At 44.7% G+C, this 285427-nt stretch overlaps 7 protein-coding genes and 1 long non-coding RNA gene across 15 annotated transcripts; 4 read left to right on the top strand and 4 right to left on the bottom strand.

The window, feature by feature from the left end:
- Positions 1-5494: 5494 nt before the first annotated feature.
- Positions 5495-20168, top strand: ISL2 (ISL LIM homeobox 2). The gene is made up of 6 exons (XM_081965179.1): positions 5495-5576; positions 7070-7259; positions 8482-8756; positions 13197-13483; positions 16823-16990; positions 19261-20168. Exons 1-6 carry the CDS (start codon positions 5519-5521, stop codon positions 19375-19377), a joined length of 1095 nt encoding a protein of 364 aa, XP_081821305.1. The 5' UTR covers positions 5495-5518; the 3' UTR covers positions 19378-20168.
- Positions 20169-28213: 8045 nt separating this feature from the next.
- On the bottom strand, positions 28214-114673 carry SCAPER (S-phase cyclin A associated protein in the ER). Of its 3 annotated transcripts, XM_081964977.1 has the most exons (33): positions 114537-114599; positions 113125-113187; positions 109134-109209; positions 107488-107605; positions 107013-107083; positions 105204-105398; positions 100159-100259; positions 99533-99649; positions 98605-98769; positions 96668-96926; positions 96108-96320; positions 94835-95005; positions 93253-93328; positions 92965-93082; positions 91186-91297; positions 90872-91012; positions 89295-89450; positions 88226-88368; positions 87519-87600; positions 87059-87211; positions 86642-86749; positions 83691-83827; positions 77720-77785; positions 73521-73632; positions 62936-63051; positions 56299-56422; positions 46625-46854; positions 45299-45454; positions 44574-44811; positions 39609-39758; positions 30748-30939; positions 28783-28834; positions 28214-28474 (listed from the first exon to the last, which is right to left on the bottom strand). In XM_081964977.1, exons 3-33 carry the CDS (start codon positions 109194-109196, stop codon positions 28368-28370), a joined length of 4242 nt encoding a protein of 1413 aa, XP_081821103.1. In that variant the 5' UTR covers positions 109197-109209; positions 113125-113187; positions 114537-114599; the 3' UTR covers positions 28214-28367. The 3 variants fall into 3 exon arrangements, with proteins under 3 accessions (XP_081821103.1, XP_081821102.1, XP_081821101.1); XM_081964976.1 differs by lacking the exon at positions 113125-113187 and having other exon boundaries at positions 96668-96930; positions 98609-98769; positions 114537-114673; XM_081964975.1 differs by lacking the exon at positions 113125-113187 and having other exon boundaries at positions 114537-114673.
- A 1412-nt stretch (positions 114674-116085) lies between these two features.
- Positions 116086-124048, top strand: RCN2 (reticulocalbin 2). The gene is made up of 7 exons (XM_081965006.1): positions 116086-116348; positions 117282-117387; positions 118513-118709; positions 120476-120589; positions 121124-121220; positions 122187-122329; positions 123754-124048. The coding sequence occupies exons 1-7, from the start codon at positions 116244-116246 to the stop codon at positions 123904-123906; spliced, it is 915 nt and encodes a 304-aa protein (XP_081821132.1). The 5' UTR covers positions 116086-116243; the 3' UTR covers positions 123907-124048.
- On the bottom strand, positions 121205-150115 carry LOC309398269. Its single transcript, XR_014176374.1, has 3 exons — positions 149695-150115; positions 128345-128932; positions 121205-121320 (listed from the first exon to the last, which is right to left on the bottom strand). It is a non-coding gene; the product is annotated as an uncharacterized lncRNA (long non-coding RNA).
- Positions 125095-147390, top strand: PSTPIP1 (proline-serine-threonine phosphatase interacting protein 1). Of its 2 annotated transcripts, none has more exons than XM_081964998.1 (15): positions 125095-126634; positions 132514-132614; positions 134408-134482; positions 140201-140235; positions 140973-141079; positions 141377-141439; positions 141529-141627; positions 141957-142002; positions 142345-142424; positions 143249-143347; positions 143469-143565; positions 144329-144419; positions 145600-145670; positions 145831-145931; positions 146858-147390. In XM_081964998.1, exons 1-15 carry the CDS (start codon positions 126602-126604, stop codon positions 146987-146989), a joined length of 1230 nt encoding a protein of 409 aa, XP_081821124.1. In that variant the 5' UTR covers positions 125095-126601; the 3' UTR covers positions 146990-147390. The 2 variants fall into 2 exon arrangements, with proteins under 2 accessions (XP_081821124.1, XP_081821125.1); XM_081964999.1 differs by lacking the exon at positions 125095-126634 and adding an exon at positions 127206-128146.
- A 447-nt stretch (positions 150116-150562) lies between the features above and the next one.
- TSPAN3 (tetraspanin 3) lies at positions 150563-166160 on the bottom strand. Its single transcript, XM_081965007.1, has 7 exons — positions 165968-166160; positions 158037-158228; positions 157100-157174; positions 155714-155815; positions 153889-154041; positions 152815-152898; positions 150563-151632 (listed from the first exon to the last, which is right to left on the bottom strand). Exons 1-7 carry the CDS (start codon positions 166154-166156, stop codon positions 151540-151542), a joined length of 888 nt encoding a protein of 295 aa, XP_081821133.1. The 5' UTR covers positions 166157-166160; the 3' UTR covers positions 150563-151539.
- A 10164-nt stretch (positions 166161-176324) lies between these two features.
- PEAK1 (pseudopodium enriched atypical kinase 1) lies at positions 176325-201323 on the bottom strand. Of its 3 annotated transcripts, XM_081964974.1 has the most exons (7): positions 201188-201323; positions 195593-195724; positions 185936-189152; positions 181512-181628; positions 180409-180599; positions 178537-179261; positions 176325-177987 (listed from the first exon to the last, which is right to left on the bottom strand). In XM_081964974.1, exons 3-7 carry the CDS (start codon positions 189061-189063, stop codon positions 176857-176859), a joined length of 5292 nt encoding a protein of 1763 aa, XP_081821100.1. In that variant the 5' UTR covers positions 189064-189152; positions 195593-195724; positions 201188-201323; the 3' UTR covers positions 176325-176856. The 3 variants fall into 3 exon arrangements, with proteins under 3 accessions (XP_081821100.1, XP_081821098.1, XP_081821099.1); XM_081964972.1 differs by lacking the exon at positions 181512-181628; XM_081964973.1 differs by lacking the exons at positions 181512-181628; positions 195593-195724.
- A 225-nt stretch (positions 201324-201548) lies between these two features.
- Positions 201549-243448, top strand: HMG20A (high mobility group 20A). Of its 3 annotated transcripts, none has more exons than XM_081965003.1 (10): positions 201549-201597; positions 223333-223420; positions 226492-226639; positions 227383-227592; positions 231253-231385; positions 231702-231733; positions 235974-236049; positions 238428-238643; positions 240785-240928; positions 242764-243448. In XM_081965003.1, exons 2-9 carry the CDS (start codon positions 223335-223337, stop codon positions 240919-240921), a joined length of 1038 nt encoding a protein of 345 aa, XP_081821129.1. In that variant the 5' UTR covers positions 201549-201597; positions 223333-223334; the 3' UTR covers positions 240922-240928; positions 242764-243448. The 3 variants fall into 3 exon arrangements, with proteins under 3 accessions (XP_081821129.1, XP_081821130.1, XP_081821128.1); XM_081965002.1 differs by lacking the exon at positions 201549-201597 and adding an exon at positions 201718-202035; XM_081965004.1 differs by lacking the exons at positions 201549-201597; positions 240785-240928 and adding an exon at positions 201712-202035.
- The last annotated feature ends 41979 nt before the right edge of the window (positions 243449-285427 follow it).

The raw sequence follows: 285427 nt of genomic DNA on the forward strand, positions 1-285427 counted from the left end.
TTTACTGAAAGGCAGTTCAGTAAATTGTGTGATGAGGGCAGGAAGCAGCTCATGAAAGCTTATGCCCTTTGAGTATCATTTTTTGAAAAACCCAAAATATTTCTAGAAAACAGCAAACACCAAGCATCCATCCTATCCAAAGACCATTATTCTAAAAAAACAACCCAAAAAAACAACCACCCCAACCTCAAACAGCAAGAACCCAAAGAATACTTTAAGTCAGAGTCAAACTTGTCTTTTTCCTGTTGGGGGAAGGCCAAACGCTTCCTTCCTTCCTATCTGCCTGCAAGAATCCAGAGGAGAAATAAAATTGTGTTTTGTTCCTTACGTAAGGCAAGGCCTCCCACAGGATGCCAGACATCCAGCGAAGAGGGAGGGAAACATCCATCGATCAGCCCAATCCCCCAAGTGCAGGTTGTAAAGCTTTCCTTCATGCGGAGGAGCCAGAAGGCACTTTTCCAACACAACTACATGGAAAACACAACCCAAGCTTGTCTGTCTTTCAGGGTGCTGCTGGTGTCAGATGTTGGACTTTTTCTGACTGTTTGCTCAAGTCATCCGTGGTCAGCAGAGGAAGTGGTTGAGCTGGATCAAGGCCCCCAAACCCCAAGGTAAAAGGAGAAGGCCCTTGGGAGAAGGAAGGCAGGAGAGAAAGGGGGCGGACGGAGGATGTTACAGATACTTAGCTTATGTCTGGGACGGACAGAGAGTCTTCACTGGCTCTTGTAGAAGCAAGGTTTCAAGCTGTGTTTTTTTCTTTCAAACGTGACCACTTTAAGATGTGTGGACTTCAACTCCCAGAATTCCCCAGCCACATATCTTTAAAGTTGCCACCAGGAGACAGAGAGTTCTAGTCCTGCCTTAGGCATGAAAGCTGGCTAGGTGACTTTGGGCCAATCACTGGGGGAGTGTGAGTTCTAGTCCTGCTTTAGGAACAAAAGCTGACCTAGGTGACTTCGGCCAATCATCAAGAGAGAGTGAGTTCTAGTTCCCACCTTAGCCATGAAAGCTGGCTGGGTGACTTTGGCCCCAATCACCAGGAGATGGAGAGTTGTAGTCCTGCCTTAGGAACAAAAGCTGACTGGGTGACTTTGGGCCAATCACCAGAAGATGGTGAGTTATAGTTCCACCTTAGCTATGAAAGCCAGTTAGGTGACTGAGCCCGTCCCTCTCCGCCAATCCATCCCACCTCACAGGGTTGTTGCAGTGGAGAAAATAGGTGGAGGAAGATGTGCTGGGTATCTCTGCCACCTTGAGCTATTTGTAAACAAATGAATAAAGGGGAGAAACAAGCAAATACACAATATACTCATTTGTTCATAAACACACTTCTTGGAAAACGTGGTTTTTTAAATGTCTATCTTGGGAAACTCCAGATTCTCAGAATAAAAGGATTGGCTGCTAATAGAATGGAATGGAATGGAATGGAATAGAATAATGAAGAATAGATCGAATAGGATAGGATAAAACTACAAATAGAATAGAATAAGAATAGAATAATGAAGAATAGGACAGGGTAGGGTAGGGTAGGATAGGATAAAACTACAAATAGAATAGAATAAGAATAAGAGTAGAGTAGAGAAGAATAGGGTAGAGTAGAATAGAGTAGAGTAGAGTAGAATAGAATAGAATAGAATAGAATAGAATAGAATAGAATAGAACAAGGTAGGGTGGAGTGGGAGTGGGGGTAGGATGGGATAGGATAGGATAGGATACTTTCTTTGGCTAAGTGTGATTAGACACACAGGAAATTTGTCTTCTGGTGCAGAAGCTCTCAGTCTACATAAAAGAATAAGAATAAAAGAGGCCATGAATAGAAAGTATTGGCCTTAAACCACCTCATTTCGAAATACCCGGAGGTGAAAGGAGCGCGGGGGAAATACCAGAGCGATCTTTTAGCCGGCAGCCTGTTCACTTCCTGCTTTCCGGCTTCTTCCCAGGTGGGAATTCGAAGCACCCCAGTTTCCCCACCTGGTGAGGGACTCGCGCAAAACCTCTTCCAGAATTTCAGTCTCCTGGCTGGATTTGGTACAAAGCCGCAAAACGATTGTGTTTCAGTGCAGTTCTGGGAATTGGGCGGGGGGAAGGTTTCGATGACTTTTCCCTCCATTAGACATTGCCCACTTTCACACGACCTGCTTCCCCGGGGCGTCGACTCTGTTTACCTTCCCACGTCTTGATTGGGATCCCGCATTAGCTGGGGAAAAGGGGCGACTCAGAGGAGCCTTCGCGCATCTGCCCCTCTCTCCTCCCCACCAACGCAGCTGCTCTTAGCGAGGCGGGTCGGGTCGTGTGAATGCAACACGCGAGCAAAGCAAACTCTATCAGACCCTCTATCTCCAAATCGTTCGTTGCAAGGAAAGGCCCAGAGAATCTCCCTGCGCAGACGCGCGATCGGGGCGCGGAGGTGAAGGAGCCGACACGGGTACAAGGGGACGTGTGAACGGAGCTCCAGGTACCCTTCCCTTCCAAGACTGGGATCTGCTGGTTGCTGCCGACTTCTTAGGTCGTCGGCTGCCAATCATCAGGGCCCTGTACTTGAGTTCGTCTGGCTTTGGAAGATAACGTCGGACCTGGTTAAGGCTTGGAAAGGTGACCACGAAGAAACGCCCGTGTTTCGGGTTCGAACCGACCAACTGGCCCCAAGATTGAAAAAGACGCCTGACGTACCCCTAAAGTCACTTGGAGGGGATCAAATTGCTCAGGAATCGCAGGGCACTACAAGGAGTCTATTTCTGTGTGTGTGAACGTGCCTTCGTATTAAACGCGGAATGTAATTCAAGAGCATTGAGCGAGAAACGTCTCAACCCGGTTCCCGAATTAACCTACTTTTTGCCATTGCAAACTGCCTTTGGTCATCCCCCAACCAACAAAACACGCTAAAGCACAGAAAAAAAAATTAACCCAGGTTCAAATTACTCTAGCATTGATCTGTATTAACTAGGGTTTTCTCTTCGCCTTAGTGAAGTCTGTGGTGAGAACGTAGGCCCTCTGCTAATGCCTATCATTATATAAAATGTGGATAAAACCTGTATTTTTTCACAATCCCCAAAAGTGTAGCCATACAGTAACCTGATTTCCATTCTTTAGCGATTCCTAGAAAAATTAAGCTCCCTATCAGGGTTTATGTGCGTGGATTATATTTGAGGACGAAATATAATCAAATAATCACCTATTTTATTATTATTTAAATGGAAAGGGCAAAAATAAAATTTCGGTTTTGTTCAATAAAGTTAAGGCTAAAATTTCCAGCATGATGTAAGTTTTCCAGTGCTGTCTATGCCTGACATCAGATATCAGATGTTATCTGAAGAGGAAGGCATATAGGAAAAACAAAAATATTTTTGCTTTTGCTTTAAAGTAAGTTGCCTTGAGTTAAAAGTAGGTATGTCCAGACATTATAATATGAATTAACACACTAGTGCAGCAACAGTGTAACATTTCTAGTTATTAATCTATAATGTTGACCAACAAAACAATAAATAAAGCAAGTAAACTCTAAATGTATGGAACAAGCCAGCTAGAGCTGGGGGGAAAAAACTACGACTGTCACTAAATATTCATTTTTTTCCGTTCTGAAGAGGAATTCTGCCTAGTTCAAAAACGTGCATATGTGCGAATCAAAGAAATGTTCTTGCTCCAAATTAATTTTATACATGGGACTCTAAGGCCCGGCCAGCTCCTTCTATGGGGGCAAAGAACTTTTGAGGGGGAAAATGTGGGGCAATTAAAACAAAGCTTTGAAATCGTCCATCTCCGACTTCTGCCTCTGTTAGTGCAAGAAATCGGAAAGGTTCGCATTTAAAGAATTCGAATTGAATCTACCATTTAGAACTTTCAAAAAAAAATCTAACATTTTCACCCGCGTGCGTTAAAAGGAGTCTCGGGCTTGTACGTGTGTGAATTATTTTAAAATGCAGATTCAGCTTATTTCAGCTATATTGTGGTTATTTTTCAAGGGAATGGAGTTATTTCAAAAATACAGATTTGAAACAAAAGTTCCATATTTGGAAATACATTTCCAGTTTTTCCAAGAACTGGAAAACGGAGAACTTAGAGCGCCGGGCTGTCTTTCTGCTGTTTACCCCGCGCCGAAGAAAACCGAGGCGATCGCTGGTGGGATCGACTTTGAAAAAACAACGCGACCAACAGATGGTTAAGCTTTCGCGCCCGTGGCAACCATAAAACGCAGCTCCTGCGGTTTTCTTTTTCTTTTTAAAAGACCTTGCAAGAAATGAATAAAGTTGAGAGGACAAGTTTGGGCAGAAGGATGAGGACTAGGAACGGTCAAAAACCGAAAATGAAATTTACAGAAGGCTCGGATTTGGCGACAGAGGGATGCGCGACGTTTCCTTTCCAGCACGGTTTCCCCTCGGTTTACTCAAAAAGTAAGGAATCTCTCGGTTGGGTAGAAAGAGCGTGGATCTACTTACTAGCGAGCAAGCTAAACTTCCAGGAGGCCAAGGAAGCGCGCCGAAGACGGCGCTAAAATAGAAATTTGCAATCTCGTATTTCGGATGCGATCCTCTCCCACCCACTCTGGGTAAAGCGGGATCGGGCCGCGCTCGGAGTATTTGCTGGGGAAGGAAAGCAATTAATTTATTAAGCGGAACCCCCAGAAATGGGGGCGATCGTGACTGGTGCTGTAAGGTTATCTCTGCGGAGTCAGGAATGCTAAACCAGACGATTGGATGGCCTCTTCCTCCTCCTCTTCCTCCTCCTCTCTCTCTTCCTACCCATCCTCACCCTACTAGCACTGATGATGTTAGCTAGTTGGGTAATGAAATGTCTGCAAGGAAACAACCAAGCTCAGAAAGCACCAAGGACCCCATAGTTGTCCTCCTCCTCTTCATCCCCATCATCCTCAATAATTATTATTTATTGCAACATTGCAACAAGAGTCCCCCCCCCGCTGCGTTTTTCCCACGCCCCGAAGCCCTTCTGCAAAGGACGGAGACAGGGCGAGGGGAGGCTCTGCTTTCCAACCAAAGCTCCCCTCCAAGGAACCGGACAGCTGCGCCCACCCACCCCTCTCGCCCGCTGTGCAAAGCCCGCTGAAGTCGCCGCCGCTGCAAGCAGCAGCAGCAGCAGCAGCGGAGAAGACAGGCGCACCCCCCCCCCCACTCCCGCAGCCCAGCGCCTTCTGTCCGGGACCCAACGTTCTGCGTTCCATTGTTCGCCTTGGGCCAATGGGCTCCCGTCGCCGCCGCCTCGGCCAATCGCCTGCGTGGGCTGCCGTGCCGCTCTCTGTGACGTCACCCCCTCCTCCTGGTCCTCCCCCTCCCCTCCTTTCGGGGGCTGGGTGGGTGGTCCGCGCTGTGCTGACGTCATGCTGCGTATGGGACACTCTTTCTGCTCTCCGGCCGGGCTGCGGGAGTTTAGGCTGGAGCAGAGCAGCGGCCGGAGACGCCCCCCCCCCTCTTTTATTATTATCATTATTATTATTTTTATTCCTCCTTCCTCCCCCTTCTTTTTTCTTTCTTTCTGCATCACAACGTTTCCCCGCATCTCCTTCTGCATGGTGGATATTATTTTTCCTTCCCCTTTTGGAGGTGCGATGGGGGATCACACGAAAAGTAAGTCTCGTTTTTAAAAAAATCCCCCCCCTCCGCTCAGACCCCGCGCTGGGAAGATTTGGGGCGCACGGGGAGGAGAGGGCGCGCAAGGATGTCTTTGGAAAAGAAGGGGGTGCTTTGGATGGAGCGCTTGGTGAGAAGAGAGAGAGAGAGAAAGAGGGAGAGGGAGAAGGTGCGAAAAGAAGATTTATGAATATGATTATTTTGGTTCGTCGCACAGTCGGCCAGATGTTCAGCCTGGATTTGGGATTTTTGTGTAGCTAGTGAGTCCTTTCCAAGGGCCTGGGATAGGCAGCTGTGGATGTTGGATGGAGTTAGAGACGATGATGGTTATTATTATTATTTAAGATTTCATCGCAATTCGATTCACAGTCTGGGACTGGTAAAAACGGAACAATTCCAGTCCTAATCAAGGACCTGTTAAAGTAACGTCTGAGGATGCAGGCAGTTCCGAATAAGGTGGCTTTTTTTTTTTTTTGCAGTCAGAATATTCAGGGTCTGATAAATTCAAAATGTCCATGTTTCTAAGTAGCTCTTTAAGTATTGCTATTACCTACTATTTCTTCCTCCAATTATTATTATTATTATTATTATTATTATTATTATTATTATTATTATTATTATTATTATTATTATTATTATTTCTTTTATTCATTAAACATGAACCTCAGTCAACTGGACATTTTAAAATGTATCAGAAATCATTGACCGGCGCTGATGGTCCATTTAGGTGGCGATTATTATTATATACTCTATTCATTAAACATGAAACTCAGCCAACTGCACCTTCAATAATGCATTATTATTATTATCATTATCATCAATATTATCATCATCATTATCATCATTATTACCTTGTTGTTGTTGTTGTTGTTGTTATTATTATTATTATTATTATTATTATTATTATTATTATTAACTTTATTCATTAAACATGAAACTCAGCCAACTGAACCTTCAAAAATGCATCACAAATTATTATTATTACTATCCTCCTCCTCCTCCTGCTAATGGGGAAGTTAATTTAAAGTGGGTTGCAATCGCTTGTGCCTCGCAGAAAGGGATTTTCCTACATCTCTATATTTCTTCCTTTAATGTTATTAATTGGCCTTTATTGCCCGGAATAATTGAGCACCTCGCCAGAAAGTGTCCAAGGAAAAGATGATGAAGATAATGAGAGTCGATGCTCTTTTTTTTTCTCCTGCATCTTTTCATCTAAAAAAAATCAATCTGTAAATCATCTCTAAAATAATTCTCAACCTATCTGGGAAACGGGGCGATGTGGAAAAACGGCTGCCCAAACACTTCCCTCCCGCTGCTTTTTCCTTCCTCCGTCTTCCCTTGGTTTTTTGGGGGGGAGGATTCGGCGACCCCTTGGGGGCTCTCCTGCCAGCCGGGGCTTCAGAGGGGCGCGGTCCCTTTCCTTCGGCCCAACCCGTTGCGAAGTTGTCCTGAAGTGTCCTTTGCTGCTTTTCCCTCCCCTCCCCCGGCAGAGAAACCCGGGATCGCCACGTGCGTGGGCTGCGGGAGCGAAATCCACGACCAGTACATCCTCAAGGTCTCGCCGGACCTGGAGTGGCACGCGGCGTGTCTGAAGTGCGCGGATTGTAGCCAGTACCTGGACGAGACGTGTACTTGCTTCGTGCGCGATGGCAAAACTTACTGTAAAAGAGATTACATCAGGTAGAACAGACCCCCCCTCTTCCTTTCCACGCGGGAGGGGGGAGAGGGAGGGAGAGGGGGCTCCCCTTTATTTTGAAGCTTCTCCTGGGGGCTTTCCGCGGGCGACCCCCTCAGCTTGGGGCTCTTGGCCTCCTGGCTTCTTGGGGTTGGTGGAGTTTGGGGGTTTGGTCCTTGTCTCGCCTCCCTCTTCCCTTGCTCCCCCCCCTCCAGCGTTTAGTAGGAGTTTTCTTTTGGTGGGGGTGGAATTTAAGGCGGGTGGCCGAAGGTGGAGCGAGGCGCGTGGGCTTTTTTGAAGCCCTGATGGCGGGAAGTTCGAGTCGCCTTGGCAGGAGAAGGGAAACCTTTGTCACTCCCCCTCCTCTCCCCCCCCCCGGGACAAACACACACACACACACACACACACACGGACTATGGACAACGCTCACCTGGAGGCCTTACTGTGTAATTCAGGGAGAGGGAGGATCCCTTGCCCAGACACGCGTAGCCCTTTATAACATAGACACAAACTTTTGCACGCTCACTTTCCCTCTCGGTAGAGCCCTTGGGGAACTCTTGCACCAACACACACACGCATGGACCGATGCTTTTCATTCCACTCCACTACATGCCTCTCTGAAAAATAGTTGGGGAACCCTTGCACAAACACAGGCGTATCAACTTGCCTTCTATACAATGGGGGCACAAGTCCTGGCACACCCACAGGCCTGTCTGTAAAATTCTTGCACACGCACAGATCCACTCACTTAATGCACACCCGCTCAACGCACTTAATGCACACCTGCTTCCTTATAGACTTGGGGGGGGAATTCCTTGCACGCGGGCACACACCTGTGCACAAATCCTGAGGCGGGAGGGGGGCGTATACTTATTCGGACATTAATCCCACTGATTTCGAGGGAGTTTATTTAGAAAAGAAAGGAATCCGCAGTTTCTTGGGCAGATGAAAAGGAAAAAGGCCCTGGATGAGAATCATATTCATATTACTATTATTATTACTATTATTATGAATAATAATAACAATAATAGAAAGCTCTGTTGGTGATTGAGGGAGCGGGTTTCTTAATTCCCTCCTTTGTTTAGCTGCCGTTAGCCAAATGTCCGTCCGCGGAGCTCCTTGGGGGCTCGGGGGGCTTCGGGCTCGGCCTGCGAGGAGCTTCCAGGGCCGGGCCGGGCCGGGCCGGGCGCTTGCTTGACCGCCTCCCTCCCGCCGCTGGCTCCGCAGGCTCTTCGGCATCAAGTGCGCCAAGTGCGCGGGCGGCTTCAGCAGCAGCGACCTGGTCATGCGCGCCCGCGACCACGTCTACCACCTGGAGTGCTTCCGATGCTCCGTCTGCAGCCGGCAGCTCCTGCCCGGGGACGAGTTCTCGCTGCGCGACCACGAGCTGCTCTGCCGCGCCGACCACAGCCTCCTGCTCGACGGCGCCGGCTCGGCCGAGAGCCCCCCGCGCAGCCCCGGACACCTGCAGGGCGCCAGGCCGGGACACCTCCAACTCCCAGGTAAGCCTCCAGCCCGGCCGAATCTCATTCAGTTCGCACCACTTCTTCCTTCCTTCCTTCCTTCCTTCCTTCCTTCCTTCCTTCCTTCCTTCCTTCCTTCCTTCCTTCCTTCCTTCCTTCTTCCCTTCCCTTCCCTTGCTCTTCTCTCCCCTTTATTCCTTCCTTCTTTCTTTCCTCCCTCTTTTCCTCCCTCCTCCCCTCCCTCCCCTCTTCTCTTTCCTTTTTTCCTCCCTCCCTCCCTTTCCCTTCCCTTCCTCCCTCTTCTCTCCCCTTTATTCATTCCTTCTTTCTTTCCTCCCTCTCTCCCTCCTTCCCTCCCAATCTGTTTCTCTCCCCCCCCCCTCTCACACACACAATCATTCCTCTCCCTTCCCAAATCTCCCTCCCTTTCTCTGCATTTTCTGCTCCATCCTCCCTCCAGCCCTCCCTGTATCAACAACTCCATATCTCCTCCGAGGGCTTGGGTCTGTGTCCCCCTCCCCATCTCATTCTGTTGGGGTGGGGGAAGAGTCTTTTTCACAGGACTTTCACCGTTTCTGGGGGATCAATCATAGCTCGGCTGCTCTCACTGGTTAGGGCACTTTTTAAGGTGCTCTAAATTGAAAAAGGCCACGTAGCTATGTCAGAGGTTAGGAGGAAGAGAGGAAATAACTAGAGATTTTAATTTTAATCCACAGGTCCTGGGCATGTTTGGGGCAGCCTCTTTACTGAGCACCTTCCGGCTGTGCTGCCTAACTAACTCCCACCATTCCTAACCCAGATGCTGGCCCTGGGTTCAAGGAAAGGGGGAAAGATTGGCATCTGGGGCAGAGGACAGCAGAAGGCCTGGCCCTTTGCCTGTTCAGGGCTAGCCAGGAAGTCCTAATTTTTGAAACTCTCACCTCAGGGAAATCCCCTAGAATCAGTGGTTCTCAACCTTGGCGACTTTAAGTCCTGTGGACTTCAACTCCGGCTGGGGAATTCTGGGAGTTGAAGTCCACAGGACGTAAAGTCGCCAAGGTTGAGAAGCACTGCCCTAGACCCTCCACTCTCTCCCTCCTCCCCCACCCTGATTCTTTTCCACTCCCCTTCTCTTCCAAAATGTTCTTGCCAAAATATACGTGGGTTTTTGTAAAACAGATGGGACTCACAAGGAGGTGCAGCAGCGAACGCCCTTAAGTTAAGTCACTATTAACTTAATGAGTTAATAGAAAGCAGGTCCTACTCCCAATGTCAAAATAACGGTGTGTGTGTGTGGGAGGGGGGTGTTTGGTAGATCCCTGGCTTAGCCTCAAATGTCGTTTCTTGGACTGAAATCTCCCGATTGCCTCCAAACAAAAGAATACCGGGAACTTCCGGGTGTGGAGAGGGGTCCCCAGGAATCCCCCCTCCACTGACCCTCACTAAGAAGACGATCCTAAAATAAAACTAGTGTGGATCCTGATTAAATCTGCTCTGACACATTTTATCTCTTTCCCCAAGCCCAAATCTGCCCCTGCCAAGCCAGCCCAAATGTCACTGTGTGGCTTGTTCTGTGGTTTCAATTGCTGCATCTCACCTGTGCACACCTTTACCTGTTTTGCCCTCTGCTTCTCCGTCCCACGCGCGCCTTTATGGTGTTGGAGGCCAAACGGGAATCTTGAAAATCGATTGGCGGGGAGGAGGCAAGGAGGAAAAGAGAAAATAAAAAGAGAAAAAAGAAAGGGGGAGAAAGAGAAAAAATATTAAAAGGGATTAGAAGGAAGGGGAACGGGAGGGAAAGAGAAAGGGAACGAAAGGAAGGGAGGAAGGAAAAAGAAGGGAAGGAAAGAGAAGGAAAAAGAAGGGAAGGAAAGAGAAGGGAGGGGACGGAAAAAGAAGGAAAGAGAAGGGAGAGAAAGAAAAAGGGAAAGGAAGGGAAAGGAAGAAAGGAAAAAGAAGGGAAGGGAAGGGAAGGGAAGAGCAGGGAAGGAAAAAGGAAGGAAAGGAAAAAGGGAAGGAAATGCCATCTTTCCTCTTTCTCCTAACCTCAAAGATCCCTTTGCCCAGGATTAGATTCTCCGTTCTTCTATCTAAGGGCCTCTTTTCCCTGGATAAATTTACCCCCGCAGGCCTAAAACCTCGCAGGTTTTACTCGGAAGGAAACTCCCCGCGTCCCCAGCGTCCTTGCAGCCGGGGCTCCCCAGGCGCCTCCGCGTCCTTCCGTCCCCAATTGAGAGAAACTTCCCACCAGGTGAATCTGGCTGAAAACGAACCCAGCCGAGCTCGGATTCTTTTCCCTACCGAAATCCGGGTGGGCCACGAAGCCGTTGATTTAGAATTAATTAAATTTAATTAAAATAAATGACAATTTATGCATTTTTTAAAAAATAAAACGTGTTTGCGGAGTGGAGCCGCAGCGGGACGCCTTGCAAGATCCGTGTTTTAAACGCGCGCGGCCTTAATTCCGCCCCGCGAAGGCCCGGGGGTGGGTGGGTGATTCACGGAAAAAACCTGCGAGGGATAATCGAGAAACGAGCTTTGCAAAGAGCCAGGTGGGGGGTTAGGGGGAGGAGGGGGCTTGAGAGGAATTGGGGAACCAGCCGGGGGTCTCCTCCGTGCCGAAGTGGGTCGATGCGCTGCAGCGGCGCGTTGAGCGAAGTTAACCACAGCTCCTTCGCGGGCCTGGAATCACGCGCGATTCATTGGGTGGGGGGGAGAAATGTTTAAATCACGCACACAACTCGTTCCTAGCGGACAAGGATGCGCCTATGCGCGTGTGAGAATTACCACCCGTGCAGGCGCTCACGATTGCACGGCACGGCGATTTTTTACGGGTGATTTAAAAAAAAAGAAAGAAATTAAGCAGGCCAAAATTCTCTTTTTCGGTTTTCTTTCAAAAACGTTTCGACTTCGACTGGTTCTTTTCGCATTCGCTCCTCGCGGCCCAGTCGCTATTTCTCCTAAATGAATGTTTTAAATCAGTTGGCGTTTCTGATTTTAAAAACCGACCGAAAAAGAAAAGATTCTGGAATTCCGCAGGGCCTTTGCGAGGCTCCTGAGGTTGAACATTGGAAAAGTTAGCAATAAAATAAAATAATAAAAATGAAATGTCAGAAGGATTGGAAATGGGTGGGGGGAGGGACCTATTTTGAGAGGAATAACAACAACAACAACAACAATAATTATAATAATCATTTATAATTATAAACAACCCGCAAGTCTCTCTTCCAGATAGGGACGGAGAATTAATCCCAAGAAAAAATGGATTTTTTTTTTTTTGCGTGGGGGCTCCCACACGGCCTTTCAACCTCCCCCACCCTTGGATTTTTGGATCCGACCTGTGCCGTGGGACCATCCCGAGGCGGGTAATATGCCAGGATCCCCGCTTCACAGGTTGGACTCGGGTTTTTGCAGGAGATATCACCAAATCCGTTTGCATCTCAAAAGTTGAACAGCCCCAGTCAGTTTTCCTGCTGGGGAAAGATTTTTTATTTTATTTTTTGGGGGTTGGGAGGGAATTTAGAATTGGTGTGTGTGTGTGTGTCCAATTCTACAGGTCCCAAAAAAAGAAAGTAACTTCCTTTCTCTTGGAGAAAAGGGAAAGTTTACTTTCGCTTTTAGGGTAGACGCATTTTATTGCGCTGGGGAAACAACCAACATTTCTCGAATTGGTTTTTTTCTCTGAGTTTCAATCTTCTTTTTCCTTTCTTGTTTGGAAGCAATGAAATGGGAGGCAATTTAAGTTTCTCCCGTCCCATTCCCACGGGCGAATCGTCGGTTTTCCGACGGCTTCCCCAGTTCGTTCTGCCGGGCACTGCCGGATCGCTTGTGCTGCTCAGCCGCCCCTCCGTATTTCGAATAAAATGGGTCCTATTTTCTGCGCCCCGTTTTTAGGACGAGCTGCTCCCCCCACAAACACCCCCGCCCAGATGGAGACAGGACAATTGTGCGTTTTTCTGCCTCATTGCTGCCTGCCCAGCAAAACGAAGAAACCCCCCTGAACGTCAACATCAGAATGGTTTTATTTTATTGTTTATTCGATTTATTTGCGGCTCATCTCGCTGTCAAGCGGCACTGGGCGACCTAGGGCGTGTTTAATGACCACTAAATTATGATTAGGCCCCTGGTTAGGTTCGCAAAGCAGCGGGGATTAAGGCCGAGAGGACCAATGATGCAAAAAGTCTTCAGCAGGAGAGGTGCCTTCAGTGACTTTAGACCTGGTGGCCTACCTCGCAGGGTTGTCGTTGGGGAAATAAAGGGGTCCCCCCGACGCCTTGGCCTCTGGAGGAAAAGGGGGTCGCTATCCTGGCCACCGCAGATTAACATGGGGATAGAAAATATTCTCCAAAAACATATGGGATGGGAGGGGCTCCCCTTTGCTGGGGGGGGGTGTTGGGCTTCTGCGCCCCTCTTTCTAGGGGACGCCTCGCCCTCCCTCCCCGCCGCCTCGTTTTCACGCCGGCCTGGACCCTCCCTCTCCTCCCTTCCTTCTCTCCGCAGACGCGGTGCCCGGGCGGCAGCCCTCCCTGCGTCCTCACGTGCACAAGCAGGCGGAGAAGACGACACGGGTCCGGACGGTGCTGAACGAGAAGCAGCTTCACACGCTGCGCACCTGCTACGCGGCCAACCCGCGGCCGGACGCGCTGATGAAGGAGCAGCTGGTGGAGATGACCGGCCTGAGCCCGCGCGTGATCCGCGTCTGGTTTCAGAACAAGCGCTGCAAAGACAAGAAGAAGTCCATCCTCATGAAACAGCTGCAGCAACAGCAGCAGCACAGCGACAAAGCAGTAAGTGGGCCAGCCGAGCCGAGCCGAGCCGGGCCAAAGCGCCTCTCCCGCTCTCCTCTCTCCCCGCTGGCATGGGGAGCGAGAGTGCCCCAGCCCAGGAGCGAGCCAGCCATGCCCCTGAATCTGGTGGGTTCCTTCCTTCCCCCACCTCCGACTCTCAGGACTACAGTTCCCATAATGCCAGTGGAATCCCCCTTGCCAGGCTCTCAGGACTACATTTCCCATAATGCTGAAGGATTTCCCATTCCCAGGCTCGCAGAACTACAATTCCCATAATGCCAGCCGGATCCCCTCTCCCAGACTCTCGGAAGTAAAATTCCCATAATGCCAGTAGGTTTCTCTCTCCTCTCTGATCTCTCTTTCTCTCTCATTTCTCTCTCTCTGTAGGGAGTCCTGGTTTTTTTTTGGGGGGGGGGTGTAACTTTCAGGGGGGCAATGAAGGGAATTTCAAGTGGCAGGAAGGTTCCCCTGGCATCAACGTGTGTTTTGCCAGGGAGAGGAGATTAATCCATTAAGGGAAATTCTCAGGATCAGGGCTTCTTTGGATCTCAATTCCCTGGGGTGGGGGTGGGGGCATCAACCAGTCCCACCGATCTGGAGTAAGCCCCGTAGATTTGAGGCGACCACGTCAGGATTCCAAAATCTAAGACCTTCACAGTCCAGATATGGTAGCCCTACGTTGCACCATAGACTCCAAGGCAATGGCTTTATGTACAGTGACCTAGTACACCTTCTGCTTTGCTCAGGGTGCAAATCTACTCAGTACCTAAAAGTAGGTGCAGTTCCTCTTTGGAACCTAAGCACCTAGTTTCCCATACCTAGCATTGCACCGCAAAGAGTTCTCCACCATCAGGCTCTTAAGCGCAGCAATAATATCTATTTTTATTTGCGGCTGTCTGCCAGGTGATATTTAAGCAATATTGATATCCCCCCCCCCCCGGACTCAAGATCAATAGTGTCTTGTGTAGGAGATCTCTATGTGAGTCAGTCTGTCTGTCTGCAGGGAAAGGCAGGAAGATAATGGTGGCAACAACAACAACAACAACAACAACAACAACAACAACACAACAATAGCCAGAAGGATTTGTCGAACTTATTTCTAAAAACATCTGCCCAAAAGCAGCTGCGATATCTTCTTTATATTTATTTCATCTATGGAAAAGTAAAGGGATTGTTTCAAGTATGCCTGATTTTGGGGGGGACTGTTTTTAAAGCAAGCCAAATTTTTAATGTTTGGTTGTTGTTGTTTTAGAAGGACTTCCCAAAAATATGGATAGCTTAGCTGCGGTTTTGTTTGCTGTTTTTCCCTTCTGCTCAAAGTTATTTGATCTCTGCTGTAAATTCTGCAGAAGGCACATTTCAGCCTGCCTTCCAGATGTTCTGAGCTGCTTTGCTGAAAACCATCATGGTTGCACCAGATGGGGAGTGAAAAAGGGAATGGGGGGGGGGTGAAAGCAGAAGGGGGAAAATAGGTGGGACTGGCTCTTGGCCGGAGGGGGGGGCGTATTCTCTTCCTCATTTATCAGAATCAAATTACTTTGATTGATTCCGTAAATCAGAGGATTGAATGTACTCCCTGCCATCGATGGCTGATGGAGTGGAGCAGCTGTCTGATAGCAGGGCGGAGTGGGTGGGTGAGGGAGTCTTCCGGCATCTTAAAAATTAATTCCAATTCTTCCCAGAAGGAGTCAGAAAAGGCAAGATGGCGACTTGCACAGTCAGAGCTCTGTCCCCTTTGGGAGGGGGCAGGGGGGGGTCTTGGCTTTTAGTTTTGGCATATTTAGTTTTTTTTTTTACTTCTTCCTGTTTGGAAATGATATCGAGAGGGATGGATGGATGGATAGGTGATAGATAGATAGATAGATAGATAGATAGAGAGAGAGAGAGAGAGAGAGATGATAAATAGATAGATAGATAGATAGATAGATAGATAGATAGATAGATGATAGATAGATAGATAGATAGATAGATGATAGATAGATAGATAATGGATGGATCCAGGGGCGATTTTCCTATAGGCTAACTAGGCTCCAGCCTAGGGCCTCAAGATCAAGAGGGGCCTTTTATTTTTATTTATTATCCGTGCCACATTTTTTATAAAGGTTAGTACCAATTACAACATGTTTCATTTAATATATTGATATATATCACAGTAATAATGTATTTTATTATCTCTCATGTAATTTACAAACTTAAAAATGGGAGGTGAAAGGGCCCCATAAGTGGAATAGCCTAGGGCCTCTTTTCATCTAAATCCGGCCCTGGATGGATGGATAGATTATAGATAGACAGACAGATAGATGATAGACAGAAAGACAGGCAGACGGATAGATGATAGATAGATAGATATAGATAGATAGATAGATAGATAGATAGATAGATAGATAATAGATAGATGATAGATAGATAGATAGATAGATAGATAGATAGATAGATAGATGATAGAGATAGATAGATAGATGATAGATAGATAGATAGATAGATAGATAGATAGATAGATAGACAGACAGACAGATGGACAGACAGACAGACAGACAGACAGATACAGATAGAGGGACAGATAGATGATGGATGGATGGATGGATAGATAGATAGATAGATGACAGACAGACAGACAGACAGACATTGGCATTTAGCTTATTCAGTTTGTGAGGATTTCTAAAAAAAATTCCACCCCTCGAAATAATTTTCTAGTTCCTCAAGCTAATTAAAAGTAATCAGAGGATTCTTTCTCCATAGAGATGTGGCTGTTCAGCACTTTGATGTACTTCTGCATACATAAAGAACTGGAGAGTCCTTTAGAAGAAAATCTCTCTCTTTTGTGGCTTCTTTTTCTAATCAAGGGCATTATGAATTAATAAGAATAATGACAATAACCTCCCTCATTGGCCGATCATTTATCGGCTGCCAGAAAACTCTGCCCACCATTGAGAATACCCCTGACCATGTCAAGAGTTCTCAGTGCTAAGTGGCCAGTTATCCCTGCACCTCCCTCCATAGAGTTGTGGATTGCAAGATGTGGCCAGGGCTGATTTTTTAAGCCTCTCCCTTTTCTGGTCCCATTCTCTGCAGCTACGGTGGGACATTCACCATTAATTCCACAGCCGGGGTGTTGGGCTTAGGTGACAGCAAAGAGATAGCTGCTTTAATTTCTTATTAAAGAGACCCCCCCAAAAGCCCCCCAAGCTTCCCCCAATATGCCATCTAGAAACAGGGGCCAAATGAAAGCTGAAAACAAATGGCAGAGAAGGTGGGATCATCGTTGACCCGAAGCAGATTCGGCTGCATTCTAGCTGACCTTTTCTTCTCCAACTTTCTCCCTTCCGGTCTTCCCCCAAGAGTTTGCAGGGCTTAACTGGCACCCCGTTGGTTGCTGGCAGCCCCATCCGCCACGACAGCACCGTGCAAGGCAGTGCGGTAGAGGTGCAGACGTACCAGCCACCGTGGAAAGCTCTCAGCAATTTCGCTCTGCAGAGCGACTTGGATCAGCCCGCCTTCCAGCAACTGGTAAGAGCCTGAGAATCCACCCCATAACTGGAGGGCAGGGAGGGCAGGGGTGGGTGGGAAGGTGCCTTTTGTTGCATTGCCACCTTAATCATCCCCACTCATCCCTAGGGCTGGTGCCCTGGTATCTCTGCCTGCATCAGTCACCTCCCTGGATTCTTTGTTAAGAAAAGTGGAGAATACTATATGGAAGGATTCTGCCCTCCCCTCCATCAATGCTGTCTCTCTCCTCTTCCCTCAAAAATCCCCACCCCCCCAAAATCCCAAGGCTGTGCATTTGAACTATGGAGCCCAGCCCTGGGAAGGACATTTTCCCCCACCCCTTCAATTGCATCTGGGAAGACAAAAGCGTCGTAAAATACGGCTTGCGGAATGACCTCGAATGCAAAATATTTGACAAAAGATTGGCTGCGTAAGGAGAGGGAGAGAAAGAGAGCTGGCCTAGCTTTGGGTGTGGATGAGAAAAGGAGAAAGAGAGAGAGAGACAGAGAGACAGAGAGAAAGAGAAAGTGAGAGACAAATGGAGAAAGAGAGAGAGGGAGAGAGAGACTAGCCTTTAATTGGGGCTGATGGTACAAAAATAAATATTTTAATAACTTGGTTCTGGTATGTATGATGTTGGAGAAAAATGTCCAGGATTGAGGGCAATGGTGTAATGGCACACCTGACACAAAGCAAGCTGACAGCAAGAAAATATCCTTTTGCAAAACATGCATGGAAGGTCTCTGGTGCATGGCAGGTGTCTTACAAATCAGAATAAAGGTAAAAGTTCCCCTTAGACATGTGTGCTAGTCATTCCCGACTCTAGGGGGCGGTGCTCATCTCCGTTTCAAAGCCAAAGAGCCAGCACTGTCTGAACACATCTCCCTTCCCACCAAAGGTGGTTCCTATTTTTCTACTTGCATTTTTTTCGCGCTTTCGAACTGCTACGTTGGCAAAAGCTGGGACAAGTAACGGGAGCTCACTCTGTTACGGGGGCACTAGGGATTCGAACTGCTGAACTGCAGAATGTGGGACTTGTTAGGCAAAGGAGGTTCCCACCACTAGGCCACACAGCTGGCTTAGCTTAACCTGCACCTCTAGGTCTCCACCTCTTCCCAGATCATGTGAAGTTGGCTTGGCTTCTAGCGTGGACTTTGGCATATGTGTGGGTGAGAGAGACCCTCCCAGATAGATGTTGTGTGAAGTGTGATAAGTTAGGATTTGGTGTCTTGGGCAAACCCAAAAAATGGATGAATAATCCCTTAAGTGGGGCCAAGCCTGTGGGTTTGGATGCAGCTTCAGTCCAGCTGCCAAAATTGACATCTGAATTGGCTGCAAAAATCTACTCGGCTTCAATGTCAGGAAGACATGGGGGGGATTTCTATTCCTTTGCCAGGTGGTGGGGGGAACATTTATTTATTTAGTAAACATATTTGCTGCCCATCTCACGACGGGTCTATTAAAAATCTCTTGGCCTGGTTGTCAAAGCCTAAAAAGCTGCTGTATGCAGTCGCTGAGCTTGTCGATCAGAAAGGTTGGCAGTTCGGCGGTTCGAATCCCTAGCGCTGCGTAAATGAGTGAGCTCTTGTGACTTGTCCCAGCTTCTGTCTTCATAAATATGAACCAGTTGCTAAGCAGCTGAATTTTGATCACATGAACATGTGGATGTGGCAAAGGTTGTAAGTGTGAAAAATGGTCACAAGTCAATTTTTTTCACTGCCGTTGTAACTTTGAACGGTCACTAAATAAATTGTTTTAAGTCGAGGGCTACCTTAACCCTTGATTCTACAAAATGCCATGTTTCTCTGGATGGGAGAAATCAGTTGACAGCTTTGGCTCAGTGGCTAAGAGTCTGAGCTTGTTGATCAGAAAGGTCGACAGTTCAGCGGTTCGAATCCCTAGCACCGTGTAACGGAGTGAGCTCCCTTGACTTGTCCCAGCTTCTGCCAACCTAGCAGTTCGAAAGCATGTAACAAATGCAAGTAGAAAAATAGGAACCACCTTTGGTAGGAAGGTAACAGCGTTCTGTGCGCCTTCGGGGTTTAGTCATGCCGGCCACATGACCACGGAGACGTCTTCGGACAGCGCTGGCTCTTTGGCTTTGAAATGGAGATGAGCACCGCCCCCTAGAGTCAGGAACGGCTAGCATGTATGTGTGCAAGGGGAACCTGTACTAAAATAGAGTATATCCTGTCTGAAGACTCCTGATTTTTACCCATTGAGGCTGTTTGTCCCATTTTTCTAACTCATCTCTCCCCATCTTGTTCCTTTTTTTCAAAATCCATCCACAGCTCTCCATTTCTGAATCCGGCTCCTTAGGCAACTCCTCGGGTAGCGATGTCACCTCTCTATCGTCCCAGCTCCCTGATACCCCCAACAGCATGGTTCCTAGCCCGGTGGAAACGTGAGAGGGTCTTTGGAATGCCTGACCTCCGAGGACTCTTCCGCATGCCTATTTTGCTTCCTGCATGAGAACTTGAGCGCTAAGCCAACACAACGTGTTAAATTATTCTCTTTATTTAAAAACCCGGCTCCATCTCGACTTCTGTCGGTCGGTCGGTCCATCCGTGTCTGGAAGTCTTCCAGGATTCCTCTGACTTTGCCAAACACGGAGAGGGAAAAGGAGTTAAACTTCCCAGGAATTCTGGCCTCCCCATTCCCCTCTCAAATATTTCTGGATTTTATTCGAAGGAGCTTCAGATCCCGTTCTTGTCGTTTCTAGAAGATGGCTTTCCCTCCATTCTCTTGTTCTTTTTCCTCCATGGAAGGACTCAACTCAACGTGGAACGGTGTAGATCCACGCAGACATCCGTTGCCTTCATCTCAACCAGTTCTGGAGGCCCATCGCCAACTCTCTTGCGGCTTCTCTCTTCCCTGGAAAAAGCTGGAACATTTTCCCCCTTCTGTTCCTTTGGTGGTCCCAAAAGAGGAGAATTTCTCCCCTTTTCTCACTCTCTTTCTCTCCTTCTGAGCCCGTATGATTGCTGGAAAAATCCCAGCAGGACTTGTGTGTGTGTCCTGTCCAAATCAAACTCCACACCTCCCTCCCTCCCCCATTGCCAGTGTTAAATTATCTTATGGATCATGGAAGGTGTGTGGTTCTTTCTCAGCCTTTGCAAACCAAAGTAAGTTATTGTTATTTATTGTCGCGCAGCCGCAGTGGCTTGGAGAATTTGACCCGAATAATAAAAAGAACAAATACTGGATAAGAAATGGTTCCCATCCTTGTGTTCTACCGCTTGGTCTTCCTAAACACTAAGTAAGCTGTCAGTCCTCGAAGAACTCGAAACGCAGCTCTCCATTCGCTTTGAACAGTTGATGCCAAATTGTAAAGTTTAATTTGATAGTCATTCCGTTCGGTAGTAAAAGTTGAATCTGGTTTCCGGTGCCTTTGCACAAATGAGCATGGGATGTTTTTTTAGCAGCGTAACAGGGCACATAGTCACTTTTTTCGGCCACTGTCTATTATTATGATTTCTTTTATTCATTAAACATGAAAGTCAGTCATCTGAACCTTTAAAGATGTGTCACAAATACCAGTGACTGGTGCTAATGGTTGATACGGTTTGCTGCCAGCGTCCTGGGTATCAACCAAGGACCTTCTTAAAATATACCATGTTCCGAGTAGCACAGTTTTTTGCAGTTCCGCTGGTGTTCTTGCAGGAAGCTGCAATTTCTTGACGTGTTTTGCAAAATTCTTGGACATGGTGCCAAGTGCCCCGATGACCATGGATATCACGGTTACATGCTTCATCCGTAGCCATGTAGTTTCGATGGCCAGGTCGCGATACTTCGTGATTTTTTTCCAGTTTTTTTTCTTTGACTCTGGCGATGATGATGGATTGATTTAATCTTCAATTCGATTCACAGTCTGGGGACTGCTAAAAACTTAACAGTCGAAGTCTTAACCAAGGACCTGCTAATGTTTGAGGACATAGGCCCATGATGGCGAATCTATGGCATGCAAAGCCCTCTCTGTAGGCTCAGCTCCTCCGCGCATGCCCAGGTGCCTCCCACCAGCCAGCTGCTTTTTGAGTCTCTGACACCAATGCATGGGGGAGGGGTGCACGCAGGGCCAGCGCATGTGGGGGGGTCATGTGTGCATGCAAGGGGCCGGGGGGAGCACGAGGAGAGTGCATGTGCATGCACAAGGGCAGGGGGGGATGCACACATTGCATTATGGGTGTGCGCGCACACTCGTTTTCAGCATGCAACAACAAAAAGTTTCCCCATCACTGATGTAGGCAGTCCTGAAATAAAGCGGGCGTGTTTTGTTGTTGTTTTTTTGCAGAGAAGTCAGAGAATATTCAGAGCTAATAAATTCAAAATTTCCATGTATCTCGGCAACCCACTGGGTAATGCTCCAAGGGTACTATTGGTACGGCCACTGGTCTCTTCCTCCACAATCACTCACCTTCAATCTGCCGCGTTTCATTATTTTTTTCTAGCCGTTATTATTGTCAACACACAAGAATGCATTCATTGATTGGCGTTCATTCGTTATATTTCGCTTCGAGGGCACATGTGTTTTCATGAACTCAAAGCCGGCTTAGTCCTTTCTTGTGGCTTCTGGAGGGTGGCTCTGTCCCACTTGGTCGCTCCCGCAAAAAAGTAATAATAAATACAAATGTACAATTCGATATCAAGAATGGTTCCATAAAATTGTCGGCCAATTTGGGCAAAGGAGAATGTACAAGACTTCACTGACTTTTCTTCAGGGATGCAAGAATAGCCCTAATTCCGGCAAAACGTTTTCAAGGGTTGGGATTTGATCTAGCTGGGAGAAGCCTGGCATTCTCTATCTATGCCCTGGATGAACAGGGTGAGAGGAATAAATACCTCGTCATTCTTTGATGTTCAAGTATTAGCACTTTTTTTTCCAGATTTGATGTTTGTCTGAAAACCGGGCAAATTTCCTGCAGAAACAGCACAGTAGCGTGAAGTAGTGAGACTGCAATAATGTCTCTCTGCCTTCGCCAACCCCAATTTGTGAGCCTGAATGGTGTACCTGCTAATTTATGACCAATTGTTCATGCATTTGCCAATCAGATTAGGAGGCCAAACTGTTCATCGCAATTTCTTCATTTATTTGCAAATCAAATGTCGGACCCTTGGATCACGGTTTCATTGAGGTGTGGAAACGTTTTAGTCACTCATGCATTTTTAAACTTCTGCTTTGGGACTTTTGTCATCTTTTCCAAAGTTCGTCTGTCCTTCCTTCTCTCCCTCCCTCCCATTTCTCCTCTCTCTCCTCCCTCCCTCTTCTTTTCCTTCCTTCCTTCCTCCCTCCTTCCCAACCTTCCTTCCTTCTCCCCTCCTTCCCATCTCTCCTCTTTCTCTTCCCTCCCTCTTCTTTTCCTTCCTTCCTTCCTTCCTTCCTTCCTTCCTTCCTTCCTTCCTTCCTTCCTTCCTTCCTTCCTTCCTTCCTTCCTTCCTTCCTTCCGCTGGGCATCTGACTGACAGGTGTCCTTGTTTGACACTTGTAACCTCACAGAAAACTAAAAATAGGTTCCGCCAAGAAGTGGTCCCAGCAGATCAGTCCCAACTTTCTCTTCTCCCTTGCAGACCCGGGATTTCCTGGTGGTGCCCTGTCCTAAGAAGAACCAAGCCAGTAGAGTTTGCCTACTTTGAGTGGCCTCTTCAGGGCTTCGGACAGTTAAAGTTTCTTGGCAGCAACCTGGAAAGGGTCAGCCTTCAAGGCCGCTTGCCTTCCTCACCACAAGGTTTAAGGTTAAGGAGGGGGGGGCGCAGAACAGCCCCCTCCCCCGTTTAAAGACATTTAAGAAGGGCAGACTTTCTGGGAATTGGATGATGGGCACTGCAGCGTCTGTTTTCAGACAGAGGAGCCTTGGGGGTGTGTGGTGTGCAAAAGTCCCCAAAAATAAGCCTTCCTATCCGGGACCCTCCCTGGGCGAAATTCGCGTGCATTCCGACAACCTTGCAAGGCAGCTTTGTATTGGGGCGGGGGGGGGGGCGACGACGGTTGGATTTCATCAGCTCAACCCCCCCCCTTTAATCACCTCGCACGGAGTCGGCGGAGCAAATTGCTCTCAATTAGTAGCTGAAGTGAACCCAACTGCCCCTTCCCCCCACGTTCCACCCGGGACCCTCCCTCTCCTCTACCGCCCTCCCCCACCCCCGGGGATCTGGTTTCACGGGAGAGGTTTAAGCCGGAGGCAAAATTGATGGCGAGAACAATGTCCATATTGATGGCTCCCTGGGGATGCCTTTGCGGGACCCCCTCCCCCGCTCTCCCCCGCCCGGGCAGGTGTCGCGATCTGCGGCCCCCTCCCCAGCAACCCACAGCTGTGGCCCCACAAGCACACACAGTCACAAGAGAGACACGCGCGCGTTTCTAGGTTGCCACCCTAAAGCAGCGCCTTTTCCTCCTGCTCCCGGGCAAGGGTCTCGGGATAGACTGCGCCTGCCTGGGTGGGTGTTCCACAGAGCCAGAGGACGCCCACGCCCCCTCCTGCACCCACCCACCCCCCTTTCCCCTTGTAACTGGGAGTTCCGCAGGAGAAAAGAGCTTTGGCGCCGGCGGGGAGCGAGGGCAGCGCAGGCGGAGCGCAATCCCCGGGGAGCGCGATCCTTGATTAATTCGCCCGTCTAGACAGCGGCGGCGGCGGCGGCTTATCGGCTCTGGCATCGCCTCTCCCAGCCAGACCGCGGCGGGGGAAGACGGGCGCCCCCCCAGATCCGGGGATTGACCTGACTCCCACCGGAGGAGAGAAGGAACAGAGAGAGAAGGAAGAGAAAGAAGAAGAGAGAAGGAAGAGAAGGTGCTTTCCCTCAGCCTCAACCTGGCCAGTGGTCTTGGGGTGATCTGGGAGGCCATGGAGTAGGTGTGTGTGGGGGTCCAAGCCCCAGGGTCTCAGGGCCCCTCTCCTCTCCAGGGGCACAGTGCCCATGAGGCTGAGCCTGGGGGCTCCCATGCAAAAGGGAGACCAAATTCTCCAAGCCCCTTTTCTGAGCAATAAAAACCCCCATTTGCTGGCCAGGTAGAAGCAAGCAAACCCCAGCCTTTGCAGCTGGGCATAAGGCTGCTCCTTTGCCCACCGGGGTTTAGCAGGTTGTGTGAATGGTTTCCCCAGTTGCAATCGATGGCTTGTGAAAGTTGGACCATGGCAAAGGCTGAGCACCAAAGAGTGGAGGCCTTTGAACTCTGGTGCTGGAGAAGAAGACTCCTGCATTGAGTCCTTTGGGCTGCAAGGCGATCCAACCGGTCAGTCCTAGAGGAGATCCACCCTGACTGCTCTTTAGAAGGCCAGATCCTGAAGAGGAAACTCAAAGACTTAATGAGGAGGAGGAAGAAGAGGCTGGAGAAGAGCCTAATGCTGGGAATGAGGGAGGGCAAAAGAAGAAGAGGAGGACAGAGAAGGAAGTGGCTGGATGGAGTCTCCGAAGCAGTCGGCGTGAGCTTAAATGGGACTCCAGAGGATGGTAGAGGACGGGAAGGCTTGGAGGAACGTTGTCCATGGGGTCGTGATGGGTCGGACACGACTTCGCGACTAACAATGTGAAGGCGCTCTTTGGATTGAGGGACGGGGCAGGAAGTGTGCAAATCAGAGAAAAAAAGGGGTGGGGGTTTCATTCAGATATTGGGAGCAGCACAGCTGAAAAGATGCCAGGGAATTTTATCCGAAGGCCTTTGTGCCCATCTCTGCCCAAGGACATGGACGGGCTCTGGGGACTTTTTGGAAGGTCCTTTTCTGCCTTCTGATCTTGACTTAATTATAAATTTGGCCTGCCACCTTTTCAGGATTAGTTTCCTTTGCTGTCAATCAATATTGTTGACGCGCCCTTCGAGAAGCACCTCCCCCCCGTTTCGAAGAAAGTGCAAACACGATCAATCCCAAAAGCACATTGCCCCTGCCCCCCCCCCAAACAATAGGAATGTAGTAAAAGTTTTTCCACCTTTGGCAACATGAAGCCCTGTGGGGTTCAACACCCAGAATTCCCCAGCCAACCATGTCCACAAAGGTGCTTCAGAGGACCCAGTTTAGCATTTCCCCACATCTGTTTTTCTCCTAGGCAGCCCTACTTTCACTCCCCCTCCAATATTTCATTGGGGGGGGGAGGAGGCGTAGCAGCCTTTCTAGAGTCACAAAAGTGATTTTGAAGCAAAGGACAATTAAAGCTGTTTTTTTAAATCTTTGTGCTGAAAACGGGTGAAATTCAGAACCGGTAGCGGAAAATTTGAGTAGTTTGGAGAACTGGTAAATACCACTTCTGATTGGCTCCGCCCCCATCTATTCTCTGCCTCCTGAGTCCCAGCTGATCCTTGCTTTCTGAGGAGCAGGAGAGGAACCTGTAGTGGACTTTCATAAGTGTTGAGGCCAGCCAACGGCCAGCAGAGCTGGCAGCAGATTCGGACAGTGAGGAGGGTTGGGGAGGAAGCTGGGCCAGTCCTGGAGTCTGGGGAAGGCTCGGATGAGGGCTGTGTTGGAGGCAGAGAGGGGGCCGAGGCGATCTGACAGTTATCAGCTGCCTTCGGAGTCAGACATCAGTGAGGCAGAAGAACAGCTGGAGCCTGTTCCCAGTGTGCGCATGCGCAGAGCTGCCAGGAGAAGGGAGCCGCTAAAGAACAGGGGTCGACTTGGGAGGAAGGCCACAGGTGGATGATGTATGTCCCCTCCCAGAGGAAATAGAAGAGGAGCGAAAGAGGAGGGGAGTTTGCAGGAGACAATTAGTTCGCTTAATTGGCTCATGATTCTCTGAGATTCCTTGCTAGGTTTTGCATATATCAGCCTGGCAGCTCTCCAAGCCAGAGAAGGTCTGTGACTGTAAATCCTCCCTCGAAAGACTTTGCTGGGTGTGAATGAGCAGAATTCACAGGAAATTAATCAAGGGGTTTTTGTCGGGACCAGGAGTTTGCTTCATGCTCTTGGGAAGCCTCAGTCAAAACAATAAGGTAGACCTTGCAGAAGGACCTCCAGAAGAAACATCTTGGCTTTGATTCCTGACTGTGAAGGATGGGACACGTGCATTTCAACACTCCTTCTAGACAATTTCTTCCAGCCTGATGCTTCCAGATGTTTGGTCTTCCAACACCTTTCACCTCTAGCTATCATGATTATTACAGGAACTCATGTCCAACACTTGAGGAGGGAGCAGACTGGGAAGGAAGGCTTGTAAGATATCTATGAGGAGAGAGGAAAATCCGTATTTATTTGTCCAAGAGAGCCTTCTGGATAAACATTAGGCGTGTTAACCCAGCTCTCTCAATTTAATGACTCCAGTTTTGGCAGGTATTTCTATCCTTCGCAAATGTCAACCAGAAGAAATGTTCATGGGAAGAGACAGATCTACAGAAGTCGTACATGGAGGCCATCTGCATAATTCACAAGGGCAGGAAAGAATCTATTCCTGGATTTATCACAGCGAGGAATAAGATAAATCTGGAGTAAGAAGACCTGCTACACAATCTCTTAATCCTTGGAAATACTTCCTGAGGGGCGTATTTATTTATTCGACTGAGATCCTGTCTTTTTGTCTAAGAACTCAAGGTGGCATTCATTTTCTTTTTCTGTAGCAACAGGAAATGCTGAGGGTGGGATGGAAAAAAAAAAGGGGGGGTCTTACTGGTGGGAGTCCCCTGCTTTAACCCCTACCCTGAAAGCAATTTAGAATTATGTGCTTTGAATCTTGCATTTGGTCTGCTCATGAGAGCAGTCTTCCAATATCTCAGGGGTTGCCCTAAAGAAGAGGGAGTCAAGCTATTCTCCAAAGCACCTGAGGGCAGAACAAGAAGCAATGGGTGGAAACTAATCAAGGAGAGAAGCAACCTAGAACTAAGGAGAATTTTCCTGACAGCGAGGAGAATTAATCAGTGGAACTGCTTGCCTCCAGAAGTTGGGAATGCTCCAACACTGGAAGTTTTTAAGAAGATGTTGGATAACCATTTGTCTGAAGTGGTGTGGAGTTTCCTGCTTGAGTGAGGGGTTGGACTAGAAGACCTTCAAGGTCCCTTCCAACTCTGTTATTCTGTTTCTTTAAGCTTCTGTATGAACTTGAAACCTTAAAAAGATTTTCAAAGATGTTCTATTTCTGTTTGTAAAAGCAGCAATATCTCTTAGAGGGCTTGGAGGCTGAATCATCTGAAAAACAAAGCAGAATCAGGGTCATAACTTTCAACGCCGACTTCCTAGGTTCACGATAAATGATGATAATACAAATAACAATCCAACCTCAAGTGTTCCAATATTTATTTTAATGAACTTAAGTAAAAATCACCACTTTACAGAGATGGAAAATGGCCATTATCAAAATGTCCAACATTTGCAACATGCCCACAAAATTTAAAGTAAACCGGAACTTGTGCCCCAAATAAGATCCTTACCTGGGGGGTTGAAATTCCCATAGCTTATTATCTACATCAAGAACATTGTGCTTCCTAGCCAGCCCCCCCCCTGAAAAAAAAATTGGAAGCTCGGATACCAAAAGTTGTAGAAACCCCCCCCAAACCCTAGACAATCAAACAACATAAATTGCTTTAAGTCAAGGTCTTTAAGAACAGGAGGCTGGGGGAAAAAAATTCTGAAATGAAAAGAACAAAAGTAGAAACAATAATTGGTTGGCTTCTATTGAGAGCAGTGGGCTCCCCACCCCTCCCAAACCTGGCAACTTTAAGAGGTGTGGACTTCAACTCCCAGAATTCCCCAGTCGGCTGTGAATTGAAGTCAAACACCACTTAAAGTTGCCAAGTTTGAAAAAACAACAAAAAACCCTGATTTAGAACATCGTTTTAGCAGCATAACGAATGCCAAATATTCTACTGTACAGAAAAACAGGACACAAGAGTCAGTGCGACAGGGACCTTGCAGGATATGGTGGAAAAAAAAGGCAAGATAGGGGCCACAGATATAAAAGAGAGGGTGAGGTTTCAATTAGGCAGCCGTGGTTACCATTTTAGACTTTTTTGACCTCCTGCGGGAAAGGAGGTCTTTCTTCAGTCTTACCACTTGGCTGGTATATTCAACTACAACACCCACACTAGCTAGGGAACGCTGGGAGTTGTAATGCCAGCTGGAGAGGGCAGATTGCGGAAGAGAGATGCGCTCGCAAGAAAAACAAATCCTTTGTTTTCCAAAACCACGAAACAGGATTTCAAAATATGTACAAGTCTTCCAACCGAAGTAGTGCAAATTATACTTTTTAAAAATATATGTGTGTGTATATATATATATATATATATATATATATATATATATATATATATATATATATATATATATATTCTCTCTATGTATATTTATCTACAATGTATGCGTTGCCAAGATAGAAGAATCTTTAACGTCATCTTCAAGACAACCAACGTTGCTCAACAAGGGGAAGGAAAAAAACCCCAAACCGTCTTGGCAAAACCAAAAGAAATGAAACAAAACAATTCAATAAATTATCCTTTTTTCTCTTTCTTCAAGAAGAACTGCCGGGCGTCTTCCCAGTTCTGCTGAGGGAACCTGTTTGACAGCTCCAAATAATCTTGAGAAGCGAAGAATGTTTCTGTCAAAGGAAAAACACAGAATTTAGAGTTATGTTAGGCTAATCCTTTGCTGGATTTGGGGGTAGAGGTCTCACCCCACTTCCCCCCCCCCCAGATTTGCCTTACCTTGGGATCTACTTCCTGTTTTTTAAAAGGAAGTTCAAGTTTTTTAAAGAAAACGAAGCGTTTTTAGCATTAGGTCAACTTTAAGCAGGTTTCAAAGATCCAGCAGGAACTTCCAGTTTTCCTGACAGTCGTCTCCTAAAGCGCAACTGGCCGTGTTTGGAACCCAAGACCACGGCTAATTTGTGTGCCTGAGATGACTTACCCCTTTGTTGAGAAGGCTGGTTGTCTGTTTGGGCCGAGCCTGGTGTAAAATCCTACGGAAATAAAAGCCAGATATTGTCCAATTTCCCCCGAAACACAACACTACGCAGGAGGACTCGGAAAATGCTTCATCCTTTTAATACAACTCTTCCCTTCCTTAAAAGTTGTCAAAACAGCCACAGTTGTGATAGATTTTAGCAGGAGAGAAACTCTGAAGCACGAGCGAACTTGGCTTTTAACAAAAAAATAAATAAATAAAAGGTTCCCCCCCCCCCCTATTTCTAAAAAAAGGATGATACGACAATTCTTTTTATTTTTTTGAAGAGTCATTGTTATTTTCTATTTTTATGCATTTGGATCGCATCCCTGGGCATGCAACCTGACCGAGTCCTCTCTGCTTAGCCCAATTCCCCATATGGTAAACATTTATTTTCCAATCTAAGGGGTTAGATTCTCACATTGAATCTCCCCCCCCAAATGAAATAGGACCCTGGCCTCTCATTGTGTCTCCCCGCTTAGAGCCCGCAACTGGAAATCCAAGTATCCGTGTAAATCTGTTTTCCATTTTGCAAATATCTGGGAGAAGAAAACAAACTCAGCTTTTTATGCGGCCTAATTGTTTGTTTATTTGTTTAATACTGTTTTATTAGATTTTTTTAAAAAACAGAAAAAAGAAAATGAGATTACTAAACAACAATTCCTAGAGGCCAAAGGAAGCTTAGTTGTTTTGGGGTTGCAAAACCAGTTAGGTTTATGTGAACAAACATTTTTTTAAAAGACATTAACGTTAATTAAAATTAAGATGGATTTGACTGTGGCTAGATTATCCCGGGTTTTGAATTATGTAACTATATATTGATTGCTTTACCGGTTAAAACAATAGTTCATTTTTCATGTAAGCAATCAATGCTTTTGTTTTCTTATGACTTGTGGTAACCAAAATCATTCGTGGTTGCTAATTTATGCTTTCAAAAGAGTTACAAAAAACCTCCTTTCCTCCATAAAATTGCATTTTATCTTTCCGTTCTTCTTTTAATGGATCTGATCTCTCGGTTTTAGGATCTGAGGCCTCGTTTTTCGTTATTTGCTTTTATCGCGGTCTATTTTTATGTTATTTATTTACAATTTCACTCTCGAGTATAAATATTGCCAAGCAACTGTTGCAGAAACTGCTTTCACTGGAATGGGGAAAAAAAGTGTTTCAATCTTTCAACTATTTTACAGATTTGCAACAGGTTAAGCACTACAAATTTGGAATGTGTCTGAAGATTGATAGGAGCAATTAACTATGCCTATGCATGGACTTGTGCACATAAATAAACATTGTTTTGTGCAAGCTGGTTGTTAAAGTAGACTGCTGGCATGCCCCAAAAAATGTGCATCCTTACACGCATAAAATAGAACTATTGTTTATGCAAACCAGAGTTTCCGATCTAAACGTTTAGCATAGCTGATATTTACTGCCACTGGCAACAGGATCTAAAGTTCATATCTGTAATTAAAACAAAATAAACCCTGCAATCTATTTAAGTATGTGACAACATTTACATTTTGGTATCAGTTGCATCGTATTAAAACTAGATTTGTCTGCGGAATGGGATCATGGGATCTATTTCAGGAGCTTTTCCTGTATCTTAGGAAGTATCAGCTGCTCAAACCTTTATAAGAATGGACGTTTTAAGCAAAAACATCAGCCGATAGTTAGAGTATTCTCCAAAATACTTAGCAAATGTTTACGAGATAAAACTTTGGACTATAAAGAAGGCTTTCATTTGGGGGAAAATGGGAAAAGTGTCCTTCCTTCCTTCCTTCCTTCCTTCCTTCCTTCCTTCCTTCCTTCCTTCCTTCCTTCCTTCCCTTTTTTCATCCTTCCTCTTTCAAATGAAAAATTACTAAAAATGACTAAATTACTGTTTTTTAACGACAGAAATCTCTGTGCGATGACCTCACACCAACTGACATTTACCTGAATGAAAGTGGCCAACAACACACAACTCATTTCTTGCTCCAGAATAATCTTGTTTTGTGGGTTATTGTAACAAGCGGCGATTAGTGTCGGAAAGAGGATTTTAATCAGCCGAGGGTCGCTGAAATACTGGAAAGGCAACTGGCACAGCTTCTGCAGCACGGTGGGGTGGCGGCCGGACTGCACAATTACCTGAAAAACACAAGAGAAAAAAACACGTTAGAACCAGCTGTATTGATAGATTTCTCCGCTCACCTGGAAAAGGAGTTAAAAATAGGTTACGAAGTCAAGAAGCTCTTGTATTAATTAAGAAAAACGACGACAAGAAACTACGTTTTTTTAATGTTAAGCATCGGGTTCGGATGCTTACTTCTACTTCTTAGATCCAGTACTTGCAAAACTACACAATAAGGACCTTACAGAAAATACGAACTTCACAATTCTTCAGTAACAACACAAAAAGACAATAAATAAATAAATTGGCAGTTGTTACCTACACGTACATATACACGGAGAAAACACGTGTAAAAAGCAGGTGGGGTAAAAGATTAAGGAAAGCAAAGATCTTAGGACATCTCTGCTCCTAATAATGTGCTTTCCGGGTGAACCAGAAAAAAAAATGAAGCACCTAGAATGGAGGAAAAAATGTGTGTTGCGTGTAGTTGGATTCTGAGAAGCAGCTAATAAGATCCTCCCATTTCAGGGGGAAAAAAATCTGGATTTCTATTAATGCCTTTACTGAGATTGTTTAGATAAATGGAGCTGCTGTCACTTTACAACAAAAGTTATGTTAAGCTGTTGCTGGTTTCTTCCGGAGAAAATTTCTTCAGTTAGTTAATTCCAGAAAATCTTGATAATGAAGAAACTTGGATGATATCAGCTTAGGGTCAGGGGACACTCAAGAAGATAATAGCCATAAAATTAATAATAATAATAAGGAGGAGGAGGAGGAGGAGGATGACAAAAGAACTGTTTGACCCACGTATGACTTTCACGCCTCCAAGGAAACTCCTCCAATTTGAGGATGGTGGTAGCTTTTTCTAAGGTTGCGATTGAGAAAAAAACAATAAGCTGCGTGTTTTACAAGACTAAGCGGCACAACGAAGCTGCTCTCCAAATTAAAACCAGAAGGTTGAAAAGGAAAAGAGAGAGAGAGAGAGAGAGAGAAAGAGAAAGAAATGGCTAAGAGGCCAGAGGAACATAAATTACAGGGATTTACAAGTTTCAAAGAACTTTTAACAATTTGCTAAGAACACATTCTCGGTTCATAATGCAGTTCAGGTCAAGCACAGGACTGACAACGCAATAGTTCACATTTTTTAGTTCAATAGCGAAAATGAAATCGAAAACCGTCCAGTGAATACAAAGGGGGACCCCTTAAGTCTTCTAAATCCAAATGGAATTTTAAAGACACCGGCTGTGGGAGTGCCCGCCTTCTGTGCCAGGCGTTGTGGCTTTGAATGACACCCCTCCCCTCCACCCCCTCCAAAAAAGCAGGATTGCAATTAAAGTCCTAATCGCCTTGAAGAGACGTTTTAATCAATACGGCCAGGTTTATTCGACGTGGTTCGTTCTTTCGGAGGTGTGCGTTCCTTATTTTGGCGAAAAAGAGTACACAAAAGGTGTGGGTTTAGAAAAGGCGTTTTTTAAAAACAGATTTTTCAATGGTAAAAATGACAACCCAACCAAACGTTCGAAAGAAGCTAACTACGTGACCGTACACTTTGCAACGTCCCCAAATTTTAATTCTGAAAACCCAACTTTTTGCTTCTTTTTGAGGGTCTTCCAAGAATAAAGCTGCTTACAAGGAAAATTCATACTTCTATTTTACCCTTTACAGCGTCACATCTAACTTTGGGGCAGAGAAGACGATCGTTAACCAAGGGATACGCAGCTACGTTGATTTCTCTTAAGTGTGCAATAATTGTCCTTTGCGTGACTCCAAGAAGTGGAATTTAAAATAGGCACTTAGAAATGCTTTTTTAAATTAATGGGCTTGTGGGTTTTTTGTTTTTGTTTTGGCTCGAAAATCTGTCAATTTTATAACAAACCAACAAGCGAAGCAAAGGAGAGGAAGGATGCTTCCTTGTCACGCAGCTGAGAGCGGGTGAAAAATAAGATTTGTTCTAGAAACTGTTGCCTGTTGCTCCTTATTTTTGGGGAGAGGGGGGGGGGATTGTTGAAAAACAGTTCTGCTGGCGTCTCTTGTGGATGAGGAATACTGCCTACAATTGCAGGTGGAAATACGTCCAACATATCGAAATAAAAATAAGGCCACGTGTTGGGTTCCCACAGAATCCTTTCGGAATCTCAAGAGGATCATTGGAAGAACTTTTCCAAATGGGGTGGAAACTAATCAAGGAGAGAAGCAACGTAGAACTAAGGAGGAAATTCCCGACAGTGAGAACAATTAATCAGGGGAACAGAAATTGCCTCCAGAAGTTGTGAATGCCCCAACACTGGAAGTTCTTAAGAAGATGTTGGGCAACCATTTGTCTGAAATAGTCTAGATCGGGTTTCCTTCCTAAGCAGGGGGCTAGACTAGAAGACCTCCGAGGTCCCTTCCAACTCTGTTATTCTATACTATATTCTAAAACTTGCATGCTAAGGAGCAGCAGAGAACTATTTGGAAAATGGCTGTTTTTGATTTTTGCTAGTTAAACCAGCTGACTTCAGGGGGTTCAGATGTGAACTCAACAAGCTTGGTCTTTGGTTTATATTACATTTCGTAACAAACAAAGCTCATAAAGGCCACTTGAAAAGGCCAACTTCCAACTGAATGGAAAAGTCAACGAAAAGGCCAAATTCAATGCCTTCATGGTAGATGCTGATTGGGGGGGGGGAGGGGAGTTCTATTTTATGCTTTATATATTCTTGAATGAAAAGCAGGCTCTCCGGTTGACCTCTCTGCCTACTTTTGAAGAATACGGAAGGCTTATTTCGGTGTTTCTCACCTGCTTGGCTGAGCTACCTGCAGAGACTTGGTGGAGCTGATCTAGGCAATCTATTGTCGTTCCTTGAACACAATGCTGGTGTGACAGTTGTGCACGGATTGCGGGGCTTATGTTTGGTGGCTTTCACACCCCTTTTGTGCCAGACCCAGGGGCTAAGAGAGTGCAACGTTACGTTGGCACTTCGGGGAGATACGTTCAGGCTCCTGCTTGTTGGTATCTCCAAAAATCACGCTCGCTCCCTAACCCTAACCCTAAAATAAAATAAAATAAAAAGATATACCACTTCACAGTGCTTTAGAGCCCTCTCTAAGCGGTTACTAAAATAAATAATAATAATAAATACAATACAATACAATACAATAATAAAATAATAGCAATAGCACTTAGACTTATATACCACTTCACAGTGCTATAGAGCCCTCTCTAAGCGGTTCATAAAATAAAATAATAAATAAAATAAAATAAAATGATATAAAAATAAAGAAACACGCTGGTTTACATTGAATTTGTGTTCTTTCCCAGGTCTGCATTCCCTCCCCCCCTCCCACCGCAGGGTCAACCGTCTGAGGAATGCTGGGGTTAAAACGTTCTAGGAGACCCCGAAGGACCACACTCAAAATCTGATAAGGTGGGACGTGGGGGGGGGGAGCGATAACTTGCCTTGACTGACAGTTACAGGAGCCCATCCTTTGCGAGCGACAGGAGCTGAGCTCCTAAGGGGGTGGATGGTTTTTCTGAAAGGACCACGGGGCAGTTTTAACCATTTCAATGCTTTTAGGTGAGGTTATTTATAACTCCATAAAAGAGACCCCTTCCTCCTCCTCCTGTGCCTGCGTGGAGCTCTGGAATGCCCCTTCTCCGGCTCTCAAATTAGATCTGCATTATTTCTTTGCTACTCTATAAACAAATCCGGGGCTGTAACCGCTTAATCAGAAGGATATGTCACCTCCGGGGTCAAACTCTTTACCCCTCTGCTTCTCCAGGTTTTAGCATTAGAAAAGCTTTATGGAAGGGTAAGGAAGGGTAGAGGGTTTCCCCCCCCCCTAGGAATATTAATTCTTGCCCCCCCCTCACTCCTCCCTTATAATAGGTTGGACATGAAGTCGGCTAGATTTTTTAAAGGCTAAACCTTTCCCTTAAAGGACTTACAGTGTCGGTTTGATTTTAGAATGAAATTTTTAGAAAGCTAAACATGAAGACAGAATAACCGAGTTGAAAGCAGTGGTGGGTTTCAAATTGTTTAGAACCTATTCTGTAGGTGTGTCCTGTTTTGTGGGAGTGGCTTGGCGGTCATGTGACCGGGTGGGAGTGGCTTGGCGGTCGTGTGACCGGGTGGAGGTGGCCAACTTGGAAAATGTGGTGAAACTCACTTAACAACGCTCTTGCTTAGCAACCAAAATTTTGGGCTCAGTTGTGGTCGTAAGTTCCCCTCCTTCCTTTTTCTTTGAGAAGAGCTCTGTTTTCAAGCTGCTTGTCAAAGAGGGGGAAGGGGGCAGAGAGAGGCTTTTCAGGAGCCCAGAGCAGCGTTAAAGCCCAATCCAGCATGGGCTCCCCCCCCCTCCAGCTCCTTCCTTCTCCTTTTCGAGCTGCTTAGGAAAGGGGAGGAAGGGGCTGAGGGGGGCTTTTCAGGAGCCCAGAGCAGCGTTCCGGTACTGGGCCTCTGGAAGAACGGGTACTAGGAGGCACGCTAAATTTCACCAACCGGTATGCCTGAACCGGTGTGTACCGGTTGAAACCCAGCCCTGGTTGGAAGGGACCTTGGAGGTCTTCTAGTCCAGCTTTCTGGTCAAGCGGGAGACTCTTAGGTCCGTGATGGCGAACCCGTGGCATGGTTGTGGCACAGGTGGCACGTAGAGACATATCTGCCAGCACGCGAGCTGTCAGCACCGCCCAGCTGATTTTCGGCCTTCTAGAGGGCCGGGGGAGGCCGTTTCCTTCCTCCCCTGGCTGCAGGAAAGCAGTTCACATCATATCGAATGGTGGCCTGAAACGACGTTGACGGATCTCGCACGTTGACGAAAGATGCATTTGTGCAAAACAAGAGCTGGGACGAAGGTATCCTTGAGTAAACTTTCGTGGACCACGGCTGACACTCACCCCCCCCCCCCCCGACCTCCCCGACTCAACATCTCAAGGGGAGCTGGCCCCGGGTATGTCTAAACCGACAAAACGGTGACACCTTTTCGACCGTTTGCCTAGATTGTCATCTTAATCCAATTAAAAAGGATAAACAAGCCTACATTGGAAACAGATAAACAAGCTTTAAGCCAAAGGAAGTATAACTAACAGATGTAAGTACGGCGGGAGGGTGTGTGTGTCGAAGGGTGGGTGGGTGGAAGATTTGGAAAGAAGGGAAGAGACGCAAAAGGCGCATTTTCCTTGGCCGTCTCCATAGGCCTTCTTGCTTTGAAGGCAGAGAGATTCCTTTCCTGCATAGATTAACCTACAGGTTATTCATTCGGAGTTGAAGGTGCCAATTAACGTGAATTATTTTGGGGGGCATCCCTGTATGTGGTGTCACACGGTGGTGAACAAACCAGGAGCTATTCAGCTCTGCAGGGACTGCAAAGCATCAGACATGCTTCTCAGCACCCGAATGGATTCCCTAAGACAAATAGGAATCCGATGGAAGAGAGCATTTGGGGATCAGGGTTGAAATGAGGGGGTCCTTGGGGCCCTCTGAGCTGAGCTGTTTTCTTGCAGACATTCCGTGACCCAACTAGGTAACATCATCAGTGCTAGAGGGGTTTGCAGGAGGAGGAGGACTGTGATGTCCTTGGCGCTTTCTGAGCTTGGTGGTTTTCTTGGAGACATTTCGTGACCCAACTACGTAACGTCATCAGTGCTAGAGGGGTTTGCAGGGGGGAGGAGGAGGAGGACTGTGATGTCCTTGGCGCTCTCTGAGCTTGGTGGTTTTCGTGACCTAACTAAGTAACATTATCCGTGCTAGAGGGGTTTGCAGGAGGAGGAGGAGGAGGAGTGGGAGGGAATGGGGGGGGGAAGAGGAGGAGGAGGAGGAGGCTTGTTCAAACTGTGGCCCTAATCAGAGGGAGGAGATCTCCTCTAGTCTGCCTTCTCAGAGACAGGTAAATCCCGGACCAAAACTGCACAGACTGCCTAATTAGCAAGTCCCCCTTTTCAGGTAGTTTGCAACTTTGGGCATAAATCAAGGACTACCTGTAACCAAACTCAAAATCTTCTTCGGTCCCCAAGTTTGAGAAATATCAAAGTTGCTTGAAAAAACCCGAAAGGTGCCAAGGGAAGGAAAACGCCTGTGGGATACCCAATGCAAAAGAGGGGTTTCCTTCTCTTGCTCCTGGCCTGCTAGAGCCGAAGATTTAACGCCCAGAAAGCCCAGGCGGAGGTCAGAGCCGAGTGCAGCCGGGAAGAGCTTGGCATCCCGTCCTGCTGACTTTGTTTTAAATTACGGCTGACATCCGAGGAGGAAGCCAAGAGCAACAGGCTGTCGCTGGATGCTCAGCTCAGGCCTGTTTCGGTGATGGGTGGCACCGAGAGACACCTTTGGCAAAAGGCTTTGCAAAGGGAAGGAAGGCTTCGGTGCATCAGGCCTTCCTTCTGTTTGCCGTTTCCCCGCCGAAGCCTGCAGGGGTGAGAGATTGCCTCCCTCTAAGCTCCGGTCATCTTTGGAAAAAGCCTTTGCTGGCAAGATTTCACCAATGGCCCCACCTAAGCATCTCTAAAATCCTGATGCCCTACACCCCCCGTGACATATAATTCTTACTTTACTCAAAAAGTGAACTCTACTCACGCAGCCTAAAAGGCCATTAATTTGCTTTAAACAAGGTTCAAATTGCCCCCATTAAAAATCAAATTGCCCCCCCCCCCTGTGAGGCTTGCGCCCCACCTTGGGAACCAATCATCTAAGCAGTCAGAGTTATAATTTGGGGGTACTGGGAGATAAATGCCCGGTGCCAAACATCTATGCCCCCTGCCTCCCACCCCCAACAGAAGACTCTGGGTCCTTGCAACAACGAGGAGGGAGAAAGAGGAGGGAAAAGAAGAAAGGGGAAAGGAGCGGAAGTAAGGGAGGGGAAATGAGAGTAGGAGAGAGGGCGAGAAGGAGAAGAAGAGAGGAGGAGTGGGGGAGAGGGAGGGGAAGAAGAAAAGAGGAAGGAGAGGAGGAAAGAAGAAGGCAGAGAAAGGAGGTTGGGAAGAGAGGAGGAGTAGGGTTGTTGCAATATAAGTTGGATGTATGGGGTGGAAAAAAGTGACCCCGGTTATGCTTTTTATATGTTTAAACCAGGGGTGTCCAAACTTGGGAACTTTAAGACTGAAGTCCACAAGTCTTAAAGTTCCCAAGTTTGGACACCCCTGGTTTAAACAGATTGTGATGAATGCTAGTAGATAACAGATAAAACATTAAGGGTACTCATGAGAATGCATACTTCTGAATGTATATGGAAAGGGAAAAATAAAACTTTTTACAAAAAAGAAAAAAAAAATGAAGACTGTGGGTCCCAGTGGTTCCATTTGCATGGAGTGGCCAGATTAAAACTACTCCCTTGTAAACAAAAATAAAAATGAAAATGAATATGCAAAGGTCTTTCTTCCCCTTTTCTTTGCTCTTCTTAGAAATTCACAACGCAGTGAGATATGGAGGAAGCCAACCCATTTGTCATTCATGTTAATTTAATTATCTAGGCTGCCCAATATAAAATGCAAATGAGCTCAACAGAGGCCAGCCACCACGGTCTTTGCTAATTAGATCGGAGAGCAAGAGAAGCCCACCCCTCCCCCAAAGTCTCGCAAGACGCGAGGAGGCTGTTAATTAAGAGCAATATTTTTAATTAAGAAACGGCCGCTCTTTCGCAACGCCCCCGATTGGCTTTGGCGTTGATATGGGGGGGGGGGGGGGGCTGAAGGGTTTGTTCTCGTTACCCGGGATTATCCTTTGGGGCCCATCCGTGGCATCATGGGACCTGTTAAGCCGACAGGCGTAGCGGTGAGTGATGAAATGCTCTAACAAATAGGGAGGGATAAAGGTAGTCCCCCCCCCCCCAGTTGTGAGTTAGGGAATAACTAAACACCCCCCAAAAAAAACTATATAAAGGAGAGCTCAGATCATGATGTTCCCACCAACTTGCCAGGAGTTGTGGTGACGCACCTCGGAAGGATGGCAGCCTGAGTCAACCTTGAGCCAGTCAGGATTGAACTCCAGTCTGTGGGCAGAGTTTACCTGCAATACTGCATTCTAAGCACTGTGCCATTACGATCCATCCATCCATCCATCCTTCCTTCTCTCCCACGTAGCAATAGCTCTTAGACTTATATACTGCTTTACAGCCCTATCTAAGCAGTTTACAGAGTCAGCCTCTTGCCCCCAATAATCTGGGTCCTCATTTTACCCACCTCGGAAGGACGGAAGAGTGAGTCAACCTTGAGCCTGGTGAGATTTGAACTGCCAAATTGCAGGCAGCCAGCAGAAGCGCAGCCTGCAGTACTGCACTCTAACCACTGCGCCACCGCAGCTCTCTCTATTTCCCTCTATTTTTAGATTGATAGAAACATAACCAATCTCTTTTTGATCAGAATGTGACCACCTGCTTTGGAGGCAAAAGCGGTAGAGATGGTCTTCAACTTACGACCAGTTGTTTAGGGACTATTCAGAGTTTCAACGGACTTATCCTGGGGGCTTCTTGCAACCCAGGTTCGCAGTTCTGACAGCCGTCTCGGGACCAAACTTCAGATGCTCAGCAACCGAGTTGCATTTATGGTGTCCTGTGGTCACATGGTCACATTTTACAAGTGGTTTTGTTGAAAACTGGCACTGACTTACCAGTTGGCGGTAAAAACGGCATGCTGGCTGAGGAATTCTGGGAGCTGAAGTCCAGACATGCTCAAGGTGGGGATACACTGGGCTGGAAACTTCTAAACGGGCCTCCGTACCTGGTTGTCTGGATGGTTGACAGTGAAGTAGCCCACGCAGACAATGACTTCGTGGAGCAGCACTTCGCAGGTGTGGTGGGCGCAGTGCCACAGCAAGGAGCTGATGATGTGCCGGAATGCCAGGGAGAGGCCTTCGGCTCCAACCACCGACTGGAGGGAAAAAGAGAGAAACGTTAAGATGCCTCTTCTACAAACATCCAACGGAATCCAAGGGTTGATGTGAAGTTTTGGGTTTAAAAAAATAAATAGGTTGAGCCTATTCTGTATTCCATTCCATTCTATTTTCCATTCCATTCTATTCTTTTCTATTCTATATTCCATTCTATTCTGCTCTATTCTATTCTGTATTCCATTCTATTCTATTTTCCATTCCATTCTATTCTATTCTATTCTCTATTCTATTCTGTATTCCATTCTATTCTATTTTCCATTCCATTCTATATTCCATTCTATTCTATTCTCTATTCTGTATTCCATTCTATTTTCCATTCCATTCTATTCTTTTCTATTCTATATTCCATTCTATTCTGTTCTATTCTATTCTGTATTCTATTCTGTATTCTATTCTATTCTATATTCCATTCCATTCCATATTCTATTCTATTCTATTCTATTCTATTCTCTATTCTCTCTATATATTCCCCTTTCAGGCCAACATTCCTTAAACGGATTGACTGAAAATCTACCTTTGTATTTTACAAAGAACTTCCCACCCAGCAGCTTAATCAGACCCATTTATTGGCTTCCGTCCCAAAGCTATTTTCCAGTGGAGTTGGGGGGGGGGGGACGGGGACAAAAGCATGTTGAATTTCAGCAAGGGCCTGCTAAACAGGCAGGCAAATGTACACGGAACAGGAGCCAACGTTCTCATTCGGGCACCTCCGGCTTCTTTTCATGAAGCTCAAATATACGTGGCTCAAATACCTTGGGGTTTACTCCTGCCTTTGTCTCTCCCCCCCCCCTCCTTCTTGGGACGATCCTGCTAAGAGGAAGTTCAAATCCCTTGGGGGGGGGGGCAGGGAGTGACCTCCGTGAAGCTGTATATACACAGATGATGCATTCTTGTCGCTTGCAATTCCTATCAGCTCATTACACCGATAGGCTCATCGCAGACCGAAGCTGGCTTCCCACTACTTTATAGCTTTCGATGCTCTGTGCAATTGGTCCGTCTCTTGGTCTCTTAGATCAGCCGTATCTCTGGGTTATTGGTCTGGCTGCTTTTCAACGCCCAATCGAATCGAGTGTGCACGCTGACACAACCGCTCAGCCACCGTGGGTTGAACGCAGCTTGATGGATGGGCTGCAGCGGCCTCTGTAAACTTGCCTGGACTGTCTTTTCTTTCTCCAAACGTTTGCAAGGATGGGGGCTGGGGGGGAATACACACAAGTTATGCCCCCCCCCCCATTTGCATGACTCCAAATGTATTCCTCCCCCTCCTCGATCACCCACTTGCAAAGAGCAACTCTTTAAAATGTCATTGTTTGGCAAGATATAAGCAAAGGCAGAGAATCCTGGCTAGCTGAGGAGTTTAATGCGCGTTGGACGTGGGAGGGGGGGGGAAACCCACGGGCAGGCAGGTTATACGGCAGAAGGATTCGGGATAAGGCGGCTTTATCGTTGCAGCCCGGAGGCTCTATTTAATAAACATGTCAGCCAGAAAAAGTGATGCGGGGTCAGAGGGGAGAAGAGAGGCAGGAGGCAGGGACATCAAAGCCTGCCCACTAGGGAGGGGGCAGCCCCTTGGTGGGAAAAGCACCACTGGGGTGGGGGGGCCCACGTGGTTGCTTTGGGGTTGTTTTAGTTTGCTGGACGATGGGTTGCAAATGTATGGAGAAGAGCGGAATCTGGCTAGCCCCAAATTCATCATCTCACTGGATCTTCCAGGCTGGGGATGGCAAGTCATTTGATTCCTGCTGTACTTACTGGTAGGAACAGATGGAAGGAGAAGGAGGAGGAGGAAGAGGAGGAGGAGGAGGAGGAAGAGGAGGAGGAAGAGGAGGAGAAGAAAGAAGAGGAGGATGAAGAGGAGGAGAGGGAGAAAGAGGAAGATGGGAAGGAGGAGGAGGAAGAGGACGAGAAAGGAGGAGAAGAAAGAAGAAGGACGAAGATGAGAAGGAGGAGGAGGAGAAAGAGGGGGAGGAGAAGGAGAAGAAAGAAAGGAGAAGAATGTCTAGCTTAAGAAAAAGAAGGTCCAGGGGAGACATGATAGCAGTGTTCCAATATCTCAGGGGTTGCCACAAAGAAGAGGGAGTCAAGCTATTCTCCAAGGCACTTGAGGGTAGAACAAGAAGCAATGGGTGGAAACTAATCAAAGAGAGAAGCAACTTAGAACTGAGGAGAAATTTACTGACGGTTAGAACAATCCATCAGTGGAACAGAAGTTGCCTCCAGAAGTTGTGAATGCCCCAACACTGGAAGTCTTTAAGATGTTGGATAGCCATTTGTCTGAAACGGTATAGGGTTTCCTGCCTAGGCAGGGGGTTGGACTAGAAGACCTCCAAGGTCCCTTCCAACTCTGCTATTGTATTGTAAAGAAGAGGAGGAGGAAGAGGAGGAAGAGGAGAAAGAGAAGGAAGAGGAGGAGGAGGAAGAAGAGAGGGAAGAGGGGAAAGAGGACGGAGAAGATGGTGGAAATTCCCAAACTCTCCTCTCTCATCACTGAATTTTCTTCCTAGTGGGCGTGTCTAAGTTGGCATTCTTTTTCTCTTCCCTCCTCCTCTTTTTTTTTTACCTTTTAGGTCATCTGTTTACCTTACAAGCCAAGCAAGGAGAAAATCTCTCTTAATAGTTTAGACTCACTTTTGGCCAGACGCCTCCAAGATGCCACGAAGCTGCCCAAGCCCAATTGAAATCTACTGAAGGGCTGGGTACACCCGTGCCATGATGCCCTTAAAGGGGGGGGGAGGAAACTCTGTGCCCTCTGCCCCTTCCTGATCATTTACTACTGGAGACGGACGTGTCAACATTTCCTTGGACAGAGTCGTTTTTCCCAACCGACGCTCCAACCGAGGACGGGCTCTGTGTTTATAGCTTCCTCCGATAACAAGTGGCCCGAGGGCACCAAAGCTTGTATATAAACATTAACATTCTTTTTTTCCCCCCTCTCCTTCTTCTCCGAGGAACTGCACATTCCCATCGCAACCACTTTAAATGGCGTTTCGGTATCCTGCCCTGCTCCTTCCTGACGCCTTCCCACTGTTTAGACGCTCAAGATAAATGGGTGCTATCCTGAGAGACATTGCCACTGAAATTCTGTTTTCCCGTTGAACTAATATTTTTTTTTGAGCTAGAATAGAATAGACTAGCAGAGTTGGAAGGGACCTTGGAGGTCTTGTAGTCCAACCCCCTGCTCAGGTAGGAAACCCTACACCACTTCAGACAAATGGTTGTCCAACATCTTCTTTAAAACTTCCAGTGTTGGGGCATTCACAACTTCTGGAGGCAAGTTGTTCCACTGATTAATTGTTCTCACTGTCAGGAAATTCCTCCTCAGTTCTAAGTTGTTTCTCTCCTTGATCAGTTTCCACCCATTGCTTCTTGTCCTGCCCTCAGGTGCCTTGGAGAATAGTTTGACTCCCTCTTCTTTGTGGCAACCCCTGAGATATTGGAACACTGTTATCATGTCTCCCCTAGTCCTTCTTTCTCTTAAGCTAGACATACCCAGTTCCTGCAACCGTTCCTCATATGTTTTAGTCTCCAGTCCCCTAATCTTCTTTGTTGCTCCTCTCTGCACTCTTTCTAGAGTCTCCACATCTTTTCTACATCGTGGCGACCAAAATGTTTTAAATAAAATAATGTGTGTGTGTGTGTGTGTGTGTTTGAGCATTTTGGACTGTAAATGCACAACCAAGAACTTTTAAAATAAAAGAACGAAGAGGGGGAAAGCGACTGACGGCTGAATTGGAAGACATGCAGAGGCTTTAGTAAGTGAAAATAAAAACTGGCGTCTTTGGGGAAATGGGTGAGGAACGTCCAACTGGAACGGTGCCTCCGGAGAGAGAAAGAAGAGAGAAGATCCTTCCAATCGAAAATCAAATGGCTTTTAAGAAAGCAACTCTCCTCAACTCTATGCATCCTTAACTTACAACTCTAATGGAACTTGGTAATTAAGACTGTTAGTAAAGTGGGTCACCACGTGACTGGATCTGATTTTATAACCTTTTTTCCCCAGCACCTGATTTGATTCAGATAATGGCCGAGGTTTGTAGAAATGAGGGAATTGTGTGGCTCAGCTAAAACCCTGAGTTCTGACCGAGGCTTCCCGAGAGCATGAAGCAAACTCCTTGTCCTGACAAAAACCCCTTTTATGAATTTACTGTGAATTCTGCTCATTCACATCCTGCAAAGTCTTTCGAGGGAGGATTTACAGTCACAGACCTTATCTGGCATGGAGAGCTGCCAGGCCGACATCTGCAAAACTTGGCAACGAGCCTCAGAGAGTCATGAACGAATAAAGCGAACTAATTGTCTCTCCTGCAAACTCCACTCCCCTTTCGCTCCTCTTTTATTCCCTATGGGATGGGCCATTCATCGTCCACCTGTGGCTTTACTCCCAAGTCGACCCCTGTTCTTTAGCTGTTCCCTTTGTCTGGCAACTCTGCGCATGCACACACTGGGAACAGGCTCCAGCTGTTCTTCTGCCCCACTGATGTCTGACTCCGAAGGCAGCGGATAACTGTGGCATATGGCTCTGGCCCCCTCTCTGCCTCCTGACACAGAGCCCTCCTCAGAGCCTTCCCCAGTCTCCAGGACTGGCCCATCTTCCTCCCCAACCTCCTCACTGTCTGAATCTGCTGCCAGCTCTGCTGATGGGCCACAACACCCTGGCTAGCTATTGTGGAGCTCAAGAACCAGAGTGGGCCACGCTTTGCCAGCCAATTAGAAGGCAGCACAGAATTCTCGCAGGGCACAAAAACAGAGGCGAGCACCAAGCCCCCAGTTGGTGCGTTGGGGACAAACCTTACCTGGAAAGCGGTGAGATCCAGCAGAGCGAAACTATTGAAGAAGCGCAAACTCTGGAGAGCGACTTGCAGGGTGTTTGCCGTGAAGCTTTCCTTGGGGTTGCCCGCGCTCGGCTCCACCAGCGTGCCGTGGAAGAGAACGCAGTAGAGCATGTGCAAAACGCCCACCAGATCCGTGGCCTTGAAAGCCACCGTCAGCCCGGTGGGATCCTGGTGGGTCTCAGTGAAGATGCTTCCGGACCTGTTGGAGAAAAGAGCACACGGGATCATTTGTGTTTATTTATTAAATTCACACACCGCTCCCATCTCACCATCCAAGCACTGTTGCTGTTGGCGGTTTCAGGTTTAATGTCTTAAAAAATAAAAAATACAGCAGGGAAGCCAAATCAAACAGAGGAATCCCAACCCTGAACGAAGATGTTTCTGGATAGTTCTGCGCTGGAATTTCCAGCTGTCGCAACCAGCCTGGCTCCCGTTGTGGCCCACCAGAGTCCGGCAGAGCTGGCAGCAGATTCGGACAGTGAGGACGTTGGGAAGGAACATGGGCCGGTCCTGGAGTCTGGGGAAGGCTCGGACGAGGGCTCTCCAAAAACAGGCCCAGGGTTTGGCCACCGAAAACAGTCTCCTCGAGTTTCAGGGTTAGGATCCAGGACCCTGGCCCTTGCCAAAGGTGCATCACCATCACCACTCGATAAAGTGACCGCGGAAATGACAGCTGCAACACTTGCCTGCCATTGACCGCGAAGCACAGCTGGCACATCCCGTGAAGGGCCGCGGTGCAGTTCTGCAAGAAAGCCGCCGTTTTGGGGGTTTCGTCAATTGGGCCTTGGACAGAGAGGAAGCAGCAGCTCAGCTTCTCTATTAAGCCCACGTTCACCATGTAGCTAGCGGAGGGAGAGAGGAGAAAGAAATGCCGTTTGCATTCGTGTTCCACGGATCAGTCTTGCCCCGTTATATATTATATATATTATATACATATACATATATTATCATCACCATCGTAGTCACCCCCTTCTTCTTCATCTCCTCCTCCAACGCCATCATCTTCTTTCACCTCCTCCTCCTCCATCTCCTCCTCTTCTTCTTCTTCCTCCTCTATCACCTTCTTCTTCCTCTCCCCCTCCTCCATCACCACCTCCTCCTCTTCCTCAACCTTCTTCATCTCCTCCTCCTCCATCACCACTCCTCCTCCTCCTCCTTCCTCCTCCTCCATCACCTTCTTCTTCATCTCCTCCTCCATCACCTCCTCTTCTTCTTCTTCCTCCTCTATCACCTTCTTCCTCCTCTTCCCTTCCTCCATCACCACCTCCTCCTCTTCCTTCACCTTCTTCTCCATCTCCTCCTCTATCACCATCTCCTCCTCCTTCCAAATGGAGGCCTTTTTATTTGAGACAATAGACTATAACCTACTATACAGATCGAGAGGACATTGATAGATAAAAGCTTTTCAAATATCCAATGAAAGAAGGCAACTGACCCAAAAGTCACCCAGTTAGTTTCCCTGATTAAGGGAGGGCTAGAACTCCTTAGTCTAGCATTGCAGTCACTTCCACCGGCTGTCATTCATTCATTCATTCCATTCTTTCAGCCTTTCTTTCTTTCATTCAGCCTTTCATTCATTCCCACGGGTGCATACAAACACATTCACAGTAGTTTAGTTTAGAAAACTGCAGTGGAGAGGGCACCAGGCTAGAAACCAGGAGCCTGGGAGTTCTAGTTCTGCCTTAGGCACAAAAGCTGGCTGGATACAACTTTGGGCCAGTTCCTCTTGCTCAGCCCAACCTACCTCACAGGGTTGTCGTTGAGGGGAAAAGAGGAAGAGGAAGGCGTATTACGCATATTCGCCACCTTGAGTTACTTATACAAACCATAAAGGCAGGATTAAAAGATCTTTAAAATAGGAGGCCTTTCCGAAAGAGTTGGGACAAACACTCAAGAATACCAAAAACAGCTTGACCGATGGAATTATGGGCTCTGTAGTCCCAACCCCTCCGGAAGGCACAATCAAGATTGGAATGAAAACACAAAACAGGAACATCTGCTTGGTCTCTTACCTGATGAGGTCTTGTATCCTGTTGTTAAAAAGTTCAGCTTGGGAGGTCTTGTTTTTCATATCTTGAATCAATTTTGGCGCACAAATTTGGCTATTAGCGTTCAGTAAGTTGGACATCAGAGAGCCAAACACGACGGTCAGTATCCTGAGCACTCCAGTTATTAGGCCTTCGAAGGCCTGCTTGTTAATTGCTCTTCCCGAGGTAGCATTGGAGTCATCTGGGACGTATACCTACGACACAAACACAACGCAACACAGAATAAACCTACCTCAAAATAGGCGTCGTGCTCAGAATGTTCCCCTCCCGTTATTTGGCCCGCAAATCAGACCTCATCCTTACATTATGACTTTCAAAACAACAAAGCATTTTGTTCCCCCCCTCTTTATTTTCAGCTTCTGATACTTAAAATAAGGTGCAATTTCCTTCGCTCAATGCCAGCTAAGGGCATCAGGGTTTCATTTAAAAAAAACACGTGCCAGTGTGTTCACAGAAAAAAAAAGTGACAATCAAGGTTATCTTAACATATCTGTTCTTTGCAGTCTTTCTGTTTGTCCAGTTTTCTGTATTTAAGCTACATTAGGATCGGATCAGATAGGACAGGCAGGGCCTGGACCTTGGAGGTCTTCTAGTCCAACCCCCTGCTCAGGCAGGAAACCCTACACCACTTCAGACAAATCTCTTCTTAAAAACTTCCAGTGATGGAGCACCCACAATTTTTCTGGAGGCAAGCTGAACTTTCAGGAAATTTCTCCTAAGTTGCTTCTCTCCTTGATTAGTTTCCATCCGTTGCTTCTTGTCCTGCCTTCAGGTGCTTTGGAGAATAGCTTGACCCCTTCTTCTTTATGGGTAACGCCATCACTCTGCTTAACAATTAATTCTCACAACACAAATAATTTACTAAGACTGCATTACTATTATTCTTTTCCCACTTATTACTATAACCATGTTGCTTGTATCTTTCAATGTATATTGTTTTTATTTCCTTGTACAATTTGATAGCTTATTAGTAACCTTGGCTATCACTAAGTGTTGTATCTTTTGATTCTTGATGAATGTATTTTATTCTCCTTATGCACATTGAGAGCTTATGCACCAAAGACAAATTCCTTGTGCGTCCAATCACACTTGGCCAATAAAGAATTCTATTCTATTCTATTCTATTCTATTCTATTCTATTCTATTCTATTCTATTCTATTCTATTCTATATCCCTATTCTATTCTTATTCTATTCTACATTCTATTCTATTCCCATTCCATATTCTATCCTATCCTATCCCATCCTATTCTATTCTATTCCCATTCCATATTCTATTCTATTCTATTCTACTAATAGAATAAATTATACTAATTTATCCTGATTATACTAATCAGGATAAATGAATAATGTCAAAGCAGTCGGCTTTCCATTAATCTAACATAGCTGGCCCAACCAGGAAGGATGCAGTGGAAATTAAGCAGGAGAATCCAAAACACCCCACTTTGCATTCTCAACTCAAGACCTGACCCGAAAAAAAAAAAAGCCAATTTCACAATGATTTCACCAGGAAAACCTTCTCCTTTTTAACCGCAACAAGGGTGAGCTGGATCGTAAAATGCAGCTGTTGCATAGTTAGCATCGTATCCCTCTCGAGGGAACTGGGTAACACTTGGAGACAAAAAAACCCCCACCAACAACTACTTTTTTTCTTTTTACATTATTGATTAGCTCTGTGTCTGGAGTTAGTACTTAAAATTCATTGTCTTTTTGTCCGTTCTTGGGGACGAGCCAAGTTAGGAAGTGAGAAGACGACTTTGGCACCTCGCAGGGAGAATTAATACGCTCCTGGCGTACAAACAGCAGAGTAGGCCTACCTGAAAACTTAGAAGAAGATCAGGTTACTCCAGGTAAGTTTAGACAAAGCGGAGAATTCCGGCCGAGTGACTTGGATTGTTTAGCTCCATGATGGCGAATCTATGGCACAGGCGGCACGTGGAGCCAATTCTGAGGGCACGCGAGTCGTTGCCCTGTCAGCTCCAGGGCACATGCGATTGTTGGCCAGCTGTTTTTCGGCCAAAAAAACGCCCAACGTGCAAACTGGAAGTTCGGACTCCTCCTCCTTCTTCCCTACCTGTCATCAGACGTTGGCGATCATCTTGGCGATCCTATTTTTATCAACAGCCGCATGAAAAAGTCCAAACTGGTCCCTTACATTTTGAAGTGATGATGTTCTTCTTCTGCCTGGACCTTTGTTTGCCTTCGATCTTTCCTGGAACGAGGATTAAGTGAAGGGTGCGGTATTTTTCTGGGTGTCCAAAATATTCAAACTTTTGCTTTTTTGATGGCTTTGATGATTTCCCTTGGCTTCCCCAGGCGGCGTAGCGCCTCCTCATTTCTGAAGTCCAGTTGCCTTTTGGAAAAAGCACCTTTGGGACAGGTGGAGAGTGGAAGGTAGGAGGCGTTGGTCCTTGTTTTGGGGAAACAAACACTGTTTGAGACCAGTCTCGTACAGAACCTGCAAGTTCTTTTGCTCTTGACGGAAAACAGGATGAGTTTCTCTTACAGGAATTCGGAGGGGAAAGTTTCAGCGGCTTTCGTGTTAATTAGGCATTATGGCCCTCTTTTCTTTCCCCGTATCCTTTGGAGGCTGTTGGTTGGGTGCCCTCCTCCTTTCAGGAAGTGGGAAAATAGAAAACAAGGACTTATTTTGAATGGGGCTCCTGCGCAGGGGAGAAACGCATTCTTTCGGCATTAGCGTGAAGCAACCTGTTGAAAGAAGGAAGCCGCGAGCAGGAGAAAAATCCTCACCCAGCATTTTGGGCCCTGGCTTTAAAGACTGGATTTTCCTGGAGGCCACCTTTTATAATAATAATAATAATAATAATAATAATAATAATAATAATAATAATAATAATAATAATAATAATAATAATAATAATAATAATAATGGTGATGATGATGCACAAACTTTTGAATATGTATCATGCTTTTATATCCACGAAGTGACATCCGACAGGTTGTACCTGCCAAGAAAAATAGGGGGCAGGGGGCTATTGCAAATCCATCAAACTGTAGAAGAAGTAAAACGAAGTTTGAGTGATTATGTGAACCAAAGTACAGAAAAATTGCTGCAGGCTGTGAAAATGGATAACAGTATAAAAACAACAGAAACAAAGGCAGAATATAAGGAAAAACAACTGGATGACAGATTAAACAGCTGGAAAACCAAAGCTTTGCATGGACACCCTAACTTTTGAAGGATGACAACTTGACATGGACATGGCTTAAAATGGGAACCAACAAGAAAGAAACGGAAGGTTTAATACTGGCTGCTCAAGAAGAAGCACTACAAACTAATGCCATGAAAGCGAAGATACAAAAATCCACTGACAACCCAAACTGCAGACTTTGCAACAACAAAGTCGAAACTGCTTCATATTTAATATGTGAATGCAGCAAAATCACACAAACTGAATACACAGCTAGACACGACCCGAGTTGCTAAATTAATCCACTGGCCATTATGTAAAAAATACGACTTACTTGTATCCAAAAAGTCATGGGAACATAAAGTGGAAAAAGTTACCGAAAATGAGAAGGTGAAGATCTTGTGGGACTTTCAAATACAGATGGATTGTCATTTGGAACACAACACACCAGATATCACGGTTGTTGAGGGCCGAAATGTACAATTTATTGATATCGCTTTACCAGGAGATGCCAGAGTCGAAGAAAAAGAACTGGAAAAAATCATGAAAGATCGCAACCTGGCCATTGAAACTACGCGATTATGGATGGAACAGGTAACCGTGATACCCATGGTCATCGAGGCACTTGGTACCATGTCTAGGAATTTTGCAAAACACGTCAAGAAATTGCAGCTTCCTGCAATAACACCAGCGGAACTGCAAAAAACTGCCCTGCTGGGAACATGGTACATCTTAAGAAGGTACCTGGTTGATACCTAGGACGCTGGCAGCAAACCGTATCAACCATTAGCACCAGTCAGTGGTAGTTGTGATGCATCTTTGAATGTTCAGTTCACTAAGTTTCATGTTTAATGAATAAAAGAATAATAACAGCAACACAAACAACAAAAACATTTTTGAATGTTCTGTTGACTGAGTTTCATGTTTAATGAATAAAAGAAACAATAATAATAATAATCAGACTCCGAAGCAGCCTCCCTTCCTTAGGAACCGCCCCAAATCTAATGCACTGCAACGCCCATCGTCCCCAGCCAAAGGGAGCTCCGACACATCTGGGAGACGACAGATTTGAGGAAACTTCTGGCTTAGAAGCTGGTGGCTACGATGAGAGGCTAGCCTGGCCTTTTCCAGATGTGAAGTCGGCCTCAAATCCGCGAGGAAGAAGTTCCAGGATCCAAAAGCTGTGGGTTTTTTTTTCCCCTTTTAAAAAAGAAAGCAAGATCTGGAACAAAGGAGTATCCTGAGCTTGCAACATCTGGAATGAACATATGTACCCCCACGCTTTAAGCCTTGCGGGGGGAATTTATGACAGATGGAAGCGCCAAGGAAGGTTTCTTTTTTCAAAAAAAAAGAAAAAAAATTAAATGAATCTCCAGCTTTAGACTTAAGGCTGCCGCCACAGGTAATATATTTTGTGTCTCTTTTTCTTCTTGAAAAGCCCAATCTGGGGCATCTCAGTCAGGTGGCCCCGGGGGGGGGGGGGGATGTCTTGTACACCTTAGGCTATTATCTCCCATCCCTGTGTGTGTGTGTCTGACCCCCTCCTCTCCCCCCACCCCCCAATTGTCATAATCAGAGGGACTCCTACGGTATCTGCAGACACAAAGGCCCCAGGCTTGTCTCAACAGAAACCGATTTGTGGGAAATGGGCACTTTGGAAGAGGAGAATGCGCTCCCTTCTTTTGCACAAAGGGGAACAATTAAAAGAGGGAGGTGGGGGACGCTCCCAGCAGGTGGGTGGTCTTCTGGAGGTCAGGGTTGAGGCCAAGAGACCCTCGGTAGTGGAAGGGAAGATAAAGAGAGCGGTCTTACCTGGCTGGGCGGTGGCAGGGAGGACTTAAGAGAGGGAACATTTAGCAGAATTAAAATGCGTGCATGGACGTGTTATGTAGACTAGGAGGACAGAGTTGGAAGGGACCTTAGAGGTCTTCCAGTCCAACCCACTGCAGTCTTTAAGGGGCGTGCATAAGTGCACCAGCGTGCCTACCGTCCCTGCCCTAATATTCCCTTGTATTCGTCTTCATTTCATGTATTCACAATCATGTCTATACTTACACCTGTTATCTAATTCATGCTTGATGAAATAAATAAAAAATAAAATAAAAAATAAATAAATAAACTGGGGCAAGCAAGGTTGTAAAACGGGGAGGAAGTCGCTTAACAAAAGTTTCACACAGGAATAGAAATTTCGAGCTCATAAACCGAGGACTGCCTGTTAAGGGAAGCCACTGACTCCAAGCAGGCAGGAAAATTGGTTGGGGGTGGGGGGTGGAAAGAGGTGGTGGTGGGGTGACTGAGCAGTGGGGGGAAGAAACCACTAAGTGGGCGAAAACACCTCCGACTCAGCTTCAGAGGCAGCTCAGGTTCCTTTCCTTCTTCTTTTTCCAGCCCATTTAGAAATCCCCCTTTGATCTATTGGAGAGGGCCCGATTAAGAAATTAATCTCGCAGGCAGCAGCGGGGTTATTTTAGCGCACAAAAGAACGAGTCTTCCTACGCCGCCTCTTCTTTCTTCTGCCAACTTAAGGCAACCCACCCCTTTAAAAGAAATGCATTCCCCCCCCCCCCAAGGTGCTTTGCCCAACACATTTATAGGGATCTCTCTAGGACAGGGGTCGGCAACCATAAACACTCAAAGAGCCACAAAGGTCCCAACCGGAAGCCCCCCCTCCCCCTGGTTCAATTCTGGAGCCGACCGGAAGCCCGGTTCCCCCACCATAGAGTCTCCTCCTAGCACAGCGTCCTTTTTCCTCTACCTTCCCTAACCAAAAGCCCTATCAATTTTGGAGCTGAGCGGAAAACTCGCCCCTTACATGAGAGTCTTCTCCTGGCGCACCGTGCTTCCCCGCCCCAACCGGAAACTCCTCCCAAAATTGTGGCACTGACTGGCGACAGGGACCCGCAGCAAAAGGATGAAAGAGCCACATGCGGCTCCAGAGCCGCAGTTTGCTGACCCCTGCTCTGGGACAATGATGGCTGACCTTTTTGTTGCTGCTGCGTGCAACCCCTCGTGTGCACCCTGCCCCCCATCCCTGCACTCCCCACACACCCCACATGCGATCCCCGTGAATGCGGGCATGACCCCCCCATGTGTGTCCCCCACACACGTGACCACCCATGCTCACCTCCCCCACATGAATCTCCCGCATGTGCCCCCCTCGCGCATGTGCAGCAGAGACCCAAAAATCAGCTGGCCGGCAGGAGGCCCGCGCGCATGCATGGTGGAGCTGGGCTGACGGCTGGCGTGGCTGCAGAGAGGGTACCATAGTTTTGCCAAGACAGCTCTAGGAGATGTTTGGGTGGGTGGGGAGCAAGAAAGCTCTTTGCAAAAAAAGCAGAGAAATAGCCTAAAGTTTTAAGAACCCCCCCACCCCCCCATTGCAAAAAATGATGGCTGGCGGGTGCCCGGGAGGGGTGGTGGTGGCAGTTGCCGCTTGCAATTCCAAGTGGAAACCCCGTCCTTTCCTGCATCAATGGGTTTAGAAGGGAGGGAGGGGGAGAAACACACACCTGTTTGAATTTACTCTGTAATAATATCTGGTGGAAAAAAAAGAGAGCAACTAGGAGTCTCGGTTTTCACGGATAGGTTTTAAGCAGGAATGGCAGTTCTGGGGGAGTCCGGGGGGGAGGAATCTGGCAGGCCTGCCGGGATGCTTTCTAAGGAAAAAAAGCTGGAGGGAGAATCTATTTATTTTTTGCATTTGGGTAGCAAAAGCTTTAACTCCTGCACGTGTCTTCTGGGACCTGTCCATCAAGTGCTGGAGAATAAGCGCCAATACGCACACCCACCCACACCCACACGTAAACTCAGCAAGACATTTCGCACAGAATCAAAGACAGCGAAAGCACCAGGCGTTTGAAATTGCTGTGAGCCTGCTTTGAATGTTTGTTTCACTCCACTAAAGAGGATAGAGTATCCAGAAGGGAAAGGGCTTTGCAGACCAATGTAAAAATGATGGGCGGGTGAGCGGGCTTGGCGCTGCCCAACTGACTGCCAGCTGGCCGTCTCTGAACTGGGTTCACCTCGTTTTCAAGATAAGACTTTTGTGCCTGGCCCCGTTGCAGAAATATTTCACCGTGACTAGGAAGGGAAGTTGCTATAAACGGGTCATCCCTTCGTAGGATGCAAACAAAGGCAGGAGAATTTGGCCAGATGATCTTCGCTTGGAATAACTGTGCCTAATCCTGGCTGTGCCAAGTTTTTTTTAAAAAAAAATACATCAATTTTGTTTTGAAGCAGGAGCCAACAAAGAGGATGCACTGTTGATTAGGAGTGTGTTGAGCAACACTGCCAAGAGAGAACAGCAAAGCGTTGGCATCAAAAATTCAAGGATTCTTTTAACGGTCATAAGTCATTATTTTCAGCCCTGTTGTAGCTTCGCGAAACGAATGATGGTAAGTGGAGGTTACTTCTACGCCCTTTTTCAGGGTTGGTATCCGATTTTAGGGAATGATCAAAAGCCTCTTTCTTGAAGGTTAATTGTACAAGTTGAGATCCTGCAAAAAAGGAGGTTCCCAACTCCACAGGTAGTCCTCGGCCTACGGCCACAACGGAGCCCCCGATTTCTGTTGCTAAGTGAGTTCTGCTCATTCCCATCCAGCAAAGTCTTTCAAGGGAGGATTTACAGTCACAGACCTTATCTGGCTTGGAGAACTGCCAGGCCGAGATCTGCAGAACTTGACAAGGAGCCTCGGAGAGTCATGAGCCAATTAAGTGAACTAATTGTCTCCTGCAAACTCCACTCCCCTTTCGCTCCTCTTTTATTCCCTCTCGGAGGGGCCATTCACCATCCACCTGTGCTTTTGTTCCTTAATTGTTCTCCTCTGCACATGCACACACTGGGAACAGGCTCCAGCTGTTCTTCTGCCCCACTGATGTCTGACTCTGAAGGCAGCTGATAACTGTCAGAAGGCTCTGGCCCCCTCTCTGCCTCTGACACAGAGCCCTCATCAGAGCCTTCCCCAGACTCCAGGACTGGCCCATCTTCCTCCCCAACCTCCTCACTGTCCGAATCTGTTGCCGGCTCTGCTGGCCACTGGCGGGCCACAACATTCATTTTGCTCGTTTTTTTTTTTTTTTTCTGATAAAACTATGAAGAATATGAAAGAAATGCTTGTAAACGGGAAAAAAAACCACGATCCTAAGTCATTTTTTTCGGTGCCCTTGTAACTTTCACTGGTCAATAACTGAACTGCTGTTAAGTCGTGGACTACCTGCTTTGTGGTTTCCTACAAACCCGAGTCCTAGAGGGCATTTTGTAAACGCAAATTCCTTCGGGGGACAAATTGGAAAAGAAAACCACGGAGAAGCCGAATGTACAAGCCGTGTTCAGATTCCATTTGTCTAACTACACGGTTGCCCCCCACACTCCCCGCTAAGGACCCACACTTAAGTGTTTATCAATGGCCCTGTGGTTCTCAGGATCAAACAGGGCAGCGTGAATTATTTACGGCACATACACAACTTTTCAATTAAGCAACCCCTTGCCTCTGGAAAACACCCCTCCCTGCCACCATTTATAAGTAGCAATTCCAGACTAAATATCTCATGATGAGTGGGCCACTATGAATTAAAAATGAACTCCTGATGAAATATTTAATGACAGCTAAAATGAAGGGGGAAGTCAAAGCTTCTTCTTCTCCTCCTCCTCCTCTTCCTCCTCCTTTCTTTTCCTCTTCTTCTTCTTCACCTCCTCCTCCTTCCTTTTTCTCTTCTCCTCTTCCTCCTCCTTTCTTTTCCTCTTCTTCTTCTTCACCTCCTCCTCCTTCCTTTTTCTCTTCTCCTCTTCCAACTCCTCTTCCTCCTCCTTTCTTTTCCTCTTCTTCTTCTTCACCTCCTCCTCCTCCTCCTCCTCCTTCCTTTTTCTCTTCTCCTCTTCCTCCTTCTCCTCCTCCCATTAAAGCTTATCTGTTTGGTAAATTTTATTTGCAGAGCCCTGCTCTGAGGTGCATAAAGGTATGTAATTTTAGCTTTTTTGAGAACAGCGCCTCTGTCGAATGCCAGAGACTGCACTAACCTAGAATCCGTGTGAATTGTAGAAAAATCAGGAGGGTTGTTTTGGAGCCCCCATTTAACATTTGCCATTTTTGATACTTTCAATATATAATCTATTGGAGTCTTTTTGGAACCTGTCATCCAGAAGTGAAAAACTGAAGATGGTAAATGTTGGAGGTGGAGGAAGAAAAAGGGAACGGGTAGAAACATTAGAGGAAAATGTCCTTCTCTCTTAATTTTCTTTTCTGGGCTGGCGTATTTTTATTCGGACTACAAGCCTAGGGGATAATTGTCACGTTCCACCATCATTGCAGTAATGACAAATAGGATTTTTAACTACTGTCCCTCACTAGATGCTCAGGAACACTCCTGAAGTAGAACATCCAAAGTTGGAGACCTAAGTTTTAGGGAAATACATCCCCTCCCAAGACAGATTAAATCTCAGTTTAAACTCATATATATATTTCTCAAATATACTCAAATTTCCACCTACCATTAACTGATGCATCAAAAGATCCGTTAGAAAAGTAATCTTGTTGCTGAAGAGAACATAGGAGCAGTTTTCCAGACAGTTATTGCAGGCTAGATAATAAGCGCTGATTGCACTACAGAGTGATCTAGGAGAGAAAATGAAATTTTAATCACAATAAAGGGGCAAAAAAATAAGGCAAGACAATATATCTGTAATATAAAAATACTTTGTTGCTTTGACACTTACGCTGTGGAATAATAATAATAATAATAATAATAATAATAATAATAATAATAATAATAATAATAATAATAATAATTTACAAATAACCCGAGGCAGTGAACATATCCAACACACAAAATGTAAAGTTTAAAGGCTGAAGATGAATGACGGATCGTCATTTGGAGCACAACACGCCAGATATCACGGTTGTCGAGGGCCGAAGTGTACAGTTTATTGATATCGCTGTTCCTGGAGATGCCAGAGTCGAAGAAAAAGAACTAGAAAAAATCATGAAATATCGCGACCTGACCATCAAAACTACGCAATTATGGATGAAACAGGTAACTGTGATACCCATTGTCATCGGGGCACTTGGCACCATGTCCAAGAATTTTACAAGATACATCAAGAAATTGCAGCTTCCTGCAATAACACCAGCGGAACTGCAAAAAACTGTGCTACTCGGAACATTTTATACTTTAAGAAGGTACCTGGTTGATACCTAGGATGCTGGCAGCAAACCGTATCAACCATTAGGACCAGTCAGTGGTATTTGCGACGCATCTTTAAATGTTCAGTTGACTGAGTTTCATGTTTCATTAATAAAGTATATAACAACAACAACAACAACAACAATTTACAAATAGGCAGTGAATTTACGAGGCAGTGAACATATCCAACACACAAAATGTAAGGTTTAAAGGCTGAAGTTTCCCAAATAAACTTTTCTGTGTAGGAAATAGAACCAAGTATGAAGTAGATATGGCCACCCATCAAACAATATTTGCTAATTTATGTTAGCAAACTGTTTTGCAAACCTCATTGAAGTTAATTTTTTCCTTTTCATGTTTAAGAATGTTTAGAAGACATGCAATTTTAGAGACAGAACTGATCACTGGCCAACCTCCTTTCAAGATCAGCAGGGGGACCAAAGAGATTTTAAAAAAAAATCACTTTTCTCTACAATTGATGATGCCCAGTTGGGAATAGTTTAGGAGAAAAAAAACCTGCATTTGCAAACCAGGTTGGAGGAGGCCTAAATGTGAGGAAAGCCGGCAAGCAGAGCTCCTTAGAGCCAAACCAAGAGGGATTCCTTCCCCCTGGAATCTCTGGGGATCCATTTACGCTTCTTAAGAGCACGGAAAGAAAACAAAGAAAGCTATTTGTAGGATCTTCTTCCACAGGACTTCACCAGGAGTCAGATGGCAGTCAAGCACAAAGAAACTGGTCAACCATGCAGCCCTTCTGCAAATTTGATTTTAAGGTATATTTTAGGAAAGACATTCTAACGCTTAACAACTAATTCCCACAACACTGTCAATAATTTACCAAGACTGTATGACTATTTTTCTTCTCTTCCTTCCTAGTATCTATCTCTCCCCATTTATGACTATAACCACGTTGCTTGTATCTTACAGTTTATATTGTTTTTATTGCTTCCTAGTACGATTTGATAGCTTATTAGTAACCTTGACTATCACTAAGTGTTGTGTCTTTTTATTCTTGATGAATGTATTTTTATTCTCCTTATGTACACTGAGAGCATCTGCACCAAAGACAAATTCCTCGTGTGTCCAATCACACTTGGCCAATAAAGAATTCTATTCTATTCTATTCTATTCTATTCTATTCTATTCTATTCCTTATTCTATTCTATTCTATTCTATTCTACTCCTTATTCTATTCTACTTCCTATTCTATTCTATTCTGATGGTCTTGTAGCACCTTTTCTGGCAAGTGTGTTTTATTAAAGGCCGTATGCTTTCAGCTCATGAATCTTATGCCTTTTAATAACATTTATCAGTTGGGAAAGGGGCTACAAGAATCTTGGTATTTATTTATTTTTTGCCACTGGAGAATAACGTGGCTCTCTTCCTCCCCCAAAAGGGCCATCAGGGTTTTGGGTTTTTTTTTTAACTGAAAAGGTGAGTCTAACATATCGAATTGGTGGTCTGTAGATTTCTAGGTCCTCTCTCAATCTTTTGAAATTCCTGATCCTGGAGACTGAGAGGATTAGACATAGAAGAAGGGAAGGAAAAAGATGGAAGGGAAGGAGAAGGGGAGGGGAGGGAAGGAGAGGAAAGGAAAGGAAGAAGATGGAAGGGAAGGGAAAAGATGGTAGGGAAGGGAAGGGAAGGAATATGATGTAAGGGAAGGGGGAAAATGGTAGGGAAGGGTAGGGGAGGGAAGGAAAGGTAAGAAAAGGAAGAAGATGGAAAGGAAGGGAAAAATGGTAGGGAAGGGGAGGGGAGGGGAGGAAAGGAAGAAGATGGAAAGGAAGGGAAAGGAAGAAGGAAAGGGAAGGGGTTTACTCCAGCATCTTCATCCTTCATTTTGTTGTGCTACATAGCATTACAGTTTACAAACTCCAAGCTGATTCATTGTCAAGCGTAATTCTTGTCCACCAATCACATGCAACAGGTCCAGGGACAGGTAAGTTTAAGGACTGTCTTTGATTTAAAAATAAATATATGGAAGGACTTGGCATCACCCGATGACTTCTTGCAGCCAGCCAAAAGGCGTCCTGGAGGCGCTCCGTTTTAATCTCACTGGGATTAAGGAGACTTGTCTGTTTGCTTGTGGGATTAGAGGATATCGTGGTCTATTTGGAGCTTGTGAACCGGCAAGGGGAATGGTTAAATAACGTTCTGCCTCTACGACAACTTGCAGCAAGCCTAAACCGTGGTTGCCTTCAGAGAATTATCCATCAAGATTTTTGAAGGAAGACTAACCTTGGTTTCACCAAATCATGGTTTAACTCTTGGCTGTTGGCTTTGAACTGTTGGCCCCCATTCTCTCCTCGCCCTGTTTTAACTGGTCCATTGGAAAATGATTTCATCCTTTAGGCTTGGAGCCAGATCAGCTCAAAGATGCTTAACATGGGATGTTTTTTTTATAATGGCTCTGCATATATAATTGTACAACAGCTAGCATTGATGCTGTTACCTAGTTGGGCAAGGAAATGTCTTCAAGAAAACAACTAAGCTAAGAGAGCACCAAGGACTTCACAGTCAAACTCCAAGCTATAAATATTCTGTCCTATTGGCTTTATAATGGTTTCACCACCCCAATGTATCAATAAATTGACTTGGATTTATAAATACATAGAAATAAACACACACGTACATACTATAGTTTGATTTGAATATAACATTAGAGAGTTTAAACTTGGAAGCTAAGAAATATGTAAAATAGTTTAAAAAAATGTCCAGCGAGTATTAAATTGTGGTGGTGGTAATGATTTGATATAATAATTATATAAGCATTCTCTTTAATGCTCTGGGCCGAAATTGACATCAATATATCCTGCATACAATCAATAATTGTGTCTGGGATAGTTTATTTTCAGTCAATTAGTGAAAACTATCAATCAAGCTACAGAATTTGCTAATAAGGAAGCATTCTCTCGGCCAAACATGCATATCAATTTATATCAGATAAATGACATTTAAAACTAATTATGTCTATCTTTTTAAAATAAAACATTGCGTTCCCTGCTATATATCCTTGATTTTTTTTTTACCATGTTCTTTTAAAAATATCAGCGGATCTAAATGTTTATTCCAGAAAGCACAGCATGCTTAAGACTTTCAAAATTATTCTCCCAAATTTGACAAAACGACATCCCTGAAGCTGTCGTTTCCCCAGTGATTTTTTCCCATCCCTTCTGGGATTATAATGTGAGGAGTTGGGGAGGTTTCCAACATTTGAAGATTTCCCCAGACAGAAAAAGATTCGATATAAACAAACGAATAAACAGATGCCACTTATTTTTTCAACGGCAACGTGGTGGGACTTGAGAATCTGGCGTGGGGTGGGGGTGGCCTCGTGAGTTAGACAGGGTGACATAAGCTTGTTAATGGCTATAATTAGAAAGAATTTGGAAAGATTCCTGGCACAATTTCAGTTCTGCTGCTGCTTTTGAAAATTCAGATGTGCAAATGTCAGGAGGGAGGAAGCCCCAGGAGGTTGGATGTGTTAAATAGGAGATTTAAATCAGTAAAACTAATTTCTTTATTTTAATCTTATTAAAAAAAACAACAGCTGTCAACTGTCACCACTTTTTTTTTTCTCAAAGACTCCCAGACAAGCATCAAACGGTCGATGTTTCCAAGGGAGTTTATTGTTTTAACTTGTGATATACCCACTTAACAATAAGTCGTTTTGCAGTTTGGCTGGAACTATTATTACTTTTATTATTATTTTAAATTTTTCTCCCAACTCCACCCTATCCAAATGCCCCCAGAAGGGAAGAAAGGAAGAAAAAAAAAGATTGTGATGGTACCTAAACCTAACGTGAATTGCTTGAGGATTGCTACTGAATTAAACCAAGCTTGAGTATCACTAAATCAGTTTTAAGAGCTGATGGCACAGCATTTAACTGGGCAGTTCTGCAAGTTGGTTGTAAATCCCAATAAAACTGCTTAATTTTCTTTAAGAGGGGCTGCACTGAAATTAACTGGAAGAATGAATCACACCGAGATTATACGTATCGCATTATTTAGCAAATAAAAATGATCTCGTGAATAAAAACCCGGAGCCATTGAAGAAACATCTTTGGGGTTTTTTTTTTGACTATGGAAACCCCTGATTCGCAAATCTAATTTGTGCCTTCATTTGCAGAATCTCTGCTCAGTTTTTATTCTAAGATGCTTGCTGGGGAGAGATTTATAAATCTGCCAAGTTTGTTATATTGCACAGATAAATTCTTGTCTTCCGTTATGTAACTGTTAAAGGTGAGACGTTTAGCATTTGCCATCCATTTTTCAAAAAAAAAATCTGTTTGTTTTAAATGAAGATATTCAATGAAAGAAACAATCCCTCCACTGAATGGCAGCACAGAAGGAAGTTTTGATCCAACAGAGTTACAAAGGACACGGAATTTAGAGTTATTTGGTTGCATTTAGAGAAACTAAGTTCAAATGGAGGCTAAAACATATGAAGAACGGTTGCAGGAACTGGGTATGTCTAGTTTAATGAAAAGAAGGACTAGGGGAGACATGATAGCAGTCTTCCAATATCTCAGGGGTTGCCACAAAGAAGAGGGAGTTAAGCTACTCTCCAAAGCACCTGAGTTAGAACAAGAAGCAATGGGTGGAAACTAACCAAGGAGAGAAGCAACTTAGAACTGAGGAGAAATTTCCTGACAGTTAGAACAATGAATGAATAGAACAACTTTCCCTCCAGAAGTTATGAATGCTCCAACACTGGAAGTTTTTAAGAAGAGATTGGATGACCATTTGTCTGGAATGGTATAGGATCTCCTGCCTAAGCAGGGGGTTGGACTAGAAGACCTTAAAGGTCCCTTCCAACTCTGTTATTCTATTCTATTCTAAATAGTTGCTCAGCTCTAAAACTTAATTTTTTTCTTTTAGGGTTGGAATGGTGTTCTGGGGGGGCGGGGGGGGGAAAACGTTTAGCTCCCGAAGGAAACATGGAAAACGAATTAAAAACAAACATATTTGTTTGATCCCTATACTGAATCCCCTCTGGTTTTTCCCCTAAATGAATCGATTGCGAAATACTTATTTATCGGCAAACCCATGTAAGGGAACTAGGGGAGAGAAAAGTTTGAGATTGCTAGCAGCACACAGTTTGCTCCTCCCAATAATCTGTTTCTGATAGTCATTGATTTCTACAGAGGGCCAGATCATCTGAAAATCGATCAACCCTCTGCGTTTGCAATAACTTTAAAAATTTGCTGTGGCTGCAAAAAAAACCCAACAACCCTGTCCAGGGTTGTATTGAAAGGCTTCATTTTAGGGTTAAAGTGGCGATGAGCTTTTTAAAAGTCACAAAAACGGGTCCCTGCCAACGTTTAGCTATGATTAATTGCCCACTTGTCCTAAACTTGCAGTCAAGGATCCACGCCAAAAGGGCGGTGCGGAGATTCTGAGCTCACACAAAGAGCTCTCTATTTGCACAATCCGAAGCAGGGTTTGTTTGTGTGTGTGTGTGTGTGTGTGTGTGTGTGTGTGTGCCCGCCCGCATTAGCAGCTTCCTTTTTTTCACTTCCTTGTTTTTTGTCTTTCATCACTTGCTCCTGACTTACTCGAAACGCTCCAGATAATGTCTCAGGATACCTGTGTTTTTTTCTGGTGGAGAAAAAGAAAACAGAAAAAGAAAACAGAAAAAGAAAGAAAGAAGGAAGAAAGAAGAAAGGAAGGAAGACAGAAAGGAGAAAGAAGAAAGAAAGAAAAAAAGAAAAAAGACAAAGAAAGAAAATAGAAAGACAGACAGACAGAAAGAAAGAAAAAGAAAGAAAAAAGACAGAAAGAAGGAAGGAAGGAAGGAAGGAAGGAAGGAAGGAAGGAAGGAAGGAAGGAAGGAAGGAAGGAAGACAGGTAGAGAAAAGGGAGCTAGAAAAGTCACCTTGACCACAAATGACATTAAATCATTGAGTGATCTAAAACTGGCCAAGCGGCATCAGACTTACTTCAAAGGGATTCTTGAAACGGAGTTCAGGTTGATGGATGTTGTGGCAACTTGAAGGACTTGCTCCAGAGCGGAAAACCCACCAGCCACATGGAAGGCGACCTGATCTGCTCCATTCTGGAGAGGGGGACACAAAAGGAAGAGCGGGTACATTAACGGAGGTGTTGCTTTCAAGCAGGGCATCAATTCATGGTTGAAGGCCACCATTCTCACATTCCCTGGAAGAGAGCGAGAGGGAAATCGGTGCATCTTCACCATTGGATCATTACCATGTGCAGGGCTAAGTAGAAAAAGGGTTGCAACCGATGTAGGACTCAGGACAGGTTCACACCCTAAGCTTTGAGAAGGGATATCTATGTAGAGTAGCCGAAGAAAGGTATGTGGATGGTTTTGGAGGGCAGGAGAAGCAGAAACACGAACCCTCTTATGCTGGGATGTTTCACTGCCAACATGTCTCCGATGACCCTTCCAATTCAACTGGTCAAGGTCTCACGTTAAGAAAAAAACTGGTTTAATGCGGAGATCGGTCAGCAGAGGTCAGCATCCCGACAGCAGGAAAGTCCTAGCGGTGGACAAGGAGAAGCAAGGACTCCCTGGAGAAGAGCCTCATGCTGGAAACGATGGAGGGCAAAAGAAGAAGAAGGGGACGACAGAGAAGGAGGTGGCTGGATGGAGTCACCGAAGCAGCCGGCATGAGCTTCAATGGACTCCAGAGGATGGTAGAGGACAGGAAGGCCTGGAGGAATGTGGTCCATGGGGTCGCGATAGGTCGGACAGGACTTTGCAACTAACAACAACAACAACAAAGATAGATGGATGGATGGATAGATAGATGATGGACTGGCAGACAGACAGATAGATCTAAGAGCCTAATGCTGGGAATGAGGGAGGGCAAAAGAAGAAGAGGACGACAGAGAAGGAGGTAGCTGGATGGAGTCACCGAAGCAGTCGGCGTGAGCTTCAATGGACTCCAGAGGATGGTAGAGGACAGGAAGGCCTGGAGGAACGTGGTCCACGGGGTCGCGATGGGTCGGACACGACTTCAGAACTAATAACAATAAATGCTTGCTGGGGAATTCTGGGAGGTGAAGTCCACAAGTCTTAAAAAAAATTGCCAAAGTTGGACACCCCTCCATTAAAACCATCTTTCTGTTTTCAGAAACTTTTTTTTTAATGAAAACCACATCCTCTTCCTTAGGACACCCTCCTAGGACTAAAAGGTACTCAGATTATTCTTGGCAAGAATCCTAGACTAGCAATGTTGTAAATAAAACCAGAGACAACCCTGCCACCCCTCCACCCCCATCCTCACATACACACAAAACTAATTCTCCGGCTTCTGTGCCAAGAAAAAAAAAACACCTCCTCACTTGATGCTTAAAGTAAGCAAGGGGACAGATGGATATTAAGCCGTTTTTTCCCCTTCCCCAGAGGATAAATAAGCAAGTTTTTTTAAAAAAATGGAGCAAAATATTGATTCCTCTCCTTCAACCTGGACAATCCTAAGATACAAACTGGACCCTGGCAGGAGGCAGCTGAAAATATTTTGCAGGAAAACAAGTCTTTTAATTGATCAGCCTGACCGGTCAAGAAGTCCTTGGCTTACAACAGTTTGTTTAGTGACCGTCCAAAGCTGCAACAGCACTGAAAAAAAGCGACTGACGGCTGTTTTTCACACTTATGACCGTTGCAAAATACTGCAAAATCCCCATTTCCTCCCCACCCCAGCCAAAGGTGACATTTGCTGGTCCTTTGAACTACTCAAATTTTCTGCTACCGGTTCTCCAGAACCTGTCAGAACCTGCTGGATTTCACCCCTGATGGAAATCAATAACAACTGTTTACCTTTCAGCATTAAACAGCTATTGCACTTTGCGGACAAAGTGGGCATTTCAGCAGAAGGGGAAATATTTCCTAAGTGAAAAGAGAGGCTTTTTAAAACCAGCTTTGCTGGCTAGGGAATTCTGGGAGTTGAAGTCCGCCAGGCTTAAAAGTTGCCAAAGTTGGAGATACCCCTGCCTTAAATTTCAGAAATTTCCTGACGGTTACAACAATAAACCAGCGGACGTCGCAGGTGCTTCATCCCTGCAGGTTTTCAAGAAGACGCTGGATGACAATTTATCTGAAGAGATATAGGGTCCCCTGCTTGAGCAGGGGGTTGGACTAGAAGACCTCCCAAGGTCCCTTCCAACTCTTGCTAGTCTGAATTTTAAGCTTTAGATTGAAAACCGAGCTGCTCTGCAAAATGAAAACCCACCCCAGGAAAAATGACCGATGGCCGAAAGCCACTTGCTGAAGATCTGACAATGCGCAGATTCTAATGTAAATAACCCAGGCCGGACTCTGCAACCCGCCAAGCTGACATCCCCGACTGTCTCTGCGCTGCCTGCGATAAACACTGTCTGCCTGCCAGCAGTCGCTCCCCCCCCCCATTTCACAGTTACGACAAACACTGGGCTGAAATGTAAATACCTGACCTCAAGACCGGGAGTCTTCATTTTTTGGGGGGTGGGTGGGAAATAGAAATGAAATGGAATCGGTGTTAGCGGTCAAGGAGGGACGAGAGAGTCGTTTGCAATGCTTGCAAAAATTCACAGACCAGGCCACGAAGTTTGGTCCCTGAGTGGAGATTAAAATAGCAGCCGAAGAAGTGGGAATTTTAAAGGGGTTTCCTTCTCCCCCCCCCCATCCTTTTTGTTCTGAAGTCAAGCCAATTTTCCCTATCGTTTGGGAAAAAAAGTTGAGCTGGGAAGGGATATGTCAAGGGACTTTTTCTACTTTTGGACGCATTTATTGTGGCTTGTAAATCTTAGTAAGGTAAAGGTAAAGGTTCCCCTTGCACATACATGCTAGTCGTTCCTGACTCTAGGGGGCAGTTCTCATCTCCGTTTCAAAGCCGAAGAGCCAGCGCTGTCCGAAGACGTCTCCGTGGTCATGTGGCCGGCATGACCCAACGCCAAAGACGCACGGAATGCTGTTCCCTTCCCACCAAAGGTGGCTCCTATTTTTCTACTCGCATTTTTACGTGTTTTCGAACTGCTAGGTTGGCAGAAGCTGGGACAAGTCACAGGAGCTCACTCTGTTACGCGGTGTTAGGGATTCGAACCGCCAAACTGCCGACCTTTCTGATCGACAAGCTCAGCGTCTTAGCCACTGAGCCACCGCGTCCCTCTAAAAATATTCATCTATTAACTTCCCTGTATATATATTACACTTATTTTTAAATTTAAGTAGAATCACTCAAAGGGACTGTTATTTAAGCACTTTGTCGCATTTTGCAGCCTGGCTCTTGACCGAAGGTGTATGAAACAAGTGCTTTGGGTTAAAACGAATATAGAAATGTGGATCTTTCAGCATCGTGCCCGCACCCTGGGAAAAATATCAGCACCACTGGGTTGAGTTGGGAGGCTCTAAAAATGGAAAGGAATGACTGAATAAAACCTTGCAAAGCAATACAAAACGAGTGCGGCTTCACAGCTTTTAACAAAGGAAGGGGCCAGGGAATTGAACCAGCTCACAAACAACACATGCAAAATGATCAAGGACCAGAACTGGGCTGATTTATCGGAGGTGAGTTGGGCTGAGGAGTGGGTGGGGACTGGCCTAAAGCCACCCATTTGGTTTTTATGGCTAAGGAGGCGCTAGAATTCACCGTCACCCAGTTTCTGGCCTGATGCCTTCACCACCAAACTGGCTTCCCAACATTAACTCCAACTTCTTTTATTTCTCTTGTGGAAAAAAACCCACACGGATAGTGTTTTTTTAAAAAGTTTTTCATTTTTACTCTCTTACATACAGTTACAGGTATATATTCACAGAGTTATAATTCTTATTTATATTTATCACTTTTACACATTTGGGTTCCCTCTCCCTTTCCTTCTTCCCTTGCCTCTCCCCTACTCCTCTCTTCTTCTTCCCCTTCCTACCCTCTCTCCTTCACCCAGCATTCCTCTCCTCTTCCTTCCTTCCTTCCTTCCCTCTCTTCCTTTCCTTTCCTACCAACAGAGCTTTTAAGCAAGGGCTCCTGGGTTTGTACCAATTGTGTTCTTTCCTTTTTTTAAAAGAAAAAGCTAAGAGGGACGGGGTTTTGCATATCTGAGAGGGAGAGAGATGGAGAAAGAGATTCTCTTTTCCCCAGGGGCAATTCCTTGTCCAACCCCGACCATTAGCAAAGTTAAATCAATGTAAGCAGCTTTTCTGCAATGACAGCTCCCCGCTCTTGGCTTTGTTGTAACGTTGGGGGTCTGGGGTTTATTTCCCTCCCCCTCTCTCTTTTTTTAATGCTCCCGGGGGAAATTCAATTAACAGCCTCCCTCTCTTCCTCTCTGTCAGGAAAAGTGACACTATCAAGATCCTTTTCACATCCCCCCACCCCACCCCACCTCTGGACAAGCAAGCCGTGTGTCTACGGATTTCTCAACTCCGTGATTTAACAAGAGAATTACAGCCGGCTTCTGGAAATGACTATGGATGCTGTGTCAGAAACAGCATGGAAGCTGCGGAAACCCATCTCCCCTGACGCTATTGATTAGGACAGGCAGGAAGGAGGATACGTCAGGGCTGGCAGACAAATGCTTAAGGAGAAGGATGATGGAGGAGGAGGAGGAGGAAGAGAAGTAGAGAAGGAGGAGGAAGAGGAAGGGGAGGAGGAGGAGAAGGAAGAGGAAGGAGGTGGTGGAGGAGGAGGATGGAGATGGAAGAGGAGAAGTAGGGAAGGAGTAGGAGGAAGAGGAAGAGAAGGAGGAAGAGGTGGAAGAAGAGGAGGAGGAAGAGAAGAAAGAGGAGAAGAGCAGGAGACTGCTTTGTCCACATGGTAGTCTGAAATGGTCCTCTTTGGGGAGAAGACCTGAAGTCATGCTAAGACACCATGGAAGAGATTCCAAGCTTCCATGGAAGAAAAACCAGATTGTTCTGGGCTTCCTATTTGGAAGAAGAAAATCAGACATCTCGGTCACACATTATTCAAACCAGGAAAGCAGCTTCTCTGCTTTTCTTAGTTCAGTGTTTCCCAACCTCAGCAACTTTAAGATGGGTGGGCTTCCACTTCCATACCACCCTGATTAAGGACCCACTGAATCTTAATCCATCACCAGTTTTCCCCAACCTGTTAGGATGAAGCTGGTGAGATAACAACCATCCTTAAGAAGACTGTTGGGTCAACGTACCTCAGCTATCTTCCATGGTTTTAAAGGATTTTTCTCTATGGGCAAGTATACGTTGACTTAAAAAGATAAAGGTTCCCCTTGCACATATGTGCTAGCCGTTCCTGACTCTAGGGGGCGGTGCTCATCTCCGTTTCAAAGCCAAAGATCCAGCGCTGTCCGAAGACGTCTCTGTGGTCATGTGGCCGGCATGACTCAATGCTGAAGGTCCATGGAACGCTGTTACTGTCCCACCAAAGGTGGTCCTTATTTTTGTACTTGCATTTTAACGTGCTTTCGAACTGCTAGGTTGGCAGAAGCTGGGACAAGTAACGGGAGCTCAATCTGTCACACGGTGCTAAGGATTCGAAACGCCGAACTGTCGACCTTTCTGATCGACAAACTTAGTGTCTTAGCCATTGAGCCACCGTTTGACTTAGAAGAACATACACAAAAAAAACCCTATCATATAAAACCTAAGAAGTTATAGAGTTTGTGTGCAGACACCTTCATTTTAGTCTTCATCCAGACTTTTTGACGTTGAGTAAAAATAAGTCTTGGGGGAGAAAAAATCAGAGTCTAAAGAGCCATGTGTTGGACTACACATCCCATCTTCCTGGTCAGGTCATAAATTGGGGCATGATGGGAGCTGTGAATGCAACTGCAGGATATCAAATGGATGGAATTGCTTTCAGAAAGGTATTTTGTTCCCAGCATTATTTATTTAATACAATACAATAGCAGAGTTTGAAGGGACCTTGGAGGTCTTCTAGTCCAACCCCCTGCCTAGGCAGGAAACCCTATACCGTTTCAGACAAATGGATATCCAACATCTTCTTAAAGACTTCCAGTGTTGGGGCATTCACAACTTCTGGAGGCAACTTCTGTTCCACTGATTAATTGTTCTGACTGTCAGGAAATTTCTTCTAAGTTCTAAGTTGCTTCTCTCCTTGATTAGTTTCTACCCATTGCTTCTTGTTCTACCTTCAGGTGCCTTGGAGAATAGTTTGACTCCCTCTTCTTTGTGGCAACCCCTGAGATATCGTAAGACTGATAACATGTCTGCCCTAGTTCTTCTTTTCATTAAATTAGACATACCCAGTTCCTGCAACCGTTTTTCATGTTTTAGTTTCCAGTCCCCTAATCATCTCGTTGCTCTTCTCGGCACTCTTTCTAGAGTCTCCACATCTTTTCATTTATTGCAAGGATTATACATTTTGGTGAATTTATTTTTGTTACTGGATAGAAGAATTTTTCTCTCATCCTAGATGCTAATTTATTCAGCCTATTTAGACTGAAAAAAAGCCTGTAATTTTTTCCCCCCAAAAGAAAGTCAATAGCATTATTCACCTATGTTGTTTGCTCTATGCATTCACTACCCAATGTCTCCTTGTACAACTTGCGGCGAATTTGCCAAGAAAATTCAATAAAGGTTTGTTTAGGTTACTGTATTACGACACAATTAGCAATGGTGTAATTACAGAAAAGAATCAGAAATACAATCTATGCTACTTCCAACTGTACGACTGAAAGACAGATACTTACTGGCGATAAGGGGGGAAAATACAGGTTTGATTAAACCACAGTCTTGTTTGAAAAAACACGGAAGGTTCATGTTTATAGCAATCCCTGGGAAAATCCGTATCTATTTTTCTATTAGCTGATGGATATCAATGCTAGTAACAAGAATCTACGTTTTCCTGTTAAAATATATACACACCCTCGCCTTACAGGGGCCAATTAAGAACAGGTATTTGTAATATTGTACATATGGTTCGCTTATCCTAATCCACCCCGAGGCCTAAAGAACAGTTTGTCTTCTGTATAAGATTTGAATTATTTATACTAAAGCCACGGTCCTGTTACAGGGTCAGCTCTACCCCAATAAACCTTTGAGTTACAGAAGTGTTGCAAGCTGCATAAAATTTGGGTTTCGTTTGCTTTAAAACAAAAACAAAACCAAAAAACACAATCCTTCCCAAGTTCGAACCCAATGGTAGCTTTTTAACCGGCGATATAATTTAATTCACTTTAAACCGTTTTGTTCCACTGGCTACTCCGGGCAGATGGCGTAAAAATATTGCAAGGATTATGGAGAATGAAAAGAAATTTCATTAATGATTTTAAAAAATAAAAATAAAGAAAACCTTCAGAAGGGGGGGAAACAGTATTTTTAAAGGCAGGTTTTTTTGCATAAGATGCTGTGGGAAATTTGGTTTGTTCAAATCAAGACGGGGAATTCTTCCTCTTCTTGTTCTTTTTCTTGTATTTCCTCTTCTATTTCTTCTTCTTCTATTTCTTTTTCTTCTTCTCCTCCTCCTTTCCCCTTTTTTCCTCTTCCTCCTCCTCTCCCCCTTCCTCCTCCTTTTCCTCTTATTCCTCCTCTTGTTCTTTTTCTTCTATTTCCTCTTCTATTTCTTCTTTTCTCCTCTTTTCTTTTCCCCTCTTCCTCCTCCTTTCCTCTTCTTTCTCTTCTTCCTCCTCTTGTTCTTTCTCTATTTCCTCCTCCTCCTCCTCTGCTTCTTTCTCCTCTTTCTCCCCCTCCTTTTTTCCTCTTCCTCTTCCTTCTTCCTCCCCCCCCTCCTCTACTTCCTCTTCCTTCTCCTCCCTAGAAGAGGGATTTAACCTTGTGTAGAAAGCCACAGATGGGCTAACAATTAGGTTTTTGAGCTGGACACTTATAACGCTGCTTGATAAACTCCACAAACACATTTTTCTCCCACAGAGACCTTCCAATGAGATGGCATCACCGTCTCCTTTCCCAGAGAAGGACAGGGGCAGGACCTTGGGATGGATGTCACGTAACCCAAATCTCTCAGCCAGATTGTTCCTTATTTGTTTTTCTTCCACCGCTTCTGGTATTCGCATTTCAATGAACCCAAACGGAGGCTGGCTTTGCCAGAATCTGATATTGTACCACATTACACTCGGCGGCAACGGGTCAGGAAGCGTTTTTGCCTTCTAACTTCCACCGGCTTCTAAACTTTGGCAGATCTGCACTCACTTAGGAAGGGTTGGTTGTGTGTGACATCCTGCCAATTCGGAGAAGCAGACCTGGCTGGGTATTTTTTTTAAAAAAAAGAGGCTGCGTAATTAGAAGGAGGGCAGAGGAATTCCTGATCAAATCTATCTTGTTTAAAATTCTGTTTACTTGCAGTAATGGCGCACACATGTCAAGTTGCTGATAAGCTCCACAAAGTTGATCTTATTCTTCTGATAATGAAAACCCAATTTTGAATTCATTTTCAATCAATAGACAAGAGGAAACTGTTCAACTCAATCAACGTGAAGTTGGTTTTCATTGAGGAGGGCAGGGTTTTTAAGGTGTTAAGAATTCTCACAATGATGTTGTGAAAGATCGCAAAGACTTTTGTTAGGCTGTTATTAGTTACGCAGTCATGTCCAACTCATTGCAAACCCATGGACCACGTTCCTCCAGGCCTTCCTGTCCTCTACCATCCTCTGGAGTCCATTGAAGCTCACGCCGACTGCTTTGGTGACTCCATCCAGCCACCTCCTTCTCTGTCGTCCCCTTCTTCTTTCGCCCTCCATCGTTCCCAGCATGAGACTCTTCTCCAGGGAGTCCTTCTTCCTTCTCATTAGGTGGCGAAAGTCTTTGAGTTTCCTCTTCAAGATCTGGCCTTCTAAAGAGCAGTCAGGGTTGATCTCCTCCAGGACTGACCGGTTGGATGGCCTTGCAGTGTAAGGGACTCACAGGAGCCTTCTCTAGCTTTAGGGGCAACAAATTAAAATTGGACGGAAAAATGTTGAAGGGAACATGTTCTCCAGTACGATTATTCCTTCCCTTTCCAAAGTTAATATAAGGAAGCTTCCTCCTCAATCCATCATTCTGAAAGTTACAAAGAGCCGCTGCACCTCCTGGACTGTGATTTTAATTATGCAAAATTCTCATTCCAGTGATGATTTCAAACTAGCAATGACCCTGCTGGCAGGATCATTTCAGAAGGACATTTTCACATAAAAGATCTTAAAAACCAGATCTCCTTTTAAACCTAATTGTACATTTTATGTCAAGTAATAGAACTACCCTTTTACTGGTTCATCAGTTTTAGCATGCTAATAATTTGCTTTAATGCCATTTCATTTTAAAAAAAAACCTGACTATGAAAAATCTCTCAGATGTAAAACAAAAACGAGAAAATGCAGGCAATAAAATGGAAAAGCTGATAGAGAACATACCGAATGTGTAAAATTCTGGCATATTGGTGTCAGATTGGGCAAACGCTGTTCAGGGCCTGATGTGTTGATTTTGGAAAGGCAATTAATTTAATTAATTGGGGGAGGGGTGGAATAAAGCACCATTCATCTCCCTATCTAGGATTAAAATATTTGGGCTGTTGATCTGATGGGAAAAAATTTCCTAACGTAAGAAACAGCAATAGAATGTCAAATTTGTGAAAGAAATAAAAGGTTTCTGTTAATGTTTTAGAACAATTCGTTTAATGGGGAAATTAATTTTATCACATTAATCTACTTAACATTAATTTCCCCCTCCCTTTTTTTTTTTTGGAAACCACAAAACAGCAAGGAAGGGAGAACAGGGAAAAACCCCGGGGAAAGTTAGTAGAATAATAAAAGTAAATGCTCTGAAGATACAATAACCACAAAAATAGGAAAAAGAAAAAGGAAGAATAAGTTAGGAGAAAGGGGGAGAAGAAGAAAAAGAACTGAAAGTGGAACTTTTGAGAGCCCGAGAGAAAACGGTTAAGAGAAAGAAACGCTCTCTATGTTTACATTGAATTAGAAGATATATGTTGTTTATAGTAAAATATATAAATGGAGAAAATAAGAAATGAAAATTTGGTGTAACTTTGAAGGGGCAATTGAAGATATTGTTAATGTATTAAGAAAAATAAGTACAAAGATGAAAACAATTGAAGAGAATAATTTGGCTGAAAGTGAAAACAACACTATGATGTAAAATGGACTATGCAAATGAGAAGGTGTAAAAGAAAAGACTCGGACAACGCTTTGCTTCTATAATATGTATAATTTATATTTAAAAAATAAAAAAATCTTGAATAAAAAAAAAAAAGCATTTCTCCTATATTTATAGCCAAGTCTATTTTAAAGCAACACTGGGAAAGAAATACAGAATGGCACATCAGCTTACTTTAGCTTTCTAAAGTTTTCCATTCGTCAACCTCACAATTTCAAACACCTTCAGCATAATAACAAATATTCAGAATTTGACTGTGCTGCTTCTCCTGAAGTTTACGGCTTATGGCAAAAGTGGAAACCCAGCCATGGCGGCTTGCAAACGATGGCTCATGGCCTATGTGACTCAAGCCACTACGAGGATCGAAGAAACTCAACAGATTTACGAATCTCCAGCCAAGACCGTACGTACAGAGAGAATCAGATGCCCGCCTCAAAGGGGCATGAGCTAATTTGGCGTCGAGCAAGAAGGAAAAGTGGCCTTACCTCTTTTTCCAGGATCCGTGAAACTTCTCCCAAAATCCTATCCAGAGCGGAGATTTTGCTCCCATCTTGAATCTGAAGCTGCTTCAGCAAATCTTTCACCAGTCGTTGTAGCCTTCCATGTTACCGAAAGAAAGAAGGGGGGGAAAGTAGGGAGGGGAAGGAGAGGCAGAAGGAAATAGCGTTCAGAACTGGGGGAGTTACATTCCAGTAATATTTCAGCGAGAGACCCTCTTGGCTGCACGGTGATTAAGAGAGACAATCGATACCACGTCCTGGGCACACCTACGGTGAAGGGCTTCCACGTGACTTCTTCTAGGACAGTGATGGCAAACCTTTTCGGCACACACAGAGTGCCCAAACTGGAACATACATGCATGGGTGCGGGCAGCAGCCCAAGAAACGCAGAGACCAGCTTGCTGGCATGCTTGTTTTTTTGGAATGTTTTTTGGGTCTTTTTTTTCCAGCCATTTTTGGGCCATTTCTTCAGGCTGTTTTGGGAGGCCATATTTTCAGGAAGTTTTCAGGGCATTTTCTGGGCCGTTTTGGGCCATTTTCAGGAGCTCACAAAGACCAGCTGGCCAGTGCATTGGAAATCAGAAAAGCCGCTGGCAAAAGCATGTGTGCCTGCAGAGAGAGCTTTGTGTGCCATAGGTTCGCCATCACGGTTCTAGGTAAATGGGCAAGGGGGAGGATGGGCAGAACTGACCCTCTGCAGAGGCCTTTGGCTATTCCTAGTTCTGCCCATGGAAGACTCTATCTATCATATTCTTCAGCACTTTTAACATTAACCCTCAAAACAGACAAGCCAGGCAGGCATTAGACCGGCTACTACCAGGCAGAATCTGGAAGGAAAGAAGCACAGTTGGGGTTGGCGTAAGTTATTTTCAAGCATTGAAAAACTGGAAATCCCAAAACTTGTCATCTGGTGTAGGATCACAATGGATAAAAAATAGGATCGCCAACGTGACCGCCAAACATCCAGTGGCGGATAGGGCACAAGAAGAAGATAGGACCACAAAAACAGGGCCTTCACGGTGTGTGTGTGTGTGTGTGTGTGTGAACCCTTCTTTATAGAACATCGCTCCTTACAAGGTAAGGTTGGCCTCCACCCTGTGGTTTTTCTGAAATATGTGGTTTTATCAGCAGGCCTGGGGACCACGAATGGAGATGGAGTGGTGGCTGATTTGATTGTGTTGGTGTTAGCTACCATGGGAAGTGGGGTGGAAGTGTTTTTTATGCATTTTTATTATATGGTGGGTTTTTGTTTTTTTTAAAAATTGTAGGCTACTTGGATATGTGAATTGGAAGGCTACGTCAATTAAATAATCCATGAATAAGATTACAAATTGGAGTAGAGCCAGGGCCTAGCTATCCTTAGTAAGGTGGATAACTTGAAACGGCTGAGCAAATACAAACATGCTTTTCAGGGAGGCAGCTATTTGAAGTTAGAACTGCTAAAACATCTTAGGGAGATATTTACGCGAGCGAGATTCGAACATCTTGACCCAATGGTCAGATATGGGAGATTCTATTCTATACCCTACAATGAACGTCTTTGCATTTGTGGAGCAGCAGAGGTTGAAGGCTCACATCCTATTTGCTTGTTGCTTGTATAACGGGGTGAGAGACAGGGACCTTGGTCCATAGACCAAACGAAGGACTCATTGGGATCCCCATATCAAAACAACTCACTTTATGTGCGGCCAGAACCGGAAAATAACATTTAACACAGCACAGGACAAAATGGTTCGGTTGAGATCTGCAAACGTGGGACTGATTGGGGTAGATTGTAACCCGCGTGACACCGAAATATAATTTTATGTCATTTTATTCTATTTTACATATTTATGTATTAAATTCTATTGTATCTTATCCTATTACTCTTGTATTTTACCCTACTCTTTTATTTTAAATTGTTTGTGTAGGATTTTATTGGTGATATATGTTTGAACCTCGTGCTTTGATATGGCCTATAGGCTAATCAATAAAGCGATAATCAGGACCATTTTTAAAATGATGTATCAATGATTGTATTTCAAAGTGGCAATTTAGAAGAATATGGGAAGCAGAGAGGGCCCCGTGAAATAATAGAAACAATCTAAAATAAATAGTTAACTGCTCTTAAGGAAACTGTCCCAAAACAAAGACAAAACAAGAGAACACCAGGTAAATAAGCTGCAAACGAATTTGTTTGTTTGGTTCCTCCACCTTAACCAAAAATTCAAAGTATTGCAATCCCAAGAGATCTACAGAATGGGGTGGGAAATGATTCTAATGCATTTAGGACCACAACTTCTATCGTAACAACTATAAGCTGCCTTGGAAGCAATGTTTATTTTCTGAAATATTTTCATTCAAAAACTGAGGTTTTTGGTTTTTTTAAAGAAAACATACCTTCCTGTCACTAGCAAGCATTTCGTAAGGCGGATCGTTTAGTTTTCAAGAGACAGCTGTACATTCTGGCTCGAGAAACGTATTTCCAGCTCTAATCAAGTCAAATGGAATTCTATGTTTTTACATTTTCCTCCCATTCATTTCTTTTTTTAAGACTCGTCGTAAAACCGTCTTCTTCCTCCTTTTCCTGGCTCGGCGCAGAATATAAAATTACCTTTCCTTTTGATTACTTCATTTCTGACCATATTGCTTAAGTTCTTGGCCTAGATCAAGGTGAACTTTGGACTGAGCTCTTTGTTGGCTCAGGGAAGGGAATCTTATTTCCTGCTTCTAGTCTCTTCTTTGGTGACAACTGATGGGATCTTAGAACCTCTGTCAAGTTTCAGGATGTGTGAGAAGTTTATTTTGCGTGTACTTATTTGATGGATATCTTACCTTGCTATCTGATTGATGGCAATGGAGTGTTTTTTTTTAACTTTTAAATCTCTTCTTTTTAGAAGGTTGAAACCACAGGGAGACTTCCTGGATGTTTTACAAGGTTTCCCACCTCGTTCCATAATTTGGAAATGCCAAATTATAAAAGAAATTGAGAGTGGACCTGCACTCCTGAAGAAGTCACCTTCAGATCTGGCAGAGGCCACCAGTGACATTTCCACCTTCAGATCTGGAAGAGGCCACTAGTGACGTTTCCACCATGAGATCTGAAAGAAACTTCTAGTCTACCTGTAAGAAGTCAAGCCAAAGGAAGAAAGGAGAATTGAGTGGAAGACGACTCTATTCACCAGTCTTCCCGTATTATGGACCCTCCAGGAATTATACTTCAGTTGGATGTGGGCAACTGCCAGAGAGAAGATCATATTCCTGTTCTGGGGGTACGAGGGCACCAATAGAAGGGGCAGCTTTAAGACTTGGCTCCATTCTTCTCAAGCAAACCTTCTAGTCAGATGGGCAAAGCCACCCAGCAGAAATGTAATTTATGTAATGCTGGCATCTAAAAGAGGCAATTTTATACCAGCTCATGACTTCTGGGTATGCAGAGCCTCTCTCTCTCTTTTTTTGCTACGCCTACCATCTTTAGATTTGTCAATATTTATAGTGGCAACAACAAGCTGTGTAAGAGTATTTACATTTACAATTGGTTGCAACATTGCCTTTAATCAGAGCTACAATCACTGTGTACATTGGAAATGGTAAAGCTAGATGCAAAGTTTATTTTCTTTCTTGTTTTGTTTCATAAAGGCAATTTAGCTTCTTATCCTACTGGCAACGGTTCTCTTATTACGTCTCTCTCCCCAAAGGAACGGGCTGCAAGTTTTTTCTGTCTCTCTTTAAAAAAAAAAATCGTCCAATGGCCTGCAGCAAATCCTAAACCTTTTCTGCCACCAAAAAACTAAAATAGGAAACCCATCTTCCCTTTTAACAAAAAACTCAGATTAGGAGTGTACCCAGCAGGCCCGCTGAAGAATAAGAGGGAACTTTAAATATCGAAGAATATCGAAGGAGAAATTCTGCAGCAAAGTTTAAAGAAAGGCAATGAAGAGGCGGATGTCAAAAAGAAGCAAGAAAGCAAAACTTGTGTGTGTGTGTGTGGGGGGGGGGCAGATCTTGAACTTTCAACCGAGTGGGGAAAACCGGGAAGTTTTCAGATTCAGGTTTCCACAGATGTGCCAACATGTCTCTCTTAAAAAATTGGAACTTTGAGCAATACTTTGCCTTGGATTCTGATTTACTTTTGCATGCTATTTGGAACCCTGACACTGGGTGCAAATCTGACGGACAAACTTCCATTTGGAGGAAGGACTTACTTTGCTTTGTAGGGAGACTCGCAGGAGACATTTTTGGACTCCATTCCGTTCTCGTACTCCTTTGCCCTAAGATGAGAAGGAGCAGTGGGAAACATCAGTTAGGGTGTCTATAAAGCACATTCTGTCCTGAGTCTTTCGTTCCATTTACCATTTTACCTTCTTTTTCTTTTTTTCATATTAACGAGGGAGTAGAATTTGGTTAATTTGAAAAGTAATTCTATCCTGCCAAACCGTGCTTGGTATTCCCAATCCTGCTTGAGTTTCATTCATCATGTGGCAAAATGTTTGAAGCTTTCACCCTGTTTCCCTGAAAATAAGACCTCTCCAGCTAATAAGCCCAATCGGGCTTTTGAGTGCATGCGCTAATAAGCCCTCCCCAAAAATATTTAAACACATGTGCAGCCGGTCCCCGCCATTTCCTCTGGTTGCTTGCCATGCAAACAACACAAGGTGAAGCGAGCCTGGAAGGGGGAACATGCCCCATGCATCCCACACGCCCTTACCTAACGGCATCTCCTACAACCCTAGCCACCGTGCTATTTCTGTCACGCTAATGGCCGCTGCAAAAAGAGTGGCAGGCAAAGCGACACGCAACACACTCGCCGCCTCCTGCACCTCAAAAATAATAAGACCTGCCCGAAAATAAGGCCAAGCCTTTATTTTGGGAGGGAGGGAGAGAAAAATAAGACCTTATTTTCGGGGAAACACGGTATAAGCTGCAGCAAGCCCACCCGTCACACATACTTCCGGAGAGATTTAAAACACTTTTAAGTATGAAAACAACAAGCTTAGGGCACTTCAGAGAACGAATGAAGGTATCAATTCATAAGCAACTGCAAATTACAGGACTGGATTTACTCTTTAATACCGGGTGGCAATTGGCTCATGGTGAGATTTTTTTTCAAAAACCCCAATTTGCATCTCAATTAATAGCTTGTAACTGACAGCGATGCAACCACGCAAGTTTCCCCCCTGCAAACAGAAAAAGGGATCTATGAATGGCTGGTTTATTTTGGGAGAATGTTAAACCAGAATTAGGAGCACGACCCAAATGGGAAAAAGAATTTGGGTTTATCTTGGAGACTTGCCAAAGGGGTCTGAGAGAAGGGCAACTGTTCCTTGGACGGCGCTTACCGTATTTTTTGGAGTATAAGCCGCAGCAGGGTTTTGAAGAAGAATTTTTTTTTTTTAAAGTTCTTGCACTCTGCAAATCTCCCCAAAATGGCCCGTTTTTGCAAAATGGCCCGTTTTTGCAAAATGGCCCGTTTTTGCAAAATGGCCCGTTTTTTTTTTTTTGAAAAAAAAAAGAGCATGAATAGCCCTTAGGAGGCTCGTAGAGTGCTCGAGGGGAGGCAAAAACAAGCAAAAAATTGCCTCCGGAGTCAGGGGAGGGCAAAAAACACCCCGCTGTGGTGCAGGAGGGCAACTAGGCCACGCCCACCCAGCCACCAGGCAGATAAGTCCTTGCTAAAAATTTTGAAGGCCACCCCTCTACCAGGTTTCATGGTCCTCTTCCTTTGATGTTGTAGAAGAAGGAGGTGGATGGAAAATAAAAGCAAACGGGCCTTCTTATGTGTTCATCTTTGACATTTGCAACGTCAGTTAAGTGTCCCTAAACCGATGGGTTTGCGCTAGACAGACTGACGTGGGCGGCTCAGCAGGGAGACGCTCCGGATACGAAAAGCTTTTAAGGCCGGGATAAAAAGATTGGGGCTTTTGCTAAGAGGAGAAAGGAAGAATTCCGAAGCAGACATGACAACAAGCAGGAAAGTTGATTTTCAAGTTTGTCTCAAGGCAGCAAGGAGTTCACTCCCCTGCTTTGTTTGGCAAATATTTTATCTCCTTAAATACATGCCCTGGGGCTATTTTCTCGGGCGGATTATGTTTTCCATACCTTTCTTGATAACAGCGTTTTGATTAACCCATCATACTGAGTGACAGTCATTGGAGGAGGAAGGCGGTGTTAACGTCAGCGCGTAAAATCAGAAGTAATTGGTAGCACAGTTTCCAGCTAACACATTTTGTTAAAAAGCACAAGTGTTTGTAAGTTGTATTTTGACTTAAAAAAAAAAAAACCATCAGGATGTTCCTGCTTTACTCTCCTGGGGCAGCAAGAGTATGAAATCCAATATTTTTTGAGAACTTGAGGTTGGGAAAAAATGGGTTATGCTATGAATCACTTCCCTTTATATTACAAAGTCTTAGTGAATTGTGGTAAACAAAGCTCTATCAGAGTCAATGTGCTGGAGAGGAAAAATAAAATAAAAACTCAAGAGATGAAACTATCTGGGAAATAAATCTTAACGCAAAATAGTCCATGCCGTAAAGACGCCATTCAAAAAGGGGGAACATCTGCTATCTCGATCCACAGCAGTACAACGAAATGGCTAAACGCCACCTTAATAAAAAAAAAACACCGAAGAAAGATCTTGGAGAAAAAAAATTGGAACTCGGTTATTATATATGTTGACTGCGGCGAGAATTCTCTACGTGCAAGAATGGAAAGATACGCTAATTCCCACAATGGAAGAACGGACGGAAAAACAAATGGAGCTGGAAGATATGGCAAAATTAACTGTTTTAATTAAAGAAAAGAACGCATCCGTTTTGCTTCTACTTAGAAACAGCTACAGCTGGACTTTAGGCTTGAAACAAAACAAAACAAAATTTTGATTTTGGATTTTGATGATTAGATTACATTTATTATAGCAATGGCCATTATTTACTAAATATGTAAAATAAAAAGTTGGCTATAACTGTATTTTGTGTTTGACTGCACTGAAACATTTGGCCAAATTCTGTTAAGCTGTATGCAAAATTAAGCAAACTTTAACTGCCCAATGATAATCCAGCACCAAATGAGACATAATATTCGGTTTGTCTTCTATTTTAATTTTTTAAAACTATTATTATTGTTTTAAGTTCTTTTATTGGTAATGTTGGTGTGTGATAGTAACAAAATTGAATTGGGTGTTGATGATTAGATCAGGTTTGTTATCAAAACAGCTAGCACTTATTAAACGTGCAAAGTAAAAAGTTGAGGTTGTAAACTGTATTTTATATTTGACTACACTGGTAAGAGTTGCAAGTCCCTTTTTTTTCCTTTCCTTTTTACTTCGCATTCACTGCTTCTCCTTCTTTTTATCTTTTGTTTCTATTTGTATTTTATATTACAGTTAATCCTCGATTTATGACCACAATTGAGCCCCAAATTTACGTTGCTAAGAAAGACTTTTTGTTAAGTGACTTTGGCCCCGTTTTACGAGCTTTCTTGCCACAGTTGTTAATTGAATCAATGCAGTTGTTACGTTAGTAACACAATTGTTAAGTGAATCTGCTTTCCTCATTGACTTGGCTCGGCAGAAGGTCGGGAAACAGGGATCACGTGACCTCGGGAAACTGCGACTGTCATAAATACGAGCCTCCAAATTTTTTGCGTGGTGACCATGGGGATGCAATAACGGTGTGAAAAATGGTCCACTGTTTTCAGTGCTGTCGTAACTCTGAACGGTCACTAAATGAATTGTTGAGAGCTGTATAATAAACTTCAACTAAAAATTACCCCCCCCCCAAAAAAAGCAAAAGATGATTCAACAGGACTCAGTTTCACCATGCCAGAATTTTATTGCTAAGTTGGGATTTCGAGTACCGTATTTTACCGAGTATATGATGCACCTTTTTCCCCTCAAAAAAGAGGTTGAAAATCTGGGTGCGTCTTATATACTGAATACAGCATTTTTTGCCACCTGAAACCCCGCCCCTTCACCAAAATGGCCATGCATAGTCTTTAGGAGCCTTGCAGAGTGCTCCTGGGGGCTGGGGAGGGCAGAATTGAGCAGAAAACAGGCCTTTTTTTGCTCATTTTGCCCTCCCCCCCAGCCCCCAGGAGCACTCTGCAAGGCTCCTAAAGGCTATTCATGCCCTTTTTTTCGGAAAAAAAAAAGCGCTGTTTTTTGCTCGTTTTTGCCCCCCTCCCCCGGAGTACTCTACAAGCCTCCTAAAGGCTATTCATGCCCTTTTGGGGGGGGGGGGAAACGGGGGGGCATTTTTGCGAGGTCTGCAGAGTACAAAAACTTTTTTTAAAAAATTGCCTCTTCAAAACCGTGCTGCATCTTATACTCCGAAAAATACGGTAAGTGGAAAGAATCTAGAAATCCAGTGATGGCGAACCTTTTTGGCCCTGGGTGCTGAAAAGAGAATGTGTGCTCCTCTGGGCCACAACTTGGAAATGGAGCCAGAAGGAGCCTAAGGGGCACGCACGCACCAGAAAATGAACTTCGGGTTTCTGGCGCATCAATGCGCACCAGCCAACTAGTCTTCCGATTACTGGTATGCATGCGTGCGCGGCAATCAGCTGGCAGGCACACATGCTCACTCCGGAAAACGGAAGACCGGCTCTCCCAGTTTCCGGCACTGCCAGAGGCACAAAGGCCAGCTGATCGTCACGCACGTACGCGTGCCAGAACCCCAAAAGAGGAACGGGCTACACCGGGCATGCCACTTCGGTCATGCGTGTTGTAGGTTTGCCATCATGGGTCTAGGCAGAAGCACGGACCATCTGCCTCGAAACCTCCAAACCGTGAAAGTACGGCAATCCCCCGACTGTCACTTTTTTTTTTTTAGCCTGTTGACAAATGGCAGGTCTGACAACTCACTTTTCCTTTTAAGATATTTCTAACTTTCTTCGCCGTGGCAGGCAACAAAATTGATTAAACCCAGCCCGGGGATTTGACACTCCGGCCGCCGAGATTCTATTTGTTGATTACTATTGATTTTCTTTGATGCTTCATTTTAAAAATCAATAGCCGGGAAGAAAAATAGGCCTGGTTTAGACGTACTTAAACCTGCTATTGTGCGCTGGGAGAGGGCAGAGTTTTTGGCAGGGCTCTGGCGTCCAATTAGGAAGAAAGCTCTTAACAGGTGAAAGGCAGGGGCTGAATCAATACGCCGTTTTCTTCCTCAATCAGAGAAAGTGGCCATAAATTAGACTCATCAGTGCTGTTTTCAAGATGTTCCTAGAGCAAATAACTTCAAAAGGGTTTTGCATTTTTCCCAGTCTTTCACAGCAGCTTTTCTGAAGGGCACGAATAAATAAATTTAAGACGTTTCATGCAAAGGAATGAAATAAATGTAAGCCTTTTCATGAAAAAAAACAAATGGGAAACAAAATCTATCTATCCATCCATCCATCCATCCATCCAACCTACCTACCTATCAATGATATCTTCTTTTGCATGAAAAGGTTTAAATTATAAATAACATTACGTATATATGTATACAGGTAGTCTTACGACCACAGTTGAGCCCCAAAATTTCTGTTGCTAAATGAAACATTTGTAAAGTGAGTTTTGCCCCATTTTACGACCTTTCTTGCCGAGGTTGTTAAGTGAATCCCTGCATTCACACAGTTGCTCAGTGAGCCCAGCCTCCCCACTGACTTTGCCGCTCAGGAGGTCGCAAAAGGGGACCACATCACCCCGAAGGAACACTGCGACTGTCATAAATTTGAGACAGTGGCCAAGCGTCTGACTCTTCTTGATCGTGTGGCTACGGGGGATGCTGCAATGGTCATCGGTAAGTGCGAAAAACTGTCCTACGTTTTTTTCAGTGCTTTGAACTAAATGAACTGTTGCAATTGGAAGACACTCTGTGTGTGTGTGTGCGTGCGTGTGTGTGTGTGTGTGTGTGTGTGTGTGTATACACCAGTGGTGGGATTCACTTACCTTCCCTACCGGTTCGCAAATGTGAGCATGCGCTCACAAGCCCCCTATCTGCACATGAGGAGCACCACCTTCTCCGCATGCGCAGCGCTCGCACATTACGTCAGGGGGGTGGTAGCGGTGGCTGCGGAGCTTCCCGCAGCCACCGCTACCAGCTCGTTGGAACCGGAGAGAACCGGCTGAATACCACCTCGGGTATATATGTAGGTAAGGGGGTGGGGTGGGGTTGGGGTTGTTTCCAAAACCGATACCTTGAGTTCATCCGTGCCTTCAATTTCTTGGCTTTCTTTTTTGTCCTCTGCCTCTCTTCCCCGTCTTTCCCAGGCTCGGAGGGAACCGTGTTTTCTACCACAATGTCCACGATGTATTTCTTTAAGGACAGGTGTTCCTAGAAGAAAGGGGAGAGCAAGAGGAACCCTGAAAAGATTGCACCCCACTCTTGCTTCTGTTCCTGCACCCTCAAAATGAGAAACCTACCATTCAAAAGCCACAGAGTATTAAGACAAGTAGATGTCGGAATACATTTCTGTTTACAAAAGCACGGTGAAGCGGTATATAAGTTTAAGTGCTGTTGCTATCTTTCCTTCCCTTCCTTCCTTCCTTCCTTCCTTCCTTCCTTCCTTCCTTCCTTCCTTCTTTCTTTCTTGCCTGCCTAGTGGTTAGAATGCAACATTGCAGGCTAACTTTGCCAACAGCCAGGAGTTCGATCCTGTCTGGCTGAAGGTTGACTCAATCTTCCATCCTTACAAGGTCCGTAAAATGAGGACCCAGATTGTTGGGGGCAAATAAGCCGACTCTGTAAACTGCTTAGAGAGGGCTATGTGAAGTGCTATGTAAAGTCCTTACGAAGGAGCTGGGATAACAGATCTGGATATAACATCATGAAATATTCGTATCTGCCTATCCCAGGTGCTTGGTAAGGACTTGAGAGGTAGACAAAAATGCCAAACCCAGTCTGGACATCTGGCTGACTATGCAATGAAGAATGATGATGATGATTGTACAGTTTATTGATATCGCTGTATCAGGAGATGCCAGAGTCAAAGCAAAAAAAAAAAAAACTGGAAAAAAAATCACAAAATATTTTGAACTGGCCATCGAAACTACGCGATTATGGATGAAACAGGTAACAGTGATACCCATTGTCATCGGGGCACTTTGTACCATGTCTAGGAATTTTGCAAAACACATCAAGAAATTGCAGCTTCCTGCAATAAACACCAGTGGAACTGCAAAAAACATCGCATATTTTAAGAAGATCCATGGTTGACACCTAGAATGCTGGCAGCAACCCGTATCAACCATCAGGACCAGTCAATGGTATTTGTGACGCATTTTTGAATGTTTAGTTGACCGAGTTTCATGTTTAATGAATAAAGTATATATAATAACAACAACAACAACAGAATAATAATAAACAACGATTTGGATTCTATGCTGTGATCTTTGTCAATAGAATTTCCTAACGATCAAGACAGGTTTTGTGATTCAGTATGGAAACCTTGTCTGGAATTGACCTCTCCGGTGGAGTTATTTCGGTTGTGTGGCAGGCAGCTCTTACCCATTCTAGGCTTAAAACAAAAATGTGTCAAAGATCAAGTGTATGTTATCCGACGTGTCAAGTGCAGGAGGCTAAAGGTGAAATTTCATTAGGTCAGAGGTAGTATAAATAAAAACCTTATACATCAGAGAAGAAGGGTCATTTCATATGAAGGCATCAGAGGTGAAAAGCAATAACTTTAAGTAGGAACAGTCGTTCACCTAGAGGTGCCTCCATTGATTAAAAATAAAATGGGGAAGAGAGAGAAGTAAAACTAAGCTGGTTCAACCACATTATTTATTCCTGTATTTTCAAACTTTACTCTTTAAGCACGCAAATCGTAAGTGTTGCCGTTCTAGAGGGATGTAAATTTTACCCAGAGCTGTACGTAGTAAGAAAGACCAAATTATATTAGAATTTATCATAATACTTTGCTGACCGTTAACCGATGAAAACAAATTAACTCAACAAACAACAGGGTACTTCCAGATCCCAAGGAAAAGGGGGCGCATTCAGAAAAGGCACCACGCTCTCGGGGGAATTAAAGATTAAAGAAAGGCTTCTTCTGTTCACTCTGTCCTGCAGGAATGCACGATCTTAAACAGAGTCGGTCCACGACAGAGAGTTTCTTTCAGGACTTCCTCAGGAACACTCAAGTTTTCATGGGTCGTATCAAAAGACCCATTGACCAAAGCAACCATGGGTACCTGAACCACCAGAGGATGTCGGTAGAATCCACCAAGCCAACTCTAAAGACACAGCAGCATATCTTGCCACTATGTGTTAACCCAACCACCGGGTTCCGACGATCAGCTGGGGGCAAATCGGTTCGCCCCGACGATCAGCTGGGCCCACCTGCCCGCCTGCGCTATTTTCCTACCTTTATCTCAGCTGATTCGCCCAGCAGAGAAGATTGCTGCGCAAATCAGCTGTGTTACTCCTCCGAAGAAACCTGGAAAAGAAGATTTGCGCACGCAAATCATGCGATCACCGAATCGATTCTTAAACTGGCACAATCCCACCACTGCCTGCAACTGGTATCTCTCCATCTTCTTGCCTCTGAGTAGGACAATGTAGTGAACACGTCTTCCTCAAATGCTTCCACTCTTCTGGCTGGTTATTTAGCAGTACAGTCAACAACCTATCTCTGAATCCTCAAATTCATTGATATGCTGTGTTAAGACCAAGATTTTCTCAACCTGGGCACCTTTAAGATGTGTGAAACTCCCAGAATTCCTTAGCCAATTCTGGGAGTTGAAGTCCACGTATCTTAAAAGTTATCCAGGCTGAGAAACACTGCTTTAATCTGCTGCCTGTTACACTATTCTGGATTACAAATCCTTCAGATCTTCCAGCAATTGTGGCTTTCCTTACAAAATACAGAATAAGTGAGTTGGAAGGGACCTTGGAGGTCTTCTAGTCCAACCCCTTGCTCAAGCAGGAAGTCCTAGACCATTTCAGACAAATGGTTGTCTAATCTCTTTTTAAAAACTTTCAGTGTTGGAGCATTCACAACTTCTGGAGGCAAGCTGTTCCACTGGTTAATTGTCCTCCCTGTTAGGAAACTCCTCCTGAGTCCAATTGAATCAAGGCTGTGGCAACATAACAACCATTTCCTTGTTGGATAATAGAATGGAGGGAAAATATAGAGAGAAGGCTTACCACTTCTTCATCGGAGAGTTCTCGGCCTTGGATGCTGCTGTTTTCTCTCACGGCTTGTTGATGTTTTTTCCCCTTAATGTGGCTAAAGAGATACACCTCCGAGGAAATCTGGAAAGGGTGTGACATTTGCTCAGTTCATTTGTGCCAAAACTTGAGAAAGCCAACTCGACATGTCGTGGCTAGTCCATAGGGGAGAAGATGGACCCAACTGGGCAAAGAGGAGATGGTTCTCCATTGTCCTTCACAGATTGTTGGGAGCAAATATCCTGGCTCTGTAAACCGCTTAGAGAGGGCTGTAGAAGCACTGTGAAGCGGCATATAAGTCTAAGGGCTATTGCTATCCGGGCGCAGCTAAGGCGGCCTCGATGGCCGAAGCACACTTTGGTCTCAAGAGGCTAGTAAGAGGGAGAGTCCTACCACAACATTGCAGAGGGAACACTGCTTCTTTCGCTCGTAGGGGGTGAGTTTGGGCGCGTAGTCCGTGTTGGCGTGTCTTCCGCTGCTTAACTCAGCGGCTTTTTCTTTCCTCTGCTCGATCTGCTCCATGTGCCTCCGGATGCTCTCATCGTGCTGTGTGTGATCGAAAGAGAAGGGGACGCGTCACCCGACTGACTGAAAGGTTAACAGCAGGCCTGACGGCGATCTCTAGGCCAGGGGTCCTCAACCTTAACTTCACCCCCTTTTTAAATACCTTTTGGGGTTGCAAACAAACCACAGCCACGCATCCCCAAGACTTAACTCAAGATTTAAATTGTAACTTTGCTTCCAGCCTTCGCAGACCCCTTGTAACATTGTGATCCCCCTCCCAGGGGCCCACAGGCCACAGGTTGAGAACCAGTGCTCTGTGACTTTATGGAGATGTCTCTCTAGTCCATACCTTCAACTGGATCTTTTTCTGGAGCTCCTCCATGGCTTCTTGCTGGGCTGCGGTCAGAGCAGCTAATCTCTCTTCCCGGTCTCTACGCAAAGAGCAGAGATATAGAAAAAATGAAGGCTTTCCATTGGATCAACACCTTTTCAAGAGTAGCAAAATCCAGAAACTCTTCTTGTGTGTGCCTCCTTCTCTCCATTCATACAGTAGATCCAACATATTCCAATGCCTTTATGGGTGTCTCTATTTTCTAGGGTTAGGCCCAGAGGTGGTATTCAGCAGGTTCTGACCAGTTCTGGAGAATCGGTAGCGGAAACTTTGAGTAGTTCGGAGAACCAGTAAATACCACCTCTGGCTGGCCCCGCCCCCATCTATTCCCTGCCTCCCGAGTCCCATCTGATTGGAAGGAAATGGGGATTTTACAGTAACCTTCCCCTGCCATGCCCACCAAGCCACGCCCACAGAACCGGTAGTAAAAAAATTGAATCCACCACTGGTTAGACCCCAATAAATGAATTTAGCATTTGCACATTCCATTTGCAAATATTTCTCAATCACAGCAAGTTTAAGTTGGGTGGACTTCGACTCCCAGAATCTCCCAGCCTCCGGGAATCGAAGTCCACGCATCTTAAAGTTGGCGAGGTTGAAAAACACCAACCGAAACTCTTGGGTTGGAATTAAATAAAAACTGGAAGCGGTTTCACAAAGGCTACCTGGCCCGTTCCCGAGCTGCATCTTCCCGGGCTTTTTCCTTCTCCTGCCTCTGCTGCTCAATCCGAGCTTCTTGCTCTTTCCTCTTCATTAGCAGCTCTTCCACCCGGGCCTGACGCTCCGCCTCCAAAGCTCTCTTCCGTTCCTAGAGAGCAAACAGTTCAGTTGTTAAATATGGAAACCCTAAATGGTTTGCACAATGATAGAGAAAGGACAGAAGTTTTGGGCTGGATGGATGGATGGAAGAATAGATCATTAATGGGTGGATGGAAAGATAGATCATTGATGGATGGATGGAAGGATGATTGATGGTTGGATTGAGACAGCTAGAAAATGGAAGGATAGAGATAGCTAGACAATGCATGGATAGATGGACAGATAAATTATAGATAAGATAGATAGTAGGTAAGGGACGCAGTGGCTCAGTGGCTAAGACGCTGAGCTTGTCGATCAGAAACATTGGCAGTTCGGCGGGTCGAATCCCTAGCGCCACGTAATGGAGTGAGCTCCCGTTACTTGTCCCAGCTTCTGCCAATGTAGCAGTTCGAAAGCACATAAAAAATGCAAGTAGAAAATTAGGGACACCTTTGGTGGGAAGGTAACAATGTTCCATGCGCCTTTGGTGTTTAGTCATGCCGGGCACATGACCACGGAGACGTCTTCGGACAGCGCAGGCTCTTCGGCTTTGAAACGGAGATGAGCACTGCCCCCTAGAGTCGGGAACGTCTAGCACATATGTGCAAAGGGAACCTTTACCTTTACATAGTAGGTAGGCAGATCGACAGACAGACAGATGGATAATATCATCATGTTGACTTAGTTCCATGCAGATTAACTAGCTGATTCAGAGCTCAGTAGCATTTTAGAGTAAGAGGACGAGGAAGAGAAGAAAAAGGAAGAGAAGGAAGAGGAAGAGAGATGGAAAAGGAAGAGAAGGGAGGGGAAGACAGGCTACCACAATAGTGTTCCAAAGTAGGACGCTAGTAAGGCAAAGCAATAAACCATGGAAAGCTCCTCTCTGCCTTGTTCTCCTCTCTCCTGCATCTCCTTCTAGGCTTTGTGAAGGGGTACCTGGACAGCTTCATCGCGAGCTTGCTTCTCTTCCTGCCTTCGTTGGCGCTCTTCCTGCAATTCATTCAGTCTCTGTTCGTATTCCTTCAGTTTGGACAAGACATCGTGGCGCTTATTCTGGGCTTCCAACGTGTTTATGAAGGCAATTTCGTTCACCTGCCAAAGAGGGAATTGGGAACGCTGATAAATTGGACTGGAGCAAAATAATGACACTTTAGACAGTTGTACGTCAATCGGCTATGGGAACTGAAGTCATTTGGTGAACTTAAGCATGGCCGGCTGGAGAATTCTGGGAGCTGAAGTCCAGCCGCCTTCATGCTGCCATCCCTGCCCTTAAGGGAATCCGAGATCATCTGTGGGGTTCTTGAGGCTCTCTGAGCTTGGCTGTTTTCTTGCAGACATTTTACTGCCCAACTAGCAGAGAAAATTTAGATGGGGATGAGTGAAGGGTCTGTTAGATCTCTGGATCTGGACCTCTGAGGGATCCCCAAGCAGAGAAGAGTGCTCAGGTCCTCCACCACATCAAAGCGATTCGTGCAATGCGCTTCCTTTTTGGGCAAAATGTCCCCTAACTGGATTTCTGAGGAGCCTCGCTTCCTGAGAACGAATTTGCTGGCTTGGGATGGAGAAACACCATCCCAACGCGCACTGATTCCCTAAGCCAGTGATGGCGAAACGTTTTGGCATCGAGTGCCTAAACCAAAATGCACAGGGCAAGAGAAAGACGCTGGATATTTCTGTCCTGAGCTGAACGCTGGATTTGGAGGCTAAGCGGCCTCTTTGGACTCTTTATGGTTTTCGTACTTTCTCTCCCACCATTTACAGCCGTGTCAAACATCCCCAGACAGAGTCCAACTTTCCGCTTTGTTTGCCGCGTGGGACACATTTGCAGGGCGGATTTCCTTGCAGCTCACTGAGCGGATGGCGGTGGGAGGTGGGCAGGAAAAGAGGAACAGCTGTGAAAGTCCCAGCCTTCTTTTCCTTTGCCCCCATCCCACCCTCCCCTCCTTCCCCACTAGCAGCTCTGACCCAATTAGCTGCGCGATCTCGGGGTGCAAAGGGCCGGGGATCTCTCGCGCCCAGCTGAACCGATGCAATGCTTTAGCACATCTGCTAAAGTGGGAATTATGACAGGCCGGGTTGTTAATCTGATTGCCGGGGTCACTCGGGATTAAGGAAACCAGGGCCTGCAGGTGAAAGAAATGACAGCAGCTCCGAGGGATGGGCAGGAGCAGCCAGCAGGCTAATGGACTTATCCAAGTGTGTCCTCTTAAGGGCTCCCAAAGCATTAAAAACATGACTTTTCAAAAATAGCACCCGGTGTGTACACACACGCACAGACCCTTGAAATTCCCCCTCCCCTGTGGAAGCGAAAACCATCCCTCCTCGTAGCACAAGACCTTGCCTACGAATCAACTCTCCGCATCACAGAATGGATAGGATGGCTCTGCCTTCCAGTTGTATCGAATGGACACAAGGGCAGCACATTTAAAACGAAACAAAAAAGCAGCTAAGATGCCAAACCCAGCAAAAGAGAAGCCTGGGAGCAAAAGTTCATCTGATCCGAGCGATCTTACCTTAGCTTCCTCTTCTTGGGCTTTTTTGACAATCGCTTGCAACTGCACTTCACGCTTAAACTCGGCGTGGAGCAATTTTTCCTCCATCATCCTTCGCCTCTGGTCCAACAATTCTTCCTTCCATTTTTTCACATCTTTCTCCTGCGGGGCAGAATGAAGAGTCAAAGAAGCCCCCAACCACTATGGTACCTTTCATTGGCAACTTGCCCCTAATATTGAGGGTGGTCTTATTGGTCATGATACAACACGGTTTTGGGAACACAACTTTTGGGGTTTCAAGCTCAGGGCCTTAAAAAGAGCCACGGCAAAGTTACCCTTTCCATTAACTTCTGGAGCTTTAGCGTTTTCTCTTCGCGGAGCTTCTCTCTCAGCTGCTGAGCCTTCATCTGCTTCTCTTCGTGCTTCTTCTTCGATTCTGCAATTGTCCTTGGGAAGGAAAAGACACGGGAAACTGAGCACCAAAGGAATAATGTGGAAGCAGCCGAGAACTACAGAACGCTGCCTAAAAAGCACAAAAGGTTTAAAAAGTTACAGCTTAGAGGGCTTCACCGAGGATGCAACTGACGTCTCAATTAGAAGATTCCCAAGTTCAATCTTCATTTACGGTGAACAATGTAATGCACTTGTATGATTGTGATGATGATGATGATGATGATGATGATGATGATGATAATAATAATAATAATAATAATAATAATAATAATAATAATAATAATAATAATAATAATAATAATAATATAATCATCATCATGAATAATAAAGTTGAGTGACTGTGGAAAAAGAAATCGTGTGTTGTCCCCATTGTAATTGGAGCCCTTGGAGCAATACCTAAAGGGCTCCCTCGCTATTTGGAAATTCTAAATTTATCAGACTTGAACATTCTGATTCTACAAAAAACCACCCTACTTGGAACATCTTATATCCTCCAACGTTACCTTAACAGTTCCTAGGTCCTTGGTTAGGACTCCAGCTGTTGAGCTACCAACCAGCCTCAAAGGCTGTGAATCTCACCAAAGATTAACCACATAACAACAACAACAACAACAACAACAAGAACTGCTAAGACCGTTCAGGCATAGGTCATGGAAAATCTTCTGTTACTCAAGTAGACTAGGCTTCTCTTCAGACAGTTTGGATTTCAGGTTTCAGCAGCACAATCAATAGGGAGTCCAAAATATTTGAAGGTCATACAATATCTAAAGAATCTTCTTCAAGTCAAGTTCAACTCCTAAGAACTTTAGACATTAATGCGGTTTTCTTGGCAGTGATATCAAAGTGGCTTTCCACTTCCTTATGCTGGGATTCTACTTCACCTTCTCAGTCTAAGCCATAATTAAGGATTTCCTTATGATTTCCCAGCCTAGTACTAACCAGGACAAACCCTGATCAGCTTCAGCCTTAGTCAAGGATGGTCAGGGGCTGCCAATTCTTGACACAACACACCTCTGATGATACAGAAGTGATCTCCCTCTGTCTTCTTCTGGGATATGTTTTTGGAGGGCTTTCTAATCTAAATGAGCCACGGTGGCGCAGTGTTAGAGTGCAATACTGCAGGCTACTTCTGCTGACTGCAATTTGGCAGTTCGAATCTCACCAGGCTCAAGGTTACTCCGCCTTCCATCCTTTTGAGGTGGGTAAAATGAGGACCCAGATGGTTGGGGGCAAGAGGTTGACTCTGTAAACTGCTTAGAGCGGTCTGAAAGGGGTATATAAGTCTAAGTGCTATTGCTATTGCTAAATCCAGGCTTGGAATTTCCTAGTGCGAAATTGTTTTTTTATATATATAAAGTTTTTTATTTTTCATTTTCATACCATGCAATCACATGTATACTATTACATAGCCAACATCATATTGTATTATTAAATGTTTGCATCAATTCGTCTTACCATCAACTCCCAAAAACAATTATTGGCTTTTCTGCTCTCCATACACCCTATTTTGTACTTTATCCATCACTTTCTTCTCCCCCCTAGTGCGAAATTCTGAATGCACCCAAATTCCCTACCTTTGAATTATCAGTATTTATTACTCATACAGACTCTCATTCACTCCCCTCCGAATAATGGAATCAAAAAGTTTAAAAAGTAAAGACCTCTTGCGAGACGGAGAAGAGAGTTTCTCGTGCATGTGGATTCCGTGGCCCGGTGGGCGAGCTGGCTCTTCTTCCACAATGTCTCCCCAGGAATTATTTTGGCGCCACGATTCACGAGCTGCGAATAAACCCCCAGAGAATTGTGGGTTTTTTGAAGGTGAAGATGATCCAGTTATCCAGGATAACTGGCCATAATTGCGTGATGGTGGTGAAGAGAAGAGGGCTCTCAAATTAACTGTGAATGTTGGCTGTTTTAAACAGAACTCGCTTTGAGAAAAGAATTTCTACCTTCATAATCTGCCAGGACATCATTCCAGTCCATGGAAATGCCGCAGAAGGATATGCTGCCACTGCCCAGGCTGGCCTGAAAATTCAGAATGCCAAAGAGAATGTCAGTGACAGGGTAGAAAGTGGAACTCCCCTTCCCCTTGTTCCTTTCCACTTTCTGCAAATCAGAAGAGCAGCTATGACAGAGTCCTCAGCTTATGACCACAGTGGAGCCTGGGATTTCTGCACTAAGTTGTTGGGTCATAAGGCAAGTCAGATACATTTTATGAATTTTAACAGCTGCGATTAGGCTAGTCACCTGGGTGAGAAGCGAATGACACAATTGCTAAGGGAACCCAGTTTCTCCAAGAGGTGATTTTTTTTTGGGGGGGGGGGATTGGCAAAAAAAGGTGGCAAATTGGGATCACGTGTCTGCAAGATGAAGCAACTGTCGTGAATGCAAACTAATTTGCCAAATGCCTGAATTGCAATCACTTGACCACAGGTGTGGTAGGAGGGTTTTAAGTGTAAGTGCAGTTGCAAATCCCTTTTTTCTGAAATTATGGTAACTTCAGACTGTGGTTAAATGAATGTTTGCAAGTTGAGGAGTACCTGTTAGTGAGGATTTTAACCTACCGTATTTTTTGGAGTATAAGACACACCTTTTTCCCTCAAAAAGAGGGTGAAAATCTGGGTGCGTCTTATACATTGAATGCAGCATTTTTGGCCTCCTGAAACCCCGCCCCCTTTGCAAAAATGGCTGTGCATAGCCTTTAGGAGGCTTTCAGAGTGCTCCTGTGGGCTGGGGAGGGCAGAAATGAGCGAAAAACTTTGCTTTTTCTTTTGAAGAGTTTCCCTTCTCATCCAAGAAGCTTCTTCAGCTCTGACTGGATGGTGGGGAATGGAAGGATTGATACTCCTTGCAGACAGCTGGTCATTTGCATCCTTTTGGAGAGCCGTTGAGGCCACTTGGAGGTTTATCTGACTCCTCAGGGTCACCTGAGTACTGTAAATGGTTGCTGTAGTCTGCAATTTTTTCCTCTGGAAATCCATTCCTACTCTCACCCCATTCGAAAGGTGTCCATCTCAAATTGTACAGCTACAAGTCTGTAGAGATTCTCGGCCATTCCGGGTCATGCTTGTCCCAAAGGTGCTTATTTTTCAGGAGGCAATTGGACTTTCTGGTTTTTTTCTTTTGAAGACGTTTCGCTTCTCTTGCAAGAAGCTTCTTCTGCTCTTCAAAAGAAAAAGGTCTTCAAAAAAAAAAGAAAAAAAGAAAAGAAAAAGGAAAGTCCAGTCGTCTCCTGAAAAATAAGCACCTTTGGAACAAGCACGACCCGGAGGACTGAGAAACAGACTTTGGGAGACAAGGAGTTAATTTCTACACGGTTCAGAAAAGGAAACCTCGTGATTCAGAAATACTCTTGTATATTTTTCCTGGCCCCCCTATTACAGAGTGAGGGCCCAGCTATTCTTCAATGTCAAATAGTATATCAAAGAACGGCGTTGTCTTTTCGAGGCCGAACGGGATCTGGAAAAAGAGCCGTTCCATCAATGTCAGTCGTTCCCCCCCTCCGCCCCCCCCAACGAACTGCAAACTTACAGAGAAGTCGCCGTCGTTGTCCGTTTCTAGGTTGATGTCGGTGTTCTCCTCGGCTTCGATCTCTCGCGTCAGCTGCTCCTCTTCGGCGATGGCGCTTGCGATGGCCTCCTCGTTGGCTTTCTCCAGGCGGTCCGCTAACTCCTCTTTTTTAGCGAGCACCTCGGCCATGGACTGCAAAAAAGGGGAACGGGAGGTCAGAAAACCAGGCTGGGAAATCGGAACAATACTACTCAGGTAAGGATCACGGGGGAATTGCCTAAAGTTTACGGGTTGGGTGGCTCAGTGAGAAGAGAGAGGTGGTTCTCGACTTACAATGGTTTGTTTAGCGACCGTCGAAAGTTACGACGACAACGAGAAAAGTGACTTGCAAACGGTCGTTACGCTTATGTTTTAAGAGCCACGGTGGCGCAGTGGTTAGAATGCAGTACTGCAGCTAATTCTGCTGACTGCCGGCTGCCTGCAGTTTGATCCTGACTGGCTCAAGGTTGGCTCAGCCTTCCATCCCTCCGAGGTCGGTAAAAGGAGGACCCAGATTGTTGGGGGCAAGAGGCTGACTCTGTAAACTGCTTAGAGAGGGCTGTGAAGTACTGGGAAGTGGTATATAAATGCTATTGCTATTCCTTTTCTCCTTCCTTCCTTCCCAGTGGTTAGAATACGGTATTACAGGCTGATTCTGCCCCCTGCCAGTAGTTTGATCCTGACTGGCTCAAGGTTGATTTCAGCCTTCCATCCCTCCGAGGTCGGTAAAATGAGAACCCAGATGGTTGGGGGGCAAGAGGCTGACTCTGTAAACTGCTTAGAGAGGGATGTAAAAGCACTGTGAAGCGGTATATAAATCTAAGTGCTATTGCTTGCTTGCTCGCTCACTCCCGATTGTTGGGAGCAAATATGCTGACTGTGTAAATTGCTCAGAAAGCACTATAAAGCACCCTGAAGGGGTATATAAGTCTAAATGCTCTTGCATTCTTATGACCATTGCAGCATCCCCAGGGTCATGTGACATACGAGTGCCGAAAAGGGAGCACTTTGTGTGCGCACTCATCTGGGCCAACACCAGGAAGAAGAGCTGAGTGCATGCGCACTGGCCAGCAAGTCTTCCAGTTACTGCGGTGCATGCGTGCTCACGATCAGCTGGCCGGCACGCATGCTCATGCTGGAAAAACCTGGAAGAGGAACGGGTGACACCGCGCATGCCAGGCAACATGGCTCCATGTGCCGCTTCAAGCATGTGTGCCATAGATTGGCCATCCTTGGTATAGACGAAGTTGCTTACGTTTGAAATATCTGCGGGGTCCATTTCGCTTCCGCTCTTGACATTCCCTGCTCCATCGCTTGGGGGAGCGACGGAGAAGACGTGGCCGTCCACCTGTGGACTCTCGGAGTTGCCTTCGACGTCTATGAGAACAAGCGGCACTTCGGAAACGGGTAGCAAAGGTCCGGTTATCTTCTCGGAGACCTTGAGCTCCTCCAACACCCGGCCTGTGAACTGATGTGGGATAGGTGCAAAAAATGGGACGTGTGGGATTTCGGGAGGCCAAAAATGCTATATTCAGCGTATAAGACGCACCCAAATTTTCACCCTCTTTTTTGGAGTCTTATACTCCGAAAAATACGGTATTGTTTGAGGAATCTACCTGCCTGGGAGTTTTGTTTGCTGTGGGTATGTTGCTTGGAACCCTGACAGTATTGTTTAAATTGCTCAAGGCAATTCAATCCTTTTATTTTTTCTTCTCTCTCCCTCCAAATCTCACTTTTCTTCCTCCGCTTATTCTCACAGGCAATCCAGTTATTGTAAAAAAAAAATAAACCCCCTGCAGACTGCATGATGCTCACCTGAGTCCTCTCGGCGAGCGGATGTTCAGACGGATGGCAAGGATCTTTCAGGATGAGATCTCCTTTTTTCGACATGCTGTCCTCGGTCAACGAAGCCTTTTGCCTGTGGACCGGTGGAGGGAGAATGACGTTTTCTTTGTCACTGTCGTCTTTAAAGTGCGACAATTCCGCAGGCGAAGTGGTTTTGGGAGCCAAAGCAGAAGTTTTGGATCGAACGGGCCTTCCTCGCTGGACGGTCTCCCAGCCTTCGGCATCTCTCCTCTCTGCATGGGAAAGCCAACCAAGAAAACCAGGAGGAAAACTTAGCAGCGGAAACAGATTTTTGGGTGAAGAAAATGCTCAGCAATAATCTTTTGCCTCCGCTGTCCGTTAGACGAAGGGGGTGAAAATAAATATGTTGTCAGTAGGCACTAAAATTACTTTCCTCTTGAAAACGGTTGCAAGGAGACCCCCAAAACACATTTTGGGCCAAGAGTAGGGGTGATATCCAGCAGGTTCTGGAGAACAGGTAGGGGAAATTTGGAGTAGTTCTTCTATTACATGGGAGGGATGAACCATCTGTTGGGCTGCCCCCCACCCCCACCCCCAGCCTAAAAGCCATTTAGAAGTGCTGCCTTTCAGGGGGCTCCATCTGGAAGGACTGACCGGGAACCTGATTAGTCACATGGCAGGACCAAGTCACAGGAGACCTGTTGAGCTGGAGGTGGGGATGGGGGGGGGGGGTGTTCCTTCAACTGAAGCATCTATTTAAAAGGCTGTCTGTCTCCTGCGGATGGACTGAGGGATCCTTCCCTTCTTGCTGAAACAGGCATTCAGTGTGCATGTATCAGGGAGGGAGGGAGGGAGGAAAGGAAGGGGGGAGAGGGAGGGGATGGAGGGAAGGAGGAAGAGGGACGGAAGGAAGGGGAGGGAGGGAGGGAAGGAAGGAAGGAGGAAGGAGGAAAGGAAGGAAAGGGAGAGAGATGGAAGGAAGGAAAGGAGAGGGAGGGGAAGAGGGATGGAAGGAAGGGGAGAGATGGAAGATGGTAGGGATGGAGGGAGGGAGGAAAGGAAGGAAGGAAGGGGAGAGAGGGAGGGGAGGGATGGAAGGAAGGAGGAAAGGAAGGAAAGGGAGAGAGATGGAGGGAAGGAAAGAAGGAGAGGGAGGGGAGGAGAGGGAGGGGACGAGGGATGGAAGGATGAAGGAAGGAAGGAAGGAAGGAAGGAAGGAAGGAAGGAAGGAAGGAAGGAAGGAAGGAAGGAAGGAAGGAAAGAAATCAAAATAAAAAAGAGCTCTCTAACTTTCATCATAATGAGCTAAACTGACCTGGATTTAGGCAACTCTTGATGTGCTTAGCAATTTACTAGCCGCTGTCATGTCAAACACCCCACCCCCAAAGCTTCAGATCCTTCCACTCTGCCATTTACCCTGCTGGCTGCCTCAAAACCAGAATTAAACACTTCAAAAAGATCCCAGAAACGGCACCCAACCTTCCCAAGACCCGCCCCCCCCATCTCCCCCCCCCCTCGACCAAGGGCTCCATCGCTGGAAGGCGATTAGGTTGGAAAGATGCCAGATACTCCCGACTTAAAAAAGAAAAGAAAAGAAAAGAGGAAGGCAGGGAAGGCATGGAGAAAGAAGAAGTGGGAAGGGGCCCTTCTCCCCCCCCCAACCCCCCTGGTGAGTTGCTGGATGGGGAAGGACGCCCAGCGCATTCCCCAAGGATGAGTCCTCTGAACCGAGCGGAGAGGATTTCCGACACGGAGGCGGAGACGTCGCTAACGTCTGCAAAAGGTTTAGAACAGAATCAGCACCGGTCAGCGGCCAGGTGGTCTGAATTTTGATCGTGGGGACGCCGCGACGGTCGTTAAGTGTGAAAAATGGTCCTCGGTCCCTTTTTCCCCAGGTGCCGTTGTAACTTTGAACGGTCCCTAAATTGGAACAGGGGGCAAAATACTTGCCCGTTCTGCGGGAGGGCTTCTGCGCTGCAGGGGGCCGCTGGGGCTGGGCTGCCTCCTCCTCCGAATGGGGAGCCGCTCCTGGGTGGCTGGCCTTGACTTTGTCTGCCCAGCTGACCCCAGAAGGAGCCAGGCGGTTGGAGGTGACGGTCGCAGGAGGCCCTCTAAAGAGAAGGAAAACTCATCATCTCCGGCCATTAAAACCACCTGCCATGTTCTACCCCCGGGAGGGCAAACCTATGGCATGTGGAATGCTCTGTGCGGGCATGCCCCTGCGCCTCCCGCCAGCCAGCTGGTTTTGGGGTCTCTGCCGCGCATGCGGAGACCTGTGGGGGGGAACGCGGGGTTGCACGTACATGCATGGGGTTTGGGGGCGCAGGGGGTGCGGCATTAGCCCCCCACACCCTGCTTTTGGTTTCAGGAGGCTTCAGGGAGGCCTGCTAGGCCCAAAATGGGGCACGGGGGGGGGGGGTTGTCGCACGCGTGCACGGAGGTAGTGCGGTGGGTCATGTGCACATGCACAGGGGAGCTGCACATCGCATTGTGGGTGTGGGCAGGTGCCGTTGTGCGCACATGCGTGATTTCGGCATGCGAGGACAAAAAGGTGAACCATCCCTATTCTACCCCGTTCTGCCTGGTGTAACGTCTGGTGCCTGGCCTTGTCCCGCTGGCCTGGGAATCCTGGGAGTTGAAGTCCATGGGTTTTAAAGTTGCCAAGGTTGGGCACCCCAACAAGGTGCCCGTGAAACCCCCAATTGATCCCTCTTTGGCTGTGAAAGCTCCCCTGGCTTTTTCCCACCCTCGCAGGTGATGAGAGAGCAGCTGGGAAGCAGTGAACAAAATGACTATTTCCTCGCTTCTGTTCGGCCGGTTGCAGCCCACCCATTTTGCCCTTGAGAGAGAGTAAAAGCTGTTTCATTTGCGTACCCGAAATTGAGGCTTCGGCGGGCGTTGGATGTCACGCTGATTCTGTCGGTCGATGGGCTGGGAATAACATGGCGCCCTGGAGACATCTTCTTGACCTCCCACGCCAGCGAGGTTGGCCTGAAAAAAGGATGCAGAATACTCAGTCGCCTTCCTTTCCCCTGCCATTAATAGCACATCGCTCCTAGGTGTTGCAATGCACAGGGAAGCCCTGAAGGATCCACCATTAGTACAATGCTGCCTTGCCCTTTTCAAGGAAGGAAGGAAGGAAGGAAGGAGAAAGAAAGGGAGAGAAAGTAGGCCAGGAGTGGAAAGAAGGAAGGAAGGAAAGAAAGAAGGAGAAGGAAAGGGAAATGAAAAACAGGGAGGGAGGCAGGGAGAGAAAGGAGGTAGGAAGTGGAAGGAAGGGAGAAAGGAAGGAAGGAAAGGGAGAGAAAGAGGCTGGGAGTGGATCGAGGGAAGGAAGGTAGGGAGGAAGGAGAAGAAAGAAGGAAGGAAGGAGAAGGAAAGGGAGAGAAAGGAGCCCAGGAGTGGAAGGAAGGAAGGCGGGAAAGAAAGAAAGAAAGAAAGAAAGAAAGAAAGAAAGAAAGAAAGAAAGAAAGAAAGAAAGAAAGATCTTTCCCATTCACCTGCTTTGAGCATCGGCCTTCTCCAACTTCTCCTGCAGCTGAATCCAGTCGATCAGGGCCTTGAAATCCCGCACATAATTGTCTAACATCATCAGCACTTCCTAGAAAGGAGGAGAAACCTGATCAAAAGAGGAGCTTGGCCTGTTATTTTACCCAGCAACAAAATAAAATAACTCTCCAGATTTCTCCCGCATTGCTCCATCACAAGAGTTCCATTGCAAAGCACAGGCATCCAGCTGGTGTATATGTGTGTGTGTGTGTATTTTTGTTTGTTTATTATTTGTAACATCAAAACTTTTAACTGCCCATCCCCCTCACACAGAGGGGCTCTGGGTCAGGGGTGTCCAAACTTGGGAACTTTTAAGACTTGTGGACTTCAGCTGGGGAATTCTGGGAGTTGAAGTCCACAAGTCTTAAAATTCCCCAGTTTGGACACCCCTGCTCCTCTTTGAGTCAAGGCGCCCCAAAAGAAACGGCTCGCGGCCTCAAGTGTGCAACTAAGAAATGCAACTGAGCCAGGAAGGGCAAAAGGTTTTGAACGTCCCGGCCTAACAATGTGCAGCTTCCTAGCGCTGAGCCCATCCAAACAAGACCCAATTATCCTTCCAGGACTGACGGTGCAGACCCAAATTACAGTTAATGGCCGAAAGGGACGTCTTTCAGAAAAAGGCTTATCCAGACGCATCAGGGCAGGGCAGCCGTAACTTGAGTCCGACGTGAGAAAACTCAGACGAGGGGCTGGAGCTGCTCCCCCCACCCCCCCGACGCAGGGAGGCTCGTCTTCCTCCCTGAAGTGACAAGGGGTATTTTGTGGAAACAAAAGTGCCTCTGAAAGACCCTCGTGGCCAGCATCCCGATAACGGCGGATGGATGTCCAGCTAAAATTACCAATTACTTTGTCAATTGGCTGTGACGGATTCGATTGGTTTGTAATTCAGGCTCGTGACCGGCGCGCCCTGCCGGAGGGTTGGCGCCATCCCTTGTGTGGGGACGACACACAATCCCTGTGCGTGGGGCTCTTGCGTCCCGACTGTCGATACGGGTCTCCTTTTTATCCAGAGACGCGGCAGGTGTCACCTGGGATGCTGAAGGGGTAGAAACGCTGGACCACTTGGGGATGGTTTCTCTCTCTCACACACACACCCATCCATCCATCTCTCTCTCATTTTCTCTTTCTCTCGTTTTCTCTTTCCCGTATCTACCCATCTCCCTCCCTCCCTCTCCTCCTCTCATATTCATTCATCCATCCATCTCTCACTTTCTCTTTCTCTCGTCTTCTCTCTTTATCCATCTCTTTCTCTCTCTCTCTATCCATGCATCAATCCATCTCTTTTTCGCTCTCTCTCATTTTCTCCCTCTCCCTCTCTCTCATATCCATCTCTCTCTCTCTTCTCCTCTCATATTCATCCATCCATCTCTCACTTTCTTTCTCTCATCTTCTCTCTCTATCCATCCATCTCTCTCTCTCCATGCATCCATCCATCTCTCTCATTTTCTCTCTCTCTCATATCTATCTCTCTCTCTCCTCCTCTCATATCCATCCATCCCTCTCATTTTCTCTTTCTCTCATTTTCTCTCTCTCTCTATCCATCCATCCATGCATCCATCCATCTCTCATTTTTTCTCTCTCCCATTTTTTTCTCTCTCTCTCTCCATCCATCCATCCATCCACCCCCCCTCTCATATCATAGGAGAGAGAGAGAGTAAGTGTGAAAAATGGTCATACGTTTTTTCTTGTTTTTTTTTCCTCCTTTTGCTTAACACTAAGACGAGAAGTCAACATTTGACTTCAGAAAACATGGCAGTGCAGGCACAGAAAATGATTTAAAACCCACACTATAGTTGTAAAAATCAACACATGCATCTAACTCTATTTTCCCACCAGACACGGCTTGACTTATTGACCGTTTTTAAAATCTGTGGATTATTTTTATTGAAAACAAGGGTTAACATTAAATCGGTATGATTGCGCCGTGGGTTCGGCGGAGCTAAAGATGTTATAGATTCCCACCAAGCCATGCATCCTGGTACGATTTAATCTTTCCAAGACGCATCTTTGTGCAGTAGGAAATTCCACACGTTTTTTTTTTTAAAAAAACCTAAATTTCGTAAACAAAGCAACGGTCAGATAATCCTACCGCTCTGCCCTGCCAACTCTTTTCAGAAACAAGGGTTTGTGTTTTCATGCTTATGTTTTGAAGAAGTCTTGGCCGCGTAGCCTTTCCCTTCCCAGCGGAACATGAGTGAAATCCCTGGAATTTTTGGACGAGGTCTTGGATCGGCAAAGTTGCCGTCCATATAACGGACTAATTCTTTCAGCCGTAAATATTTAGAAAATCGTAATCCAATTACCCAGCAAGGCAATCAGACTCTGCCCTTTTTTTTTCTTTTTGTAAAAAAACAAAAAATCATTGGGGAAATTTCTTGAGTGAGAAAATCGTGGTTGGTTTTTTTTTTCCCCTTAATGTGAATTAAATTGTATTAAACCAACAGCCGGCTTGGGAGCCACAAGGCGCTGTTTGTTTTCCAAATTCACTTAGGATTTTGATTTGTAAACTAATCTTGCTGCCGACTTGGCAGCCTTTTGTGGCAGGAGAAAAACTACATATTCCTGAGCTAACAAAAATCCTGTTTTACGCACAAAAGTTTGCTTCCAAAACTGTGAGAAGGAACTGTTAAAAGAGGGAAACTACCATCAGTTTCTAAGTTTTGACTACAGGTAGTCCTCGACTTACAACGGTTCGTTCAGTGACCATCTAAGGTTACAGCGGCAGTGAAAAAAGTAACTTATGACCGTTTTCCACGCTTATAACTGTTGTAGCATCCCCTGGGTTGCGTGATTTACATTGGGATGCTGAGCAACTGACTCACATTTATGACGGTTGCAATGTTCCGGGGGGGAGGGGGTTGTCACGTGATCCCCTTTTGTGACCATCTGACAAGCCAAGTCAATGGGGAAGCCGGATTCACTTAACGACCGTGTGACTAACTTAAAAACCGCAATGATTCACTTAACAAACTTGTCATTAAAGTAACAACTGCAGTGATTCACTTAGCAACCGTGGCAAGAAAGGTCATAAAAGGGGGCAAAACTCACTTAACAAGTTTCCCACTTAGCAAACAGAAACGTTGGCTCTTCCTTTTGGTCGTTAAGTCGAGGACCCCCGCCCTCCTGGCTTTCCCCGGCTTCCTTTAACCCCTTGCAATGTTTCGCTGACTATGACGCCACCTGAAAGAATCAACCTATTGTTGCCCAGAAGCCGGGAAACTCAGCTTCCAGTTGAGTTGGGGGCCAAAGGCAGCCCGGCTACTGGCGGCAATGTCTGTTTCCCATCAAAAGTCAGATGGAGAGAGCCAACTTGTGCCTAGACCCACCCAGACGCTGTTTATACCCGGCCATCAATCAAACTCCCTCGCTCACCACCGAGAAGAACGATAGCTATCTCTGCAGACAAGGGGACAACGTGGGGGGATTAAAGAGAGCGAGGAGGGAGCCTGGCCGAGGTGTGGGTCCCAGCAGAATCTCAACAGCGCCCCCTACAGAGACAATGGGATACTGAATGAGGAAAGCTGTGGCTTGGTAAATCCAGGAGTCTCCATTCATCTCAGGAGGAGGAGGAGGAAGGGGGAAACCATGGGTGGAGATTTTAGAACCAAGCGGAGAGAAGATTCGTAGCTCAGGGTGTGAAGTTTATCTCTGTATCTCTCACCTGGGCTGTTGCCTTGCAGATGTTTCGCGACCTAAATAGGTAAATCTCTTCAGGGGAGAATTAATTATTTTTTTAAGCAGATGATTACATTATTTTGCCCAGTGTTTCCAACAATGGCCTTTTCAGGTTACTACTTTTAACAGCACTTGGTTGATGTTATTGTTATTCTGCATGTTTTAAACATGATGAGTCCTGTGTAGGTAATCTATCTATATAATCTATCCATCCATCCATCCATCCATCCATCCATCCATCCATCCATCTATCTATCTATCTACCTACCTATCGAAACGGCTGTGTGTGCCCGTGTGTTCCAGCGTAACTCTGGAACGCCTTGAGCAATTTTAACCAAACTTGGTACACAGATGACTTACTCTCTGGAAACAAATACTGTGGGGGGTAAGACACACCTAACACCCCTGGGTGTGTGGGTTCTGTTAAGATACAGCCTGTTGCGCCTTACAGTGGCTTCTTAAAGGATTGTACAGACAGTCCCCGTTTAGTGACGGACTCCTACGACGACTCTTCATAGTGATGATGATGAAAAGGTAACTTTTCAAACAATCCTCACGTCCTCACCTTTGTGAGTCTGTAAAGCAAAGCTGAAGTAAGATCGTAAGCACAACTGTGCTTTTTCCTTTGCTTAGTGACCCAGTTGCCAGTCCCTATTGTGGTCGCTAAACAAGGACCATATAAATCTGTTCGATGAGTTAAAAGGTAAAGGTTCTATTCGTTCCCGACTCTAGGGGGCAGTGTTCATCTCTGTTTCAAAGCCGAAGAGCCAGCGCTGTCTGAAGATGCCTCTGTGGTCATGTGGCCGGCATGACTCAACGACAAAGGCGCACAGAACGCTGTTTCCTTCCCACCAAAGGTGGCTCCCATTTTTCTACTTGCATTTTTACATGCTTTCGAACTGCTAGGTTGGCAGAAGCTGGGGCCAGTCACGGGAGCTCACTCCGTTACGCAGTGCTAGGGATTCGAATCGCCTAACTGTCAACTTTCTGATCGACAAGTTCAACGTCTTAGCCACTGAGCCCCCGCGTCCTTGTTCAATGAGTTACAGAGCAGCTAAATTACCGTTTTTCTTTCCTTTAAGTTTTTTACTTTTAACCGAGTTCACGCCGCAGAAGTGAAGGGAGGCGCAGGAGGAAGTGACACCACTGCATCACTGTAAAAATCTTGGAAAGCTTTCAGGAAGCATTTCAAAAAGCAAAACGGAGTCCTGAGAACATCCAAAGATCAAACATCCATCTCTCCTGGCATCCAAAGACCATCCATGATGCCCAAGTATCCATCCACCCCCCCGCCCCCACAGACCAACCCGGAGAGCCTTACTTTGCATTCTACCACGCTCTGATCGGATTCGCAAGTGACGTAGATTTCATCCACGGCGCGCCTTAGGTTGTCGAAAAGGAACGCCCAGTATCGCGCCCGGAGGTCCACTTTCCGTGGCTGCCTTGTCTTGGTGGGGCTTTTATAGAAGGTCTTCTCCCCGGAGGCTGGCGTGATTTTGCAATCGGACGCCGTGCTCTGCAAAGGAGATTCGAAAAACACACCCGTGCGCTAAACCGAGTTTTCCACCGTCTTTTTTTTAAAGTAAATCTCAATCGTTTAGGTTTGCCCACGAGACCAAGCTATTCACCACGATTCGAGAAGGGTCCCCCCCTAGATTAGTGTTTCTCAAACACGGCATCCTTTAAAACCTGTGGGTTTGGCTTCCCGGAATAGGGGCACGGGCTTGGAACAGATTGGTATTTTTCGAAGTTGGCTGCTTTAAGATGCATGGATTTTCTCTCTCCAAATTCCCCAGGCGGGAGAGTTGAAGTCCACACGATTTAAAGGGGACACGTTCGAGAAACACAGATGTCCATCAAACGAATCACGTATCGTGGCGTTTCGTGCAAAATGGAGAGTTTTGTTATCACTGCTAGCAGAAACGTAACCCTAATCCCATGGTTTAGGACAAGGTATGAACCCTGACAACCAGCTTCCTTGGCTTAATTCAGGGGTGTCGAATCTTGGCAACTTGTGCACTTTAGCTGAGGGATTCTGGGAGTTGAAGTCCAGAAGGCTTAAACCTGCCAAGGTTGGACAAACCCTGAATTAATTAATAGTTCACCATCAAACCATCACAATGGACGATCCCAGCCCTATGTTTTAAGCACACCAGGGCTTATTTTTGGCTTAAGTGCAGAGAGGTTTGCTTTGTCAAACGGCTTCCAAATGGATTATTTAAGAACTTATTTAAGATTATTTAAGAGCTGCCTCCCTTAACATATGGAAATTAATCTCCTGTCAGCTGGCCAGGCCTGCTGTTACAAGGCCGGCTGGCCTCCAGAGGATGGGTGTTCAGTTTCCATTAGGGGGAATTTAGTGATCATTTCACTGTGGGGCGCTTTCGTTTTGCATCTAATGCAGTCCAATTATTGACACTGAACAGTTGGGCGTTTGTGTTACGGTGGGCTCTTTTCATTCCCAGGATAATTCCAAATGCTAGTATCACTGGCTCCCCCAGAGAGTGTAAAACTACACTCAGCACATGTGGATGAACTTTTGAAAGGTTTTTTTTCCCCTTTCGCTTTGGCTGATCATTTAAAATCTACCCTTCCCATCCCTGTTAGCTGCTGCATGGGCAATGTAATGGCCTACATTAGGACAGGGGTGTCAAACTCAAGGCCCGGGGACTGGATCTGACCGGGGGGGGGGGGTGTCAGGAGGGCTGGAAACAGTGAAGGACCGGCCCGAGGTGCCCCTGCCAGCGAAAATGGAGCTGGGGGGAGGGGCTGCATGTGCCCCTCCCAAACTCCACTTTCGCTGGCAGAGGGTTGCAGGAGGCTGTCGCAGCTGAAAATGGAGTTCAGGAGCTCGTTTTTGCTGGCACAGCGCTCAAGCCACCACAGCCGCCCCCGACGCGGGTGATGTCGAGCCGGCCACGTCGACCCTGGCCATGCCGAGCCTGCCCCACCCCCGAGGTCAAACGCAACCCTGATGCAACCCTCAATGAAATCAAGTTTGACACACCTGCTTTAGAGGTTTGATTAAAAGAAGTAAAATGTGACTGGATTTATTTGACCGATTGCAGTTTTCCAGAATTTGGCTTGGTTTCAGACGCTCGAACATTAAACAGAATAAAACAGCACCTACCTGCTTGCTAATTTTGTGTGTTCCTTGGTTTATCCGCTTCGATTTTGCCCCCACCTGCCACTTGGGTTTTCCTGCAAAAAGACGAACTTCTGTTAAAAGAAAGATTTCTTTTTTAAGGACTCAGGAGTGGAGATTAGTGCCCTTCTCTCTCCCAGGCTATTACCAGGGTTCACAGGGGTTGTGTGTTGTCTTCCTTTAACAGTGAGTTGTTGAACAGGCCACGATGGCCTGACATACATTACCCAGAAGCCATTAATCACAGCTTAGATTTCAGGGTTACCTTGCACCAAACCAAAACAATAACAGCAAAGACCACTGAGATAATTTACCAGCGTTTTTTCAAACTTGGCAGCTTTAAGAAGGATGGACGTCAATCTCCCAGAATTCCCTCATCAGTCATGGCTGACTAGGGAATTCTGGGAGTTTAAAGTCCAAGTTTGAAAAATGCTGATTTGACACAACGTCAAGCACGTACCTTCCTCCTCCTTGTTCTCCAAAGGGACACTCCAAGCAATCAAGTTCCTTGCAGTGCGACCCTCCTCGGCTACTATTTTCCTGACTTTGTCGTGACTGTTGGAGCGCTGGAAAGAAGCCTACGGAAGGGAACAAAGGTTTCAGATAATTGCACCTGGCCTTTGTCAATTCTGAAAGCTGAGGTCCACGAGTTGTAAACTGGCCATAGCTGCCCACTGCTGGCTTGGGCCGCTTCTGTCTCAGAGGCCTTGGAATGCCAAAAAAGGAGCCAGGAACAGAAACTTGAGATCGATCACCAAAAATGACACCGAGACCTACAACCAGCTCATGATGTCCTGGGATTAACAGAGTTGGAAGGGACCTTATAGGTCATCTAGTCCAACGCCCCCAGCTCAAGATCACAAGAGCAGAGAACTTACATCCCCTCTTGCTGTCACTGGATGTAGCTCATGGCATACTTGGGAAGAATTCACTCTCACCCAAGAGAATCATCTTGGATGGAGTACTCAGATATGTTTAGTTTTTCAACCACTTGTGGTCAGGCTTTCCTTACAAAATACAGAACAACCTAGTTGGAAAGGACCTTGGAGGTCTTCTAGTCCAACCCCTTGCTCAAGCAGGAAACCCCCTACCATTTCAGGCAAATGGTGTCCAGCCTCTTTTAAAACGTCCAGGGTTGGAGCCTTCACAACTTCTAGAGTCAGGCCATTCAACTAATTAATTGTTCTGACTGTTGCGAAATTTCTCCTCATTTCTCTCCTTGACTAACTTCCATCCGTTGCTTCCTGTCCGGCCTTCTGGTGCTCTGGAGAAGAGGTCGGCCCCCTCTTCTTTGGGGCAGCCCCACCAGTTCCTTCTTGCCTGGTGAACCTCAAGTGCGAGGGCTTCAGGGCTAAAAGCCTGGGTTTCCCCATCGTTAAGAGTGAAACGACCCAGATCTACAAGCCGCTGGTTTTTTAAAAAGAAGTTTTCAAGGGGAAAAAAAAAAGTATGGCAAATGTAAACAGAGAGAGGTCCTGTGGTTTGTAAAACTCTGGCAAAGTGGTGTGCCAGATTCTGAGGGATGCATTCAAACCCTTGCAGCAGACCACATTTTTTTAATCAGGGCAAATCCAGAACAGATCATCTCCTTTCGTGGATGACAATTTTCAGATACCTAAGTGATTGTAACGTCGGGGGGGGGGGGGGGGAGCCCAGTTATCAGAGGCTATAATTCATGTTGCTCTTCAGGATGTACTGTACATTGAGAGCATATGCACCAAAGACAAATTCCTCGTATGTCCAATCACATTTGACCAATAAAGAATTCTATTCTATTCTATTCTGTTCTTCATTCCAATATCTATTCTATTCTATTTTATTCTTTGTTCTTTATTCCAATATCTATTCTATTCTATTCTATTTTATTCTCTGTTCTTCATTCCAATATCTATTCTATTCTATTCTATTCTCTGTTCTTCATTCCAATATCTATTCTATTCTATTCTATTCTATTTTATTCTCTGTTCTTCATTCCAATATCTATTCTATTCTATTCTATTCTATTTTAAACAAACAGCCATAACTTGAGGACTCCCTGCATATGGTCACAGCAGGAGCGAAGCCAACCGCCAAAACATGAAGAGGCTGTCAGAAGGGAGGACTTACCATCATGTTATATTTCTCCTCTGCGTCAACAGATTCGCTTATCACATTTTTGGCTGAACCCATGAAGTCGTCATAGCTGTGTAACATACAAAAAAAGACAGGCATTTTTAACAACAATGAAACAGCCGCCAACGGTGTTTTCGGGCCAGGACACGGAGCACCACAGAACATTTACACCAAAGGCACAGAACCTCGCTGAAGCCTTGGCAGCAACCTGTAAATTACCACTCTTCGTTTTGGTTAGACTCCGTCGCTGCATTTTAATCACGCCGAATTAATCGACATGTAGATGATTCAAAAACGAAGCTCTTGCTGTGACCTTACTACGTTTTGGATTGGTCAAAAGACCAGCGTGGAGTAGTAGTCTAACCCTCGGACTAGCAAAAGGTTCCGAGCCTTTGGTGTCCACCATGCAGTGAATTCAATTATTCTGCTTTGCCGGGGAGCAGATAATTTCTTCAGACAGCACCATACTAACACAACATGACTTTTAAGCTAGCATTATTGGGGACTTGAAGCCGATGTTGTGGAGACAAGCACAGCTGAATGGTCATTTCATTCCTTAAAAGACTTTGCAGACTAGTGGAAAACCCAAAGTCGTTTCGCAGGGAACCTTTGGAAAACATTTAGCAGTGCGCAGTCGATCACTGTATCGCCTTCGTTCTCACAGAAATAACACGTTCCTTTTTGTCCTTTTGCGCACGCAATGGCCATTCACCGTTTAAAATACTTTCTGCCGTATCTTAATAAAAAGCAGCAGCAACAACAACAAAACAACCAACCGTCAGTTTCTTGACAAAACTTCACGGCATGAATCCTACAAATCGAACAAACGTTAATGCAAATAGGTAAGCAATGCAGCCAGGATGTCTGAATTATGGGCAGGTTCTACAAAGAATAAAGTAAAATTTTGCCACCTTTAAAAGATGTGCAATCCTGGCCAGTACACCACAAAGTACAAATGGCTTGGGAAGCGTTCTTGAAAGGGGCTTTATAATTAGGCATCTTTATAGAAGAAGCAAAAGAGCAGGACATGGTCCATCAATTCAATGGCCCCTTCTCCGCATGGGGTTTTTACAGAGGAATTATTGAGTCTGTCATCTGCACCTCCTTAACTGTCTGGTTTGGCTCTGCAACCCAAGAAGACAGACACGGACTTCAGAGGAGAATCAGAACTGCAGAAAAAACAATGGCTGCCAACCTGCCTTCCGTTGAGGACCTGCACACTGCACGAGTCAAAAAGAGGGCTGTGGAAATATCTACACACCCCTTGCATCCTGGACATAAATTGTTTCAACTCCTACCCTCAAAATGACGCTATAGGGCACTGCACACCAAGACAACTAGACGCAAGGACAGTTTTTCCCCGAACGCCATCACTCTCCTAAACAACTAATTCCCTCACCACTGTCAAACTATTCACTAAGGCTGCTTTACTATTAGTCTTCTCATCGTTCCCGTCACCCATCTCCTCCCACTTATGACCGCAGGACTGTCACTTTGCTGCTTGTATCCTTACAATTTATACTGATATTGTTTCCTGATTGCTTATTTGTATCCTGTGACTATCATTAAGTGCTGTACCTTAGGATTCTTGACAAATGTATCTTGTCTTTTTATATACACTGAGAGCATCTGCATTAAAGACAAATTCCTTGTGTGTCCAATCACACAATTAAGAATTCTATTCTGTTCTGTTCTAGTCTATTCCACTCCATTCTTTCCATATTCTGTTCTGTTCTACTCAAGATGCCTCATTGGATTGCGCCAAAAGAAGGGTCCACTTAAGTCTACTTAAAGCTCTTCCAAAGTTGGAAGTCTGTTACTTGACTTGGGTCTCTTATTTCCTTGCCAGCCTTAGAGAAGGAAGCTGGCTCATCCAGAGTCCATCTCTAGGAAGGACAGTCGGGTCTAGTGGCTATCCAAAGCCCAACAGTGCCAACGATATCTACTTAGGCAAAAACTAACACTAACTGCAGTTTCTTTCTGCTAGAGTGATCTTCTCCAACACAAAGTCCTCGGCTCAAGACAAAAAAAACACAAAAACCACACGCCCCACAGGGAAAACAGTCGTTCTAACAAGGATAGAAAAATACACCTCTCTCTTTGATCGCTTCTGTCTCTTGGCAAAGAACCAGAGGGTGCTTGGGAATAGATTCCACAACAGATGGGTTTAAAAGACACATTATACCAAAGGCGGCTTTGTATTTATTATTCTAGTTAATGGTGGAATAACATAAATTTCCCATTGTTTTGATTCCAGAGGAGTTTAAAACAATATTTTCCTTTCTTGCAGAGTATGATTTTAGAAGAGAACTTTCAATGGGCAGGGAGAGGTGAATATCCTGGTTTTTGTATTTTTTTTTTAACCACTAAGTACATTATTTGACTTCTGTGCAGAAATAACAGAGGGAACTTAATTTTCAACTCATGGGAAAAGCACATTACTATGGTGGTGGCAGGTACATAACGCCCTCAACGATATTCTGAATGGAACCATCCTCTTTTTATTTGTATTAATCTTGCTTTTTATTTTGCCATTTCAATGAGGCCTCAGTGGGATTTTTTCCATTTTACAAATGGAATTCACCATATTCTAAGACCCAGTGTTTACTGTTTACTCCAGAATTTTGTAGTAATATAATACAGCAAGCCAAGGCATTGCTGAGACTGAGTTTTATTTATGCTGGTTTACATTTTGGGGAGGGGGGGGAAACCCCTCTATAAAACGCAACAATCTATAACTGTTTTATGTCAGTATAAGAAAAAATGTCAAAACTCTAACTGCAACAAAAATGAAGCTATGCAATAACAAATCTAGGTATGAGTGGCTGATTTGTTTAGGTTACCACTGTTTCCTTTCTACCTTCCAAAACATGACTTTGCTTTAGCTTTGCTCTTTTTCGATGCCAAAACAAAATCAATTCACGTTTGTTTATTTGCTTGCAAATATGTTTCTACTGGTGTGGCAACCAAGCTGAAATGCTACCCTTAAACCTCTGTTTCTCTTTAGCTCAGGAGCCTCTCTCTTGATGGAAATGTGTCCATTCTACCTCGCATCCAATCAGGCGACAAGATGACATACAATGTCAGAGGAGGTTATTTTAACTCAAATAAATACAATAGCCACGAGACTTGAAGCCTTTTAAAACCGGATACACTAAGAGAAAAAAAAAACCAACAACAACCCACAAACGTTGGACAAGCAATCACCAATTTTGAGAGCAGCTCAAGACGCTGTGTAGATTAGACTAAAAGGGGGAATTAAATGGAAGCATCTTAGCCTAGCGCAGGGGTGTCCAAACTATGCTGGCTGGGGAATTCTGGGAGTTGAAGTCCACAAGTCTTAAAAGTTCCCAAGTTTGGACACCCCTGGCCTAGCGTCAAGGCGACTGGTTCGTAATCTAACAACTGGTTCTCTGCTCAATTGTGCTTGCAAGCCGAGGACTTTGTGTTGCTAACTTCACGATTGCAGGATTTGCTTAACGACCAAGGCAAGAAAATTGTAAAACAGGGGGGAAACGAACAACTGTCTCGCTTAACAATGGAAATTTAGGGCTCAACGGCGGCCGTAAGTCGAGGAATACCTGTACAGCAGCCAAAACGGGTCCTGGTTTTTAAAGAGAAATGGCCACAAGCTGATCTTCTAGGAATGCCCCTACTCCCCAAACGTCCCCCCCCCCAACTGCCAGGGGAGGCATGACCATAGAGACAACCATGCAGGAAGATGACGTGGGAGAGCTGTGGAAGATGGCAGAAGGCTGAGCTTTCCCCACCTGTGGCAGTGGCCCAAAACATGCAGGAGGGGGAGGGGGGAAAGAAGCCAGAAAGGTTGGGGAGGGGCAGAGCAAAGCTAGCTAAAGGGGGGAACGCCGTGCAGCGGGATGGCCGAATTCTGCCCCAGTAACGCCACCACAAGAAGCGCACAGACCCTGAGAGTGCTACACCAATGTCCAGTCATTGAGGAGAAAAAGAGAAGGGCTCTTCGTACCATGACGGGCAAAGGTTAATGTCCTGCTATTGGGACTTTTAATCCTGATAAACTGTGCAGCCACTTTGGGGGGGAAAAGAAAAGAGAACATTACACAGGGTGAAAACGTTCAGCAGTTAAAGACACACCCCTCCCTCGGGGTCGGAATCCTTGACCCAAAGTGGCGTTTTGGCCATCGGGATCCATCAACAGCGCCTTGGCCATCGACCTTCAAGGCTTAACACAGTTGACCAAGGCTTCAGGCATTGCCACTTCTGAAGGTTTATAGCAGGGGTGTCAAACTCAAGGCCGCACCTGGCCTGCGGGGTGCTTAGAACCTGCCCCAAGGATGGCGGCTTTGGGGCCTCCATTTCCTCCTCCCCCCTCTTGACTTTTGTCCTGTTTTTAAGTCAGAGAACGTATGTGTGTGTGTGTGTGTGTGTGTATGTAAAGGTTCCCCTCGAACATATATGCTAGTCGTTCCTGACTCTAGGGGGCGGTGTTCATCTCCATTTCAGAGCCGAAGAGCCAGCGCTGTCCGGAGACATCTCCGTGGTCATGTGGTTGCCATGACTCAATGGCGAAGGGGCACAGAACGCTGTTCCCTTCCCACCAAAGGTGGTTCCTATTTTTTGCTGCTTGCATTTTTACATGCTTTTGAACTGCTAGGTTGGCAGAAGCTGGGACAAGTCACAGGAGCTCACTCCGTTATGTGACGCTAGGGACTCGAACCGCCGACCTTTCTGATGCACAAGCTCAGGTCTTAGCAACTGAGTTCCCCCCCTTCTCTCTCTCAAAAAAGTAGGGAAGGAAGGAATTTTTTTCATGAATCTAAAATCCTATATCATCATCTTTCAATGACCCCATAATCCCTTGGGCAACTGAATGGAGCCTAGCAGAGTGTTTACTGGCTGGATGCCTTTCCTGTCGCGGAATTGTATTTGGCCAATAGATTCTCATCATCATCATCATCATCATCTTGCCCAGAGAAATACCTGCCTCTACCTAGGATCGAACTCACAGCCTCCTGATTGTGAGGCGGGAGCTCCACCACTCTTATCTACATCTGACTCCTTTATTGCACACAGGGACCAAAGGAGTCATTCCAAGCGGGAAAGGGGGCCTTGCCCAGACACTGAGGGATGAGGGGGCGACCCCCCACGAGGAACCCCCCTCCTCCCCTTTCTGGGCCGCTTCGTCCCTCACAGGGAGCCTGGCAGCCCTTCGGGTCCTTTCACACGTGCAGGCGGACACGCGTGTTCAGTGCGAATGGGGCCGGGCCGGGGCTGCGAGCGAGAGGATGGCCGGGGGTGGGGAGACCCCGCGGGCGGAGGAGGAAGAGGAGGAGGCCGGCTCGGTTGCCCTGGAGAAGCGGCTGGAAGGGCGGCCGCCATGTTGCCGGCCGGGCCCGCCGCCGCCTCAGCCCGACTTACACTCGCCGCCGCGCAGCGCCGGTCCGCCTACGTGCGTCCCGCCGCTGTGACGTCATCTCGCCCCGCCGGTAGCCCGGTGCCGCGACGAAATTTTTTTTTTAAAAAAGCCTCTCGGAAGAGGCGGTAGCCCGGCTTGGAGGCAAAAAAAAAAAAGCGGGCGCCACCGAGCATGCGCGCTTTCCTCCCGCGCGTGCTCGACAGCGCCTAACGAAGCCGGCGGGCCCTGAGAGCTTGCCCTCCTTGGCGTCGAGCCATGTCTGCGCATGCGCTGCCTCGTCCCGAGGATGCTCAGTCGCCGAGGCTGAAGCCGCCTGCCCTTAGTTGTTGCCCGCTCGGGGGATGGACAAGCGGCTGTCTTTTTTCCAGAAAGGCTGAAAGGGGGCGGGACTCAGGGGGATGTCCGTCTTGAGTTTTGGACTTCATTTCCCATCGGCCCCAATCAGCATAGTCAATAGCTAGGGATTATGGGGGCTGTAGTCCAAAATTTCCACAAAACCTTATCCTGCCCCGCAAAGTCATCCCTGCTTGATGAGTTTGGTAGGAAATTAAAATTCACTCCAAAGGATGCTTTCACTGGTCTGGAGAAAGGAAGTTTCTTAACAAGTTTTAAGATGGGTGGACTTCAACTCCCAGAATTCCCCAGCCAGCACATACCGACTGAGGAATTCTGGGAGTTGGTCTGCACATTTTAAGTGGCTGGGGAAAAAAGAAACAAATTTAGTCTGAAATCAAATACAGTATAATTGAGCTGGACCTGCCATTCAGAAACCTGGCTGTTGCAAAAAAGGATGACCAGGCCCTCCTCCCTCAGCGCGGGGGATGGAGGAGTTTCCCAGGACCACCGAGGGAGCCCAAGAACCCCTCCGCCTCCGGGATGCCTGGCACTGGGGGGGGGGGGTTTCCAAGGCTCCTGCACCTCCTCCGTTGAGAGGGGGTGTGTGGTCTGGTCCTTCTTACAATCCCCCCCCCCACTTTTTTTTTTGCCATGAGCAGGTTCCACTTGGACTTTTTCTCCCAAGACCACCAGAGGGGTCCCCCTCCAACACCCCCCCCCCAGCCACCCACCTGCCGGGATGCAGGGCACCCAAGGCGATGGGGGCGAGGGAGGGAAGGGGAGAAGCTTCCAAGGCTCCTGAACCCCCTACTTGGGGTGGGGTGGGGGACAGGGGGCTGATTCTACTTCTTCCAATCGCTCTTTTTTGCAATTCCACCCGGACTCTGGAATCCCAGCCTCCCAGCGGGGTCCCCCAGGCACTGGGGAGGAGGGGGTGTTTTTTCCCCAGACTCCTGCACCCCCTGCGTTAAGGAGGGGGGGTGTCTGATCCTCCTTCTTGCAATCTCCCCCCCTTTTCCCCCCTTTTTTTTGCAATGAGCAGGTTCTACCCGGGACCCCCTCCCCTTAAGAAACACCCTCGCCCCCACCTGCAAGGATGCAGAAGCACCCCAGGGGATGGGATTGGGGGGGGGGGCGGAGGAGAGAAGCAGCCAAGGCTCATGAGTCCCTTTAAGGCCCGGGAGGGGGGCGTCCCCTGCCCAAGCCCCCCCCCCCTTTCTTTCTCCCCTCCGCGCGGGCGGGGCGTTGCAACCGCCGAAGCGGCGTCTCGCGCGGAGCCGCTGCAGCTGCCGGGACCGTTCGGGGAGGAGGAGGAGGAGGAGACTCCGGGAACGGCCGGCTCTGCGCCCGCCTCCTCCGCTCCGGCTGCAGCCATGGAGCCTCGGCCGCTGCTGTTGCTGCTGCTTCTGGCCGGCCTCGACCCCGGCCTGGCCGAGCACCGGCCGGACTACGACCGCGAGGCGCTGCTGGGCGGCCAGGTGGGACCCCCGAGCCCATCCTCCACATACCCTGCTGGGAGGGGGAAACAGAAGGGGGGGTGCAATGAGCCTGGGGGAGAAGAGGGGGGTTGCAGAATGGAAGACACCCCCCCCCCGGGAGGGGTGGGATCTTAAGGCAGCCCACCTGCAATTGGGGTTGGGGGCAAAACTGCTCTGCAGGGTAAGCGCAATTGGGCTTCTTGCGATCCTTTTTGGGGGGTGGGGGCAAACAGGCTGGTGGCAGGGAGGGAGAGGCATATTCTAGCTTTCCTACTAAAAAAAGTGGGTGGGCAGAGGGGTGGAGAGAGAGAGAGAGAGAGAAAGAGAGAGAGAGCAGGAAAGAGAGGAAGAAAGAAAAAGAGGGTTAGGGTTAGAGTGACAGAAAAAGAGAGAGAACAAAAGAGGGAGAAAGAGAGGAAGAGAGACAGAAAGAGAAAAAGAGGGAGGGAGAAGAAAAGAGGAAGAAAGGGAGAGTGACAGAGAGAAAAAGAGAGGAACATAGAGAAGGAGAGGGAGAAAAAAAGTGCAACAGAAAGAGAGAGAGAAGAAAAGAGGAAGAAAGAAAAAGAAGAGAGTAACAAAGAAAGAGAGGGGGAAGAGAGACAAAAGGAAGAGGAAAAGGGAGAGAGAGAAAAAGAGGAGGAGGAAGAAGAGAGAGACAGTAACAGATAGAAAAAGGGAGAGAAGAAAAGAGGAAGAAAGAAAAAGAGGTAGAAGGAGAGAGACAGTAAGAGAGAGGAAGAGAGAGACAGAAAAAGAGAGGGAGAGAGAGGGGAAGTGAAAGAAAGAGAAGAAAAGAGAAAAAGAGAGGAAGAAGAGAGACAAGAATAACAGAAAGAAAGAGAGATAGAAAAAGAGAGGGAGAAAGAGAGATCTTCCTAAATCAGGGCTCATTTTAGGGCTGTTTCTCTCCCCCCCACCCAAAAAAAAAAGGATGAAGTGGAGGAATTTTCCAAGCTGAGTCCGGAGGAGCAACAGAAACGCCTGAAAGTGATTATAAATAAGATTGACGCAGATCAGGACGGCTTTCTCACCGAAGGTACCACTCACGTGACCCTCCGGCCAAGCCCAGCCACTGGCCGCTTCCCTCTGGCTGGGCTTAGGCCGTCATATGAATGAGACCCCACCACAAACTGAGGCCCTGGGTTTCAGGAAAAAAAGCCCCACCCATTGAGTATGAGGGATTTGTTTAACGACTGCCATGTTCCCTTAACAACTGCCACAAAAATGGTTTGGTATTGGTGTGTGTGTGTGTGTGTGTGTCACATGGTGACCCACTTAATAACTGCCATGGATTGTCATAAACCTTGAGGACTAACTAGGGATATAAATTGTCAATTGTCAAGAGCCAGTTTGGTCTAGTGGTGAAGGCTGGGAGACGGGGCGTTCTAGTCATGTCTTGGGCATGAATGACGGTTGGGTGACTTTGGCCAATCACCAGGAGGCAGGGAGTTCTAGTCCCGTCTTGGGTGTGAAAGCTGGCTGGGTGACTTTGGCCAATCACCAGGAGACAGGGAGTTCTAGTCCCGTCTTGGGTGTGAAAGCTGGCTGGGTGACTTTGGCCAATCACCAGGAGACAGGGAGTTCTAGTCCCGTCTTGGGTGTGAAAGCTGGCTGGGTGACTTTGGGCCAATCACCAGGAGACAGGGAGTTCTAGTCCCGTCTTGGGTGTGAAAGCTGGCTGGGTGACTTTGGGCCAATCACCAGGAGGCAGGGAATTCTAGTCCCATCTTGGGCATGAAAGACGGTTGGGTGACAACGAAAGAAGATTCCCAGGCTTGAGTTTCCTCAAAGTTATATTTTATTAGAGATGTCTTATTGGCACATCTGGGGAAACCCAAATCTGAAAACGTCCAGGTTTTCCCCACCCAAAAGAAAATCCAAGGCCCTGCCCAGCACCCACAGGCCCATCGCATGGTCCAATCAGGCCCCGTCCAAAACTGGAGATGCCTCCCAGTCAGACCACTCCAGATGCAGGGCAAGACGTCCTTGACTCTCTGAGAAAGGAATGTTATTTTGACTATATATATCACCCAAAGCTTGCAGGACGCCCCCCACCCCATCTGTTCTCAGGGGGTGTCCCCTGCCAAGGGGTTGAAGGTCAGCCACCAGGGAGGGGGTGTGTGGTGTCCCGTTCCCCAGGCTAACTGAGAAATCTCCCCAGATGAGCTGAGTTCCTGGATCCAGCACTCCTTCAAGGATTACATCATCGAAGACGCCAAGCAGCAGTTCCACCACTACGACAAAGATGGCGACGGGCGAATCTCTTGGGAGGAGTATAATATCCAGATGTACGACCGCGTCATCGACTTCGAAGAGGACACCACGCTGGACGATGCTGAAGAAGAATCCTTCCGGCAGGTGAATGATCTCAAAGGAGCACCGGAAACACAGAACGTCTCACGTTTTATTTGTGATTCTCTTTATCCTTTTCCTGGAGCCGAGGGAAATGGTTAAAAAGTTAATATTTCCGCTTACGGGACTTACTCCCCTTTCGGGGGAAGGATAAAAACTGGTGTGGTGTGGTGGTGGAAGCACCCTCTGTTCATTGGGTTAGAACAAGGGTTGGGAATCTGTGGCTCCGGAGCCACACGTGGCTTTTTCATCCCTCTGCTGCGGCTCCCAGTCGCCGATCGGCTCCACAGTTGATAGGGCTTTCGGTTAGGACGGATGGAGGAAAGAGGACGCCGTGCTAGGAGGAGACTCTATGGTGGGGGAACTGGACTTCCGGTCAGAAGAGGAAAAAGGATGCCGTGCTAGGAGGAGACTCTATGGTGGGGGGGGGGGGGGGAACTGGACTTCCGGTCAGAAGAGGAAAAAGGATGCCGTGCTAGGCTCCTTTTTGACCCTCCAATCAGTTTCCTAGATTGGATTTTGGACAACGTTGTTGGTGACACTAACACTGTTGACTTGAAGCTAAGCCCATGTGGGTTTAGACGGATGGTGATATTCTCCTGCCTCCAATTTTTTTTATTTTTAGAAAAATTAACCGGTTTGGTTTTGTTTAGTTTCAGTTGAGTTTAGTTAGGGTGACACGACAGCAGGGTTGCCATTATTTGAGGGGCTGCCACATGGAAGGAGGGGGTCAGCCCCCATTCTGCAAAGCACCTGAGGGCAGGAGAAGAAGAAATGGATGGGAACCAATCAAGGGGAGAAGCAACCTGGAATGAAGGAGAAACTTCCTGACAGGGAGGAGAGTTAACCAGTGGAATAATTGGCCTCCAAAAGACTATCTCCATCACTGGAGGCTTTTAAGAAGAGTCTGACTCCTGCTTGAATAGGGGTTTGGACTAGAAGACTCCCAAGGTCCCTTCCAATTCTGTTATTTGGTTTTCCTTCCTTCTTTCCTCCTTCCTTCGTCTCTCGCTCCCTCCCTTCCCCCTCCCTCTCTCTCCTTCCTTCCTTCCTTCCTTCCCCATCACTGGAGATTTTCAAGAAGAGATTTGACAAGCATTTGTCCATAATGATGTAGGGCTTCCTCCTTGAGTAGTGGGATGGACTAGAAGACCTCCAAGGTCCCTTCCAATTCTGTTATTTGGTTTCCTTCCTACCTTCCTTCCTTACTCACTCATTCACTCCCTTCCCCCCTCTCTCTCCTTCCTTCCTTCCTTCTTCCCTCCGTCCCTTTCCACCTTCCTTTCTTCCTCCTTCACTCCCTTCCCCCTCTCTCTCCTCCTTTCCTTCCTTTCTTCCTTCCTTCCTTCCCCATCACTGGAGGTTTTGAAGAAGAGATTGGACAAGCATTCGTCCATAATGGCGTAGGGCTTCCTTCTTGAGTAGTGGGATGGACTAGAAGACCTCCAAAGTCCCTTCCAACTCTCTTATTCGGTTAGTTCTATTTATGAAACCGGGTCTGAAATGTTGGTGGGAATCTTTCGAAAGGGAACTATAACAGGGGACTGTAAATATTAAGATTTTTTTTGTCTTCTTAATCAAGAAATACCTTCCTCTTTGCGAGACGTGGAAAAGATGAGAAACTGACCTGCTTAGGGATGGCACCCTTGGTAGGCGGGAGCCTGCTTGGTTGGGAGGTCAAGGGGCACATTGGGCCCAAGGGGCTTCGGGGAGGCAGAAAGGGACACGTTGGCCTGCAAATTCAGGTTTTATTCACGTCTTCTTCCCCACAGCTCCATTTAAAGGACAAAAAGAGGTTCGAAAAGGCTAATAAGGAAGGCGATTCGATGTTGGATTTTGAGGAATTTGTCGCCTTTGAGCATCCGGAGGAGGCCGACTACATGAAGGCAAGTCTCGTAAAAACGGGCTGCAGGAGGGGCCGCTTTTTACCCTTCGCCCCCAGTTCCACTTTTGTTGGTTTATCAAAATATAAAGTACAAAACATACAAAGAAAAATAATAATAATGAAAAAATAAGGAGGAAAAAGGCTCAGGTTGTGTGTTCTGTTAAGATACAGCCTGTTGTGCCTTAAAATGGCTTCTACCATACTGCCTTAAAATGTCTTCTACTGTACAGCACAGTGGGGCTGACATGGTAACGGAAGTTGCCATCATTGTTCTAACTCAGGGGTGTCCAAACTTGGGAACTTTAAGACTTGTGGACTTCAATTCCCAGAATTCCCCAGCCAGCTCTGCTGGCTGGGGAATTCTGGGAGTTGAAGTCCACAAGTCTTAAAGTTCCCAAGTTTGGACACCCCTGTTCTAACTAATACAAATTGTGTCACAGCTGATTGTGGAAAATACACGTGTCCCATGTTTTGTGAGCAGAGCTGACCAGACACGCCACTTTCTGACCTTCTGGTGGTTTCTCCTTCCCACCAGGAGTTCGTCATCCAGGAAGGCTTGGAGGAACACGACAAAGACAAGGATGGATTTATCAGTCTCGGGGAGTTCCTTGGGGACTACCGAAGAGATCCAAGTGAGTGGCGGCCCATTCCTGTTCAGCCTGGGGTCTTCAAGGACCATGAATGGTTAGGAAGTCTGAACGTTCTTCTAAAGACACCCGGAGGAGGTCCCAGCTTGAGAAAGCAGGGAAGGGCAGGGATGTCCAGAAAGTTAAAATATGTCAAATATTGTGGTTTCTTTAAAAATTATTATTTTTAATATAATAATTCCATCTTCAATTAATCAATGTGTCGTCCGGGTACAAATATCTTTGTAAAATGATAATCAAGATTTACAACAATATTCATTAACGCAAAGGTAAAGGTTCCCCTCGCACGTACGTACTAGTCGCTCCCGACTCAATACAATACAATACAATAGCAGAGTTGGAAGGGACCTTGGAGGTCTTCTAGTCCAACCCTCTGCCTAGACAGGAAACCCTATACTATTCCAGACAAATGGCCATCCACCATCTTCTTAAAGACTTCCATTGTTGGGGCATTCACAACTTCTGGAGGCAACTTCTGTTCCACTGATTCATTGTTCTAACTGTCAGGAAGTTTCTCCTCAGTTCTAAGTTGCTTCTCTCCTTGATTAGTTTCCACCCATTGCTTCTTGTTCTGTCCTCTTTGGAGAATAGCTTGACTCCCTCTTCTTTGGGGCAACCCCTGAGATACTGGAACACTCTATCATGTGTTGTCCTTTTCTTTAAACTAGACCAGGGGTGTCCAAACTTGGGAACTTTAAGACTTGTGGACTTCAACTCCCAGAATTCCCCAGCCAGCTCTGGGAGTTGAAGTCCACAAGTCTTAAAAGTTCCCAAGTTTGGACACCCCTGAACTAGACGTACCCAGTTCCTGCAACCGTTCTTCAGAAGAGAAGAGCTTCCCAGCTTGCCCCCAAGGCAAAACACATGTTTTAATGGGATTTCGCTCAAAGAAAAAAAGGCAGTTTAATTCAAGGATGTGTTTGAAAAAAAACCCGCGACTTTTCTTTTCAGCGGCCAAAGAAGATCCGGAATGGATCGTGGTGGAAGAAGACCGCTTTAAAAACGATTACGACAAAGATAAGGACGGGAAGCTGAACGCCAAAGAGCTGCTGGCTTGGGTGATGCCCAACAACGAAGGCCTTGCCCAGGAAGAGGTAAGAGGGGGGAAGAATATTTCAGGTAGTCCTCCAACTTACGACGGTTCATTCAGTGACCGTTCAAAATTACGACGGCACTGAAAACAGGGACCTACTGGCCGTTTCTCTTTCTTATGACCGTTGCAACATCCCCAGGGTCAAAATTCAGTTGCTCGGCCACTGGTTCATACTTACAGCCGTTGCTGTATCACAGGGTGTGTGTGTGTGTGTGTGAGACACGTGATCCCCTTTTGCGACCTTCTGATGAGCAAAGTCAACGGGGAAGCCCTGTTCGCTTAACGACCGGGTGACTAACTTACCAACTGCGGTGGTTCACTTCACCACGAAAGCAAGAAAAGTCGTACAATGGGGCAAAACTCACTTAAGCAACAGAACAGAAACTAACAACATAAATTTTGGGGATCCGTTGCGGTTGTAAGTCAAGCAGAGTGGTGTAGTGGCCTAGAGGCGAAGCTGTCGCCTCTCAATCCAGAGGCTGTGAGTTCAATCCTAGGTAGAGGCAGATATTTCTCTCTCTGGGCACACTGAGAATATTAGCAAAATTGAGCAAAAAACGGCCCATTTTTCGCTCATTTCTGCCCTCCCCATTCCCCAGGAGCTCTCTGAAAGCTTCCTAAAGGCTCTGCATGGCCATTTTGGTGAAGGGAGTGGGGTTTCGGGAGGCCAAAAATGCTGTATTCAGTGTATAAGATGCATTCAGATTTTCAGCCTTTTTTTTGAGGGGAAAAGGTGCATCTTATACTCTGAAAAATACGGTAATGCCCGCTCCCTCAAATTTAAAACCCCTGCAGTCCTGTGATCAAAAGCATGTGGCATGCATTGATGAGCGTATTGTTGTCCCGGGGGGGAGGGTGTCGTATGATCTCCATTGGTGACTTACCCAGGTGGCTCCTGACAAGAGTTGGATCCGTTGAACGACTGTGTGACTCGTTTAACAACCGTGGCGATAGAGGTCGTAAAATCAGCCGCGGCTCACTTCACCACCGCCTCGCTTAGCTACCGAAGTGTCAACTCGTAAAGCATTTCCGTGCCTGTTATCAAGGCATCTTGATTATTAGGGCATCTTTGGGAAAGCTGAGACAAAGACTATTGGGATGCTAAGCCAGGATCTACCTGTTATAATGTATGCCGCCTGGGGAATTCTGGGAGTTGAAGTCCACCTGCTTTAGTTGCTTTGAGTTGAGTCAGTCAACCAGAGTTACCCATCTAAATCAGGGGTCTCCAACCTTGGCGACTTTAAGACGTGGGGACTTCAACTCCCAGAATTCCTCAGCCAGCGAAGCTTCGCTGGCTGAGGAATTCTGGGAGTTGAAGTCCCCACGTCTTAAAGTCTGCCAAGGTTGGAGACCCCCCCTGGTCTAAGTTAATACGGCTAAGTTTCACATTCAACCCAATTGGTGCTCGTTAAATTTATTTTCTAGGCGGTTCACCTTCTCGACGAGATGGACTTGGATGGAGACCGGAGGCTTTCCGCCAATGAAATCCTTGAAAATCAAGATATGTTTCTCAACAGCGAAGCCACCGATTACGGCCGACAGCTCCACGACAAAAGTTTCTACCACGAAGAGCTTTAATTTCCAAAAAGATGCTTTTCCCGTCCTTTCCAAATTGAGATTTTTTTTTCTCCCCCCCCCCCCCCAAGCCCCTTGTTGTTCAGCTCTAAAAAAATAACAATAATAACGCCAGTCGGGCAGCAATTTTACGTTGCTAACATTCCCCGTACGTTGCCAGCATTACTTTTGTGCTCTAATTTAATTTAATTTTTTTTAAAAAGGGAAAAGAACAGAGACTTCAATACCGCTTTTTGAAACTTGAAAATACCAGGGTTTGATTGCAAAGTCAACCCTCCTTTCGGTTAGATTTTAAAAATTATTTTAGGAAAGGGAAAGTGCCGCGTGGTTCCGTGTTGTTAATAGTTTTTCTATCCTATTTTGTACATCACAAAATTTGGGAGGATGAAGTGTTACATGCGAGGTTTCTGTGCATATTCACCGGTTTTGATGGTAGACAATAGGGAAATATTTTCGCATTTGGAAAGTATTCTATTTACATGGATTAAAATGTTCAAATGCCCCCCCTCTCTTTTTTCCTTCCCTTTTGTGATGTTTCTTTGTATGAATCTCTTAAAAACTGCATTCTGTCTAACTCAAAGGGACGAAGGACTCAGTGGCTAAGATGCTGAGCTTGTCGATCAGAAATGTTGGCAGTTCGACCTTCCCTTGCCTTTCTTCCTCCCTCCCCTCCCTCCATCCTTCCATCTCTCCCCTTCCTTCCCTATTCATCTCTCCCTCCCTCTCCTTCCCTCCTTCCATCTCTCCCCTTCCTTCCTCCCTCCCTCCCTTCCCTAGCCTTCCTTCGTTCCTCCCTTCCCCCCTCCATCCTTCCATCTCTCCCTTCCTTCGTTCCATCCCTCCTTCCCTCCCTCTCTCCCCTTCCTTCCTCCCTCCCTCCCTCCCTCCAGACCCCACTTCTCCCTTCCCCTTCCCATCTTGCACTTGTTATCTTTTTCATAGTTTAATCTTACTGGTAATTGGCAAGAAAATTCTTCTTAAAAGAAAGGCTTTTCATCTGTGGGTAAACAAATCCCTCTCCTTCTATTTGCATACAGCTGCAATGGGGAAAAAAACACAACCCCCCCCCCCCAGCCTCCAGTTCCTCATTCCAGGGGAGGCTGGCAGAAAATCCCCCCTCCCCTCCCCTCCCCTCCCCCGTCTCAGTTCATGGCTGAATAGAGCCATTGATTTTGCCTGGAATCCCCCCCCAGCATCCACAGTTCTATGGTCTGGCTGGCCAAAGGGCCCTTTTTCTCTATAAAACACACCCTGCCTTTTATTTATTTATTTTGCCCGGCAGGTGCCATTGAAAGTTTTCCTCTTCTGCTTTTTTTTTTTTAAAGAAAGAGGTTTACATTTGAAATGTTGCTCCAGGTAGTTCTCGACTTGTAACTTCGAGCATCCCTGAAACAACGTGACTTACAACCCCTTTTTTCACACTTAACGACTGTCGCAGCATCCCCACAGCCCAGCGTTCAAAAATTCAGACGCTTGGCCACTGTCTCGTACTTACGACAGGTTGCAATATCCCGGGGATCACGTTCCTTCCAACTATTCTATTCCATTCCATTCTTTCTTCTACTCTACTCTATTCTTCTTTCTTCTACTCTTCTATTTTTTCTTCTATTTTCTTTCATATTATTCTATTCTATTCTTCTATTCTTTCTTCTATTCTATTCTGTTCTATTATTCTTTCTTCTATTTTCTTTCATATTCTATTCTATTCTTTCTTCTATTCTATTCTTTCGTCCATTCTTCTATTCTTTCTTCTATCCTATCCTACCCTATTCCACTCAACTCTATTCTACAGATAAAAGTCTTTACATTTGCTAGCAACTCACTCCGTAACTCCCTCTTTACTTCCTGCCGCAGAGGAAATGCAGCCGTTTTAACTTTCACACTTTGTTCTCCTAAGCAAAGCATCTTCTCTCTCCCCTTTTGGGCAACCCGCAAATGATTTGGGGTCAACGCATGAGCCAAAATTCAGGGGAGCTATGCTGCCCTGCACGCCTATTTGCCCTTGCCCCAAAACGATGCCACTCGTGTGGCACAGATGCAGCGCACAACCGAAATCTGCACACACCCAGGCGCGAGCTGTGCATTTCCTTTGCTCGAAGGAGGGGTGAAAAATCCTTCCGCTCTTGCACCAGTTCTGAGCCGCTCACGCTACCAGCTCTGCGCCTCTTTCCCGTAGACACAAATGCAAGAAATGCAAAAGGTTTCCAGCACACACACCTTACACACCTGCTGTGCTTCTTTCCGTGGTCCACAAAGGTACCTCCAACCTTGGAGGAGGCTCCCTGTGGAGCTCCTCCACCTGCCGTCCAAAGGACCTCCCTTTTGCCTTCTGGAGCGTCAGTCTCAACGGGTTGGAAGGAAGTGACTCGTTTGCACCCAGAGGATGGCGACAACGTCTTTGCTTCCACACATTGGTGAAAGGCAGCACTTCTTGGCCCGAAGCGAAAGGAGTTTGACATCAGCCCCAGAGAGGTGGGGCAAAGGGAAGGGAGAGCTCTGAGGTCTGGGGTGTGCTTTTCATTTTCAGCAGCAAGCGACCCTGTCTCAGCTTCCTTAAAACCATCGCAGAACAAACTTGAGTTCTAAAGAAGATTTCTCTCCAGAGCGTGTGCATACGCACACACACACACACACACACACACACACACACCAGTAGCCGAACTCCTTTCACACGGCTTCGCCCTACAGATCCAACCAGATGACACACCTGCAGTTTAAAGATGCCTTCTGGGTAAGTGCCAACGAATTATTGCCTTCTGACTTCCAGAGGTGGTAACTTTTGCCAACAGCTGGCCCAGTTCTTTGTCCGGGAGATTTTTTTTGGGGGGGAGGGGGGATGTTACGGTTCATTCGGGGGCAAATTGAACAGAGCTGGTTGAGGGCCTCTTCCACTGGCCACCCAAAAACTCCAATCGCCATGCTTAAAGAAAGGAAGACGGCCGTTGAGCACTGAAAAATCCTCCTTTCCCTTCCCCACTGATTGGGTGGCTTTCTTTCTTTTTTTTAAATTCCACTTATTGCTTTATTTCTCCAAGGCAAAAGGCTGGTTTAGTCTCCCTCCCAAAGCAGAGCTGAATTTTTGTTTTTTTTAAGAGTTCAACTGGAATTCTGCCTATCTTCAGTAAAAATGCTAGGGCAGACCCAGAGGTTTAAGCCAACCATGCGGACTGGCGGTTTATGCAAAATGCAAAGGTATGATGCAAATATTGCCCCACACCCTGGCTCTTGGGCCTCACCCCCGGAGGTTGCAAAACTTCTGGGTGGTTGCAAGACTTCGGACGATGTCTCTGGAAAAGGCTTTGAGGAAAGAGGTTTTTCTCCGGGGGTCCTTCTCCAGCTGCTGGGCGCTGGGCACCATCTAATTTCTGGACCTTGGAGAGATCCTTGAAAGTGCATGGATGAGTCTTTGTGCCCGGCCGCACAAAGTCTACGTTCGGTCTACGCTTGGGCGTTGAGCATACCTAGAAGCTTCCGCCAAGATGCAAAGGAGATGGAGAAGGTGTGGATGAAGCAATGTTGAACCCTCGGTGCTGGATCTCAGGATCTTTCAGGTCTACATCAACCTGCCAAGACTCACCTGCACACCTGAGGTTCCTTGGTTGACTGTTGAGAGAGGACACCTTTCGTCAAGAGACTCTAGAAAGAGTGCAGAGAAGAGCAACCAGGATGATGAGAGGACTGGAGGCTGAAACGGTTGCAGGAACTGGGCCTGGCTAGTCTAGGGAAGAGAAGGACCAGGGGAGACATGAGAGCAGTCTTCCAATATTTGAAGGGCTGCCACAGAGAGGAGGGGGTCAAGCTATTTTCCAAAGCATCCAAAGGCCAGAGAAGGAATAATGGATGGAAACTGACCAAGGAGAGATTCAACCTGGAAATAAGGAGAAATTTCCTGACAGTGAGAACAATCAACTGATGGAACAGAAGTTGCCTTCGGAAGTTGTGGGAGCTTCATCACTGGAGGCTTTCAAGAAGAGACTGAACTGCCATCTGTCAGAAATGGTGTAGGATCTCCTGCTTGGACCAGGGTTGGACTAGATGAACTACAAGGTCCCTTCCAACTCTGTTTAATCTGTTAATCTCTGCCAGTTGAGGACAAGGCTGTGTCCACCATGTTGAGTTTAATTTTGGTGAAAGCAAGCTCAGAGGTGGCTGTTAACCACATCGGCCTTACAAAACTGGTTGTTGAGTCGGCCTGTAGCCTTTTCATAAATGGAGCACACTAAAGGCAGAAGCAGATATCTGAGTAAGACTTTATGAATTGCTGATGGGCATTTTTTAAGTTCATATTTTGCTGACTTGACGGTTTTGTGAAAACTAGCTGGCCAGGCTTCAGCTGGTTCTTGATCCTTCCACCCATCCCTTAATTCTAGATAAAAATGGGGCAATGCTTTTTTTCCCCGCCAGTGAATGGTAGATGTGAGTTGTGCCAGTTTTCACTCACCTGTCTCTTCCGTTTCTGCATCCGTCAGCCGTTTCTAAAAGGGCAAAAAGGGTGTGGTTTTATCCTTATCCCATTGTAGCACGTCCACCTTTTGGCGTGCTTCAATTTTTAAAATGTGCAGCGGCAGCAGGATTATTTGCGTTTTTTAAAAAAAATGAATTTTGCAGGATAGGTTTTCCACTTTAAAAATGAGAGTTTTGTGCTATGCCGAAGTGGGATACACAACTGATTACGTTGCTCCAAAGCATGCAGGATTTTGCAAAAGCTGTATACATATACATGGATACAAATGCGCATCCTTCTATTCGTATATGTTTTGTTTTTCACCAGGCTTAATTATTTGTATTTATTTATTATAAATAACTGAAGGTGGCAAATAGACGCAATACTCCTTCCTTCTTTGATACCAACACATGCATACACACAGACGAAGATACACATACATATATACACCGGTTTTACCAAAAGTCAGGCCCCGTGGACAATTTGTTAGATAAATGACAGTAAATTACACGAGTTGCTGCCTTTTCCTTTCACTTTCTTCCTTTGTATGGCCTTTCAACGTTCCTAAGGACAGCAGCATTTTCTCTGAAAATAATAATAATAATAATAATAATAATAAAAGATACTGTGATTAGTTTACGGGGCCTGATTTTCGTAGAGCCCCCTCCTTCTATGTAATGCATGCATATTTCTCAATATATCAGAGTGCATGTGGGGGTGCATATCTCAATCAAACTGATACAGAAATGGGAGGGGAGGGGGGAAATCCCAGGAAAATGAGATGGTGAGAGAAAGTGAGATCAGAGTAGGCATTCTTCCAGGGGTGAAATCCAGCAGGTTCTGACCATTTCTGGAGAACCGGTAGCGGAAATTTTGAGTAGTTCGGAGAACCGGCAAATGCCACCTCTGGCTGGCCCCAGAGTGAGGAGGGAATGGGGATTTTGCAGTATCCTTCCCCTGGAGTGGAGAGGGAATGGGGATTTTGCAGCATCCTTCCCCTGGAGTGGAGAGGGAATGGGGATTTTGCAGTATCCTTCCCCCTGGAGTAGGGAGGGAATGGGGATTTTGCAGCATCCTTCCCCTGGAGTGGAGAGGGAATGGGGATTTTGCAGTATCCTTCCCCCTGGAGTAGGGAGGGAATGGGGATTTTGCAGCATCCTTCCCCTGGAGTGGAGAGGGAATGGAGATTTTGCGGTATCCTTCCCCTGGAGTGGAGAGGGAATAGAGATTTTGCAGTATCCTTCCCCTGGAGTGGGAGGGAATGGAGATTTTACAGTATCCTTCCCCTGGAGTGGGAGGGAATGGAGATTTTACAGTATCCTTCCCCCGGAGTGGGGAGGGAATGGGGATTTTGCAGTATCCTTCCCCCGGAGTGGGGAGGGAATGGGGATTTTACAGTATCCTTCCCCCGGAGTGGGAGGGAATGGAGATTTTGCAGTATCCTTCCCCTGGAGTGGGAGGGAATGGAGATTTTACAGTATCCTTCCCCCGGAGTGGGGAGGGAATGGGGATTTTGCGGTATCCTTCCCCTGGAGTGGGGAGGGAATGGGGATTTTGCAGTATCCTTCCCCTGGAGTGGGAGGGAATGGAGATTTTACAGTATCCTTCCCCTGGAGTGGGAGGGAATGGAGATTTTACAGTATCCTTCCCCCGGAGTGGGGAGGGAATGGGGATTTTGCAGTATCCTTCCCCCGGAGTGGGGAGGGAATGGAGATTTTACAGTATCCTTCCCCCGGAGTGGGGAGGGAATGGGGATTTTGCAGCATCCTTCCCCTGGAGTGTAGAGGGAATGGAGATTTTGCGGTATCCTTCCCCTGGAGTGGAGAGGGAATAGAGATTTTACAGTATCCTTCCCCTGGAGTGGGGAGGGAATGGGGATTTTGCAGTATCTTTCCCCTGGAGTGGGGAGGGAATGGAGATTTTGCAGTATCCTTCCCCTGGAGTGGGGAGGGAATGGGGATTTTGCGGTATCCTTCCCCTGCCACACCCACCAAGCCACGCCCACAGAACCGATAGTAAAAAAAAAAGTGAATTTCACCACTGCATTCATCCCTAGTTAAAACACACACCTTAGATCTGGTTTGCCTGTGAAAATATGCATTTTGATCTACGTTTGAAGCAGAGTATTGCAACATTCCGAGAAGTGCAAAAACAAAACAAAACAAAAAACGGAACAAGGACCAGGGCAGCCAAAGTTTCAGTGATGTGGAGGCGAGAAATGGTTTGCAGGAGACCCAGGAGAAGGCACCCTTCCATATATTTTTTTCTCACATTTCCCCCCCAGGGAGTTGAGGCTCTCCTCCGACATCAAACCTGTCCCTATTTAAGACTGCCGCTTTTTAAGCGTAGGACGGCAGGAAACCGCCCCACTGAGGCCTGGCAGTTGCAGTTCCAGGCAGCCCTTGTGGTTTGCCTAGAAGAGGCTGGGGGTGGGAGGGGGGGGGCTGCCTTGGTTTAATAGTGAGAAGGAGGCTCTCTCTCTCTTCCGACCTACTGGATGGTCTATCTCAGTCTTTCTCCACCTTGAGAACTTTAAGATCTGTGGACTTCTAACTCCCAGAATTCGCCAGCCAGCCATTTTTAGAAGTTGAACTTCACACATCTTAATGTTCCTAAGGTTTATAAACACTAGTCTATTTATTCAGTCCATCTGTCCATCCATCCATCCATCCATTTTCATCTATCTTCTATCTATCAATTACCTATCATCTATCAACTTGCCTGCCTGCCTGCCCACTCATCCATCCATCCATCCATCCATCCATCCATCCATCCATCTATCCACCCACCCACCTATCCATCTAACCATCCATTCATCCATTGACCCACCTATCCATCCATCCATCCATCCACCCACCCATCGATTTACCCACTATCCTTCCATCCATCCACCTGGTCGGCCAGCCAGCTATCACTTTCTGTCATGGTCTATTGTCTTTCACATATACATACATATATACATACATACATACATACATACATACATACATACATACATACATACATACATACATACATAATCTTTTCTCTCTCTCTCTCTGTCTCTCTCTCTATATATATATACATACATACATAGATATACGTATATTGAAATATATGAAAAAATATAAAATAGGAAACTGTAATACAAATTTCCGTGCGCAGACCCACCAGATTCAAGATGATTCATTTTTCCCCATTTGGGTGCAAAAGGTCTCACAGCTACAGTTTCCAGTGGAGTGGCTTAGTAGGCACAGTTGGAGGAGGAGGCTGATAAGAGCCCTGTGATTTTAAACATGGGATCAGCCGAGGACCCCAAATTTAGTCATAGACCTCTTGGCCAGATCTCTTTCCCTAGAGATCGAGTCCAGAGATCCAGAAGGGTCTAGATGAGAGACCTACCCAACTCAGAAGAAGTTAGCTTTGCACGTTCCTAAATTCCCAAAGGTGAGGATGACTCTTCTCCTGGAAAAAGGCTGTTGTTCCAACCCTTGACTTGATGTTGGTGACTCAACCAGCCCAAAGCAGCCTTGAAAGACCGTTGGGTGAAGAAGTCACATTTGTTTGACCCACGACTGAACGGCGAGTTCTCCTCCAGCCTGGCTGTAGCAGCAGTCTCATGCAACCCTCGGAGTGGTGAAGGCTCCAGATTTTCTGCAGGCCAACAGACGGATGGCAAACGCACCTGTAGGTTCTTTTGGGGGGGTCTTCTTTTCGTGCTTCTTGGCAAAATCAGGCTGATCTTGATTTTCCTTGATCCAGTGTTTCTCTTGGAATGGTGGCTAGAAAATATTTGGATGGGGAATTCTGGGAGTTGTAGTCCACCCACCTTAAAGGTACCAACATTGAGACTCTGGAGCCACCAGGGACCAAAGTAGGTTGTATTAAGGGAATTCTCTGTATCTTGGCTCCTGAGCTTTAATCTACTTGGAATTGAATTGATTGCTTGCACTGTCGATAGGTTGAGATCCAAAGATGGAAACTAGGTAGTTGGGGAAATCTTGCTTGGATGATCTGGGTTTGGAGGACACAGGTGGGATCTTCTGTCCCTTGGCATTGATCAGAGGGGGTCAGCAGTGACTAAGAGGGTCTTTGAGGGATGATTCTGCTCATCTCAAACAAGGAGAAGGCGGTAGAATGGTGAGAGCTGATGGATCTTCCCTTGTTCTTTTTTCCCACCCCCCTAGTGCAAAGAATTCACTCTTCATTCCGGGTACGAAGCGCTCCTGCAGCGTTTGCTGGATGGAAGGAAAATGTGCAAAGACGTGGAAGATTTGATCAAGCAGAGGTAAATGCAAAACGTAGGAAGGAGGGAGGGAAACAATGGGAGTTGGGAGTTGCAAGAAGGCTTCAAAAGTGCTTTTGGGTTTTTGCTCCTACTGATGCCAGTCAGGTTCCCCAGTTGGTTCTTCTCCTTTGGTGGGATTTAAACTTTCAAGACTCCTCATCTATATGGACGCTGGATGCCAGCTGCCATATCCTGGCAGGAGTTTTCCCAATCATCTTGATATTACAATATAGTCCTTGATTTACACAACGGGAGCCAGAATTTTCGTTGCTAAACAAGGAGGTTTTTTTTAAGTGAGTCCTGCCTGGGTTTTCACTTTTTTTGGCCAATATTGTTAAGCAAAATACTGTTCACCACACAGCCAGAAATTCTGCCCCCTCCCCCACCTTGTGGTTGTAAATTGAGGACTATCTCAATAAGAGAAGGACCAGGGGAGACATAAGAGCAGTCTTCCAATATTTGGGGGGCTGCCCCAGAGAGGGGGGGGGTCAAGCTGTTTTCCAAAGCACCCGAAGGGCAGACAGGGAATAATGGATGGAAGCTGACCAAGGAGAGATTCAAACTGGAAACAAGGAGGAATTTCCTGACAGGGAGAACAATCAACCCATGGAACAGAAGTTGCCTTCGGAAGTTGTGGGAGCTTCATCCCTGGAGGCTTTCAAGAAGAGACTGGGCTGCCACCTGTCAGAAATGGTGTAGGGTCTCCTGCTTGGGCAGGAGGGGGGTTGGACTAGATGACCTACAAGGTCCCTTCCAACTCATCTCTTAATCTGTTATATCTGCTAAGTCCTGAATTTGAAGATGTTCATCAGACGCCTTCAGATTTGGAGAAGTCTATGTCGAGGTTATCACATATTCGGGGTTGTATGGAAAACAAATGAATCATCTCAGAGTCTAAAGCGACCTGGGATTTGCTCCTCATCAGAGCTATTTTAGAAGTTGTGAGTAAAGATTTCTGAAGCCCAACAGAAAAGCTGCCTCTGTCTTGGAGTTTAGTGGGCTGAAAATGTTGTGGAGGAGGAGGAGGAGGAGGAGGAGGAGGAGAGGGAGGCATCTCGGAGCAATTTTAAGACCTTTGGATCCACCCTTAGAGGGACAGGGATGAGAAGACCAGAGTGGAGGACACTCTTTGCAAGCAGAAGATCGCTTTCAATCCAGACCAAAGGATCTCCCCTCGGAAGATGAAGGTTGCAAATGAGGAGAGAACAAATGTAAGCTTTCTGCTTTCTTCCATCTCACATCCTTCAGATCTCTAGAGATGATGATGGTTAGAGTTTTAGCCCACTGTTGAGATCACAATCTTCTTGAGAACTTCTTGAGAAGTAATCTAGTTGCATAAAAAAAACACACCCAACCTTCCAGTGGTACCTGTTTTCCTAGAAGAGAAACATCTTAGGTGGCTTCAGCATCTACCGTAACACAACTGTGGAGCTGCGTTTCCTGCAAACCTTCCTCTCAGGACAGATGGTGGGAAAGGCAGTGAAGACCCTAACCCATTAGCAACACTGAATATGAAGCTCACATGAGCACCTAATATGGATCAAGCAGAAGGCATCAGAGAAGGTTTGGTTCATCTTCTGCTCCATCCCACCATGTCCTCCAAAGAAGGTGACCCTTCTTGTTAAGGCGGCCACCATCCAAGTTCTTCCCTTGCCATCTTCTACGGTTTTGAGGCCTTGCCTAATCAACTCGCAAATTTGTTCATTAGACACCACGGGAAGGATGGAGTTCAGAAACAGATGGAAGCCCAGCATGGTCTGAGTGGCAAATAAAGATGGGATTGTATTTCACAGGGCCCAGGCTGAAGAACGCTACGGGAAGGAGCTGGTTCAGATTGCCCGGAAAGCAGGAGGCCAAAGCGAAATCAAGTAAGTCCATTTTGGTGTCACGTAAAAAGCAATTTATTTCTTCATTTTATATTAAAAGTCAATGTTAAGTTATTAATTGATGGTTAGGGCTTGTATCTGGGGGTTGATGGAACATAGGAACCAGGATTGGCCACAGCTGCTACTATTGATCTAACTCTTGATAAGATTCTTGTGTGGTGGCTTTCAGTTGAATTTCCATCATAAGTCATGATCATCATAATTTGACACGCTTAGGTGACAGGGGCTGATTTTATGACTGTTTTGTGCAGGTTGTTAAGTGAATCCCACAATTGTTCAGTGAATGAGGCAGTTCTTAAGCGAAGCAGTTGTATTCCTATGGATGCTTTTTGGTCCGTGCTGGCTGGGGAATTTTGGGAGTCGAAGTCCACCTATCTCAAAGTTCCCAAGGTTGAGAAATCGCCATTTGTCTATTTCTGCACTGAATGGATGGTTGGACTAGTAAACCTCGTAGGTGCATTCCATGATTCTACGACCCATTTATTATGGACACCATGGTATCCATCTCTTCTAGGAGACCCCATCCTGGGTGGTGTATGGAAATTATAACAGGAGAACCATAGAACTATAGGCTTGGAAGGCACCTTGGAGGTCTTCTGGTCTAACCTTTTGCCTAGCACAGGCACTGTTCTTCCGGATCTCCTCAAACTCCACAGGGCTAGTTAGGGCTAGTTATGACTGTTCAGTGTCCAAAAGCACTTGTTTGTTGTGGCTTGCCAGCAGCCAGCAGAGCTGGCAGCAGACTCAGATAGTGAGGAGATTGGGGAGGAAGATGGGCCAGTCCTGGAGTCTGGGGAAGGCTCGGGTGAGGGCTCTGTGTCGGAGGGAGAGAGGGGGCCAGAGCCGTCTGACAGTTGTCAGCTGCCTTCGGAGTCGGAGATCAGTGAGGCAGAGGAACAGCTGGAGCCTGTTCCCAGTGTGCGCATGCGCAGAGTTGCCAGATGAAAGGGAACAGCTAAAGAACAGGGGTCGACTTGGGAGGAAGGCCATAGGTGGACAATGAATGGCCCCTCCCATAGGGAATAAAAGAGGAGCGAAAGGGGAGTGGAGGTTGCAGGAGAGACAATTAGTTCCCTTAATTGGTTCGTGACTCTCCGAGACTCCTTGCCAAGTTTTGCAGAGATCGGCCTGGCAGCTCTCCATGCCAGATAAGGTCCGTGATTGTAAATCTTCCCTTGAAAGACTTTGCCGGTGTGAATGAACAGAATTCACAGTCAATTAATAAAAGGGTTTTTTGTTGGGACCAGGAGTTTGCTTCAGGCTCTCGGTCAGAACATTGTTTGAGATGGGCAGCTCTAGAAATGGGATGGCTAAATAGGTCTCACGAGGTGAATTCTTCCAAAACTGAACTTCCATAGAAAGGATACACAAATTTCTTTCAACAGAAAGAATCTCACCAGTAGACAAAAAAAGGGGGTTAGAAGACGCCATCAGAGCTTTATTTCTTCAGGGTTTCTAATGCAGCCGAAGCGATACGAATTCTGACTCATAACAACAGGAAAAATAGATCTACTGGTCTACTGTATATACTTCCTGTACCAACACGCTTTATATATAGAATCATAACTGCAAAAGTGGGGGCGGAGGGGGGTGGGCTGATCCGTTTCCTATTCATTGCACGATTCATCCCTGCAAGAAACTGATCTCGGTTTTGGTAGAGCAAATGATGGACTGAGGTCTTTTTTCTTTTTAAAGTTTTTTTTTATTAAACACACATTAAAACATTGGACGCAGGGTACCCGTCCTGGCAAGGTCTTTGCCATGCCTACTAGAACATAAAGTTAAATATTATAACCACTGTGCTTATTCACCATTGGTCTATTCAGTATTTACAAATGTAAGGATATCGCATTTCCCTTCATATTGCTTTGTACTTACGATTTCCTACATAATTCTCATCTCCATTCTATAAATCTTAGTCATGGCTTATTTGGGGGTCTTTCCTTTTTTTGTTCCAACCATCGATAAAGTTTATCCTAGATCTTATAATATTCTGATTTGTCTTTGTTCTTCAATTCCCACGTCAATTTATCCATTTCAGGGCAAATCAGAATTTTCCTACTTACTTCCTCTTCTTGTGGAATTTCCCCGTTTTTCCAGTTTTGGGCAAAGACGGATGGACTGAGTTCTTAAACCCAACCGTTATCCACTCCAGTGGGACTTCATTTGAGAATCGAAGTCACACTGGAGACTAGAGGCTAAAACATATGAAGAACAGTTGCTGGAATTGCGTATGTCTAGTTTGATGAGAAGAAGGACTAGGTGGGACATGATAGCAGTCTTCCAATATCTAGGGCCAGAATTCCCACTGCTCAGCAAGACAGTTATTAAGTGAGACGTGTCTGATTTTAGGACTATTTTTGCCACTGTTCTGAAGCGAGGACCAGTTGCAAGTTACTTTTCTCAGCGCTGTTTTAATCTTGTGCGGTCATTACACAAACGGTTATAAGTCAAGGTTCAGGATCAAACCGATTCGAACTGCAAAAGTCCAGCTAGCCACCAGATGGCGGACGCACGAGAGGTTCCTGTATTCTTTTAGCACCCTCTCGTGGTCGTGTGCGGTTTTGCAAGTCAGATATGGTAGAAGCAGAAAATGTTAAGTGCTGGAAATTGGCTTCCTAAGAGGTTTTTTTAATAGTAGGTGAGGAATGTCTCCTTTCCATCACACAACGCACATTGTGTGGTCAACAGGATTCACTTTTCTTATGCGGAAGTTTCCTTCTTCCTCTATAAACTGATACTGAGGATCATTTTGAAGCTTTTTCTTTGCAAACCTTTTCCCCTTTCTCCGAAGAAAACCATTCTTGGTAGTGTCTCGCTATGGAGAAATTTCCTGACAGTCAGAACAATTAGTCAGTGGAACAACTTGCCTCCAGAAGTTGTGATTGCTTCAACACTGGAGGTTTTTAAGAAGAGATTGGATAACTGTTTGTCTGAAATGGTAGAGGGTTTCCTGCTTGAGAAAGGGGTTGGACTAGAAGACCTCCAAGGTTCCTTCCAACTATGTTATTCTGTATTTTCTGAATGAATGAATGAATAATCCCAAGGCAACAGTTGAGGCTCTAGTCCTCTTGATTTTTTTTTTTAAAGACAAAGACTCAATTCACAAACTACTAATATCAGTTCCTGTTTGGGCTCGGGGCATTAAACGAGAAGTTATTAATGGTTCCTTGGCAACAAAGAACAAATAGTCCTAATTTTACTGTAAATGGCAAGTTTAGCACCTCCAATTGTATACAGATCGACTTCCTATATTTTGCATAAAGCTAGCATACCATCGGTCATGTTCTCTGCTGCATTTTGAAAAATCAGAAAGCTGCTTTGAAAAAAGTGGCTTGCAGAATGCAAAAGAGCCAAGCAGAATAAGAGATGGATGGAATTTCTTTTTGGCCGAGAGGAATGATATGGCTTCTCCGCAGATAAATTCGCCGGGGCAAATAGGATGCAAAGCATAATTTTTTCAGCTGTGCATTTCCTCTTTGAGGGAAGGGATTGTGTAAACCTTGAAGCAATTTAAGACTTGGGCAATGTTTTAATGGGCTCTCTGTCCCTTTCTTGCACCATCAAGCCCCATCACAGTCTGTTCCCAACGAGGGTGACACCAATGAAACCTCTTGTGATGTCAACCATGCAACCTCAGTGTTTTGTGTGACTCTGCGTTGCATGAAGAGAGGCAGAATTGGCATTGCAGTGTCGAGATGCATTTTGATTTTGATCTCCCCTGGAAGGGCTTATGTGTTTTTTTTCAAAATTTATGTGGGTTTATGATCGAAATAAAGATTTGATTTGATTTTCACAGTTCTTTAGTCACAAAATTGTTATAAGGGTTGTTGCAAAGAGGAGGGGGGATGGGGCCAACCTATTCTCCAAAGCACCTGAAGGATGGAGAAGAAAGGGATGAAAACTAATGAAGGAGAGAAGCAACCTGGAATGAAGGAGGAATGTCCTGGCAGTGAGAACAATTAACCAGTGGAACAACTTGCCTTCAGACGTTGAGGGTGCTTCATCCCTGGAGGTTTTTAAGAGGAGATTGGGCAACCGTTTGTCTGAAGTGGTGCAGGGTTTCCTGCTTGAGCAGGGGGTTGGACTAGAAGACCTCCAAGGTCCCTTCCAATGCTGTTATTCTGTCTTCCTTCCTCTTTTCTCCATCACTGGAGGTTTTTAAGAAGGGATTGGACAACCATTTCTCTGAAATGGTAGAGGGTTTCCTGCTTGAGCAGGAGGTTGGGCTAGATGACCCCCAAGGTCCCTTACAACTTGGTCATTCTGTCTTCCTCCCTCCTTCCTCCACCACTGGAGGTTTTTCAGAAGAGACTGGACAACTATTTGTCTGGAATGGTAGAGGGTCCCCTGCTTGAGCAGGGGGTTGGACTGGATGACCTCCGAGGTCCCTTCCAACTCTCTCATTCTGTTACTCGTGATACAATATCTATAATCATGTGCTGTGAAAGAGAAATACATTTAAACACCGAGGCCAAAATGCTAGAAAACCCTCAAAGTTTCAGCTATTAAAGAGTTCAGATCTAAGCACAGGCACTTTTAGCAGAAGATGGTAAGCTGACATGATTGTGTAACATTCTTTCTCGACATTCAAAATTTATTAGTACTGTACTTGATAAGATAAAATAATCACTTCTTCCTCAAAAGTCCACCATGGACTTATTTTCTCTTTAATGATAACGTGACGTATCTAGAGTTAAATGAATCTTAGTTCATCACACATCTGACACCTGCAGGATGAATCCAGGGGTTGCAAGCAGAGTTGGTTGGAATGTGAATTTAATTTTTTAAAAAAATGTTCAAAAGATACCACAAGGGGGTGCTAAAGAAACACAAGAAACTTTATTTTATACTCATTTTCATCAGGAGAGGAAAAAAAACCAAACCCGAAATAGAAATAATCTCTGTTGATAGGGATGGAAAAAAGCTCATACAGCCCGAGGGTTACTCAAGTCACGGATTGGAAAGAAATTCAACTGATTAATACTGTTGTGTGTGAAAGACTGGGCCTACGTATGAAGGTCCAATTAAACGGATTCATCGCTAAAAGCCTGCAGGAATCTTCAGGTTAGCTAGAGTTAGCTAAATGAATGGAATTCAAGGAAGGGCGGGTTGGACTTCATTGGCTTGTGCCTACGTAGGGATTCTAAACTGCTCGCTCTCTTAACTCTGCCCCCACCTCTCGCTAGGTCCTTCTCCTACCAATATTAAACCTTTCAACTGGAAAGATTGAAGGCTTTTCTTGGATTTTTTTTTATTTGCACACTTGTGGTGGGATTCAGCCGGTTTGCACCTATTCGGGAAAACTGGTTGTTAACTTTCTAAGCAGTTTGGAGAGCCAGTAGTTGGAAGAAATCTTAGTTTGTTTTTTCCACTTTACAGGGCTAATCCTGGAAAACATTCTGGTGTTGTTTCTAGCCTCAACTTTGTCGCCCTGCTTACAGAAACTGCCTCTCCAGTTAACCCTCATTAACGCGAAGTGCCCATCAACGTGAGTGACGTTGAGTTGGCCATGCCCATCCAGTCACATAACCACTGAGCCCCCCCCCCGCCACGTGGTCATGGATAAGTCTGATGTTGTCCAAAGATAAATAGATAGATAGATAATTGCTCTTCTTGTAAATGGAATATAGAAGTTAAAAGTCTGACAAAAGTCTTTGGACAGGAAGGAAATTGATGAGTTTTGTTCTTTCTCCTCAGCACTTTAAAGGCCTCGTTCGAAATCCTAAAGCTACGTAAGTACATTAGCAAGTTCTGTTTGGGATATTTTGCAGCAAAACTAATAATGATTTTTAAGAGATCTTGACAAATTCATAGAGCGTTTAGAAAAAGACAACTGTACACTTCCTACTTCCTGCCGGTGGGCTTTAAGATTGAGTAAGGAGTGGCCATTTTCACCACACATTCAATGTGAACTGCAGGACTCAGGCTAGCCACTAGATGGTAGAAGAGTGTGAGAGTTTTCTGTACTGCTTTTAGTGCCCTCTAGTGGTGGAGTGGGAGAATGCTATCAATGGCAAATGGGACACCCAGAAATAAATGAGAGGAAAATGGACGTTGTTGAGGGCAAAAACGGCTTCCCCCAGGCTCCGGAGGCCAGAAACAGGCGCGTTTCTGGATTGCTGGAACCTCTGGGAGGCCTGTTTTTCACCCTCCCCAGGCTCCGTGCCCGCCCTGCACTTCCCTGGCAAAATAAACAGGCCGCGTGGAACTCCTGGGAGGGGTGGGCGGGGCCAGCCAGTCCTTCCAACTACTGCTTCAGCGAACTAGATGTAAAATTAGCATCCGGTTGGCCCGAACCGTCTGAATCCCATCCCTTTGCACATAGCATGCCTACAAAAAGGGAGAAGGCTGGCCGCTCCTATGTTTCGATGCTGTTGCCTGCCCAGAACTCCCGTTAACCCAGGTAAGCGATGTTCCGTATCAAGAGGCCAGATTTTCAGGAAGAGCCAACTCTGCATTTCATCCACAGAAATTGAAAGCGTGGGCAACTCTCACATCCAGCTGGCCCTCATGTTGAAAGAGGAACTAAAAGCCTTAGAAGAATTCCGAGAAAGGCAGAAGGAACAACGGAAAAAGGTGAGCTCCATTCCAGGGGGTGAAACCAGTCAATACGATTTATTTATGAAACAAATTTAGGGTGGCCATTTGGTGCAGGTGAGTCCAAAGGCTTTCAAAGACTCCTTTATCCTGCCTTATTTCAGTAAAGAGCATCCTTGGAAACCAAACCTCTTCCTGGAGTGGTGCCCCAAAGACGGCAGAGATTGGAAAATCTGCCATGGGAAAAGGACTTTGATCAATAGCTAAGAGAGAACTGGGTCCCCAATTCTTGGGGAAGGCCAAACCTGATGATAATGGGCGCCATCTTTCTTGCAGTACGAGAGCACAATGGAACGGACACACAAGAACAAGCTCTTCATGTTCAAGAAAACCATGGAGGTAAGAGGAAGGCACTCTTGGAAGGTCCGATGTTGATGTGCGCAGTCCTTGACCTACGGCCGTAATTGAGCATATTTTTCTGCATGTAGTCCAAGAAGGCCTACGACCAGAAATGCAAAGATGCTGATGAGGCGGAACAGGCTTGTGAGAGGATCAGTGCTATTGGGAACCAGAAACAAACAGAAAAGGTACCTCCAAGTTTCTTTCTTTTCTTTCTCTCTCTCTCTTCCTTTCTTTCTCCCATCTCTTTCCTTCCTCCTTTTTCTTCCTTCCTATCCTTTTCTTTTTTGCTTCCTTCCTTCCCTCTCCTTCCTTTCTCCCATTTCTTTCTTTCCTCCCATTTCTTTCCCTTTTTCTTCCTTCCCTTCCTTTCTCTTCTTCTCTTCCATTTTTTTCTTTTGCTTCCCTCTCTCCCTTCCTCTCCTTCCTTCCCTTCCTCTCCTCCTTCCCTCCCTTTCCTTCCTTCCTCCCCTCCCTCCCTCCCCATACCAATGTGCTTTTTCTTATCACCTTTCAGAGCCAGACCAAAGCAAAACAGTCCAGAGACTCTGCCAATGAAGCAGGTAACATTGTAAGCCCTTATGAAAACAAGACCTACTCTAAGAGAGATACGCCTTAGGCATCTCTTAGATGGAATATTCACAGGCCTCCGTTTTAACCTGTAAAGCTCCAAGAACCGAAGAGATGAATAAACCTTAAATTCAATTGTGTCCTTCATTAAAAACAGAGTAAAATAAGGGCTGACTTGCCATTCCGACATTTTGGAGGAATCTTCTCCAGATAAGCTCTTCTTATTTCGGGATACTTTTTTAACCGATGAACCGCAGAATAGATTCGTTTTTTATCAATGAACTGCAAAACATTAACACCTCTGTGATTGCGCTGCTTTGCTGTTTCTCACGCAGAAAGAGTGTATAAACAGAACATCGAGATCCTAGACCAGACAAGGACCACGTGGGAACAAGAACACGTTAGTACTTGCGAGGTAAGAAGCCGTTGTGTTCAATCAACGGAGAATTGATACGGTTTCTGCCTTGATCACGGCGAGATGCTATTGGAGGTCTCTTGCCTCTCAGCCAAAGGTGGGCAGTCAGGCCCACTCAACATGGTTCCTCTCGCACGACCAAGAGATGACCAGCTTGTTCAACCCAAGCATTTGCTTATGAGATGTGGCCATAGTTGGTTTCCATCCCAATTCTTTTCCTTGCTAGGGATCAGCCATCCTAGTAAGGTATAGAATGTTTTATGGAGGTTGGCTTTAAGGCTGTGGGTCCCAAACTCTGCGAGATGACACAGCAGTGCTTGACATCTGTTGGACACCATGCAAATTACAAGCTTGGAGGCCCCACTAAAAGGATACCAAGTGTGCCAAGAACTGAGAAAGTTTGGGAACTTCTGGCTTTGGATCTATGGAGATCCTCAGTCATCCAGGTCAGGGTTGTCCCAAAGATGCTTTTTCGAAAGGCAACTGGACTTTGTTTTTCCTTCAAGACGTTTCGCTTCTCATCCAAGAAGCTTCTCGGATGAAAAATGAAACCTCTTCCAAGGAAAAATATTGTTTTTGAAAAAATATAAATCACCTGGCTTGGAACAATGTGTGATTCCAAGAGTTGTGCTTGATAGAACATTTATTTCACTAAATATATCAATCCAATCATCAACCATCATCGGTGTTTATAGCTTCAGCCCGTTGCACGAAGCTGGCCGGTTCTAGTCTATCAACCATGTTTTTTGGCTTACCAGACTTTGTTTTATTGTTATTATCTATTGTGACAGGATCCACCACTGATCTTTATTTTATTGAACTAGGCCTTCCAGCTTCAGGAATGCGATCGGATCACTATCCTACGGAATTCTCTCTGGGTTCATTGCAATCAACTCTCCATGCAGTGCGTGAAAGACGATGAGGTAGGAGACAGACCAGGGGAGGTAGCCCACCGTTTCAACAGTTCCACTGGAGAATTCGCTTCAAAGGCAGTAAGCAAGAGCTCCTTTCAAACAAATCGACTTTTTTCTTTTCTTTTCAAAGCTTTATGAAGAGGTTCGGGTGAGCCTGGAAAACTGCAACGTGGAGTCCGATATGAACTGCTTCGTTCAGAATAAGATGACGGGAACGGAAGCACCAGGTCTGCTGTTTTCTTAATTGCATCTTGAAAAGGGAATGAAACTCTGGAAAAATAATGAAGAGGTCCAGGGCAGGGGTCTGCAACCTTAAACACTCAAAAGAGCCATTTGGACCCGCTTCCCACAGAAAAGACCGGGAGCCAATAATCTAACAGCCGGTGTGACTGCGTGGGCGTGGCCAATTCGACATCACTCACTCCTACCCAGTCACATGACATCCCCAGCCACGCCTACCCAGACCGTCATTAGGGCAGAGAACTGGTTATTAAATTATTTGCCACTCCTGGCTCCGCCTCACCCCTCCCCTCCCAACCACCTCTTGGCGCTTCTTCCGCAGCAGAGGGATGAAAAGAGGGAGCGCCAGCAGAGGGATAAAGGAGCCAGTTTGCCGACCCCTGGTCTAGGGGAAACTTTGGCTTCTAGAAGATCCCTTTGAGTTGCGCCTCCCCTAACCTTGGGGGTGTCTATCTTCGGCTGTGAATTTTGGGAGAGGGAGGAGGACACCCAGACTCAAAACCATCTTTTTAAGAGGGTGAAAAACATACCCCTGGTTAAATGGGGAGCTTTTAAAGAAATTAAAGTAGACTAGCGGCCACAAGAATGATTCATTCTTGGCTGGCGTGAGATTTCTGGGGGGGTGGAAAATCACTGATGGCGTTACCTAGCTGGAAACATCTGCAAGAAAATCACCAAGCGCAGAGAGCACCAAGCCTTCCCCCGCCCCCCCAAAGTCACATTTTCCTACTCCTTCTGTTTCTGAAACAGCTGCCATTGGCTACGAGAATTATTACGAGAGAACCGGACCGGCAAAAAACTCCAACAGCCCAACAACCCAGAGTTGTGGAATGATGAAAAGGTAAATTATCATTATGGCGGCTTTTTAAAAAAATCATCAATGGGTGGAACTTTGGCCCTTTGTTCTACCATTTGGATTTTCCACCAATTGTCAGAAGCTGCCAGAGAGTAGCTGTTTCCCTTCCTTGCATGAGGACCAAGAAAGACTTCCAACACATGAGCTAAATTAAAAAGAAAAGGGCAAAGTGGGGACATCCATTGGGACCTTCTGAAGTGGTGTTTGGCCAGCTGCTTGTAGAGAATGTTTCACTTATTTGTGGCTGATGTTCTCTAAAACAGCCCTGATGGGGGCACATACCAGAAATAAATTATCCAAACACTGACAATGTGTGTTACAATAGCATCAATGAGGAAGGAGATAAAAAGATGGTCTCAAAATGCTGTTTTGTGTGTGCGTGTTGCAATGCACATTAAAAAAAATGTGTTCTGACCCAGGATTCCTTAAAAAGCCAGAAGCAGAGTCTGGGTCCCTGCAAAATCCCTTTTATTTACACGGCTGTGAATTCCTTTCATTCACAGTCAGCCAGGCTTAGCAAACCGTCTTTCCGAGGAATGTTTATCAACACGAACCTTATCTTGTCTGGAGAGCTGCCAGATAACGAGTTTCCAAATGCAGGACAAGGCAAAACTTGGCACAGAGTCTCTTATAGTCACAAACAGAACTTTCCACTCTTGAAACGACCGAAGGAACGAATTGTTTCCTGCAAAAGCCCCCTCCCCATTTGCTCCTCTTTTCTTTCCTATGGGAGGGGGCCAATCACCTCCAAGGGGTGCCTTTACTCCCAAGTCGACCCCACTTTCTTAGTTGTTCTTGTCTTCTGGCAGCTCTGCGCAGGCGCACACTGGGAACAGGTTCCAGCTGTTCCTCTGCCTCACTGCTGTCTAGCTCCCTCTCTGCCTCCGATGCAGAGCTTTCCTCGTCTGGGCTTTCCTCAGCCCCCCCCAGGACTGGCCCATGTTCCTCTCCAACCTCCTCATGGAGGATTCCTCTGCCAGCGCCACTGGCCACAACACAAGGCTTTGATCATCTGCTTAGGGCTGCCAGCTTGGCTGGTTTTGTCTCCCTCGTCCCAAATCTTGTCCTTCAGAGCAAAGTTTCACTCTTAAGTTGAAAATAGAGAGAGAAAGAGAGGAAGCGGCATCGTTGAAAGGCTCATGGTATATTTCCTCTTGATCCACAGGTTCTCCGACTTGCTGCATGGCAGTACACGGAATGCTCCGGATAACATTATTTCCACGATAACCCCAAGAGGTATGTAGGATGGCTTTTCCAGGGACAAAGGCAGGTGGTATAATACATTCTCTGGAGTCCTGCAAGTCCGACTGGAAAAAAGATTTTAAAAACTTTGGAACTTGGGTAAAATCTTTTTGCCTCTTTCAGGCATTAATTCCATTTTTTTGTTTTTGGGTAGCTGAGCAAAGGGCGGACGGCGTCTATGCCGCAATTCATGTGGCTGAGGTCAACGCTGCCATGGACCACGACTACAGAGCCCTCTATGACTACACGGCCCTGGTAAGCATCAAACCCTTGCTTAGGCAATGTCCTTAAACAAAAGGAGAGAGTAACTCTCAGGGATCATCATCCTAAGTCACTTTTCTTCTTTTAATGACCCCATAATCCCTTACGGGGTGTAGTCGGGGCAACTGAATGGAGCGGCGTATTTACTGGCCGGATGCTCTACCTGTTGCCAATGCGGAGTTTTGTTTGGCAGATATATTCTCGTTGTGCCCTGAGGAAGAAATATTTCTAAGTTACTCTGAAGGTATCATCATTCTAAGTCAGGGGTGTCCAAACTTGGCAACTTTAAGACTTGTGGACTTCAACTCCCAGAATTCCCCAGCCAGCTGGCTGGGGAATTCTGGGAGTTGAAGTCCACAAGTCTTAAAGTTGCCAAGTTTGGACACCCCTGTTCTAAGTTATCTCGAAGACTCCAAATCAGCTTGATTTTTATAGGCTAGCCCTCGGCTTACAACCACTCACTCAACGACTGTTCTTAGTTATAACGGCCCTGAAAAAAAGTGACTTAGGACTGTTTCTCACACTTGCAACCATTTTTCACACTTATGACCACTGCAACATTCCCATGGTCACGTGAACAAAATTCAGGCCCTTGACAACTGACTCACACTTACGATGGGTGCAGTGTCCCGGGGTCATGAGGTCCCCTCTTGTGACCTTCTGACAAGCAAAGTCAGCGGGGAAGCCTGATTAACTCAACCACTGTGTTGCTAGCTTAACAACTGCAAGGGTTCACTTAGCAACTGTGGCAAGAAAAGTCATAAAAATGGGGCAAAACTAAGTTGTCTCCCTTAGCAATGGAAATTCGGAGTCGTAAATCAAGGACTAGCTGCGTGCTTATTCCATCTTGATATCTGCCTCTTGCCGGAAGAGATTCTCCCCCTCCCCCCCTCCATTTCTTTCCATTGTTCCTTTTCCAGAATGAGGATGAGCTGGACATGAGAGCAGGTGATATCGTCAACATCATTGAAGCTGGCGAAGATGGCTGGTGGACCGTAGAACTGGACGGGCAACAAGGATTTGTGCCGGGCTCCTATCTGGAGAAACTTTGACCGGAGGAAAACTTCCCAGTGCTACATTTTTAATTTTTAACAGCTAGAAACATCTTTTAAAATAAAATAAAATCAAGTTTTACTCTTTGCAGATGGCAGACAAAGAGCTACAATTATACTCTTTATTTTAACATGAAGCCCACCCTGTATTTTTAATTTTTTTTTTAAAGGACAATTATCAAAGAAAAGACACCCAAACGCGTGATTCTCTCACCCGAAAGATGTATGATCGCAAAGGTTCTGTTTGCCTTGCTAAATCCAGGTACCCCTCCGATCCCATCCATGTTTGGATAGAAACCTTGAGTGGTTTTCTATTTTGCATTCTCCATTGACGTGGATGGAGACAGAAACTGAGTGGACTTTATAATAAACCATTGATTAAAATGCATTTTTTGGGGAAATGGTTAGTTCTCAATTCCAGAAACGATGCTTTCATTTCTTTCTCGCTATGGGTGAAACTGCAACTATCTTTTCTCTGGCGTTGCAATTTTTGATTCAGGGTGGAGGAGAAGGTGGGGGGGATCTGCCCTAAACGCTACCATTCTCCGATTCTCAGCTATTCATTGAAAATGCATCTGCAATTGTTTGAGTAGTGCATGCAGACATCAACATTTGAAGTTTTAGCAGCAGAGAAATCTGACCCAAATCGAGAAAAGAAAGTTAAAAAAAAATATAACCACAAGATCTCTCCAGAGTCCTTTCATTGCATTAAAGCTAAAGGTTCCCCTTGCACATGTGTGCTACTCGTTCCTGGCTCTAAGGGGGCGGTGCTCATCTCCGTTTCAAATATTTTCACTGCATTGAATATTGTCAAAACCTTTTATGAAGTTTCAGTTTGAACACACTGGTGGGCAGGAGTTCATTTTCAGTATTACACCTATTATTTATCTGCTGCAACCTATAACTGCAGTGGCCATTTATGACCCCCAAAACATCTGGTTCCCCTTGCACAGATGTGCTAGTCGTTCCCGACTCTAGGGAGCGGTGCTCATCTCCATTTCAAAGCCCAAGAAGAGCCAGCGCTGTCCGAAGACGTCTCCGTGGTCATGTGGCCGGCATGACTAAACACCAAAGGCGCACAGAACACTGTTCCCTTCCCACCAAAGATGGTCCCTATTTTTCTACTTGCATTGTTTACCTGCTTTCGAACTGCTAGGTTGGCAGAAGCTGAGACAAGTCATGGAAGCTCACTACATTACGTGGCGCTCGGGATTCGAACCCACAAACTGCCAACCTTTCTGATCGACAAGCTCAGTGTCTTAGCCACTGAGCCACCACGTCCCTCCATGGGACCATGGGATGCTGCAAATGGTTGGAAATGACCCACTGCCCCCAAAATTTGATTATGTGATTGTGGAAGGGGCCCAACTGTCACAACTTTAATTTCTAGTTATAAGTACCTGCTTTCAGGTCAGTTCTAACTTTAAATGGTGGTTACGCAGCCCGCCGTAAATCAAGGACTAACTCTACGAGGGTCATGCAGGGAATTCTGCAGAAAGCACTCTACTAAGGACCACCAGTCTTGTCCTTTTATCATCCTTGAGCAAATGTGATTGGGTTTCCTTACAATTTCCACGCTATCATGTTTCCCTGAAAAACAAGAGAGGATCTTATTTTCCTTTGGCCCCCGAAATATGCGCTTGACCTTATTTTCGGGGAGGTCTTATTTTTGAGGTGCAGGAGGCCCCTCCACCTTGGACAGCGGTCCGGGGATCAGCTGATCCAGAGAGGGCCAGAATTTCTATCTGTTTCTGGCACACTCTTGCCTGCCCTAGCATCGCTGGACCTGCCACTCCTTTTGCGGCCGCCACTAAGAGAAGGGGCGTGGGAGCTAGGGCTTGTGGGAGTGGCCTCCATGAGGACATTCCGTGTGGATGGCAAGTGTGTGGGGCATGTTCCCCTCCTTCCCCCCTTCCCAGGAAATGGAACCGGTTGCGCTAGCGGTGAAATATTTTAGAGGGGGGCTTATTTACGGGGGAGGGCTTATTTTAGAGGATGCGCTCAAAAGCCCGATTGGGCTTATTATCCGGGGAGGTCTTGTTTTCAGGGAAACAGGATAGTAACCGAGCTTAACAATGACATTCCTTGCTTTATAATGCCACAAGGAGTTGATCAGGCAACCAGCTCCCCTCCGTTCCCTCTGCACCAGCCCATTCCTTCATGCCGAGAGAGATGCTGGTTATAGATCCTTTACTGCCAGAAACCAGTAAGAGGGATGAGTAACTGACTTGATGGCTCATGGGAGGAGAATGGGGCTGCCTGAAAATGGGACCTTTGCTTTGGGGGATCTGTCTGGAGCAGCTGCATTCAACCAAGGAACGATTTGTGCTGCAGGGGGGCTGACGGAGCCCTAGGCTGGATCGCGTGGGAAAGCGGCAACCTTTAACCCGTCTTCTCCGTTAGTGGCTTTGTCTGGTCATGTGGGCTCAGAGATGTGGGAATAAAACCGCTGCCTTTCAAGAGAAAAGAGCAGGCACTTCAGATCTCATTGTCAAAAGCGAGAGGGGATTGCAAAGTCCCAGGGCTCAGCTAAGCTGGGGAAACTAGGGGATAGAAAATACTTCCTTCTCTCTCTCTTTTTTCTTTCTATCTCTTTCTTTCTCTTTTTCTCTCTTTCTTACAAACTGCTTTCTCACTGCAGTGGGTTGCTTTTTGCAGCTAACATCTTTGACCTTGTGATGCAAAACCCAAGGGGAGAACACTACCTATGTAAAACCTTTTAAAATGCTGCGACTCCAGCTCGATCAAGGTCCTAGCCAGCTGCTTATCTTTCGACAGGGACACCAACCAGGGCCGTCTTCTCCCATTTCTATGGAGTTAAACAGAAAATGCGAGTGAGGAAAAACAGCCACCGAAGGGACGTTAAACATGAGACAGCGGGATAAAGTCTTCCTGGGCATCAGGAAGATTTGGAGGTGGCCGTGCTTTAGCCAAAATAGATTCAAAGGTTTTAAAGGGGAGGGTCCAGGGTTTTCTCCGCTGGCAGAGAGACCTGTCCTCAGAAATTAGAGAAGAAAAGCTGCTCTTCATCTTCTCCTTGACGTGACTTTGAGAGGTCTCAATGTTCCCCATCTCCGTGGATGGGATGGAGAATATTTAACAGAGGGATTTCCCACCTGGGCAACTTTTACGACTGGTGGACTTCAATTCCCAGAATTCCCCAGGAGAATTCTGGGAGGTGAAGTCCACCAGTCTTAAAGTTGCCCAGGTTTGACATCCCTGATCTAATGCTTCAGGTGAGGCTAACGGATGCTGGCCTCCACAGAGCACCTGGATACAGATCAGGTAACAGGGAATTTAAGAAGGTTAATGAGCAAGGATGATCAGCTCTGATAATCTGCAGTCTACTAAAAAAAAAATCATTCAATATTAGTGGAAATGCATCGCCACCTTAATGGCTGAGAATATTTTCAAACTAAACAAAACCAATCTCAATTGACCTTGCCCCCTCTCCCCTCTTGGACTTTTAATGCAGCCAAGAAAGACCCAGACTTAAAATTCATCCGTATAAGTCATTCTACGGTGTATGGAAAACAGTGCGGCACTGGATAAAACTCTCAAAGACGCCGATGATTAAAAAGGTTAACCACGGTTTAGTTTGGGGGAAGATGTACAGAAGATTTATTTCATTTGGTTTCCTATTTCCTATTTACATTTCACTTTATCACGTTCTACTTTGCTACTCTAGGATAACAAGTCACTCGATACAGAAACAGACCCATTATAGTAAAAAATGAAAATTTCCTTAGAGAACAGGAGTGCAAGACATTTACACTCCTGAAAAAGCCAGCATAATATATATATATCACGCTAAAACTTCAGAAGGTTTGTTTGAATTTAAGGAAGTTAAGAGATGCACTAATAGGATTCTAAAATTCTGATTATAGTTGTTTCGTAGTGTTCTGGATTGGACTTAATGCATATATATATATATATATATATATATATATATATATATATATATATATACATATATATATATATATATATATATATATATATATATATATATATATATATATATATATAAAACACACACACACACACATACGTACATATATATATACATACACATATGCATACATATATATATACATACATACATACATACAAGACAGAAAACACTGGTGAGGCAAGAAGCAGCAGAATTAAACTTCACAAAATTAAGGTAAGTGACTTCCCTTGTACAACTCTTGACTGGCTATGCCACCCAACAAACGTTGAAGGATATAAGAATAAATCACTGCACCCTTTTAAGCCATAGTTAGGTCACCTGCAGCTTTCATGCCATTTAAAATAAAATGGATTTTTTTAAAAAAGCAAAAAACTAGTGTTACTGGGTGGCTACCAAGGGTAGATAAGCGGGAAGCTGGCCAAAGGAGAGGGAGTGGGTAATATGGAAGGGACCGAAAGCCAAGCTTTGCCCATCCTCGGTGTAGGGGCTAATTGTCCAGGTCAGAGTCCGTGGGAACTACTGTGGCAGGTGATGCTGCCAAGCTGGCTTCGGAGCGGAGAAAACGAGGCTTCGAGCTTCGCCCGTGGACCTTCTTCTAGGCGTAAGTTCCCCCGGTTATGAGCAGCTCGTAGGCGGGGTCCCGACTCCTTCTGCAGAGCACAAGGCAGGCGCAGAGCATGCCCAGCAGCTACGAGGAGGAAGAGAAGGAAACTGAGTGCAGACCGGCATGATTGAAACTTTTAAAGATTAGGCTTTGGGGTAAGCTGACACAACACTGGGGGATACAATCAAGATCAAGGGAGGTACTAATAATACCACTCTATAAAGCCTTAGTAAGGCCACACCTGGAGTACTGCGTCCAGTTTTGGTCAACACGCTATAAAAAAGACGTTGAGACTCTAGAAAGAGTGCAGAGAAGAGCAACCAAGACAATGAGGGAACTGGAGGCTAAAACATACGACAGACGGTTGCAGGAACTGGGCAAGGCTAGTCTAGTGACCAGGGAAGACATGATAGCAGTCTTCCAATATTTGAGGGGATGCCACAGAGGAAGGGGGTCAAGCTATTCTCCATGGCACCTGAAGGCCAGACAAGGAATAATGGATGGAAACTGAGCAAGGAGAGATTCAACCTGGAAATAAGGAGGAATTTTGTGACAGTGAGAACGATCAACCCATGGAACAGAAGTTGCCTTCAGAAATTGTGGGAGCTTCATCACTGGAGGCTTTCAAGAAGAGACTGACTTGCCATTTGTCAGAAGTGGTGTAGGGTCTCCTGCTTGGATGGAGAGTTGGACTAGATGACCTACAAGGTCCCTTTCAACTCAGTTAATACATCTAACGTAGATTCCAACGTACTTTGCTTCAAAGACATCTGGATTCTATCCTTGGTTGATTCTGCAGCCTAGAAATAGTTTTGCCCCCTGCAAGACAAGCCTCCTTAAAAATAATCTTGGGTTTATTCTGTGCTTTTATTGAAAACAGGGTTTTGGGTTGTTGCTTTTTTTTTTTAAGCTTATATCTGCTAATCCAAGGTTGTTGGCTTTTTTTTTTTTAAACAACCATTGTAATGTCCTGACATCTTTGTGCTTTGGGTCCAACGCACTATTTACACAGACTTTGAAGAAACATACGTGAGCTGTGAATCCTGGAAATGACCTCATTTTGTATTTTTACAAGGATACAATTGCATTTTTTTTTTTGTGCTCAAAAGCTGTAAACTGTCATCAAATATTAGCTGTCCGAATAGGGTGGAACGGCCGTAACTATTTGCATCTTTTCAAGGGGCACCGATGCATCCAAGCAGAGAAAACTAAAAGGGTTTTATTTTATATTCTCAGGAGAACGAAGCAGAGGGTCTTGAATCCTACCTGAATAACAGCAAATGCCAAGGCAGCCCATATAACGTACATCATGATCTCCTGTAGCTTCTCTACCACCAAGACTTTACACCCCTGAAACACAAAGGAGTTGAGGAAACAATTTTTCAAGCTTATTAAGGCTGCATTCTGGAACAGCTACAATCTCCCAACGCTTTGATATCCACATAATTTATAAAATACATTTTATCGTGTCTTGTGTATGTATGGGGCCGTAGTGACAGTCGTTTCTAACTTTTGTAAAGGTAATTTAAAAACAACAACAACAAGTAACTAATATAAAGGGAAAGACACATGCACAACGTAAAGAGGAGCCAGTAAAATATAATAATCGAGGCAAGACATTTCCTACCAAAATATAACAATTAATAGAAAGCAAATTTAATTACCGCCCTCATGGCCCAACACAACGTGCAGTAATTATGTGCAGTACATTATAAGGGCAGTATGGTGGCCTAGTGGTGAAGATGCTTGCCTCCCACTTGGAAGGTTGAGAGTTCCAATTCTAGGTAGTGGCAGATGTTTCTTTCCTAGGTTGCGAAGAATAAGTATCTGCTGCGAATTCTGCACAGGCATCAGGAAGGGCAACTGGCCGGTAAACGCTGAGCTCCATTTCGTTGTTCCGACTTTACCCCAAATTTAAGGGATTACAAAAATATGTTCAAAATTAAGTCCTCTAAAACAGTGTTTCTCAACCTTGGCAACTTTTAAGTCCTGTGGACTTCAACTCCCAGAATCCCCCAGCCAGCATAGCTGGCTGGGGAATTCTGGGAGCTGAAGTCCACAGGACTTAAAGTCGCCAAGGTTGAGAAACACTGCTCTGAAAAAATGAAGCCCCATCAGGCCAGAGAGAAGGCATGCCCAACCTATATGCAAGTGACTTCATTTCTAATTAAACAACATTTCTAATTAATTAACAATAAGCTTGGATGGTATATGGGTTATTGTTCAGGATTTGAACGGAGATTTGGACTTGGAGTGGGCTGATCTTGCACAAACCCTTAAAGTCTCCATCCAATATAAGTTTTTATCGAAAACCCGGCAAAATGAGGAGAAGGCAGTCACCTCAGAGTAAAGATCTGCGGGATGAGCTAAGCTCCCCGTGCAATTGCTGTGAGTGGCTTTGCAACAGCTGAGGGGCACGCTGTGGTTTTTCGCTTCTTTGAACCAGGCGGTCGACTCCCAGTCTGTGTAGTTGTGGATCCCACAGCAGTGCAGCTGAAACAGAGAACGCACACAGAGAATCAGGAGCAGCTCTTTGGAAAGCCGTGCAATGCTTTCAGGCGCAACATTATCCAAAGCACAGATACCTAACCTTTGCAACTTTTTAAGACGTGTTCTGACCGAGGCTTCCCGAGAGCAGGAAGCAAACTCCTTGTCCCGACAAAAAATCCTTTTATACCTGTGGCCTTACTCCCAAGTCAACCCGTTCTTCAGCTGTTCCCTTCGTCTGGCAACTCTGCGCATGCGCACACTGGGAACAGGCTCCAGCTGTTCTTCTGCCTCACTGATGTCTGACTCTGAAAGCAGCTGATAACTGGCATATGGCTGTGGCCCCCTCTCTGCCTCCGACACAGAGCCCTCATCTGAGCCTTCCCCAGACTCCAGGACTGGCCCATCTTCCTCCACAACCTCCCCATTCTCTGAATCTGCTGCCAGCTCTGCTGGTGGGCCACAACAACGTGTGGACTTCAACCCCCAGAATTCCCCAGCCAGCCAATTAAATAAATAAACAAATACAACCTCTCCCTCAATGTTTGGGAGGGAAGGAGAACTGCATCTCTCTTATTTTCAGTCATCACCTAATTCTGCCTAATCTGCACATCTTCTCTCTTTTCAAAATGACTCAGGACTTTAACAAAGGCTGGTTCCAAACCACAGGTTGTCATCTCATCTGGAAAATGTCAGTTTTCTCCCCCAGCAGCGTTTCTGCAGAGGCTGTCGTTTTCACAGACGTTGCTCTCCAATCCATTTGGGGAATCCGCACGTGGCAAGGCTTGTTTTATCTCCCCCCCTCCCCTCCCCCAGGAGGTTCTCGCCAAAGAGAGCGAGTCTCTTCGGAGCACCTACAAACAAGCAAGATCTTCCTCCAGGGGAAGAGGAGAGTGTACTCTTAACTCCCCAGCAAGTTTTTGAAAGGGGATTTTTTTTAAAAAAATGCATTAAAATCAAATGAAACCAGAAATAAGATGAACAACATCATCTTAATGCATGCCATGCTTCATAAATTTATTCTGTACGGTATAAAGTCCTCGCTGAGAGACTACAATTGGGAAAGGCAATTCTGTGGCTGAGCACTATGGTGGCTAGATGGAAGTCGGGCTTTACAACCTAATTTTTCATTTCGTGGTTAAGCGAATCACCTGTGAGATATGGGGGGGGGAGGAGGGGGCTGCAATTTGGGACTTCACCTGCTTTCTCCATTAAGGGCTTGTCGCAAGCAGGTTAGAAAGCATGCTGATGGTGACCACAGGATATTGTGACGGCTACCAACGCAAAGGGCTCGCTGCAGAACTGTTGCTCGTAACACCATCACAACTTCAAGCGGGTTGTCCAATGAGACTGCAGGGGCTACTTGTAGCAGTACACACAGCTGGCTTCCAGCCCCAAAATCTAGACCCAATTCTCACGAAGAAGACCCGGCCCTGGCCCCATGCTGCTTCGGAGTAGAGCCAAGGACAGCATTTTATGGGGTGAAACGCCATAAAGAACCAGCTAGAAGCGCGAAGAGAAATGGTCAGGTCTCCTGAGGGGCAGAAAAGGAAGGAAGGAAGCTTCCTTACATCATCTACTATGTGGAGCTGTTGGGTGTTCACAGAAGATCCTGTGCTGGCGGGAAAACAATCTGTGTACATTTGGCGCCAACAGCTGTGTTTGCATTGGCTCTCACCTGCCTCTGCACATAATCAATCGCCCGGCTGGCAGCATCCGGGTTGGTGCCATTGTACGTGTCGTACACATTCTTGATGCTGTGATCCACTTCGGCCTCCACCTGGTAGAACAAACACAGCTTAACGTTTCTCTCTGTTTACAGAAGGAGCCTGAGAACCCAGCCAGCCGGTCAACCAAACTGACCCAGTCTTTTGCAGAAATGCTGTGTGTGTGTGTGTGTTTGTGTCTATAGGGCTCCTGGAATGCTGTAGTTGGTTGACTCAGCCTCCCGTCCTTCCGAGGTGGGTAAAATGAGGACCCAGATTGTTGGGGGAGGGAGGGGAGATGCTGACTCTGTAAACTGCTTAGAGAGGGCTGTGAAGCACTGTGAAAAGTGGTATATAAGTCTAAGGATTATTGCTATTTGTCTTCTTGAGATCTTCTCACCAAGGCCTGTTTTCTGTATCCTCATTTGTCTGGAGCAGTGTTTCTCAACCATGGCAACTTGAAGATGTCTGGACTTCAACTCCCAGAATTCTCCAGCCAGCTGGCTGAGGAATTCTGGGAGTTGAAGTCCAGACATCTTCAAGTTGCCAAGGTTGAGAAACACTGCTCTTAAGAGGGACAAATGAGTTGAACCTTGGATATTTTCTCCTATCCATGTTGCTGAATTTCTGAAGCTGGTCAAAGTCTCTATGTTCCCAGACACCTTTACAAGCAGCAAAGGATTTACTTCAGAGCTTTAACAAACGATTTCTGCAGGACTTTGAGACCTTTAAAAAAAAAGGGGGGGAGAAGGAAAATCCGTATTTTTAACCTTCATGCAAAGCATCCCACTGCTTGGTTTACAACATTACTTCACTCTGAGTATTTGGATGACTTCTGAAGAGGCATGTTGCTTTTGATTTCATCCAACAATTTCTCACAATTTTGCTTCACAGAACTACAGCTGGTATCAAACTTTGAATAAAGCTACCAGAGACAAATTCCTTGTGTGTCCAATCACACTTGGCCAATAAACAAATAATTCTATTCTAGTCTATATTGCATTGCATTGCATTCTATTCTATTCTCTATTCCATTGTCATTCCATATTCTATTCTATTCTTATTTTCTATTCTATTTTCTATTCTATATTACATTCCATTCTGCATTCTATTCTATTCTATTTTATTTTATTCTATATTGCATTCCATTCTGCATTTCATTCTATTCCATTTTCTATTCTATTCTATTTTCTATTCTATTCTATATTGCATTCCATTCTGCATTCTATTCTATTCTGTATTCTATTCTATTCTATTCTGTATTCTATTCTATTCCATATTCTATTGTCATTCCATATTCTACTCTGTTCTGCTCAGAGCTAATTATGTATCAGCACTTCAGAAGAGAGGTTAATTACCTTTGCTCTGTAGATATAGCCCAGAACCACTACCACCACTTCTGTGATGAAAACCAGCAGAAGGATGATCACAAACTGGAAGACAGAAAAAAAGTTTATGTTCGTTCACAAGAACATACATAACATTCGCATGGCTATTTCGGCTGTTGCTCCATTCCCTTCAGAGAGGCTCTCTAGCTGAACCCTTATCTTTCAACTTAAAAATAACACAGCGAGGAGAGCAGGCTGTAATAGTAATGCCCAGGAAGCCAATGGGATGGGGAATCAGAGATTTTATCAGGTGGTTTCTACTGATCAGGAAGCCAGCGTGACAACCTAAGAAGCTAAGCTGCTCACCCTGTTCCTAATCGTCCATCAGCTGCCCAATTCCTCGCGTGTTTTTATTTCTGTGATTTTTAACACCAAGGAGCCTCGGTCTACAATCCTCTTTTATTAGGACCGGGTTCTTAAGGTATTTGAAAGCGTTTATGTATGAATCATCTGGAGAACTGATAAAAAACAGCTTTGCTTTTTGTTTTGCTTTGCTTTTCTAAAAAGGGGGGGCTGTTTTATTATTCATATCGCAAGGGCAACTTAAAAGGCTGTCTAACTTGTCGAGGGGGGGGCGGGCGGGGGCGGAACAGTGCAGGATTGCCTACATTAATCTAGAATGGCTTTGTAGCATTTCAAATAGAGTTTTCCCCCCACCCTTGAACTAAAGATACTTGAATGGAATCTGATACGCCTTGCAGGCAGGCTGATGCTTTGCCCACTAATGAGGTCTTTGGTGTCAAATGCATCCTTCTGCTGCTTTAACCAAGTTACAGTCAGCTGCAGAAGCTGACGGGGTGTATCCCACACAGGCCAAGCAAAAATGTAAAGTCAGCTGAGGTCCAGAAAATACGGCTAAGCCCATTAAAAAAAAAAAAGGAAATCGGCTTCCCGATATTAAACTTACCGTGGCAAGGCCACAGCGGCTTTCCCGGATGGTGGCACAGCAGCCAATCAGACCGATGATAAATAAAAGGGTCCCCACCGCTATGATGACCACTGCAGGGATGAGCGTATAAACATCTTCAAAGAAGTGGTCGTAGTCGTCGTAGGTGATAAAGACGTAAGCCCCCACGTAGCACAGGATGCCTGCAGCAGCCTAGAAAACAAAGCATAAGAGAAATAAGAGCCACTTGGAAGACGTCCCTTTATCTACCACAAGGGCTGGCCCTGGTTTTATGAGCTAAACTTTGAGATTTTTTTGGAGGGGGGAAGGGGAGGGAGGGTTTTCCTATTCTTGCATGCTTTGTAATTCACATAAGGCAATTCCATAGTGGCAAGCAGTGCCTGCTTAAAGTTACAAGCGCCTGGTTAAACGTGACGGTAACCTGGCCATGAACAGACAGTCCTACGTTTCATTTTTCATTCAATCTTAGTGGAAATAAGGACACACAACCTAAGGGGTTACTACCCTAACTACTGAGAAGTAACTTTTCAAACCAAGGAAAAACAATAAGTTGGCTCCCTTTGTCTTTTACTGCAGCTAAGATAGGAGTAGCCTTAAAATTCACACCACTCAAAGTATGTTTGGAGGGAAAACACCCTCTTCTGTCCTGGGAAGGAATCAAAAGCAACAACATTTCATTTCCCTATATGGTAAAGAACTTTCAAGATTAGGGGTTAAATCACCCCAACAACTTTGTCCAAATGCTTATCAACAATCAGGGTGCGTAGACTTGTACAAACCTGCAGGTTTATTGTTGCAGAGATCCCGGACTAGGTTGGGAAAAATCTGCCAGTTAATTGCCAATGACTCCAGATGTTATTCAGATGGAGGAAGCTGTGCTCACACACGTTATGCCACAACTTAATTATCGTTCATTGAATAAATCAACAGGGCCTGGCACAAATAATCATCAAGCACTCTTTGTGAGCTACAGTCACTAAGTTCACACAACACAAGCCAAACTCAAAAAACAGGCCAAGCTTGGGCATTCTGTGTGAGTCCACTAAGGTGCAGCCGCTTCCGATGTGTGGTGGCTGAGCGAGGATCAAGGATTAACTCAGCAATGATTCATCTGTCGTGAATCAGTTGTTGAGGCTTTTAATCCTTTTATTTATTTATAGTATCGTGACAGTGACATCAATGGAATGGACCCATTCCACGAGTACGAATTAGCCCAGCCAATGGCTTTTCTATAGAGTCAACCAAGAAATTCAAATTTTTAGAGTGCAGCATTTTAAGATCTTTTGAAGTCGAGAACCAGCCAAGAGATGGGGAATACTATAATCATTAACAGTTGCCTAGCAATGGAGCACAAAAATAGCTTGTTAATGATATCATCTCCCTCATCATTAGAGAGGCCGGTGGGGGAGGGGAACCTAGAAAGATTCTGGAGAAAGATTCTCCTCTCTTCCTTCTGTACTTTAATGGCATACCTATATATATATTTACTATCACAGAGAAAGTCTCACTTAGATTATCAGGTCCTAATTTATTAGTTTATTAGGGAAAAAAAAACCAATTCATTGTGTAACTTTAAATAATGCACATTTAGCAAAGCATTCAGGTCAACTGAAAAAGATGTAGAATCTGTGGCTTTGCAATTAATGCAATACTATAGTCAGAGCATTTTATGGAAAAGCTTTCATTTGTTTCTAACAAAAGCATACACGTTCGTTTGCCTATTTCACAACTGGGCATAGTGCATCCTACTCACGAACTTTCCTATCCCTGTGTCTCTGAACTACTTGAAGGGTGTAATTTGAAAATTTAAGAAATAAAATGTTCCTGAAGATGAATTCTTCTGGACATGAGCGAAGGGCTTTAGGCAGGTCAGTATTTGGTTTTCCTTATGTGGCCGACCAGTTTCTGAAAAGCCAACGCACAAAACAAGTCTTTCACCGTCTTTCTCAGCCACGCCAGGACTGGAAAAGAGGGTTGAAATCATCAACGTGGGTCAGGAGAGTTCTCAGTTACACAGGTATTTCTCCGAAGAAAGGCCCACTTTGTTGAGGGCCGAGATAAAGTGCTCCAATGCGTGGCAGAGGAGACGTGGAGCAAAATGAGAGAGAAAGGTATGCAGGGAAGAGAGAGGAGGCCTTAACAATGCCCTTATTCTCTGCTAGGCTCCATCACGTGGCTTCGTAATCTGAGCACCGAATCTTCAGCGTTGCCAGGTCCCTGGACTGTACAGAGGCCACCACCTTCCAAGACGGTTATGCAATTCGAAACGGCCATGAAAAAAGATCTGGAGAAGTGCAGAGATCGACACATTTACTGATGCATTTCAAGCAACTGTGGCCCATTGTTCCCAATTAAGGACTCTCCAAAACCGGGTTCAAATTACGTTAGGCGAGAACATGAGTATCGGTTCTCAGGTTTCTATCTAGCAATAATTCATGGGTTCGGAGCCCAACGAAATCTGTGTGTCGATGCAGCCTTAGGCTTTAGTCTCGTGGCGAATTGAGGTACATACATGTGACGATATTTATACATTTTTTCCCCTAGAAAACAGCAACTCAAGGTGCCTCAGGTACCAGGTTTTGTTACACGCTATATGAAAAGTAACTAGGCCACGTTGTTCAAATAAAATAAGACCTCAATAAAAATGTTAACACCACAAATAAAATAAGACCCTAAGGCATGCTGATCGATGAACGTCTAGGTGGGAACATGCTTCTTTTATCAAACAATAAAATAGCATAGCAATAGCACTTATATTCCGCTTTACAGCCCTCTCTAAGTGGTTTACAGAGTCAGCCTCTCGCCCCCAACCGTTAGGGTCCAATCTGAGGCACGCTGACTGATGCAAAGCTAGGAGGGAATGTGCTTCCTTTATATTAACGCATTTGTTAATATAAAGAGGAGTCCAATTGCATACTATCAAGACCAGTGAGTTTTTCCACAGCTGTTGAGCAAGCGACAGCTCCTTCCTAACCCCCAAAAGCAGGACTGGCCCTCCCAGCACCTGATAATTCAACATCACAGGGGCTCTTGTGACTTACAGCTGCTAACTGGCCTATCTGTGCTTCATTTCATTAATCTCCTCCTCCAACTGTTACATGTTTCTATTACTTTTACAGAATTGTACACCCAGGCTATCATTACTCAAAAGAATTAAAGGTTCCTGCAGGGAAGCACTGTAAATCTTGTGGCATCTTAAAAGTCTTAACGATTTATTTTTACAGACGTTTCTGCAGGTCCCAGTCCACTTCATCAGATACAAGGAAAAACGAGAAAGGATTTGTACGTCTTATCATTTATTGTTCCTTCATTTCCTTTTATCACATTTTAACATAGTGACTTCTATAAACGAAGTGATCTGAATCGTTGTGTTTCCAATCTTTAGCAATCAATTTCACTATCTCTTAGTCCCCATTATTTCTTCCACTTAGAAGCAGTTGAACTGTAATTGTAATGGCTGAATGATTCTAACATTACTATATTTTCATTCAAAAGTCTAGTTTTCACAAATTTTGGCAAGCTATGTGAAAAATTAGCAGAAGTAATTAGGTTTTAATGTGGGATTAAAAAAAAAAATTAAACCCTTAACCGATATTGGTGATATGTGCCTGCTACTTCAAGCATTTCTGAATTTCCCTGAGAATTATACCATATAATTCACTTCAAGAATACTAGTCACAAAAAATGAACTGAGAAAAATGCCCCACTGTTGTTTTTCTAGTAAATAAACTACACCGTGAAGGAAAATCTATATTATAGGCCACTGTCGGTAACTATCCTCACAGAAATGTACCATTTAGCTTTAACTTTCAGAATGATTTAAGAACATCTAAAAGTACTTTCTGCTCACTGCCTTCTTTAGCTCTTAAAAGCATGGTGAGCCTCGTTTTAACTTTTTATAGTATTAAACATTTGTTCAGCACATGAAATTTCATTTAGCTTATGACAATCCTGTTCAAAACTGCCTTTGTGGTCTAAAAACAAAAACCAGATCAGAAAAATCACATGCGTTTCCACTTAAAAGAGTAATTGCTGAATATGCAGTTTTTTTAATTTATTTTTGCAAAGCACACAAATCTTATTCATCATAAGCCTTACCAAGAAGGCCAAAATTAATCATACAAAAGAAATGTTTGGGTGTTTCTTAATATTATCTTAACATCTCAACATTATCCCCATTAGGGCTGGCTGGGGAATTCTGGAAGTCCACAAGTCTTAAAATTGCCAAGGTTAGAGATCCCGGTTCTAGAGAACATATCTTGAGGCTCAAATGTGTGTGCTCTGTCACAAACCAGCTTTAATTGCCTTTATCTGACATGCTTAGAACATAGTCCACATTACGTTTAAAGGGAATTTTTAAAAAAAAATCTGTTCAGACTAATCTTACGTAAGTGCATCCTTAAGAATCCGTGTGATGTAACAGCGATGATGTTGAATTAGAAGGGATCATAGTTTCAGTCATGTCCCCGTCAATCATGGAAGGTCCTGGCTAACTTTAGACTAGTCACTTTCACTCAGCCCAACCTACAGGGCTGTTACAGGGAAAAAGTGGAGGAAGAGGTGACCTGTAGATCACCATGAAGACCTGAAGATAATAAGATGGACTAGAAGCCCAACAAATGAATATAATTAAGAGCCTCATGAAGATACAAGTAAGTTGCCACCAGAGCTCCCTTCCAGTTCTTTACAGTATTTCAAAAGTGCAGTCAAAAGACTAGAAGGTCAATTAGGTATTTATTTGATATTTAGTTATCAATACAAATAAGGGGAATAAGCATTTATCATGGAAAAAGCTGGGTGGACTGGACATTCAACATTTGAACTACTAGAAGCCCATGTATTTGCCATACGCTAAATAAAATAAACTGAAAAAGCTGGACACTAGCAACAACTGTTTAAAAAGAACCAGACAAATGAGCATTACTCATAGCAATATTTTTGTTTGTATAGCATTAAGGGACTCTTTCCCCCTTTCTAAGGTCTATTTTTAAAACAGCTGGGAGAATGAATCTGGAATGACAGAATTACATTTCAACTCATCAGCTCCAAAAGTCTGCACTGTGTTTACTATCATGGTTTGGAGCTATGTTCTCTCACACAACCAGCTCTTGCTGCTCCCAAGTTCATAACACGGTGCTCTTCCTCCAGCTTCACTGCACTGTTGCTGTACTAACCTGCACGCACTATTTTAATATGCTCTACAAATGCAGAACATTTCGATTTCAACAGTTGTTTTGAAATATCAAGGAACAAAGTGAAATTTGACTGGAAGGAACTTGTGTAAGAGGCAGAGGTGGCCCTCCTTGAGAAATGTGGCCTGTGCTGGCCCTTCATCCATTCATATTTCTCTAGGCTGGGATTAACCCCAGAGGTTATCGGTTACTAATCAACCACCGGTGGGTTCCTGGCCTCCAAACTGAGGAAAGAAAAGCTGGAGCAAAGTTGCGAAGCTAGATGGGAGAGGCCCAGATGGATTCACAGAAGGGGATCAGCCTTCCTGGCCAGCTTTGATAGCATTGTTTACTATTCAACCTTTCTTCTCAGCTCCTTATATATATACAGCGTTCCTCTAAAATGGCAAGGATATGAGAATCATACCAATAGTATAGATCACAGCAGTATCTCTGGCATAGTGTAAAGTTCAAATGACATCATTAACGAGGAGAAAATGTACTCTTGTGCTCTCATACATAGCAATTTTCAATTAGTTGCTCTTTAGCAATTTCTGCGACCTTCTACATGCAGTACAAACAGCCCTGTGAGCCTATGGTCACAAAAAAATCAGGAGTCTTGGCAGCACCTTTTCAGATTAACACACCTTTTGTTACAAGGCATCAGCTTCTGCGATATGCAGCTCACATTATCTGTCTATGCACCCAATGAAGACAGCAGCAGTTTTTAAAAACTCACACCGTTTGGTTAAAGGTCCCAAAAGGTGCTGCCTGACTGCTGAATGAGGGTTGCATTACCCAAAGTAGATAACATTATCAATGCCCTGATGCCTGGATGATGTTACCTAGATTGGGTAATGGAACACCTGCAAGGAAACCACCAAGCTCAGAGAGAAAGCAAGGAGCCTTCATTTCAAACCTACAAATATTCTCCCTTATGGAGACACTTCTGGATTTTCCTTCCAGAAAAACAAAGAGCCCTTTAAGCTATCCAGAGGACCAGCACTCCAAGCTGCAGGACTCTAAATTAAATCCACCCTGAATGATGGCTGTCTTGCTGCCACAATGAAAGGAGCCCCAGAAGAAAAGTCAGCCTTTGGAGCCTTTCCATTATCTTTCCAAACCCTTTCATCTCCTTCCACACCCCCACACTCCCCCCTCCCTTGCCATGCATGCCCAGATCTGTCCAGGCCAGATTAAAGCTTGAGACAACCAGCTGATCTATTTAAGGATGAACTGAATGCAGGGCTAAGCGCAAGAGGCTTTCAGCCCAGTGGGAACCCTGCTCTTAAGGAAGCAGACAAGGATCTTGTTTGAGGAGAGGGTGACCTAACCAAGAAAAGAGGTGTTGTCTTATTATTATTTTTGGTCCTTGGTCCAATTCCCAAAACATGGGATGCTGTCTCTGGAACGGGAGTCGCAGAACTCAAGGAGGATCTCGCATCTGAGCTCACCATTTTGGAACTGGCAGATCCTTTGGGGCCGTTCCTGTAATAAATTGAGGTTTGCACACAAGACCCTCCTGCTCTCATTTTCTTGAGTTGTGTGACTCCCATTCCAGAGACAGCATCCCATGTTTTGAGAGGGGTCACAAACTGGGCCGGAGCGCCACAGGATAGTTAAGTATGGGGGAATTCCCCAAGATGCTCATCTCGCCTTTCCAAGGAGGGGAGGGGGGCACCCTTTCTTTCTCCCCAACAAAATTCAAAACAGCAATCAAAAGACACAATGATTTATCCATCTGTGACTTGGTGGGGGGACGGGGACCCGGTCTGATCTCGCCTCCGACTGCCTTATCACAAAAATAAGAAATTAAATTTATGTGTCGGCCAACTTGCAGTCTGGGCACCTCTCTCTCTCTCCTTCAAATGCTGTAAAAGCAGGGTTGGCCTGGACCTGTATTTATTCCCTTTGTTTAAAACATGGCTGCAGCCATCCTTTATCTCCCCAATAAATAGGTGGGCATACAACTCTGTGTGGTTCAAAAATTATATAAACCCAACAACGATGAAACAAAACATTAAAACCTGGCACCACCCCACTTTCCTATGTCCAAAGGGGACCCAAAGAGGGCATTTAGAAGGGTCAAAAAAACCCTTTCTACGGGACTCTCATGAACCCCCCCCCCTTCTTAAGGTTAATACCCGGGGCTTCTTTCATCCCTCCCAGTCCTGCCTTCCCCTGCCATTAATTTATTTATTTAAAATCTGGCCACAGAAACACCCCCCCACCTTTTCAATGAAGCCAGTTCTGTGCAGCCCCCATCCAGCACCCCCATATAAACCCAGCAATGAACTCCAAAACGAAAAAGAAAAGCATGGCAGCACCCCACTTTCCTGAGGGGGAGGGAGACAAACGGGGGGGGGATAAAAGGGGGATTCAACCCGCCCCCCCTCTTATGGGACCCTCGAGAGGACCCTCCTGCCTCCCCCCTTCCTCTTAAGGGAGGGAGGGCCCCGGGCCTTCTTTATCCCCCTTCTATTCGGTGTCCGTCCCCCCAACAGAGATCGACCCTGGCCCGGTTGACCCGTGTCTCCCCTCCCCAGGAAAGAGAGGGCTGGGGGGGTCTCCCGACGGGCCTCAAACCCCTCGGACGGCGGGAAGGAGAAGCTCCCGAGAAGGGGTGGTGGTGAAAGGGAGACGAGGCCGACCCCGAGCCGCCCCCTGAGGCGAGGGTTCGAGCGAGGCCTAGTCCCCTCAATGGGGGGGGGGGCTGAGGGAAAAAAGAAGGGCGGGGGGGGGGCGCCTGGAGCCTCCTACCCAGAAAATGAGGTTGAGGAAGACGAGAACGGTCTTGGAGGAGGTGATGCCGCACTGCCCCATGGCCGCCGCCGCCGTCCCGCGGCCTCCCCGCCCCGCTCGGGCCGCCTCAGCCGCCTCACTCAAGCTCCGCCCCTGCCCAGAACCCGGATGGAGGCGGAGCCGCTTCGGAGGAGGAGCTGGAAACATGTCCGACGGGCAAGTCACGTGACGGCGGGCCGGCTTGGGAGAGGCGAAGGGGCGGGCCTCGCCTACGCGTCCCACGTAACGCGTTTTGATGCCGCCGGGCCGCGGAGGGATGGTGGGAAATGTAGTCCGGGGAGGGGGCAATGGAAGCTGCATTTTTGAGCCCGGGGAGGGGGGATTGCAACGGCCAGCATTCCAAGCTGGAATAGGATTTGGGGGTTTTTGTGTTTTTTTGGTCATTCCCTGGGGAGTTTTGCGAAGGGCAGCATCTTATCTGGGTTGTGTTGAAGAGGAGGAGGGGCGGCAGAGTGATTTTTTTAAAAAAATAATCATTTTATAACTTTTTCAAGTTATGGTTGGACCATAAGAAAGGCTGAGGAATGGAGGCCTTTGAACTCTGGAGCTGGAGAAGACCGGTCAGTCTTAGAGGAGGTCAACCCTGAATGCTCTTTAGAAGGCCAGATCCTGAAGAGGAAACTCAAATACTTTGGCCACCTAAGGAGAAGAAAGGACTCCCTGGAGAAGAGCCTCATGCTGGGAACGATGGAGGGCAAAAGAAGAAGAAGGGGACAGCAGAGGAGGAGGTGGCTGGATGGAGTCACTGAAGCAGTCCGCCTGAGCTTGAATGGACTCCGGGGGATGGTAGAGGACAAGGCGGCCTGGAGGAACATGGTCCATGGGGTTGTGATGTGTCGTACATTACTTTGCAACAAACAACAAATGCTGGCTGGGAAATTCTGGGTGGCGAAGCCCACAAGCCATCTCTGAGTTTTCAGAAACGTGTTTTTTTTAAATGAAAAACGCATCCTCTTTTATGTCTTATGGGAGAGGCCAATCATCTCCAAGCCTTACTCTCTGTTTTCTTAATTGTTCTTACCTTCTGGCAGCCCTGCGCATGTGCACACTGGAACAGGCTCCCGCTGTTCTTCTGCCTCACTGATGTCTGACTCTGAAGGCAGCTGATAACTGGCATACAGCCCTGGCCCCCTCTCTGCCTCCTGACACAGAGCCCTCCTCAGAGCCTTCCCCAGACTCCAGGACTGGCCCAGGTTCCCACCCAACCCTGCTCACTGTCCGAATCTGCTGACCGCTGGTGGGCCACAACAGCTAGCTGCAAATTGTTTGGTTGCCATCCCAGGAGATAGTAAACTGGGAAAAGAAGAATAATTTTTCCCCACTCACCCCCAGGGGAGGGGGAATTATATTACACTCGATCTGCCAAGATTCACAGCCTTGGATGCCAAGATTCCCTCGGCGTTTTGTTTCTTTCGAGGGGCTTGACTGCATCTAAAATATGTCCTAGGCGATAATCCCAGTCCTGCACTTTGATGGATTATTCCCTGAGCACAACAGGATGTGTAAATGTAATGTTGTACAGGAAAAGAAGCCTCGTAGCGGAGAGGAAAGAATATATATATATTTTAACAACCGAGTCATGTAATGAACATTTATCACAAGGAGGCAAGGATGAGGTTTTCTTTTTTTAAAAAAAAATTGTCCAGGAGTTGCTTAAATCATCATCTTTGCTATTAATACACAATTTAAGATGGATTTTGGGTGTAAAGGGGAAAGTAAACAACTCCACCCTGTTAGAGCTGATGAAGATTCTCCTAACCCTTCTTATGATTTGACAGAGAGGTCAAATAGTGGCATGGAAACAGGCTTTTCTAACTGGTTGGTCCTGTTAACTGGTGTTCAGCCATGCAGTTTCCTCTGGAATTTCCGCTGAGCCATTGAAAGTTGGGGGGGTTGAATTGAGAGGGCCCTCCTGCTAGGATGGCTGAGCTCAAATGGGTTGAGCAAGTACAGCAAGGACAAAGGCAAAATGGACTGCTAAATTGGCCACGCCCACCCAGCCAATCTGCCCCCCTCTCCAACAATGTGAGAGACTGTGGGCCCCATTCAAAAAGTTTGAGAACCCCTGATTTAGGAAAACATGGCTTAAAAGAAAAAACATTTTACCTTCACAGCTTCCATCGGAGATGCTTGTTGCTTCCCACAATTTTTACTTCCAAATTTAAATTTATTCCCTGGATAATTTTATCTCCTGTTTATTTCAATCTGAACTTCAAGAATCAAATGATTTATAAAGAGGAAAGGTGTCTGTGTGTGTGTGTGTGAGAGAGGGGGGGATATAGCATATATAGCTTGTGTTTTAATTACTTCTGACAGATTTGAGCAAGTGATTATGGGATAATCTGATTACTGCCAAGAGGAAGCTGACATTTAAATAAAAAGAAGAATAGGATGTACTCTTCTGTCAAGAATGGAGAGGCAGAATTTGAAGTATAGCATGTATGAAGCAATTCCGACTGCTGTGCATAATGTTGACAATAAAAGTTGACAAGTTAAAAAATAAAAACAGGAAAGGATCCTGTTGGGAGTCTTCCCATTAGTTATACTTTTAGCTGCTTGACCTACTTTTCTAAGAGGAAAACAAATATGTCATGAGTCAATACTACAAAAATGTTGTTTTGTTTGTTTTAAAGCTTGAATCTTAGGCTGTCTTAATATTATTTACCATATTACAAGCAGACCAGAAACCAAAGCAGATGCATTCTCTGAAAAATATCTGCTGGGTTATAAGGACCCTGAAGTAAATATTGTAAAGAACGGAGGTATTTTCATATACTGTATACCTATGCTGGGGAAAAAAAAGCATAGTTCTTTGTGTAGGAATGAATCCTTGGAAGATTGCAAAGCTGTATGCAATGTTTCAGTATTCCATCAATGTGTGCAGAAATGGATAGTGAAGGAAGTTAGCACACACCCCTCTTAGAAGAATGAAATGTTTTAGGAAATATTAAAAAGGCAGAATATTATATTTTCCCTAAAGGAGAAACATGTTTCTAAAGAAAAGAAACTCAGAGCCTCAGCTCTCTGCCAAAAGTAGAAACTAAGGGGCCAACTTTTAGAAATGCAGATTCCGTAATCCATTCAAGAAAAGGATTAAAACCGCAAGGAAGCCAGCATCTAGGGTCAATTACATTTGTTATTAAAGTTTAAAAACCCCAACTCATTGTGAGACAAATTAATGAAAAGCAAATAACAAAACACACAAAACAACAAGCCTCTAAATTACAAAATCAGACTCCATGTTTCCAGTGTCTTTTCCCCCAGATGGACATTTCTTAATCCAACAGGCTGCAGTTAAAAATATAGAACAAAAACCAAACCTCCCAACAGGGAAACATAACAAATGTCTGCAATAAAAGTTAACGAGGAACAAAGATAAATTGAGCAAGTTAACAAGGTAGTAAACGGAGAAAAGTGTATTTCGGTTAAATAAAAGTTCATACCAAAATAGGGAAAGGAAAAGTGTGTTGTGGGGCAGAGATTTTTCCTTCTGCGTCCCCTAGATGGCACCCGGTCAATACATTTGGAAGGAACGCAGATTTTAAAAGCAAAACAAATCACAACAGCCGCTACATTTCAATGCAGCTAAACACATCAAAGAAGTCTTGCCTAACTACGTATTGGATTATGGTTTGAATGAGTTGCACCTTTTCTTTTCAATAGGTAGAAATAGAAAACAGGGAAACAATTCATACTAATTGGGGATGAAGTTAAAATTATGTTCCCTCCTGAATTTGGGCAGCATATTATGATCCTTGGCTTAATCCCTCGTGTCATTAAGCATTTCCTTTCTTGCTTTCTACAGCAAGAGGGTAATATAACACTGCAGTATTTTTCAAATTTGCCAACTTTTAAGATTCCGCTCCCAGAATTCCCCAGCCAGCATGATTACTTTCTTTTTGCTTCAGGGTTATGTTGCTTCTTTCCCTCAGGGGAAAAAAAAAAGCGAACCAAAAAAGCTAAGTTTAAAATCTCACCCAGTGGATCAAAAACGGGTGCAGCCTAGATATGTCAAAATGTGAAGAGAGCCTGCATTGCTATGGGAAACAGGGGAGGCTTCATCCTTTAAAACGGATGTGCTTGACTAGTTACTTATTCCACAGATTTTAGTATTTCCCAGGGAAGTTTCATAGCTGCAAGATGCTGGGAAAATTCTCTGCAAGGAAAACCCTTCGACTCGGGCCCATTACATTTTGAAGGGCTGAGAATTCTTCCCAAAACTTCGCTTGTTTGCTCAAAATGAAAACCACTGCAACACAGACCCCCCCAAAAAACAACTTCAGTTGTTGGTAGCCAGATGCCTTTAAAAAAAACCCAGAGCTTAGAATAAAAATGTGAACTTCTACCTTGATCCCAGCAAGTCAGATTTAGCGGTCCACTCCCTGCAAACCTGGAATTTCCTCAGTTGTCTTGCATTTATCTCAGCCTCTCCTCTCCCTATCCCACTTTAAAGCCATCTGACCAAGTTGAAAAGTTGAAAGATCTAAAGATGCTACCTGGTGCAGAACTGAGAAAGGATTTAAAAAGTAGATAAGTCTTTCTTTCACCGCATGTTTTCTGGGTGGGGAAAGATGGGAATAACTAAGCATAATATAGTTGTTCTTATATCTGGCCATTTCTTTGGGACTTAAAATGCAGCAACGATGGGAATTTCTTATTTCCTCACCACAGGAATAGCAACCCCCACCCCCCCTTAACTATGTGAGTCAAGAGTGAGATATTCAATGAATGTACAGGAAGATGGGAACTTAGAGCAACATATTAATCACCAGACATTAATGGCTATCATGTAAAGGTAAGGTAGTCGTCTTTTAGCAGCCATTTGCAGTTGTGACAGTAAAAATAAAATAACTTTGCAACCAAGCCTTGCATTTACAACTTCACAGGGCTGTAAAGCAGATGATTATACAGTTGCAGTTTCACTTAGTGACTGCTTCCCGTAACAACCGAGTTGCTGGCCCCAATTGTAGCTGCTAAACAAGGACTACCTCTATATGCAAAAAGAGGCTTTTTTCCAGCCAGGGTTCTATCACATAAAGGACAACTGGATTGAGGAAATGGGATATGAAAAGTTCTTTGTATGTTTTAATGAGGGATCAATAAAAGAAGAGAGCTTTGCACAGGGGTTTAAATTCCTTTATATTAAAATCATCAAGATAAGAAAATGAAAGGAATGCTACGCCTGGATTTTTCAGTGTAATAAAACTGGTTTATTTACATAATAACATGTATGTCACAGAGTACACTGCAAAGTACCACAGCAAAGTGTAACTGCCGTCTGAACACAAAAACGGTATAACATAGCTATAAGAATGGATAAATATAAATTATGATGAAGCACCCGACAGAGCAATGCAGTGAACTCCAAATACAATGATTTGCTGAAGGGGCACAGAACCTTCCCCATCCTTGAGGCACTGGAAAAGAAATACCATATAAAACTGGATTTGAATAGGAATTTTTGACTTAAAATACTTTGTCTTCCCAAATAAAAGTAAAACAGATCTTTCCACATACTGCTCAAAGTAGTTAATAATAATAAAAAAACCACACGCAGAGAATCACCTCAGGATAAAAACCTTTCCAAGTCTGAATTCAAGTCAACAAATGGTGCATTGGATCATTTTGGAAAAGGACCATCTGCATGAGTAACAATATGTACCAAACTGCAGGCTGGCATAGGAGTTTGCTCTATAGAATAGACCTTCGTCAGCCTGAAGCCTCCAGCTTGGTTGGGACTACAAATCACAGATTCCCCAGCTGCCAGCTCTAGCATCTCTGAGCATCAGGTTAAGGAAGGTTCAGTTGGATTCTGGAGGTGCCTATTCCAAACACCTGGAAAGAGAGGCCTACTATGTGAATTTTTAAAATTCAAGAAACGTATATTCAAATATATAATACACTTAGCATAAAACCCAATTGGATTATGCTTGTAGTTCAGTAGAATTCATTTATAAAAATATAGACACTCGATAATTTCCTTCCATTATTAAAATATATATCAAACTTTCTTAATTCCAGGACTTGAGGAACAGTCAAGGAACTGGAAGCCAGCATCGGTGCAAAGCTAATGGAAGCACACTGGAACAAGCTCAGCGACAGTTTTCCCAACCTCCATCTATTGTTCTACCTCACTTCAAGCATCGTAGCAAACAACTTTCCAACAAAAAGTTGGATGGAAAGGGAAATGTTAGGGTAGAGTATCATTAGGAATTAATACTTTTCAATAAAGTTCCTGGGCATAGGGTTGGCAATCCTACAATACAAATAGTTTTAAGTGTAGCTCAAACCAGTAAAATCGCAGATTAGAGGATTCACAATGCACTTCTAAGTACATTCATTTGTAGAATGGGAGAAAACAAGGCAATTTCCCTCCCATGCTCCCCCCCCCCCCCCTTTCATTCAATTGTGTTTCAAAGACTTGCCTGGACAAGTCCCAGCAGTTTTCTTAGCAAGGTTTTTTGGAGGCTGTTTGCTACTGTCTCCTTCCTAGCACTGAGAAGGACTGGTCACTCAGTTGATTTTATGCCTAAAACAGATCTCCCAATTTCTTGCCTGATGCCAACTTGGCTCTCCCCGTGCTTTTACCAAACATTAAATTATGCTACTTTAATAAAACTGGACATGGCTGTTTTATTAGGCCTGTGTACAACACTGTCACTGTTACCACCTATGTAGCATCCCACGCGATCATGTGAAAAAATGTAGATGCTTGGCAACTGGTTCTTTCTTGTGAACGTTGCTGTGTCACAAAGTCATGTGACCCCTTTTGCAACCTTCTGACAAGCAAGTCGATGGGGAAGCCAGATTCACTCAACAACCGGGTTACTAACTTATCAACTTTTGATTCACTTAACAACTGTCTCATTTAACAACAGAAATTTTGGGCTCAATTAACATACTTGTAAAATGTGTACTATTATTAAAGGCAGAGTATTTATAGGGCAGGGGAGGAGGGTTCTAATGAAAGAGATGCTACTGTTTCCATGTTCAATTCTCCAATTCCATACTTCCAAGACTACATCTGTTCCTTTGTAAGGAAGGGGTTTTGGGGAGCACTGGAGTGCTAGATAGCAGCTAAGAACAAAGCCATTTAGAAACAATTATACTCTCGCGTGTATCTCTACCCTGAGAGCCCTTTCTTGTTTGGGCTGGAACAGTTTTTCTAAAACTAATATCATGCTTGCCACGGATTCTGGGATTTGGCATCAGTATGGGGAAGGCTATGCTTGAACAGGGCAACAGGTTGGGAGACATAAAAATTGCTACATAATTAATCACTTCAGGCAGGCTAAGCCTCATTTAACACATTTCGGGAAGGGGACTCAGCCAGGCCTGGTTAATATTGAAAAGGTGTTAATGACTCCAAGTTTTCTCCTTCCAGCTTCTTCTGAATATTTTGCCACTTCTCTGAACTTTGCTGCTCTCCACATTTTAGGTTTTACAGCACTGTGTAAATAAGATAGATAAAGGCCTGATTCGTCTTTAACAGCATTGGCAGCAGTTAGTCTTCCCTATTGGTTGCCATCTGAAAAATGGAAGCATTTCCCCAGTTTTATTTTACCTAGACAATTTTAAAACCGTGGCTTGCTTTATTCTATAGAAATTGCAGATTTGGAAGATGCTACTATTTCATTTTCTTTTTCAATGATGTCAATAGAACTCTTGAATTAACATAACCAAATAGTGCTCTTTTGGTGAGATTGTTAGTTTCATGCAGAACAGGTAATTTTATTCTCTTTTTCAAAATATAGGCTTTATTATTAAATCCATAGCTGGCACTGGGTAATTCCCACCACATAATTCTCCTTTTAATAGCTTTATATCTGTGACGAGGCAATGTTCTTAGCACACTTAATTACTGATCCGGGCTGCCACCCCAGAAAAGATTAATGACACTGTTCCAGGAAAGATGTATTCAAATGTTTAAATTTAAAATGAATTTTCAGATAATTTTTGTTTGCCATTAGGAAAATTGTAGGCATTGTGCTAATACAAATTTAGCAGCAGCTTTCCAAAAAATATATTTACAATTTGTAAATATATCTATGTAAGAAAAATATCTATTTACAGTCAGTATGGCTATTTGAAAATTACAATCCGTTGCACTCCATTAACACATGTATTTAAAATGTAGTAAAAGTATCTTTTTATATTTAAGTTAATGCTTTATGATCGCAGCAGCTAATTATACAAACAAGGAGGAATTTCATTTTGTTCAGAAATGATACTGCAACATTTCCCCCCAGTTTATTATTTGTCTAATCGGTTTGGACTGGCTGAATATCCATATGGCAACTGGGTTTCAATAGGATTGTTTGCAAAAATGGTCCCAGGGTCCATCAAACCTGGAAGCTTCGGCTATATTGTATCTTTATGTACTATATCCCTCTGCATCTCCCTTCCCTCCCTCTATCACACTCTCTCTCTCACACACACACACACACAAATACTCACCGATACAGAGCAATCACATTATTATCCTTCATTTTCAAAGTTCAGCTACTATTATATAAAGAGGAGATGGCAGTGAGCACATATCTCTGCTTGAATGGAGTGCACAATGCTAATAATATCTGAAAGATAACATATGACATTTGGGAGCTGCTGCATAAAATATGCATGGCCATCTTAAAACATTCAATAGTCTATTTTACAGGTTATATCAACATGAGAGGCACACAATGCAGTTATCTTATACGCAAAACTATGTAAAGTGGCCTTACGGAATAGAGCCTACCATGGTGGTAAGTAAGCTAAATGAATGTTTATGTACATGCAGATATCAATTAGAAGCATACCTAATTGGAGAAAAAGCCCAGCATGAAGAGCAGGCAGCAGGCTGTGAGCAAAGTACACTCATAAAGGTGTATATAGTCACTTTTCACTATTTCAAGCAGGACCATAATTCATGTTTTTGACTCTCTGAACAGTTCTGTAGCGCACTCATAGCAAATGCTTGTTTTGGTGGTCAATTGTACAACACCCACAACTCACAGTCTAGGGGCCAGTGTGTCTGGCTCTTCATATGCAAACAATTTTTGCACTTTTGTTTTAAAGTAATAAAACATTCACACACAGTCCTGAATTCTAGTTGAACTTTCTCCAATATGATATGGAAGCAGAAAGATTTCAAACGTTTTAAGAAGCCACCACATATTCTATGCTGGGCTCAGTTTCCATAAATGAGGGGCCACATTCTACTCCATGAGCCTAGAGTCAGATGTAGTTTCTGCAGATTATCTTTTAATTTCTGGTCCAAACCTGCAATATTCTGTTCAAAGCGGCTATTTGTCTCAAAGGCTGAAGTAAACACATCGGTCACAGTTTAACAATAAAGAAACGGAAACACCAATCCATAGAAGGAACACACAACTTTGTGCATCTATGTGCCTTGTAAGAAAAGAAAAAAAAGAGAAGGCAGGTCTAATATATGGTTACATCTGTCATGTAACGTAAACATAAACAGTTTTTCATATAATATATCCAAAAATTGCACATATATCCAGAAGAGAAGCACAGGCTCAACACAAGAGCTATCCATGTTCCAACAAACATCCCCAGATTTGGGAATTCAATACTGGTCAGCAGCTCCACCGTTTCAGAGCTAATTCAAGCAACCCTAACCATACTGAGCAGACAGATTAGATACAGTGGGATTAAACTGCCTCTGCAGAAAAAGGCCAGTGTGATGGGTTAAGGAAGTCAGAAGAGAGGTCTAAAGGCCAAACACACCGTCAGGCAGTTATATTTCTCTATTAAAGTCACCTTCATGTGCAAAAATATCTTCAGAATCAATAAGAGTCAGTGATATCTCTACAATTTTGGAATTTCAAAAGTAATCACTTAAAAACCCTGATAACAGCTATGAGGTCAATTCCAAAGGATGCTGCAATGGGGCACAATTTAATTGTGTCTGCCCAAACAATCAGCTCTCAGAGAACTCACACAGTATATTTGCACCAGTGACCACTTCCTTCCCAGAACCATGCCTGTGGAATGCCTATATTTAGCTGTGCAGCTTACTTATCACACCAAGCTGAGCTTTAAGAAACATTTGCAGCTGTCAGCAAAGCTGGCTTTCACTTTACTTTGGAAAATGGCAGTGCAATACTGAAAACTTTTCAAAAAACCAACCAGCCCTTGAATTAATATATACATCAACTGGATAATACAAAGGACAGGTTTTTTTAAAAAATACGTGTGGGCTTCAGTTGTTCAGTTTACAAAGAGAACTCAGGGAGAGGGTGTGGACAGGGGCTAAATCTGAGTGGGAAAACTGCCCCTATTCTTTCACCCCTCAATTCTATAACCTGTTTTTTTTTCTGTTATAGAGAAAGATAATTATTCAGGAGGCAGTGAGTACCATTAAATCACTGCTCTCTCTCTCTCTCTCTCTCTCTCCTAGATCAAGAATGTGACTCCCCCCCCCCCCAAATCCTGTAAAAGCTATGCATCCAGGAAATGTGTCTAGTAAGTTGGATTAAAAACTGGAATAAGGTGACAAAGATCACAGGGTCGGGAGGTCTTTTTAAAAAAAGATTTTGGTGCTCGATTGGGGCTGACTCAGTTCTGTTTGCAGTCATTATAGCAACTCTGCTTCAGAACAGGTGTAACAGAAATAATGGCTTCCTTACTACCTTTTCACCTTCCTCGCCCACTCACAGTGGTGTGATGGTTTTCAGACCTCTCCCATGCGTGCAAGACTGGAAATGGAACTTCCTGTTGAAATCTGTTTGCTCAGTGCTGGTGACCTCAAGACCTAGATAAGAATGTTAACCCAGCATGAAACGTGAGCCAATGAAAGAATTTGGGCTTATCCAAGTGAAGCAACCACTCCTAGGAAACTAATGCTGTCGCATAATTTTCACTATGCGACTGAGCGAGTCTATAGTGGCAAAAGCCAGATACTGACAACAAAGCCAGTCTTCAAGGCTGACTTGACATTCCTTGTCCAAAGACTTTTCGGCAAACTTAATCATCAACAGGGTCCGTTTGATGTCCAGCCAGTTTTGGAGCACGGCCTCCCTTTGAGAAGGTTTAGCAGAGGCCCTGAGACTCTGAAACAAATCCTCCCGAGGACCCCAAAGCAAACACTGGAGGACGCCCTTGGCCTCAGATATCAGGATCCTTTCGGATGGGTTGGGGTTCAGCAGGCAAGCAGCCAGCTTCTGAAGCCCCAGGGAATAAAGTGACCGGCGAGGGACTTGGGGTAGGTCAGCCCAAGTGTATTCCTTCTCTTTCAGCTCTGGATTCTCGTCAAAAGGGTTGGGCAGGTGCAACATTTCGTAAATGAGGATGCCAGTCTGGAATTCGTCACATTTCTTATACTGCATGGCAGTGATGATTTCTGGGGCGAGGCGAGACTGGTCCTTCAGAATCTCCGGATCCACCATGTGACTCTTTTGCTTGGCTTGGGAGAAATTGCTCACCAAAAGCCGGGTGGGGCAAGCAGCACTGGGGTTGAGCTCCGCCAGGTCAGGGTTCAGAAGGCTTCTGCTTGCCCGACAGCCCACCAGCAAAAGATTCTCCAAACGCAGATCGCAGTGGGTGATGTGATAGGGTTTTAGGTGCTCTAGACCGGAACACAACTGTAAGAGTAGTAGGCACACTTGTCTTTCATACAAATCGGGACATCTAGAGTGGTGCTCCACAGAACTTTGCACAAAATCGGCCACTGATAGGTAGGGAACCTCCCGGGTAATAACAACAACTCTGCTGCGCTGCTTACTGATGGTACTTTGGGGACCTGGGCTGTCCTGGGAAATGTCCACCATAGAGGAGCTCTCTTCACTCTTCTGTTCAGCCTCATCCTCTTCTTCAGCTGAATTGGGATCTTCCCATGGAAGGAGACGGACAGGTACATCTGCCAGAAAGTGGCCACAATCCTGCTGTATGTTGAAATGAATAGCCAAGCTCTGGCGAATGGCCAAACTGTGGTAATATTGCTGGGATTCTTTAGCTCTGCTCTTACAAATCTGAAGGCAGGGGGGATAAAAAAAGAATGAAAAGAAAACTAGGTTTCAAGTCAGTTAATGAAAAACCGTTATTTGAAAACACATCCACCTGTGCCTCTATACAAATAAAGAAAAGCAGCTATTGAAAAGCGATCCATAAAGGATTCTGAAGAGGCTGAGCAGAAAAGGAAACTAATTCAGCAATGTTATTGTATTTGCTGAAGCTGATGGTACTAAGGCAACATCTTCTTTATCTGCTACAATCTATCCCTCTCTCATGCATATTTTGTAGAAAGCAAATAGTAACAAGTAAACTATTTATATTACAATTAAACAATTTGTAATAGAAATAAACGAAGCAGCTAGAGAGTCAATGTCAAATTATTCACATTAAAAAGAAGGAGTTGATCTTTGAAGGCCTACTGGAAGGCTTTTCCTGGGAACATGCTGTAAACATATGGAATTCAAAAATTATAAAAAGGGCTTTGTTGCAGGAGCTTATATACAGAATGCTAACAAAAGCAATTAAACCTAGCAGCAGAATGGCTCTTACTGAAAGATCTTCATTACCTTGACTGCATAATTGTTGAGTGAATCTTTTGCATAAGAAGCAGGGTAGTATACAGCGTCTCCTGCCTCGCAGCATGGCCTGTCGCTGGTTAATCTGAAGTCCGACCAACTGTCTACTCCAAATCGAAGTTGATTTTTCTGTCCGGCCATAAAAAGATCCTCACACCTGACCGACAGTTTCTTCAGTGAATCTGCGTGAAGACTTCTGATCTTGTTCACAACCTCTTCTCTGTTTTCAATGCCTCTATAAAGCTGATGGGGCTTTGGGCCAGCTTTGCCCTGCTTACTGTGGGTAACAGGCCTAACGGAGACGGACTCCATGCTGGTGGAACCACTCCTCTTCATACTGATAGCGGCAAGGTTGGTGGTAGATGAAACTGCCTTTTCTGGGGGTCTGCCCAGAGAATCCCCAGATTCATTGTCCACTGTCTTGAAATCTGAGCTGACAGAAGAGCAGATGCTGCTTCCTTCCCAGTTAGTGTCGATGTCATAGGTAGGATTAGCCATCACGCAGAGGCTACTTTCAACAGCCTGCTTCTGGAGGTCTTTTGGGAGTGGTTCGGTGTGCGCTCTCAAAATGGTCTTCTTTGGCAGGGGAGGTGGGGTGGGATTGAAGATGGCTGATATTTCTGGATCGGATATTCCCCCAAATGCAATGGCATCCTCCAAAGCTCCTTTGAGTTGCCGGGGATGCTTTGGAGGCATCATTGTTGCTCTGGATTGCCCTGTGGAATAACATTTTTTTTGGGGTGACTCAATAGTGTGCACCAGTATACATCAGCATTTTACAGTTAGATAGCTGGTCAGGAAATAAGAATACTTTTTATAACAAACCCCTGTGCTTTCCTCCAAATGGGAGAAAATCAAATAAGATTACAATTACTACCATGTACTATTTTTTTTTAAGTGGCCAGGTTTGGGGACCCCGATCTAATATTTGGAACTGAATCCTATAATATTGTACAAAAAGTGACTAGCACACATCTCAACTTTTTGCCTCTTTTCCAAAACTATATGTACTGCATTAAAAGGAAGCGTTGTGGTCTTCACCCAGGATGGATAATGTAGCTCTTTTCTTTTTACATCTCACCAGTTATGCTCTCAATTCAGCTGAAAAGCCTTCCCTTGAACTCCGCAGCTCATGTACTGGGTGTTTTTCCCCTATACATTCCTTTCATGCCTTGTAATCCTGTCTTCCCCAAAGCAGTATTTTTTTGCCAAGCCCCATCTTTCCCGTATGACACTATTTTGAAGAATGTATTTTGCTGAACAGAGATTAACTGAAAGAAAGCTGTTTGCCTTGCTGACTGGAGATTCGGGAAGTTGCAATCCCATATGGCAAGCCAAGCTGGTTTAGCAAATCACTTCTCAAACTAAAGTATCATACTCCACACAACCTAATTATGGCCACAATTACGGTTTGCTTATATTGCATGCAGAGTCCTTTTACAGAACACAAAATATCCCTGCTCCAAGAAGTTTACTACTAATAATTCAACCAAAGGAAAGCAATAAAGGAAGCAGAAGAACTGGATAAGGAAGGGGAGAATGTGCAATTATTTCAATTACAATTGTTCTTCTAGAATAGGGGAGAAGAACGACGTATCTGTGGCTCTAAAAGGGAAAAGTGACAAACTGGGAGCTCTGGTGAAGAAGCAACAACTTGATGCACTTTTAATTTTTCTGTGAATGTGGTATTGCTATACTACATAATTGTTGTGAACTGCCAGAAATCACGACCTATGAGTATATATAACTTTAACAAACAAATCCAACAGCCTTTGCCTAATACTGTTCCCACCTAGTATAGTCTGTGAACTCAGCCAATAACCAAGCTGTAATTTATGTTCTGTGCAGAGGGAAGGTACTTACCCAAGTTACTATAGGTAGCACTGCAGGCACTCACGTCAGAAGAATCAGACATTTCTTCTCTCTCATCTTCCAACTGTAATATTTCTGGGGTGTGGAATATAGGGCTGTCAACATCCTGCTTTTCAAATGCAGAAATTGGAATTGGAGGGGACACATTTTCCACAGGTTTTGTTTTCTCGTCAGGCACTTGACTGAAACAAAAGCAAAGTATAGTTCACTTGCCTGGCAAATGTCAGTTAGCTTTAATGAACTGTGTTAAAGGAAATAAAAAAAAACCAACCAACCAAAAGAGTTTCGAGAATGCTTTAAAATACATAAGGCAAGCATTCTAAACTGTACAAACAATGATAGTAGTTGTAGTTATTTATGCCACACTTAAAAACTTAGTGTGGAATAAAGACAAAGGAGCGTCAATTAAATTAGAAGAGTTAATGTGCCTTACAAACATTACACAGGATTTACAATAAAGAATATAGACCTCATCACTGAACACGACTGGTCAGAGTCCCAGATTCCAGCTGAACATCTTGCAATATTAAAAATAAATACTTAGCACCTCTGCAGTTTCGGCCAAACACAATAACTTTATCAATACACATATACATTACCACATTCAAGAAATTTTATAATGCTGACATAAAGTCATCCACAGACGTTAGTCCTGATAAAAAGCTGAAGTTAAAAAGTCTCATCGTATTATCAGTGTAAACATAACAAATTACACAAAAAGTGAAACCATTAAAAGATTAGCCCAAGTAATTTTGCACATTCAAAACTTAAAAACCGTGGAGTTGTAAATTCACTTTGGGAATTGCAGGTATGGAAAATGCTTTCCGTTTAACAAACTTTGCACTTTGCTCTCAATTAACTCCACTCTAGCGGCTCCATTCTAAACAACCTCACTTAACAGCTGCTTAATTTGAAGGAAGAATTCCTGTTATGGAATAGTAATCTCTGTAAATAAATTTGCTTGGATTAATACATTCAGAACAGAGTCGTTTCTAGTTCCCATGGACGTGAATCTCTTTCGTGTGCTTTTTTGAGAAGTGTGCCACCAAAGTAAATTCATCAACTGAGAAGGTAAACAAAAAGGAGACACTCACCCACTATACTCACTCACACAGTTCCCCATTAAAGGAAATTCTCTCAGAGCCTTCTTGAGCCTTTTAATCATGTCTCGAAACTCTGGTGAAGCATTTATTCCACTGGGGTCTGGTGAGCTATAAGTTGTGCAAAGCAGTGAGCAACAAAGACGGAAGTCTGCACAGAATGATATCACCTCCTGCACCTTGATGTTTACCTTCAGGAGTAGGTCTGGGGAATGTGCCAAAACACCTTAGAAAGGCTAGCATAAGCAAAGTGCAAGCTTGCTTCGTTAACCCTTTCCTTACTACAGAATACCAGCACACCTTACACATTTTTACTCTTCATTTGCAGAATGCTGGAACAAAGATGGGTTTATTTAAAACTGTGGTAATTGACCTGTTTTGGAATTGGGCCAATAAAGGAGCTGGGCTAATGGAAGAAAAAACATAGTATTTTAGTTGCTCACAGGTATATAACCCTCCCCCACCCAGGTTATGAGAATGCAGTTGTAAGACAAGTATGCAATTACTCAGCTCCTATTGCACAACAGGGCAGAATTCTCTCATTTTAAATGAAATAAATTAAAGTAGGAAAAATGCTATTACCAAGTATTTCTTAAGTTTCAGAATCCTTTTGAAGGAAGGAAATGAAAAAAAGAAAGGAACACCTAAGACATATTAATCTGCTCCTTGCTTCTACAGTGCAACTATATAAAGGAAACTGAAGGAAAGTTATATTTTCATCAAGATCTTCTAATGTGTTTTACTCAGCTTGAATGTGCAGGCCAAACAAATCTGAATTAACTGTAAACATTTTACTGCTTAGGTGCATAAGGGCAGAAGAGGAAAGAACATACATCCTCCTTGTATATGTCGTATATATGTCTTGGTATATGTTTTGTTATATGTATGTCGATATATTTATTTCCTATGTTTTGTTGTACGCCGCCCCGAGTCCTTCGGGAGAGGGTGCGGCTAAGAAATAAATATTTATTATTATTATTATTATTACAAAGGAATTGTGTTTCTTAATTTCTATTGATAAGACAATGTCACTATTATTTTCCTGAATAATTTTTAAAAATAAACTGCCTTTCAATAAGCAGCATCGACAAAAGAAACATCATGTGTGGTTCTCTTTAAAACAATGCAGCCAATTCTATAACACACCTCAAGATGCAAAACAATAAAATCCCAAACTGGATGTTCTGAAGTTATGGAATGGACAGAATGTCAATCTTCGACATTCCTGCTTAGCCATAAAGGTCTGGGCGCAACTGGGCCAGGTTGATTTTACTGATTTATATCTGGATGCTACAATGGTTTGTAGATTATAGCACCAAAAATTATTTTTTGAAATTACAAAGATTATAGCACCAAAAATTATTTTTTGAAATTACAAATAGTTTGAGATAGTTAACACAGTGGCTGAGGAAAGTTGTGGGCTGATTTAAGAAGTAAATTGGTGGTTTGGCTATCAGCAGAGCTAACTGCTGATCATGTAAGGGAACGAGGAAACTGTAGATAAGGGGCTGATTTACAAGAGCTGTAAAATCGCAAAAAAAATCACCCTAATTGTTGTTGGATGCAGAGGTACCATAATCAGAATTGTGCCAGTTTTCTGCAAATCACTCTTAGAATTTACGAGAATTCAAGTGGTGTGACATCTGTTATGCAAAAGGTAAAATAAAGGGTATTTGGGTAGTTATAGATTCATTTGGACCTAAGCCTTTACAGTATCACTTTTGGAATAAAATCAAATCTATTAGTTTGAGCTTGTGTTTGCATCAGCATTTTAGGGATGAAATTAAATCACATTCAAATTTTTAGGCACTATACCAAGTAGCTCAAGATTTGTGCAGTCTTTTTTTGGTAGCAGTAATTCTTTGGAAAGAGAAGTAGTAGAATGAAAGGGAAAGCAATAATAGAAAGCGGAGAGGCGAGATGGTCATAGAAACAAAATCACACCATCTCCTTAGGAACAGCACAAGAGTAAGCGTCCTGACGAAAATGTAGGTGCCTGTAAAGAAACAGCAAGCAAACTGGTTCTTTCTTTCCGATTCTTCTTTCTTTCAGGCCCTATCTGAAAATGCCATGCTCCAAATTATTTGGCACAGAGATTTCAAGCAGTCGAATGTACTAAATTCACAAACAACACAGTAAGTACTAAGTATAAACAACTGAAAGATTCAGAGATCAGAAAAGTCATATACCATATTTTTTGGAGTATGACACACACCCTTTTCCCTCAAAAAAGAGGCTGAAAATCTGGGTGCATCTTATACACTGAATACAGCATATTTTGCCTCCTGAAACTCCGCCCCCTTTACCAAAATGGCCGTGCATAGCCTTTAGGAGACATATAGAGTGCTCCTGGGAGCTGGGGAGGGCACAAATGGGTGAAAACCAGGCTGTTTATAAAAACAGGCACTCTATAAGCCTCCTAAAGGATATGCATGCCCTTTGTTTGACAAAAAATGGGCCATTTTGGGGAGATCTGCAGAGTGCAAAAACTTTTTTAAAAAAATTTGCTTCTTCAAAATCTTGGTGCGTCTTATACACCAGTGCATCTTATACTCCGAAAAATATGGCATATATCTTTAAACTGGCATTAGGCACAGCAATTAAAGAAATGTGGCTCAAGAAGCAGCATCAGGAGTTCCTTTATATTCCCGTTAATGTAGGGAAACTTCTAGGTGATGATTGATTATGTGTGCAACTACACAGATAAAGTTGTTACCAGGAACAATATTTTGATTATTTTCCAGTTAAAAAGAATGTTACACATGGCTCCCCTCACTATCTCCTCGATACACTTCTAGAATTCTTCTCTTGTTGGGCTACCATTACAGTGATGCCTAAACTCATCTGTTCAACAAGACCCAATAATTTTTTTTGACAATAAAGGTATTCCATTTCTACGAAACCAATAAAGTCACATTTATTACATCTTATGACCCACATCAACATATGACCTACTTGTTACTATAAACTAACATTCCCCTCCTTATAGTCTAACACAAATCAGGTAACTGCAAACTGGAAAACTGCAATTTATCTTTTGCCCTTAGCCAGACTGATTCCCCCCACTCCACGAATTAACTGCAATGCACAGATTTTGCGTGACAGACTATCTAGGTTTCTTGGCTAGGCAGAATGCTTGGCAATTACTACTCTGTAGCTTCAACACAGAACCAATTCTGCATCCTCCAAGCAAAATCATGTATCTATTTCAGGTGCTGTTCTAGATCTTTGATAGCTGTATTGAAAAGTACCAACAGTGAAGATTTTCTGAGTGATTCAAAATCCGTCCAGCCACGTATAAAGATTGGGTGTCACTGATGTATTAGAAAGAATAAATGTTACTTGAGAAACAGGAAAAAAAAGATTACCTGTAAAAAGTTAGCTACCTGGGATGCTGCTAGGTATCAGCTTTAATTTGCATTAATTAATAACTTTTTATCTTTGCCTCTTGTGGAATTGTAACATTTAACCATAGGAAAACAATGCTTTACCCTATAAAGATATGTCACAGTGGCTGTATATAAATGTAATCCTAGTTATCTATGTTTTTCCTCCTTTATTCCTTTTAAGATATTAGCTGTTGCAGCATTTTTTAAACAAATGTGGAAATGTTCAGGAAGATTTGAAAAATAAAGTATGAGTTCTGTCAAGTCTTCATTCTCAGAAAGCCTTACATTGTCTACTCATAATGCTGAGGATAACAAGCAATAAATCATAGGAAGACTCCACTTCATTAAATGGCAATCTAATATTTCTAGCCTTGAAAAATTTGTCTGTAAAATATGTTTTAAATGAAGCAGCATTTACAGGTAGATCAGCCTTCACTGAATATATGAAATACACTCCTAATCTAATTGAGAAGGATGCGTAAAGAAGGCAGAAAGCATTTTTTAAAAAGCAAGCCTGTATTTTGAAATTCCAGACTTCTGTTTTAACATCTGCATATAGGCCAGAAACATCATCCATATTTATAGTAAAGAAACATAGTTAAGTTACAGATTTTGAAGTTAACCTCCTTTTCTCTCCTCTATTTCCAAAAGTTCTTACTGGAGATAGCCCTATCTATGGTCAATTGTCTTTCTGATCTGCATTTAGCCACCTAAATCAATTTGTTTCCATTAGGAGAATAAACTGAGACAAAACACCAGCTATTTACAAAAGCTTCTGGGCCACAGAAGCAGCAGAAGCATATCATGGCATATTATCTTGCATGGGTTTTTTTTTTTTTTTGGGTGGTGGTGGTGAGTGAACTTCACAAGAAGATAAAATATCCTATTATATGAAAGCTTCTCCCACAATAACCGTTTTACTCCTTAAAGCCCATCAAACTTATTTTTTTCCTAAATGAGGAATGGCATGATCTTCTGCTTGTATCTAGAGAAAAACATACAGTGGCCAATTAGTAATTTAAATTTTACCTGAGAATTTCCTTTGGAAGTTGGGGTGAAGAGGGGTGACTCTTTAAGCTTTCTTCCGGTGTCTCTGGATGATTTTCGGCCTCTCCCCTCTCTGTTGTCATTACTTCAATGGTGGGCTCTACTTCGGTTTTGGTTTGATTGGTTTTTGTTTCCAACTTTGCCTGATCACATTTAAACATAAAAACAACGGATGGTTTCTCACTGGAATCTGTCCTGGATTCACTGAACCAATTGTGACGTTCGACAGGAGGTGGCGGAAGCATATGAATGACAGTTCCGTCAAGACCCACAAGTTTCCCCTTCTCTCTTTCTCTGTCCTCCTCTTCTTCGGTCTTTCTGCGGCGAAAGAAGCTCTTAAAGGATATCCATCGCTTTGGTTTGGCATCGACCGCTCGCCTACCTTCCGAATGCAAAACGGATTCAGCTTCAGTGGATCTAGCTGGGCTCAGGGGCTTGCTCCAGTTGCCGAAATGTTTTTGCAACACTTTGCTGGCATGATAAGGTGAAGAGGTGGACCGGGGAGGTGGGAAAGGGGGAGCCTGTTCAGTTTTGGGACTCGGAGACGTTGCCATGGGTTTTGAATGCTGCACGATTGGGGATTTGGAAGGGATTTCCTTGGACACAACTTCTGTGGATTTGATTCCCTCAGCATTAGGGTGAGGTTGCACTGAAAAAAGGGATTTTGGTCGCAATGGGGTGCTCTTGTCTGGGTCTGCATCAGGAGGCAGGGAGTAGAGTTCTTCAACGCTGCAAGATTTAGGGCCAGCCTGAGGGGCTTCCGGGGGAGATTGGGGAGGTTGGATTGATGCTACAATCTGTGACAGTACTGCACAGGCATTTTCCCGACCGTCATTAGATATTTCCTGATTATCGTCTACTTCAGCTGAAGAATCCTGAAATGTTCTTTGTATTTTTGTTGGGGAGCCACGACAAGACATTTTGGGTGAAGCCTGACCTTTTCCAAGGCAGCTATTGAATTCCTGAACCTTCTGAGCTACAGAGCCCAGTCTTCTCTCGGTGTTATTGCCTGAACCTTTCGCTTGGGGTAATTCTGCAGACCTATTCGGTATATTTTCAGATACAGTGCTTCCTGTTTCTATCTCTTCATATGTATGGCTGATGACACTAGTGGTTTTATCTTTAAAGGAAAGCTCTCCATTAGTGCCTAAAAAGCTTTTATAGATGGCCAAGTTGTCGTATGCATTGGGATTGATTACAATAGGAACTTTGATGGCATTTTTGGAACATCTAGCATAAGTTGGCTCATCATGAATAATAATCGGGAAGGGGGGCATGCCGGCATTATTATAGCTGTTGAATTTTATTTCGGACAAGTTAGGGGACTTGACCGGGATTGTTTTTGTAGAAATGTGTGTTGATGTAGGCGAAGTGGGAGCTGATTTATGGATATTTCTCCTTACAGGAACAGAAGGTCCTGGAATATTGGCAGTTAATTCCACTTTGGGGATTTTTTGTCGCGGACTTGTACTGGAAGTCCAAACTTCCTGGTATCTGGCAGTGTTGGATTTTTTAAGATTAGGAGTTACTTGCCCACATGACACAGAATAAGACATAGCATTTGTACTGAGAGCATCTGGTGAATTTGGGTTAGACCGAATGTATCTGGTATCCAGGTTTTTTGCTCGATTCTCTATACTTTTATGTGTCATGGCTGCTGATACATCCACTATCGTATAAGGTTTGCACACTGGTTGTTCCATATTTACTACTCTGTAAGGCTTTGCTTGTTCTTCCACGTGGATCAAATTTGTAGTTGTTATCTGAGCTGGCATATTTAAGGAACTTTTCCATTCTTGCTTATCACTGGGGATAGCAGTCTTGCTATCTTTTTCTTCTAGTCTAACAGCAAGCACAGCTTTGTGGGTCTCTACAATCTGGGTAATGTTTTGAGTGTTTTTAATTGAAACTTTAACTTGCTGATCATCAGAAAACCTGTTATCACCTCCTCCTCCTCCCATTAATCTGCTACCTTTAGGACTGTTAGGAGACACTCTACCATTGCAAAGCTTTTGGGAAGAACTGCTGGCCGTTCCGGAATGAGATTCTTCAGTCAAAGAAGAATCAGGGGACATAGAATCGGATGAAACCATGCTCTGCACGCCTTCTGGTCCAAAAAGAATTACAGGGTCATCTCCGTAGCCATTCAAAATTTCATCATAGCTGTCATCGTAGTCTACTGCACAAAATCTCTGAAGAGACTTATGCCTTAAAGGCACTGTATTCCATTTCTTGTCAACACAAAATCGAACAGGTGACAGCGTATTTGCCCTAAAATTAGCAAAACGTGGCTGTCCCCTCATGCGAATTTCCATTGCTAACAACTCTTCGTCACTTTCATCCCAGCTCTCATGATCATCATGGATGCTGCCAAAAAACAGGTCATCCTCACTTTCATCTCCGCTGGAGAATTCAGGGTAGCAGAAACGGCCACCTTCACTGCTTATTACAGCAGTGGTTCCACTCAATACAACATGCTTATTTTGTGACTTTGTTCCACCCATCAGGCAACTTGGAGGGATCCTTCTTTCTAGTGACTTCTTATAACAAGTGTTTATTCGTCCCAAGAATACTTCCCTTGAATTAATTTCATTTCTTGTTAGGAAAGTTGAATGATCTAAGCCGGCAATTTCCTTCAATACATCAGTGAGTCCATTATTGTTGCTTGGAGCTTTATCTGTATCATCGTTACTTCCAAAAGATCTATGTATATGGCTGTAATTTTCAACCTCCTCTTCTCTCTCTTCTTCATTATTGTTATTATTCAGTGGCTTTTTCTTCAAAGCAGTTATATTTTGATTCCAACCTACAACAGCTGGTTTGTTCTCACAAAGATCTTGTGAGGTGATTTCACCACACATACCCTGTCCATCTATTGTCACCATGGTGGGTTTCACAGCGATGGTGGGTTTCTTTGCCACAGGTGGCCGAAAATTTCCTGTATTCTTATTATGCTGGTTGCTGTGAATTGCATTGGTTTTTATATTTGAATTTGAGACTGGAGCTTTTTCAGGGCCTGCAGCCGTCTGATGCAAGTTTTTTGGCTTGAAGCAATTTTTACATTCACCAGGTTTCCACACATGTTCAGTGAAGGCATTGCAAGCAGACATTTTCTGAGGTTAAAGATTGTTCAGTGCTTGGTAAGATCATTCCTTATTACTTAATGCTGTCTTGCTTGCATAATCAAATCTGGTTCATCCTAGGAAAATAAAAGAGAGATATTAAAAATCAGTGAGAAGTGAATGTACAGACTGCCACTCAAGGAGCTGATCTTTTCAACTTCACTAGTTGATCTTTTTACTGACAAAATAGGAACTAAATTTAAGCTTAATCTATTCCATATTGATGTTGTGAGATAAAACAGCTATGTTTTTATAGGTAACCAGTTCAAAAAGTACAAGGGCAAATTTTCATGTTAATACATAGTCAATAGGAATAATGATCTGTAAGTTTGTGTAAATGCTACATGTCAAGCTAATTACAGAAGGCGGCAAGCATTTTTACTGAACACCAGGTGGAGCTGTAACATAACTAGAAAAGCTTTGCACAATATTGCATTGGAGGGCATCTTATAATCAAAAATTGCTTAGTGAATTTCTGCCTTTGTTCAAAGAGTGATACAGGTAGTTCTTGATTTACAATCACAACTGAGTCCGGAATTTTGATGGCAAGTCATCATGTGATCGAACTCAATTCTGTAACTGTTTTTATGATGTTTGTTAAGCAAGTCATTGCTTAACAAGTCATTAAGCAAATCATGTGGTTGTTAAGTGAATTGTGTGGTCATAAGCTTATCCAATGGGTACTTTTTGCGGGAAAAAATAATAATCACAAAATGCAATCACGTGACAGCAGGATGCTGCAATAGTTGTAAATGCAATTGCCAATTACCAAGCACCAGACATGCAGGTCCGGAGAGCAGTATGGCAGTTGCAATATTACTCTGAAACCTACTGGTTATATAAACTAAAGCTTTTGCAAGAACAAAAGAAAACTAACCTTATTTTTAATATTTCCCTTTGATCTTTTATAGTGTCTTGTTGCAATGTTCCCCAAAGTAATTTTGAATGTGGCCAATCATACCTATAACACATTGCATTACAACAAATGTACAGGGAAAGGCTTGCTGAGACTTGTTTTATGCTACAGATGAAGACAAAGCAAAGAATATCAGGCTACTCTTTTGATAATCATAACATCATGGAAAACCTAGGAAAAAAGGCTTGGCAGTATGTCTCTATATACAATTCCTTATGTTTGGTTCTCTTGGAACTGTCCATTTGTCCAAGAGACAATATACACAGTGCCTCTTTCTATCCACTATGCATTTTAAGGGACTAGTTCTCTGTTCTAAATTTCAGGCTGCCAGCTTCCTTCAGAGGCATGCTGGCTGCAGCACAAAGAAAACCTCCCACACTAATACTGTATACTAACACAATCCAGTTAAAAGGAACTTAATTGGTGTGCAATATTCCCTGCAATTTCAGTATTCCAAAAATGAATGGTCTCAGTAAATACCAGATGGTGACATGCACTAATTAATCAGGCTAGCTCAATGAATGAGCCTATTAAAATGAATGCACCTATTAGACATGTGTTTTTAATGCACTCTGCTGCAAAAGCCTGCCCTTAAAGGAACACTTGATTCATTTAGTGAGCAATATAGACAAGTAGTGCTGAAGTCATCAGACAATGCAAAATTATCTCATCAATTTCTATCAATAGATATTTCAGGCCAATACATATATTAATTTTATTTTTAATTCAACTGAAGAAAATGAATACTTTTTTTCTTCCACTGTTTGGGAGGAGTTTCCTAGTACTGGCATGTTCCAGAATGCTCTGCAGGCATTAAACTTCATCCCTGACAGCTCTCGGTATAGCTAGCTAATCACTATTCAGAGCAATAAAAGGCTTTTACAAGAACCCGGCCTTTCATCAGCATTTCTAGTGGAAAAAAAAGAAGAAGCTATGGTTCATTATCAGAGCAAAATTACAGAATGACCAGTTAAGATTTGGACTCTAGGAAAACATCTTGCATTGTAGAAAAAAACAGCACAAGTACATGCAAATAACAAAAGGGCACAGTATAATAAATATCTTTAAACATCTTTTCTTAATGTCTAATTTGAGCACCACATGATTTATGGACTTATTTAGTGATACATGAAGCTTTTGCAACACTGGTATTATCCAGAGCTGTATGAAAACCAATTGCAACTGTACTTATGACCTTAGTTCAGCTTTTAACCTACAAAGGTTGTAAATGCGAGGATGGGCATAATTTCTTTTTTCATCATCTTTGTAATTGTGAATGTCCACTAAACGAGGCAGTCACTCAATGAGGACCATCTATACTACATTCTGAATACAACCATTTTATATGAAGCTTGCCTTTTCCTTGGTCTTGTGGAATAGCCAGAATAGATGTCAGATATTTTCTAACACATTTAGACTATTTTTAACACCTAAGTATAATGTAACATGTTAGCTTATACTGGCATAGAAAAAGTGCATTCCATGCTCACAAAAAGAAAATCTTTTGTGATTATTGAAAACAAATTTAATTTACTATTATATTTCATAAACTATACCCCATTTCATCAGCATAATAAAAGTGTTATTCCAGTTACCCATAAATGCAGATGTGATTCACTGGGTGGGGTTGAGAGAGGTTTAGTTTAAGACGCAGTTGAAAAAGAATCTGGAAATCTATTACTTTGAGTCTACCCACTGTGGATTGATATTAATGCTATTTTTCTTCTGATTAAATAAAGTTAAATCACAAAACGTTTAAGTGCATTTTAGAATGAAGTCAATACAAAGATACTACTCACAGGCAGAAAGCCAAAAAGAGAGAAAATATGTGTGAGAGATTGGAAGAGACAAGAACTAATGCTACATGTACAAAGTTATTATATAAGTCCTGGTTCAATGTGAAAATTTCATTATATGAGGGAAAACACATTTGATTTCATTTAGAAAGGCATACATCAGTCTATTTAAAATACTTACAGCATATCTTAATGCAATTTGTCTTGCAATCTATTGTTGCTCAACATTCCAAAAGCTCTCAATGGGCCAAGATGTTTGCACAGCTATTTTGTTCTAGTATATTTGTATATTCGCCTTGCTTGGGAAGCATTTTTCTTATATAGATTAGTAGTCTCATCATGCTCTTCTAGAGTCATATCTAAGGTTTATTATGGTGACTATTAAATATATATTCAGAATCATCTTCAATTTCTTTTCTAATGACTTACACAGCAACATCTCCCATAACTCTTAAATTTCTGCTTTGCTCCAGGGTCCAATACATTCCAACTTTTATATTTTGCGCCTGGAAAAAGGTATCGCACTCTGGAATAAAATCTCATTAGAATGCTGAGGACATGAAAACTGCAGTCAGACTCCAAAAATCATAGCCAGAAACCAACGTTTCTATAAATGTCACAATTGCTCTCATTGCTTTCCCCAAGAGAATCCTTGCTCTACATGAAATATTAGTGATGGACAAGGCAGTTTCTAATAGCAACTAGCATGCTGCATGCTATAAAATTTAAGGTTTAAAATTCAGGTTAATACTGTTCTGAGTTTAAATAATTCTACGTTGCCTCATCCAATTCTTCTTTCCTTTTATGATATTCTCTTAATTGTGATCCCCAAAGTTATGATATTCTTGTATGATATGCTTGCAATCACTGATCCTGCTAATTCTTCCAGAACTTCAGCAACTTTGCTTCTTCAGTTATTTTAACTCTCTTACTCTCTCCTCCTAGAACCCACTTATGCCTAACCTATGTTTAATGTGCTATTAAATATTTCATAATTTAAAAAAGGAATCAATATAAATCCTAATTTATAATGTCAGACTACATATTGTGGGCTGTTCCCCGTCTGTCTGGTTGCTATAGTAACTAGATACAAATTATGTTAGCATAATTTTTACTGTTTCAATTTATACTTTTTATATTGTTTATTAAAGCGTTGGAAATGGATACTGTGCTTTTGTCAGCTCTAGAATATCTGTTCCTCTTTATTGGAAACTGAATTAAATCAACAGAAGATGATGAATTAACCAGAGAGCAAACTCCAGAGCCTTAAAAGCAAACGTTTAAAAAAGTGTCAGTGATAGAGAATATGAAGGAAAACTAGAACTGTGTACCAGTTAGCAGATGCCAGGCCTAACAAATACTTGCTGTAACACACATACTTGTTGATATTTTTGATACTGATTTTCTGAACAGTCAGAAAACCCAGGAAAAGTATTAATCATGATATAATTGGCTTAAGACATTTCTTAACCGCTATTATTCTTCAGTCAAATTGCATTTAGTTGTCAATCATACATTCTACTTAAAGGGAAGTAGACTGAAAGGGCCAGGAAAGGATGGAGCCCAGACTGGAAGACTGCACTTGTTCTCATAATGATGAACCATTTTCAGGCACTCCTACTATTCATGATTTTTTAAAACACAAGTAGTCCTCAATTAGTGACAATTGGAAACTGCAGTTGTCATTAAGCAAAGCAGTCCCTAAGTGGGAAATCATCCACACTCTCCCTTTGGAATGCACACACATGCTGGGATAATCAGCGAGGAGGGAATTAATGTTTGTATTTACATTCATTGGAGAGGAAGGGATTACAAGAGAGTAAGCAGGCACCCAGTGAGGAAACACGAAAGCAATATGCCAGTGCCGTCAGCCTGGTGTATTCCCTGTGGTGTGCTTGCTTGCTCTCTTGTAATCTCTTCCTCTCCATCTCTCTTCTCTGCCAGGGGAGAAAAAAAACAACAACAGGTCAAGCACAGGACAATGCACACTGACTTCAATGGCAGCCATGTGATTGAGGCGCACTGTAAAAAGTGTAAATGTGGGCATTTGTGTACTCATTCCAGCATTATTTAATTAAAAACAATGTACTTAAAAAAATCTATACTGTTCATATTTAAAATAGCTATACCAAATTTCAGCCTATATAGAAATTATTTCTCCTCTAGCCCACTTTGCATATCTTTCCATTTCCTACTTACTAAGGATTTAAGTACAGCTGGATCTGATGATAGACAAAATTCATCACTCTTTAAAATTTTTATCCTTTTATCCATTCTGATAAAAGTATATATTATTACCAAATATAGATTTAGAAGTTTAGTTTCTCCTATGACTCAAATGGAAAAAATGTTACTGCAAGAATAGAACCCACCTAGTAAAATGCATCTAAACCAAAGTATTTTCATGCAATATCCTTCAGTAATTCTCAAGAAGAAGAAAAACTTAAAACAGCGGCTTTTTACCATTTCCTGTCCAAATTGCAGAGTTTTTAATCATCTGAGAAAATGCTGCCCAAATGGTACTCCTGACCCTTCCCATGCTAGGAGGAAATCTTCCCATGCAGTATCATCTAGCACTTAAATGACAGCTAGCAACTATTTTTACAGTAGCTTTGCTCAGCCAAGAGAATTGTCTGAAATCATTTCCTTTGTTTTAATAGAATGCACCTAGTCTGGACAAAATCCAAATATGTCAGCCAGCAAAAGCTACACCCCTTCAACATGTTTTCTAAAAGCTTTATAGAAGGATTAAATGATCCAACAACATTTTTACAAGCATTATATAGTTGTTACCAGAGTTGTCTACAATGTATTCTACTTGTTTTAAAGATAATAAAACATAGCTAAAAGATAACATTTCATATAATTTTATATGAAAATATATGCTTCATGACCCACAGTGACTGTTTAATGACCACAGCTGGAAAGTCACATGGCTTTCATTTAATGACCACATCACTTAGCCAGTCCCAATTGCATTAGATAAGTGAGGAGTACCTGTACTAGCTCCAAGGGCAACCATATCAAGTAAAAGACAAAAACAGAATATTTCTACTAAGGAACTCCCACAACCACCGTACATATCAGTATCTCTTATAAGAAGCAGGAGACTCATTAGCCCTGGCTGTAATGGAAATGGATATAATGCTGTGGTAATTTCTATTCCATTAACGTTAAGTTCATATTTATGAAGGAGCATTTAGCTACCCATGAATAATTTACTTAAAATAATGAAATACTGTGTAGGATCTGTGAAAAAACCCTGTAAGCATGACCTACTCTTTTATGCAGTATCACCATTTTTATACTATTTAGTAGCAATATTTGCATCCTCTGCTTAATGAATGGTGCAAAATAACACTAAGCCCAGAAGGGTGTCAGCCTCGTAACAGTAATGTTAGTACTATAGGAAGCACCAGGGATTTTCTATCTTTGCAGCTCCTTTTCTCTTTCCATTCATTATGATTTTTTTGTTGGATAACCCAGGGAACAAATGCAGTAATCCGAATTAGACTTTCATTTCTCTGGAATGAAGTAAGACTGAAACTAGTCCATTCTAATTTTCAATAAAGCTCCAATCCTGATCCATTTATCTGGAACTTCAGGATTCTCTAAAGCTGGTTCTCTCTCCAACAAAATAATATTTTGGCATTTATATACAATATATTTATAAATGATATATCTGGAAATTCAGTGGTTATTGTATGGAATTGTTTCTCTATTTTATTTCTGAGCCAAAGATTAAAATTATGCAGTAGAACAGTGATATTCTAGACAAATAAATATACAATAGTCTTAACTATACCTGAATATGTGGCACAAAATTGTGCACATATTAGCACTGGTTTTCAGTTGGCCTCTGAATTTAAGGGATCATCTTGAATCCTTTGTAGCATTTGCCTTTCTTATTTATATATTACCAAGGTATTTTCTACCCCTGTGCAGACAAAACAAGAAATAAATTTGATTAACAAATAGATGTATTATCATTATCTATAATTTTCTTCTACAATGTTAAATAATATATCCTTATTACCGAATCTTTTAAGTTCATTTTGGATGAAAATTTCAAACTTTGTTTAAAATGACATTTTAGTGGCAAGAGTTAGATTGGGGCAATTTCAGAACATGACTACCAATAAGTCATTCATTTATTTTGGATGTGAGTGATAATGGCCTAAAAACAATGACTATGCTTAGCTCAGGGGAACAGGATGGAATGGCAATGGAAAAAACTGATGAAGAGCAGCAAGGATAACACTGAAATATTCCTAGAAGAGCCACAGCCCACAGGCTGTCTTTGGGAACAAGTTGGATGTGGAACATTTGTATATATAGTTATCAATAAGTCAGGCCTAATTGTTGCATTAATTACCTATTCTATTTTGAAATTGGAATGCTCCAAAATGTTGCAGCATTGTGATTTTGTGACTTGTAAGAGACTGCACTAGCTTTATTTCTTACATTTTAATAGGTTATTTCCAATTAATTTTTGCTAGTTCATTTGAAATGAAAATAATAATAATAATAATAATAATAATAATAATAATAATAATAATAATAATAATAATAATAATAATAAGCAACTATCAATGACACCTTGGGGTGAATTATAATGCAGTATTCTTTATTGAAATAATATTTTACATTTATTATACATTCACTTCAACTTTGCCTGATGCATCTAGTTTAAAAATGTTTAATATTGCTGTCCACCTTACAAAATGACTATGGGCAGCAGACAAAAATTTAAAAATTAAAGAATTAAAATACCCTAATCCTAAAATACAAACATTAAAAACCATTGCAGCCAACAATAAGGCACCCATTATAATGACAAAATTAACTAAAAAGTGGTAATACTCAGCACTTATAGGCGTAGGCCTTATGAAAATCCAGTATGATAAGGTAGTATTTCAGTTTGCATTTAGAAATGGCTGGATAAAAATCTGTCTATAGGAAATACAGCACTGAAAAAAAAAATGAACGGAAGTGCTTCTTAGCTCCCATACCATTAGAATTTTAGCATTTTATTCTATCATTTTTGAGCTGGCTAAAACATCTGAGTCAGGGAAGTTATATTAACATGTATTTAGTTGTAATAGACAGGACATACCCTTTTAATATATAAGCAAATATTGAAGATATTGTGATGAAGATCTTATGCTGCTTTTCATTAAGAACATATCAGTATATTATTTTCTCTATTCCATAGTGACATTGTGTATTATTTTCAGGGTAAAGGCCAACAAATTAGTTTGTCTTACAAAATGTAAAGAAAAATGCAATCCTATCTGAATGCAAGAAACAATGTTTACATATAAATATCCCACAGCTTCAGCATTACATCATGAACTGCAGCATGCTGAATGTCATGCAAGTATCCTTTTAAAAAGCTGTATCGAGATAATAAATAACTGAATTATTTCTTACATTACATAAACAGAGCTTTAGTGACAAAGGATGGGGCATTAACTTACCACACATCTTTTAAGGATGAAGACTGCATCTAACCATTCAGAATTTTCACCTTAAATCCGCAATGCTCCAACAGAACATTTGCATGGCAACTGTTACTAACAGTGTTTAATGGTAAGAATGGATGCTTTAAAAGCTACAGAAAAACATTTCTTGTTATAGTGTATCCTATTTATTTATTTTTGAGCAGAGATACACCAACTTTAGAAGAAATTCTATGCAGATACTGGCATAGAACATTGGGCAACAGTACTTTAAATTTTGCACATTTATAAATATAGACAAATCAATGGAAAAGTAATTACTTAATGCTTTGTTTCAAATAACCTATCTTGACAGTTTCAAAGAGAGATTTTTACTAACATTTTATGTTAGAGACACAAGAAGGCACTCTATTACGCTATAATTTCCAATTAAGATTTAGAAGAGAAACAAGTATTGTTTTCTCTGGTTTGGTAGTATAGTACTTTAGATAAAATGTAGCACACCCTGCTTTTAACACACTTAACATATCTACTACTTTTGTTCCAATTCTGCAAACAAATGATGTATCTTTATGAAAGTATAAATGCAACTATATAGTAAAGTCTGCTTAAGATGCACCAATTTCAATTAAAGAGACTTAAGAATGTGCACAATTGAAATAAAGTGGATGTACATTGTTTTATGTGCTTAACTGGCTATATTATACTCAGAGTTAAGCATGCTTAAAAATGTAATTTTAAATAGTAACATGAAAAAGTTATTTGTGCTGAATTATTCAGCTTTCAAAACAGTATTAGTGTTTTGTAACAATGTTACTACAAGTTCCACACAGAACCTTTAACTTTAGACTGAAATAAAGATGTATAAATCAGTTCTCTACATATTAACTTTGAGATAAAGCTAACATAATTAAATTGAACCTACACTGGACTTAAACTTTCTTAAAAGCTACACATCAAGAAACTTATTGTATTCAATATATAAAAATATTAATGAAGAAATCTTAATAAATCCACAATATAATTACATTCTTCTTAATATTTCAAAAAGGTGTCCTTCTAAGTCAGCAGTAAATTATTTGATTCAAAATAAAATCACTGTAGTAAATAAATAATTTGAGAAAACAGCCTATTTGGATACTTCTAATAAGATAAAATGAATGGAAAATTATTACAGAAAATACTTTTGTCACTCTTTTCTAACATATTTGAGAACTGAAAAGAGGATCAAACTTTTACCAGGACTATTTTTTGTCTGTTTAAGTCATTAGCAGTTTTTGGTTTTAAAAAGTTATTTTAATTAATATTTTCAGCAGAAACAATCAGTGCAAAATTTAATACTGAACTATATTAAGCCTTTCAAATGTAATATAGATTATCATATAATTTAAGAAAGGGTTGTCAGATTTTCAAAATAAAACTAACTCAATACAATTGCATTTAAATTATGCTTGTTTTAAAAAGCATTTACTTCCTTAAGCCAATAGAAACATCTATTACTTTCTGAAAATTTCTATGGTCAAAATTATGAAAATGAGTTATGCAGATATAAAGGCGTGCATAAAAAACTTGTTTCCTTAGTTCTCATTGTCCATCAATTATGACTTCTATGTTCTTATAATACAATGCATTTCACTATAAAATAATTCAAAACAAGCAGAAAAAGCACATTCTTAACATGTGAGAACCAGTTTGCTTTCTATAAGTAATTAAGAAAGCCTTAAAAAACAAAGCACAATTGCTATGTGTGTATATTCAATAATATTATAATATAAAGAGTACTCTGATTTGATCCTAGGAAGCACAATGGAAACTGCTAGGGGAAGGAAGAAGCTCTTAAAGAAGAATGTCTCTGGAGAAGAAAAATTCTAAGTTTTGCACTCACATTTTAAACTCTTGTATAACTCTAAGAATTATAGAATTCTAATTCTCTATAAAATTAAATATTTACATAACTTTGAACATTGGCAAAAATGTGTACAGTATTCATTAATCATATCAGATCAATGTTATGTTATTGAAAGGGGACCAAGACAAATAGTTGTTTGCTATATATTAAATACATAACTGAATAAGATCTCCACCAGAGTTCCAGATTGAGGTAGTGGTTAAGGCATGGACTAGAAAACAGGAGCAGTGACTTCTAATCCCACCTTAGCCGTGAAAGCCAGTTGGATGACCTTGGGCCAATCAGTCTCTCAGCCCACTCCACCCCATAGGGTTGTTCTTGTGGGGAAATAGGATGAAGATGTGTTGGATACGTTCACTTCCTTGAGTTATTTGTAAAAACAAATAAAGATGGGATACACATATTATAGAGATAAATCGAAGAGGAAGCTAATGCTTCTCCAAATACTAACTCTACCTCACTTTCTTTCCCCAAATTCTGAGCACAACACTGAATGTAAAAACAACAACAAATCCTTGCTGTTCTAAAACCATCTTGGCTTCCTTTTTGGTTCCTTAGGGAGGTATGCTGCAGTCCCCAGAATCATAACAGTTGAGGAGTATTTGATACTATCTGAACTTGGTTGTTTGCAACATTTCGTTACCCAAACTAAGTAACATCATCAGTGCTAGAAGAGAGTAGGGTTTGCTCTCAGGTTACATTCTAGTTACTTGCCCTGTCAGTGTTAAAATGAGAGCAAATTCTTTTCCTTACTAGCACTGATGTTACCTAGTTTGGATAAAGAAACATCTGCAAGGAAACAACCAAGCTCAGAGAGCACCAAGGACTCCAGTCCTTTCTCGCCTTCTTCCTCCTCCACTCCACCCCCTCCCTTCATTCTAGCACTAATGATGCTACCTAGTCTGGTCATGAAAAGTTTGCAAGAAAATTACCAAGCTCAGAGAGCACCAAGGACCCGACAGTTCAACTGTGAGCTACAAATATCTCTCTTTTATCGGTAGCATAATAGCTTCCATCCCTGGGAAATCAAAGCATCCTCTGAAGAACCTTTGCTGCCAAAAGCAGCAGATTAAAAAAAGAAAAACTTCTTAAAGCACAATTAACAGGCAGTCCCAGAACCTCATAGCAAGAGGATGAAACTCAATTCAACCCAAGGGCCTTACAACCTACAGGTAATAAATACAGATATAAACATTATAGAGAAGATAATAAGTTTAAAAAAAATTATGCAGCTTTCTTTTCTTTTCTTTTTTTAAAAAGTGGGCAATCACATTCGAGACTAAAATCGGGAGAATTCCCTTTCCACCCCCCCCTTCCAATAGCCAGAGACCATAATGAAATCATTTTATTGGGGTGGGAGACCTTAAGAAAGCAAAGTCGGCTTTTCTCCCCCCCCATTTCGCAGTGGGGAAGTTTGGCTGAAGTTGGGGGGGGGAGTTCTAAAAATCTCCGTTCTGCAAAAAAAGGGGGGGGAACCCTGGCTGGGGGAAGGGGAATATTTCTCTCATCCTAACTCACCTCACGTCTAATTTTTATGTTTTTTAAAGAAGATAGAGAAGGGAAAAAAGTAAGAAACAACCCCATTTCGGCCCTCTGTGTGTTCTCCCCCCCCCTCCGTCCAGCCCAAACTTTCCACCCAAAAGAAACGGGATGGGGAGAGAAGTTGAGGCCCCCAATGAGGGGGAAAAAAGAAATCTGTGGGGAGAAGGGCCAAATTGCTTCAAAGCCATTCGAGGGGGGGTACCTCTTTCTCTCCCCTACCCCTGGCCCACCTCCCACTCCCCACTGCCAGGAAGTCGTGCCCCCTCCCACAAGTCGCCTTTTCCGGGGAAAAGAAAGCTCCGAACGGGGCAAAAAAGGGGGGGCTCCCGTCCTTCCTTCATCAAATCCCACCTCCCCGCATCCCCATCCGTCCCGGAGCGAAACAAAGCGGCTTCCCCGCCGCTCCTCTCGCCTCACGGGCCTGTTTTTCCCCTCCCGCCTGAGGTAAACCTTTTCGGAAAGTGAGGGGAAAAGCCCACAGGCTGACCTGCACGGGTCCGGGGCAGGCGGAGGGCGGTTCTCCGCAGGCGCCGAGCGCTCCGCCGCCGTTCCTTCCCGGGCGGAGGGAGAACCTCGGCGGCCGCTGGCTGGCTAGCTGCCTCGCTCGCTCGCTGGCGGGCGAAGAAGCGACGGCCTGCCAAAGAGGCAGCGCTCGAGCGCTGCCACGCCCACTCGCGCCGGCTGCGCGCGCCGCCAACCGCCTCGGCTCGCGCCCGGACGGTGGGCGGGGTTGGGTTTGGTGGGCGGGGCTTAGGGAGGCAGAAGGCGCCGAATGAGAGGGGGGACGTGAGAGCGAGCGGCGCACGCGTCCCCAATCTCCCTCATTCTCCAGGCGAGGTGAGGGGCGTGGCCTTCCCCACCCATCATCCAATCAGCTCCTGCCTGCTTCGGAGTCGGGTAAGCGCGGAGGAAAAGGGGAAAAAAATAAATGGGAAAGGGGCCGCAAAAAAAAAAAAAAAAAGACCCAACCGGAGAACTACGACCCCCAGCATGCTCCGCGTGTCTTGGCGCGTCCGAGCGAGGGATCCTTCCGCCTCGGCCTTGAAAAATAATCCCGCCGCTGTACTTGGGACGAGGATTCCTTTATTTTTGGGGTTTTATAATAATCCTCTCGGAATTCGTGTTCGGTCAAGCCGGGGACGGAAGGGCAAGCTGGGTTATTTCCCCAACCCGGGAATAAATAAAGGCCGAGGGGCGGAGGGATACAAGGGGCGGCGAGAGAGAGACGAGTGTCTGAGGAAAAGAGAAAGCGAGGATGATGAAGGTGTCTGAGTGGGGGTGAAGGGGCAGGAGTCTCTAGGGGAGCCCCCTCCCCATCCCGCCTTTCTGCAACAGGTCAGTTTCGGGGGGAGGGGGGAAGAAGCAGGAAATGTGTCGCCCCCGCCCTCCACCCAAGGAGAGGGGAATGGGGGCTGACGGTGGTCTGTGGTGGGGCGACTAGCCCCCTCCCCCCGTTTCCCGCCTCCTGAACAAAGCACAGCCATTGGGGGGGGCTGCCTCTCCGCCTCCCCTCATTCAAAAACTCAGCTGCTTCCTTTTCTACCATCATTCATTTTCTTGTCTCTTCCCCCCCCTCGCACCCCCCTCCCCCATGAGGGGCCTGGTCGCCCCTTCTCCATCTAGACCCCCCCCAGAGGATGCTTCCGGGGAGGGGGGGTTGACATAAAGTGGGAGATGCCCCCCCCACGTGCCCCCCAAAGCTCTCCCTTGGTAGAAGCAATAATATAAAATGCAACTCGTGTCCGTTATGAATCCCCCTCCTTCCTTTATTTTCCTTTTCTCTTATTTTATTCCTGCCTTTCTTGCTCCTTTTCTGAGTTTTTATGTTTAGAACAAGCCCAGGAAAGGAATGAAGAGTGACTTTTGTGAGATGGGGGAGAGGTCTACATAAATTTGATAAAAGATGAGATAGATAGATAGATAGATAGATAGATAGATGATAGATAGATAGATAGATAGATAGATAGATAGATAGATAGATAGATGATAGATAGATAGATAGATAGATGATAGATGGATGATGGATGGATGAAAGAGAGAGTGGATGGATGAATGGATAGATAGATAAGGAAGGTAGATAGAGAAGATAAAGATGGTTGGGGGAAGTAGATAGGTAGCTAGATAGATCGATAGATAAATTGATACAGTAGTTATGTAGAGAAGATAGGTGGATCGATGGATGAATGGATAGATAGATAAGGAAGGTGGATAGAGAAGATACAGCAGATTAGGGAAGTAGGTTGGGAGGTAGATAGAGAAGATAGGTGGATGGAGAAAATAGGTGGACAGAGAAGATGTGGAGGATGAATAGATAAATAAGATAGATAGATAGATAGATATACAGACAGATACTAAAGAGATGAGATGAGATGTGAACTTAGCAAAGTCTGTGCTTTATTTTTTGGGGGGGGGGGGAACCTAGAATGAGTGAATTGTCCTGGCTTGGGAAGAATTTTGGAGGGATTTCTTTTTTTTTTTTTAATGCAGATAAAGAGTTAAAGGGTCTCCTGGTCTCTTCTCTCTCAAGGTGTCAAAATGTCAAAATAAAAAAGGCCTCTGAAGGCCACAGAAACAGGCTGTGGGTTGCAATGCTGTCCTGTGGTTGCCACTCTGCCCTGGTAGGAAAGCTATCAAGGGGGGGGTGGTGCCCTGCCTTGAAAGAGGAGTTGGTCTTATTATTATGTACAAAATGTATGTTTTGCCCCACTCCCAGCAGCTCTGCTAGTTCACAAATTATATAAGACCTTAACCAGTAAAATTAACCCCAAACAATAAGAAAGATGAAGTTCCATCACCTCCGTTTTGTTTCCCCAGCTTTAAATCGCAGTGTTTCTATTTAATGAATGTCTAGAGTGAAACTGTTGTTGCCTTAATTGTGGGTAGAGTTTTCCTGAAGTTGCCCTCTGTGTTCCTACCACTTGGTGTTTTAAATTGTTTGGATATTTGTGTTTTGGCCTAGTTAAGTTGGAATGTCCTTTGCATGCATTCCACGTTCCTGTAAGGTACGGTAGAAAGATAACGTTCAAATACTTTTAAAATAATCATGTCATGTGGCATCTCATCTTTATACTTTTTAGTGACTGTTGCACCCTGCAGTATAAATATAGTCATCCTTGCAAACAATGCAGGAGCATGTTTTAAAGTAGCTTCTCTCCGCTTTTTGGAAGAGTATTTCTTTGTTTGGAATGGGCGTGATGGAAGTTGAAACATATGATGCTGAGCTGTATTGCTCATTGTATAGAGATGGTTTGGCTGATTTGTTTATGCTCTAGAGAGGAGAACTCGAGAGAGTGAAACTACTATCTGTATTGTCTGTTAATCAGTGTCCCAATATTACCTGTAATACAGGTAGTCTTCAACTTACAACAGTTCATGAAAAAAGTGACTTATTGTTTTTTAACACGACCATTGCAGCATCTCCATGGTCACCTGATCAAAATTTGGATGCTTGGCAACCGGTTCATATTTATGACGGTTACAATGTCCTGGGATCATGTGGGGAAGCCAGATTCATTTAACAAACATGTTCCCAACTTAACAACTGCAATGATTCACTTAGCAACTGTGGCAAGAAGGCATGAGGCAAAATTCACTTAATAAATTCTCTCTTAGAACCTAAATTTTGGCTCAGTTATGGTCATACGTTAAGGACTACCTGTATCTCTTAAACGCTGTGGCTCTCTGCGTGCCACTTGCCACTTATCCAGTTGTGGAATGCTCTTTCCAGAATTGTGTTATATAATATATTTGCATTTGTGCTCTTTGTAAACTGTTCGTTGAACATAATAGGAATTCATTTCATCCAAGTGGCTTACAATATATTAATGATTTATTAAAAGATGTGTATAGTGCTTTCCATAAAGCAAATTCTTAAACAGTGAACAGGAAATAATAGGAACAGGAGAAATGTATCTTACACTTTATAATTCTCATTATACTGATCAGAACTTAATTTATCAGTTGGTATGTTTATGATTGTAAGCTATTTGGACATCACTTTTCACTTCAACACTGTGATTTAGGAAGCAAACAAGAGAAAAACCATGTTTTTGTAGGGTGAATAAGCAATCTTCTCTCATTTTTATTACCAACCTTAGAAAAGGAATTCTTGGGAAAGGAATTCTGTTGTCGGCCAGTAGTTTTTTCCAAGGTAAAGCACTTAAACATACTTTTTGCATTATCGGAGTGATTTCTTTGCCAGATGGTCTGATGGAAAAACAAGTATATGCAGCTGCTTGTACACGCTCTCTTGTGAGAGTTCTTGGATTTGGTCAATCTTTAAGGAACGGGAGAGTCTATAACTTAGGGAGAACCTTCCAGAATGATAGAAATGGCATTTTGTTTTGCTCCTTGCAGTGTCATGAGCCCAATTTGCAATTCCGTGAAAATATTGGAAAGGCCCATTTCTCTCATATCTTAAAATCTTCTCATTAGACAAGTATCTTCTTGGCAAGTGGTTTGTTCTTAATGGTCCCCTTTACACAACTTAAAGGGAAATGCTACTTTTGGCTATTACCCAATGTTTGAGAGTAAAACTGTTGAATGTAATGTGGCTTTCACTGGAGGGAATATGCATAGGAATACGAAGTTCAACAGCTAATTAATAGGATTTTACATGAAGAAGTCATGTATATTTCAAATAAAAATAGCAAGTAACCAAGCTTCAAAGCCTTTAAGAGCACATGGCATTGTTATTACTCATTGGATCTCTGGCTGCTTTGAGTTACGAAAAGAGTAACCACTATAAATGCCTTTTATGGTAGCATTTAATCTCCAGCATATTATAAGATAATAAATTAGATGCTTGCCATGCTGATTTTTGTACTTTTTCTAGCTGACCTTCTATCCCTGGAATGTTGTAAGTCACGTCAAAAGTGGGTAAGTTTTAGGCTCCCAAGGTCTACCTTGCTTTTGAGTAGGCTCCTGAATGCCAGCTACTGGAACCAAGTTGGGCAAGATATACCCTTCTTTCTTTTTTAAAAAATAGTTCTGAGCCCAAGTGTTTGTTTTATGAACTGTGGCTGAGCTGAACTCTGCCCTACGTGAACAAACTCACTTCCCGGTTATTCAACTTCCATCATCAGTTCGGCAGCCTGCGTATACACTAATATGCCCTAATCTGTGCTGATTTACAAATCCTTGCAAATCCTCCCTCAGATCTGCAAAATCTACCTCTTGTTAATCTCTGGGTTTTGCCATCTAAACATACACAGTAACTAGCTACTTTGGCAGTGTGGTTTGCTTTTTGCCACACTTGTGCATGTGTATATATACCCACATGAACATCTATCAAAATTGTTCGGCAACCAATTTGGTGGATGTATTTTATATATGGGAAGAATCAAAGCAGTGGGTGAATTAAAGCACTTCTTTGCAAGCTGGCAGCTGCTTTTCATCCCACCAGTCCACAGAGCGGATATTTTGCATTGGCGGGCCGTATTCGGCCCGCGGGCCGTAGTTGGAGGGTGCCTGTTATAGAAAGTTAATTTTGTAAATGGCATTTTCTGTGCCACCTGGCATTAGCTCTTTGCAATGTTACGTAGATCTTACTCTTTTCTCTTTGAAGATGCTGGGGCAAAGACCTTCGACATGTCAACTGTGCGTTCTATACAAAACTATAACATTTGTTTCATTTTTCAAGCATCATCTTATTTATGTAATAGCATTAATCTGGCAAATTTGGAACCTGCACAGGCCTATCCAGCATCTGGGACTGAGAAGCAAAATCTGGGTGTTCCTGTATGAGCTGTCATCAGATATTCCCTTGGAATTCAGCTCCTTAGATTAATATAGCCTTGTTTGGATTCAGACAGCAGCATGCATTCGGGATACATTTAGTATCCATAAAACTTAGCATTACTGAGCTGGTCAATTTGAATATATCTTCGAGTACAGTAATATAGGGACAAATAATGAGAAGAGTGGGAAATCTCCCCCTCCCGTCTTAAAATATTTCTACTTATACTTTGGGCTGGAATGGCAATCTTGAAATGCATAATGTTTTACGAAAAAGCTTCAGGCCTGAATAAAGCAAATCAGGGATTAATATTGTATTATGAGAATTCTCCTATGAATTTATTTTAATTTCACAGGAAGAATTATTTTAATAACATGGTTCTGCAAACAGAAGGCTGATTATCTGTTTAGCGATTTGAGGAATTCTTTACAGTACTTTAGAAGTTCTTATGTAAATATTAATCCGGGTTTGACTGTTGAGCAAAGACATATTCTGCATAATGTAGCCAGCAACTCTAGTAGAAGTTAACACTGGCAAAAATAATTGAGTTCCCCTCCAGCGAAAGGACCTTGGCATTCCTTTGACGTGCTCCATACCTCACGCTGTGTATAATAAATATTGTGCACTTGGTTTTTGCTGAGTAAGTTAGGTGAACTCAAGGCAGCTGTTTAGATTATTTACTAAATGAATAAAGCTTGATTTAGCCCAATTCAGGCAATCCTCAACTATGGCCAAAATTGGAACCAGAGTTTGCGTGGCTAACGTGAGGCGGTTGTTAAATGAGCCGTGCCGAGTTTTACAACCATTTTTTTCCACAGTGGTGATCATGGATCATTGAAGTCGTTAAGTGAATCATGTCATTAAGTGAATTTGGCTTCCCCTATTGACTTTGCTTGTCACAAGCTGGCTGGGAAGGACGTAGATGGCAATCAGGTGACCCAACCCAACCACAACTGTCTTCCAATATATGAACAATTGCCAAATGCCCACATTTCGATTTCATGACCATGGAGTCATGGCTGCGGTGGTTGGATGGTGAGTCACTTTTTCAGTGCCATTGTAACTTTGAATGGCCACTAAACTAATGGTTGTAAGTCCAGGGCTGCCAGGATGTGAACTTGTACATACTATTGAACGCTCTGGTCAAAGAACTAGAGACATAGATTTCCCCTTATATAGAATAGAATCCTTTGTTGGCCAAGTGTGATTGGACACACAAGGAATTTGTCTTTGGTGCAGATGCCCTCAGTGTACATAAGGAGTATAAAAATACATTCATCAAGAATAAAAAGACACAACACTTAGTGATAGTCAAGGTTACTAATAAGCTATCAAATCGTACTAGGAAACAATAAAAACAATATAAATTGAAAGATACAAGCAACGTGGTTATAGTGATAAGTGGGGAGAGATGGATACTAGGAAGGAAGAGAAGAATAATAGTAATACATTCTTGATAAATTATTGACAGTGTTGTGGGAATTAGTTGTTAAGCAGAGGGATGGCATTTGGAAAAAAAAACTGTCCTTGTGTCCAGTTGTTCTGGTGTGCAGTGCCCCATAGCGTCATTTTGAGGGTAGGAATTGAAACAATTTATGTCCAGGATGCGAGGGGTCTGTAGATATTTTCACAGCCCTCTTTTTGACTCATGCAAAATACAGGTCCTCAAAGGAAGGCAGGTTGGTAGCCATTGTTTTTTCTGCAGTTCTGATTCTCCTCTGAAGTCTGTGTCTGTCTTGTTGGGTTGCAGAGCCAAACCAGACAGTTAAGGAGGTGCAGATGACAGACTCAACCATTCTTCTGTAGAGCTGTATCAGCAGCTCCTTGGGCAGTTTGAGCTTTATTCGGTTCCCCCCATGGCCTTGTTGTAGTACAACTAGCGTCTCAACTCTGGAAACTTCAAGGTGCCTTACAGCTTGTTTTTACTCATTTCCCATTATTTAGCATCTCATTAGTCAGCATCCTCTGGCAGCTATCTTGGTACAATTTGGAGCGACCGCTGCCGCCTGGGAAGTCTTTTAAAAGTTCTGGCAAAAGAAGTGGAATCCTACTTCCTGCCATTCTTCCTCCTTTCAGTAAACTGGTTTTCCTTCTACCAGAAAAACTCGGCTGAGCTGAATAGTTAAAAAAACCCTCCTGTTTTAGAAAAGCCTTAAAGTGGGTCTTCTTATGTGTAAGCATTTAGAAGAACCTGGGATTGTAACACAATTATGCAGTGTTATATTTACAAGCCAAATGTGTTGTTGTCAAAACTAACCCACGTTAAGACAAACCAATCTCGCTCAGTGTTTTATCAACTGTAACTTCTCTGGAGGTTTTCACTTTCGCTGCCAATGGATAAAAATAAGAAAGTTTTGGTTCCTGCAGCTACCGCTTTGAAATATATTAGTCATTTGAGAGGAGGGGGATTGTCATTGTTTCACCCCAACATTGAGTGGGCTTGTCTGTTGGGTCATTGACATGGCGGATGTTTATTATTATTTATTCACACGGTGATAGAATTAAAAATATGGTGATTAAAAGAATATAATGCCAGCAGAATCAAACCCCTTTAAGCAAAAAGCTGATACGGGTAGTCCTCAACATACGACCGCAATTGAGCCCAAAATCTACATTGCTAAGTGACTTTTGCCCTATTTTACAACTTTTCTCATCACCGTTGTTAAGTGAATCACCCCAGTTCTCAAATTAGTAACCCAGTTGTTAAGTGAATCTAGCTTCTCCATTGACTTTGCTTGCCAGTAGGTCGCAAAAGGGATTCACTTGATGACGGGACACTGCAACAGTCGTAAAGGCGAGTCAGTTGTCAAGCGTCCAGATGTAAATCACACAATTGAGGAGATGCTGCCACAGTCATAAGTGTGAAAAATGCTCATCAATAACTTTTTTCAGTGCCGTGGTAGTCACTAAATGAATGGTTGTAAGTCGAGGACTACCTGCAAGGTTATTCAGGAGAAAGGTGCAGATGGTGAGCTGATTTGATGGGATATTTTAAACATGTTTGGGTGGAGACCGATCTGCAGCCCAATCTCACAACATCGTTCTGAAGAAAAAGCAGGACATGGAATCCGTGTCATAAGGGTGTTGGACTGGAACTTTCTGGCACTCTCCGAAATGAGCTCATTGCTAACCTTCTAAATGCAAATCATCTTCTGTAATTATTTATGATGATAATGATATACGCAGGCAATAAAAATATGCCCAGTATTTCCAACTATTCCAGTGTGTGTTCTGTTTAAAAAATTCTGGACAAATGGGGAATTCACGCATGTCAAAAATCAAGACGATTCCTTCGACTTCTGAAAATGTGTGAATGGCCATATGTATATCAAGAGTCTTTAGCAAGGTCTACTTTTATTGGGGGATATTATACTGTTCATATGGCTTTAATGCTATATGACATGTAAGGTTTGTTTATTCATAGAATTTATGTAATGGTAGTGACTGGAAATTAATTTGCAAAGGGCTATATTGTCTGTCCGTTAGTCCTTTGCAACCCTTGAGGAAAGAGACTGCAATTCTTTCCAAGAAAGAGAATTGTGAGATGAAGACCTGGTGAGATTTGCAATGTTTGGTGCACAAGCTATGCTTAGAAATAAAAATAATAGGTAGTTCAAAATGTAATCTCAATTATTTCAGGTAACTTTGTCGATGAAGTCTGGTATTGTTTTCAAAAATCCTTTTATACTTCAACTGTTGTTCTTTCTGTGCAAAAGTACATTTTGAAATATTAGAGCACTTACCTTTAAGGCAAAGGGGACTTTCTGAATTTAAATTTCATTTATTAAATTTGCCACTGAGCACTTTAAAGTTCTGCATTAGGTTTCCTTTTGCTCAGAGCTTATGTAACAGTTCTCATAACCCCTTGTTAAGTTTCCAAAATTGTGTTCTAAGAGCTTATTCCAGAGAAGCAATTACTAAGTGAACTCTATGAGGATATGTTTATGAAGATTTCAAAGCACACAGAAAGTAACTGAGTATATGAACATATTTCAGCTTGTTTCCAGGGCTTAAATGGACTGCTGTGAGTGAAGAGCATTGTGGGTATTGATATGCAAATGAAGAATAAATCTAAAGTATTATAAAAAAAGAGAGACTGCAGCAGAAGTGCAAAACTGCATATGCTTAAACAACGCTTTAGTGTGTATGTTATGGTATATTTTATATTTTTAGCAATATTAAGATTAATTTAGTGCAAACATGCTAGAAATTCCATTTTCTAGACACAGATATTTGAGGATTACTGCTCATTTGCAAGTTTGAAAGTCTCTGTAGGTCAATAGTATGTAGAGAGAGAGACAGAGAGAGAGAGAGAGAGAAAGAGACAGAGAAAGAGAGCGCAAGAGCGCTGAGGAGTAATTGAGAAGGAATAATATATGTTACTATATGATAATATTCAATGGAATATTGTAATAATAAATATAATCATGTCTCCTTCTCCAGTAATTTTGGGTAATGATTTATGTTTGCAGAGGGACACACTTCCATTTTAAAAAAGCATAGCTGTTTAATGCTGATTTACAAGTAAATAATCATGGTTTAGCAATCCATCCACCCTGGGAAACTAAACCTGCTACAGCATAGCAACTAGAAGTTTATTCAGAATTCTTACTATTTTATGAGTTATGGCTGATCATTTGACCATATGGACGTCTGGCTGCAGTCTGAAAAGGAACTGTCCTGAAACTGACTGTGGTGATTTTTGTTGTTAGAACTGAATAAAACTTGAAATGTGTTCCTTTTTTTCAGAAACTGTAAGCTCCGTTTTAGTTATTACTTTTGAACTTTCAGAATGGGTGCTAAATATGGGAATTTCTTTAACACTTCAGTCTCAGTTGCCTGTTTCACTATCTCACTTCCCCAAATACTCCAAACATTTATTCCTGTGGTTTCTTATGTTTCACCTTAATAATCTTGCAACTGCACATTATATTTTTTAGTGACTTGATTACATAAGGAATAAATAGAACATTGTCTTTCCAGTCTTCCGAGCTTGTTTAAATACAGTGTCTGCATATAAACACCAGACTGAGGCATGGCTTATTGAATTGCTGAATAAACCACAGTTGGCTTGATTCCTGCATCATGCTAAACCATCCAGTATGGATTGCAAACCGCATAATTGAGTATATACTTATGTTAAGCTCCTACCAAACTACAAAGTAACCATCAAGTGGTGTCTTACCCATCATTGTCTCACATTGATAAACTGCATAGTAGCTTTGAGTGATGTGTGGACTTGTTCAGTATGTGTAGGGAAGGGGGGAGGAAGGTAGGTAGGGATGTACTATGTTTCCCCAAAAATAAGACAGAGTCTTATTTTCTTTTGACCCCCCCCCCCAAAAAAAAAGTGCTTGGCCTTATTTTCAGAGAGGTCTTCTTATTTTTGAGGTGCTGGAGGGCGGCGAGCGTGGTCACTTCATGGCTGCTGCTGGTCAGCCGTTCACCCCTGAGGCTATGCACACGCTTCCAGCCATGCTTCCCTGCACCATGCTGTCGGCCCAGCCATGCCGCTGTGACCAGATGTCCCATCGCTGCCGTCACCTTCCTGTTCTTTGCCAATGGCTTTTGCGGTGGCCATTAGCGTGACAGAAGGGGTGGGGTGGCTAGGGTCGGGGGAGCGGCTGTTAGGTAAAGGTGTGTGGTATATGTGAGGCATGTTCCCCCTTCCCTGCCCCCTCCAGCCTTGCCTCCTCACCTTGTGTTGTTTGCGTGGCAAGCAACCGGAGGAAATGGCGGGGACCGGCTGTGCATGCGGTTAAATATTTTCGGGGAGGGATTATTTTAGCACATGCGCTCCAAAGCCCGATTGGGCTTATTGCCCGGGGAGGCCTTATTTTCAGGTAGGTAGGAAGGAAGGAAGGAAGGAAGGAAGGAAGGAAGGAAGGAAGGAAGGAAGGAAGGAAGGAAAAATGGCAGGTCCTTCCTGAATGTATACAGGCAGTCCTCAACTTACGACCACAATTGAACTCAAAAGTTTTGTTGCTAAATGAAATCTTTGAACCTCAGCAACTCATTTGGAACTTTGAATCTCCGGTTGATCCAAGAAAACAAGACTGAAATTCTAAACAATCATTTCCTAAGAGCTTTGTAGAAACGTTGAAAGAAACACAAAACTAAATTGCATGAAATAACCTTTTGAAAGTTCTTAATTCGGGTGACTCAGACGCGAGAAGTCCTGTTTATGAATGGAGAGAACAGATTTTTAATCTTGCCAGAACGTGGAGTGTGACGATCAAGGGATGGTGGGAGGTAGAACCACTTGAGCTCACATTGACTTTGGTGAGTCACGGACCCAAAGATTATTACTTTTCCTCTTTCACCCAAATTCTACGTTAACAGTACTTTTTCTCTCTCCCCCCCCCAAATCTCTTTATGAATATCTTCCCTTGAACACGATGTATAATCCAACATAAAAAGGGCACAGGTATGAAAAAGCATTCTTTTTTCCACAGGCCTGGATTTATACAATCCTCATTTGTACAGATTCTGATCTCACCTGCCACTCAGGTGTCCTAAGCACATGTCGGTCTGTCCTGCCATTTCGGCTACCACCACAACCTTATGCGATGCCTCCATAAGAGACCAGAAGTGGCGCGAGCCACCCAAGCCTCTTTTGGCTCCGAGGAGGCTGCAAGGGGGTCATGCTCTGGGGCAGGAGGGGGAATGGGAGGGGGGGTTGTCAAGGGACACTATAGATATAATTCATTCCTTTTCCTGTCTAATACAGGATTAGGAAAAATAAATAGCAACGCCGGGCTATCAGCAAGTGCACCCTATTATAAGCCATGTAACATTGAGGACCAGTGGAGAGAGACAGTTCAGGGTTTAGGATATTCACATTACACCCCCCCCCCCCCCCCGCGCATGCGTGGCAGAGAGGCACGCACGAATGCACCGTGGAGCTAAGCTGGGCTCTGCGTGCCACCTGCATGCCAGGACACACGCACACACAGACACACCCCGAGGAGTGTTAGGGGTGTCTTATCCTCACAGTAGTTGTTTCCAGAGAGTAAGTCACCTGTGGACCAAGTTTGGTTGAAATTGCCCCAGTGGTTCTCAACCTGTGGGTCGGGACCTCTTTGGGGGTCGAACGACCCTTTCACAGGTGTTGCCTAAGGCCATCGGAAAACACATATTTTTGAAAAAAATATGGAAAACATAACATTTATGGTTGGGGGTCACCACAACACGAGGAGCTACATTAAGGGGTCGCAGCATTAGGAAGGTTGAGACCCACAGTCCTAAACGAAGAATTTGATGACCAGATCCGGAAAGACAATAGATTTCCTCCTAGGGGACATTAAATAGGGAGCAAATCCCTGGGAAGGACTGTTTCAGCAGACAAAACCTCAGGGAAGAGTAATAGCCGAAAGAGCTTCTCATTCATGGAAAAACAAATACCGTGGCTGGAATGTTGAGGTTGACTTTGTTGTGTCATTGGCTGATTTTTCTCATGGAGATGTCTGTTTTTGTTTTTAACTTCATGCAAAGCAGCTAGACATGTAGATGATAAGCAAGGGAGTTCCCATGGCTGGGAAGAATAAAACCAAGCTGGATGGAAAAAATGAGTGGAAGGGCGGCGAGATTTGACATTCCTTCCCTCGCTAGGTATGCTGGTTTTGTTGTATTCGGGTCTTTTCCCGTGTAGGATCCTACACAGGAAAAGACCCGAATACAACAAAACCAGCATATATATATATATATATATATATATATATATATATATATAATCACCCCCTTTTCCTTCTCCTTTTCTTCTTCTTCTTCTTCTTCTTCTTCTTCTTCTTCTTCTTCTTCTTCTTCTTCTTCTTCTTCTACCTTCTACCTTCTACCTTCTTCATATATATATATATATATATATATATATATATATATGTATATATATGTATATATATGTATATATATGTATATATATGTATATATATGTATATATATGTATATATATGTATATATATGTATATATATGTATATATATGTATATATATGTATATATATGTATATATATGTATATATATGTATATATATGTATATATATGTGGGTAATTCTTCTGCCATTATGCATCTCATGTGACAAGACCTTTTTTTCATTCGTTGTGACACAAGAAACAATCCTTTTGGTGACTCACAGCGAATGCTTCCTCTTACCATTGCCTGACTCACTGCTTTCCTTCTCTAATTTGAGCCAAGGGGCAGTTCAGGAGCCATTAATACCCAGAATGAGGGATCATGGCTGGGCATTTCCAGAAGCAAGCCATTTAAAATTCTCTCTCTCTCTCTCACACACACACACACACACATGGAAGTAACAATTTTAGTTGCGGCCAGATATTTGGAATACAAAGACCAACAGTTTGCCTTTCTCCCCCCCCCCAATCATTTTGGACAATGTAGCAAATTGATTCCTTGACCAATTCATATTCCCATTGCCTGGTAGCCTGTGTCATCCAAATGGCTTAACGCCTTTGGTTGCAGAGTTGTCAGCTTCATACATGAGTTGATTTAACTTGGATATAATTAAGCTTAAATGTTAGGTCACTCTTCTCTCACCTTCGGTGCGGTAATTAACCAGCAAAATGTTCCAATTTCATATTGTCTGAGTTTACTGGCCCATTTAACTGGGGGAGAAGGAGAGAAAAAAAGAGAACTGCCAAAAGCTTTTGATTCAGTGGAAAGGTAGACATTTCCATCTGCCCCAGCTTTTGTTTAATATAATCGGATTCTTTTGTGCCTTTCTGTGGCTTCCTGTTCCCTTGCTTTCTCCCAGCCGAATAAACGTTGTTTGCGGTGCTTAGCCTAGTTGTGAATGCAGCCTCTATTAGTGTCCTGCACACTCCTCTCTCTCTCTCTCTCTCTCTCCCTCCCTCCCTCGTTCCCCATACAGGGCAGCTTTCAACCAGAATATTCCGGGTGTTGCTTTTTCGACATTCATTCCTGGCAAAAATGCAAACCCCGCATTCTCACATGTTTTCTGGGAGCGAATGCTGTCAGGTGTACCAGCATGTGGAGCTCCTTAGAAACTGGATTTTGAAGCCAGGACTTCAAAGGAGGGTTAAAAATAAAGGATTGCAAAAAAAAAATAAAAAATCACCCCACCATGACAACGCAATTAAGTTGGCCTGCGTTACAGCTGCATGAGGTAGACGGACTTGCTCGCTTGTCAGAAGAGTTGGAAGGGACCTTAGTGGTCTTCTAGTCCAACCCCATGCTCAAGCAGGAAACCCGATGTCATTTCAGACAAAGGGTTGTCCAATCTCTTCTTTAAAAATATCCAGTGTTGGAGCACCCACAACTTCGGAAGGCAAGTCAGCAATGGCTGTGTCAGTTGATGAGTCAGCTAGCTGAGCCTGATTCAACAGCCAAGAGAAAGGAAGTCTGTGTATAAAAGTGCTGACCAACAACTTGATTCGGATGGCTAAATCATTAAAGTATCAAAATGCAACTCTATCATTGTGTATCATTAGATATCTATCTATCTCCATCCTATCTATCTATCTATCTATCTATCTATCTATCTATCTATCTATCTATCTATCTATCTATCTATCTATCTATCATCTATCTCTATTTATATCTATCTATCTATCTATCTATCTATCTATCTATCTATCTATCTATCTATCTATCTATCTATCTCATATCTGTCCATCTATCCTATCTATCTATCTATCTATCTATCTATCTATCTATCTATCTATCTATCTATCTATCTATCTATCTATCTATCTATCTATCTATCATCTAAATCCAAAACTGACAAGCAGATTAGGCGAGGGGCTTGTGTCAGTAGCCAAGCCAACCTTCACCATGGAAGGCCTCTCCTTTTGGCCTGCTTCCTCACGTACAGCCTCGGAGCCCAGCAATGCTTTCCTGGCCTCTAGCAAGAATGCCGCCGAGCAGGATTGGGCAGCGTGTTCAGAGAGGAGGGGAGTGTGCAGGCAGGAGGAGAATATGGGGAGCCACAGGTTTATTACTAATGCAGAGTTGGTATGTGGCTCATTTCAGTGAGCCTGGCTGGCATCAGACCTGTTGCCCTGACAGATCTGCCGCCTCCTCTTCATTAGACTGGACGCATCCCGGGAAGAAATACTTATAAATGCTGGTAGCCCTCAACCTATGACTGCAGTTGAGCCCCAGATTTATGTTGCTAAGTGAGAAATGACTGTATTTTGCATGCTTGGCAACTGGCTCTCCTTTGCAACCAGTTGCAGCCTTCTGCGGTCAGGTGACTACCATTCCTTCCCCCCCCCCCCCGAACAACCACAGAAATACATTGATTCACTTAATAATGACAGCATTCACTTAACAACTGCAGCGCTCACTTAAGGACCTCTGGTTAAAAATCCATAAAACCGGGTCTGTGGGTGCCTCAACTTAAAACTGTCGTGATGTATGATAAAAAAAATTCCAGACCCCCATTTGCGGTCATAAATCAAGGACTACCTGTGGTATTTATAACATGTCGAGTTGCAGAGTGAGGATGGCAAGGTGCAGAGGTGGGAAAGGGAGGGGAGGAGGCGATTGTGCTGGGGGGAAGAGAGGAGTTGCCAACTGTTGAGGAAAGTAGGTTACCGGAAATGCATTGCAGGTCTTGTTTTGAATTCTGAACAACATGTATGGCAAGCAGCCCAGGCGAATCAGTGGGGCATATTTCTGCCTTCATAAAAGAATTTCGGGCCCCTTTGAAGGGATATAAAAAATCAACAGTGATGTTTTTGATCAGCATAAAAAAAAAAGAAGGCAGAAGAGTTTTTCCTTAGACATTTTGCTGAGCGTAATTAGAGGTTTGCAGTCAGCTCTTCTAAGGCTTCGCTTGAATGTGACACATGTACATCCAAAATTAAAGCAGCTCTGAACCCCTTTTGAAGACAGACTCCGCTTTGCCATAAGTCATAATTCATTAATTAGACCAGTGATGGGAACCTTTTTGAAACAAATCTATCTAACTGTCTGTCTGTCTGTCTGTCTGTCTGTCTGTCTGTCTGTCTGTCTATCTGCCTATCTATCTATCTATCTATCTATCTATCTATCTATCTATCTATCTATCTATCTATCTATCATCTATCTATCTATCTATCTATCTATCTATCTATCTATCTATCTATCTATCTATCTTCTGTCTGTCTATCTATATCTATCCATCTATCTATCCATCCATTCATCCATCATCTAGCTATCCATCCATCCATCCACTACCTACCTAGCTACCTACCTACCTACCTTTCATCTATCTATCTATGCCCATCCATCCATCCGTCCATCCATCCATCCATCCATCCATCCATCCATCCATCCATCCATCCATCAACACATATCCATCAGTGCATGATTGCATCTTCAAAGACATAAATCTTAGTCTCTGCCAAGAAAATCCCTCTCCTCCTGCTTAAATAACCCTGTTGCTATACTTTGTTACACAGAAAAAGCAAATACACTTTTTATGGACTCGGCTGATAAAGGGATTGAAAGCAATCCAGCCAGCCAGGCTCTGCTTTCTTTTTGTGCAAGTGTGTTTTTATTGTCTGAGTTTGAAATGCACACTCCGCTTAATACACCCTTTTGTTCGCACTTTTGGTGGGGAATCAAAAGAGCGGGCACAAAGTCGTCCCTTTCCAGTAAAGCATAATGTCCACAGACCACAAACGGCATTAAACGCTGGCAACTCTCAAGGTTAAGATGTTCTGTATTCTCCAACTTGAAAATATTTGCCAGGAGATAAAAATAGACATTCCATGGGTGTCCTGATTCGAGAAAGTCTGGCAGATCATTAGTGGAAGCTGAAGAAACTAAGAAAAAGGATGACAATTCTATTGTTAGATAAGATTGCTTCCAAAATCCATGTAATGTGCTGTTTGTTTATTAAATTTACCGTATTTTTCAGATTATAAGTTGCACTCCCCCCCTAAAAGAAAGTGAAAATTTGGGTGCATCTTATACACCGAATGTAGCCCCACCCATCCACCAGCCTCCATCCTTTGGCCTCTGCCTCCCAGCAATTTGCCTCCTTGCAGCAAACAGCCTGTTTCAGCTTCAGCAGAGCCTGATTAGCACAAGCAGCTGATTGTCGGTTGGATCGGCCTCCCAACCATCAGCTGCTTCAGGCTTCAGGGGTTGCCATTGCCTCTTGCTACCTCCGCGCGCCTCATTTTCAGCTTCCGCATCCCATTTTTGGTCTCTGCAACCCTGTTTTCAATCTCCATGCGCCCCATTTTCTGTCAGTTCCGAGCTGATCGTGGGGTCGCAAATCAGCTGCTTGGGCTAATCAGGCTGTGCTGAAACTGAAACTGACACAGGCTGTTTGCTGCAAGGAGACAAATTGCTGGGAGGCAGAGGCAGAGGTAGACTTTTTTTTCCTTCTTTTCCTCCCCAAAAGCTAGGTGTGTCTTATACTTTGGAATGTGTTATACTCTGAAAAATACAGTATATGCCACCCTTCTCTCAGCCATTCAAACCTAGTTGTCCTTGCTCTTTTGCCGAAAAAAACCCCCAGAAAAAATGATGTGTCCTACTGCTGGATTTATTTGTTTTTAGTAATTCCATTATTCAGAGGTTTTTTCCCCCCCAGTTTGATCAATCTCTCTGCAGACTGCACCCAAACTGCCCTGGGGCCCTTTAATCTAGTATTATTTTCATGAGATGTCCCAACCTGCTTCTGTAAGTGAAATGCAGCCATTTTGCCTTACCAGGACAACCTGTGAATTGGAGTGATGTCATTTAACCCCTTCCCTCCCTGGTTAGAAATCCAAATTGCATTTGGTAATTATTTTCTTTAGTATGGAGCGTCTTTCAAATATCCAGACACTTTCTTTCTTTCTTTTTTTGGTAGCCCTTTGGGAAAAGAAGAGAGTGTTCAGCATTTTAAAAAAGTGCTGAAATGTGGCATCTCTTCTGGGGCCTGGAGCAGCTCGGCTGCCTGCTTCTGTCATGTTCCAGCTGGTGGTTTTCATTATTGCCATGGATTCTGATCTTATTAATTCTGCTCCTGGATTAGAAACTGCAAAGCTAAGATTTCGGAGAAGAGGAACAATAATAGACTGAGGCTCTTGGCATGAATGTCATTGTTTGCCTATAGCTGTGGATTGCCTGATTTAATATTTATAGGTGGATTGATGGAAACGATTATACATCCGTAGTATAGTCTTATGTAAGCTACAATTTAAGACATGGCAATCTCAGGCTATTAATGATGCATTTACAAATCATTTTAGAGCATTTTTGCTTCCATCTTAACATTTGTCATATCTTGCCATGATCCCAATATGTAGCTCTGGTTATCTCCATTCAGTCTTAGCTTCTCTAATCCCCCCCCCCCCCCCCAGCATGATGTCAGGTCCAGAGCAGAGAGAAGTAGCCGCTGCCATCTCCTCCTTTCTGTTAAAAAGATCAGAACCCAGGTAATCAAAGGTTACTGCACTTTTTCACAATTTAGATAGAGGTGAAGGTTCCCCTCGCACATATGTACTAGTCTTCCTGACTCTAGGGGGCGGTGCTCATTTCCGTTTCAAAGCCAAAGAGCCAGTGCTGTTCGAAGACGTCTCCGTGGTCATGTGGCCGGCATGACTCAATGCCGAAAGCGCACGGAACGCAGTTATCTTCCCAACAAAGGCAGCCTGCAATTCGGCAGATAGAATCTCACCTGGCTCAAGGTGGACTCAGCCTTCCATCCTTCCGAGGTGGGTAAAATGAGGACCCAGATTGTTGGGGGCAAGAGGCTGACTCTGTAAACCACTGAGAGAGGGCTGTAAAAGCACTGTAAAGTGGTATATAAGTCTATTGCTTCCTTCCTTCCTTCCTTCCTTCCCTCCCAGTGGTTAGAATGCAGTATTGTAGGCTTACTCTGCCTCACTGTCAGCAGTTCGATCCTGATCAGTTGAAGGTTGATTTGGCAGATAGAATCTCCCCAGGCTCAAGGTGGACTCGACCTTCTATCCTTCTGAAGTGGGTAAAATGAGGACCCAGATTGTTGGGGGCCACAGTCTGACTCTGTAAACTGCTTAGAGAGGGCTGCAAAAGCACTGTAAAGAGGTATAAATGTCTAAGGGCTATTGCTATTGCTACTGGGTCCTTAAGGTAAAAAAAAAAGTCTACTTTTTGCTGACTTGACACTTTCAATGAAGGTTGAACTGCTTTTCGACCTGCAGTCTTCTAACCGGCGTACTCTAGTGCGGAAGGGCGAAGGGGCAATTTCCTTTTTGGCATCCCGGTCTGGATTGTTCTCATCCTGATGAAGTCCACCGGAAGGAAATATCTGGCTAAAACCAGTCCCATCCCTTGCTCACCTGACCCCAGAGGGCCCCAAATTTAAGAGGGGAACTCATCACCAGGCACCAGGGGGGGAACTGAGATAATGAACTGATGCAGGAATAAACATCTTTTTCAGTTTCTGTGAATTGTTTTAGAGGCCTCGGACGTCCTTTAAAAAAACCACCTTGCCTGTGGTTTGGGAGCACAGCTGCGAGGCCCATAAAGGCAGGAATGGTTTTGAAGCCAGCAGAGCAACCTCTGACCCAGCACATCCTATGCTCAATTTTCTTTTTTAAAAAAAAAATCATTTTCCCAGTTTGTTCCAGTGGGAACCAGCTCTTCCCCTCCCCTCCCTTATCCTGCCTGTTGGAAGCGTTGAATAACTTCTCCACCATCAGAAATGTTTGACCTCGATGTTGAGTGTCCAGCCATATGGATTAAATAAAACAAACCTTTAAAGCAAGAAAGGGGGTTGCATTCTTCTAACTTCCTGTGTTTATATGGCCCCTTTTGCCCGGTGGTAACCCCTGGTGTCCAGCTGCTTCCCATGCCGAATTGACCCTTAAATGGTTGCTTATGAAGTCTGAAGGCCAGTGGAGAAAAGGAAGACCAGCCTATGGAATATAACCTATAGGATCGTAGAATATAATATATAGAATAGAGCAGAAGAGGCAACATGCCTATTAGCTCCTAAGGCTGTATGAAATCTGGGTGAGGGATTTATGCCTTTTTATTGAGGTTAGAAAGTCTAACTATGCCCTGAGGCATTTCACATATTCTTGAAGCAGAATGCTTGTTAGAGAACCAGTCCCCAATCTTTCTGGCAGCAGGGACTGGGTTTGTAAGTCGAGAAAAGAATAAGAATAAGAAATAGAGCAAAGCAGAGCTGGAAGGGACCTTAGAGGTCTTCTACTCCAGCCCCCTGCTCAGGAAACCCTATACCTGTGATGGCGAACCTGTGGCACAGGTGGCACACGGAGACATCTCTCTGGGCACGCGATCCATTGCCCTATGTCAGCTCCAGCACGCATGTGTGCGACGGCTAGCTGGTTTTCTGCCTCTCCAGAGGGCTGGGGGAGACCATTTTCGCCCTCCCCTGCCCCCCCCCCCCCGAGGCCCTCTGGAAGACGGAAATGGTCCACTGGTGCTTTGGAAAATAAGTTAAACCCTCCCCCCTTTTGTGGCAGCCCCTCAAATACTGGAGCACTGCTATCATGTCACCCCTAATTCTTCTTTTCTTTAGACTAGCCAAATCCCAAAACCTACAGCCGTTCTCCAGATGTTTTAGTCTCCAGGCCTTTGGTCATTTTAATTGATCTTCTCTGAACTTTTTCCAAAGTCTCAACATCTTTTTTCTAGTCTGGTGTCCAAAATTGGTTGCAGCATTCCAGGTGTGGTCTTACTAGGTTATTTTTTAAAAAATAAAGCAGTACTAATACTTCGTGTGATCTTGATTCCATGCCTCTGTAACTACGTACCTGTAATTGATCCGAGTGGCTCGAGACGGTGACTTTGTCGTCAATAAAAATGGATAGATCTGACCGAAAGAAAACAGCCTGGCTTAAAACCAGCCGGGGAAATGTAAAGAGCGTAATCTAGAAAGTTTGACTTTAAAAGCTAAAGCGCTGGTCTGTTTTGACAACTGCACTATTAATACATTCTGCTGTCCCTCTCATTAGCAAACCTAGCATTGTATTCAAGAAAGGGGAGGGGAGGGAGAGAGCCCTTTGCCAACTTTCTTTCAAAGTGGCATTCATAACATCGGAAAACAAAACAAGGAAACAAAACAAAAGCATAAGGACCTTATTATGCCTTTTTTTTTTCATCCTTCTGACTCTCAGGAACTAAAGCAAGCCTGAAACCAGCTTAGAAGCACTGAGGTTGCTTCTCTTGGAGGTGGGTGTCGAAAGGCACAAATCGCTCCCTTGCATCCCAGGCAGATGTTGTTGTTGTTGTTGTTGTTGGGTGAAAAAGGTTTTTTATTTTTCCCTTTCCAATTCATTCACCAATATACGTTCTTATAGGTGCTGTTCACATTTTTCTGTTAACCATTAATCTTCATCGTTATCTTCTTACAAATATATACTGTATTTTTCGGACTATAAGACACACCGGAGTATAAGACACACCATGCTTTTGAAGAGGTACATTAAAAAAAAGTTTTTGCACTCTACAGGCCTCCCAAACGCCTTGTTTTTTGCAAAACAAATAAAAACAAACGCCTTTGGGAAAAGTACAGTATTTTTCAGACCATAAGACGCACTGGTGTATAAGACACACAAAGATGTCAAAGAGGTAAGTAACAAAAAAAAGGTTATGTCCTCCCGGCCCTCAGGAGCACTCTGCAGGCTTCAGCAGAGCTGAGGAAAGGCAAAAAAAATGCCTCCATCTTTGCGAAAAATGGCCCGTTTTTCACCCTTTTTTTTTTTTTTTTAACAAAAATGGGATGTGGGGGTGGGGCTTCGGGAGGCCAAAAATATCTGTATTCGGTGTATAAGACGCACCAACATTTCCACGCCCTTTTAAGGGGGGAAAGGTGCCTCTTATACTCCAAAAAATACGGTACCTTTGGGACATCCATGGCTTGGATGATGGAGAATCTCCAGAGACACTAATATGACAATTGCCTCTCATTTCTCCTCTTGCAACAGTAATGGAGAATCCGATGAGCAGCTCATCTCCCCCTTCACGTATTCAAGAGGACGATGGCTCAAAGGAGAACACCGATGTGCCATCTGGGTGAGCAACTTATTATCTAACTTTAGACCGATGCATACGTAACCCTTTTCTTTCTCTCTCTCTCTCTCTCCCTCTCATCTCTTTTCCCAACTTGATGAGCACATCGCATAGGAAATAAGAATTGCCTTTCAGTTTTTACCGCCTTTACATTTTTCATGTGCAGTAAAGTAAGCATTTCAGTGCAGTGGGATTTGAAAGAGTGCAGAAAAGAGCAACCGAGATGGTTAGGGGACTGGAGACTAAAACATACGAAGAACGGTTGCAGGAACTGGGTATGTCTAGTTTAATGAAAAGAAGGACTAGGGGAGACATGATAGCAGTCTTCCAATATCTCAGGGGCTGCCACAAAGAGGAAGGAGTCAAGCTATTGTCCAAAGCACCTGATAAGGACAAGAAGCAATGGGTGGAAACTAATCAAGGAGAGAAGCTACTTAGAACTGAGGAGACATTTCCTGACAGTTAGAACAATTAATCAGTGGAACAACTTGCCTCCAGAAGTTGTGAATGCCCCAACACTGGAAGTTTTTAATAAGAGATTTTTAATTTAATTTAATTAGCACTTCTAGACCGCCCCCTCTCCCAAAAGGGACTCGGGGCGGTGTACAGTCCATATCAAAAACATCATACATAATAACAATTAAAAATTATTAAATGGATAAATACATAAATAAGAGGAGGATAAAATAGACAGAACTGTAATTGCTAAATAAATAATTTAAAATATACAAAGTTTAAAACCCCAGTGTCTTATAAAATTAAGTCCCCTAAAAAACCAGTAGGAAATATATATGCCAGGAGGTAGACGTTAAGAATTATGCCAGACCAGCCAGTCGGAACAGGTGAGTCTTCAGTTTCTGCCGGAAGGAGCGGAAGTCAGTGGTGGTTCTAATGTCGGGGGGGAGGTCATTCCAGAGGGTTGGGCCCATCACAGAGAAGGCCCTACTCCTTGGTGTCGCCCGTTGGCATTGCCTAGTGGACGGCACCAGGAGAAGCCCCTCCCTGTGAGAGCGAATTGGCCGCAGGGATGTATGTGGGAGGATGCGATCCCGCAGGTAACTAGGCCCTATGCCATGGAGCGCTTTAAAGATGGTGGTCAAAACCTTGAAACGCACCCGAAAGACCACAGGTAGCCAGTGCAGCTCGCGCAGGAGCGGTGTTACGTGGGAGTACCTAGTACTCCCCATGACTGCCCGCGCGGCTGCGTTCTGGACTAGCTGCAGTCTTCGTGCGCGTCCCAAGGGAAGCCCCATGTAGAGAGCATTACAGTAGTCCAGGCGAGACGTCACCAGTGCATGAGTGACCGTGCGTAGGGCATCCCGGTCCAGAAGGGGGCGCAATTGGCGCACCAGGCGAACCTGGTGGAACGCCCCCCTAGCCACGGCTGCCACATGATCATCCATTGACAGCCGGGCATCAAGGAGGACGCCCAAATTGTGCGCCCGTTCCACAGGGGGCAGTTGTTCACCCCCTATGGCCAGCGTTGGAGTCAGCTGACTGAACCGAGGTGCCGGTAGCCACAGCCACTCAGTCTTGGAGGGGTTGAGTTTGAGTCTGTTGTCCTCCATCCAGACCCCGACGGCTTCCAAACACCGGGACATCACTTCGACAGCCTCGCTGGGGTGATTTGGGGTTGAAACGTACAGCTGAGTATCATCAGCGTACAGATGGTATTCAACCCCCAAACCACGGATGATCTCTCCCAGCGGCTTCACATATGTGTTGAACAGGAGGGGTGAGAGGACCGACCCCTGTGGCACCCCACAAGTGAGTGACCTCAGGGTCGACCTCTGCCCCCCCCGTCAACACACATTGCGACCGGTCGGAGAGGTAGGAGCCGAACCACCGTAAAACGGTGCCTCCGACTCCCATCCCCTCCAGCTGGCGCAATAGGATACCATGGTCGATGGTATCAAAAGCCGCTGAGAGGTCTAATAGGACCAGGATAGAGGAACAACCTCTATCTCTGGCCCTCCAGAGATCATCAACCAGCGCGACCAAGGCTGTCTCTGTGCTGTGCCCGGGTCGGAAGCCGGACTGGCGTGGGTCTAGATATTCGGATTCGTCAAGGTGTCGTGGAAATTGCTGTGCCACCACATTGGATAATCCTTTGTCTGAAGTGGTGTAGGGTTTCCTGCCTAAGCAGGGGGTTGGACTAGAAGACCTCCAAGGTCCCTTCCAACTCTGTTATTCTGAATTACAGTGGCATTAACCGACTTTGCCTATTCTCTCTGAACGGTTCTTTTTAGCTCAGCCCTTTCAGGATTTGTGGGGAAGGATTTTTTTTTAAAAAAAAGGTTTTTGGTATATTTGTTGCCTACCCTTCTCTCGCTCTGGCCTGATTTTTGTGGGGGGGGGGAAGGGGAGAGAACGCCCAAGCCCCGAACCATGGCAGCTGCAGTGAATACGTTTCCCTGTGAGCTGTTTTGAGACAGACAAATGTGCTGCGCCCAGCAATTTATTACGACGGGCTCAGAACGCTGTGGAACACACCGTGGCGTTCCCTATCACTCCAAGGTTGTTTTGTTTTTAAAATAAAAATCCTTACTCCCCCTCCCTCCCTCCCCAGTGCAACAGCCAGCCAGCAAGTGGTGTGACAATAAACGAAAGCAAAAAAACCCCCAAGAGCAGCATAGATCAAAGTTAGCATCACACGCCGAGTTGGAAATGTTGCCTGAAACCCACTGAATAATAAAACACAGGGTTGGTTTTTCTTTTGCCTTCCATCCTCCTGTGAAGCTTTCAGAGCCTTTATAACACAGAGAAGATATGGAGCTTCTGCTCTTATTACAAACAAAATGTATCCCCCCCCCCCCCCCGATAAGGCATCCTGTTGAGGTCAGAAATCCTTCTTATCTTTTGCAACGAGCAAGGGCAACTTCGTAGAATCCAGGGTGCCTTATCAGCCATGCCCGCCTCCGAAGATTTCTCAGTTATGACATTTTGGAGGCCGAAGCGAGAGCGGATGGGATAAATTTGTGCCTGAGTGGCTTGTGTTTTTGCGAGAGTGGGAGTATCTCCGATGATGATCTGAGTCTCTCTCTTCTTTTTTTTCCTCCTTTCCTTTCTTCCAGGGTAAATCATTCCGAAGGCTCGTGCTGTGGCAGCGCCTCCCAGTCTGCCAACCATCCCGATTTTGCCGAAGACGTCTTGCAAAGCCAACTGTTGCGCAACGAGTCATTTAATGCAGCTGAAAATAGCGAGCTGAGGACGGAGGAGGAGGTGAGCGGAAACGCATCTTTAAAAGACTTCCTCCTCCTCCTCCACCTGCCTGTTTCCCTCCATTCATCTTTTCTTCTTAAACGGGGAGGGGGGGGGGAATGGATTATTTACATTTTAATTATAGCAATCCTGCCCCTCGCAAGGGGACTTGCTAACGGGGTGTCATCCACGAATAAAATCCCCCCCCCCTTCCCCCAGCAGGTTCCAAGGATTGGGCTGGAATGGATGCTGTCTTTTGACTCAGGGGAATGAAAGCCTTCTGTACAGCTAGTCCTCGACTTACAACAGTCCGTTTAGTGACCATTTGACATTACAGCGGCACTGAGAAAAGGGACTTAGGACCATTTTTTTCAAACTTAGCATCTCTTCCCCCCCCCCCAACGGTCACATGATCAAAATTCAGACACTCGGCAACTGACTCGTATTTATGACGGTTGCGTGACCCCCCTTTTGCGACCATTGGCAAGCAAAAGTCAATGGGGAACATTGCTTAACAACCAGGTTACTCTAACTCGAGAACTGCAGCGATTCACTTAACCCCGGCGGCAAGGAAGGTCGTGAAATGGGGCGAAACTCACCCGACTGCTATCTTTTCTTAGCGACGGGAATTTGGGGCTCTGTTGGCGGTCGTAAGTCGAGGACTACCTGCCGTTTATCGAAACACGGAAGATGATAATGTCTTTTTTTTAAAATTTAACAAAAAAAAAACCAAGCGATGGGTTTTGAATTGTCTCCTCCTGCAGAGAGCCAAGAGAGGAAGCTGGTCCAAAGGGCGGAAGAGGAAGAAGCCTTTAAGGGACAGCAACGCCCCCAAATCCCCCCTGACGGGCTACGTGAGGTTTATGAACGAGCGGCGGGAGCAGCTTCGTGCCAAGAGACCCGAAGTCCCATTTCCAGAAATCACCCGGATGTTGGGCAACGAATGGAGCAAACTCCCTCCGGAGGAGAAACGGGTACCGCTGTATTCGCCTTTCCGTCTTAGGGAATGTTTTATGGCCAGGCTCGCCAACCCTGGCCCCTTTGAGACTGGTGGACTTCAACTCTCAGAATTCCCCTGCTGGCTGAGCTCCCCAGCCGGCTGGGGAATTCTGGGAGTTGGAAGTTCACGGCCTAAGTTGGTGAGACCTTTTTTTTATGGCATTTGATTGCATCCTCACTTGCAACTGACAAACTCAGAGAGCATCAAGAACCCCACAGTTGGTGTCTTCCTCCTCCTCCTCCTCCTCCTCCTCCTCCTCCTCCTCCTCCTCCTCCTCCTCCTCCTCCTCCTCCTCCTCCTCCTCCTCCTCCTCCTCCTCTCCATTCCCTTCTAACACTGATGAAGTTACCTAGTTGGGCAATAAAACATCTTTGAGAAAACCACCAAGGTCAGAGAGCACCAAGGACTCCACATTCTTCCTCCTCCTCTTCCTCTTTTTCCTCCTCCTCCTCCTCCGCCTTCATTCTGCAAATCCCACTCCCTTCTAGCACTGATGATGTTAACCTAGTTGGGCAGTGAAACGTCTACGAGAAAACCACCAAGCTCAGAGAGCACCAAGGACCCCACAATCCTCCTCCACCCCACTCTGCAAACCCCATTCCCTTCTAGCACTGATGAAGTTACCTAGTTGGGCCATGAAAACGTCTGCAAGCCAAGCTCAGAGTGCCCCAAGGAGCCCACAAGTTAAAACCCCAGCTACAAATACACAAGTTGAAACCTCAGCTACAAATCCTCTAGGCTAGGATGCTTTCTAAAAGACACCTTCCTCCTGGACCTGTAGTTTCTCCGTAATATAACACAGCCCTTTAGCCTGCAGGAGGCAACTCTGGAGTGCGACAGGTAGGAACGTGCCTCGGTGCCCAGGGAATTGTGGTGAACTGGCAAGGCAAGCTGATGGAACGATGCCTCCTTGCATTCATCGGTACAGCTGGCATCTCGGGCCAAGCAGATAACAACCGAAAGAACAGATTGAACAGGGTGCTGATTGAAAACGCCGGGGACAAAGGAACAATTCATCTCCCCCTTTTAGAACGGCTGCTCACAATGTCGAGAAAACATCCTGCGTATCATTCCTCAATTCGCCTTTTTGGTCCGAAGGACGAAAACCAAGGGAGGTTGGCGAGGAGACGGCTGGCAAGCTGACATGCTTTGTTTAGTGAGCGTTGCCGGTTTTAAGCTGGCTGTGGCGGATGCCTCGGAGCAGGTTCCAGCGGCGTTGCTGGCACTGGGGGGTGGTGGTGTCCTGAATGGGTCTCCTCAGAAGCAAGGCCTTGAAATTCTGAATGGCTTTTCGCTTTGTTTATGGGAGAGACAATGTCCTGTTCGCAATTTGGCTTCCTGAGCAGTTTTCAAACTCAGGAAATAAATCAGCCTGGCTGACAGAGGGACTAAGCGGAAGCAACAGGAGAAATACAAAACGTAAGGTCAAGGTTCCCCTCTCACAAATGTGCTAGTCGTTCCTGACTCTAGGGGGCGGTGCTCATCTCTGTTTCAAAGCCGAAGAGCAAGCGCTGTCCGAGGACATCTCCGTGGTCATGTGGCTGGCATGACTAAACTCCCGAAGGCAAGTTACCTCCCCACCAAAGGTGGTTCCTATTTTTCTACTTGCATTTTTTACCTGCTTTCGAACTGCTCGGTTGGCAGAAGCAGAAACAAGTCACGGGAGCTCACTCCGTTACGCGGCGCTAGGGATTCGAACCGCTGAACTGCTGACCTTTCTGAGCGATAAGCTCGGCGTCTTAGCCACTGAGCCACCGCGTCCCCAAAGCATATCCCACCACAAGTGACAATTCTGAAAAGCCACTTGCAGAACTCGGGTTCCTACAGCAACGTTTGCAAATATAACAACCAAGCTGAGCGAGCACCGAGGCCCCCTCTGGTCCTACAGACGGTATGTGTGCGTTGTTTTGTCTGATGTTTTATGTTATGTTTTGTTGTTTTATACACGAACAGTCTGTACACCGCCCCGAGTCCCTACGGGGAGAGGGGGCGGTCTATAAATTTAATAAAACCTAACCTAAACCTAAACCTGATTTTCATGAGCGACAGGAGGACCTCGGATACCTCTCCGTGCCTCGCTTTTCCCTTTATATAGGTAGTCCTCAATTTATGACTGCGATTGAGCCCAAACATGCATGTTGCCTTGTGAGAAATGGGTTGAAGGAGTTTCGCCCATTTTACGAGTCTCCTTGCCCCGTTTCTTAAGCGAGTCGCTGTGGTTCCCAAATGAGTAACATGGTTGTGAAGCGAACACGGCTTCCCCGTGGACTTTGCTGGTTGGAAGGTCACAAAAAGGGGGATCCACGGCGACCGTCATAAGTGTGAGTCAGTGGTCAAGCAGCTGAATGTAAATCACGTGATGGTGGGGATGCTGCAACGGTCGTAAGCGTGGAAAATGGTCCTGAGTCCCTTCCCCCCCCCGTGCTGTCGTAACTTTGAACGGTCACTAAGCGAACTGTCATAAGTCGAGGACCACCTGTGCTCGATGCCTGTTGCATTTTGCCTCATTTCCACACACTTTGGAAGGGATTTAATATTCAGGCCACACTGTAGCAATGTATTGATGACAAAATGCAGGGGATCGTAAGGGATTTTCCGTGCGGCGCAGCTGCCTCCGCGACAAAGTTGCCTCCATCCATCTAGGCCATCCTTGCCTTCTCATTTACACTCGGGTAGAAACCGAGTCCCTTTGCTTTTTCCGTTCTGCTGTCATCGCTCGTATTTTCCTCCATCCCTCACCGGTTTCTAAACCGGCTCAGAGAGCCACAGGAAACCAAGTGAAAGAGGAAGGGGGGGGGGGGAAGAGGGGCTTTTAATCCGAAAGGGCCCCCATCCTCTCTCAGATCTCTTTTTGAAGTTCTTTGCCCGTTAACAGCTCCTTTTGAAGAGTTTTTCAGCCCGGCTCCATTCATTAAGGAAAAATGACAGGCAGCTCCAGGCAAACTTTGATATGATGTCTTTAGAACCAGATTCAAACACTGAATGCTGATCGGAAAGCTAAACTTTTATGCTTGATCCCTCCCATCCAGAGGCGGGAGGACAGATGTGCAATTAAATCTGTGATAAGCATCTTCTGCTCTCCATTTATACCAACACCTTTATTTGTGTGTCTGAATGTCTGTCTCTCTCTCTCTATTCATCATCTATATCTCCCTCTCTCCCTCTCTCCATTCATCCATCATCTATATCTTGCCTCTCCCTCCCTCTCTATCCATCCATCCATCCCCTATATCTCCCTCCCTCTCCCTCTTTCCTAAGATTTGTGTAGTTTAAACCCACAGTAAAGCCAGAGGTGCAGACACTTCATATCCAGATGGATCTACTCTTGAGTTGATCATGGCCATTCACCGGGAAACTGGTAGGGTTGCTTTTAGGCATATGGGGAAATGTTAGGCCCTCTCAAGTGGGGAGGGTCACAACTGAGCAACGATGAACAAAACGCCAAATTCTAGTTTGATATTCACATACGGATGGTGCCGAGAGGCAACTCGGCTGCTTTTTAACCCGGCCAGCTCTTGGTATTCAACTCCGCCTTCCATTCTTGGGGGGAACCAGAGACGGGGCTGAATCTCAACTTTCTGGCTTCCTCACCCAGTTGGCCAAGAACAGAGGAGTGATTGTTCTGTCATTGCAGCGCTACCTTGAGGAAGCCGACCGAGATAAGGAACGCTACATGAAGGAGTTGGAGCAGTACCAGAAGACGGAGGCTTACAAGGTCTTTAGCAGGAAAACCCAGGACAGACAGAAAGGCAAAACACATCGGCAAGGTACGAGCTCTAAAGTAACACGCGGGCTTGTTTTACCATAATACGGGCCGCCCTTGACTTACAACAGAGACCAACATTTGTGTTGTTGCTAAGTGAGACAGTTGCTGAGTTGAGTTTTGCCCCATTTTATGACCTCGCTTGCCACCGTTGTCTAGAGAAACCCTGTCGTTGTCAAGTTAGTAACACGGTTGTTAAGTGTCAGGGTTCCAAATAGCATCCAGAAGTAAGTCAAGAGTCCAAGGCTATCCCATGATCTTTGGAAGCTGCAATCATTGTAAACACATTGTAAACTTACTCCTCGTCTTGTCTGTTTCAGAGGGAACACGCCCAGCTCCCCACGACCATCAGGTAAATACCTTATTTTTTATGATAACATCTGGAGCTGATTCTTTTCTCATTAAGCATTTGTCAGGGTTCCAAGTTACACACCCGTAGCAAACAGGACTCCGAGGCAGATAGAGTCCTCCAAGAACAGGTTTATTGGCTATGTCATATTGGCACAGGCTGGTGAAAACCGACTCGGAACATTCCTGCGGTTTTCACCTAATTAAAAGTAAACATTTGCCACTTTGCCAAAACAACCTGTCACATGGCCCAGTCAGGATGCAATCCAGTTGCGAAGTGACATCACTCCCCTCCTTCCAAACACCTACAGGAATGTCCTTGGTTCCCAAGAGAAAGTATTTTGTTTTGACTATAATACCCCAGCTATCTCTATTCTGCCGCCCCTACCACTCAGCTCCAGTGTGTCAGCGCTAAAGTCTCAAAAGGGCCTCAATCAGGCCAACATCAGGGTTGACAGCGCTAACTGGAATTAATTAAAGGGGCATTGAGGCTCCTGTAGTTAACAAGCAAGCATGCTGAAAATAGAATGAAATAGCATCCCGTAGACCAAAGTCACGATAACCTCAGTCCTGTCTGCTGGTAGATCTGCTGGACCAGTTGCATAAGATTCTGCAAATCTACCATATTTTTCGAAATATGCCTGTAGTCTGTTAAACGACTACACCAAGGGTGGATAGTAGTTCTTTTATCCAGCTAGAATTCATTGTCACAACTTAAGAGCCACCCTCCAAAAGCAGATTGGCCTGTTCCCCACGCCAACACAATGTCAGAATGCACTGAACGGAAGAAAATATTTTCGTTTCATTATTTTCTTTCTTAAAACTCTACTGATACTCTCCGGATTGAGAGGCCCTTAGTGCTCTCTGAGCTTGGTTGTTTTCTTGTGGGCCTTTCATTACCAAACTAGGTAACTTCATCAGTGCTGTAGTTACCTAGTCTGGTAATGAAACATCTGCAAGAAGGCAACCGAGCTAAGAGAGCATAAGAGAGTCCCTTTTTGGGAGAGGGGGCGGTTTAGAAATCCAAGAAATAAAATAAAATATATAAATAAAATAAGGACCTCACAGTCGTCGTCCTCCTCCTCGTCCTCCTCCTCGTCCTCCTCCTCCTCCTCCTCCTCCTCCTCCTCCTCCTCCTCATCCTCCTCCTCCTCCTCCTCCTCTCCACACACTCCATTCCCTTCTAGCACTGATGATATTACCTAGCTGGGTAATGAAATGACTGCAAGAAAACTACCAAGCTCAGAGAGCCCCAAGGGTCCAATTTCAACCCTGAGCCACAAAAACATTCTCCTCTATCAAGGATTCAGGTCGTTCCTGGCATCTCAGAGCCGAGGCCTGTCCTAGGAACACCCCGCAGTTCTTCTCACCCCCACCCCCAAGTCAGTGTCCCCCTAACTGCCTCTTTTCAGGACCAGGAAAGCAGCCATCATCATCCGTGGAGTTTGCTCGTCTTAGTGACGCCCCGACACGAAGCCCAAGCAAACGCGATACCTTTTGCAATAAAAGGGTAATAAGATCTCTGCTGATGTCATTCCCGCGAGGGGTTTAAATGCTAGGGAGACCCCCCCTTCCCTCCCCTCACTTCCCCCCTGGGAGATTCTTCCCATGTTGGCGAAATGTACCCGCTTAATGGAAAAGGGCTGATGGTTTCCATTAATATGCTTCCATTAAGCTGAAAGTCGTTGCCTGATCTCTGGGATTTAATTGCTTGCAGTGGGGAGGGTGCATACAGGGAACCTCCCAAGAGAGGCAATATTTTGTCCTGGGGGCTCAGCCGCCCCCCCTGCCCCCCCCCCCCCCCCCCCGCTTTCATCAATTCTGAAAGAGTTCGCCCTCCTCGCCGCTTTTAATGCCGGTTTTCTTTGGGGCTGTAATGAAAGCTGGTTTTAAACCCTGTTTGTTGCCTTAGGCAAGCATTCCCCTCCTGCCCCTTCAGTTCCTGATATCTTCTTTTATAATGAATTTTATCTGAGATGGTTCCTGAAATAGAAACGGGGGGGGGGGTGATGGCGCTTAGAGGGCGGAGTCCTTCGTTTCGTTCCTTGGCTCGATGCTGAGCGTTGTTGTGTGAGCTGTTGCAAAATGAGCCCTGCCCCAACGTTTTCCCACTCCGTTCCAGGAATTGGGTAGCAGGGGATGTCTCATCTAAGGAGGAGGAGGAGGAGGAGGGGTGACGTGGTAGCAGTGTCCCAATATCACATGCCCTTTGGAGACGGCATCCGGCTTTTATATTTATTGATATTGAAAATTATTTATTGTGATTCATTGCACAATCAAGCAGAGGTCTAGGCTGGATTTAGCATTTTTGTCCACCTATTCGCAAGGACCCAGAAAAGACAGATTTGCTGTTTTCCTCTTCTTCTTCTTCTTCCTCCTCCTCCTCCTCCTCCTCCTCCTCCTCCTCCTCCTCCTCCTCCTCCTCCTCTTCCTCTTCTTCTTCTTCTTCCTCTTCTTCTTCACTCCACAGTCCTCCTCCTCCTCCTCCTCCTCCTGAGAACTCCAAGGACATTACAGTCTTCCTCTTCCTCCTCCCGCTCCCCTCTGTAAATCCCATTCTTTTCTAGCACTGATGATGTTACCCCGTTGGGTCATGAAACGTCTGCAAGAAAACAACCAGGTTTAGCGAGCTCCAAGGACTTTACAATGTTCCTCCTCCCCCTCCAGTTGTGGTTATCTTCAAAAATTGTTACTTTGGGTCAGCATGATTCGCGTGGTTGACAGATTGTGGACCTCAGACAGGAAGCATTTCACTTCCTCTAATTTTAGAAAGGTTGGCTTGTGTTTCCTTTCGCCCAGCCTCTCCTTGTGACTCAGTTTTTAGTTCCTTTCCCCATCGGTTAGGACAGGGGTGTCCAAACTTGGGAACTTTAAGACTTGTGGAATTTCAACTCCCAGAATTCCCCAGCCAGCTGGCTGGGGAATTCTGGGAGTTGAAGGTCCACAAGTCTTAAAGTTCCTAAGTTTGGACACCCCTGGGTTAGGAGATGAATTGCCTGCCTTGCTTGACTCACTCCAACAACTCTACTAGAGCTTTCAAGGGTCACATGGAAAGTTGCCTCCCTCTTACAAGACCTGCCAGGGGCTTCACCAAACCTGTGAAGAGCCGCAGCCCTTGCGAAGCCCCGAGATTGAACGGCCAAAATTCCTTCATAGGATCTTCAGCCCTTAAAACTTGACTCCCAAGTCGTGTTTGACGCTTCGTTCGAAACCTGAGGTGCTCAATCTATTTTTTTTAAAAAAGGCCACAGTCCTAACCAAACCAAAGACTTCTCCCCCTGCTTGATTGATCTCGCTGGCAGTCAGGATGCTTTTAGCGGCTTCAAAATCCTACTCCTTGCCAGTCTCTTTCGCTCTTGCACGACTGTTTTGACTGCGGTTGTTACAGCAAAGGTAACAGAGGAATTGCCAGGGCCAACTCTGAAAGCCAAGATTCCTGACCGAAGATCCGAGAATTGGAAAAAAAAACAGAAATACTTGGGGCTTTGTCCAGCTATTTTCCTGAACCCTGTGCACATTTTGGCTGGTAATTCAGTCTAGATCCTTCTCCCTGATTTAGATAGGAACTCTGTCCTTTCAGTTTGCCTTCAACATTAGGCCACCTTCCTCATATACCTGTGTTGGGTGGGATTGTGGCCTGCTGGCAGCCAGTTGAGCTGGCAGAAGCGTCGGACAGTGAGGAGGTTGGGGAGGAACATGGTCCAGTCCTGGAGGCTGAGGGAAGCTCAGACGAGGCCTCTGCGACGGAGGCAGAGAGGGAGCTAGAGAGCAGTCTAGGGAAGAGAAGGACCAGGGGAGACAGGAGAGCATCTTCCAATATTTGAGGGGCTGCCACAGAGAAGAGGGGGTCAAGCTATTTTCCAAAGCACCTGAAGGCCAGACAAGGAATAATGGATGGAATCTGACCAAGGAGAGATTCAACCTAGAAATAAGGAGGAATTTCCTGACAGGGAGAACAATCAACCCATGGAACAGAAATTGCCTTCGGAAGTGGTGGGAGCTTCATCACTGGAGGCTTTCAAGAAGAGACTGGACTGCCACCTGTCAGAAATGGTGTAGGATCTCCTGCTTGGGTGGGGGGGTTGGACTAGATAGCCTACAAGGTCCCTTCCAACTCTGTTAATCTGTAAATGAGCATAATGTCCTTCCTTTGATTAATGCCTGAAAGGGGTTACAAGGTTATAAGGGCCTTCAGAGTTGTTTCGTATTGTGACTTTTCAAGACGCAACTTTGTCTGATTGCAGAAGGAACCGGATACAAAGGAGAGGTCAGTGTTCGATATTCCAATATTTACCGAGGAGTTTTTGAACCATAGTAAAGGTGAGCAGAACGAAACAAAAACTCACATCCTCTTTCTCCTTTCACATTTGCCGTGTTCTCAACGTTTTGCCATGCGATAGAACAACACGGCCGATGTCTATTCAGGACCCCCATTGCATTCCATAGGGCTCACTCCCAGGGAAGGTGTGTGTGTGTGTGTGTGTATGTGTGTAGATCAGATGAATGTTTAAACCAGGGGAGTCCAACCTTGGCAACTTTAAGACTTGTGGACTTTAACTACCAGAATTCCCCAGGCAGGTTGCCAAGGTTGGACACCAGAGGTGGTTTCTGGGGGTTCTGACCAGTTCTGGAGAACCGATAGCGGAAATTTTGAATAGTTTGGAGAACTGGCAAATACCACCTCTGGCTGGCCCCGCCCCCATCTATTCTCTGCCTCCCGAGTCCCAGATGATGGGGAGGGAATGGGGATTTTGCAGTATCCTTTCCCTGCCACGCCCACCAAGCCACGCCCACAGAACTGGTAGCAAAAGTTTTGGAATCCCACCACTGTTGAAACATCCGCGGTTTAAAACCCGTAAGATAACTTCATTTTTAAAAAGGAAGACATATTTATCTGTTGCTTTATTATAGGAAACCTTGCAGCTAATAACAGCTGAATTAAGATAATGCATTTGCCAGGAGTCTTGCAACAGTTGGAGCCAAAACTGGCATCCTCATAGTGTCTCTCTAGAAGAGCTGTGCCAATTTCTGAGCTCACACAATAGTTGTGCAGGCCTAGGAAAATACACTCTTAAATCCAGGGAAGACAATTTTTCTTTTAGTTGACTGTAGGAAAAGCTCCTTCATGGAATTTATTCACTTATTTGGCGTAAGGCATCTGCGGAGGCAATGCAATTCCTTTGTGGATATAATGACAGATTAAAATAAGGGTGTCTCGATTTGTGTATCTTTAATGTTTGGAACGCGGTGGCTCAGTGGCTAAGACGATCAGAAAGGTTGGCAGTTTGGCAGTCTGAATCCCTAGCGCCGCATAATGGAGTGAGCTCCCGTGACTTGTCCCAGCTTTTGCCAACCTAGCAGTTCGAAAGCACGTTAAAAATGCAAGTAGAAAAATAGGAACCACCTTTGGTGGGAAGGGAACAGCGTTCTGTGAGCCTTCGGCATTGAGTCATGCTGGCCACATGACCATGGAGACGTCTTCGGACAGCGCTGGCTCTTTGGCTTTCAAACGGAGATGAGCACCGCCCCCTAGAGTCAGGAACCACTAGCACGAAGGGAACCTTTACCTTTAATGTTTGCCATTTTGCCAGAAATGATGGGCAGCAAAATTACATTAGCATTAATCTACTGTGATTTTTTTCTCCCCCCAGTTTCCTTAGAAACTCTTTGATCAGAGTTGATAATACGTAACTGTTTGATTAGAACTCCTCCATCACAGCTTACAGGGGGGAAGGAGGGGAGAAACCTTCATTTAATCTAATGAAATGCTAAGGGCATGTAGGACTATCTCTGAACATTTTTCATAATAAATTCTTGATTGCTTTCTAAAATTAGTTTAAAAGTAATTTTATCCCAAATAGAATTTCAAAAATGACTCATCAGACCTAAACCCCAAGTCTTCTTTCTCTACCTTTTGAAGGCTTTAAAGAGAATTATTTCAAGAATTTGATATAAAGCATGTAGATGAGGGGTAGGGAACGGTGTCCTGTTTATGGCTTGTGGACTTCAGCTCCCAGAATTCCTGAGCCAGGAAGTTGAAGCCCACAAGTCATAAAGTACCCATCGTTCCCCACCCCTGTTCTAGAGGGTATCATTGAGATTATGCAACTCGGTTAATGTTCCTGATGGTAAGAAGAATCTAAGACCGGGTTCCCCCCAACGTTGACAACTTTAAAATGAGTGGACTTCAACTGGCTGGCTGGGGAAATCTGGGAGTTGAAGTCTACCTGCCTTAAAAGTTGCCAAAGTTGGGAAACCTGGTTTAAGAAGAAATTGTTGTACTTATTTCATTTGAAACTGTTGGGACTTCTCACTCGTTCTTCAGAATACCTGAAGCAGAAATTACCTTCAGTTCGAAAGCATGCGAATGCGAATAGATAAATAGGTACCACTTCGGTGGGAAGGTAACACAGAGGCGTCTTTGGACAATGGTGGCTCCCTCGGCCAAGAAACAGAGATGAGCTGATGTCCCTAATGTCAGAGAAAGACTGGATAGAGAAAATCCTTACCTTTTACCTTCTTAATAACGACATCTCTTAATTCTATAAATCCCTTTATCTTGTCTTTCTTTGAACCGATCCTTTGGTGATCAAGAGACGAGAAATGAGGGGGATGAGGGCCCAAACCTTTCCCCACTCAGGCCAAATCTTCTGAATTTTAGATAACGTGGTTCTCGCCCTCTTCTCTGTTGTTGTCAGCGCGAGAAGCCGAGCTGCGCCAGCTTCGCAAGTCCAACATGGAGTTTGAGGAAAGGAACGCGGCCCTCCAGAAACACGTGGAGAGCATGAGGACTGCGGTGGAGAAGCTGGAGGTGGACGTGATCCACGAGCGCAGCCGCAACACGGTGTTGCAACAGCACTTGGAAGCCTTACGACAGGCTCTAGCCAGTAGCTTTGCCGGGGTCCCCTTACCAGGTGAACAATGGCCGTCGGACCTATATACCGCTTTCACAGTGCTTCGCGGCCCTCTGTAAGCGATTTACAGATTCAGCATATTCCCCCCCCCCAAAAAAAAATCTGGGTCTTCATTTTATCGACTACAGGCGGACGGAAGACTGAGTCAACCTTGAGCCGTGAGACTCGAACTGCTGACAGTCAGCAGAATTAGAGCCTGCAATGCTGCATTCTAAGCACTGTGCCACCACAGCTCTTACATTGGCCTTCAGTGGAAGTGCCGCCTCCTTCGCATGGTTACGTCCAACCATCTTTCTTTTCACGCTTGGTTTCTTTGATCTTTCAAATTTGGAGCGACCCTTTGAGAAGGTTTAGAAATAGTTCTCCAGGTGACCCGTCCTCTTCCCCCCCTCGCCCCCCCCCCAACTGAATGGTGCTGCCAGGTGAGCTTAGGTGCCATCACCCAACGCACGATGGGTGTTATAAATAAAACATTTATAGGTCACCTTTGGAATAAAGTGAGCCTCTGGTTGGTTTCTTCTTCTTCCATGCCTACCTTCCAGCTTTAAGCTGCCGTAATGAAGGCACCTCCCTGGCTTTTGTCGTTGGCAATCCATAACATTCTCGTAGGCTCTCTCACAAGATGGTTGCCCTAAAAGGGAACACCCTTTTACCCCAGAAGGCAAATAGAGTCTCCAGCACGAGTCATCTCCACCGTGTCAGGGCTCCAAATGGCATCCAAAATTAAATCAGAGTCCGAGGCAAAGGATTCCTCAAAGTTCCAATTTATGAAGAGAGCCCTCTTGGCACATCTGGGAAAACCCGAATCTGAAAGCTTCCAGGTTTCCCCCACCCGGCTGAAAGTTCAAGATCTTGCCCCCCACACCCACCAGTCCATCCCATGTTCCAATCTCCCACTGCCATGCTGGCAGAGGTGCAGAGACAAAGGATGACCTTGGCTTTCTAGAAAGAACGTCGTTATGGCTACATTGCATCTAACTCCGTACAATCCCCCCTCCCGTTTTCCCACCATAGAAAATGCATAGCAGAATAATAGAAAGTGTGCCAGGCCAAAAATCCAAAAGAAAAGATGGCTGCAGGCCTGAGATGCCGTTTATTTTCCAAGGTTGCCTCTGGAACCAGGGCTCTCCAACCGTGGCCACTTTGAAGACCCGTGGACTTCAACTCCCGTGGCTGGCTGGGGAATTCTGAGAGTTAAAGTCCACAAGTCTTAAAAGTGGCCAAGGTCGGACATTCCTGCTCTAGAGTCTGTCGGGCTCCGAGGAAGCGCTGGGAACATGGCTCATGCTCCGCTTTGTAGCACACTAGCTTGCCATCCTGTTTGGTTGGGTAGAACGTTGTCTAAAAAAACAAAATTAGAGCATCCCGGTTCGTGCAGGTTGGGCGCTCTGGTTGCAGTGGTGAAATTCTTTTTTTTTTTACTACCGGTTCTGTGGGTGTGGCTTGGTGGTGGGGTCCTGTGACTGAGTGGGTGTGGCCAACTCTATGTCACTCATGGCCACGTCCACTCAGTCATAGGTCCCCAACAACAACAACAAGCCACGCCCACAGAACCCGGTAGGAAAAAATGTGTGCATGAGTCCATTCGCTGCAGAGCTTCTGCTCCCTTTATGGTCCCCCCCCGGCCCCCTCCCTTCCAGGGGGTCAAAGTACCTTAAAGGGACAGGCTGCAGCAACTCTGCTGCGAATGGAGGGAGAAACGTTCGGGTTGCCTCTGCTGCATTTAACGTTGAATTCTGTGGCAAGAGACAACCTGAACGTTTCTCCCTCCATTCGCAGCAGAGCTGCTGCTCCCTTTATGGTCCCCCCCCTGGCCCCCTCCCTCCTGGGGACTACCTTAAAGGGACAGGCTGCAGCAGCTCTGCTGTGACTGGAGGGAGAAACGTTCGGATTGGGTGGGCGGGTCGAACGGCCGGAAGAGGCGACAGGGCGACCAGGCAGGGATTTTTGCCACTGGTTCAGAGAACATGCCAATCGTCTCTGCTGGTTCGACGGAACCAGGAGGATTTCACCCCTGCCTGGTCGCCCCCGTAGAGGCCCCGGGAGTCCTTCCCTTCTGCTCCTCCTCTACCCTGCAGAGAGCCTCCATTCCTTGGGAAGGCGGTTGCCAAGTGGCCGTGACTTCTGTTTCTGTTTTCCAGGGAGCGGGGAGATCCCCACCTTAGACACTATTGATTCCTACATGAACCGTCTGCACCACCTTATCCTGGCCAACCCACAGGAGAATGAGACCCTGATAGCGACAGTCCGGGAGGTGGTAAACCATCTTGAGCGTTAATCACCTGGTGAGTTCCTAGTTACCTGATCGGGGCCTCTGGGAATTCAGAGCTGAATTGAACTCTTGCCCCAGACGGTACAAAAACCATCCGCAGCTACACCAAACTCTTCGCGTTGGGCCCTCACCAATCCTCCCACTTTAGTTTCAGCAATGCTTGTGTCTCTCTTGATTTCGAAGAATGTACATTCTTCAAAACAACCGAAAGCAGAAGGATAGTTGCTTTCTTTCCCTTCCCTCCCACTTCCGTTCCTTTCCTCTCCCCTCCCCTCCCTTTCCTTCCTTTTCTTTCCTTCCTTCTCCTCTCCTCTCATTTCCTCTCCTCCTGTCTCCCTCCCTCCCTTTCTTTCCTTTCCTTCCCTCTTCCTTTCCTGTCCTCTCTCTCTTCTCTTCCCCTTTCCCTTCCCTCCCCATCCCATTTCCTTTCTTCCTTCCCCTTTCCTTCCCCACTCCCACTTCCCTCTCAGTCCATAAGGCTCAATTCCTGCCTTCTCAGTTGTGAATTGCGAATCGGAAAAAAGAAAAAGAAGAAAAAAAACACCAACTGCCCTTTCAGTTCAGGTCCATCTGTGCTGGAGAAGCCAGAGGAGCCCGACCTTCGATCATGGCTGCCAAGTGCTGTTAATTGCACGCTCGCCGTCCTCCCTTGGCGTCGGCTGAAAAGCCCACTCGTCCTTCCAGCGAGCAGCCAGATGGAACAGGCGACGGTTCTGAGCCAAGGCTGGTCTCCCCGCAGGGAGGCATCAGCCGCACTTCTGCTGCCCTTTGATGAAGGGAAGCAGCTTGTGGGATGCGAGCCTGGGATTTTTCCACAGCTGATCGGCCCCCTTCGTTTGACAAAGCGTCTCTTTTCGGTGATGATGGCAGCGGTGGCTCTTCTGCCCAGGAGCTGCCAAGGCAGACGTCGGGGATTCGTGCCATGACAGAACATGGCAGTTCCGTTTAGACAGGCTCCGGAAGAGCAACCGAGGCTCCAGGCCAGATGTTTCCCTTCCCGGTTTCTCCTTTTCAACCCAGGCCTGTCCAAAGTCTCAGACGCCCCGAAGGCTCCTAGTCCCCATTCATTTCCGACGAGGAATCCTGGAAGAGTTAAGAACCTTCCCTGGGGCACCCAAAGGCAACCGTGGCTTCCTTCGTGGGGAAAAAAATGGTTTCAACCACTTCTAGAAATAACCCCCCCCCCCAAAAAAAAATCCCCAAGCAAACTCTTCTCTTGCTTCTTTATTTGTTTTCTTTTTCTCCTCCCATCGATGGTATGTTCTCACTACCTAAAAATAACCCAACCAGGACCGTTAACAGTGCTGGTTCCCAATGGATGGGGCTCACTAAGACTCCTGGAGGCCTCATCTCAGCAGCTTCCTTCAGCGGGAGGTGATAGTAAAAGGAAAGGAGGAGAACGTGTAGAGCAGGGGTGTCCAACCTTGACAACTTTTTAAGAGTCGTGGACGTCAACTGCCAAGTTTAAAGAGTTGTGGACTTTAGCTCCCAGAATTCCCCAGCCAGCATGGAAATTCTGGGAGTTGAACTCCACAACTCTTAAAAGTTGGGAGTTGAAGTCCAGAACTCTTAAAAGTTGCCAAAGTTGGACACCTCTGATCTAGGAGATGGTGCAGGTGATTTCAAAGCAGGTCAGGTGGGTTAACAATTCATACCTGGTAGCAGGTGTGACTGCTGGGGCCAACTTACTTCTCTCAAGACAGACTCTCTCCATGGAACTTAGTCGAGTTGGGCTAAATTCTTCAAAGATGCCTTCCCAATACCCCAGCTCACCTTCTAATCCATTTTTCTCCTCCTCTTCTGTTTTATCTGCAGTTTCTAGGATTATTATTATTTTTTGTCTTAAAGGGAGAAAGATGCCTGGAACGAGACCCATGACGTGGGACTAAGCCAAGAAATAAAAGGCAAACATTTGGAGATAAGTTCCAGTTCTTTCCTTGAAAGCTTGAGGACTTATGCTTTTGAGAAGCCGCGATAAGATAATGGCCCAGTTTTTCTGCCCGGTCCTCCATTCCTTATCGTTTATCCGCTAGCCACGGACCAACGGCCTTGAACAAGCGCGATGGCTGCGCTCCGTTCCCATTTGAGTCAACATGGTTGTGTTTTTCGTTGCAACGAAAAGGGGTTCTTCTTCAGGCCCTCCCAAGGAGAGCATTTCCCTGCCTCTTTACTCCTTAATTTCAGGTCAGTCTTGTCTTGCCCAACACAAGAGTCCCTGGGCTTCCCTTGGGGAGAAGACCACCGACCGTCTTGGAGAGAAGAAGACCGTCCAGCCTTCTTCTGACATTAAAAATACAAGATCTTCATGCTCATTGTAGTCCAACTTATTTTTGTTTTGTAGCATGCTACTTAGTTTTGGTGTATGCCGGAGTCTTACTCCAGTCTCTCTCTCCTTCTCTCTCTCTCAAAACTAGAAAACGCGCAAAGATTTCTCTGTATGTGTCTGGGAGGGTGCGTGTGTGTATTACATTTCTTCCCCTTTTTCTGGTAAAATGTGATGATGCTTCAGAAATAAAGGATGTGGAAAAGGGGAGGTCCATATCTTTGGTGCTTATTTCCTGAATAGCTGAAAAGTTCACTTTTTTCTTTTATAATGATTAATCCAGGGGTGTCCAAACTTGGGAACTTTAAGACTTGTGGACTTCAACTCCCAGAATTCCCCAGCCAGCTGGCTGGGGAATTCTGGGAGTTGAAGTCCACAAGTCTTAAAGTTCCCAAGTTTGGACACCCCTGGATTAAGCAGTTGTGCAGCAGTGAAAGCTGCCCGGGGACAGCCAGGTGTTATACAGGTATAATCTATAGGTGAACTGCAAGAGATTGTGCCCTGTAGAGATTCTGCCTGATGCGTGTGAGATGCTGAGCCTGCTTTTATGCACTGCAGCCCTTGGTCAGCCTGATGCCTTCTGGATTTTCTAGAACAGAAGTTAATTCCAAGGCTGAAGAGGAAAAGCTGAGAAATTAAAATCCAAAACACATGAAGGTCTCCATGTTGGAGAAGCCTGTTAATAAATTGCATCGTTCTGGTTTCATTTAGCTGCTTCTGTGTGATAACAACTATCGACACTTATTTCAAATCCTCATTTCCAATTGGTTGTTTTTTATTTATAGATTTTTATTTAGATGCTAATCCCATTTTTATTACTTTGTAAGTAACTCACAGGAACATGGTGGCTCAGTGGCTAAGACGCTGAGTTTGTTGATTAGAGAGGTCGGCAGTTCAGCGGTTCGAATCCCCAGCGCCGTGTAACAGAGTGAGCTCCTGTTACTTGTCCCAGCTTCTGCCAACCTAGCAGTTCGAAAGCACGTAAAAATGCAAGTAGAAAAATAGGGACCACCTTTGGTGGGAAGGGAACAGTGTTCCCTGCACCTTTGGCGTTGAGTCATGCCGGCCACATGACCACGGAGACGGTAATAACTGGGTTACTAGCTTTAAAAGCTGCAGGAGTTCCCTTAACGACAGTGGCAAGAGAGCTGGTAAAATGGAGCCAAATTCATTCAACAAATGCCTCGCTTTTAACAGCAGAAATTATGGGGCTCCATTGCGGTCGTAAATCGAGAACTTGTATCTGTCTCTAAACCACAGAGCAGGATACATCATATGGGCATGCCTGCCTCTTGAGCGCCTCCGTCAGAGAGCACCGGTGCTGGTGTCATTTCCTTCAATTCAGCAAAAGCATCAGGCGGGAGGGGGGGGGTGGAAATGTCCTGGGTGAGGAAACCCCCTGGCCGAAGTTTCGAACTTTGCTTTTTGACTTCCAGCTCGTCTTCCTCCGCCAGATGTTCTCATTGTTCTATGGGCAATTCTGTTCCAGCCACAGGAAGTGAGGCTGGCATTTAACGTTGCCCCTAGAAGAAATAGCGGAGGAAGGAGGGACGCGGTGGCTCAGTGGCTAATAGACGCTGAGCTTGTCGATCGGAAAGGTTGGTAGTTTGGCAGTTCGAATCCTGAGCGCCGCGTAACGGAGTGAGCTCCTGTGACTTGTCCCACCTGCCAGCCTAGCAATTTGAAAGCACGTAAAAAAATGCAAGTAGAAAAATAGGAACCACCTTTGGTGGGAAGATAACTGCGTTCCGTGCGCCTTCAGCGTTGAGTCATGCCGGCCACATGACCACGGAGACGTCTTCGGACAGCGCTGGCTCTTTGGCTTTGAAATGGAGACGACCACTGCCCCCTAGAGTCGGGAACGACTAGCACATATGTGCGAGGGGAACCTTTACCTTTATGGAAGAAATAAAAACACACACACACAAACACATTTTTGTTGTTTAGGTTCTCACAAGGCGGTGGCTTTATCGCTTTGTGTGTCTGCGTAATTGTTGATTGAAGGATGGGAGCAGGAGGGGAAAGTACACCCAAAATAAAAAACCAGAGACCGAACAAGACAATCAGGCTAATTCTATCCACCAGTTTGCTCACGCAATTCATCCGGCTTCTTTGCTATCGTAGGAGATGCACAGTGTGTTTATTTTGTGTATGTGCAAGTATGTGTGTGTGTGTATATATATATATATATATGGGTGAATTCCGTACATTCTCCAAATGCTTACAACAGGGGAGGGAGTGGAACCAATCCTCTTCTGTGCAATGCAAAGGATTTGACAGGGCAACACTCCTCTTGTTTCCAGATGTCTAACACAACCCCTGGTGGAGCTGACATTTTTGGGGAGAAGCACTGCCATCTAGTGGGCTGTCTTGGGTATTTACTTCAAATTCTACATAATCCAGGAGGGGAAAAAATTAGCACTGTAATTGAACCTTTTTACATTTAAAAAAAACACACCTTTTTAGAGAATTTATTTAAACAAACATAGATTAGAAAACAGATCAAAAGAATACAGCACCAAGCACAAACTAGGAAAAATTTCCTTGGTAAAATCTCAGGATTATCTCAGAATTGGTAAAGGTAAAGGTTCCCCTCGCAGCTATGTGCTAGTCGTTCCTGACTCTAGGGGGCGGTGCTCATCTCTGTTTTAAAGCTGAAGAGCCAGCTCTGTCCAAAGACATCTCTGTGGTCATGTGGCTGGCATGACTCAATGCTGAAGGCGCATGGAACGCTGTTACCTTCCCACCAAAGAGGGTCCCTATTTTTCTTGCATTTTTTACGTGCTTTCGAACGGCTAGCTGGGACAAGTCACGGGTGCTCACTCCGTTGCCCGATGCTAGGGTTTCAAACCACTGAACTGCCGACCTTTCTGATCGACAAGCTCAACCACTAAGCCACCCTTATGGACAGGGTTTTTAAAAAACATTTTGAGGCATTTATGCCAGCTCCTCCCGACCACTAAACCATGCACTCTGATGCCCCCTCCCCCCGATTTGATTCATGCACCACCCAAAACGCAGTTGCTGATTTAATACGGCAATACGTCCTCCCGCTTTTTGCTAGAGACCCAGCTTTGCCGAGACAAATGAGGAACTAATAACCTTTATATTTCCAAAGCTGGATAAAGCGATTTCCTTGATCCCTGAAAGCTAAAGGAATCAGAACTATTATAATAGTGCCTCCTTATTAACCAAGCGTTTAATTGAACGAATCCATTAAGGCGGCAGACGTTTAAAATATTTATCGGAAGAAATGCTTTGGGGGCCTCCAGAGGGCAAAAGACCACCCTGCTAGTCAATAAAAAACCTTTTTTCTATCAAGCTGCTGCAGAATCAAGCGGGTGCCGACCGCCAAACAAAGCTGCTGCAGAATCAAGCGGGTGCCGACCGCCAAACAGTGTCGGGGGGCGACACCCAGGAGCAGAGCCTTCTCTGTGATGGGCCCAGCCCTGTGGAATGACCTCCCCCGGGACATCAGGATTACTTCCGATCTCCGCTCCTTCCGTGTACAACTGAAAACCCACCTCTTCCAACTATCTGGCCTGGCTCAACCGTAATTTTCTCGTACCCCTCCTGACTGTCTGTTTTTTAACATTTTGAATTTGGATTGTACATGGGGTTTTATAATTAGGGTATTTTAATGGTTTTTAATTGTCTATGTATTGTATCTGTTAACCTCCTCCGAACATGTGTGTCTTTGTACTTATGTATGTCATGGATTTATGTAAATGTTATATGTTTTTTACTCCATTGTACGCCGCCCCGAGTCCTTTTCGGAAAGGGAGCAGCTAATAAATTTAAATTATTATTATTATTATTATTAGAAGACTGACCACGGAGATGTCTTCGGACAGCGCTGGCTCTTCAGCCTTGAAACGGAGATGAGCACCGCCCCCTAGAGTCGGGAACGACTAGCACATATATGTGAAGGGAACCTTTGCCTTTATAAGGGTTGTAAAAATATAATTCTCCTCTGGATGTCTGCTCCATCTCTCAGCCTCCTGCATTATGGAGGTCTGCAAAACTCGGGAGGCAATTAGAAGCGAACGATATCCCTGCTTCGAAGTTGTCGCTTAAATAGCTTTCAAAGGATGGGATCCGGAACCTACCACTGGATCATACAGTGAGAAAAAGATGGCACTGGTCTGTGCACAGGTAGTCCTCGACCTACGGCCACAATTGAGCCCAAAATTTCTGTCGCTAAGTGAGACAGTGACTGAGGGAGCTTTCCCCCTCCCCCCTTTCACGATCTCTCTTGCCACCGTTGTTAAGGGAATCACGGCAGTTGATAAATTGATAAGCCAGCGATTCAGTGACTCTGGCTTGTCAGGAGGTCGCAAAAGGGGACCCTGGGAGACTGCAACCGTCATAAATACAAGTCGGTTGCCAATCATCTGAATTTTGTTCTTGTGGTCGTGAATTTTGTGACCACGAGGATGCTGCAATGGTGTGAAAAATGGCCATTTCCCCCCATGCCGTCGTCAGTGGTCATTAAATGGGATGTTGTAAGTCGAGGTCTACCTTTATTTGAGAGGCAGGGAAATGTACCCTCTGTTCCTTGCTCCTCACGCTCTCCTCATTTGTTTAATCCACCGGTAAAAACTTAAGAGACCCCCACATTTTTCATTTCTCCAGCAAAGGGAGCCGTGATGGATGACTTCTTGTGAGCAGCGCCTGCCTAAGTCAGCATCTCATCAACCACCAAGCGCAATTTATTAACCTCTAAACAGAGGCTAACCAGAGACATTGTTATTTTAATTTGAGATGTGAATTATACAGCGGGGCCTGGAATCCCTGCCGAATGAGGAGATCCCCCTTGAGTTGTGCTTGGAAGAGGTTGCTCTCCGCTCTGCTTCACCCCCTAATTTGAGAGGTTTCCTTCCCCACCTTTTTAATTGAAGAGCTCCCCGGCTTTTACCAAACTTGGAGGCGTTGTGGCCCACTAGCGGACCTGGCAGCAGAGTCGAACAGTGAGGAGGTTGGGGAGGAGCCTGGGCCAGTCCTGGAGACTGGGAAAAGCTCGGACGAGGGCTCTGTGTCAGAGGCAGAGATGGGGCCAAGGCCGTCTGGCAGTTCTCAGCTGCCTTCAGAGTCAGACAGCAGTGGGGCAGAAGAACAGCTGGAGCCTGTTCCCAGTGTGCACCTGCGCAGAGCTGCCAGAAGAAAAGAACAGCTCAGAAATCAGGGTTGACTTGGGAGTAAAGCCACAGGTGGATGTTGAATGGTCCCTCCCATAGGAAATAAAAGAGGAGCGAAAGGGGAGTGGGCTTTTGCAGGAAACAATTCGTTTGTTCGTTCGTTCATTTCAGGAGCGTGAAGATCTGTCCATGAATCTCCGAGACTCTGTGCCCAGTCTTTCCTTGCACGGCACTGTGTTTGGAAAATATTGACATGGCAGCTTTCCAAGATAGATAAGGTCTGTGGTCATAAATTCACCTTTGAAAGACTGTTTGCTAGGCCTTTGCTGAATGTGAATGAGAGGAATTCACATTCTTTTAATAAAAGGGGTTTGGTAGAGGAGTCACAGCAAGGAACGTGAACTCACCCCATTATGGGGTGCTCAGGTCTCGAACTGCCAACCCTTTGGTCATCAAGCCCAGTGTCTTAACCCCTCCGCCCCCACAACCCCCACAATAAAATCCTAGCTCAATATAAGTTCCCCTCGCACATATGTGCAAGTCGTTCATGACTCTAAGGGGCTCATCTCTGTTTCAAAGCCGAAGAGCCAGCGCTGTCCGAAGACGTCTCCATGGTCATGCGGCCAGCATGACTAAATGCCAAAGGTACGTGGAACGCTGTCCCCTTCCCACCAAAGGTGGCTCCTATTTTTCTACCTGCATTTTTTACGTGCTTTTGAACTGCTAGGTTGGCAGAAGCTGGGACAAGTCACGGGAGCTCACTCCATTACGTGGCACTAGGGATTCAAACCGCCAATCTTTCTGATGGACAAGCTCAGCGTCTTAGCCACAGAGCCACCGCGTCCCGTAGCTCAGTATAAAATGAGAACCCAGATAGGACATTTTTCAAACATAGGATCACCAGCCCCGCTGCTTTCTACCAAACAGCAGCTCCCGAAAGAGTTAAGCCGTTTTTTTAGTGAGACGGATTCTCACCTGCCCTTCTGTAATTGCTTTATGGATTAGCTGTAAGTGTAAGGTCTCCCTGCATAAAAGCGTTCCGTATTATATTTGTCATTAATTCTGAAGCTCTGCTTTACAATCTCGTAGCCGTGCGATGGAATCGGTGAAGTTTTATATAGAAAAATGGCTCCGTAAAAAAAGAAGAATTGTTTGTGATGGAGGATCTCCCTCCCTTCCTCTTTCAACTCATTTCCTGCAACTCCCGGAGGGGAAAAAATGTGTGGAAAAGTAAAATATTTCAACTGCGTATCTTCGCTTTCCAGATGTTCCAGGAAGGCAGGAGCGGCCTTCAAAGTGAGACAAACGGTTGCAAACTGTTGAGAGATTTTTTTGGTTGTCAGTGCTACTTCAATAAATAAAGAAGTAAACTTTGAAACCAGGGCTGGGCTGCTGTGGTTTTTACTACTGGTTTGCAACCTGTGCGCAGGGCGTGTGCGCTGTTCAATATAAATTGTTTTTTGTCCATGCGCAGAACAATTTACAGTGAACTGTGCATGTGCCGTCACTGAAAACCAAAATGGCAGTGGCTGAGCGGCGGCGAGGGAATCAGTTTGGGGCCGTGGCAGGCCTGGGTCACTGCCAGTTCTGCGACCTAGGCCTGGATTCCCCTACAGAAGCAACCCACCTCTGTTTGAAACCAAGTTTGACAAACTCCCCAAGCAGGAGACTACGCCCCCAATTAGGTTTTATTTGGGTCTCTTTATATCCAGCTGCTTGATCCTTGCCTTGGCAATAGCAATAGCCTTTAGACTTATATACTGCTTCACAGTGCCTTCCAGCCCTCTCTAAGCGGTTTGCAGAGTCAGCCTCTTGCCCCCAACAATCCCACCTCGGAAGGACGGAAGGCTGAGTCAACCCTGAGCCAGTCAGGATCGAACTGCTGGCAATGGGCAGAGTTAGCCTACAATGCTGCATTGCTGGGAAGGAAGGAAGGAAGGAATAGAACTTAGACTTATATACCTCTTCATAGTGCTTTTACAGCTCTGTCTTAAGCGTTTTGCAGAGTCAGCCTCTTGCCCCCAACAATCTGGGTCCTCATTTGACCCACCTCGGAAAGATGGAAGGCTGAGTCCACCTTGAGCCTGGTGAGATTCGAACTGCCGAACTGCTGGCAGCCGGTGATCAGCAGAAGCCGCCTGCAGTACTGCACTCTAACCACTGCGCCACCTCGTTCAACCTTTTCTGGGTGTTTTGTTTTAGAAAAGGTCATTTTGGACGGAGCCAAATACGCCACTGGAAAAGATGCTTAAAATGTTTCTGGTATCCAAGAGAGACGTGGGCCTTTTGCACAGACCAGAGATTGGGGGGAGGGGGCGTGCAGAGTGGGGAATGGGGGGGTGGGGGGTGGGAAACTGAGTCTGTCCCTGTTTTTCCAATTTGGTTTGCAGCATCCTGACCTCCTGACAGCCTTCGCAGCGACCGAAGAACTTTTAATATGCATGGAAATTTTAAATATTTAATATCACAGCCATTATAGATGCGGCTTTAAAAAGAAAAAAAGGAGTATTGCTTATTTCTTTTCTTTTCTTTAAAAAAAAACGAAGTGCCCCATATCTAAAGTGCCCCTCTGAGAAGCTTGATGGAACTTAACCTCTGGAATGAATTATGCAGCTCACCCACTCCTGTTTTGCATCTGAGCTCTGGATTTCAAGGAAACGAGGGGTCAGGGGAGAGAACGGCATAAACTGTTCGTGTTTTAGAGGGAACCGTTTTATGGACCAGTATTTTGCACAATTAATGCGGGGGGGGGGGAGCCTGCAGAGGCTTGGTTGGCGATGTTATTTCAATTCAGCCAAGAGCTTTGTGGCTTTGTTTGATCAAGGATGGAATACAAATTTAGGGAGGGAGGATAACATGAAGCTTCTGCTACTAAGGGGGCCATTTGATCTGACCTCACTTGACGGCAGACCGAAATATTCATGGAAGGTTTGCCTTGCGATAAGGACTTCATTACAAAATTGGATTGGATTGGTTGGGTTGGGTTGGGTTGGGTTGAGTTCAGTGGTAAAATTCAACATTTTTTATTACTGGCTTTGTTGGCGTGGCTTGGTGGGCATGGCAGGGGAAGGATACTGCAAAATCTCCATTCCCTCCTCACTCTGGGGACGGCCAGAAGTGGTATTTGCCAGTTATTCGAACTACTCAAAATTTCTGCTACTGGTTCTCCAGAACCTGCTGAATTTCACCCCTAGTTGGGTTGAGTTGAATTGGGTGTGGTTGTGTTGCATTGGGATGAGTTGGGTTGGGTGTGGTTGGGTTGGACTAGGTATGGGGTTGGACTAGGTATGGTTGGGTTATGTTGTATTGCCTTGCCTTGCCTTGTGTTACATTGCATCATATTCAGTTCTGTTCTTACAATGGTCTTGAACAGTTACTAAGATAAGAAATCCCCCCAACCCCCTTCCCCAGCTTTCTGCCTTCCAGCTTTCTGAATACTTGCTGGAACTGATACCTTGCCTAGAGTCAGATGGGGGTTGGAGAATCCTTTTTGGGGGGGTTGCAGTGGGTTTGATGGACAGAAGAGCCCCCCTTCTGTAGAGAATGGGGAGCTGTTCCTAAGGCAGAGAGGAAACACAGATTGTCCTGTTGCTATTATGCAGACTTATGATGGTCCTTTGGTGGGATTATTGTGTTGCGTGAATGAAACACTACAGAACAATTTTCCGGAGCCTCGCACGCCCGCTTAAAGGTCTCGCAACCCCTTTGAGGGAAGAGATAAATAAATAAATTGCAACGGAGAAAATAAATGGGTTTTAGCGTAGACATGCTTTCCCCTTCTACCCTCTCGGATCCATGAAAAGAAACATTTCTCTCTCAATTGCTGGTGGAAAAAGAAATCCAGTCAATTAAACGAAAGAAGCGACCACACATTCCCAGCATGTTCTCCTCCGGCAGCCGTGAGAAAGCTGTCAGGAGGCTGTAACAGTCCACCGCTTCTTCTGAATTCTTGGTAGCATTTTGTTTCTGGAGAAGTCATGTCCACAAAACGGAGGGGAAATCCGCAGCGTTTCTGAGCTGTCAGATCTGCAAGATAGAAAGGAGCTAATATAACGATGATTTATTATGTTTTTTTAATAAAGATATTTAGCTGAGGCGAGAAATTGCAAGCCGGCTAAATCAACGTTTGGTTCCTGATAAATATTATTAGAAGCACGACACGATCCTCTGCGGGAGAGAACAAGAACTGTCAGCAGGGCTCCTGCGAAAGGAATTCTCTGAGAGCGTCAGCACTGGGTGCCTGTTGGCAAGGAACTTTTATCACGATAAATATCCAGGAAATAAGAGATAAATAAAATGAACATCTGGCAGCCAGGAGCTCCAGCTTTGGGTGGGTGATGGTCTAGGAAACATCTATGGAGATTCTCAGGTATCCAGGCCGTGATTGTCCCCCAAATGCTTTTTCAAGAACAACACGGCTTTGTTTTTGCTTGAAGAGGTTTCACTTCTAATCCCAGAAGCTTCTTCAGTTCTACAAAAAGATTCTTTGAGTTATGCTCGAGAAGAAGAATTGAACGCCATGTACTTGACTTTATCTCGAGGTCAGCTGTTTTGGATTCGAAATTGTTTAAGGCACTAATGGTAATCCATTATGGGACTAGTTTAGACTGGCATGCATGTGTCCGGTTTTTGGACTGTTTTCTGGGCCGTTTTCCAGCTCCTGAGAAGACCATCATGCGTCCTGGAAACCCAAAGAGCAGCTGGCGATGGCATGCATGCCCCCAGAGAGAGGGCTCTGCATGCCACCTCTGGCACGCATGTCGTAGGTTCGCCATCATGGAGCTAAGCCTTCCCATGTCCTCAAAGTTGCATGTTTACCAGTGGAACAGCTGCTTTTGGTTTCCATATGCGAAGTTACGATGCAATTTAATTTTGATGTAAGAATGTTTTGCAAATCAGCCGTTGTGGTTGACTCAACAAGCCACGCCTTCACACAATGTTTGTGATCTCGACCGTTCTCCACCCCCTCTCACATTTGTTTAGCCAGAAAACGTTCAGGCTTTCTGTATTTTTTTGGGGGGGGGGTAGGGCTTTTAGTGCAGTGTTGTATAAGAAGACGGACAAAATGCAGGGGTGGGAACAAAAAAAAACAAACAAAAAAAAACCAGCTCTTTCATCTGAGATTGCTACACAATGCTAAACATTTGCAGCCTGATTGGCAAAAGGCACTTCAACAACTTGGTGGTGTTGTTTTTTTTAAAAAAAAAACCTCCCGAAAATATTTTAAATAATTGCTGCATCTGTGATTGATGTCAACAACATAGGTAATTACCCCAGAGATTAAAACAACTCCTTGGATTCCCCCCCTCCCAAAACCTGCAATTTAGTTAATTATTTACTTTGCTCACCTCTCTAACCTTGTTATGCTTTTAAATGAATGGAAATATTGATCCTGGAAACGGAAGCTGGGAAGCCAGACAAACTTGAACTGGTTTAATTAGGATACCAAAAGTGGATGAAAAAAGATAAGTCATCCCAGTGTTGTCGTCTCTCTTTCCCCACCTTCCTTTCAGCTCTCTTCGGGCAGCTTTGAATTAGCCCTTCTTTTCTGATTTATTTATGCACAGTGAGATGTTGGAGTTGTATCGTGTCTGAGATTCAGGTTCTAAGCACCCGTTGAATCCATGACCGCCCCTGTTCTGACCGAGGCTTCCCAAGAGCACGAAGCAAACTCCTTGTCCCAACAAAAACCACTTTTATTAATTGACTGGGAATTCTGCTCATTCACCTCCAACTAAGTCTTTCAAGGGAGGATTTACAGTCACAGACCTTATCTGGCTTGGAGAGCTGCCAGGCCGATCTCTGCAAAACTTGGCAAGGAGTCTTGGAGAGTCATGAACCAATGAAGCGAACTTAGATGTCTCCTGCAAACTCCACTCCCCTTTTGCTCCTCTTTTATTTCCTCTGGGAGGGGCCATTCATTGTCCACCTGTGGCCTCACTCCCAAGTCGACCCCTGTTCTTTAGCTGTTCCCTTTGTCTGGCAACTCTGCGCATGCGCACACTGGGAACAGGCTCCAGCTGTTCTTCTGCCTCACTGATGTCTGACTCCGAAGGCAGCTGATAACTGTCAGATGGCCTTGGCTCCCTCTCTGCCTCTGACACAGAACCCTCATCAGAGCCTTCCCCAGACTCCAGGACTGGCCCATGTCCCTCCCCAACCTCCTCATTGTCCGAATCTGCTGCCAGCTCTGCTGGCTGCTGGAGGGCCACATCAGCCCCCTTAACAGACATCACAATCACTTTACCCACAAAAACAAAACCCCAAACCCACACCCCAAATCCAGACATTTCATTTTTCTGCTCCAGGAAAGAGGAGTTTAGGATGCTCCTGTCCTTGGGTGCAACTGGGCCTTTCCAGGGTCTAAAGCTCCTAAAAAGATGTGCCATCCGTAGGGTGCAAGATCTCCTGGCAGTTTAGCTACCGCCGCTGAAGAGGCCTGGCCGAGTTGCATCCTCCGTGCCAGGTTGGCAGAGGTGATTATTTAGTAAACAGATCTCTGAAATTGGAAATCTGTATTCCTTCCTAAGTCTCGGGGTGACCCAAAAGGGCAGACGAAATAATAAGCAAAGGGCAGGTTCATGATTTATAAGCAGCCCCAGGACAAGGGAAGTGGCTCGGCGAATTAGCTAATCGTGAACATCCAACAGAATAGAATGGAATAGCAGAGTTGGAAGGGACCTTGGAGAGTTGGCTAATTCTGCCAACTGCCAGCAGTTCAATTTTCACCAGGTTCCAGGTTGACTCAGCCTTCCATCCTTCCGAAGTGGGTAAAACGAGGACCCAAATTGTTGGGGGCAAGAGGCTGACACTGTAAACCGCTTAGAGAGGGCTGTGAAGCATTGTGAAGTGGTATATAAATGTTATTGCTATTCCTTTTCTACTTCCTTCCTTCCCAGTGGTTAGAATGCGATATTGGAGGCTGATTCTGCCCCCTGCCAGTAGTTCGATCCTGACTGGCTCAAGGGTGACTCAGCTTTCCATCCTTCCGCGGCGGGTAAAATGACCCAGATTGTTGGGGGCAAGAGGCTGACTCTGCAAACCGCTTAGAGAAGGCTGTAAAGTGGTATATAAGTCTTAAGTGCTAAGTATCCATTGCTTCTGGGAAAATGGTTCTCAGATGTTTCCACTTAGGATCGAACACGATGCTTTGGGCAGACGATAGAAAGAGGAAACCCCACCGGTGGCCATTCCATGGCTAGCAGGATGACGAATCCCCCAAAGAGGGCGTTTTTTCTAAAAGGAAAAATAATAATGTCCGTAGCTGAAATAATTAACAGGGGAAGGAAAAAAAAAACATAACCCACAGTTTGCCACACTTAGTTAATGAAATGGAAAACGAATATGCTAATGGAGTGGCGAGGCTGCACAACAGCCGTTAACTCTGGTGCATGCTAAGTATGTCGTTTTCAGAGGCTCATAAGTTGGTGAAATCAAAACCAATTTTCTTCCAATTTGCTGAAGTGCAGGCACTTTGGCAGGGGCTCAGCCGGCAGCAGTTTGAAGTACTGAGCCGAGATTTCAGGATACTGGGTGAAAAGCCAATTTTTCATCACATAGTAAATTGTCTTTCTTTCTTTCTTTCTTTCTTTCTTTCTTTCTTTCTTTCTTTCTTTCTTTCTTTCTTTCTTTCTTTCTTTCTTTCTTTCTTTCTTTCTTTTTCTTTCTTTCTCTTTCTTTCTTTCTTTCTTTCTCTCTCTCTTTCTTTCTTTTTCTTTCCTTTCCTTACCCTTTCTTTCTTTCTTTCTTTTTCTTTCTTTCTTTCTTTCTCTTTCTTTCTTTCTTTCTTTCTTTCTCTCTCTCTCTCTCTTTCTTTCTTTTTCTTTCCTTTCCTTACCCTTTCTTTCTTTCTTTCTTTCTTTCTTTCTTTCTTTCTTTCTTTCTTTCTTTCTTTCTTTCTCTCTCCCTCTCTCCCTCTTTCCTTCCTTCCTTCCTTCCTTTTTTTCTTTCTCCAGAAATCCACAAACCAGTGTTTCCCATTCTTGAAGATGGGGGGACTTCAATTCCCAGAATTCACCAGCCAGCCCAGGATAAGAGACACTGAACAAAACTTAGACAGGTTAATCCAAATATAATGCCTCCGGTTACATAACCTGCTAAACCCATGTTTCGCCAAATGCTGGCTTAGCATGATAATCTGAGTGTTAAGACCCTGGCTAGGTTCCTCTGATACACTGAAGCACAAGCCATCGAGTCTAATCTTAGGCTTATCGTAGCTGTTTTACATCTTTAACCAATCAGATTAACTGATGCGCATGTTGGTTTGACATGCTGGCTGGGGAATTCTGGGAGTTGAAGTCCACCCACCTTCCAAGTTGCCAAGGATGAGAAACACTGCCATAAACTGAAGTTGGGGTGCCTTGTGTACCCCTATATGATTGAATCCCTCCCCCCCCACGCTAGTCACCAAGTTACACGGTTGAACTGAAAGGAAAAATGATTAAGGACCCAAGAGGGGCCTTATTAACAGCCTGTAATGAGGCCCATTAAATTTAAATCAATGTTTCATTCAAATGAAATTAGGTTTTGCTTTGGCTATGCCTACTTTAGCTCATTGTCCTAGCAGGAATACCTCCCTTTCCCTGCCCCCCCCCCAAAAAAATCTTATCACTCAAAAACCAAAGGTGCCCTTGGCCTGAACAGAAAATTGATCTATTGTTCTTTCGTCAAGAAAAGTCTGCAGGGGTTTCCAGTCTTTTAGAAAAGTCTTTTATCGGTTTTCTTCCCCTCGGACCAAACTGGTTTGCTTCCCCAGGTTTGGTTCATTTTCATCATTTAGTCTTTCTTCCTAGGGATCTCGTTGCTTTTCAAACTTTGTTGCCTACAATAATTCTAGCTACAAACGGTCTCATCTCAAATGCTGCGTCCTCTCTCTGTCCTGCTTTACCAATAGAAGAGAATGATTTGCAGCTGAAGGTTGAACGGTGGTCCCTGAGCTTGGTTGATTTCTTGCAAACATTTCACGACCCAACTGGGGAACATCATCAGTACTAGAAGGGAGTGGGCAAGCTGCTGTCTATAAACAGAAAGAAAAGCTCAGAGTGCACTACGGACCCCACAGTCCTCCTCCTCCTCCTCCTCTCCACAAACTCCATTCCTTTCTAGCACTGATGGTATTACCTAGCTGGGTAATGAAACGACTGCAAGAAAACTGCCAAGCTCAGAGAGTACCAAGGACCCCACAGTCGTCCTCGTCCTCCTTGTCCTCGTCCTCCTCGTCCTCCTCGTCCTCGTCATCCTCCTCCTCCTCGTCCTCCTCGTCCTCCTCTTCCTCCTCCTCCTCCTCCTCCTCCTCCTCCTCCTCCTCCTCCTCCTCCTCCTCCTCCTCCTCCTCCTCCTCCTCCTCCTCCTCTCCAAATCCCCCACTCCTTACTGGCACTGATGATGTTACTAAGTTTGGCAATGAAACCTCTGCCAGAAAATAACCAAGCTCAGAGAGCACCAAGGACTCCACTCTTTTGCCTTCTCTGACTCAAGCATTCAGATTGCTTTTGAATTTTCTCTTCACCAGAAGTGGAGATGGTGCCAATGGACCCTCTTCAAAATCTTCTGCCCATATTTCCTTTCCATTTCAAAGGTGGAGGCTGGACAAGGGCTAGTAGTTGGGGCTGCCTCAAATCAAATGGCTACTCAAGAGCAGGGAAGAGTTTTATGCGGCCCTCTGCTTCCATCTAGTGGCCACTCAGATTTAGCAGATCCGAACCAGCCTGCCCAGCAACCTTTTCCTGGATCTGATTTCTCTTGAAATCCAAGATTTACCACTTCCTCCCCACGGATGTAGTTCAGGAAGGGGCCGCGCGCTGTAACAGAGCTCCCACCATTTCTCAGAATAGCGATTTTAATGCTTGTTTATGAAGCCCTCTGATTGTTAATCAGGTTCTGTAAGCTTTCTCCCCCAGTCCTTGCGATAATAACACAGCAGGGTGACATTAATTTCAGATTAACTAAACATGGAAGTTATTCTTTTTAAATGCCACCCTGAGATTACTGTAATTTTTTCTTTATTCCTGCCGGATCCATTTCCCTCTCCCTCTCCTTCCACCATGCACTAATGTTTCTGCCACCTCACCAGCCTAACGTGCGTTGCGTCGCAACAGCCAAAGGGGCACTGCCAGTAGCACAACGTGAGACGGTGAGAATTTTGCAGAGGTTTCTAGGCAAAGCTGTCAGTCTCACCAGCATGAGGATGGACAGCCCCTTCCCCAGAATGTAGATTGGTGTTTCCCAGTGTTGCGAACTTTTAGAAGGATGGACTTCAACTCTCAGAATTCCCTAGCCAGCAAGTTGAAATCCATCCTTCTTGAATTCCCAAGATTGGAAAACAGCACAAATGCAGAAAGCATCCAGATAATACCAGAGGGGGCTGGTTTTTTTTTTTCTTTATGGAAAACCACACCAATTTCCCTTAATATTTGCACTTTTGCAGTACTGCATCAGAGGTGGGATTCAGCAGGTTCTGACCAGTTCTGGGGAACCGGTAGTGGAAATTTTGAGTAGTTTGGAGAACTGGCAAATGCCACCTCTGGCTGGCCCCGCCCCCATCTATTCTCTGCCTCCTGAATCCCAGCTGATTGGGAGGGGATGGGGATTTTGCAGCATCCTTCCCCTGCAGTGGGGAGGGAATTGAGATTTTACAGCATCGTTCCCCTGGAGTGGGGAGGGAATGGGGATTTTGCAGTATCCTTCCACTGCTATGCCCACCAAGCCACACCATGCCCACAGAACCAGTACTAAAAAAAAAAGAATCCCTCCACTGTACTGCATAATATTTGGAAGCTTTTAACAACTAGATCAGGGTGTTAGAAAACTCGCCAATGGCCTTCGGGAGTTGACCAAAGGCTTTAGGCGTTATCTGGTCTGGGGTGTGTGTGTGTGTCTTCCTTCCTCCTTTTGATTTCTGCCTGTGGATCAAGAGCTGTAGAAATTGTGTTCCATTCCTTCTGCTACAATTCCCGTTTTCCTACGTGCGGAGGTTTGAAGGCCAAACAGCCAGCAGAGGGCGCTGTTGGGCCCAGTTTTTGAAAAATAAATAAAATTAAGATATGTATATTTGTTGAGCTGGGAAGAACTAACAAAGCAATTCCCCAAACATGACAATAAAAAGAAAGAAATTAAAAAAGAAATCACAAAGAGGATATTGCAAGCTGCACATAGTGCAGATTTGAAACAGTGGGATTACAACAGTCATTGTTTCAGAAATAAGAAAAGAAGGTTGTTATAATGCAACAATTTAAAGGGTTTGCTGGTTGTTGCAAGCATGATGGGAATGGTAGTCCAGCCTTCTGGAGGGACTCAGGCTGAGGTCTGTGGACGAAGTCTGAGAGAGGAAAATATCAGGACTCAGAAGTCATGTTTCCAAATTCAGGAAATTGAAATCAACCCGTGGAACAGAAGTTGCCTTCGGAAGTTGTGGGAGCTTCATCACTGGAGGCTTTCAAGAAGAGACTGGACTGCCACCTGTCAGAAATGGTGTAGGGTCTCCTGCTTGGGTGGAGGGTTGGACTAGATGACCTACAAGGTCCCTTCCAACTCTATTAATCTGAATCTATCTAAGATGATAAAATATATGGAGACTAAAACATGAAGAACGGTTGCAGGAACTGGGCCTGGCTAGTCTAGTGAAGAGAAGGATCAGGGGAGACATGTTAGCAGGGTTGAGGGGCTGCCACAGAGAGGAGGGGGTCAAGCTATTTTCCAAAGCACCTGAAGGCCAGACAAGGAATAATGGATGATCAAGGAGAGATTCAACCTAGAAATAAGGAGAAATTTCCAGACAGGGAGAACAATCAACCAATGGAACATAAGTTGCCTTTGGAAGTTGTGGGAGCTTCATCCCTGGAGGCTTTCAAGAAGAGACTGGATTGCCATCTCTCAGAAATGGTATAGGGTCTCCTGCTTGGGCGGAGGGGTTGGACTAGATGATTTACACGGTCCCAGCCTACTCTGTTATTCTAATCTAATCCAATCTGAAATGTTTTCATTTCAGGAAAAGATGCTACTTGTGTAGCTAAAGTAAATATTTTTCTGTCCAGTTGTGTCTGATACTAGGTCTCGGAGCTCATCTCGATTTCTTGGCCAAGGGAGCCAGTGTTGTCCGAAGACACTTTCCGTGGTTCAATCAATACGTTCAATAGCCTTTATTGTCATCGTACATCATGTATACAACGAAATTGGTTTAGCCTCTACTGGTGCAATCCATAAGAACAACAAAAAAATGCAAGACAACATGAATAGGATAGAGAATAATCTAGTAGGAATGGATTTCCGGGGGGGGGAGGGGAATTGCAGACTACAGGAACCATTTGCACCACTCAGGTGACTCTGACGACAGAGATTAAACCTCCAAATGGCCTCAATGACCCTCTCAAAGGATGCAAATGACCAGCTGTCTGCAAGGAGTATCAACCCTTCCATTCCCCGCTATTCTGTCAGAGCTGAAGAGGCTTCTTGGATGAGAAGTGAACCGTCTTCAAAAGAAAAAGAAAGTCCAGTTGCTGCCTGAAAAAAGCACCTTTGGGTCAATCATGACCTGGAGTGCTGAGACTTTTGGAGAAGATGGTGGGCAATGGGAGACTCTGAAAAGTTAAAAGAGCAGGGACTGGGGTCTTCGGATGTGTGAGTTTTGTATGTTTATTCAAGGCTGGTATTTTTAGAGCGACAACGGGAGAGAGACGTTGGTATCCGGAGAATAACACCTCCGTGCTAACATTTTAAGGTAAGCAGGTAGAGAACGCCACACTAAAAATAAATAAAGCAATTTCTCTGATAAGAACAAATTATGCAAATGGTGCGGAATGGCATAAATTTCCTTAATTTGCATAGTTTCCTCTGATTGCAAAATTAGGGGGTTCATTTTGTACAATTTGGAATGTATTTTTATTTTGCTTTAAAGGCAGCTGGGTGGGAGAGCGAGGGGAAGAGAGGGGACGGGCATAGGGCGGGTGGAGGGAACCGGGGAATGACAGAAAAAAAAGGATTTGGAAAGAATAAGAAGAAATGTTGGGAGGTGGCAAAGTTCTACTTTTGGACTTATATCAGGTGGACAATTCTAGAGATTTTGCTGAAGGTTGTATTGGCCTGGTTGGGTCATGCTAAGCCTGTTTTTCCTAGCCCGTGGTAAAGGTTCTCCTCGCACCTATGTGCTAATCGTTCCCGACTCTAGGGGGCGGTGCTCATCTCCGTTTCAAAGCCGAAGAGCCAGCGCTGTCTGAAGACGTCTCCGTAGTCATGTGGCCGGCATGACTAAATAAAGGCCGAAGGTGCTTTGGTGCAGTTCCCTTCCCACCAAAGGTGGTCCCTATTTTTCTACTTGCATTTTTTACGTGCTTTCGAACGGCTAGGTTGGCAGAAGCTGGGAGAAGTCACGGGAGCTCACTCCGTTATGTGGCGCTGGGGATTCAAACAGCCAAATTGCCGGCCTTTCTGATCGACAAGCTCAACGTCTTAGCCACTGAGCCACCTATATAAAAATTAGGATGATCACAATATAAAGTCCGAATGTGAATAAAGGTGCTGGGGAAACGGGGAAGGGTAAGAGAGGGGAAGGATAAGTGAGGAAGAGGGGAGGGGAAAAGATTGACTTCTAACTTTTTGTCAGCACGGTACAATACAACAAAGAACCTCAAGATTATTTCATTTCATTTCATTTCATTTTACCGACTTAACAAGGACCAGCCATTTCTGAAAAGGCCAACTTAGCTTAATCCACGGTGCCCAAAGGAAGTCGAGATTTCCTTCTTTTTCCCTGCCCCAAGCACAAAGCCCAGGATTTCCAAGGAGAAATTTCCAAGCCATATTTATTCTTTTCTTTCTAGTTCGGTTCACGTTGCCACCTCTGCGAGTCCCATCCCCTTCCTCATCCATGCCTCTATTCTAGGGATTGGCGCAGATGCGTGGCCTGCTTTTCATGAGCCTCACATCTGCATGGCGTTGATTGGATTCCACAGTGGCAACCTTGCTAACTTATTCATTAGGTGGTTGATTGGCAGTGCCGGCTCAGGATAAATTTGTCTGCCAGACGCCGCGACGGCTGAACGTAAAGGCGGTTAATGGCAGGCCTGACACCCACCCTGGTCCTTCAGCCATCCATCCATCCATTCAGAAACCTTTAAATTTTATTTATCTGCCATTCAGCCTTGCCTCATTTTCTCCCTCCCTGCAGTCTTTGATTGATTGGAAAAAAAATAGCTTAAAAGGGGGAGGGAGATCTCGGCCGATTAGGGATGGAGGACGGAGGCTGAAAAGGCAGGGAGAAGCGATTGGCTCCTTTCAACAAATGGGAATTATTAACCGGGTTAGAGTTATCTCAAGGTGTGGTCCGCACAAATTGTGGAAATGAAGCCGGTTTGGTGTGAAAGGTTGATCGATGCCCTAAGTCTACTTGGGGAGTAGGACTAAGGGACATGGTGGCTCAGTGGCTAAGATGCTGAGCTTGTTGATCAGCAGTTCAGTGGTTCGAATCCTTAGCGCCGCGTAACGGAGTGAGCTCTTGTTACTTGTCCCAGCTTCTGCCAACCTAGCAGTTCGGAAGCACATATGTACAAAAAGCAAGTAGTAAAATAGGGACCACCTTTGGTGGGAAGGGAACAGCGTTCCATGCGCCTTTGGCGTTGAGTCATGCCGGCCACATGACCATGGAGACGTCTTTGGACAGCATTGGCTCTTTGGCTTTGAAACGGAGATGAGCACCGCCCCCTAGAGTCGGGAACGACTAGCACAGATGTATGTGGGAACCTTTACCTTTTTTTATGGGGGTAGAGTGATCCCCAATGGTCTCTAACCAACCACAAAGAGCCTCTTGTCTTGAAATCCTGTTCATTTGACCACATTACTCTGTTGTTCTTGAGGAAAACCCTTCAGAAGCATTCCAGAAGGACAATACTGCAATCCATGTGCACAAAAACCAACACCTGTTGATCATGTGCCATCAAGTTGGTATCGAGTCTCGGTGAACACATGAATAGGTTTTCTGCAGGAGGATCTGTCCCCAACCAAGTCCTTCAAGGTCTTCCAATGGTTCCCTCATTGTCACTGTGACCGGGTCCCTCCAACTTGCTGCTAGTGCTCATGGTACTTTATGAGGCACCTTCTCCAGAAACTAGAAGCCCATAACAAAATAGAAGAAGGTGGAAGAAAAGAAAAGAACAGAAAAGAGAAGAGAAGAAAAGAAGATGTTCAACAGAAGATGAAAGGGTTCTCATTGGAATAGCTGAAGGACCAGGCTGAAGAAGATGGTCCTGGAGAAAATCTATCTATGTTTTTGCCAAGAGTCAAAAACAACTTGATGGCAGATAATCAAATGAAGATGAAGAAGAAGAAGAGGAAGAAGAGGAAGAGGAAGAAGAGGAAGAAGAGGAAGAAGAGGAAGAAGAGGAAGAAGAAGAAGTGGAAGAAGAAGAAGAGGAGGAGGAGGAGGAGGAGGAAGAAGTGGAAGAAGCAGAAGAGGAGGAGACAAAAAAGAGGAGGAAGAAGAAGTGGAAGAAGAAGAGGAAGAGGAGGAGGAGGAGGAGAAGAACAACAACAAAGTAATCCCTCCAGGGAATGTCCATTTAAAACTTTCAAACTGGGTCAAAGCATCCATTGGAAGCTACCAAGATTTCTACGCCTTTTATGAAATCACCTCTGGAACAGCCAGGATTACATCATTGGGGGAAAAAAATGACATTTGCTATGATTTGCATAACAACGCCAATCATCACAGCCAAGGCAGCCGCCAGAGCTTTTCTGGCGAGGGGAAGGGATCAATAGGGCAAGGCAAAACAAATCGATACGGCCCTCAAAAGAAGCAAACAGTCAGAAAAAAGGAGCCCGGCTGATTGAAAGCTGTCAATTTCTGTAAATCACATTTGAGAGACAAAAAGGAGGCTCGGCCGCGCGGGACGGCTTTGCTCCAGAGAAGCCAGGGGGGGAAAAAGATGGGGCTGAGAAGGTTAATTTGGGGGCACAGGGAGGGCATGGAATGATCGCCACCGGAACAGCTGGAGGCAGGTTGGGGGAGCTGTCTCTCTTCCCCCCACATCTGAGCTCCTTTTTTTGTATCTAGAATAAAGTTTTTCATTTTTTCATTTTCATACAAATAGCCACATGTATACTGTTACATAAACAACACTATTTTATATTATTAAATCTTTACGTCTTACCATCAATCTCCAAGAACGATTATTGGCTCTTCTGCTCTCCATATACCAAATTTGTACCTTATCCATCACTTTCTTCTCCCTGTCTCCTCCTTCCTACCTCCTTTCTTCCCTCTGTCATCCTTCTCTTCTCTACTTCCCCTTCTTCTCTCCTTCTCCTCTCCCCTCTTTCCACTCCTTCTTTCTCTCCTCCTCTTCCCTGCCTCCTTTCTTCCCTCTGTCATCCTTCTCTACTTCCCCTTCCTCTCTCCTTCTCCTCTCTCCTCTTTCCACTCCTTCTTTCTCTCCTCCTCTCCCCCCCTCTGCCCACTCGCCTCTCCCTCTTACCTCTCTCCTCTCTTCCACACTCTTCATCTCATTCACATGGTGTATTTCAGCCTCTGAGCAAGCTCCCTTTTAGGGTGATGGTGTTTGTAATTTCATTTCAGTAAACATAACATCTATCCTCCTTTTTTTGTGAAAGAAAAAGAAGTATACACATATGCCAACGGGCGACTCCAAGGAGTAGGGCCTTCTCTGTGATGGGCCCAACCCTCTGGAATGACCTCCCCCCCGATATTAGAACCACTACTGACCTCCGCTCCTTCCGACAGAAACTGAAAACACACCTGTTCCGACTGGCTGGTTTGGCATAACTTTAACGTCTACCTCCTGGCATACACATTCTTCTGGTTTTTAGAGGGATATTGTTTTAAATTTAACTTGATATTTTAAACTTTTGTATTGATTTATTTATTAGCTGTACAGTTTGGCATATTTTACCCTCCTCTTATACATGTATTTATATAGTTATTTCTACGTTTTAATCTGTTGTATTTTGGTACGGACTGTACACCGCCCCGAGTCCCTTTCGGGAGAGGGGGCGGTATATAAACGCTAATAATAAATAAATAAATAAAATAAATAGCAATTATATTGTTAGCAGGAATATATATATATATAGGAATATATAGGAAATTGTAACCAGGTCCACATTTCATAAGTTTGGGGTGAGGATTTAAAAATATAACCACATGTGAGTTTCTGGCAGAGTTTTCTCTTGTTCTGAACCTCCTTTGAGGACGGCTGAGCTATCGTCCCATTTAGATAACATGGGGGACGTTGATTCACCCTGTCGGGGCAGATTAATGCAACCAAAGGGATGCCAGCAGCCTTCACAATGTCTTGGGATCATCAACCATTGTCTGCTCCGATCTGTCAACTCCTGTCGGGTTAGCAAATGGGCGATAGCTGGTGAGCTCGGGGGCCAATGTGATGTGGCGCAACCTTTGCAGATGTCGGCTTCCGTGATGTCCCCGTTTGGAAGTCATTTTCATCCGGGAGGGGTCCCGTCGGCCTAGCAGAGGACCGGACACCCCCCTCAGCGATCAGAACAATGGAATTAAAATCGGCCTAATGATGGAAGAGATTTTGGGTGACATGTGGAGCGGGACTGTGGAGCCCACAAGCCATGTTCAGGCCCGGACAAAGATGCTGTTGGATCCCACCTCGTCTATACGGTAAAAAGGTCAAGGTTCCCCTCGCACATCTGTCCTAATTGTTCCCAACTGGGGGGCGGTGCTCATCTCCGTTTCAAAGCCGAAGAGCCAGCGCTGTCCGAAGACGTCTCCGTGGTCATGTGGCTGGCATGACTCAATGCCCAAGGCGCACGGAACACTGTTCCCTTCCCAACAAAGGTGGCCCCTATTTTTTCTACTTCATTTTTTCGAACTGGTAGGTTGGCAGAAGCTGGGACAAGTCACGGGAGCTCACTCCGTTATGCGGCGCTAGGAATGAAATGAAAGAGGAGCAAAAGGGGAGTGGAGTTTGCAGAAGATAATTAATTTGCTTAATTGGTTCGTGACTCTCAGAGACTCCTTGTCAGGTTTTGCAGATATCGGCCTGGCAGCTCTCCAAGCCAGATAAGGTCTGTGACTGTAAATCCTCCCTTGAAAGACTTTGCTGGATGGGAATGAGCAGAATTCACAGTCAATTAATAAAAGGGCTTTTTGTCAGGACCAGGAATTTGCTTCAGGCTCTCTGGAAGCTTCGGTCAGAACAAAAAAAAAAGCTAAAACTCCTTTGATTGAGATTGGCTACAATGACAGATCTTGCAAGTTGGATTGTGCTGTCCTTCTTCTCCTTCTCCTTCTCCTTCTCCTTCTCCTTCTCCTTCTCCTTCTCCTTCTCCTTCTCCTTCTCCTTCTCCTTCTCCTTCTCCTTCTCCTTCTCCTTCTCCTTCTCCTCCTCCTCCTCCTCCTCCTCCTCCTCCTCCTCCTCCTCCTCCTCCTCCTCCTCCTCCTCCTCCTCCTCCTCCTCCTCCTCCTCCTCCTCCAATGAACCAGGGAAGTGTCCACCTGAGCCTCTTCTGAAGTCCTCTCATTTTGGTGGACTTCAAAGAAATGTTTCAGTCCCTTTTGCCTGGGAAACCATTCCCGCATCTCTCCGTCAAGGTCATCTTCGCTACAGAACCACTGCATTTCCCTGACTGCATCACACATTGCAGTGTGTAATTTGTTGGCGTTGCCTTGATGCTTCGATCAGCAACTTATTAAGCACTGAAAACTGATTCGTGGCGACCCGTCTATGCGTCTTTTCAGGGAAAAAAGAAAGAAAGAAACAGGGGTGGGTGGGTGGGGGAAGGGAAGGTAGGATGCCCAGTAGTTGGAAATGAGATGCTCAGATGTTTCCCCATTACAGCCTAGCCTTCTAGTCGCTGCCTTTTAGATAAGGGGGTTTCAGATATTAATTTAATTTCTGTAAGATCCTCAGGCTTGGTAGAAACTCGTCTTCGTTTGAATTAGAGATCAAAGATTAGAGATTTGAGAAGACGACCGTTGAAATGGCTTTCGTAGCCTTTTTATGACTGCCCTAAAAGATGCCAGAAGATCGGAGAGATCTCCCTTCAAAATGGACTGCATAAATCACCTGCCCATTCTACCGCTTTTACCTGGAGGATGAGTTAAAAAGGTGGACAGCATGTATTAATTATAGATGTAATTTCCCTTACTTCTCTATTGAGAAAAAGGCTAGCCTGTATCTGAGATTCATAAAATCATAAGGTTGGAAGAGACCTTGGAGATCTTCTAGTCCAACCCCTTGCCCAAGGCAGGAAGCCTTATTACTTATTACATCCTGGACCTCCAATGATGGAGCACCCATCACTCTGCTCCATATCTTTCCTTGAAGACCTCCAGGGATGGAGCACCCATAACTCTGCTCCATACCTTACCTTGAAGACCTCCAGGGATGGAGCACCCATAACTCTGCTCCATATCTTTCCTTGAAGACCTCCAGGGATGGAGCACACATAACTCTGCTCCATATCTTTCCTTGAAGACCTCCAGGGATGGAGCACCCATCACTGTGCTCCATATCTTTCCTTGAAGACCTCCAGGGATGGAGTACCCATAACTCTGCTCCATATCTTTCCTTGAAGACCTCCAGTGATGGAGCACCCTTAACTCTACTCCATATCTTTCCTTGAAGACCTCCAGGGATGGAGCACCCATAACTCTGCTCCATATCTTTCCTTGAAGACCTCCAGGGATGGAGCACCCATAACTCTGCTCCATATCTTTCCTTGAAGACCTCCAGTGATGGAGCACCCTTAACTCTACTCCATATCTTTCCTTGAAGACCTCCAGGGATGGAGCACCCATAACTCTGCTCCATATCTTTCCTTGAAGACCTCCAGGGATGGAGCACCCATAATTCTGCTCCATATCTGTGGAAGCTGTTTGAGAGGGGTTGATATCATTGGCTGAAGAGTGATTTTCTAGCCACCGAAGAAAGTGAATCTTGGGCCAAAGATGTGTTAACTTTAGCTGTCTGTTCGAGGAGGAGCAACAGCTCCAGATTTTAAAAGCCTCCTTTGCTTTTAACGTTGCCTTGAGACCTCCATGGGAAGCAACTGAGGTGCAGATAGCAAGAGCTAAAGACACGCAATGGCCTATTAAGCAGATTCTCCTCCTGGGATCTTCGCCTGGCATTCATGCAGGATGGAAGCTCCGACGTTAGAGGAAGCGGTGGAATTCCCGCTGGACGAATTGAGATGGGTAAGCAAGGGTGACCTGATTAGGGCTTGCCGTTGGGGGAAATTTGTAGCATCTCCCCAATCAGCCGGTGGCTTTGGGAACCGTGATTTTCATCCTGCTCATCCCAGTTGGGAGGCCGGGAGACTTGGCTGGCCTGAAGGACCCCCCCCCCCAAAGGAGCCACTTGAACCAGTGGCAAGAACAGGATGCCAAATTAAGTACCGGAAGCTGTCGAGGACTTTAAAGAAGGGAGCAGAGAATGGAATGAGAGAATAAACTGAGAAGTTCCTTGGAGGTGCAGAAGCCAAGAGGGGAATGCCTGAAGACGAATGTGCGAGAGATGAATGTGTGTGTGTTTTGCACTTGATGACACACTTCCTCTATTGCAGGCCCAGCTGCTTTTACTGCTGATGAATATGAAACAGAAATTAGTACGAATCGCCTTTTAATTAGTCCTCAACGAGACTTTCTTAATTGTCCCATGTCAGTTTCTGGTCAGGCGAAAGGGAAGAGTGTATTTTTACTTGTTTCCTTTCTTTCAAAACAGTGAAGACACCTCGGGGTCAAATTCCTAAACTATGGGGACACACCTCTTATTGCATTCCTGGGAACAAGAGAGCATGATGGAATGAAGGATTTCCTTCCTTCCTTCCTTCCTTCCTTCCTTCCTTCCTTCCTTCCTTCCTTCCTTCCTTCCTTCCTTCCTTCCTTCCTTCCTTCCTTCCTTCCTTCCTTCCAACTTCTCTCCCTCCCCTCTTTCTTTCTTTCTTTGTTTCTTTCTTTCTTTCATTCTTTCATTCTTTCTTTTTCTTCCTCCTTCCCTCCCTCCCTCATTCCCTCCTTTCTTTTCTTTCTTTCTTTCTTTCTTTCTTTCTTTCTTTCTTTCTTTCTTTCTTTCTTTCTTTCTTTCTTTCTTTTTCTTCCTCCCTCCCTCCTTCCTTCCTTGCAAATAAATGGCCAGAAGCTGCTCTGATGGGCCAACTGGCCTTTCTCTGTTTGTCTGTCTGTTGTCTGTCTGTCTGTCTTTCTTTCTTTCTTTCTTTCTTTCTTTCTTTCTTTCTTTCTTTCTTTCTTTCTTTCTTTCTTTTTTTCCTCCCTCCTTCCCTCCCTCCTTCATTTCTTGCAAATAAATGGCCAGAAGCTACTCTGATGGACCAACTGGCCTTTCTTTCTTCCTTCCTTCCTTCCTTCCTTCCTTCCTTCCTTCCTTCCTTCCTTCCTTCCTTCCTTCCTTCCTTTTTCTTTCTTTCTTTCTTTCTTTCTTTCTTTCTTTCTTTCTTTCTTTCTTTCTTTCTTTCTTTCTTTCTTTCTTTCTTTCTTTCTTTCTTTTCCAGGTGAGCCTATGACTCTGGAAGTTTCTGGTGATCTCCTATCCCAGTTATTAGCCATCTCTAACCTCGCTCTCCTTTTCAAACCAAAGCCATTTGGTGAGCATCCTCCTCCTTTTTTTTAACCTTTATAGAACAGCTCCTAAAAAATATAAAAGGTTGGATGAAGTTTTAATTGATTTGCTGAGATCCTTTGCAGAAAAGAACGCCCGAGCTTCTTGGTAGAATAAAGAATTGGGGTTTTAGCAAGTCACATATCTTCTGAGCTTACGATTGCCACAAGGAATCAACCTCCATCACACCAGGGACCCAAATCCCAGCAGTCTGCTTGATCCATCATGCTAAACCATAATGTCATTTGCTTTTTGCTTTCGAGGGCTCAACGCATGCTGATTTATTCAATAAATCAGAATTAGATAACGCACAGCTTAATGTGAGGGAGGAATCCAGCTGACAATTGTGACCCTGTTTGCACAATTACCTCCCCTACTCCGCCCATCCCAGTGTTGGTCATCTGGAACTCTTGATCTCTTGTAGGTCGCTGTCTAGCTGGAGAACCTGTTGCAATGGGAGCTGTCCACGGTGCTGCATTCAACCGGGAGCTGTCCATGGTCCTGCACCTGACCTGCTGGATTTTAGTTGTCAACGTTCCATCCTCAATGAAAACCCAACAGAGAAGATCCTATCTGCTGATCGTCTGTCAGCAAATTCTTTGTGAATGTCTATTACGGGAGAACGTGGATGGCAACTGAAGCTGAAGTGTGTCATTTCATGGGGTGGAAATTAACAATTACAATTTTTTTTTCAGTGAGGGGGTTCTAAAAAATATGCACCATTCTTTATGCCAAGAATTCAAATCTGCCGTTATTTTTACAACTGTGCAATGTTCAGCTTTGTATGGTAAATCCATATCTGATCATGGACCCCACGGATACCGTTAACTCTACTCAAAATTACACCTTGTGCTACAAAAAAAGTGGAGAGGATTAGCTTGCAATAAATAGGTAGTCACTGGAACTGCATCGACTCCTCCTTTCCTGCACTTGACAATATGATGTGCTGTATCAAAGGCCCCTCTCTCTTTGTTTGTCTTTTTATTTTTTTAATCGTCATCTTGGCTGTTTGCTAAGCATCTTGAGTTGGCAACTATAAAAGCGCAAGGGTACAATAAGAGAGAAAGCTGTCGAGCAATTAGAATAGAATAAGAACAGAACAGAATAGAATAGCAGAGTTGGAAGGGACCTTGGAGGTCTTCTAGTCCAACCCCCTTCTTAGGCAGGAAACCCTACACCACTTCAGACAAATGGTTATCCAACATCTTCTTAAAGACTTCCAGTGTTGGAGCCCCTACTCCCCCCCCCTGGAGAAGGGGGGGGGGGAGGAAGGAGAGAGCTGCCATTGGGATATTAGCACGAATAATTATGCAAATGCTTCGGGGAGCTGCTGAATGTCCATCACTAGATGTAATTAATGCTTCTGGTGCCGAGGAGGGAGATGATTCCTTTTCAATTTGTTCTTTCCCTTCCGCCTGTTGGAGATGGTGGATGGGGTGGAGTTGCTTTGGAATGGGGGGGTGGGGGGAAGGGAGATGTGGAGGGGGTTCATTTGCATAATGAAAAGTTCTGCTAGGTGTACATGAATCGGGAGGGAGGGTGAGGAAGAGCCAGGGAACAGAAATTTGGAGAAAGGGAATCAGAAGCAAACAGAGAGAGACCAATGATTCGATCATGGGTCCTCCTCCTCCTCCTCCTCCTCCTCCTCCTCCTCCTCCTCCTCCTCCTCCTCCTCCTCCTCCTCCTCCTCCTCCTCCTCCTCCCCCCCAAATCAGCAGGGAATAAGCTTTGGAGGTCAAAAGAAACATCCACCCTTGGGTATTGGCAGTACTTCCCTGGGGAATTGACAGACTGGAGGTCCTCCATGCATGTCTTCAACAGTCTTCCCCAGCTTCTATCTTCCAAAGCTGCAAACTCTGAGCAGAGATGAGTTATCATTTCCATTCTCAACCCACTAAGTTGATGGAGAAGGTTTTCTGGAGAAGACAAAATACAAGCTGGGCGGATATGACCTCATAGACGACCCCTCAAGAACCTTGAAGCACACATCTCAAATGAGCTAAGTGCCAGAGCTCACCGTAACAGCATTGCCAAAAAGGCATTATATAAATAAAGCTAAAATAAATGAAAATAAAATAAAATAAATGAAAATAAAATAGATAAAAATAAAATAAAGAAAAATAAAATAAATAAAAATATAACAAATGAAAATAAAATAAATAAAAATATAACAGATAAAAATAAAATAGATAAAAATAAAATAGATGAAAATAAAATAGATGAAAATAAAATAGATGAAAATAAAATAGATGAAAATAAAATAGATAAAAATAAAATAGATAAAAATAAATAAATAAAAAATGGACTGGAAGGGCTTAGAGTCCCACCACATTTCTGGTCCTCATGGAGTCTTTCCTTGTTTCTGGGGCCCTTCGGAGCAAGCTGGCTCGCTCAGCTAATTTGTGAATGAAAGGAGAAGTGTGAGCGATTGTCCAGGGACTGGAAAGAGACCAGTCGCAAGCATTGCATTAGACCATGGTGGAGCTTTGTTTTCCTTCAGTTGCTATGGCAACCCTCGCATCAATATTGCAGCCCAGGGTTTCAAGAAAAGCTAATAATCCCTTGGCAGCTACAGGCAGGCGCCCAGCTCTATTCTGGCCCAGGTTTGGCTCCAGGAAGGGAGGCTCCTTAGACAGATTCTGCCTTGATGGAGGGTTTTATTGCTTTAGATGTCCTCGTTGTCCCAAGAGGCAGCTGGACTTTCTTCGTTTTTCTTTGAAGACGCTTCTTGGAGCCGAAGAAGCTTCTTGCATGAGAAGCGAACGGTTTTCAAAGAAAGGCAGGAAGTCCCATTGCCTCTTGAAAAAGCTTTACATGTTTAAAACAGATTCAATACAGATGAATAGATTTGGAAAGGACCTTGTAGGTCATCTAGTCTAACCCTCTGCCCAAGCAGGAGACCCTACACAATTTCTGACAGATGGCAGTCCAGTCTCTTCTTGAAAGCTTCCAGGGATGAAGCTCTCACACCTTCTGAAGGCAAGCTGTTGGAAGGAAGGAAAAGAAAAAGGAAAGAAAGAAAGAACAGTTGAAAGGGACCTTGTAGGTCATCTAGTCCAACCCCCACGCCCGAGCAGGAGACCCTAACACCATTTCTTACAGAGGGCAGTCCAGTCTCTTCTTGAAAGCCTCCAGGGGATGAAGCTCCCACAAGATAAATGTCCTTTCCTGGATTTATCCATGCTTCTCCTTGATCTGCCCACTGACCAAAATAAGAACGATCCATCTGTACTATAGAGAAGGGGGAGCAGAGGATGAGAAGAACAGACAGCAAAATAACAGAGTGGGAAGGGACCTTGGAGGTCGTCTAGTCCAACCCCTCTGCTCAGGCAGGAATCCCTGTATCCTTTCAGACAAACTATTGTCCAATCTCTTCTTAAACACTTCCAGTGTTGGAGCATCCACAACATCTGGGGCTTTGGCTATATTTCCCGAAGAGCTTTTGCTCAATCCGAATAGAGCTGGAAGGGATCCTGGAGATCATCTAGTCCAACCCCCTGCTCAAGGAGCAGATCCCACCCCATTCCAGACAAGTGGCTGTCCAGCCTCTTCTTAAAAATCTCCCGTTGTACCCACAACCTCCGAAGCATCTTTTGCCAGAAAGAGTTTGCTAAAGTGAACTTCAACTAGAATGGTGTCCCGTCCCCCACCATCTTGGAGGCTTCAATGTGTGTGGACTTCAACTCCCAGAATTCCCCAGCCAGCAATATATCAGTGTTTCTCCAGCTTGGCAACTTTAAGATGGGTGGACTTCAACTCTTTGAATCCTTTGCTGGCTGGGGAATTCCTGGGAGTTGAAGTACGGACATCTTCAAGGTGCCAAGATTGGGAAAACCGCAGTCAGGCACAAAGCTGAAAAAGGTTCCCGCATTCCTGAGGGGTGAAATTGACACAACTTTCCGAGATGGACTTCTCTGATCCGAGATAGGACAAACTCTCCACGTATTGGTACCTTGTGGATTTTGTGGTCGTAAAAAATGAAGCACAAATCAACACGAGTTATGCTTGTGATGGACAGACAGGCTAAGACTCAGGGGTGTCCAAACTTGGGAACTTTAAGACTTGTGGACTTCAACTCCCAGAATTCCATTCCATGCTGGCTGGGGAATTCTGGGAGTTGAAGTCCACAAGTCTTAAAGTTCCCAAGTTTGGACACCCCTGGGCTAGGTTATAGAAGGAAGAAAGCCTCTTGTCGCTTTTTAGAGAGAGAAAATACTTCATGCTTTATATCTTGCTTTATATCTTTTATGCCTTTATAATTTTATATCTTTCTTCCCCTCCCCTTCCCCCCCCTATTTTTAAAAAATATAAAATGTGTGTGTGAAGAAAAGAGGAAGAAAAACACCGCCAACCTCGGGAAATGGCTGCAACCGGAGCTTAAATCCCACATCAAAGTCCTGTTCAAAGGGTTGATTTTGCTTCTCTGAGAAAGCCAGATTGCCATTTTGATAAAGGGATTTCATCCAGGGAGGGAGAGAAAGGAAAAGAGAAAAAGTTGAGCTTGTGGGGGGGGGATGTTGGTGGAATGGCAAGCAAGCAAGTGCGATCATGCAAAGTGAATGCAATGCAATTCTCTATCTTGTATTCCTCCTTTTTTCCCTTTCCGTTCTACCCTTTCTTTTCTTTTCTTTCCCCCTTTTTTTCTACCCTCAAAACGACGCTATAGGGCACTGCACACCAGAACAACTAGACACAAGGACAGTTTTCCCCCGACTGCCATCCCTCTGCTTAACAACGAATTCCCACAACGCTGTCAAATTAGTCAAACTAAGGCTGTATTACTAGTCTTCTTCTCTTCCTTCCTAGTACCTCTCTCTTCCCCACTTATGACTATCGCCATGTTGCTTCTATCTTTACCATTTATATTGGTTTATTTGTTTCCTAGTAAGATTGGATTGCTTATTAGTAACCTACGACTGTCACTAAGTGTTGTATCTTAGGATTCTTGATGAATGTATTTTATTTTATTTTTCTTTATGTACACTTAGAGCATCTGCACCAAAGACAAATTCCATGTGTGTCCATTCACACTTGGCCAATAAAGAATTCCATTCCATTCCATCCCATCCCATTCTCTCCTCTTCTCTCCTTTCTTCCCTTCCTCCTCCTCCTCCTCCTTTTCTCCATTTTCCCCTCCCTCCCTTCTCTATCAGGGAAGATGAAAATCAGGACCATTTTGGGTGGAGAATGATTTGTAATATTGAATTATCAGAATAGATGCCATTCTCTGTTGGGATTCACAGAGCAAACATGGCTGTATTTGAACATCTTGGGACATCCATCTCATCCCATGCTGGTATTTTGACCATCTTAATTTTTACTCTTAATTTTAATGTTTTTACCTATGCTTTGATGCTATTGTAAGCCACTCAGAGGAGATTGAGACAGGTGGCATAAATACACAGCTCTCTAGTATACACAGGCACACATCCACCCACAACCAAAACCAGCTAAGAGGTGGCAAATTATTGGTAGCAGATATTTGCTTCCTGGCTGAAAATGAATCCTGAAAGTTTTCCTTTACATGATTATCTTTCCGTGATTTATTTATTTTTTGGAGTGGGTTTCCCATTCCCATCCCCCCCATTTCATTTTGCCTTTCCTTCCTTCCCTGAAAACAGAACGGCTGAAAGTAGCTTGCGGAAGTTGAAAAAGCATGAAAGGAGCCGATCATCATTCAGCAAGAAGAGCAAATCAATAAAGATGAGAGAGAAAGAGAGAGAGAGAGGGAGGGAGGGAGGGAGGGAGGAGAGAGAGAGAGAGAGAGAGAGAGAGAGAGAGAGAGAGAGAGAGAGAGAGAGAGAGAGAGAGAGACTACAGGAGGAGAACAATCGAAACCAAGATTAAACAACAGTAGCATCAAATAGTTGTTTGAACAGGAACACAGCTTGGTTGGGTCTGAAGCAGGGCTGGAGAGAGAAGAGGGGAAGGAAATCACGGCTGGTCTAAGGAGCTGGTGGGAAGGAACAGCTGCTGAAGGGCCTGGAAGCCATCTTTTCCATTGGGCCTTCAGGCCTGCCACGCTTAATGCTATGGGAAACTGGGAAGAGGGATTGTATGGACTATGGGAGATATAGAGTCTAAATAACATTCCTTTCTCAGAGAGTCAAGGTCATCCTGCCCGGCACTTGGAGTGGCGTGATTGGGAGGTATCTCCAGTTGGGACGGAGCCTGATTGAACGATGTGATGGACTTGTGGGTACTGGGCAGGGACTTGGACTTTCATTTGCGTAGGGAAAACCCAGAAACTTTCAGATTTGGGTTTCCCCAGATGTGCCAACATGACATCTCTAAGAGAAGAATGGCGTAGTCATTCTGGGAATTGTGAGGAAAAGAGAGAAGACTGGGCACACAATGAAAAATCTCTCTCTCTCTCTCTCTCTCTCTCTCTCTCACTCTCTTCCCCCTCCCTCCCTTCCATCTTCCTTCTTCTTTCCCTCCCATCTTCTTCCCTCCCTTCTATCTTCCTCCCTCCGTTCCATCTTCCTCCCTCCCTCCCTCCCTCCCTTTCCCTTCTCCTTCCTTTCTGCTTTTGAGTGGAGATCAGGCAAGCTACACTTTGAATCATTTGCAAAATGTAGAAATAGATGTTTCTTTACTCTCTTTCTCTACCCCCCTCTATGTGTCAAGGTTTAATATTGTCTTTCAGGCATCACACGGGAAGGGGGGGCATGGCCCAGACTCCCCTGGCCAATGGTTCAAGTTAACAAATGTGCATTATTTATGTAATAAATTGGAACGGGTGAATATATATATATTTTAGAAAAACGGTGGCTCTTTCCACCGTTCAGGTTGTGCCCGAGGGCTTGAGCTCTGCAAGGAGCAGGTGTTTCTCCATTTCCCTTCATGGTCATTCTTAATATTTCTCTGCAGAAGCCTTTGTGCTTATTATTTATTAGACCTAAATATTCCTGCTCGCAGCCATCGTGGCGCAGAAGGCAACATGTTTCATATTTAACGCTGCCGAGGCGGTGACACAAAGCTAAATGCGAGGCTTGAAAAAAAGTTTATGGGGCTGTAAACAGACCCTCCGCATTCCTTCCCTGGCTGCTGTCACTCCAGTTATTGGATCAAATCCTTGGGGGGAAACCTTGGCTGTTAGGGGAAAGCGGAAAGAAAACGTAATTGAGAAAGGAAAGCAGGAGTAAGAGGAAAAATTAAATCAGCTGTCATTAAAGGACATGTTCAGCTTAACAATAAGAACAGCTTGATGCTAAAATGATCCCTGAAAGTTGGCAGGAATCAAAGAATTGGATCTCCAAAGACGACACAGGATTTGAATGGTTGCATCATTCCGTTTGTGTGTGTGTGTGTGTGAGATTGTGTTGGACACTTTTGGGTATCCCCAAGCTGCTTCTTCATGTCCCAGAAGTCCTCAGGCAGCAGCATGCTTGCATGGGAAAATCTGAGGCAAATCTCCTTGCAAGACAGAAACTCACCAAGGAGAGAAGCAATCTAGAACTAAGGAGGAATTTCCTGACCGTGAGAACAATTGATCAGTGGAAGGACTTGTTTCTAGAAGTTGTTTAAGAGTTGTGGACTTCAACTCCCAGAATCCTCAGCCAGCATGGTGTAGACCCTGGTATAGGTCTCCTGTTTGAGTAGGGGGTTGGACTAGAAGACCTCCAACCTTGCTATTCTGTTCTATTCCCCAAAGCACCTTTGTGTGCAGAACAAGAATTCATAAATGGAAACTAATCAAGGAGAGAAGCAACTTAGAACTAAGGAGGAATTTCCTGACAATCGTTGGAACAACTTGCCTCCAGACGTTGTGAATGCTCCAACACAGAAAGTTTTTAAGAAGATGTTGGATAGCCATTTGTCTGAAGTGGTGTAGGGTTTCCTGCCTAAGCAGTGGACTAGAAGACCTCCAAGGTCCCTTCCAACTCTGTTATTCAAATTCAAAGATATTGTCTCAGCTACTTTCCTAAGCTCCTTCCCAACCTCTGGGGCAGCCCTTATGAATCGCTTTGATGAAAGTTCATCTTGGACAAAAAAACAACCCATCGCTTGTCATTCTCCTCATTCTGGTAACAAGGTGTCTGTGGGAGAAATCCCAGCTGTTGTTATCCAGATGTTTGACTTGCATCCATGCTGCCTCATCCACATTTTATTCCCCAGGCTGCCGAAACTGCCACCATCGCTTGGAGAACAAAAGAAAAGAAAAGAAATCATAAGACAAAGACTATATTTTTAATATCTGGGCGATGTGAAGATGGGCGGGAGATAGAAGCCTTTCGCCTTCTATCCGGCATCAAGAAAAACACTTGCCAAAATTAACATTCGGGGAAATTAACGAGCGTGGAATACAGCTGGAAAAAAGAAAAAGAAAAACGAAGGCTCTTCGATTCCTCCCGACATCTAATTTATCGACGTTCCTGTCGCCAGCGATGTTGATGGTGCTCTTGGAGATGGCTTCCTTAGATTCATGGAGAACGTTCTGGAGGAATCATTAGCCATAATGCTTAAATATATCTTGGCTGCTCAAAAGCGATCGGCTTCACCGAGAAGTAATTGCTTTCAAGGTGGCGTCTGGCTTCACGGGCTATGTCAGAACACCGGGGAAATGTGTGCAACGCACAAGCAGACATCGAGTTGGAAGGGACCTTGGAGATCTCCTAGTCCAGGGGCCAGCAACCCTCTGGAGCCGCATGTGGCTCTTTCATCCCTCTGCTGCGGTCTCCGTTGCTCAAAATAGTCAGACACGGGAAAGATTTTGTGGCCCCCGGTGTTTTCTTTTCTGCAGGAAACAGTACCAAATGTCTCTTTGAGTGTTTCATGTTTCTGACCCCTGCCTCAGGAGTGGGAAGGGAATGGGGATTTCGCAGTATCCTTCCCCCAGGACAGGGCTCAGCAACCCATCCATCCATTGCTTCTTCTCTTGCCTTCTGGTGCTTTGGAGAATAAGTTGTCTTTGGGGCAGCCCCTCAAATACCGGAATCTGTATCATATCCCCCCCCCAGTCCTTCTTTTCTCTAGATTAGCCAAACCCAATTCCTATATATTTTAGTTCTTTGTATATTTTAGTCTTCAGGCCTTTAATCATCTTAGTTGCTCTTCTCTGCACTTTTCCCAAAGTCTCCACAACTTTTGGTAATGTGGGGACCAAAACTGGATGAAATATTCCAAGTGTGGTCTTACCAAGGCCTTATAAAGCGGCACTAACACTTCATGTGATTTTGATTCGATGCCTCTGTTTATATAACACAGGATTGTACAAACAGTAGAAAACCACACAACTCATGGCTAATGAAGTAGACTTCCTTCTAAAATGGCAACAGAGCTGTCATATTTAATACAAGAAAAGGGAAAATTGTCGTGGGAATCAAGCATATTGTTATTAGTTGTGAAGTCGTGTCCGACCCATCGTGACCCCCATGGACAACATTCCTCCAGGCCTTCCTGTCCTCTACCATCCTCTGGAGTCCATTTAAGCTCAGGCCGGCTGCTTCGGTGACTCCATCTAGTCACCTCCTTCTCTGTCGTTCCCTTCTTCTTCTTTTGCCCTCCATCGTTCCCAGCATTTGACTCTTCTCCAGGGAGTCCTTTTTCCTTCTCATTAGGAAGCCAAAGTACTTGAGTTTCCTCTTCAGGATTTAGGACCTTCTAAAGAGCAGTCAGGGTTGATCTCCTCTAGGACTGACCGGTTGGATGGCCTTGCAGTCCAAGGGACTCGTAGGAGTCTTCTCCAGCACCAGAGTTCAGAGGCCGCCATTCTTTGGCGCTCAGCCTTCCTTATTCCTCCAACTTTCACAGTCATCCATTGCAACTGGGAAAACCATCGCCTTGACTATATGCAAACATATTAAGAAGCACATTTAAGTAACACTGTTTAATTTCATGTCAATGGGATCCACCTTTAAATTACACCAGAGTGGCTTCCCCCCCCCCAGATCTAGCCTCCAACTTAATAAACAAACACACTGCTAAGCTTGAGTAGGGTTGCACTACAGCGTGCAACCAGTAACCAACCCTCTCAAGCTGGTTTCAAGCCATCGGTTGTGTATGTGTGTGTCCTGACAACGAGATCAATTAATCAGTGGAGCAACTCGCCTCCAGAAGTTGTAAATGCTCCAACACCGGTTTTGAAGAAGATGTTGGACGACCATTTGTCTGAAATGCTACAAGGTCTCCTGCTCGAGCTGGGGGGTTGGACTAGAAGACCTCCAAGGTCCCTTCCAACTCTGTTATTCTGTTATTCTATTATTCTCTCCCTGTCTGTCTGTTTAATATCAGGCTGGCTGATCGCAATTCAATCCAAAACGAGTTTCTCTATTAAAAAAAAAAAAGAGAGAGAAATTTTCAGAGCGCAGTCTGGGTGACCCAGATACCGAGTGTGTAAATGAAAAGGCTGGTCCTTCAAAGGCCTGTCACGCTCGGAGTGCAGGAGATGCTTGTGCAAAATCAGGCGTGCCTAGAAACCGAAATGGGGCTGAATGAAAAGATGAAACAACCCTGAGCCAGCCTGCCCGGACGTTTGTAAATGGTGCAGCTGTCTCCCTCGCCGGCTGCGGGATCAAGAGCCATAAACAAGGCTGACGCATCACTAATCACTTTTTCCTGCTCCTCTCCGGTTTTCCTGCAGGTTTCCTTATTTTTCTTCCTTTTCCTTTCCCTGTTGGCCCAGACATCATCCGGCAACCAGGCAATGAGGGGGATGGCGGCATTCCCCTGCGACTTAAGATTGAACGGGGCAAGGCCCAATGATTGTATGCTTTTTAATTTGGATTGTTTTCCCTCCATACTTCCTGCAGCCGACAGGAAATGAATGCTTTGATTTGTAAATATATTGAGGTAAGGGTGATGACTGCGGGGTGTGGTCAAATTAGGGTGTTGGCTGTGTTGGGTAGTTTTCTCCCTTCCTTCCTTCCTTCCTTCCTTCCTTCCTTCCTTCCTTCCTTCCTTCCTTCCTTCCTTCCTTCCTTCCTTCCCGTAAGTCACTCAGACAGGCAAGGTGTCCAGGACGAGGCAGCGGCTATTAGCTCTTGGTGAAAGGATAGACTTTGGGGAAAAATAAACATAAATTAAAAGAACTAAATTGGTGGAGAAAGACATTTCTTGCAAATAAATGGCCAGAAGCTGATCTGATGGCCCAGCTGGCCTTCCTTCCTTTCTTCCTTCTTTCTTTCCTTCCTTCCTTCCTTCCTTCCTTCCTTCCTTCCTTCCTTCCTTCCTTCCTTTCTTTCTTTCTCTCTCCCTCCATCCCTTCCTTCTCCCTCTTTCTTTCTTTCTTTTTTTCTTTCTTTCTTTCTTTCTTTCTTTCTTTCTTTCTTTCTTTCTTTCTCTCTCTCTCTCTCTCTCTCTCTCCCTCCTTCCCTCCCTTTTCTTTCTTTCTTTCTTTCTTTCTTTCTTTCTTTCTTTCTTTCTTTCTTTCTTTCTGTTATTCTGTGACTGTGAGCATCACTTGGCCTACTATTGAGACAAAATGTAGAATTTAGACATTAGAGATCTTAGAATTTAGTACTCAAGGACTAGATTTTTTTAAAAAATATGAATCACATTTCTACAGTTAGAGAGTCCTTTTTCTATTTCTGTGGTTTGATGGCAAAGCCCAACATTGGGTGTAACTTCATTAATCCCTTTTCTCAGTCACTTAGCAGACAGCGGCTTCACAAAATAAATGTTATGATTCCGCTCAGTCCTCTCTCCTACACATCCTGCCTGCCAAAGAGTCCTGTGAGGCTGTGCAGGCTTGCACACTGCATGTTAAATGTCCATTTATTCTAATAAACGATGCCCTTGTGCTCTTTTTTTCCCCCAGTAGTTCTGGGCGTCATTGATTTAATTATTATTTTTTAAAATAATACAATGAAATCTCTCCCTTGTTGGGTTCAAGGGTGCTGATCCCGTAACTGGTTGACCCAAAGAATCTGAGGGATTTTATTAGCAGTATTAAAAAGAAAAGCAAGAGAAAGAGAAAGCAAAAAAGGATTGGTGGGAAAAAAAAATTAATGGATACCCAAAAAAGTATCAGAAGGATATACGAACATTATAAGGGAGGGGGAAAACATATGAAGAATGGTTGCAGGAGTTGGGTATGTATAATCTGCTTAGAAGAAGGGCTAGGGATGACATGAAAACAGATTTGCAATATTTGAGGGGCTGCCCCCAAAGAAGAGGGGGTCAACAAAGCACCTGAAGGCAGGACAAGAAAGAATGGATGGAAACTCATCCAAGGGAGAAGCAACTTAGAACTAAGGAGACATTTCCTGACAGTGAGAACAATTAGTCAGTGGAACAACTGGACATCACTGGAGGTCCCAAAGGTGCTTTTTGAAGAGGCAACTGGACTTTCTGGTTATTCTTTGAAGATGTTTTGCTTCTCATCTAAGAAGCTTCTTCAAAGAAGGAGGAGGAGGAGGAGAAGAAGAGCTGAAGAAGCTTCTTGGATGAGAAGCCAAACGCCTTCAAAGAATAACCAGAAAGTCCAGTTGCCTCTTCAAAAAGCACCTTTGGGACAACCAGGACTTGGATGACGGAGATTCTCCATAGACATCCATCACTAGAGGTTCTTCAAGAAGAGATTGGACAACCACTTTCCTGAAATAGTATAGGATTTCCTGCTTGGAGTAGAAGACCTCCAAGGTTTCTTCCAACTCTGTTATTATGTTATTTTGCTAACATCATGAAGGAGAAAAAGGTTCTTTGACTGCAGGCAGGACTCAATTTTTGATGGCCTACAAGGACCAAAAGAAACACCATGATTTAGTTGGGGGAATTCTGGAGGTTGAAATCCACTCAGTTTAAATTCATAGCAATTGAGAAATTCTGCACCAAGGGCTTTCTTTGCACAACCCTACTGCTGTGTAGATGTTTATCTGGAAGAACTGAATTAAGACCAATGTGATTATTCTATTTTGTTTATCCTGTTTTGATTCTCCCTCTGAGCTCGGGTAACACATCCGACAACAACATCTGCTGCAGCGTGAATAGCAAATGACAGACAACTTGTTTGGATAGGATGGAGATAGATAAGATGTGGGATGTTTAGAGCAGATCTTAGAAGTTCTAGAAGTCAGAGTGGAGAGGAAAACTGCAGCATCATCCAGTGTGCCTGGGTGGGAGAATTGGATGGAGGGGAAATAGCTTTCTATAGTATCAGATGAACCGAAACTTAATTGTCTGTTCTTTAAACTTTCAATTAGCCAAATTCTGCATTGTAATAGCAATAGCACCACAGTTAGACTTATATACCGCTTCACAGTACTTTACAACCCTCTCTAAGAGGTTTACAGAGTCAGCCCATTGCCCCCAACAATCTGGCTCCTCATTTTACCCACCTCGGAAGGACAGAAGGCTGAGTCAACCTTGAGCCAGTCAGGATCGAACTCCTTGCAGTGGGCAGAGTTGGCCTATAATCCTGCATTGGGAAGGAAGGAAGGAAGAAGGAAGTAAGGAAGGAATAGAACTTAGATTTATATACTGCTTCATAGTGCTTTACAGCCCTCTCTCAGTGGTTTACAGAGTCAGCCTCTCCCCCCCCCCAACAATCTGGGTCCTCGTTTTACCCACCTCGAAAGGACGGAAGGCTGAGTCAACCTAGAGCCCGGTGAGATTTGAACTGCCAAATTACAGGCAGCCGGCAGGCAGCAGAAGTAGCCTGCAGTACCACACTCTAACCACTGTGCCACCATGCCACGCCCACCAAGCGAGGCCCACAGAACTGGTAGTAATTTTTTTTGAATCCCACCACTCTTCTGGTAGGCCCGTTTTTCACCCTCCAAGAGCCTCTGCGCGGGCCCTGCACTTACCTGGCATGATGAATGGGCCACATGGAGACTCCTGGGAGGGGCAGGGCAGGTTGGGCAGGGTCAACGGTCCTTGTAATTACTGGTTCGGTGAACCAGAGGAAAATTAACATCCGTTTCGCCCGAACTGGTCCGAACCGACTGAATCCCACCCCTGGGTGGATTCTCTTACACAGATAAGCGAAATCGATCTTACAGGATGTGGGGAAGTGGAAGATCAGGTTAAGGACATACATATAACCCCGTGAGGATCTTCAGTGCCAAAAACCCACCAAAAATGGGGAAAAAGGAGGCCAGCAAGTTAAAAATGCACCTGCTGCAGTCTATGTCTTGAAAACAACATGAAGCTGAAATATCATATAATTAGGTTTTTGCTTGTTGTTTTAAATTGGAAAGGGAGGGAGAGAGGAGGGGAAGGGGGGAGACTCAGAGGTGACATTGGGCATGAAAGAGGAAAACCTAACGGCTTCAAATATGTGCAAATATTAGCATAATGGGAAAACTTTATCTCCTTCTATTTGCTCCTGTCTGAAGCAGCACGTTTTTTCGGTGGTATTGATTATTATTATTATTATTTTGGGGGAGTTGTTTACAGAAAGACGGAACTTGCAAAGGGTAGCTAGAGAAAGCTAAAATTAATCTCTTGGAGACCTGGTTTTCTAGCTATCATATGTGGTTCTCCCTGAGAATGTTGTCACTGCAGTTCAGGGGTGAAATCCATCAGGTTCTGACAGGTTCTGGAGAACTGGTAGTAGAAATTTTGAGTAGTTTGGAGAACCGGCAAATGCCACCTCTGGCTGGCCCCAGAATGACGTGAGAATGGAGATTTTGCTGTAACCTTTCCCTGGAGTGGGGAGGGAAGGGGATTTTTCAGTATCCTTCCCCTGGAGTGGGGAGGGAATGGAGATTGCTTATTTTTTCCCGGCTCTATTTTTAATTTCAAAAAACAGAAAATCGGAAATACAAAAAGAAAAGCCAACAGAAAAAAAGAGAAAAAAGAATATTCAAAGCAATTAAGATTTAAATATATTCAGTGACCCCAAAAAGTCCAAAAGTAAAAACAAGCGCAATAAGCCAATCCACATTGAATTGCGATTGAAAGTCCATCCTGGCTTCCGAAAGTAAAAGGGGAAAAAAGAAAAACTTCAACTGACCAACTTAAACCCACCGCTTTCTCTCTCGTCAGCCTTTATTTTAAATTAAATTTCCAAATTTAGGGTGTTCTCTCTCCAATAGAAAAAAGGATTTAAAAACTCTCACCAAAATGACATGCTTCTCTCCTGCGCTTGCGTATAGGAGCTGTCAGCAGTTTCAGCAGCCCGGGGCTGACTCGCGATCACTGGCAAAGGGGCTTTTTCCGGGTCACCATAGACTTTGCGGGTGTCTCTGGGACCACAGGATCTCCCCCTACCTTTCACCGTCTCTTCGGGACGGTTTAGGTCCAGACTGGACCGTCCAGACGATCCGAATTCGACGGCTATCCAGAGAAGCCGGAAAAGTCGTCGTACCACCGTGATGTGCAGATCTGCCTCCCCCCTTTACTGTTACTTTGAGTCTTCTCCTAATCCATCAAAAAGACCTGTGTCCAGGACCAGCCATCTCTTGCTGGAGAAGATCCCCTGAATTTGATGTAGTATCACTCACTCCTGGCCTGACTGTTGCAGCTGCCTATACGTCTTTGCCTGTCTCAGCTTCCATTAATATTGTCTC

The sequence above is a fragment of the Natrix helvetica genome (genome assembly GCF_964273705.1).
Source record: "Natrix helvetica genome assembly, chromosome: 12".
Taxonomy (NCBI): Eukaryota; Metazoa; Chordata; class Lepidosauria; order Squamata; family Natricidae; genus Natrix; species Natrix helvetica.

Bases quoted from the DNA above. Each gene is read 5' to 3' on its own strand.
- ISL2 (XM_081965179.1), top strand. From the start codon at position 5,519: ATGGTGGATATTATTTTTCCTTCCCCTTTTGGAGGTGCGATGGGGGAT. The intron at 5,577-7,069 runs GTAAGTCTCGTT...CTCCCCCGGCAG, and splicing joins GATGGGGGATCACACGAAAA to AGAAACCCGGGATCGCCACG. The intron at 16,991-19,260 runs GTAAGAGCCTGA...ATCCATCCACAG, and splicing joins AGCCCGCCTTCCAGCAACTG to CTCTCCATTTCTGAATCCGG.
- SCAPER (XM_081964976.1), bottom strand. From the start codon at position 114,592: ATGACGTCACAGCGGCGGGACGCACGTAGGCGGACCGGCGCTGCGCGG. The intron at 109,210-114,536 runs GTAAGTCGGGCT...TATGTTACACAG, and splicing joins GGCGCTGCGCGGCGGCGAGT to CTATGACGACTTCATGGGTT. The intron at 28,475-28,782 runs GTAAGTCATCTC...TTCCTTTGACAG, and splicing joins CCAGCCTTCTCAACAAAGGG to AAACATTCTTCGCTTCTCAA.
- RCN2 (XM_081965006.1), top strand. From the start codon at position 116,244: ATGGAGCCTCGGCCGCTGCTGTTGCTGCTGCTTCTGGCCGGCCTCGAC. The intron at 120,590-121,123 runs GCAAGTCTCGTA...CCTTCCCACCAG, and splicing joins AGGAGGCCGACTACATGAAG to GAGTTCGTCATCCAGGAAGG. The intron at 122,330-123,753 runs GTAAGAGGGGGG...TTTATTTTCTAG, and splicing joins AAGGCCTTGCCCAGGAAGAG to GCGGTTCACCTTCTCGACGA.
- PSTPIP1 (XM_081964998.1), top strand. From the start codon at position 126,602: ATGACACACCTGCAGTTTAAAGATGCCTTCTGG. The intron at 144,420-145,599 runs GTAAATTATCAT...CTTGATCCACAG, and splicing joins AGTTGTGGAATGATGAAAAG to GTTCTCCGACTTGCTGCATG. The intron at 145,932-146,857 runs GTAAGCATCAAA...TTCCTTTTCCAG, and splicing joins TCTATGACTACACGGCCCTG to AATGAGGATGAGCTGGACAT.
- TSPAN3 (XM_081965007.1), bottom strand. From the start codon at position 166,156: ATGTTTCCAGCTCCTCCTCCGAAGCGGCTCCGCCTCCATCCGGGTTCT. The intron at 158,229-165,967 runs GTAGGAGGCTCC...TTTGTTTTCTAG, and splicing joins TCCTCAACCTCATTTTCTGG to GCTGCTGCAGGCATCCTGTG. The intron at 152,899-153,888 runs GTGACTGCCTTC...TTTGTGTTTCAG, and splicing joins CCGCAGATCTTTACTCTGAG to GGGTGTAAAGTCTTGGTGGT.
- PEAK1 (XM_081964974.1), bottom strand. From the start codon at position 189,063: ATGTCTGCTTGCAATGCCTTCACTGAACATGTGTGGAAACCTGGTGAA. The intron at 179,262-180,408 runs GTAAGTACCTTC...GTTATTCCACAG, and splicing joins TGCTACCTATAGTAACTTGG to GGCAATCCAGAGCAACAATG. The intron at 177,988-178,536 runs GTAATGAAGATC...CCCTGCCTTCAG, and splicing joins TCAACAATTATGCAGTCAAG to ATTTGTAAGAGCAGAGCTAA.
- HMG20A (XM_081965003.1), top strand. From the start codon at position 223,335: ATGGAGAATCCGATGAGCAGCTCATCTCCCCCTTCACGTATTCAAGAG. The intron at 223,421-226,491 runs GTGAGCAACTTA...CCTTTCTTCCAG, and splicing joins AACACCGATGTGCCATCTGG to GGTAAATCATTCCGAAGGCT. The intron at 238,644-240,784 runs GTGAACAATGGC...TCTGTTTTCCAG, and splicing joins TGCCGGGGTCCCCTTACCAG to GGAGCGGGGAGATCCCCACC.